The sequence below is a fragment of the Vulpes lagopus genome, chromosome 4 (assembly GCF_018345385.1).
Source record: "Vulpes lagopus strain Blue_001 chromosome 4, ASM1834538v1, whole genome shotgun sequence".
NCBI lineage: Eukaryota > Metazoa > Chordata > Mammalia > Carnivora > Canidae > Vulpes > Vulpes lagopus.
In genome coordinates, this window is record NC_054827.1 from 20,435,903 (window position 1) to 20,724,260 (window position 288,358).

Sequence of the window (288,358 nt, forward strand, 5' to 3'; positions counted from 1 at the left end):
GTTTTTTTTTTTTTTTTTGTCAATTATGTTATTTTGCCCTAATGTTTACTCAGGTCCTTTGCCCATTGAAGTCATTTTCTAGGGCTCCTGTAACAAAGTACATGAACTAGATAACCTAAAACAAAAATTCATGGTCTCAATGTTCTGGAGGGTTAGAAGTCCAAAATTAAGATATAGGCAGGACCATATTCTTTCTGAAATCTCGAGGGAAATATTGCCTTGTGCCTTCCTAGGTTCTGGTCACTTGCTAGGTAACTTTAGCATTCTTAGCATAAAGATGCATCATTCCATTTCTCCATCTTCATTTCAGGGTCTCCCTTTGTCTTCATATGATGGCCTTTGTATGAGGGCATCAGTCATTGGATAGGGGGCCCACCCTGTTCCAGTATGAACTCGTTTTAACTAATTACATCTACAACAACTCTATTTCCAACTAAGACATCTGAGGTACTAGTTTTAGGATTTTAACATATCTTTTTTTGGGAGGGACACAATTCACCCTGTAACTTATATGTTTTATTTGGGACTAGCTTTTATGGTTTTGATTTATGAAAGTTTTTGTAGATTCTAGATATTACATCTTGATCAGATTTGATTCACAAATATTTTCTCTATTTCTGTGGATTGCCTTCTCATTCTCTTGATATGTTTGCACAAAAGTTTTTAATTTTGGTAAAGTCCAATTTATGTTCTTTTTTTTGCTTGCATTTTCAGTTTCATATTAAACCATCGCCAAATCCAAGCTCATGAAGATTTACACCTATGTTTACTTATAAGAGATTTAAGTTTTGCTTGTAAAAGTTTTAAGTTTTAGCTCTTTATAACTCTTATATGTAGCTTTGGTTCCTTTTGAGTTAATTTTCTGTATATGGTGCAAAGAAAGTGTTCACCTTTATTCTTTTGATGTGGAAATCGAGTTGTCTCAATATCATTTGTTAAAGAGACCATTTTCACTGAACAGTCTTGGCACCTTTGTCAAAAAATTAAAAGAACAGAGATTACAGGTATATTTTTGAGCTCTCAATTCTATTGCATTAATCTATATGTTTCTCCTTATGCCAGTTCTTAATGTTTGGAAACTTTAGTTGTTGGTGCCAGTGTTTCCATTACTGTAGCATTGCAGAAAGTTTTAGAATTGGGACATGTGAATCTTCCACCTTTGCTCCTCTACAATATTATTCAGGCTATTTAGGGCCTCTTACAATTCCATTTGAGTTTTACAATCAGCTTGCTCGTCTTTGCAAAAAGGACACTGGATTTTAATAAGAATTCTACTGAATCTGCAGATTGTTTGGGGGAGTATTACTATCTTAAAAATACTGAATGTTCCAATATATAAACACTTTCCCATTTAGGTATTCTTTATTTTCTATCAGCAATGTTTTTCTGAATTATCTTCTTTTTGATCCTGTTATAAATAGAATTGTTTTATTTCTTTTCAGATTGTTCATTGTTAGCATGTAAAAATCCAACAAGTTGACCATGTATCCTATAACTGTGGTAAACTCATCTATTTTAATAGTTTTTAAAAATTTATTAGGACTGTTAATAGTGATAGTTTTAGGTTTTCATTTCAAACTTTGTGGTCTTTTATTTTTCTTGATGAATATTTTAGCTTAGAACATCCATAATGATGAACAGAAATGGGGAAAAGGGGTATCTATTCATATTCCTCAGGGATAAGATTTAAATCTTTCAACGCTGAGCATGATGATAGCTGGCATTTCTCAGAAATGTCCTATATCAAATGGAAGTTGTCTTTCTAGTTTGTCTAATCTTTTTTTAATATGAATGGGTACTGGATTTTGACAAATGCTTTTTCTGCATGAACAGATAACATGATGTATCTCTTCCCTCTTCTATCAATGGGGTGTGTTGCACTGATTAATTTTTTTATATGTTTAATCACCCTTACATTCCTGAATTAAATCTCACTTGGTCATGATGTATAAAACCCTTAATATTCAGCTGAATTAGGTTCAGCAGTAATTTTATTTATTTATTTTATTTATTTTATTTTATTATATTATATATATATTTTTAGCATTTATGTATAGTCCTAAGAGTTACTGTTCTGTAATTCTATTTTCTTATATTGTCTTTGGTATTGGCATCAGGGTAATGATAGTTATATAGAAGTAGTTAGGAAGAGCTTGTTTCTCATCCTTTTGGGGGGCGGATTTAGAAGGATTGGTAACCAATCTTTGAAAATTTGGTAGAATTTACCAACTAAGGCATTGCGTTTTTTTTTTGTTTTGTTTTTTTTTTTCTTTTTTGGGAGGCTTCTGAAAACCGACTACATTTTGTGTTATAGGTCTGTTCAGATTTTCTATTCTTGGTTCAGTTTTGGTATTTTTATGTTCTTAGAATTTAATTACCCAGATTACCAAATTTTTTGTTGTAGAATTTTTTATAGTATGCTTTGGGGTTGAATTTCAATTTTTTAAAAGATTTTATTTATTTGAGACAGAGCATAAGCAGGGGGAGAAGCAAAGGGAAGGTAAGAAGTAGATTCCCCTGCTAAGCAGGGAGCTGAATGTGGGGCTCGATCCCAGGGCCATGGGATCATGACGTGAGCCAAAGGCAGACACTTAACTGAGTGAGCCACCCAGATGCTCCAAATTTCTATTTTTAAGTTGCCATAAAATATATTTTAGGTGTACCACATCATGCTTTGACAATTATACATTACAAAATGCTCTTAAGAATAACTGTAGTCATTGTTTAAATTATATAATTGACTGTATTTCATATGCTATAGTTTTCACCCCTCTGGCATATTTTATTTGCACATTTGTACCTCTTAATCCCCTTCACTTATTGTCTCTGCCCACCAACTCCCACCCCTTTGGAAAACATCAGTTTGTTCCCTGTTTGGCTTTTGTTGTTGTTATTTATTCATTTTTTTCCAGATTCCACATATAAGTGAAATGATATGGTACTTGTCTTTCTCTGACTGATTTATTCCACTCAGCATAGTACTCTGTAGGTTCACTCATGTTTTTGGAAATGGGTAAGATTGCATTCTTATTATTTCTCATTTATTTATTTTTTAATTCCAGTATAATTAACATACAGTGTTAAATTAGTTTCTGGTGTACGATATAGAGCTTCAACAATTCTATACATTATACAGTATTACACTAAGTGTACTATTCATCCCCTTTGCCTATTTCATCTCTCCACCCACCTCCTCTTGGCAACCACCAGTTTGTTCTTTATATATAACAGTCTAGTTTTTTGTTTATCTCTTTTTCTTTCTTCATTTGTTTCTTAAGTATCACATATTTGTGAAATCATATGGCATTTGTCTTTCTCTGGCTTATTTCACTAAGCATTTTACCTTCTAAGTCCATCCATGTTGTTGCAAATGGCAAGAGTTATTCTTTTTTGTGGATGAGTAATATTCCATTTTATCTGTATACTACATCTTCTTTATCCATTCATCTATCATTGGACACTTCGGTTGCTTCCATATCTTTTCAATTAGTGTTTTTGTGTTTTGGGGGTAAATATCCAGTGGTAGGATTACTGGATCATATGGTAGTCCTGTTTGTAATTTTTTGAGAAGCCTTCATGCTGTTTTCCACAGTGACTGCACCAGGTTGCATTCTGACCAACAGTGTGGAAGGCTCCTTTTCCTCCACATTCTCACCAACCCTACGTCTCTTGTTTCTCATGTTGATTTTAGCCTGTCTGATGCATATATGGTGATATTTCAATCTTCTTTGGAAAAATGTCTGTTCATGTTTCTCATTTTTTTAACTGGATACATGTTTTTTTGTTTTTGTTGGTGTTTGGCTTGTACCAGCTCTGTATATATTTTGGTTATTAACCCCTTATTAGATACGTCATTTGCAAATATCTTCTCACATTCAGTAGGTTTCCTTTTTGTTTTGTTGATTATTTCCTTTACTGTGCAAAAGCTTTTTGTTTTGGTGTAGTTTGGGTAGTTTATTTTTGCTATGTTTAGGAAACATATCTAAAAGAATGTTGCTATGGCCAATGGCAGGATATTACTGCCTATGCTCTCCTCTGGATTTTTATGGTCTCAGGTTTCACATCTTAATCAGTTTTGAATTTGTTTTTGTGTATGGTGTAAAGAAGTAGCCCAGTTTCATTGTTTTACCTGTAACTGTCCAGTTTTCTCAACACCATTTGTTGAAGAGACTGTCTTTTTCTCACTGGATATTCTAGCTTCCTTTATCTAAGATTAATTGACCATATAATTATGGGTTTATTTCTAGGCTCTCTATTCTATTCCATTCATCTGTGTGTCTATTTTTGCATCACTACCACACTGTTTTGATTATTACAGCTTGGTAATATACCTTTAGAACTGTAATATACCTTCAGAACTGTGATGCCTCCAGTTTGCTTTGGTTATTTGCTTTGGTAGTTCCATAAGAATTTTAGTACTATTTGTTCTACTTCTATGAAAAATGCTGTTGGTATTTTGATAGGGGTTACATTAAATCTTTAGATTGCTTTGGGTACTATGGGCATTTTATCCATGTTTGTCCTTCTCATCCATGAGCATGGAATATCTTTCCATTTGTTTATGTCATCTTCAATTTCTTTCATTAGTGTTTTATAATTTTCAGAGTACAGTTCTTTTGACTACTTGGTTAAGTTTATTCCTAGATATTTTATCATTTCTGTTGCAATTGTAAATAGGATTGATAATTTCTCTTCCTGCTGCTTCATTATTGGTGAATAGAAATACAACAGGTTTTCTATATGGATTTTGTATCCTGCAACCTTTCTGAATTCATTTATCAATTCTAGTGGTTTTTTGGTGGAGTCTTCAGGGTTTTCTATATATCATGTCATCTACAAATAGTGATGGTTTTACTTCTTCCTTACCAATTTGGATGCCTCTTATTTCCTTTTGTTGTCTTATTGCTGTGGTTAGGACATCCAGTACTGTGTGGAGTGAAAGTGGTGAGAGTGAACATCCTTGTCTTGTTCCTGACCGTAGGAAAAAACTCCGTTTTTCTTCATTTAGTATCATATTAGCTATACCTTTTCCATATATGGCCTTAATTATGTTGAAGTATGTTCCCTCTAAACCTACTTTGCTAAGTGATTTTATCATGAATGGATATTGCACTTTGTTAAATGCTTTTTCTGCATCTATTGAAATGATCATATGGTTTTTATTATTCCTCTTACTGACGTCATGTATCATGTTCATTGATTTGTCAACACTGAGCCAACATTTTGTCCCATAAGGAAATCTAACTTGATTGTAATGATTTTCTAATGCATTATTGGATTCAATTTGCCAGTATTTTATTGAGGATTTTTTGCATCTGTGTTCAACAGAGATAATGGTCTGTATGAATTCCTTTTTTATAATATCTTGATCTGGTTTTGGTTTGAGAGTAATGCTGGCCTCAGAATGAATTTGGAAATTTTCCTTCCTCTGTATATTTTTTGGAATAATATGAGAATAGGTATTAACTCTCCTCTATATATTGGTAGAACTCATCTGTGAAGCCATCTGAGCCTGAACTTTTGTTGTTGGGAGTTTTTTTGATAACTGATTCAGTATCATTGCTAGGAATTGGTCTGGTCAAATTTTCTATATCTTGCTACTTCAATTTTTGTAGGTTATATGTTTCTCAAATTTATTTCTTCTAGGTTGTCCAATTTGTTGGCATATAATTTTTCATAATATTCTTACAGTTTATATTTCTGTGGTGTTATTTCTCCTCTTTCATTTGTGATTTTGTTTGAGTCCTTTCTCTTTGAGTCTGGCTAGAGCTTTATCAATTTCATGGATTTCCCCCCCTTCCCCCCCGCCAGAACCAGCTCCTGGTTTCATTGACTTGTTCTATTGTGATCTTTATAGTGTGTGTGTGTGTGTTTTTTTTTTTTTTATTTTGTTTCATTTTCATTTTGTTTTTTAGTTTCTATATCATTTATTTCTGGTCTAATCTCCTATTATTCCTTCTGCTGTTTTGGGGGTTTGGCTTGTTCTTTTTGTAGCTCCTTATGTTAGGGTTAGATTGTTTGAGATTTTTCTTGCTTCTTGAGGTAGACCTGTATTGTTTTGAACTTCCCTCTTAGGACAGCTTTTGCTGCATCTGGAAGATTTTGGACTGTTGTGTTTTCATTTTCATTTGTTTCCATATAATTTTTTAGTTCCTTAGTTTCTCAGTTGGCCCATTAATTGTTTAATAGTATGTTATTTAACTTCCATGTATTTGTGGTCTTCCCAAATTTTTTCTTGTGGTTGATTTGTAGTTTCATAGCATTGTAGTCAGAAAAAGATGCATGATATGATAGAAGTCTTTTTTGAATTTGCTGAGACTTGTTTTATGGTCTAACATGGGATCTATTCTGGAGAATGTCATGTGCACTTGACTGTTTATTCTGCAGTTTGGAAATGGGATAATCTGAATATATCTTAGATCCATCTGGTCAAATAGGTCATTCAAAGCCACCATTTCTTTGTTAATTTTTGTATGTTTGGGTGATCTATCCATTGATATTAGTGGGGTGTTAAGGTCCTTTACTATTGTAGTAATGTCAATCATTTCCTTTATGTCTGTTATCAGCTGCTTTATGTATTTGGATGTTCCTATGTTGAGTGCACAAATATTTACAACTGTTATATCTTGTTGGATTGTTCCTCTTAGGATTATATAGTGTCCTTCTTTGTTTCTTGTTACAGTCTTTGTTTTAAAGTCTATTTTGTCTGATAAGTATTGCTACCCTAGTTTTTTCACTTCGATTTGTGTGAGAACTGCTTTCCCATCTCTTCACTTTGAATCTGCATGTGTCTTTAGGTCTGAAATGAGTCTCTTGTAGGCAGCATACAAATGGGTCTTTTTTTTTTTTTTTAATGTGTTCAGTCACCCTTTGTCTTTTGATTGGAGCAGTTGGTCTATTTAAATCAAAATTATTTAAAGATATGTACTTATTGCCATTTTGTTGTTTTATGGTTGTTTTTTATAGTTCTGTTCCTTTCTTCTGCTGCTTTTGTGCTTTGCTGGTTTTCTTTTGTGATATCCTTGGATTCCTCTGTCCTTATTTTTTTTTGTCCTTATTTTTTGAATAACTGTTACAGATTTTTGATTTGTGGTTACTATTAGATTTATTTTTAACATTATGCATATAGCAGTCTATATTATATTGATGGTTGATTAAGTTTGAACCCATTCTAAAAGCACTAAATTTTTATTTTTCCCTCTCATGCCCAACACACACACACACACAAACACACACACACACATACACACACACACAGTTTAGGCATATGGTATCATACTTTACATCCTTTTATTTTGTGAATCACTTGACTGATTTTTATAGATATACTTGATTTTATTGCTTTTGTGCTTTAGCCTCCACACTGTTTTGTAAATGAATGATATACTTTGTGTTTATATGTACCTGTGAAATGTTTTTCCTTTCCTACTTTTCTTACTCCTTCTGGTCATTCATTTCTACTCAAAGAATCTTTTTTAACATTTCTTGTAAGGCTGGCTTAGTGGTGAACTCCTTTAAATTCTGTTTGGGAAATTATCTCTACTTCTGTATTAAATGATAGCCTTGCTGGATAAAATATTTCTGATTGTAGGTATTTTTTTTGCTTTCAGCACTTTGAATAGATTATGCCACTCTCTTCTGGCCTATAAAGTTTCTGCTGAAAAGTGAGCTAATAGTCTTATGAGGTTTACCTTGTATGTAACTCTTTTCTTTTGCTGTTTTTAAAATACTCTCTTTATGACTACTTTTTGTCATTTTAGTTACTATGTACCTTGAGGTGGATCTCCTTGGGTTGATTTAGTTGGGACCTCTCTGCCTCCTGGATCTGGATTTCTGTTTCCTTCCCCAGATCCAGGAAGTTTTTAGCTATTATTTCTTCAAATAAGTTCTCTGCCCCCATTTCTCTTTCTTTTCCTTCTGAGGTCACTATAATGTGGATGTTCTACTTGGTGGTGTTGCTGAGTTCTCTTAACTTATTCTCATTTTTTACAATTTTTTCCTTTTTCCTATCCAGCCTCATTGCTTTCCTGTCCTGCTTGTCCTACAGGTTGCTGATTCATCCTTCTGCTTCCTTTAGTCTATTATTTTCCACTCTCTATTGTATATTTAATTTCAATTATTGAGTCCTTCATCTCTCCCTTTTTTTAAAAAAAATATTATTCTCTATCTCTTTGTTGTGGGTCTTACTGAGATACTATATTCTTTCTCCAAGTCCAGTGAGTATCTTTATGATCATTACTTTTAGTATATGTGCTGTTGAAGTGAGCATGACGACCATTAATTTTATTTATTTTTATTTTAAATTTATTTTAGAGAGAGGGTGAGCAAGGGGAGGGGCAGAGTGAAAGGGAGAGAGAATCCCAAGCAAACACCCGAGTATGGAGTCAGATGTGGTGCTCAATCTCATGACCCTATAACCATTACTTTTAATTCTCTATCAAGCATATTGCTTATCTCCATCTCATTTAGCTCTGTTACTATGACCTTGTCCTATTCTTTCATTTGAGACCTATTCCTCTGTCACTTCATTATGTCTTTTTGTTGATTTCTGTGTGTTAAGAAGTTCAGCGAAGTCTCCTGCTCTTAAAAGTAGTGACCATATGAAAAAGAGGTCCTGTAGTACCCTCCTATGGAATTTTCCCTGTTCACCAGATCCTGGTGCTTCAGGAATGTCTGTCTCCCATGTCTGCTGCATGCCCCATATTGTTGTGGTTGTGCCAATTTTGTTTTTAGTCCAGTCATCTTCTGTGGCTCTCTTGCTTTGTAGCAGGCAGTGTTTAGTCTCTGTATTGGAAGGGGCTAGTCTGTTAACTGCCTTGGGCTTAAGTTGAGTCAGATGAGACATTTGACAGAGATGCCGTTATTGAATATATAAACTACCTCTTATCCATTCATCTATTGATAAACACTTAGCAACTTCGGTTGCTTCCACATCTTGGCTAAATAATGTTGTAATAAACAAAGGTGTGCATATATATATCTTTTTAAATTAGTGTTTCATTTTCTTTGGGTAAATACTCAAAATGAAATTACTATATTTTACAGTATATCTAATTTTATTTTTTTGGGAAAGTTCCATACTGCTTTTCCATAGTGACCACCAATTTGCATTCCCATTAACAGTACATAAGTATTCCTCTTTCTCCACATCCTCACCAACACTTTGTTATATCCTGTATTTTTGGTAATAGCCATTTTGATAGGTGTAAGGTAATATCTCATTATGGTTTTAACTTGCATTTCCCTGATGTGTGGAGCATCTTTTTATGTGTTGATCATCTGTATGTCTTTAGTGAAATATGTATTCAAGTCCTCTGCTCATTTTTAATCAGATGTGTTTTGGTGTTGAGTTGTAGAAGTTCTTCATATGTTTTTTATTAACTCCTTATTATAGATATATCACTTGCAAATATCTGCTCCCATTCAGTAAGTTGTCTTTTAGTTTTATTGATTTTCTTCACCACGCAAAGGCTTTTCTGCTAGATGTAATCCCACTTAATATTTTGTTTTTGCTTTCCTTGTCTGGGACAAAAGATCCAAAAAAATATTGCTGAGGCCGAAGACCAGGAGTTTACTGCCTATGTGTTCTTTCAGAAGGTTTATGATTTCAAGTTTCACATTTAGGTCTTTAATCCATTGAATTCTGTTTTTATTTATAGTATAAGAAAGAGGTCCAGTTTCACTCTTTTGCATGTTTTTTTTTTTTCCCCAGCACCATTTATTGAAGAGAATTGTCTTTTCCACTTTAACTTCTTTCCTCCTTTGTTGATTACTTGACCAATAGGTGTGGGTTTCTGAGTTCTCTATTCTGTTTCATTGGTCAATGTGTCTATTGTGCCAGTAACAAATTTGTCTGACAACTATAGCTTTGTAGTGTGAAGTCTACCATTGTGATACCTGCAGCTTGTTTTGTTTTTACTTTTTTCCTCTCAAGATTGCTTTGGCTATTTCAGGCCTTTTGCAATTCCATATAAATTATACAATTACTTGTTTGAATTTTGTTGAAAAATACTATTGTTTTTTTCATAGGGATTATATTGAATTCATATGGGCATTTAACAATATTCTTCCAATCCATGCATGGTATATTTTTCCGTGTGTATGTGTGTGGTCATCACATTTTTTCATCATTGTCTCATAGTTTTTCAGAGTATATGTCTGTCTTTCACCTTTTCTGGTTAAATTTATCTCTAGGTATTTTATTCTTTTTCATGCAATTGTAAATTGAGTTTTTAAAATTTTCTGCTAGTTCATTATTAGTATATAGGAATGCAACAGATTTCTATGAATTAATTTTCTGTCCTGCAACTTTATTGAATTCATTTATTCTGTAGCTTTTGTTGGGATCTTTAGGGCTTTTTATGAATAGGTTCCTGTTACCTGTAAATAGTGACAGTTTTACTTCTTCCTTACCAATCTGGATGACTTTCTAATTGTTGTGGCTAAGATTTCAAATTCTATGTCTGACAAGGTAGTGAAAGAGGACTTATCATGTTCCTAGATAATGAAAATCTGTTTGGATTTTCTATTTCTTCCCGATTCAATCTTGAGAGATTATATGTTTCTAAGGAACACGTCCTTGTCTTCTTCCTGATTTCAAAGTGAAAGCTTTCAGCTTTTTACCAGAGTATGTTTTTTGCTGTTGTTGTCAAACATGACCCTTATTCTGTTATGTTCCTTCTGTATCTTCCTGGTTGAGAGGTTTTTGTTTGTTTGTTTTTGTTTTGTTTTTTTCATTTGAATGGATGCTAAATTTTGTTAAATGCTTTTTCTGCATCTATCGAGATGACCACATTTTTAAAAATCTTTCATTTCACTGATGTGTTGATTTGGGGGGTTAAACCATGCTTGTGTTCCTAGAATAAATCATACTGATTATGGTGAATAGTCTTTTTCATATATTCCTAAATTTGGTTTGCTAAGATTTATTGAATTTTAACATCTATGTTCATTAGGGGTATTGGTCTGTTACTTGTTTTTTGTTTGGTATGTGTCTTTGGTTTTGGTATGAGGGTAATGCTAGCTTCATAAAATGAAAGTGGAAGCATTGTGTGTATATATGTATGCACATACATGCATATATGTATATGTACATATACATGTGCATATATATACACATATATACATATATATGTATTTTGGTGACAGGATAAGTATTCTTTAAATATTTTATAGAATTTACCTGTGAAACCATATGATCCTGAACATCTGTTTGTTGAAAGTGTTTTTGGTTCAATTTCATTAGTAGTAATCAGTCTTTTCAGATTTTCTATTTCTTCCCAATTCAGTCTCGGAAGATTATGTTTCTATGAATTGACCCATTTCTTGTAAGTTTTCCAATATGTTGGCATACAATTTTTCATAGGAGTTGCTTATAATCCTTTGTATTTCTGTAGTGTAGGTTATAACTTCTCTCTCATATCTGATTTTGAGCCCTCTTCTTTTTTATGACTCTAATTTTTTATTTTTTTATCTTTTCAAAGAATTAGCTATTAGTTTCATTGATTCTATTTTCTCTTCTTTTGAAGTTTCTATTTCATTTATTTCCACTCTTTATTGTTCCTTCTACTAACTATTGTTCCTTCTACTAACTTTGGGCTTTGATCTTTTTCTAGTTCCTTTAGGTGCAAGGGTAGATTATTAGATTTTTTTTTGTTTTTTGAGGTAGGCCTATATCACTATAAATTCTCTGAGAAGTGCTTTTGCTGCATCCCAAAGATTTTGAACCAGTTTCTATTTTCATTTGTATTCAGGTAATTTTTAATTTCCTCTTTGCTTTCTCTGACCCACTGGTTGTTTAGTAGAATGTTTAGCCTCTATGTGATTTCCCTCCAGTATTTTTCTTGTAAATCTAGTTTCATAGAGTTGTGATCAGAAAAGATGCTTGATATGATTTCAATCTCTTGAATTTATTGAAACTTGTTTTGTGGCACAACATGTGTCTATCTTGGAGAATATTCCATGGGCACTTGAAAAGAATATGTATTCCATTTTTTTGAATCAAATATTCTGTACGTATCTCTTAAGTCCATCAGGTTAATGTGTCATTAAATGCCACTGTTTCCTAACTGATTTTGTCCTCTGGGTTATCTATCCATTTTTTCTCTGGGATATCTATCATATCCACCCAAGAGGGGTGTTAAAGTTCTCTGCTCTTATTTTATTACTGTGAATATCTCTTTACTTCTGTTAATATTTGCTTTATAAACTTAGATGCTCCTATGTTGGATGCATAGATATTTATAATTGTTATATCCTCTCATTGAGTTGGTCCCTTTGGCATTATGTAATAGTCTTCTTTTTCTCTTGCTACAGTCTGTTTTAAAGTCTATTTTGTCTGATATAAGTACTGCTATTTTATTTTTTAATTTTTTGTTTCCATTTATATGGATTTTTTTCCATCCCTTCACTTTCAGTGTGTTTTAGTACTGAAGTGAGTCTTAACAGCATATATATACATATATAAAATTTATCCTTTCATGTGCCCTGTGTCTTCTGATTAAATGTAAATGGACTTACTGCTTCAAAGTAATTATAGGAAAAAAAAAAACAAAAACAAAGTAATTATAGGTAGCTATGTATCTTTTGCCATTTTGATAACTGTTTCTGGTTGTTTTTATTCAACTGTTCTTCTCCAGCTCTAGTCTCTTGTGATTAATGCCTTTCTTTAGTGTTATGCTTAATTTCTCTTTATTTTTATGTGTCTATTATAGCTTTTTAGTTTGTGGTTAACATGAGGTTTATAAATAACTTCCGGCAGTAAGTTGATCAGCTGGCTTTGAATATATTCTAAAAGACTATTTTTATTCCCTGCTCCTGCTATGTTTATATAAATATTTACATCTATTTTGTATATTTCTTATCTAATTTTTGTAGATATATTTTACTACTTTTGTCTTTTAACGTTTATACTAGTTTTATCTTTGATAAACTACTTTTACTGAATATTTGTTTTTACACGTGAAATTATTTTTCATAATTTCTTCCAGTTATGTAACCCCCCCCCCCCCCCCTTTATTTCACTTAAAGAAATCCCTTTAACATTTCTGGTAAAGCCAGCTTAGTGGTGATGAACATTTTAAACTTCTGTTTGTCTTAGAAATTCTTGCTATCCTCCAAATCTGAATAATAACCTTGCTGGGTAGATATTTTTGGTTTTACACTTTTTTCTCAGCACTTGTATCATGGCATTCCTTTCTGACTTGTGAAGTTTCTGCTGAAAAATGAATTGCTAGCCTTAATAGGGTTTCTACTATATGTAACTATTTGATTTTCTCTTTTGACTTTTAAGATACTCTTTATTAATTTTTTACTTTATTATTAAGTATCTTGGTACGGACCTCTTTGTGTTCATATTGTTTGAAGCTCTGTTTCCTGGACGTGGACTCAATCCCTCCCCAGGATAGGGAAATTTTTAGGTACTATTTCTTCAATTTTTTTTGCCCTTCTTTTTCTCTGTTCCTTTTAGGATCCCATAATGCAAATATTAGGACACCTAATGTCACAAAGATCCCTTAACATATCCTCATTTTAAAAATTCTCTTTTTTTTCTTGCTGTTCGGGTTGGGTTCTTTCCATTACCCTGTGTTCCAAATCACTCATATGTTTTTTTGCATCCTCTAATCCACTATTGATTCCCTCTATGATATTTTTCCTTTTAGTTATTGTATTCTTCAGCTCCGAATAGGTTTTATGTTTCCTTTGTTAAAGTTCTGAGTTCATTCATTCTTCTCTAGTGGGTATCATTCTTCTCTCAAGTCTCCCTTACTTTGAACTTTGTATGAGGTAGATTACTTATTTGTTTCATTTAGGTATTGTTCTGAGATTTTTATCTTGTTCTTTTGTTTGGAACATGATCTCATTTTGTCTGTCTCTATTTCTACACTTTTTGGAAGTCAGCCACATTTTCTAGTCTTGAAGGTAGTGGCCTTATGTAGAAGGCATCCTGTAGGGCCCCTCCGGTTGTGACTGGGTTGCAACTGCTGTGGGAGTGCTGGTTGATGGGGTTGGCTTCCTCCTCTCCAGGGAAGGAGTAGCTCTGGAAGAGAGCTGGCCCTGGTTGGGGCTGCCTGCCAGGTGAGGTGGTGTGGTTGTTTCTTCTGGGGAAAATACCAGTCCTGATTGCATTTAGGTGGTCTTAGGCCCCACTGATTTGCAGAGGTCCCAAGTTAAGCCTTGCTAGGTGTTATGGGGGTCTCACTTTCTTGGCGCAGGTCCCCAGGGCTGGAGGTGTCCCATATATGATTTGATCCCTTTGTCCCTCATGGATGACCTCCATACCTATACTGTCCTTCCTACTTGTGGGTTCCTACTGTGTCTCTGTTTTCAGTCATTTTCACTATGACACTTTCAGAGAGCTGCATTATATGTGGGTCATGCTTTGGTTTGTCTGTAACAGGTGAGCTCAGGATTGTTCTACAATACCATTTTCCTGAGATGTCTTTATACAATTTTTCGATAATCCTTTTTATTTCTGTAGCATAGGTACTAATGTTCGTTCCTACTCTCCTTTCTAACTTCAGAAGTTTGAGAACTATTTTTTTTTAATGTTGTGGAGACAACCACCTTAGCTCATTTCCACTTTTTTAAAAAAAATATTTTATTTATTTATTCATGAGAGAGAGAGAGAGAGAGAGAGAGAGAGAGGAAGAGACATAGGCAGAGGGAGAAGCAGGCTCCCTGTGGGAAGACTGATGTGGGACTTGATCCCACACCCCAGGACCATGACCTGAGCTAAGGGCAGTTGCTCAACCACTGAACCACCCAGGTGCCCCTATTTTGTTTTTCTTAATCTAGCTAAGGTTTCTCAATTTGATTGTTCTTCTCAAGGAACCAAGTTTTGGTTTTATTGACTTTTTATATTGTTTCTCTATTCTTTATCATATTTATTTTTCCTCTAATCCTTATGTTCATTCTGCTATGTTTGGGTTTAGATTGCTTTTCTTTTTCTAGTTCCTTAAGGTATAAAGTTAGGTATCAATTTGAGATTTCTTTTGGTATATAATTTTATATAGTTACATCATACTTTAACAATCCTTTTGACAGATCTCTGCTTTTAGTTGGAGTGTTTAATGCATTTATATTTAAGGAAATTACTGATATGGACTTATTCTACAACCTATATATCATGTATATTATATCAATATATATATATAATATATACATACACACACACATGTATACACACACACTCAATTCTTCCTTTACTACTTTGTGGTTTAAATTTGTAACAGTTTAGTTGGAATTAATAGCAGTTTACATTCAACAGTATACTAAAACTGCTCCTATACCATTTGCTTTTAAGGGATTATTGTCAAATTACATTTCACACACTGATTTATGTGTTCTTCTGAGTCCCTCTAGCAAATTTTTCAATTATGGTTTTTCAGCTTTAGAATTTGTATTGGACTCCTTTTATAATTTTCATTTCTTCATTGATATTTTCTATTTGGTGATGCATCATTCATTGGTTTCCTTTAGTTCCTCTGTCTATGGTTTTCTTTAGCTCTTTGAGTTCATTAAAGACTTAAAATCTTTAGCAAGTTGAATTTCTGCTTTAAGGACATTGCCTAACTTCTTTCCTGTGAATGGGCTATACTTTCTAGTTTGTGTGCATTTTCCAAATTGGTCATTCTAAATATGTAGCAATTCTGGAAATTGGATTCTGCTCCCTATCTAGAATTAGTTTTTATAAAAATTGTATTCTTTGTCATGTGTGGTCTGTGACCATTAGTTTAGTGGTAAGCTAGTGCTCTGATGGAGCTATCCTTAAGTGCCTGTAGACAAAAGAATGAAAAAGAAAAGAAACTAGTCCCTTGGGCTTTGCAGATTGACTCTGTTGAGTCACCCCTTCAATATTTATCCAGGGTATTTACCATTCTCCTCTAGCCTTCACCATCTTGCTTGGGCTGGGTGTAAATATCAATAAAAGGTTAAAGCTTAGGGTCTTCTCAGATCTTTTTTTGAGGAAGCAGCCTGATCTGGATTTTGGCATGTGGCAGCTTTTGAAAGCCTTTATTCCCTAAATATTCATTCCCCTTTATTTCATTCTCAAGTTCTTCCTTTCATCCAGGCTTCAGCCATGTGTTACAACTGTTAATTCTTGCTTCAGGCATGACCATGTTCATTTCCTTTTCAGTATTTTTGAGAAACACCCTCTGTAGCAACACCCTGAGAAACTTCTGAGTTAGGTGAAACAAAGGCAAACCCCTTGAACCCTTCCAGGAGCCCTCAGGTCAAAACAAACACTATTCCTTGGGAATAGGAGCATCCTCTCTCTCCTGTAGAACCAGATCCCCATACCAGTTACAGGCTGCCATTTTCAAGACCACTGCTGACTGGGAGGAATGGGGCAAGACTGATAAAATGCCATTAAGCTAGCCATCTGAGGTTCCATCACTTTTTGTTTAAGCTTTCATTCAATTTGCTACATTATCTTTCAGACTTTGAACAATACTGAGTTATAGTTTTTGCCAGTCTTTCAAGGGTTTCTGTGGAGTGGAGGAGTCCTCATTCTGCCATTTTCATCATCTATATGTATGCATAATTTTTTTTTAAATCTTTTATTTATTTATGATAGTCAAAGACAGAGAGAGAGAGGCAGAGACACAGGCAGAGGGAGAAGCAGGCTCCATGCACCGGGAGCCCGACGTGGGATTCGATCCCGGGTCTCCAGGATCGCGCCCTGGGCCAAAGGCAGGCGCCAAACCGCTGCGCCACCCAGGGATCCCTGTATGCATAATTTTTAATGGAAGTCGACACACCCACATTTGGCTGAATGTGATCTGATTTTTCTATTATAGTCTGAATGTGTGTTGCTTTCTTAAAACTTTGTAAATACTTAGACTCTTAGTTATATGATAAAAACACTGTATATATTTCAGATATAAGTAGGTAAAGTATAGAAAAATTCATAAATGACATATACTCATGAATTATATAAGGGAATTTTGGGGCTAATATGAACATACTTATACCCTTGTAGTGTGACTACTATGCTTACCTTTTCCCCCACTATTAGAAAAAAATGCTATTAGATAAATTATTAGTTGACCCAGTACAGCTTCTTGTATAGTGTGAAAAGCCTCATTTTAATATTTTAAACTGAACATTAATGATCTCTGAGGAACATTGTCTCCAAAAAGTCCATTCAAATATTTTGTTGCTAGATGCTCTAGTTAACATATTTGTCTTTGTTACCAGTACTTTTTAAAACACACTGTTTACTGTCTTTGATCTCAAAATAATATGTCATGCCTTATTTAGAAATAACTACTCCCTTCATGTACCCTTAGGGAGGTTCTCCTAAATAGCAAGAAAGGGAATACTTGTCAAGCTATATGGCTACAAGATCTAATCTCCCCAAATCACCATGCTTGCTGAACTGTTAATTGACAAGGGATATTACTTTATATGCAAAAGAAAATTATACTAAACACACAACACTACTGAGCTTACTCATGTGAATATCTGATGCAAGGAAAAGTATGCTGAGCAAAACACAACACTTTATTCATCACATGTTTGAAATTAAACTCCTTTAGATAGAATTTTATGTTAAGATTTTTCCTCTAAGCAGGAAAGCAATTCTTTTTATTCTAACTGGAGACTGTTCAACATATAACCAGTTTTTAAGGGAGTCTTCAATACAGTAAATCCGGTTGAAAAGTGACATTGGAGGATACAGCATACCAGATAAGAATTTTTCAATTTAATTTGGCCAAGGTAAAGATAGCCTATTTTACATATGTGACTTTCCACATGCTAAATTCTAAAAACAAACTACATTTTAACCACTTTTTGTAGTTTTGCCTGTAGCACTTTCCAGTAACAACTTGTCTTGAGGAAGTTTATTTCCCTCTAGAATCACTTCCCTACAGCAACAATAGTCTATAGAAAATTGACAGCTTTCTAGCTATAAAATGCTAAAAAAAAAAAAAAAGTTGTTTTTGTAGTAGGCATATAACTTAATATTGAGAGGAAATTACATAGTAAAAGTTTTGTAGCCTATATTAACTTGGGATAGGGAAGTTCTCCTTACCTTGGTCATTGTCTGACTTTGGTCATGACTGAACACTACATTAAAGCTATATATAAAGCTTTATAGACAGACTAGATGTATGTTGTTTAATAACAATTGAGCCTTAAAGGGACAAACAAAAATAATTATAAAGATGTGTTTACATGTAAAATTTGGTCTCAGACTCCATTTGTAATGTCCATTTGGAATGAACCTTAGAAAATGTAAAAATACTCAATGGATTTAGATTTACAGGTCAAGTGCTACTGAGGGACAGGCATTAAACAAATGATCATGATCACTTAATGCTTTTCCATAAATGCTATCTAAGTACTAAATTTATCAAACTTTGAACAGAAAGTATGTGCTCCTTAATGTGCTTTTAAATAACAGATTTGGGAATATGTCATAAGGTGTACAGAGTTCTGAATTATGCAATTTTCACTGAATATCATGTTTTTGACAAGATAACTTATTGCTAAGCACACATATTGCCCTGGAATCTAGTTTCATGTGCCCCTCTAGGTTTTTATATTTCCCATTCTTTGGGGTCTGCCGCGGAAACAAGATGAGGAAGGGGATGTCATCGTTCGGGAAAGCGTCGCAATAAGACGCACACGTTGTGCCGCTGCTGTGGCTCTAAGGCCTACCACCTTCAGAAGTCCACCTGCGGCAAGTGTGGCTACCCTGCCAAGCGGAAGAGAAAGTATAACTGGAGTGCCAAGGCTAAAAGACGGAATACCACTGGGACCGGTCGAATGAGGCACCTAAAAATTGTATACCGCAGATTCAGGCATGGATTTCGTGAAGGAACGACACCTAAGTCCAAGAGGGCAGCTGTTGCAGCATCCAGTTCATCTTAAGGATTTCAACGATTAGTCAAAATAAACGTTCTGGTTTTAAAAAGTTAAAAAAAAAAAATAAGGTACCTTTTTATGAAAGGTACCTTTCATAAAGGTATGAAATAAGTAAATTCAGTTGATGTATACTTGGTTCCTATTTGAGACTGTACATCTAAAACTACTAAGTTCTCCTTATTGTATTATTTAGATCTTAATGAAAATCAGATAACAAAACCTTAAAAGGAAAAGAAAAAAAAAGTTTATTGAATTAATTTTTTTCTAAATTCTTCTAAATTCTAAAGTTTATTGAACTAAATGTGTTTTTAAATTCTTCCTTAGCACCACAGAAAATAAAAATTCAGGTTTGAGAGTTTGAAGGCCCAGCTATAAGCTCTATTTTTCTGTTCTTTTTGGCTTTTAGCTTCTCATACTTCTGTAAGTCAGACAAAATTTATATTTCCTGTCTAATTTACAGGATTATTGTAAAGAAAAAAATAACATTAAAAAGTGCTTTTTAAACCTAAAGAGGATAAACAGAATACGGATTAGACGCTCATAATTTAGTTTTTGAGAAAGCTTCATGAAGTCACTCATATAGGGTATTAATATTAGGGAATGACGTTTTGATGGCAAACTTTTTCCATATAACATATGGGGCAATGGCCATCCTGGATTAGTTTTACAGTTACAAGTCTGGATTCCTGGGTGACCCTACTAAAGTTAGAGAGGAATTAAAATCTTCTGGTGTGTTGCTTCCATCACCTGATGCCTTCAAAGCTTATTGATTTAGTCCTGTTTGCTTTAAAATTTACAACCTGGGAAAAACCTCCATTTCCCAGGTTAGGCTTCCAAGTTGTAGGCACTATTCATACAGCTCCCTGTCTCTTTATTTAATTGTGATTAATAAGAACAAAACATTTGTAACCATACACACATCCTTTATACTGAAATGACAATGAGTATATTTTTCAGTATGTGACATATTTTCATGCATATACCTTATCTCTGTACAACCTTAAGGGTTCTTTAACATATATTTCATAGTTTTCCCTTACTAACATTGTGGTTTTCTTTACTAATGAGTGAACAATTCTAACACATGAATTCATAATTACATTGTCATTTATTTCAGTCCTATGACATATACTGAATATAATATGCTTGAGAACCTTTGTTCTTTCCAGTGCTATTATGAAATATAACCATCCACTTCTATAAATTAAATTCACTAGGAAAGCTCACATTTAAAAAAAATTATACAAGAATAAGCTAGAATTGTCACAATCAATGTGGAAATGAATTCAAGAAATCAAACTATATCTCAGGAACACTTTATCTTCATGGTAAACATTCACTTTATGCAAATCCCACTTGGCTTCATTTAATTAAAAAGCTGAAAAAGAAAGAAAATCATATGCTGAAAATAAGGAAAACACAATATGCTCTTTATTCATTCTAAATTAGTACATGTAAATATATAAAAATAATATAAGTATATTAATTCATCCCATTCTAATTTTTTATCAGGGCAATTTCTCTGAACCTAGTTCCTGGAGTGGGGTCACGCTTATGGTGAGAAGAGGCCAAGAGTGGGAGAGGGCGCTGATAAGAACTTGTACTAGTGATGTTTAAGTTTGGGTAAAATACCCTAGTTTTTTCTGTGAGACACTCTCACTGCTGCTTAGAGCAGTTAAACTTAGAGTTTAACTTATACTGCTTAGAGTAGTTAAACCAGCATTTAAACTGGCAACATAAGTAAGAATAAAAACTATGGATTAAAACAAAGATTTGAAGTGGGTCATTTCATTGTCTGGGAAAAAAAAAATCTTTCTCTTCAAACTATAATTCATTCATATATATGAAATAACTACATGCTTGATCTTTTTAATGAAATTTATAGCTGGAATATACTACACAACCAAAAATGTTTTTTTATAAATCATAAGTGTCATCAGATTCTGAATACACAGATGCTTGTACAGATAGAAATAAAAGGGAGCTATTTTTCTTCCCTAAGCAAAGTTTTAATCTGAACAGAAATATAAGTTGTAAAATGGTAAGTCAATTTAAATAACATTTGCTAAGTTTCTGTTTGATATTTGTACGTTTTTCTAACACGTGGCAAGGTTTTCTTTTTGCTTGTCTTTTTTTGTCTTGACAATATAACTTTGCAGGATAACCAGAGACAAACCATGTTTTAACCAAATATTAAAACATAAATGAAATTAATGGTTGCTATATTTGGAAAGCTATCATATAGTTGGAAAACTAGTAAGTTTTGTAATATCTGGATGTTTAAACCCTAATATCCTAGGAATATATTTGTCTTTCTGAACCTCGGTTTCCTCATTAGTGAAAAGAACATTTGTTGGGCTGATCTCCAAAATTCTTTCTAGTCCTCATATTTATCAACCTAGTGACTCTAGTGAAACTATGTGGCTGACTTTGAACACATTTTTTTACATTTATATATATATATATATATATATATAATTATAATAAGACATTACATAAAATATGTAATAAATAAACTTATGTAATATAAAGTAAAAAAGCTATACAAACTAAAATAAGTACTCCTTTTCTGAGGAATTATTAAAGGCTAGAAATTAAATGCCTCAGTACAACAACACCTTTGCTTGTATTTTTTCAAAATAATAAGTTATGACTGAGGTCTTGCAAGAGTAACCATCTTCATGAAGAAGAGTATCAGCCGGGAAACTTTCTCAGAGCAGTAGGCAGTGGCTGCTATTCAATCCACACAATCCTTCACACTGATGGCAGTGCACAGAGATGTGTCCTTTGTAGATGAATTCTTTGACATTTTCTGCCTTTAATTTTAGCTTCCCCTAAAGATTAAAGTTAACTGAAGAATGAAGGCTAATGATAAAAAGAATACTTGATCATAACATAAAACTTAAGGTTGAAAAAATTATAACTTAAACAGAACTCACAGGGTTTACTAATTTGTTTTTGAACAAGTGGTCTGAACATTTTTAGCTGTGGTGCACTAAAGGTCACCTTTTATCATTAATGAAAATATTATGCCATATAAGCAAAAAACTGTAATCTGACCCTTATGATCATTTTATGCTTCCTAATTTTTCGGACCTAGAAAAGTAAAAAATATTCTATGATTTTTAGATGTTGTAAAATTCACAAAATAAAAGGATCTCTGTATCTTAATACTAAATTAAGAATTCTCAGTTACCACACTATTGGTTCACACTAGGGATTTTTCCCAAACTAAAATACTTTTTAAAGAGCTGTTAAATCTTTTTTTTTTTATATTGTATTATGCAAAGACAAATTTATATTGAACTGATCCTATTGTTCTACAATAAAGGATAAGATTAGCAGACTACTTCCTGTTCTTTTATATTTAAAATCTTTTTCATAAAAAGTTATAAACTTTTATGAGTATTTGTTTAAGACATGGAAAGATTGAAGTGTGTCAAAAATGTTTTGTTAAAAATCTTTCTTAGAAAAGCATAAACTATTCTCTAGGTAATCATTTAATATTAATATTAAACATCCAAGGTATATTCCAGTATGAATGTTTTATATGGGTTTCATCACTCAAGAGATTAGTCCCTCATTCCTATCTGTCAGGTTCTGACAAGTTTTCTTTTCACATTTACCTGTCTAGTAATTTTGATGTATAATGTAACAATTCTCCTATATTTATGGTTTTTTTTTTTTATATTTGTTTCTAATAGTGCTTGGATACTATCTTTCCTGGTAATACTTATTGTAAAAATGTATAAAAAGACTTTTATAACATGAAAACTGTTGATACCAAAACCAAACAAATATACTCCTCTGGAAGTATAAGCACACTGGAATGTGCTTTAATGTGGTGGCTAGGTTCCTCAGAGAGGGAGCAGCTGCTCTGGATACCATCATCAGCTTCTAACTGGGCTCCCCTCCTCCACCCTCCATAATGAATGATTCTTTTCACAGGTCACGGTAGCCTGTAGGTGTGTAACACTGACTACTATGACCAGTTTATTTTGAAGTGAATGCGTGTATGGTTGACTGACTCAAGTAGCAACAGAAGATGGAGGCTACATTGCAAGGCTAGAGAATTATACACAGAAAGATTAGATAGCAGGGTAGAACCAGCATGAGTATGCTCCAGAAACTCCCCCTTTATCTAGCTTAAAGGGATGCAACTATTACCTTTATTCTGTAATTTGATTATTGCTTAAAGTACATCAGAAATGCAGAGGGGCATTGTGTATATAAAGAAGGAATGGGAGGAAGATCTTCAAACACTTCCAAGTTTGCCTCTTTCCTAATTACTCCCACACACTAGCAAACATTCAGGATTTACATAAAAATGTAGCCCTTGACTTGTGGAGAAGTGATATTCCAAAAGTTTATAGCAAGGTTATTATGTGAAATTCCAAGTAAGTCTTTCTAGAGAAACATTATTTAAAATGGTGGTTATTTTCTCAAATTTGAGCCAAAAAATGTGTGTCTCAATCAGTATTCAGCAAAGACGTATGGCCCACCTATTATGTACAAGAATATCATGTATAGAAGAGTGTTGTAAGACAATGACTGAAAGTCATGCTGATTGTTTCTTTCCTAGGGGAGAGTAAGACTTGGACACAATTAAGTATAACACAGATATACTTGATATGATGGCAGGTTGAAGTGTTAGAGGAACACAAGCAAACAAAGCAAAACTCTGACTTTGAAAACAAGTTAAATGAAGGGATAGTAGCATAGGCTACAGGAGCTGAGTGAAGAAAGGTGCCAAAGAACAAAAATAACATGTATAATATGGGGAGTATGTTCAGTATGAGGAGTCCATGCACTTTCTGTAAAAGGCCGTGAAGTGAATACACACTGTAGGCTGTAAGTCTCTGTTGAAACTACTTAACTAAGCTGTTGTAGAATGAGAAGAGACTTTTGGATTTGATGACTGAAGACAATATCATACATAAAGCATGTTTATTCCTTTTTCTTCCTGTGATATAGCTACATAGGCATATTATAGTGTCTTACATTTTGTTTTTACTTATCTTAAACTAATTATCTGTTGTTGGTGCTTTTAAAAAAGTGTCTACACAGTGCTCTTACATGAGTGAATTCTGTCCAGTTGGGAGCTGGTTAAATTCTCTGAGCTCTTCAGATGGACAGACTTTTCTAGTGTGCTGTACCTACTTCCTATTCTCAGTGTGGGGAAGAGTCAGAGAGACCTGATGGTAACATGACACTGTCTTACAGAAATCATTTACTGAATTGCTCAGTATTGAAAACAAAGTATGGAAGGAAAGAAAAGCCTTGCTTCTTTACTTAGAACATGGATCGTCCACTAGTCGAATTTTCACTCCTGTTCAATTGACCTTGCAGTTAGCGGAACTCAATGACTCACTGTTCTTAGGGTTTTCTAAACCTTTACTTTATATTCATAAATGTTCAAAGGGGATGCAAGAGAGAAGTACATTACGGCTGTTAGCCGGGCCTCTTTACTTTAGCCTGATTCTCTGTTTTGTATAAAAGATTACTGAACCCAGAAAAATTTTCAAGTCTGAAGTAAACAATCTAAAAATGCCTAAAGAAATTGAGGACTTCATTAGGAGAAGGGAACAAGATCTTTGGGTATGGAAACCTTTTCGTTTCTATGGTTGCACAGGGTAATAGCTGTCAAGTCTCACTACTGCTAAGGTCACTTCTCCACACAGAGACTTAGTAACAGCTTTCATTGTATGGTTATTAATAACTAGGCATGATCAGGAAGGTGGCTACTATCTGGGGGAAAAAAAAGAATAAAAAGGAGCCGCCTAAACTTTTTCTGTTTTCAATGGGTTGCTGAATGCTGGAGTTTCTGTCAGAGTAAAGTTGCATTTTCAAGACGGAACTCACCCTCTAGAACTATCTTTGTGTGTATCTGCTCAGGCTAATGTGCTGTGAGGTTGGAGGGGTTGGAATGAGCAGTATAAAATTAAAAGAAAAAGAACAATTCTCTACAGAAATTATTTTGGATTTATACAGAGGTTCCTGGTATCTATTTCAAAAATGATCAAATGTTGATTAAAAAAATCTTAACATATATTTAAAAGACTTGTATTTTATTTTATTATCTTGAAAACTAAAATTTATACTGTTAGTGGAAAGAGAGACGTGACTACATTTGTCCTAGGAAGAATTAAATGTATTTCTGTCATTTGTTTTAGTTCTGCTTTCTTTCCTAAAGAAATGACGTAAGTAAATAATAAAATTACATTTTTTTTTGGAGGGCATATGCATATATGGGGATATTTTTAAAAACTGTTTGTCAAATGGTTAATTCCATGGATCAAAGTCTATTGCTTAACATTAGTATCTGAGGGCTTATCTCTAAAGCAAAGTACAACAACCTAAGACTGGAATGTAGGGTCTCACAATTAAAAGTTATCTTACATCTATAAAGCAATAGTTTGCTACAACTTGTCTTACATATGAGAGAAATATTATGGTCTTTATTTGAAAGATGAGGAAAACTGAGGCTCAGAGAAGATTAAAAGACTTGCCTGAGGTTATAGTTTTAAAGTGCCATGGTCCAAATCACATCTTCTCACTCAAAGTCCAGATCACTTTCCAATACACCACAGTGAAATACAACAATATGGAAAAAATAGTCCTTAAGATTCAATTTCCATTTGCAATATATTATTACAAGATTTAGCACTGTATTCCTTATCTAGATAAGATAGGGGCCAGACAATGGTGCCTTTAGAGCATTCCAGCTCTTCTCCGAATCCTCTCTAAATCTTCGGTCCTTTTGTCATTCTTCAAAGCTGGAACTCAGCAGGAGAAAGACAATCCCAGTGAAATTCTTATCAGTGATATGTACTGTGGGTTGATTACCACATCATTTTGATATTTTTCTATTTGTACAGCTCAAGATTATATTTAATATTTTTTCTACAGATGAAAGATCTACATGTAAGATATAGAAAGTAGTATGAGATCACTATACTGTATACCCTGGGATTTTTTTTTTCTCTTTTGCCTTACTATGCTTATTCACTATCATACTCTTCTTAAAACTCATATGAATGTCTCTCATTCTTAGCTATTATTCTGTACTTTCCATTACTGAATGTCATTCCATTTTTCATTATCTCAAAATAGCCAAGGACATCAAGAGTCACAGAAATTTTTTAAGAAAATAGAAGATAGTTTCTATGTCCATTATAAGCTTAATTAAAAAATATTTTTATTATTTGATGCCAGTTAAGAATCAATCTGAGTTTGTATCTTTATAGCTCAGGTTTCTGAAATAATTATCTTTCCATACACCACACATCGCTTTAGGTGTGTGGAGTAACCTGACAACTCCATGAGGTGTCATGTGACGTGAATTCCATCTTCTGGAGTTGTACAATGTGGCAAACCAGTACTCTTCACTGTTTCTATCTTAATGGTTCCTGTTGCATTTAGATAATAAATAAAAGATGTTTTTGAGTTAGTCAATTAATATGATGAGCACCTACTATGTGCACAGCACATTGGAGATACAAAAAGGACTCTTCTCTAAAATGTCTCACGATATTACAGAATGAAAATGACTTTAATATGTAAATAGTTATGTATGAATATTTAATGAACAATGTAATGAAGTAAAGTGCAAAACAAAAATGTAATGAGGTGCTAAAGTTGAACAGCTTGTATAGATAAGAAGTGGGTGAAGAAAGTATTGAGAACCCACTACATTTCAGGCATTACAAATTGATCATATAATTTATCCCCACAAAATTCTGAGATAGGTGTTATACCAAGTTTACAAATCAAGAAAGCAGCTCAACAAAGCTAAATATCTTGGCAAAAGACAGAGAAATAACGTGAGACAAATAACAATTTGAGCCTGTCTCCAAATCTACAAAAAAACTAAGTTTTCAAAGTGAAGAGAAATGAGATCCAGAACTTAACTCCAAGTCCCAAAGTTAGTGAAGAGAGGATCTGAGATTCAAACTCAGATTTGTGTGACTACAAAGCTAGGGCTCTTAATTACAAAATTATATACTGAACATGAATTCTGCTCTTCTGATTGTAAATATTTTTCCATCCGGCTACTCTATCTCGCTAAAACAACTAAAGAGTTTTGTAAACAGAAAGCAAAGTGATAGAATTAATAGAGAATGTTTCATGTCATTTGGATCAGAAGTACTTTCATAAAATTCTTTTGAATTTTTGTAGGTCAAAGTGCATCAGAAGAAAATAATGGGAAATTACCTATAAGAAAGCCTATTATATATCACTACTAGCTCTTCACTTTTCTTTGAAAATCGAATGAGCCTAAAGTTAGTCTTTATTTAATATACAAAATGAATGCAGTATACCACTCTAATAAAATTTTTTTGAACTATGGCTCAGATGGTAATTAGACCAAATTCTTAATAATCGTGATATTTCACTGGTAGTTTCGAGGGACTCAGGAGCCCAATTAAGTTCATCAAAAGGTTCAGGGAAAATCTGTTCTTCACTCAACTGAATCATGCAAATATAAAAGTTACTTAATCTTCAGTGTAAAGAAAATCTTAGGAAAACATATGTAAATATTTCAAAATCATTTATATTTAATCTGAATTAATAATCATCTAACATTTATTGAGTAATACTATGTACTATTTACCATGTACTTGGCAATGTGTTAAGTAATTTACATGCATTTTCTCATGTCATCCTTACAGTAGTCAAATGAAGTATGTAAATTTTTTTTTTCCGTTTACAAATGAGAAAACCAGAATGTAGAAGAGTCAAGTAACTTGTCCAAGGTCACACAGTTAGTAACAGATCAGTATAAAATTGCTGATATGGGACATTTAAAGTACTACTTGGCTCCCAAGATTGAGGATGAAGAAGGATCTTAGGTATTATTCTTAAAATCCAAGAAAATAAAATTAAGCTCTTTAAGAACTGCTTCTGAGATGCCAACATGTACTTAAGTTTCTTCTGTCATCAAATTTGTACCTCTGAGTACATATGTTGATATTTTCTGTAAATAACCTATTTTTTTCTTCATTCTTTACAATTTGTTTAAAGAATAAAGTCAAATCTGGTCTTGTTAAATGTTGTTTTTTTTTTTTTTTTTTTTTAAGATCAGGTGTTTAAATCCACCAAGTTTGCTTATTGAAACCTAAAAGAATCTGGGAGAAGTCAATGACAACATGAAACCTACTGGTACTGTAGAAAAAACACTCTTATGACTAAAATATGAGAGAGATTTAAGGAGATAGGATAAATATTTCAAGCAGACTTTTATCCCTTTCAACAGTTACAAAGATCAACAAAAATAATGGTGTTAAGTACTGAGAAAATATAATGAAGGGCATAAAAAAGGCTTTGCGAAGCTTAAGATTAAAAACAAAAAATAAACACATAATGGTCTACTGTATAGAAGAAATTAGAAGTTGTAGATTAAACAGAATTCAAAATTATGAAGAATAAATAAGTTAGAAGTATGTCTAGGATTACCTTTAAACTACCAGTAGTATTTCTTAGTACAAAAGTTATAATTCACAGAAATTTAAAAGGAAGAAATCGAAGACTATAAGAGGCTAATGTATTACACTCGAGACAATATTCTGGCATTGGAGATAAAGTTCTAGGCTAAAAGTGATTTTTAAATTAGTATATGGTGTTATGTTCAAATGTGCATTTTCACTGAGAGGATAGCTCAACAGTTTATCCAAAGTACAGGTATTACCTAAAGTAGGCAGAAGTGGGAAGTTTTTTCGTTCTTTTTAAAGGGAAAAGTGTGTTTGTCTTTGTAGTGCATCTCAAAGTCAAGGGTATAGCCTTGGTCTTTTGCAAGCCCACTTCAGTGTATGTCTGCTGCAGCTGATTGCATTAAGTTAGCTCTTGGTGCTCAGGGTTAACGGTAGGTAGGGCCTCGCTCTCTATGAAGACAGATATCCACAGATGTCTTTTCAGAAGTACTTAGGCCAGCATATACCTTCGGGAATATTTTGCATGCTTTTCTTTCCCTAGAACAAAGGTGTCCTATATCTAATCCTCTCATTCCTTACAAACTGCTCTTATCTGAGATGAACAAGGTTGATTTTTTTCTTTTTTCATCAAATACTTTAATGCTTGTGAATTTCAGGGAATACAAACTGCAGTGCTATGTTATGTTCATAACTGGCCAAGCTTCTTACACAGAATAATTCAGTGGGAAGAGAGATCTTTTTCCTCTTTAGCAACATCTCACATTTCCACTCTACTCAGAATTCTGTCTTCCACTCACTTATTACCTCACTTATTACCTCTCTCTTGCTTGCGCTATCACCTTTACTTCTTCTCAGTGAACTAGTTGGATAGATGTATATTTTTCCCCTGTGCTGTCAGGTTTTTAGGATTTAGCTCAAGATTTATCCAAATCTCTGGCATGTAATCTCTGCAGACCTTTTAGCAACACTTGCTCTTGATGTTTATCATCTATTTCTTAACACATTCACAAGACAACTGATTAAAATTTCTGAGAAAAAAAATAAAAGATCATTCAAAAGGAAAATGATGCAGTCCAATAATAAAGAATGAAACCCCAAGCAGGATCTACCACAACCAGGATAAGTTCAGCATAAATCCATGTGCTAGACTAATTAAGGTAGAAAACTTGTCAAATGTAAAATTGGTATTTTTTGGGGGGCGGGGAGGGGGCACATACTGCTGCCATATACTGTATTTTGTTAGTTCCAAGAGATGCATTTATGTAAATGTCATGAGAGGAAACACATATCCTATATAAACCTGAGGAAGCCAAAGAATTTGAACGTGAAGGATTGGATGGACAGACAAAAGAAAAAAAATTGATGAATTCCACAAAGCTAAAACCCACTGTATTATATGTACATATATAATACATATGTATCTCAAAAATGAAAATAATCTGGGAACAGGGCCCTTGCTTTATAGGTCCTCTGCAAAGTCTGAGCTAAACACATGGCAGGTGCTCAAAAACTTGCTTAACTGAGTTTAAAATCACTTGGCAAATGAATTAGCTACTTTATATTAGCCTTTAAATATACATTAACCATTGAAATTGTTTAGTTAAAAATAAGAACATTCACATTAGTATAATGATATTACCTATAAGGATAGCCGTGGTATTTGGAACGAAATATTGAAAGTAGAAAACTGAAGAAGAAGACCACCAGGCCTAATCCCACTAGGCAAATTACTAGAAAGAGACAGAAAATGCCATTAGTGTCTAGACAATGCAACCCAAATGCATGTTTTTTAAATGCATTCAATTAATAACAGTATACTTACATTTTAATAGTTCATGGCACATACAGGCACAACAAACCAGATAATCCAAAATACAATGTATTCATTATTTTCCACATTCTTCTCAATGAAAATGTACTATTTGGGGTATGAAAACAACAAAAGTGACTGATCTAAGTCTTCTGGTGGTTTTCTTCTCTTACAGAGTTCCTACAAGTACTAAAATGCCTCAGAGGGATCAAAACAAAGCAAAATATATGATAAACCGCAAACAAGATTATCAGCCCCTGCCTTATAAAGCTTTGGCTATATTAGCCTAGACATTTGCATATAGAATAGTAAATAGAATTTTATTCTTTTCAGATGCCATGCAATATTTATAAAGGAATGTCATTTTAGATTATTGGCTAGATTATTGCTTTGGTTAAAGCCTGTTACTTAGAAATAGTCATCGTAGTGCACAAAAGCTAGGAATAAAACTTTCAGGAATGAAGTAATACAGATTCTGGAGAACCAAAGAGGCAAACCGCGCCCCCAAGTAGATACTTGTGTCAAAGTGCTGTCGTCTGTTTTAACGAATGAACACAAGGCTAATATTAGAGTTGAATGTGCTGTGGTCCAGGTTTTCAGTATCACTTTATCCCAGGCAAGTTAACAAGAGGGAAAATACTTTTTTCTTTTCCTTTGTGTTACAGTTAGGAAGACTTTAAAGTCAAAGTGCAATAAATATATGTAATATAAACAATGGAAATATATTTATGCAAATATAGAGTAGTTAAACAAGATTTATTACTATTAGTAAACTACATGCTTATAAAATTAAAATGCTTAAAAATCTGAGCCAATTAAATGCAAATATGTTTGGAATAAAGAAAAACATAAATATATTTAAAGAAATTGAAATTGACTTAAATATATGCCATAAATAGAAAATAGTGTTAACTTTTAATAAGAAAATCTAAGAACTTAAGAATGAAACATTTGCACAATACTTGTATTCTTTTGTTAGTTTTAGAGAATTCTTATAAAAATACTCAAAATATCTGAAATAATTAGAAGACCAGAGTAAAAAAAAAATGAAACACATTAAGGCACAGGAAAACAAGAAGTTAGCAGTTCAGAATACTTCTAAAATGATATACACTGAAAAAAAAATTCTCCTAGCAGGTCTGAGACTAGGTTTAATTATAATCCTGGAAATTAAGGAGTAGATAAGGTATGACACTGTCAGAAGATGGTCTAGAAATCTGTCAGTTTTCATTCAACTCTGCAGGAATATCATTCTTTCAGTTTTGAGTATAAATTGTTGAAAGTCATAAGTGCTTAACAATATTCAATTGTAGCCTCTCTGACATTTCATTTCAGACAAAGTTCATACAGTTGAACTTCAAATGAATACTGGCAGAAAATAAAGTAAAAGAGCAAGTTGCTGACTATCCCAAAATGAAAAACACCTTTATAAAAATGTGTAGACTATCCAAGTATGACAGACAACCAGGCACTAGATACAACAATAACATTTCTGCTTACAACAATCTTATTAAACCTAGAATTAATTATCTAATGCTTTACATTACCCCTTAACATATTTGCTATCTTTATCAAACACTTCGTCCTTTCCTTTTTTAAAAATTTTCAGAACCTAAACAAAACACTTTTACTTCTTTGAAGCTCAAAGTACATGATTAAAGAAACAACAGATCTCCTTGATTCTGTGCAGTGGAACAAAACAGTGATACTCAGGTCTGTGTATACAGTGAAGGGAGCAGCAGAATCGAGTACTGTGTGAGGGGTTAGTAATTACTGAATGAACCACTGCAGCCCGTACAAGGTAACATACTTGTAAGAAAATGGTATGATGACACAGAATCACTCTGATCTGAGCAATAATAGTAGTTGTACTATATATCAAAAAGGAATAATTTTAAAATATATTTTCCATGTCTCTCTCTTTCTCTCACTATCCATGAATAAATAATATGACAGTGCTGGGCACTGGAGTGATGTGTAGAGAAATATCTACCAAGAGGAAAGTGATTTTATGAACAATATTACAGTTGCTGTAAGATAAAACATTTATGTATTTCTTACTATTACTTAAGACAGGATATATAATAATGCATCTGTCTTCATAAACATTATTTGTCAATCCCAAGAGGATCACATTGTTTATTCAAAAGATGTATCATAAAAAAACCAAAAGATATATCATAAAATGATATTCTGTACAATGCTTAACTAAAAGTAATGCATTAGATTCTTTTGTAGTTTCTTTACAATAGTGTATAGATCCCACCATGGGAAAACAAAGGACAGATTAAACTGCAAATTACATCTAAAATACTTTAACACTTAAGACGACAACTACTTAGAAATCACTTATTTATATATAGGTCACCATAGCTAATATATTTTTTAAAGAATTTATTTACCTATTCATTAGAGAGAGAGGCAGAGACATAGAGGGAGAAGCAGGCTCCATGCAGAGAGCCTGATGTGGGACTCGATCCCGGGTCTCCAGGATCATGCCCTGGGCCGAAGGCAGGCGCTAAACCGCTGAGCCACCCAGGGATCCCTATACTTTTAGAAGAAAGTAAGTCTTGATTTTTATTTTAAACTTCTTAATAAACTGTGTTTCTCAGATACCTATGCTGCTCAAACATAAATTTTGGGCTTAAAAATGTTCCAGAAATGCAAAGCATACTGAGAAAAAAATTTAATTATAGGTTTAATCATAAAATTATATAGGAGCTTGATAATTATTATAAAAAGGTCTGTGGCAGGAAGTTTAAGGCCCTCTCTTCATTTCTAACCAATGTTCTTAACGGTAGATTTTTCTCATGTGTTCTTCCCTTGTCTTGCCAAAACCTATTACTTCATAAAAATGAATTATTTTTCTATAACCCCCCTGAAAGGAATAGTCCATCAAAGAATAAAATGTAGTTAACTTGCTTAGAAACAATGCTGGAAAATGGTGGAGTTGTAAATCTTGGATACCACTGGAAAAGGCAAAGAGCTTGGAAAAGATACTATTGACAGGTAACTCCTTTTCAATTGTTGATCAAAAGTTTGGAGGTAATTAGAAGGTGTTATATTTCATTGTACAAAACCTATCTGAAAACTATGAGTCCTTGAATGTGTACCTGATTCCTGTAGCGTAAGGAACACAGCATTTGCCAATAAAATCTCTGAAGACTGACCACAGACTTTTGTGTCTCCCTGTAGTGTGGACATTACTATGGGGACTACAGCTTCAGTAGACATGGGTCGGAGCACCCCTGACAAGGATTAACACCTTTCCTTTATATGCAATTCCAGAGAAAATCACCCAATTCCATTTTGGAAGAAATATATTTTTAAGTATTTGTACACCCATGTCCAAGAAATAGAAAAAAGTAAAACAAAAACAAACTGCAACCTTTCTAATATCAGAACATTTCTTTAGAAATTATGTTTACTAAGGACTTTTATATATTTCCCATTTTACTTAAATGAATCTTAAGGCAAAACTAAAGCAAAACTACAAAAATAGCAACCAGACTTACTCCGTCTTTTACCAACATCTCCCTTGGATGTTGCTGCTTCATTTAGAAGAACCATCCCCATGGTGATAGCAGCATCTATAGTAGTTGTCAAGGAAACAGTAGAAATACATGCGAATAAAATCTATTAATTTTTCTGGATCTGAACACAATGTGTTCTGTTCCAGGATGTAAGTTACAACTGTACACAGAGCTAGATATGACTTAACTCTCTCCATCTAACACAAAATTACCATTCTTCATGTATTTGAATATGCCTTAATTTAAATATAAATAACCTGACACTGTGAGATTTTGAAGGTCTAACTCTAAACATTAAGTTTCAGGACTTTCATTTTCTTAGCACATAGGAGTTATATGGATTCCCATAATCAGTTATGCCATTTCACATTATATATGAAGATATGTACTAATTATAGTCACAGGGGCAACTTTCATCAGCAATCATAGAAAATCAGAATATATTATTTTTCCCCTCAGGGTTTGTGTGCAAAACTTTTTTTCTTGGCTTCTATTTCATGTGTTGTTTCATAGATTATCTTGTTTAAATAATATTTATTAAGGTCTGGTATTGTGTCACTTGGAAATTTTTCTTACCAATTATAAGTCTTACAAAAGCAACAAGCACATTATAATAAACCACTCTCACAAATTTAGCAGGATCTTAATTTAGTTAAATTGACATTTTAAGAATGAACACACAAATCTGTACTTAATGTCTGCTTGTGGCAGGATGAATATATATATTTTTTAAAGATTTTATTTATTCACGAGAGAGACAGAGAAGCAGAGACACAGGCAGAAGGAGAAGCAGGCTCCCTCCAGGGAGCCTGACACAGGACTAGATCCCAGGACCCCAGGATCGCGACCTGTGCCAAAGGCAGTCGCTTAACCACTGAGCCATCCAGGTGCCCCTGGATGAATATATTCATATCATACTGAAAGATGCCAGAGATTAAGAAAATGATAGAAGCTCTCCCTTTTATAAGAACATTCTTTGCCATGGTATTAAAACATGTTTGACATAGACGAACTCATCAATTCTGGAAGCATATTATGTATTCTGCCCAAATAACTAATGGATTTAAAAAAATAAAGATAAAACTAAAATAATTTTAGCCCAGAAATTCCTCAGTTTGTTCACTTTTATTGTCTCCTTTTATTCATTTCTACTGCTATATATGTACAATCACCATCAGCAAGCCTGCTGTACAGATACATCCAAGTGTCTTCTATTATTCCAAACAGTGAAAGCTCAAAGAAAATTATCTGGATACATCTATACAGTTAAGTGAAGGTCAGGGAAAATTCTGCAGAGTAAATACTTCTGCTCTATTTTCATAACCATTATATCAAAGTATTGATAATGATAAAATAATTGAGTCTTTCATGACCATATTATCCAACTTCTGGAAAACAATAAATGCCTGACTTCTCCAGTTAGATATTTATGCTTATAATAATCTCTTTCTATAAAAATGGCTTTCAACCTATTTAGCAATCCCTTATGGAACCCTTCCTAGAGAAAACCAACCAATTAACCAACCTTGATTAGAAGCCTACTGCATAGAAGAGAAAAGCCACTGTGCAATACCAGCCTCTCCCACTCCACATTTTCAAACCAAGACCAATACACATATATATCATATACTACTACTGAACTTTTAGGGACTGATGATACATAGTTTGAGAACCACTGAAATCTGGGTAATTACTTGAGTTCCTTGACTTTCAGTCATGTCATAATGGCCTGAAAAGGGTAGTGTAAGAGAACAAATATTTCATTTTACCAGTATGGTAGTCTGTGGACTTAAGATTCATTCTTAGAATGTTTTGGACAATCCACCCATATAAATTCCCTTGAGTCTAGAGTCTTAGGACTATGCTTATAATAAAGTGATAGAAAAAAACATAAAAGCTCCTATCACTCAAACTGTTGCTATGCAGGGCATTTCTATTGCTTAGCTCATTGGAACAAACTACTCTGACTGTATACGTCCTTAATAAGAATTTAAATTAGGCTTCCCTTTCATATTTCTCCAGTTACATCTATCCTAAGTCCAGAAATAACAAAGCTAAAACCACCAAATCAATAAATAGCATAAGTTTATTGGGAGTGTAAGAACAGTTCTTAAACTATGAGTCCCCAAATTCAAGGACTAATATAAAGATCAGGGGCATGAAGTTACACAATGGCTTGTAAAGTAAAAATGAAGAAACTGCTGACCTTTACAATGATTGGTTATTACAATGGGGATTTCATGACAGCAGGGGATTGGTTACAAGTGATTATCTCTCCCACCATTTTTAGGAAGGTGACTTAAGCTTCCCTTATGACTGTCAGAGTCATTTATAAGAAATACCCAAGTTTCTCTTCTATTCATGAAAAGGTTTAGTCTTGTTTATGTAGCTTTAGTGATTTTGTATGCTCAGGGAATTACATCTGGTTTCTAAGCTGCATTTCATCTTAACACTTTTTATTATATTCAAGTATAAATTTTAATCTACACATTTAAATGCATATATTTGATCTGAAAATTCATACAGAATTCCAGGTTATTTTAACTCTAGAAAATACTTTTTGTCAATATTAAAAATATAAATAACCTTTTAAGATGATTTTATATAGATATTGTAGGTAAAATAAATACTTATCAATTCCAAATGCTACATAGCTTCTGAAATTCCACTAATAAAATCATGGGGAAAATGGCACTATTTCTATTCCTGTTATACAACCTGTTAAGTAGTGCTGGAGCCAGAATTCAAACTAAGGCTATTTGAGGCAATGCCCATTTGCTCTTAACTACAATGCAACAGAAGTTCTCTTTTTTTTTCTTTTATATATTAAAAAAAACAATATGGTTGACATGTAAATTCAAGGGGTACATGCTAATTTGATAGTTATACATTGTAATTTGATTGCCATTGTATCAATAATTATCACTTCTGTCACATTACATAATTATCCCTTTCTTAAAGGTTGAAATAATTAAGTTCTAAACTCTTGGCAAGTATGTTTTATTAGGCAAAAAATACCAATCCTGTGGTAACCACCATTTTACTGTTTTGACAAGTTTGGCTTTTTAAAATTCTGTCTAGAAATGATATCATAATCATAAATAGTTGTCTTTCTTTGATCTCATTAGCATATTGTGCTCAAATTCCATCCATACTGTTGCAAACAGGAAGATGTCCCACTTTTTCATAGCTTAACAATATTTTAACCCATTTATGTATCAACAGACACTTAGGTTGTATCCATGTCTGGCTATTCTAAATACTGCTGCAGTAAAAACAGGGGTGCATATATCTAACAATGATTTTGGACACATACCCAGAAGTGCAACTGCTGAATTATATGGTAGTTTTATTTTTAATCTTTTATTTATTTATTTATTTATTTATTTATTTATTTATTTATTTATTCATTCATTCATTCATTCATGAGAGAGAGGCAGAGGCAGAAGGAGAAGCAGGTTCCATGCAGGGAGCCCAATGCGGGACTTTTTTTTAAAATTTTTATTTATTTATGATAGTCACACACAGAGAGAGAGAGAGGCAGAGACACAGGCAGAGGGAGAAGCAGGCTCCATGCAGGGAGCCCAATGTGGGACTCGATCCCAGGTCTCCAGAATCACACCCGGGGCCGAAGGCGGCGCTAAACTGCTGAGCCACCCAGGGATCCCCCTATTTTTAAGTTTTTGATGCAACTCCATACTGTTTTTCCATAGTGGCTGCACCAGTTTACGTTCCCATCAACAGAACACAAGGGTTCTGGTTTCTCTACAGCCTTGCCAAAATTTACTTTTTGTCACAAATTCTAACAAGACTGAGGTGATATTTCAAGGTGGTTTGATTTGCATTTCCTTGGTGATTAATGATGCTGAGCATCTTTTAATGTATCTGTTGCCTATTTGCATGTCTTTTTTGGGAAGATGTCTATTTAGTTCCCCTGCCAATTTTTTAATCAGGTTGTTTTTTGTAATTGACTTGTATGAGTTTTTAATATATTTTGGATATTAACCCCTTATCTAATACTTGGGGGTTTGCAAAAATTTTCTTGCATTCTGTAGGTTGCCTTTTCATGTTGTTTTTTAAGCTTTGCAGAGCTTTTAAGTTTGGTGTAGTCCCATATGTTGAATTTTTTTCTTTTGTTGTCATGTTTTTGGTAACTTATCCAAAAATTCACTGCCATCAAGACCAGTGTCAATGAGTTTCTTCCCTATGTTTTCTCCTGAGTTTTATAGGACCAGATCTTTTATAGGACCAGTCTTGGATTCATTTTAGTTCATTTCTGTGAGTGGCACAAGATAGGTATCCAATTTCATTCTTCTGCATGTGCTTATCCATTTTCTCAATGCTATTTGTTGAAGTGACCATCTTTTCCCCACTGAGTGTTCTTGACTCCCTTGTCAAATATTAGTAGGTTGTATATGCAGGAGTTTGATTTTGGGCTCTCTATTCTATTCCTTTAGTCTCTGTGTCTGTTTTTGTCCCAGTACAATACTGTTTCTATTACTATAGCTTTGAAGAATTGTTTTGAAATACGGAAGTGTGTGATACCTCTGGCTTTGTTCTTTTACCTCAGTATTGCTTTAGCTATTTGGGGCTTTTTATGATTCAATACAAATTTTAGGATTGTTTCTCCTATTTCTGTGAAGAATGCCTTTATATTTTCAAGAGCATTGCATTGAATCTGTAGATGGCTTTTGGGAAGTAGGGATATTTTAACAATATTCTCCAGATCCATGAACATAAAATGCATTTCCATTTATTTGTGTTTTGATTTCTTTCAGCAAAGTCTTGTAGTTTTGTTGTACAGATTTTTTTTTTCATTTTGTTGGTTAAATTTATTCCTAAGAATTTTTTTTGTTCTGTTTTGACGTTATCGTAAATTGGAGGGTCTTATTTCTTTTAGAGGTTTCATCATTAGTGTAAAGAAATGCAACGGATTTCTGCAGGTTGAGTTTGTATCCTGCAACTTTACTGGAGTTGTTGATTAGTTCCAACACTTTTTTGGTTAAGAGTTTGGGATTCTTTCTCTGTCTATATTGATATCAATTTCTGTAAACTCCTATCATCTGCAAGTAGCAACAGTATTCCTTCTTTCCAATTTAGATGCCTTCTAGGTCTTTGTCTTGATTGCCCTAGCTAGGAATTCCAGCATAGTTTTGAATAACAGTGGTGAGAGTGGGTATCCATGTCTTGTTCCTGATCTTAGAGGAAAAGCATTCACTTTTTTTTCATTGCATACAATGTTAGCTATGGGTTTCTTGTATGGCTTTCATTATATTGAGGTATGTTCTGACTATACCTAATCCACAAAGGATTTTTATCACCACAGGATGTTGTATTTTGTCAAAACTTTTTCTGCATCTATTTAGATATACACGTGATTTTTATCTTTCCTTTTATTGATGTTTTGCATTTATTTATCGATTTGTGTGTTGAACCATCCTTGCATCCTAGGGATAAATCCTACTTGGTTATGGTATATAATTCTTTTTAAGAGTTCTTAAATTTGGTTATTGAGTTTGTGGACTACTTTTTGTATCTGTAGTTATCAGGGCATATTAGTCCACAGTTTTTTGTTGAGGTGTTCTTATCGAGTTTTAGTATCAGTGTAATACTGCCTCATAAAATGAGTTTGGAAATCTTCCGTACTATTTGGAGGGATTAAGAAGCTTTCATATTCTTATTTAAGTGTTAGGTAAAGTTCTCCAGTGAAGCCATTTGGTTCTTGGGTTTTCCATGTTGGGAGGCTTTTGATTACGGATAGAAAATATGAACAACAACAACAAAAAAACATGAACAGATCAAATATGAATAAAAAAAATTTTTCTGAATAAAAATATTCTATATACTCCTGTTTCAATGTTGGCAAATTATGCTTCTAGGACTATATCCATTTCTTCTGAATTATGTAATTTTTTGGCATGTAATTATAGAAGTCTGTTATGAGCCTATATATTTCTGAAGTATCAGTTCTAATATCTCCACTTTCATTTCTAATTTTGAGTCTCCTCTTTTTTTCTTGGTTTAACTAAAGGTTTGTCTATTTTTTATCTTTCTTGAAAAATCAGCTCTTAGTCTCATCGATCTATTGATTTTCTGGTCTTTATTTCTACTCTGTACTTTATTTTCTTTCTGTTAAATTTGGGCTTAATTTGTTGTTGTTTGTTTAGTTCTTTGAGGTGTAAAGTTGTTTACCTGAGATTATAATTTCTCAATATATGCATTTACTGCTATACACTTATCTCCCAGAACTGCTTTTACTTTATCTCATAGTTTGGTACATTTCCAAATTTTTTTGTTCGAAGATATTTTAAAATTTTCCTTTTGATTTCTTTTTGACCCACTGGTTGCTTAGTTTCTCCATATTTGTAGATTTCCTAGATTCCTTCTTACTGATTTATAGTTTCATACCATTGCAGTCAGAAAGGATAGTTGGTATGATTACAGTCTTCTTAAATTTGCTAGTATGTATTGTGGGTCTTGTCAAATGATTTATCTTGGAGAATGTTCCATGTACAGTTGACAAGAGAATGTGTTTTATGCTGTTGAACAGAATGCCCTATATATGTCTGCTATGTCCATTTGTTCTAAAGTATAGTCCAATTCTACCATTTTCTTGTTGATGATCTATCTGGATAGGTCTATACATTACTGACACTGAGTTATTGAAATTCTCTACTCTTATTGCATTGTGTTCTCTTTCTCTATTCAGATCTGTTAGTATTTGCTGAATATATTTTGCTGTTCTGATGTTGGGTGCATATATATTTACATTTGTTACATCTACTTGATGTACTTTATCATTATATAATCTACTTTGTCTCTTGTTAACATTTTAGGCTTTGAAGTCTATTTTGTTCAATCTCAGTATGGCTAATCCACTTTCTTTTGGTTTATACTTGCTCAGAATATTCTCTTCCACCTCTTTATATTGAGCCCATGTGTATGTTTAGAGCTGAAATGTCTCCTACAAGCAGCATATATTTGGACCTTGCTTTTTAAAAAAATCTATTGTTAGTCTGCCCCTTCTGATTGGTGATTTCAATCTATTTACACTTATCATGATTAGTGATATATAAGAACTTAATATTGCCATCTTGTCTTTTGTCTTCTGGTTGTTTCTATCTCCAATGTTTCTTTTCCCCTGCTTCTCTCTGTAAATTTGTGGTTTTCCATGGTGATTTGTTCAGTCTTCCCCATATATCCTCCTCTATTTTTTTTTTTTGTTTCCTGTCTTATTTTTTTAACTTGTGGTTACCATGAGGCTTAGATAAAACATCTCAGCTAAGCTGCTATCAGCAGGAAAAACAAAACATTCTTTTCTTGATTCACCTATAAAAGTTCTACCCTTTCACTCCTCACCTTTTATATTTCTCATGTAGCAAATATCTTTCTATGCTGTGAATTCATGAACAAATTGCAGTAGCTATAATTATTTTTAATGCTCTTTCCTTAAACTTTATATTATAATTAAGTGGCTAACGTGTAGTATGTTAACTATCCTAATATAAAGTTACAGTTTTCTAATTCCAACTATCACCTTTATCAGAGTTTTGTGAACTTTCATTTTTTTCTGTGTCTCTAATTAGCAACTTTTCATTTCAACTTGAAAAACTCCTTTCACCATTATTTGCAAGGCATGTCTGGTGGTGTTGAGCTTCTTCAACCTTTATTTCTCATTCATATTTGAAGGATAACTTTACCAGGTAAGTATTCATGATGGGCAATTTTTATCTTTCAATACCTTGAGTATATCATTCTACTCTCTCAAGGCCTGTAGAGTTTCTGCAGAGAAATCTATTGATAGCTTAGTAGAGGTTCCTTTCTAGATTACTTTCCTTTTTTCCCCTGGCTGTCTTTAAGATTATTCCTTTATAATTGATTTTTAACAGTTTCTTAGAATATTTTTGCATTGTGATAATAAGATGTTCCCTTATTTTTTCCCCCAGGTTTAGGAAGTTCTTAGCTATTACTACCTTAAATAAACTGTCCCCTTCTCTCTCCGGTATGCCATTTTTCTGATGTTTGCTTGTCTGACAGAATAACAACTCTTTAGGGTTTCTTAATTTAAAAAAATTAGTTCTCTCTTCTTCCAAGTCATTTCTAAATTCCTGTCTCCCAGCGTGCTTATTCTTTCTTCCATCTGATGTGCCCTATTTTCTATGCTTTCTAATGTATTTGTTACCTCATTTATTAAGTTCCCCAGCTCCAAAATTTGTCTCATTTTTTATAATTTAAATATCTCTGGTAAAAAACGCCTCCTCTTCATTAATTTTATTCTTGAGTTCATTGAATTAGCTATGTTTTCTTGTAGCTAATTCAATTTCTTCATTTCTTATGAAGAAATTTTGAATATTTTATCAGTTAAATTACAGTATTCCATGTCTTTAAGTTCGGTTGCTGGAATATTATTCTTTTTGCGATACCATATTATTGTGATTTTTCATAGTGTTTAATGAAAATGTGCCTCTGCTGTCCCATTTGAAACAGTACACATCTTTCTTGTGTACTTCATTACAATTCAGCAGGCTGGCAATTAGAAACCTTTATCTTGTTTTCCAGAAGGTGGTGCTATAGCACAAGTTTTGGGGCTTTCTTCTGCTGGCTTTTTCTGCTACCCTTAGGAGCAGGACAGTAAAAAGAACCAGGGTTTAAAAACAAACAAAACAAAACAAAACAAAAACTGGTGGCAGAGTGGGGGTAGGTGTGGGCTGAGCATCTGAAGCTTTGGGAGTGTCCTTGGGCCAATAAGAGGATTCTCCAGTGGGGAAATCCCAGAGGTCCATGGGCTGACCTGCTCAAACACTGGAGACCTCTAGCAGGAAACACTTTTCTTTCAAGACGCTTTGATGTTCTTGTCTGTTCCTTTCCTTTATTCTTCCTCCTCCGAGGCATGAGGTGCCCCCTCAGAGAGCTGGGTGTTGCTGTTCCCTACAGCCTGCACTGCCAGGTCATCTGTCCCTCACCACTTTCCTTTTCTACCTCTTCTGTCAAGTGTAGCTGCAGCTGCCCACCACCCTTCAAGCCTAGTAGGTGCAGTGTTGCCCTGGGGCAGATGGGTGTGTTTCCTCTTTTCTCTGCTTCCAAACTTGTCTCTGTCCTATTCTGACAGTTTCTCCCATCAGGCTGGCTGGATCCCCAAAATACTTCATCTCTGGTCACTGTACCTTTTTTCATTCTCCACATTACCTTTCCTAATGGCAGCCAGTGTGTATGGGGCAAGCTCACAAACTCCTTTGGATCTAGCCCTCTGACATCCTATTCACCCACTAAAGAAGGTACAGAGGAGTGTCGTGGTGTATTGAGCAGAGGTACTTTTGTTTGGTTACATATATCCAATTAGTTGTAAATCAAAAAGACAAAAGGAACAACTCCCATTGCCATGATGTTGATGTCATTCTTTTAAAAATTGCTTTGCAGGTTGCTGTCTTAATGTGGCAATTTATCTTTCCCTGTGAATTTTGGTGGTGGTTTCTTGCTTATTAAATTCCTACCCTTAAATCTTATTCTTCTTCTTAATATCTTTGTCAAGTAATGCCACTCTTCTGTTCAGAACAATTTAAAAGCTTTCCATATCACTCTGAATAAATAAGACTTCAAAATGGCATCTAAGCCATACATAATTTGCACCCTGATCCACAGCCTATATTTGTCTGCCCTTGTTTGATCTTATTTTTGTCCTACTAGCTATTTTTCCAACAAGACAGGAATCTCTCTCTGCCTTGGCATCTTTGTACTTGATATTACAAAGCAGATATTCCCTGCTTAATACTCTTTTCCCAAATATCCACATAATTCACTTCTCTTTCAGTTTCTGCTCAAATGGCATCAGAAAAGCCTCCTCAAATCTATTCCTTTTCCTTTTCAAACCATTGTTTTGAAAGAGATTTCACCTTTTTGTAATTACTGTCTTTCTCCTGCCACTACAATGTTAGCCCCTAAAAAGACAGGAAATTCTTGTTCATCATCTCACCCACTGCCATAAGACTCTTTGACATGGATACCTTCTTCAGTTTCCAAATAAGGAAAATAAAGCCCAGAGAGGTCTGAATAACTTATGCAAAGCCATAAAACTAAGTAATTGACAGCTGCCAATCAAAAAAGCATAAAAGAAATGAGGGAGGATATCACAGGGTTAGATGAAAATGATGACAGAAGAGTATAGAGAACTGGAATTCCATGCAGGGAAATATAATAAAGTAAACAGCAACTATCTTGAGGTAATAAGGTTGTGGATTTTTACTTTCTTTACTTACCACATCCTACAGAGCAGTAGTTTGTAAATTTTATGTAAAGGCATAGAAAATACAGTTGACCTTGAAAAACACAAGTTTGAACTGCTGGAGTTCACTTGTATACAATTTTTTTTGTTACTGTAGTACAGTATTATGTACTTTCTCTTTGATTTTCTTAATTTTTCTCTAGCTTTATTTGTAAGAATACAGTATATAATATATATAGCATTACAAAATATGTATTGATTATTTATATTATCAGTAGGACTTCCAGTCAGTAGTAGGCTATTAATACATTTTTAAGGAGTAAAAACCATTATGTGGGTTTTCAACTGTGTGGGGGGGATTCAGAACCCCTAACACATTGTTCAAAGTTCATCTATAAATACTTTGGTCTGTGCAAGCTGTTGGATGTATGGCTACTACTTTGCTGTGGTAGTGCAAGGTGATCATAGACAATATGGAAACAAGTAGTTGTGCCTATGTTCCAATACAACTCTATTTACCAAAATAGTAGACAGATTAGATTTAGCACTCATTGGTCCTAGTCTGTCAACCATTGTTACAGAGGATCCAAGGCAGTGCCTAAGGCACTAAAACTGTTATATCTGAGAGGAAGTTATACTGTGAATTGTTATATCTTAGAGGAAGTTACACTATAAACTGTTACATCTGAGAGGAAGATAGTTTTATTTATTTGAAAATAATGCAAGAACTTAGTAAATGCAGTGGATACAACTCCAAAGTAGGCTTTTAAAGCAAATGAATGACTAGTTCTATGGTTGTGTATAAACCCTAGGTAAAGTACTCTATTTGAAGGCAGTAGGGCCAAGAAAGAAATGTGATTTTATCCTCAGAATGTTTCCTGCAAACTTGAGTTTTCTAGGCTTTACCAAAATATAAGCTGTGAAACTACTTTAAACTTGATAGTTGTAACTAAGATGTATGAATTAAACTAAAGTGGCTTTAAACTAGCCAACTTTCCTTCTTTTATTTAAAGATCCTTTTTAAGTTTCAAGGCCTTGAGTGTTGAGAATTATTATTTAACTTATTTAACTGAAATTGTAATGTATCAATGAAAAGGTTTTGGTTAAAAAAGAGCCTACATAATACTTACCATTTGGAAAGAAAATTGCATTTGTAACATAATTTTTAGGTGAAGCATTAATTTTTAGAAAGGTAAAAACTAGATGATCATCTGTCAGATTTGATTTATAGAGCTTACTTCACTGAGTAGAGGACTGAATGACTAATGAATGCCTCTACAAATCTGAGAATCTCTACATCTAACTCTGGGATAACAGCTGATTTTCAACCATTAAACTGTGAGTATAGCCATTCTGGCTGTGTAACTGAAGATGAAGAGTCCCAGCATTAGAATAAAAGATGGAACTATACAGTAGATGAGCTATGTTTCTGAGACTTTTCTATTGTTCTGAGTTTGCTAATGCCTATGCCTACACACATACACACCCCTACTTCATGTATTACTTTCACATTTGTATTGAGTAATGTCACAGCAGAATATACTTACTACTGTGCACACTTTTCTCTGCTGAATCTGTCAATCACCTATTACTGCTTATAAAGTCAAAATATTGACATAAACCCACATAAAATAGAAGCTGCTATTTGTATAAATTATATACAATACCCAGAGGCACTGATCATCTTACTGAACTAGTAACAAATATATTTGCACTATATTATAATCCATTCTCAGTTGTACATGATGTTAAGTTTACTGTTGCTCCTAGGAAGAGAACGAAGATTGTCAATTTAAAGATAAATGAGAACAGATGTTGAAAAAAAATGTTAGCATATTACAGAAGACTTACAGAGATCTAAATTAAAAATTATCTTCAATTTACATCCATCATTAATTTTTGTATGTAGTATGGCTTTCCTTGGATATAACATACTAAAACATTTGCTCTCTATCACAGATTGAAAACAGATGCAAAGTAAAATAATATTCATTCCTAAGAAATGGAAAACAAATGTATTTCTCATCAGAAAAGCAATGTGATCATTAGAAGGATTTATATGTATATTTAAATATTTTAAAATTATTGCTAGTGTATGCTTTTGCCTTTTAAATTAGCACTTTTACTTCCAAGAGATGTTTATTTCCTGTCATCATCTTGAGGCCCTATAACTTGAAGGATATGGAAACTAAGCAACATATCAGAGTTTAAAAAGTCAGTCCTAAAACTCATGTATCCTGTATCCACTAGCACATGTAGACCACATCTTTTCGTAGCAAGATACGGTAAGATTTTCATTATCTATCCAAAGTAACCTTTCATCAATCTTCTCTTAAGCATTTGTGAATATTCACTCTCATTTTATGTTTTTGTACCTGGCAGACCTTCTACTAGAATATTTTCATTCATCCTCTGTCTGGAAAACTCCTTTTTTTCCATTTTATCAAAACCAGCTGAAAAGTCAGTGCAAGTTATCTAGGCATTAAGTTGTTCTTCCTCCTTTTGAGCTTCCAAGTACTGATTATATAACATCTGCCATGCTGAATTACAATTATTTTTCTATCATTCTGCCTTCAAATATGTTACTTTTGCATGGAAAATAAATAACAATGAATTTTTACTGGGAAAAATAAAAGGATTATGTAAGTTATTCTTAGTTCACATATTCCATATTAAAATGTCATGATATTTCTTATTCCTTTTTTATATAGTTTTCTCTCACTTAAGACTTTTTTTTTTCTTTTCCTAATCAAAGTACTGAGAAAATAAAACGCTACTAATAGGGAGAAAAATCTTATTTTTAGTAAATACGAATCTATAACCTATGACATCAAATAACTCCATCTGTTCTTAGATTTTTTTCAACAAAATTTTGCACATAGCAATTGCATTTAATGGTTTGGCTTACTAAATCAGAAGGAGAAAATAAAAAAGCAGGCATATTCTCTCCAGATAAATAAAAAGTGACCATCTGGAATTTACAGGTTTTTTTTTTTTTTTTTGTATAAAAAATACACATGCAAATTACAAAACAAAAATACCTGCTAAGTTTAAAAATAAGTGAAAGTAAAACCAGAAATTAATTACTTTTAACTTTCACCAATAAGTTTAATAAGTCCACCATTTTAAAAGATATTCTCTTTTATGGTTATCTGTAAAACAAACCAGGAGAATAAAGCAACAAGTAATTATTGGTAACACAAAGGGAAAATAAGTACTTTTAATTCTTAAGTATTACTGTTAAAAATCTATATGGAAGACTTCATACTGTTTGTGAAATTTCTTTGCATCCTAAATCTCAGCCTGATGTCAATGAGCCATGAAATGAAACCTTGGAGAATTCCTGCCATACAATGATGGTCTCAACATAGCTTTTTGCTAGATACCCATGTTTCATAGACTAGCTGCTTTGAATAAGTACAGTGCTAAGGTGCTATTTCATGGATTGAAATAGAATAGAAAAGAAAAGCCTACAATAATAAGAGCTAAAATGTTACCCATGATAGTTTGTTTCCTATCAATGTGCTTCAACACAAATGTATAAATACATTTATATAATGGAGAGATAACAGTAAAGATGGCCTTCCTTTAATTTCCAATAAGGAGAAGGAGATGTTCCAATACAAAGATTTGGAAATATTTCATTTTCTTACCCAAAGCCCCTCTGATTGCAGAAAGTATCAATCTCTTACCATGTTAAAGTAGAAAAGAGAAACCTGGCACAAAACCTGAGAATTTTAATTCAAATATAGATATTTCCAATTGTAATCTATGAGACAAACTACAGCAAAAACATACTAGTAGCTTCTTAATAAAGGATACAGGTAATTAACTGCATGCAAGTAAGAAATGGTCTATAGATATACACACTTCCACATATGCACACAGTATGTGTAAAGGGTGGAAGAAATACAAATGTAGAACTGATGGGAAAAACAGCCAAAACAACCTGTAGTGAGTATACGATGCATTTTCTGTGCTCATTTACTTCACACAGAAATGCCATGGTTACTTCGCTAATCCTCATTTTAAAATGAGGAAGTTTGTGAGCTTCTTGACAATTGAAAGTGCTTTAAGCACCCCTACCCCTTTCCTCCACTATAATTAATAGAAGACTCAGTGTATACCAACACCTGATATACTGCCCAGAACATATTATGCAAATAAAATAGATTACTTAAAAAACTGAAAGTAGCAAATATATGTTTACTAGTGAATTAAAAAATGTATTGTTAGGACATAAGGTAGAGAAAAATAAAAACTTTAAGATGACATGACTGACATTTATTCATGAAATCTTAGAATATAGACCATAATAATATATTTAGAACTTAACCAACAGACCATGAAAAAGAAAAGTGAATTCTAATCCTAGTTCTTCCTCCAGCCCAAAGTAAGTTAATTAAATTTTGTGGGTTTTAGTTTTCCTACCAATAAAGTGAGGTTTGGGCCTATACAGGTTCTAAGATACCTTAAAGGTTTAAATAGCTCTTATTATGTAAAATACCAAAAATTTGGTCTAGATTACTTCAGTTGAATATGAATCTTAATAACCAGGAGAGTAATCAAATTTTATAAATGATACCATAAGCATACTTTAAATCCTGATGATGACTCAATATGTTCAACATTATAAACTGAACCTTCAAATAGTTGTTTACCAAAAAGTAACTTTATTTCAGAGTATTCAGTTTGTATTTAATTAGACACTTTAACCTTACCTCTTTCCTATTCTATCCTGTGTTCTCTATCACCAAACCATAAATTGTACTCCATTAATTCATCCTCTTCTGACTTACCATAATGTTTAAGGGAACTAGTACAAGTTTTTTAAAAATCCTGCTTTTTATATTTTCGGACACTTTCTTCTCTCTGTTAGAATTTTTACAGGGTAAAACCACACAAAACTTAACAGAAAGATGTTAGCCAAAGACAACCAATGCAGAACAACAGATATACTTTGCAGTTCAACAGTAAAAAAAAAAAAGAAAATTATAGTTTGTTAATGACTCAATAAAAATTATGTAATAGGAAATAGCATAGGAACTAGAAAGTAACATAGTAAAGTTTAAAATTTAATGTCTTTTAAAATCTTGATACTTATTATCATGAGAAAAAGTCAATTAGATAGCATGCAACTTTTGTTCTTTTTAATCCGTCAGTATTTTAAAGGATACTTAGTACCAGAATGATGTGGGACTCTGCCACAAATTGAGCCTGGCTGCTTCCGTGAATGTAGCTCTATAAAACAAGACAAAAAAAGCAAAAAATTACAATCTAGGGAAAAACAGATCTTTTTTTTTGTAGGCTTTTCTTTTTCTTTTTTTTATACTTTTAATTTTATACCATGAAGGGAAAAAACAGAAAAATCTAAGCTCCCATTTATAATTCTTTTGAATAAAACAGTTAACTGGAAATAAAATGAATATGTCAGTTGATATTACTGTAATCTGTAGAAAGCAACTTAACATCAAAAGTAAATCTCATATAACTTGTTAAAAGGTTTAACCACAAGGGCACCTGGGTGGTTCAGTGGTTGAGCATCTGCCTTCAGCTCAGATCATGATCCCGGAGTCCTGGGATCAAGTTCTGAATCAGTCTCCCTGCACGGAGCCTGCTTCTCCCTCTGCCTATTTCTCTGCCTCTCTCTCTGGGTCTCTCATGAATAAATAATAAAATCTTACAAAAAAAAAAAAATAAAGGTTTACCACAACATAAGCATACAATGTAATGATTATTCCACAGTTACTGTAAGATACAAATTAGGGCAACTAAGTTTATCTTTAAGGAAAAAAAATGATCTATCAAATATTAAATTGTTATTTTCCATAGTATCAGAGTTTTAAAACAAGATTGCTTTAAAAATGTATTTATTCCATTAGAGCACTTAAATTGGTCTTTTTCAAAAATAATTAAAACTGCTTTACCACACTGAGATATGTACAGTTCCCCATACCTAACAAGTACTATTAATAGTTGATACCAATCAATTACAGAAAACATGACACAAATCTCCATCTAGCATATTCCGCTAATTTTTTTTTTGGTCATTTCTGCTATTAATCTCTTGTGAAAATTAACTGCTATGCAGTTGCTTTAAATACAAATCCTTTTCTAGGTTTTCTGATTATCAAAAAAAAAAAAAAGTGGAGAAAAAAATAACTAATATAAATCAGTGTCCTCAATTTTACACCGCATTTCAAGCATACTTATCATTTGAGAGGACTACTTTGGTCCTCTCAAAATCTTTTGTTTTTATTTTTGACAATAAATACAGATGAAAGCATATATAAGAGTATACTCTTAGGAGGAGGAACTAGGAGTCAGAAAATTATTCCTTCTTGGCCTTAATCTTGAACATGTCAACAAATTTCTTAGAAATTCAATATCTCTTCATCTATAAAATCAGAAACAGATGATTTCTGTGATCTTTTTGAAGTACATGAATGCTTCTGTGTTTTGTCACAAATGGTGTTCTGGTATTTTCATTAAAGGCTGGTTTTTCTATTCTGACCTAAACAGTCTTTATTTCCATCTCTAATATCAGTAATTCATAGGGCAGCTGCCTTATTCAAAGGTATGTTGAGGTGTGTTCTTTAAGCCCAGCTTCAAGCAAACTGACTAAAAAAGAATCATTTCTGGTTGACTCACATTACAGCTCCTGAGGAAGCCTATTACATTAAGTGTTTTCTTCTAACTCTAACCATTTAAATGAACTTATATAAACATAAAAATAGCTTTGAAAATCATACCTTAGCTGCCAGCTAATCATTTATGGTTTTTAACATTACTAATGAATGATAATAGTGAAATGATGAAAAAAAAAAAAAAAACCAGAAAAACAAATAGAAACACCATAAGCTATGTTTGGCATCACTTCAAGTCTGATTAAAAACTAAGACCTCCAAAACTAAGAAAGTCTTTACCATTCTAATTATAACAGCATACTGAATACAGTATAATGAATACACCCCTACTGAGTACTAATAATAACAGCTACCATTTATCAAGCACTTAGTATTAGTCTTTTTTTTTTTTTAGTATTAGTCTTATATACAATATGTCATTTAATTCTAATAAACCTACAAGAAAGGTATTTTTATTACAGCCATTATATAGATCAGGTAACAGAGGCTTAAAGGAGGTGAATGAACTTGCCCATCTAGTATATGTAACTTCTGGCATTTGAACTTTTGGTCTGTTTGATTTCAGATCCTGAGTGATTATTCACCATACTATCTATTTGCTGGATGTTTTGTATGTTATTCCAATGTATCTTACTAACAACCACATAAAATAGTTGTTATCCTGTTATTTTCCAAATGAGAAACCAAGATTTAGACAAATTAACTTGCTTAAGGTTGCACAGTTAGTAAATGGTAGAATTTGCACTAAACCATGGGTCTAATGATCTCCAAGGTACACGTCTTTCCTGGCATATAATAACTTATCAAAAGAAAAGGGAAACATTTCATAAAAGCTTTTTCTGGCAGTTATGTAATTAACTGTTGACTATTAAAGTAAATAAAGTGAATATTCACATAACTGTCTAAAAATTCAAATATAACAATACTGGATAATATGTTCAGATTTATAGAACAAATGCAAGGTAGCTTGCCTGTGTCGGAATAATAAATTTAGAGAAACAAGATCATGAGATTGTCTAGATGAGTGGTTTCAAAATATTTGTGTTTAATTTTTTAAAGATTTTATTTATTTGACAAGAGAGAAGAATGCATGCGCATAAGCAGGGGGAGCCAGCAGAGGGAGAGAGAGAAGTAGGCTTTCTGCTGAGCAGGGAGCCCAATGTAGGGCTCAACCCCACGGCCCTGGAATCATGACCTGAACAGACATTTTTCTGACTGAGCCACCCAGGCGCCCCAAAACATTTGTGTTTAAATAAAAATTTTCTCTGTTGAATATCATCAGTAGTCTTTTATGTTTCAAATCCTATGTTCTTATTTCAGTCTTACTTTACCTGAAGAATCTGCTACATGTGATCACTCTCCTGTTTTTGTAATATTTTATTGACCTCTAGGATGCCAGCCCCCTTTTTTAGAAAAATTGAGGTATAATTGAGATACATAATGTTCTATTAGTAACAGGTACACAACACTAATAATGACAATTCTGTACCTACTCAATCTATCACCATACAATATTAATACAATATTATTGACTATACTGCTCATGACATGCTGCTTTTCATCTCCATGAGTTATTTTATACCTGAAAGTTTGTACCCCTTAATTCCTTTATCTATTTCATCTATCTCCTTCCTCACCTCAATCTGGCAACCACCAGTTTCTCCTCTATATTTAGGAATCTGTTTCTGGTTTTTGATTCCACATATGTGGAATCATGACATATTTATCTTCCCTGATTTACTACAATTAGCAGAATACCCTGAAGGTCCATCCATGTAGCTATGCATGGCAAAAATCTCATTATTTTTTATGGCTGAGTAATAGTCCACTGTGTGTGCCTGTGTACAGACAACAGAGCCACTTTTTTTTTTTCCTTTTTCAAATAGGAATGCATTTTCATTTCAACTGTTTTTATTGTGGTAAAAAGCATGAAATGTAAAATTTACCATCTTAACCTTTTTTATCCCTCATTATGGTAAGGCTATTCTTAATACAATTCATCAATTTCACCTATCCTCCCACCCATTTTACGTCTGATAACCATTTACAGAGTCTGTTCTCCATTGTTAAGTCTTTTGGTTTGTCTCTTTTTTCCTTTGTCCCTTTGTTTTGTTTCTGAAATTCCACATGAGTGAAATCATAGGGTATTTGTCTTTCTCTGATGGGCTTATTTCACCTAGCATTATATACTCTCTACGTCCATCCATGTTGTCACAAATGACAAGATTTCATTCATTTTATAAATGAGTAATATTCCATTGTGTATATATACCACCTTCATCATTTCATTTTTTGATGGGCACATGACCTGCTTCCATAATTTGGCTATTATAAATAATGATGCAATAAATCTAGAGGTGCATACATTTTTTTCAAATTTATGTTTCTGTTGGCCATCTGGTAGTGTTCTTTGGAGAAATGTCTGTTCAGGTGTTCTTTTTAATGGGATTATTTGTTTTTTGGGGTGCTGAGATGTGTAAGTTTTTTATATATTTATATTGGATACTCATCCTTTTTTGAATGTATCATTTGCAGTAGCTTCTCCCACTCAGTAGGTTGTGTTTTAGTTTTGTTGATTGTTCCCTTTGCTTGCAGAAGCTTTTTATTTCAATGAAGTCCCAATAGTTTGGTCTTGCTTTTGTTTCCCTTACTCTAGGAGACATACCTAGAAGAATGTTGCTATGGCTGATGTCAGAGAAATTACTGCCTGTGCTCTCCTCTGGAACTTCTAATTTTAGCTCAAGTCATGGTCTCAGGGTGGTGTATGCTCAGCAGGGAGTCTCCCTCTGCCCTTCCCTTGGCTTGTACTCTCTCCATCTAAGATAAATAAATTTATCTTTAAAAAATTGTGCCCAAGGATAAGGGCTAAGATGTATTGTCTGGTCTAAGCAGTCACCATCTCTTGCTTGGATCATTGCAATATCCTCCTTTTTTTCTCTCTGCCTCTGCCCTATAGTCTATTGGCCAGCCAGATTAATCCTGCTAAAACTAATGAGAATTTATCATTACCCTACTCAGAAATCTTCAATTCTTAAATGTGTGAGAACAATATTATATGATGTAATCTATTTTCTGCTTCTAATCACAATTCCAAAGAATCTACATATCTCTACCTAATTAAAAAAATACAGCTACAAAAAGAAATCTAAAGTTGGTCTTTAGAAACTTACTTTACTATATCTGATCTATAATACTCGTAGGCTTACTTCTTATATACATGAAGCAATACAGAGTAAAGGCTTGGAGATAGTCCTGAATCTGCTAACTTGCTAGCTGTGTTATCCTGAACAAATTACTTAACCTTACATCTTTAATAGGAATATGAAGATATTACTCAAAATATTGTCTTAAAAAGTAAGTCAGATAATGTCATTGTAAGTAATAAGCATAGCAACTGGCTTTCTTTGTAGTATATAATAAAAAATAATCAAGGACAAATCATTTTAAACTTTCTATTCCAAACCATTTGTATCTTTTAAACATTAGACAAACATACTTAAATACCATTCAGAAATTATTCTGTTTACACAGGTGAATTTAGTGTGTTGAAGTGTTATTTTAAAAGATGATATTCAGAAACCTGTCCTAACATTTGACTTCTATCCATCTCTTTAGTCACTGAAATCACTTCAAGTCCAGATACCCTGAAAGACTTCAGGCTTTAATGAAGTAGAATTCATTTGATAAATTTTTAGTGTGCAATTTTTATGTACCAGGTATAAATTTAGGCAATGGGGACCCAGTATAACAAAAAAGAAAACAACCAAAACGCCCTAAAAACTATGTTTTTATGACTTACAGAAACTGTAAGACCATTATTTGTCTACCGAAGTAAACAGATTATTAGAGCACACTAGGAGCCATAAGAGCAAGCACACCAATACAAGCACAAATAAACATTCCAAAGGTCTTAAGACTGATCTTAGAAAGAGTTATCTTTCATTTACAGAGCCACCCAAAGCAATGTCTTAATCCAATTAAAAATGAACTAAGGTGCTTGATTTTTAAGCTGGTCTTAAAGTATTGTATTTATCCACATACTTTCAAAATCCTCTGAAAGAAACATCAATTAATAAATTCTTTTGTAGCTTTAGCATGATTAATATCCTTTTCCTCTCTGATTTTTACTAATTCTGATGAAGGAAATATTAGTAACTAATGGTAATTTCATCCTAAGTATATATTAAACTTGTATTTATAAGCACAACACATTTATAGAATGATGACTGGACAAGAAGAAAATCTGTATGGTCTTAGACACTCGATACATATCTATTTCTTTCATGGAGATGAAATGTTTTAACAAACAATAAATATAAATATTCTTCACTTGACCAGTCCATCAAACACTTATTCATAGAGCATATACGTAAAAATTAAACACTTGCTCATAAAAATTATTTTACCAGGAAGTTCATTATCATAGTAGCACCTAAAGGACAATTTTATTTAGAAGAAAAATTAGAGGAACTGAATTTTGCATAAGTAAATAATATATGTGAATAACACTCTTCTCTCAATTTCAAGTAATAAAAATTAGTATGTTTTGTTTAATACAATAGTTCTAATACCTATTCTATACGAATATCAGAAAAAGAGAAATATAATATAGGTCACTAAATGAAAGGAACCTGACTCCATTTAACTTAATCCTAAATTCCTGGGAAAATAGTATCTTTCTGTTCTATTTTCTCAATATTGTTTTAAAATTGTCTTGGTACTGAGTAATCATTAAGGGGTCCTTTTATATACTTAAATATTCTGAAAATAACTAGTGTGGACTAACAATTTATTGTCTGAGAAGGAAGCTATTGTAATGAAAAGTCCACTGAATTTAGAGTCAGGAGTTTTGGTTTCTAGTGTTTAGCCATTCAATTTAAGAAACTAGCCATTAATCTCAGTCAATTCAATCATTTGGATCTCAGTTTCCTAAATCTGAAGAAGAAAGACACTAAATTGATTAAATCAAGATAGTACAGTTTATAAAATACATTTCAATCCAAATGCCTGTGTTGGAATCTCTATCCTGGATCTGCCACAAGTGTGACCTTGAGCAAAATTACTCTAAGCCTCAAATTGTTCAACTGGAAACAATTATTTCCAGTTGAAAAAAACAAAATGTGAGAAGTGAATTAGCTAATACATGTGAAATACTTAGTATCAGGCCTAAAACCCAATAAGTAGTCATTAAAGTGCTATCATTATTACCATTAGTTATCTAAAATTCAAATGAATTTCAACATTTTACTCTGAGTTATGTGACTCACAGAAGAATACAATGAATAGATTATATCTGGGTTAAATATTTTCCTGTCAGTGAATAATTATTTTTTAAACTTCTAAGATGCTATTAAAATTACCTACCTTGGAGCAAAAGAAAGATCTAACCAACCAACCTGTTTGATGAACCTGACAAAGACTGTTGCAGTTTAATGGGCTTTGGAGCAAAACCAAATATTAATATAAGCAGAATACAAAAAGTTGTTCACTTAATGTATAGAAGCCAGGAAATAACTCTTTTGAAGACAATAATGCATAGGATTCAATTTCCTTAATTCATTGATAAAATATATATTGGTATCTATCTGCTTTGGCAGAAGTTCCTTGTTGGGAAAAAAGTACAAAAAATTGTACTTAAACCAATCCCATAGAGATATAAGTGGTTTTGAATTAAGATCATTTTTAAAACTGTAACTTATTTTAAATAAGAATTGTTTATGGCACCAAGAAAATGGCAAATGTATGAAGTGAAGATTGGACATTGTTGGGTGTCAACCCAAATGGCAATCTATCTCAATTCAAGGTCAAATCCACAAAAGTGCTTTTGGTCCCATCTTTAATTTTAAAACACATGATTGTGTAATGAACTAAGAACTTGTCAACTGCCAGAAGAAACACTGCTGGGATTATCTTTCAGCATCTAGGTGTTTTTTTTCTGTCCAATTTTTTCATGCAGTTTGATTCAAATAACATGTAAATTTCCTTCCTGTCTGCTTATTTTCCCCTTTCTTGTACATATTGTGAAAAACTACCTACATGAATCCTTTTAAGCCTTTTTCAGTCCTTTACTCCCAAGTACAAGAACTACAGACACTTAGAATTTAAGACAATCTTTTAAGTGATAATAATTCTTACTCTGCAAAAGAAGTATTGCATTAGCAAGGAAAGGAAATGCAGTTTATTATCAACATAAAAAAAGCAGGATGAAAATATTGTATTTTCTTTGACAGCACTTCCAAGAAATCAAAAGAATTGCCTCAGTACTCTTAAATGTTTGTCTTTGAAATTAATCTTGGCTATTTAAGAGGTGCCAGTAGAAGAACCACTGCTTTCCTGATCAAAGCCTATGTAGAATGACAGATCCATTTTTTGTGTTTGGTAGAATCAATCATTTTTTTAGTATGTAAGTATATAACTCTTAAGTAAATGAGATGGTATTTCAAAATACATATGCTAGTAAGTCTGCAGGAATGACATCTTCATCCTGAGTTTCCTTTGTGTGCTAAGGTACACAGAATACCAAAATGGAATAATTTTTGGTATTTCCTTTTCAGCTTCTTTCTGGGAATTCTAATGTCCAGGAAAAAGTCCTTTATTTACTTATTTTGAAGATTTTACTTATTAGAGAAATAACTCACGTGCACATGTATACTGTGAGCAGGGGGTGGGTTTGGGGTGGGGGGGGTGGCAAAGGGAGAGGGAGAAGCAAAAACAGCACTAGTTCTCAGGACAGACCTGGAGATCATGATCTGAGCCAAAGGCAGATGCTAAACTGAGGCACCCAGGCACCCCAGGATAGGTGTCTTGTACACTAGTAAGATACATTATCTTAATGTTAAATAGAAATACTTAAAGGCATCCCCTGACTGATACTATAGCCTTGCTTAAAATGAAACCAGTTAATTGGGTCTCTAGCAAAAAACAAAGTGTAAGAGAAGGAAGAGGGTAGGAAGGCAGACAAGCTTCTGTTTAGTGGCAAAAGTGTCCTGAATCCCCACTGTTACTGCACAAAACAAGTTGAAATCCCAAGGTACTTATCACTCTGACATTCTAATAAAAGATTTTTTATTTTTTATTTCTTGATAGTTACACATTTCTAGACTTTTCCTTAGGGACTGTCTTTTTAATTCATCATCTTACATCAACTTTTCTAAGGTAGCATCAGTTTTTGCTAGGCTGCTACACTAAATGGCAGATGTGATATAGATAAAAAAAAAAATAGCTAGGGTGAGTCATTCTGGATTTGTCTGAAAGAAGAGATATAAATAGGAATTATCAACATCTAGGTGGCAAAGAATGCCACTGTGTGTGATTTCTCCAGAGGGTGCACATATCTCATGCTTGAAATTCCTAAATACTTCATTAAATATTTGGCTTAAGCTAATAATTACAATAGACATAAAACAGTTCTTCATGAAAACAGTGAGTAATCTGCCACTCGAAGAATTTCATTTGTCAGCTGTTAACAATAAGCTACCATTCTCCTGTTAACTGAAATTTTAGGACATCTTTTAGCCCTATTCCAGTTGAACTTACTGCATGATCAGTTGTGGAGTGTGAAACCCTTACCTGCCTCAGCCATACAACAAAAAGGATTTCTTCAGTTTTTCTTGTGATATTTGAAGACGAAAAAGGATGACCAGTTAACCTAGTCAGTGATTCTCAAAATGTGTGTGCATGACATTCACCTGGGATATCTGTTTAATAAAACAGATTCTCAGACTTCATATGTGAAGATTATCAAGCAACAGGTCTGTAGTAGTACCAGAAATTTGCACCATTCATGGGTTGAAAGCCATTTCTACACATCTGCATTTTGTAAGAGGCTGTATAGGAAGAAGATAATGTGTAATATTTTAAAAGTGGTTAGAAAGTGGTTTCTCGGGATCCCTGGGTGGCGCAGCGGTTTAGTGCCTGCCTTTGGCCCAGGGCGCGATCCTGGAGACCCGGGATCGAATCCCACATTGGGCTCCCGGTGCATGGAGCCTACTTCTCCCTCTGCCTATGTCTCTGCCTCTCCCTCTCTCTCTGTGACTATCATAAATAAATAAAAATTAAAAAAAAAAGAAAGTGGTTTCTCTATATATTGAGAAAAAATTTGGTTTTCTTTAAATAATAAAATAATTGCTACATATTCAGAGAAAGTATCTTACTAGTAAGAAGTTTTTTTTTTGATAATAAAAGAATTGCTACATATCCATAGAAAACATCTTATTATTAGTAGGAGTAGTTTTTGTTTTTATAAACAATAAAGAATTGCTATTTCAAATGTAGTCATTTAGCTCTATGGATGCAAGCCTATAAAAGAGTGCTGGCTTCAAACTGAATCCAAGCAACAGGCAGAGGTTATGACAACACAAGTCTAAAAATTCAAATTTCAATCATCCTGTCCAATATTAGGAGATATTTTCTAGAATGATACAAGTTACTGAGAGGTGGAAACTAAGCATATTAGAAATGGCAGAACCAAATGGTGGGCTAGCAGCTCCTAACTGGGGACATAAGAGAAGTTGACAGTTTTAGAATAACTGTGGCCCCAGGCTAGAAAGGGTGTACTTGGTCCTATTTAAACCCTCCGCTACAAAAAGTTGTGAGCCCTAATAGTAAAGTGGAGAAATCTCTCCCATTATGAGCTTTACCTGAATTTACAGTGTCAATAAGACTGGAAGTTCATGTATTGTAAGGCAGTGGGGTGAGGAGTGGGGCTGGTAATAACAAAATAGAAGAAAGAAAAATCTCACACAATCCAATAATAAGGAAATCCTATCAGAATATGCTGTCAAACAGTTCATTAGAATTGCCCCTTCCTAGAAGGTCAACCAATGAGAACACAGACTGTAGGGCTAGAAAACTTCTAGGGTAAGAAAAACATGCCTAAGCCTCAGATACTAGTGAGAGAAACTGGAGATAAACCATGTTTGGAAAGGCACCTTTTACTTTCTGAACAGAACTGGTAATATGTTCAGCCATTAGAAACGACAAATACCCACCATTTGCTTCAACGTGGATGGACCTGGAGGGTATTATGCTGAGTGAAATAAGTCAATCAGAAAAGGACAAACATTATATGGTCTCATTCATTTCGGGAATATAACAATTAGTGAAAGGGAATAAAGGGAAAGGAGAGAAAATATCAGTGAGGGTGACAAAACATGAGACACCTAACTCTGGGAAATGAACAAGGGGTAGTGGAAAGGGAGGTGGGCGGGGGGTTGGGGTGATGGGCACTGAGGCGGGCACTTGGCAGAATGAGCACTGGGTGTTATGCTATATGTTGGCAAATTGAACTCCAATAAAAAAAAATTAAAAGAAACTGGTAATATGATCAATGAGGTAAAGATCTCATTTGTATTTTCAAAATGTTGAGATACTAAAATTGTAACAAATAAGACTTTTTTCCAAGGACCTATGACTCCTGTTCTAAGTAATTTTTGTAATATTTTATTGACAACACATTTTCTAGGCTCATAGTTTTAATTTCATTAAGTGACAAAAGAAAACTTGAAATGCATAGTATAATTATTCTTATAGAATTTCTTTTGTAACCAAAAATGTTAGAAAGAAGCTGTTATATTCAGCATTTTAAAGTCCAACTGAGGGACCCTGGGTGGCTCAGCGGTTTAGCGCCGCCTTCAGCCCAGGGCCTGATCCTTGGGGACCTGGGATCGAGGCCCACATTGCGCTCCCTGTGTAGAGCCTGCTTCTCCCTCTGCCTGTGTCTCTGCACCTCTCTTTTTCTGTGTGTGTGTCTCTCATGAATGGATAAATTAAAAAAAAACTTTAAATCAATACTGCAAAAGCTATGGTAGTTCTTTCATATCAGGTGTATGTGAAAAGTATAATATATTTTAAAAAGTATAATATAAATGTATGTTTTTTCTTTATATCCTCAAAATAAGCAAATATCAAGGAAGATTAATATTCCCAAGTCATTATTATAGAAGTAATCTAAAATGTAATAACAAAAAAACAAATGTAGCTTAAATTTTACATCATTCTGTGTTAAGAACAAAATCACTCCTTTTCTATCACCAAGTATTTTACACCTGTGATGGGTCTAAGACTTGTATGAGGAACAGAATTTCTCTGCCTATTCCAGTCTTCCAGTTTTGCCAACAAATTGAATGATTTTCCCTAGGAAAGCCATTTAATGTATCTAGAATTCATTTTCTCAGTACAGATAATTTTGTTACTTACGAAGCTATTAGGTGATAAAAAAGATGTTGTTATGAAGCAGTCTATAAAAGACACTTATAAAATAAACAAGAATCACTCGTGAAGCATAGTTTCTTACATTTCTCTTTTTTTCATGTGTCAATGAAAATGGATGTCCACATATCCACTCTTAGGACTCACATGATAGATAATATTTTGATAATTCTATACACATAAGCATATTCCTGTAGATAACAAATGCCCTGGGTGGCTAGGCAGTTATTCCTTAATAATGAATCTTTTAGCATATCTGTTAAATCATCCTCTAAACATTATTTGTACTTCGTATTTATTCATGTTGCTGCCTCACTGATTGCAATATGAGCAAAATATTGCTGAGTCTGAATCTCATTACATCATGCTGGACTATCTGCTATGACAGATTTTCTAGTTTAGTTCTTCAGGAAGCTTTAGTTTATATCCTTGAAACTTATATTGTCTTAATAATGACACTTTCTCTGAAGTTTTCCAATTGCTTTAAAAGTCCAGTGTCATCCATTTTCTCCGTATGTCTAGGACCACTGCATCTTGATGAGTGAAACTGGGAAATCACTGCCTCTAAATCTTTGACATCAGAGACTCTATCTTGACATCTGATATGAAATATAGTACAAAAGTATGATAAATGAAACCTGTCTAAGAAATGAAAATGAGACTGATAAGGATTCAGATATTAGACCCATATAACATAGCTGACAGTACCATGGCTTTGAAGGCCTTGAGAATGGGTTTAACTAATGATGGATGTTACTGGTTGAACCTGCTAACCTGCCAAATGAGACATTAAATTCTTGGTTTAATTTTCTATTTCTTTAAACTTACTATTTGAAGGCTATAAATTATCAACATTCATCTTTATATTTAATCAGGATGCTATCAATGTGAATTCAGTTACATAAAGAAGTATTTTGCATATAATAGGCTGATAGACAGTTTGAGGTTCTACTATTAAAACTTTATAGCACCAAACATGATCATCTTTAATAGGAGTACTGTACTCTAATGCTAATGGTTGGGAGGTCTAGTTACAAACCAGGTTGCTAGGTTTGAATTCTAGCTTGAGGGATTGGGCATGTTACTTAATCAACCTTTGGGTTCAGTTTCTTCATCTATAAAACTAGGTTGTTACAAAAATTTAAAGCTTTTAGGAAAGCATAATATGAAGTAAGCTTTAAGTGTTAGCTATTGTTGTCATTATATTCATTCCAATATTTACTGAATGTCTAACATGTAGTGGGTACATTTCTAGGCACTTGAAATAAAATAGTTAACAAATAAACCTGGCCTCAGGGCCTTACGGTGTATGTATATGTCTCCATTCTGGGGGCAGGAAGCTGAAGGAAGATACACAAGAAACAATGAACGTATGAATAATATAAAATAAATTGTACATTAAGGACAGTAGTTAGCCATACTGATTTGGGGGCAAGCACATACAAGGCAAGGGAATAATGGTCAGTACAAGAGCCTTAAGGTAGAGATATGTTCAGAGTTAGATCAATACGTTGGTGGGAACTTAGATTCTACCCTGAGTTATGTGGGAAGCCGTAATAGGAAGGTTTTGAACAGAAGAGTAACATGATCTAGGCTGAGAACAGATTACAATGGAGCAAGCATAGAAGCAAAGAGACCACAGAGAGGTTATTAGAGTAATCCACACATAAAATGCTGATAGTTTAAAGAAGGTTGATGACAGGTGTTTAAGAAGTGATCTGAGCTTGGATATATTGTGAAGAATGAACAGAATTCTTTATTTCCACTGTTTTTATCCAAAATGAAACTAACTTTATAAATAATATAGAATGAATGTGTAGTAAAAATGTAAAGTAAAAATTCATAGTAAATATAAACTAATACAAGCATAAACATTTACATTCAGTTAAAGAAACAAATTTAAAATCTACAGGTTCAGTTATGAGTTTATTACAATACAGAGCTCTCACTCAACTGGTAAACATACTTTATAAAAAAGAGATGTTACATTATGTGCCCATGAAGTTCTAGTCTCTTTTTATGTTTTCTCTCTTGAATGATTCATACTTCTCAATCCAATAGTTCTGCTGTATGAAAGACCCCTTCTCAGCCAGGTCTGTATCTTCACATCTTATTAACTATTAGTTGTATATATTTATTTGAATATCCCACTTGAGTATCCTAATACTTTAAAACATTCTCAAGTAAATGTCAATATTCTCCAAACAAATTAATCTATTCTTGCCAGATTTCCATGCTTCTATCAATAATACATGCATTCTTCTGATCTCAGTTTCAACTTTGACATCTGTGCCTACATGAATCACAATGCCAGTGAACACCTATCTATATTTGCCAATTTTTCTATTACTTTGACACAACTGATTCTGAATGCTTATCATATCATGCTTAGATTAATCTTTCATTTCTGCTTAAATCTTCCAAAATCACCACTTTCATATCTACTGCTCACAAACCTTAGAAAATTTAAAATTGCTAAGAGGCGTTGGCAATATCAGCCAGATATCTTTGAGTCAATCAATCAGTTAATCAGTCAATACAACAAACACCTATTCAGTACTTAGGAGTAAGAGCTACTGCACTTCATAAAATGAGAAAAACAAGTAGAAAACATGGTGTTTGTGCTCAAAAGGAAATACAGCGTATGTGCATACAGAGATATCTAAGCACAAAGGCAAAAGAGAGTGAGAACACTGTGCTTAATGCTGTTGATTTAGTAGACCAAGATTTCAATCTGTGCTTGAGTTGCCTTGTAAGTGGGGATAATAGTAGTATCTTTCATATTGAGAAGTGCTATGGGATTAAACATCATATATTAGTAAAAGTAGTTATTAAGTTGTGTGGCATTTAGTTAAGGATTCTATAGTTTTGGTTATCAATGTACCTATATGTACAATGACTTTTAGAGAACTATATAAAAGATGAAATTACTGTATGCTGAAATGGAAAAAAAAAAAAAAGACTCTAAAGATAGTTAACTGCAAACAGGTATTTCAATGTATTTTATGTTAAAAGAACTGGGGACATTAGGAGAGAATTTCACACAGGCACAATGTAATAAGGAGATCAACAGAGAATGGGTAGCAAAATTGTGTGCCTGATCTTACTGGGAGGGAGTCTGGAGGTAGCCAGATCAAGCACAATTTTTCTCACACTATTTATATAACAAAATCATGTTTCAGTAAAAACGCTGTTCACAGCCCTCAAACATTCTCTCCATGTTTTCACCTCTATACAGGTTTTTAAGGCTGTTTTTTCTTTTTCCTGACCCATACCAAGGAATGAGTTTTATCCTTATTGGTTAACCAAACTTCGCCTTGATTTTAAAGCAAATTCAAATTCCCCATCTTTTAGTAAAACTTGTCCTGAGAATTTTGCCTGGGGGTAATACTTATTGCTCTTAAACTATGATAATATTTATTGTCTATATAACATTTAATCTGTATCTTAGTGTTATTCATGTGAGTTTTAAGTCTATTTGTTTCAGGGAAAAGGGTCTATTATAAAATACAAACAAAATGTATTTTTTAAAGATCTGAGAGTGTGTGTGTGTGTGTGCATAAGCCTGTGCAGTGTTTGACTGGGAGGGAGAATCTCAAGCAGACTCCTCACTGAGCGCAGAATCCATGGGGGAAGAGGGGTTCGTTCTCATGACCCATGAGACCATGACTTGAGTTGAAACCAAGAGCTAGCTGGACGCTTAATTGACTGAACCACCCAGCTGCCCCAGAAAACATTACTTTAAAAAAGAGAACAGTCGGGACGCCTGGGTGGCTCAGTGGTTGAAGGTGACCCCAGAGTCCTGGGATCCAGTCCCACATTGGGCTCCACCCCCCCCACCCCACCCACACCCCCCCCTCCCCGCAGGGGGCCTGCTTCTCTCTCTGCCTATGCCTCTGTGTCTCTCATGAATAAATAAATAAAATAAAAAAAGAACAGTCTTCAAATGCTTCAATGTATTTTAAAACAATTTAAATATAAAATACATTAAAACTCTAAAGTATAGGGATCCCTGGGTGGCGCAGCAGTTTAGCGCCTGCCTTTGGCCCAGGGTGCGATCCTGGAGACCCAGGATCGAGTCCCACGTCGGGCTCCCGGTGCATGGAGCCTGCTTCTCCCTCTGCCTGTGTCTCTGCCTCTCTCTCTCTCACTGTGTGCCTATCATAAATAAATAAAAATTAAAAAAAAAACTCTAAAGTATAAAAGGATTATAATCTATTATATATGGAGTAGTTAGGAACTTCAAAACCTAGAACATCTATTAACAATTCCTTATTTTATTCAACTTCTCAAATGAAGATAAAACTGAAGTAAAATCCCTCCAACTGGAATGAAGAACAGTTAAACTCGGACTTTTATCTGTATAAATATTAGAGAAAAAGAGTGAGGATTTAAAATTAATATCAGAGTTGACTTTTTAAATTTATAGTTAGCTTGTTTAATAATTTTAAAGTAAGCAGTTTCTTTTTTTAAGATTTTATTTATTCATGAGAGACAAAAGAGAGGCAAAGACACAGGCAGAGGGAGAAGCAGGCTCCCAGCGAGGAGCTGAATGTGTGGGACTTGATCCCAGGACCCTGGGATCGCGACTCAAGCCGAAGGCAGGCGCTCAACCACTGAGCCACCCAAGGGCTCCAAAAGCCAATACAATTTGTACCCTAAAGTAAGCACAAATTGTGCCCTTTTAAAAGCCAACAAAAAATTTTTTTAAAGATTTTATTTCTTAGAGCAAGTGAGCGAGCACAGGCTGGGGGAGGGACAGAGGGAGAGGGAGAAGCACATTCCCTGATGATCAGGGAGTCTGTTCTGATCTGAGGCAGGATCCCAGGATCCTGGGATCATGACCTGAGCCCAAGGCAGATGCTTAACCAACTGAACTACCCAGGGGCTCCAGAAGCCAATACAATTTTTAACAAAGATGAACATTTGGTGCTTATTAGTCTGTACTACAAGCATATAATTAAAAAAAAAATTCTTAGACTTCAAAAGTGTATTCCATCATTAGTAATTAATGCATTACAAATATATTTGTGTAAGTGTATTACAAATGGGTACTTGTATGCCCTTAACCAATTTATACACAAATATTGGTTTTGTTGTACATGCTTCTATTTTTAAAACATCAGTTGGCTTTATAGATTTGAAAACCTTATATTAGCTTGCAAATATCAAAATCAGAATTTAATTTCACTTATTGAGTATGATACTATTAAGTAGACCTACTCTAAACACTAAGAGCACTTCTCTTATAACTGTAAGCTTTACTTTTTTTTTTTAACTGGCTAATTCATAATAAATCCCTCAGATTTGTCCTTAATTAATTAGAAATACATATTAGGGGGAAAAGGGCATTCACAAATTTTCCATTGGGAAAGCATAGTCGAAACACATCAGCAATTAAAGTTTCCAGTCTTTGTAATTTTTTTTTCTTGCAAGTTTTTATTTAAATTCCAGGCAGCTGGGCAGCCCAGGTGGCTCAGTGGTTTAGCGCCACCTTCAGCCTGGGGCCTGATCCTGGGGACCCCGGATCAAGTCCCACATCGGGCTCCCTGCATGGAGCCTACTTCTCCCTCTGCCTGTGTCTCTGCACCTGCCCCCCCCCGCCTTCTCACACACATGAATGAATGAATAAATAAAACTTTTTAAAAAATTCCAGGTAGTTAATGTGCAGTGTATGTAATATTAGTTTCAGGAGTAGAATTTTAGTGATTCAACACTGGGTGCTCATCACAAGTGCCCTCCTTAATCCCCATCACCTATTTCACCTACTCCCTCCCCCCCACTCCCCACTGGTAACTATGTTTGTTCTCTATAGTTAAGAGTCTGTTGATTTTCTACTCCTTTTCCCCCTTCCCATGTTCTTTTGCATTTTTCTGTACACAAATCATGCATCAACACGAAAGAGAGGTATTATTTTCAAAGAAATATCACTTGGAAAAAAATGGGCAGAAAAAAAATGAGTCTTTCCATAATACCTATAGTAAACTACTTCCATAAGTTTTTTATTTATAATCAAGAAGCACCTTTTCTAAAACAGAGAACACTGCTGAGGTAATGTGAAAGGACCTTCAACTATTTTTAATAAAACTATAAATATATTGAAAGAAAAGTTAGCAAGTAGAGAACAAAAAATATGCATTTACCATTCAGGCTAAGAAGAAATATAACCTAGGCTTCTGTTTATTCAGAATTGAAATAATCTTCTTTGGATTATTACCAGATGCTTTAGGATAACTCACAGCTTTATCACTAGCATAATTATTTCAGACCCATGTTGCTATCAACTCTAAAGCCTCCTTGATAAGCAATTTCAGCAATTATAGTTTACTAAATAACACAAACAATATAGTATCTGTACTATAATGTATGTTAGAATTAAAATGCTTTCTGGGTGGAAAGAAGCTAAGAAGGCTATCTGTTTCATTCCTCTGTCTAGATGATTGTGTAATGACCTCAATAAACTTGGGCTTTAAAAATAAAAGTTTCAAAATGAAATTAATTCTGCATTTCCAGTACTTTTTCTTTACTGAAATTTATATATTACCTAAATCCTTTATAAATGTGTTTGAGGTAAAGAGCTCTATTGTCATACTCCCAGCAATAGAACACTTTAAATAATGGGAACATCCAAAATGTTAATACTTTAAGATGTACAGTGTGCTTTATGCACACTATCTCAAAATGCCTTACATCACTAGTAGGGATACTTACCCATTCTCAGCAAGCTAGGTAGAAGTTACTGAAAGTTACTCAACTGTGAACAACAGGTAAAGCTTCAATGAACAGGCAATCTCCTTCAAGACACCACCTTCACTCAAAATGCATTTAACCTGTAGGACACTAACGTGAAATTTGTACTCACTTTTCAAATGACGCCAAGAGCATGAATAAGTGACCAATAGTTTTTATAAGAAATATTTTTAACAAGTGTTTCTAATGGATAGTAATGCTCTCTATGGGCTGAGCTGTGTCACTATCCCCCAAATTCATATATTAAAGTACCAAACCCAAGAACCTCAGAATGTGACTGTATTTGGAGACAAGGTCTTTAAAGAGGTAAATAAGTCACCATGAGGTCATCAGGGTGAGCCCTAATCCATAATGACTGGCAACCTTGTAAGATGAGATGAGATGCTGCTTTTTTTTTATATATATACATTATGAGATGATCATAATAAATCTAGTTACCATCTGTCACAAAGTTACTACAATACTATTGACTATATTCCCTATGCAGTACTTTAATATCCCTGGTGAGGCCTACTTTATATTGGAAGTTTATACTTCTTAATCCTCTTCACTCCCTTCCCCTTCAGCAGCCACTAGTGTGTTCTTTGTATCTGTAAGTCTGTTTCTGATTTTGTTTTGTTTAGATTCTACACATAAATGAAATCGTATGGTATTGACTTTCACTACCCTATTTTACTTAGCATAATACCCTCTAGGTCCATTGATGTCACAAAGGCAAGATTTCATTCCTTTTTATGGCTAATATTCCATTATGTATATACATTACATCTTTATTCAATTCCTGATGAAATTGAATAAATGTTCAGGTCCTCCTCTCTTTTTCTAATCATTTTTTGTTGTTATTGACTTACAGGATTTATTTATAAACTGTGAATATCAAGCACTTAGGTTGCTTCCATATCTTGGCTGTTCTACATTATGTACACAGGGTTGCATTTATCTTTTTGAATTACTGTTTTTGTTTCCTTTGGATAAATATACATGAGACCTGCTAGATCCTATGGGAGTTCTATTTTTAATTTTTAAAAGAACTCAATACTGTTTTCCACAGTGGCTGTACCAAATTTACATTCCCAGTAACAGTGTATAGTGAGTTCCTTTTTCTCTACATCCTCGCCAATACTAGTTATTTTTTGTCTTTTTGGTAATAGCCATCCTGACAGGTGTGAGGTGGTATGTCATTTGGTTTTGATTTCCATTTCCTGATAATAAGTGATGTTGAGCATCTTTTCGTATGTTAGTTGGCTATCTAGATGTATGTCTTTCTTTGAAAAATGTCTGTTCAGGTCCTCCTCTCTTTTTCAAATCATTTCTTTTTGTTATTGACTTATAGGATTTATTTATAAATTATGAATATCAATGCCTTATCAGATATATTTGCAAGAATCTTTGCCATTTTATGAACCTCAAATGCTTATAAATTATACACATTACACATACATATATATTTGCAAGTGGACATGTGGGGAAAAGTACTGGTAAGATCCCCACAAAACTATAAACCACTGTTAACTTATAGCACAAATTTTACAAACTGACAGACTAATGAAAGGGAGGCATATATGTTTTAACTAAAGTTATGTACTGAGTCTTTTACAGTGTTTACAAAAAAAGTAAAAATATTTGAGTATCCTGTGGGGTTCAACATATTCTTTTAAATATGGCACAAATACTCTTGCCATCAAATAGTTTATAACATTCTAGAAAAATAAGAATTGCTTGTGAATGGTGTAGGACAAATCAAATTTCAAAAATGATTGAAAAATGTCCATCTAATTTAACAACATGGAAATACCTGATAAGCTTACTAGTGAGTGTGATTTTCAGTGGGTACAGGAGTCAGATGGAAGTGCATGGAAGAGTGAACAAGAAATGAAGTAGCTTCATTGACCCAAACAACTCTTTTGATATCTCACACAGTAGATAATGTCATTTAATGAGTACAAAGACTGGGATAGAAGTGTAGTGCTGAGAAACTTTAGAATAAACACTGTGGAATACATTATCAAAACAAAATTTCATAATTTTCAATGCTACTTTACAAGTGTTTAAGCCAAAAAAAAGAGTAGAGCTTAACAGGAGTGAAGACTAGCAAGGAAGATATGGTTGACAAAACAAAAAGAGGCTAGAGATTCTAAAGAAAAATTTATTTTAGTGTCTTTGGGAGACCAGTTAAGTCCCTTAAAAGAGACTGACAGAATAGGAAAATTAGGAGAGATCCAACAAAATGGATAAGGAATAAAGATCAGAATAAGCAAAAATAAGAGAGTGGAAGAAATTGAATTCAATGATTAATTTCAAGTTTGAGATCTTGGTTTTGGAATTGTTATAAGTTTTGATGAGATGTCAAGTGCTAGCTCCCAAATGAGCAGTTTAATTGGAAATGGAAAGGAAGGTTATAGAATTTAAAGAGAAAATGATAATATGAAGTCAGTGTGCTAAAAGAAATGACAGCATGGGTGTTTTCAACAAAAAGACTTTAAAAACTTTTTTTTTTTATCATATCTGAAGACAGAAGAATGAATTAGATAACCTTTAAAAGTCCTCTAAGACCTTTAATCTCACTTTTCAAAAAGTTACTATGTGATTGTCTTCAACATTGTAAAAAAAAATATGTGACACTTTCAAAAAAGAGTATTACTGACACAAAGAACAGTCAATTCTAAGGAATAAAAAAAAATGTAACATCATTTACAGAAACTGTAAATCAACTTATTGAGATTTTTTTTCTCCTGAAAATGTAAAAAGGCTGAACAATTATGATTTCTCTTAACTGAAACTAATAGCTACTGTAGTGTCTTTAACAAAATCATAGCTATGTATTCATAAAGTCAGTTTCTTTTTATGATTTCCTTTAGTTCTTAAAAATATAGTGAAAACTTGACTATATCAAATTGGGGAAAGGAGGAAGATACAAATTTTAAAACAGATTCTTAAGTAGTAAAATACCTCTAATTGTCAAATAAAATTTTCCAAATAGAAAACTTACTGCAGTAAACAAAATATATTGGCAATTAGCATCATCCCTATGGATATAAACAATTAAGGTACTATTGTTCACTAAAAGATATTTGCTTGCACAAATTAAACAAAACTCAGATAAAAGTGTTTACAGCCTTAATTTGCTTAGTGAAACAGGCCTGCACAGTACAATGATAAACTTATCTAAAGATAATGTTAAACTATCACAAATTCCAAAATTAAGAGTACCTGATTAATGCTTAAAGCAACTTAAAAACCCTACTTATGTCCCCCCCGCCTTTTTTTTCCGATCTAGAAGATAGTATAACCTCTTTAGTAAGCTAAGTGTTTGGTTTAGAAAATTAAAATAGATTATCAGTGGTATAGGCACAGATACTCTGAAATTATGCTTATCCTCTCAATCTTCCAAATAATGTTTGAGAAAAAAGGCAGAATGTTCTATGCCTAATGGACTAATTATGGAATACTACAAGAGAAGAGAGAGCAGTGTAATCTTAGAGCTTAAGGGGTTCAACACAGAGGACAAACTTAGATGAATTCTTCAGAAGAAATTTTTCATGATTTTTTTATTACAAAGGAGGACAGCTAGTAGGGAGGGGAGATAACAGAAAAACAAGAGGAAGAAGAAGAAAAAGGAAGTAGTAGGTTTTGGGAATAATGTTTGTTATGTCTGCATTACCAGAAGCAAGCCTGCATTTAGGGCAGAAGTTCTTAAATTTCATGTACATAAGACTCTGGAAACCCTTGGGTTGGTGGGCAGGTTGAGGTGGTAGATGAGTTGTGACTACAGAGGAACATGGAATGGCTTCTGGAATACAGGTTACATTCCAGTTCTTGATCTGGTGTTGGTTATATGGGTGTGTTCTTTTCATGAAAATTGATTAAACTGCACACTTAGGATTTGTGCATTTTTTCCAAATAGATGTGGAATTTCTAGAGAAACGATTACTCAGATAAATATACAAGTAAATAATCTGGGACTTGTGCTACAAAGGTAGAAATACACTGTTTCTGGAATCTGTATTTTATCAAGTACCATGGGTGGGGGTCCATGGAGCCAATCTCTAGAACATAACTGGAAAAACAACAGCTGAGAATTTCAGAAGTAACTTCTTTATCAGCTCAGCAATGCTTTTTCCCTCCATAGTCATTTGAAGCATATGAAGCATACAGTCTACATAGAGACCAGGCTAGAAAGGTAGGTTGTCACTACATTTGGAGGGGCCTTGAATAAAAGGCAGAAATAACTATACTTTAATTTTTCAGGCATAAAAAGCCACAGAAGACTTTGAACAGAAAAGAGATATGACTTTAGGAAGCTGAATCTGGAAGCCATCAACTTAATGGATTGCAACAGGAACAGGATGAAGGTGAGTCACCATGCTGTATCAGAGTGATTGCAAATCTAGGCTACACAGCTGGACAGATCTAGGTTCCACACAACTCTACTTTGATCAAGCTGCTTAACCTTTCTGAGTCAGTTTCTTACTTGTAATTGGGGGATAACAGTGACTACTTCACAGAAGAGCACCATATAGACTGAAGGAGCTAACACAGAAAGCTCTTACTACATTAGAGGTAACTCGTCATCATTGTCATTATCACCTGCTTTTTCACATGGGTCGTGGCTTTTCCTGTGCTCTTAGATTCTGTGGATTTAGACAGCTGATGTGAGTTTTGCTTGGACTAAATTCTGATGGGAGAAATAAAGGGTAAATGAAAAGGGAAAAAAATGGAAAGAGAAAATATGCAAGAAGACAGATGAACTAAATCTATTTCAATATGCCAAAGGAGAACGGGAAAACCTATGGAATAGCCAAAATATACAAAATTCACCTTCTCTAGTAATGCTTGTTCTCATCATCTCATACTTGGATTTGGGCAAAAGCTCCCAATTGGCTCTCCTCCCTCCTTCTCCTCCCTGTAAATTGCTTTCACGTTAATACTACTAAAAGAAAACTCTCTTTTCAATGGTAACTAATCAGCTAAGCAGGTAACCAATCCGCCTACCTGACCTTGCAAGATAGATTATGTTGGCTGCAGTGTACCTTTCCAAACTTAATACAATGTAATATTTGGCTGCCTTCAGACCCTCTTTCCTGTATTACACATACCACTTTCATGGCTGCCTGCCCATCTTAATGTATGATCACCTATCATTTTGAGTGTTTCCTGTCCTCTTTTGAAACAGCTTAAATATGACTTAACAAAACTAAATTACCACTTTATCAATCAAGCTTTTCATAGCACTCAACTCCACACAGATATTTTTCAAATCTGAAACTCTGAAGTATTTATAAATCAGAACCACTAAGTTTATACTTGCTTATAAACTGATTTGAATTGTTTTCTGCTTCACTTATATTAGTCTCATGACACCAAATGGTTTGTAAAGTTCTTGAAATAGGATGATTTATGCATATGAATCTCCAAAGTACATACGATAATGCTAGACAGAAAGTGTTCCTAAATAACTGCTGATTGATTATTCAACCAAATGCTGTATCTAAAATATCCATGTTCTTTCCTTCCCCACCAAATCTCAGTTATGACATGCATTATCAATCTGTGTCTCAAGCCAATGTGAAAATCATCTCAACCCTCTCTTTCTGACTCTGTTCATTTTACTACCTATGAAGTTCTGTAATTATCTATCTACAGTCACGACCATACTTTTATTCATCTGTTGCCTCACTCTCCAAACGAGACTTTCCACAATTTTATATGTCACTTTCCTAAAATACAAATCTGCCTGTGTAGCTCAAAGGCTGATAAGCTTCTGAGAGCCCAACGCCTACAAAAGGTAGTCTGAACATCTGTGTAACCTCCATGGCTTTTCCAAGTCTGCCCAGTCAACTTTCTGAGCGTCACCTGAACAGTACTGTTTACACTACTTCCTCTAAATTTATTACCTAGAACCTTCCAATGACTTTTCGTGCCTCTGTGCCTTTAGGCATTTTCTTCATGTTCCTTTGCCCCGTGTTGAGGGGGTAGTTTGAGTACTGACTCCCAAAATTCATGCTCACCTAGAAATTCAGTGTGATCTCATTTGAAAATAGGGTCTTTATACATTTAATTAGGATCAAAATCATACTGAATTAGGATGGGTCCTAAATCCAATGACAATATCACTGCAAGACACAGAAACACAGAAAACAAGATGATGTGAAAGTGGAGACAGAATGGAGTGAAACATGTATAAGTCATGGAATGCCAAGGGCTGCCAGAAATTTCCAGAAGCTGGGGGAGATGTATGGCATGGTTTCTCTCTCAGGACCTCCAAAAGTCTCAGACTTTGGACTTCTAACTGTGAGGGAACAAATTTCCGTTAAACTATTCAGTTTGTGATACATTGTTATGGCAGCTCTACAAAACTAAGACACCCAATTACCTGCTTGTGAAAATCCTACTTAAATGTAAAGGTCTGGGATCTTCCACTTCTTTCCTCATCTCCTGAAGATGCATCCAGGTAGTATAGTAAACTGTTGCTACCTCTTTGCTCCCACGGAAATGTATCAACCTTGTATCTAACTAACTAACTAGTTGCATGGTGGTTGTCCTTTTCCCTGTGGGTCTGAGAGCCTATCAAGACAGAAAATGAACTCATTTTTCTTTGATTTACAGTGTTTATTGGTACTTGACATAATAGAAAATTACTTGCTGAAAAAATAAAAAAAAATGAAAGTTTTAAAAATAACAAACCATTCAACTTACAAACTTTTGTATTATATTCAAAACTATTGTTACAGTGCTTGTCACAGATATTCGGGGAAGGAAGCAAAAGCCCAACAACTTTAACCTAATTAGTTCATATTTTTTTCAAAAGGTAAATTTAAAGCCTTTGAGAATAACTTGGCAAAAGCATTTTCCAGTTGTATATGCATTTTCATTAACCTATTATCAAGTTCAGTTACTCTATGTTGGCACTATGAAAGTAGTAGCTGAATCTCAAAGTGAGTATCACCTTATACAGAATTAGGTTAGCTGGGAAGACTTTTTAAAAATTTTAGTTGACATTTAATATTATTTCCAGGTGTTTACAGTGATTCAATGATTGTAAACATTATCAAATGCTCAGCATAGCATGTGTAATTACCATCTTATAGTGTTTTCGACTCTATTCCCTATGCTGTAACTTAATGCCTGTGATTCATTTATTTTATAACTGGAAGTTTGTACCTCTTAATCCCATTCAACTATTTGGCCTATCCCACCACCACCCTTCCTTTTACAACCACCTAGTTCTCTATATTTACACTTTTAATATAATAGTAAACACAGTGGCAAAACTTGGAGAGACTTAATATTGTAAAATCAGTATTCAGAAAAAAATGAAAAAAATTCATAATTAAAATCAGAAAAAAAATGAAGCTCATGAAATATACTTTTTATAGTTAGCAAATGACGACTGACTGAATGATCAAAACTAGCATTCCTCCAGTTATTGTTTTAATGTTGCTCTGGGTGCCTGAATCAATTCCATGAGTTCCCTTATAACTTAACTTCTAAAAGTTAAAAGCATAAAGAAAAAGAATAAAGAGCAGAATACAGTTGACAACTTAATGTAAGTTTGAAATTTTTTGTTCAAAATATATATTTCAAAATATATATTTAAAATATCTATGCCACCACGACATCCCACTCACCATCAATAGCTAGGAAAATATTCTAGCAAGTACTCTTTTCATCACCAAAATACTGTCTCTGTCCTCCTCCTTTGGAGTAATTACTCTGGTGACTGCGGCTCTAATTTCCGTTTTTAAAAAGATCAGGAAAAAAAAATCATGCTTCCAGGGCATTTTAAATTATCTTTGAACAAATGGGTCATAAAAATACAAGAATGTAAATAATATACTAATGAAATAAAGCCATACAATATGAGATGCCAACTTGCTATGTGGCTTTGGGCAAATCATTTAACCTGTTTGATTCCTGGTTTCTCACCTAAAAATTTAAATAACTGAGTACGGATCCTTCCCATTACAAAATTAATGCTGATAAAGTTTAGTCACAGAGGAACAAACACTGCTCATGTGTTCAATTCCCAAGCATTGTTGGACCCTGGCTCACGGGTGCCAACGTGTCCTGGTGGACGCCCCAGAGACTCAGACCCCAGACAGGCAGATGCAACTAGCAAGAGGGTTTATTGAACGTTTGCGCAAACAGGCTCTCCGCCTCCGAGGAGGAAGAGAGCCCCGATTAGCAATTACAGGCATCTTTTAAAGGTAAAAGAAAAAAAAAACGCTTAAAGACAAAAGAACCGCAGGAGTCGCATAGCATCCAGGTTGATTTCTCAGAAGGTCAACATGAACCTATTCAGGGACATTCCAATCAGGGTGTGGGGGGAAATGGTTTTCTTATCGCAAACAGAATGCTTTTTGTTGCTAAAACTTCAGGAAGGCACCTGGATGGGCTGCCTCTGGATTTGGGCTGATCCTACTTACAGGGGGGGTTTCTTCATTCCCTCCTCTTTGTTTGGGCTGATTTTAACCTTAAAATCTTAGGGAACATTTGTTTTTTCAGTTTGGAGGGCCCGACATTGTTAATACCAGAGCTTGGGTAATAGACATTTTCTCGGATGAACTGGAGCAGTCGGTTAAGGATGCAGGGGCCGAAAGTTAGCAGCAGGAGCAGGATAACTAGAGGGCCCATAACGGTAGAGATTAGGGTGGTCAACCAGGGAGACTGATTAAACCAGCTTTTAAACCAGCCCTGCTGGGCCTCCCGGTCCCTTTGTCTTTTATTTAACCTTTCCCTGAGTTTGGCCATGGAGTCCCTGATGACTCCAGAATGGTCTGCATAGAAACAGCATTCCTCTCCCAGGGCCGCACACAGGCCTCCCTCTTTCAGGAGTAGTAAATCCAAGCCTCTCCTGTTTTGAAGTCCTACTTCTGAAAGTGAGGTGAGGGACTGTTCTAACTTAGAAACGGACTGCTCTAGTGCCCGTAGATCCTCATCTACAGCTGCCTGGAGTTCTATATAACGTCGTGAGCCCTGGATCAGAGCAGCTGCGCCAGTACCCACCCCAGTAGCGACCCCTAGTCCCAACATAACGACTAGGGTTAGGGAGACAGGTTCGCGCCGAAAACGGGTGGGATGTTCATCATACTGATTTTCTAGAGTTTCAGCAGGGTGATAGAACACCCTGGGTATGATCTGCACCATGACACGGAAGTCGTTTGAGCTATTTAGAACCTTAGCTGACACACAGGGGGTGAGGCCTTTGTTGCATGCCCACCAAGTTCCCGGCTGGGGCTCCAGGTAAGAGTCAGTCCCTAAAATCAGGGCGGTAGTATTGCAGAGTTCCTGGTAACCCCGGGTGAGTATAGTTAGCCTTGACAGTGATGTAATCCCAAGAGGGAGGGTGATGAGGATAGAAATAGGGAAGAAGGAGGGAAGGAAGGGAGGGAGGAAAGGGGAAGGGGGAATAAAGGAAATTTCCTTTAAGTGGCATGCGGGTATATCTTGGTATTGCTCCAGGGCAGTGTTCCTGAATAGGGCACAACATTTGGTGTGGGACAGTTTTTATTTTGAGTATCCCACACACTGCAGAACATTTTGCTTCTCTGATCCTCGGTCTCTAAAAGTCAGTCACTATAAAAGCAAAAATATGTCCCTGCACTTCCAAAATGCATCTCTGTGTCAGAGAGGGATGAGCAGTAGGTGTCCTCTGGAGAATCAGTGTTAGAAGCCACTTTGTGACTGCCTTTTTGAAAAAGTGATTCTTTTAAAATGTCAGTTCATCTCACCATTCTGCTTAATATCCTCTGAGGATACCACCCTGCTTAGATTAAAATCCAAAATCCTTACCATAGTTTACAGGGCCATACAAGGTAGGCATGCTAACCCACACTCTCACTTGGAACCCTGGAACCCTGCTGTCATGCTAATCTCTAACACTCTCTCCTTCACTCACTGCTGCAACCACACAGCTTCCCTGCTGATCCTACAAAACGTTAAACATGTTTCCATCTTAAGTTCTTTGAATTTATTGCTGCTGCTCCTCCTCCTTCCACGTATCACTACAAATCGTTCTCTCATTTCCTTCAGGTCTATGTTCACATGACCTCTTTTTGTACAGAACTACCCAAACACTATATAGAAAAGCATTATTTCCCAACTCCCAACCTCCTATCCACTTAATTTTTCTCAAAGTACTTAGTACCACCCGACACACTTGCTTTGTCATTGTCTGGTTCCCTTAACTAAGATGAAAGCTTTTAGAGGTTAGGAGATTTATCTGTTTGTTCCCCACTTAATTTGCAGTGCTGGGGCACCTGGGTGGCTCGGATCATGATCCCGGGGTTCTTGGACTGAATCCCACATCGGGCTCCCCGCATGCTTCTCCCTCTGCCTATGTCTCTATCTCTCGGTGTCTCTTATGAATAAATAAAATCTTAAAAAAAAATTTGTAGTGCCTAGCCAAGATCACTCAGTAGCCAGACTAAGACAATATCTGGCGCACAGAAGACACTCTTTAGACTTCTCTTGAATGAAGACATGAATACAAGGCTACCATTTTCAGAATCACTAATAAATATAAAATACATATACATTAAAAACAAGGCTGAAACTTCAAATTCTCCAAGTCATTTGCAACCCACGGTATGCTAACTTTGAAGAAATTCCCACTTAAAATAGTTCAGAAAAAGAAATGAATAGTGTAGGGTAGTTGGAATGTTTCATTTGTCTTACCTCTATCTCCATGATATTCTGTAATTAATTGGGCTCCAGTCACCTATTTCTTTAACGTTTACAGCTATACTAGTATTTCCTGCTATTTCTTCTACAAAGTCCTTGAATTCAAAAAGATTAGAAAGACACTTCCTTCCCTACTAACAGCAAGCCAGCAACTAGAAGGAGATTTTTGTCATCATTTGGGGAATCAACAGCAAGCATCTCAGCAGTTCTTCCTGTTGTAGGATTTAAATTAAACAATAACAAGAAGATAGCTTCAATGCTGTCTCCTTTACACAAGTGTTTTCAGCTTCAAAAAAAAGGAGAACTAGTAGAGTCAAATGTGTTATATCTCTCCCTGCCTAAGAGTTAATTACCAAAGGACAGAGGCTTGTTTAAATAAATGAGAAATCCAGAAGCTGTCTATTGGACTTCTGCTGACAATATTTTCTAATCTTTTTGAAACCATCAACTCTTTGAGGGGGGATTAGTTCAGAAATACAGCTACATTTTTTCTTTTAACTTGCAGAAATGTAGTTTTGACACCACCTCATTATAGATATTTTCTTCCACCATTCCCTTTCAGAGGCAAATAAGCTTCATTGAGAGAATAGTCTTTACTAAATTAGTAAACAGGGACAATATACTAATAGGCAGTTCCATCTTCCTTCTCGGCAACTCCATTACCTATTCTCTTCACCTGTGCCCAGTCATGCTGAAAGCAAGCAAATCATGAGTTTTAACAGTCTGATGTACTTACTGGATAAGCTAAGAGAAAAGCCAGTTTTGTTTTTGTTAATTGTTGTGAATTTTCTTAAGTAATAGAAGTTTGGCAGCCAGTAATAAAACCAATACTTCCTGTTCAGAACAATCTGGAAAGTAGTATTCAAACTTTGGCACTGCAGTTACTAAGAGTGGCGATGACAAACTAGGAAGCAAAAATAGCAGTAATCAGTCCCATAAAGGCCTGCGAAACAGGTTGCTAGAGGAGTCCAGACTTGAGATTCCAGGGAGTGGGGAGAAATGTACTAGTACTAGTATCAGGCATTACAAAGAAACTGTTTTCAACTCAACATACAAAGCACTTTCTCAAAGAATGAAGCTAAAAGTGGCTATCTTATGAGAAAGCAAGTTCCCTACCATCTAAATTGTTTAAGAGGTTCAAAAGCTATTCTTTAATATGGATGTTGTAAAGGGGTTTCTCACTCAAATAGAGGATTCTGGCTTTCATAACTTCTAGACTTCCTTCCATCCATAAGATCTATGAAAGGCCTTTGAAGAATAAATGACAAAGCAAAAAAGTCTATAAAAATAAACCCCATCAGGCCCTGAAAACAGAATCCCTTTGGTTTTACTCCATACATGCTCTATCAGTTCTTACGTAATGGTTCTTCCATTTCTCATCACATTGTTATTACCTGGGTCACAGCCTTAATAACCTGAAATTCATCAACAACCTTTTATCTCTGAGAACTGAGGCTGTGTCAATATAACTTAGTAGTTTGTCCAAAGAAATCTTTGCCTAGCAAAGATAAGACTATACACCAATATAAATAAATAAATACCTCACTGTTTGCTTCAGGAAATTCTTACAGATCAATTCATCAGAGGCAGTAGTCTGAACACCTGGCACAACTGCTTACTTTACAATTTCCCGCTTCACTGTGCCCAGCAAACCTAAAGTGTTCTAAAAATTTTTTTTGTCTAATCCAAGTTAGCTCCTGCCTTTAAAAAACCCACCTTATATTATCTGAGTCTAGATACCAAGATCTTATAAATATTTTATTTCCTACTTATGAGACAGTGCAAAGACTTTCTTCCTGTGGTAAGTCCTAATACATTTAGCTCTGCTTTAACAACAGCTAATAACACTGTGGGGAGCTAAACATCTCCATATACCTACTTTGACACTGACCCATGAACCACCGTCTCACTCCCCAAATACCTAATAAACCTACTACAAAATTCCTTGTTAAAATACTGTTTTTAATATATTGTTCTATGGTTTAAACATTTTAATAGTAAAATATATACATATATATACACACACACACACACATTTTACAAATTCTTTCAATCTCAAACACACTGTGTAAAACAAAAATATCCAGACACATAAAATGTAGTTAAAAAAAAAAAGTTCTAGTGTAGGCAAATTCATCTATCGTGATGAAAATCAGAAAGTCGCTTCCTAAGAGGAGGAGGGTATAAATGGAGGACCTAAAAACAACCTGTTGGAGCAGGGGGGATACAAATAGTTTATATCTTCACTGTTAAAAGATCATATATATTTATCAAAGCTCGTCAAGTTGTACATTTAAGAGCTATTATACTGTTGTATATTTTATTTTTATAAAAAACTGAAAGTCAAATTAAGCTTATTCGTTCTGGATATGATGAAGAAAGTGCATTTTCTCTGTTTCTCCTATAAATACTGCCCTAAACCCTGGATGTTATACATAAAGCAAACATAAAAATACCGGAAAGGTAAAGAAAAGAGAGCACACAGTCTAGAACCCAGGTTCAACAAAACAGTGAGTTCACTGGGTTTTCTTTGCCCTTGATATATTTGGGACTGGATGATACCGGAGAAGCTGGCAAGCCAGGAAATGACAATGGGCCCAGACAGCCCCCATCACTACAATAACAAAATCAAAACTCCAATAAAAGCCTGCTGTTTCTAGCCAAAAGATCCAGGACAAGTGTAGCCTAGAAATATGAACAACTTTTAAACAAACATTCTCTCAGGTTATTCTACCCCATTCTTGCTTCACATCATCCCATGATTTCCTATTGCTCACATGATAAAGAGCAAATTAACACAAGGTTTTCAAAATGCTTCATAATCTAGCACAAAGTTATCTTTATAGCCTCATTTCTCAACACTTGCAGGCAATAATCATTTAAAATTATTTTCTGTTCTCTGGACAAGGAAGGTAGCCTTTGCTCATTCTATCCTATTTTGAATATACTTTCTGAATTTTACTTTCCTCAAAGTAAAATTTGAGGAAATTTTACTTTTCCTACAATACTAGGCCACTGAGGTCTTTCATTACTCTTTATTCTGCTCATTTATCATTTTGCTTTCATCATGACTATAACTCTTTGTCACTCTGTATCAGAACCAAACTGTATACTTACACCCTTGACTAAATTGTGAAATTCGTGAATGTAAGAATTAAGCCCAGATTATTGTTACAACATCAGAGCAACACAGAGTGAAAGGCACACAGCAGTTATTCATTGAATTGAACTGGAATGATTTCAAATATAAGTATTTCTGGTCGTACAGCATGGTGAGCTTCATTTTTTTCTGAGTCACTGCCATTAGTTTCCTAGACTCTGAGATTATTTGGATTTGAGTAGACTTGGATACTTTATTATATTATCACCTAGGCTTACTGTAGTCATTGTAATCTTTTTTTTTTTCACCTAAGGAAATTGCAGAAAATAGGATATTCAGTCTCTACAACTAATAATGGATTCTATTCAAGTGTATTCTGCTGTAGATTTCAGCATGAGAATACTCTTTATGTAGACCCAAATCCTCCTTATGACCTAACAAGATAAATTATATGGGTTTTTGTTGTTTATATAATTCTTCAATGGCATTTATTGCAAGGACAACCACTTCATCAAAAAAACAAAACACTTTTAAAAGTTCTGTTTTACTTTTTAAGTGCATTGTTTAACATTGAATTAGATTTTTCCAGTGCCTATTTAACTATGGCCTATTAATGCAATACCATTAAATATATTCACCCTGCTACAAATTATACCCCCAGAATCTTATACATCTTATAACTGGAAGTCTGTACCCTTTGAGCAGTATTTTCCCATTTACCATCCCCAAATGCTGGTAATCACCACACTGCTGTATCTGTACATGCAACTTTTTGAAGGTTCTATATATATTATATATCATACTATTAAAATATGTTCTATCATGTTTGTCTTTGGCTTATTTCACTAAGGGTAATATTCTCAAGGTTCATTCTAGTTGTTGAAAATGGCAAAATTTCTTTCTTTCTCATGGCTAAATAATATATACACACCACATTTTATTTATCCCTTCCTCCAAAGACAAATATGTGAGTTGTTTCCATATCTAGGCTATTGTGAATAATAGTGCAATGAACACAGGATGCAGATATCTATCTCTTCAAGATCTCATTTTCACTTTCTGGATATATATCCAGAAGACTGCTGATCATATGGTAGTTCTCTTTTTTTTTTTTTGTTTTTGGTAGTTCTCTTTTTAATTATTTGAAGAACCTCCATATTGTATTCCATAATGGCTGTACAATTTACATCTTCAACAAGGCACAAGGATTCCTTCTTCTCTACTTTCCAACAATCTATCTCATATTTTTATTTCATTGAAATAATTGACATAGAACGTTACATTAGCTTCAAGTGTACAACAGTGATTTGACAATTCTATACATTATTTCCATGCTCACTCCAATAACTACAACCACCATGTGTCACCATACAACGTAATTATGATACTATTGACTACATTCTCTATGCTACACAGCAAGATAAGGGGATTAAGAAACGGAAACTTCTAGTTATAAGTAAGTCCGATTATTTCTTATATTTTTTAATAACTATTCTAACAGGTATGAGGTAATATCTTTGTGGTTTTATTCTGTATTCCCCTGATGATTTGTTACTGAGCAGTCTTTCATATACCCATAAGCTATCTGTAGGTCTTCCTTAGCTTTTCCATATCGAGAAACTTTTGATGACTGATTCAATCTACTTACTCATTAGTCTCTTCAAATTTCCTTTATCTTCATGATCCAGTTTTAGTAAGCTGTATGGTTCTAATTTATCCATTTCTTCTTGGTCTACAGTTTTCTGGCATATTTTTGTTCATAGTAGTCTCATTATCCTTTGTATTTCTGTGTTCTACTTTTAACGTCTCTTCTTTGCAATTTTGTCTTCTCTATGTTTTCTGAGTTAAACTAAAGACTTGTCACTTTTATTTTTATTTTATTTTATTTTTTTTAAGACTTGTCACTTTTATTTATAAGTTTGTAGAAAAAAAAATTTTGGAAGTACTGATCACCAATTCATTATTGATATTATTCTTCCATAGTGTAAATTGTGCCATATAAAGCTTTTTGATAATGTTACACTTAAATGGCAAGCACTATGTAACAACCTCTGTTTGTATGTGAATTTTACCCTAAGAGAATCCAAAATACAACCTTATACTTCCAGTGAACAGCTCCCAGGAATATGTGAACTTGCTTTATGATATTATCTATACAGAGAGAGGCATGAAATAAGTTTAGATCAATATTTTCTTTTAGTTGAGTAAAATAAAGGAAATACATGCCTACATATACATATGTGGGTGTGTTCATCCTTATTTCTAGTCTTTTCTAAATGTTTGCTGATATAACCTATGATGTGTGTGTGTGTGTGTGGGGGGGTGATAGGACTTGTGTGTTTATTTCCAGTTGGCCTGGTTGCAGACTCCTCAAAGATGCAGTATATTATATCATGCATTCTGTTATTGTAGTGTTGCTTTTTAAGATCAATTTGTTGTATTCTTTAGTATGCATTCTAATAGTGATCTTGTATTAAATGGGCATTTTTTTCTAATATAAACTCACTTGTTTTCTATAAAACAAGAGTTCTTAGTTTCATTGACTTTTTTCTAATTTATATTTTATTTCTAGTTATTTCCTTATTCTACTATGAATTTGGTTTATTCTTCTTTATCTGGTTCCTTAAGATGAAGTTAGCTTGTTTATTTGAAAAAAACATACATATATATTTTAAAGATTTTATTTATTGGAGAGAGAACATGAGCAGAGCAGGGTGGAGGTGGGGGGACAGAGAGAGAAGCAGGCTCCCCGCTGAGCAGGGAGCCTGAATAGGTGCTTGATCCCAGGACCCTGAGATCATGATCTGAGCTGAAGGTGGATGCTTAATTGACTGAGCTACTCAGGCATCCCCAGATTCTTCTTGTTTCTTGAGGTAGGCCTGTATTGTTATAAACTTTCCTCTTAGAATTGCTTTCACTGTCCTAGAGATTTGTTTCCATTTAAGTTCCTCTTTGATTTCTTCACTGACCCATTGGTTGTTTAGTAGTATGTGTCCTCCACGTGTTTGTGATTCTTCTGTTTTTTTTCTTGTAATTGATTTCTGGGTTCATACCACTATGGTTGGAAAAGATGCTTGATAGGACTTCAGTATTTTTTTTTTTTAAGATTTATTTGAGAGAGAGAACGTGCACAAGTGGGGGGAAGGGCTGAGGGAGTGGGAGAAGCAGACTCCCTACTGAGCAGAGAGCCCAATGTAGGGCTCTATCCTAGGACTCTGAGAGCATGACATGAGCCGAAGGCAGACACTTAAACAGCCACCCAGGTGCCCCAATTTCAAGTATTCTTGAGACATATTTTGTGGCCTAACATGAGGTCTATCTTGGAGAATGTTCCACATATATTTGAAAAGAATGTGTATTTTGTTGTTTTGGGATGGGATATTCTCTACATACCTGTTAAGTAATCTGGTCTTATATGCTGTTCACAGATGCGACTTCCTTATTGATTTTTCGGTGTGGATTAATTATCTGTTGATATAAGTGAGGTTCTAAAATCCCCTCCTGTATTACTGTCATTTTCCATTTCTGTCATTATTTGCTTTCTGTATTTAGGTGTTCCAATATTGGATGCTTAGATATTTACAATTGTTATAGTCTCTTATTGGACTGATCTCTTTATCATTATATAATGCCTTAGTCTCTTACTAATGTATTTACATTAAAGTCATTTTGTCTAATAAAGTATTGCCACCCTGATTTCCGCCCCCCCTCCATTTGTGGAGAATATATTTTTCCATCCTTTCAACTTCAGTCTGTGAATATATATATATATGTCTTTAAGTTTGAATGGAGGCTCTTAAAGGCAGCATATAGACGAGTCTTGGTTTGTGTTTTGTTTTGTTTTTTTAATCCATTCAGTCACCCTACATCTTTAGATTGAGGCATTGAGCCCATTTACACTTTAATTATTGATAGGTGTGCATGTACTGCCATTTTGTTAATTTTCTATTTGTTTTTCTAGTTATTCTCTGTTCCTTTCTTCTCTGCTTTCTTCCCTGTGGTTTGATGACTTTCATTACTGTTGGATTACTTTTTATTTTTTTGTGTATCTATTGCAGGTTTTTTGGCTACCATGGGATATGCAGATAACATCCTATGTGTACAACAGTCTGTACTGACTTGATGGTGGCTTAATTTTTAACACATCCTAAAAGCATTATGTTTTTACTCCCTCCTCCGTGTTTTATGTATATGATATCATATTTTACATAGTTTCGTGTATCCCTAATATATCCAGTGTGTACACACACACACACACACACACACACAGGATATACATATACTTTTGTGTTTAAACTCATACACACACAGGATATACATATACTTTTGTGTTTAAACTCATTACTTTTGTAAGTGATTGATCTATTAACTTTACTAAATGTTTACCAGTAAAAGTTTTCCTTTCATAACTTCCTTCTACTTATGGCCTTCTCTACAGTTCTTTTTAACATTTCTGGTATGGTTGGTTTACAGGTGATGAACTACTTTTAGTTTTGTTTGTCTGGAAAACTCTCTCTCCTGTAATTTTGTATGACAACCTTGCTGGTCAGGATATGTTTGGTCACATTATTTTTTCTTTTTGCACTTTGAAGGCCAGAGGGCATGATATATTCAAAGTTTTTGCTGAAAAGTTGGCTGATACAGCCTTATGGGGTTTCCCTTGTACGTAACCATTTGCTTTCTTTTGCTGCTTTTATGATTCTCTGTTTAATTTTTGTCATCTACATTACCATGTATCTTGGTGTGAACCCCCTTGGGTTCATCTTGTTTTGAACTCTCTTTGCTTCTTGTTTATGGATATCTGTTTCCTTCCCCATGTTAGAAAGCCTTTAGCTGGTATTTCTTCAAATAGGCTTTCTGCCCCCTTGTCTCTACTCTCCTTATGGGATCCCTATATATAACACAAATATTTTGTTTAATGATGTTGCACAGGTACCCTTAATCTACCTTATTTTTTATTATCCTTTTTCTTTTTTGCTATTCAGTTTGGTTTTCATTACCTTGTCTTCATGACTGCTCATCATTTTTCTGTATCCTCTAGTTCACTGGGGATTCACCTATTTTTCCATTTAAGTTATGGTATTCTTCAAATCTGATTGATTTTTATATTTTCTACCTCTTGCTCATGTTCTATGTTCATGCAGTCTTCTGTCAAGTCTGAGGATTATCTTTGTGACCATTAGAGCTCTTCATTGGTCATACTGCTTATCTCTGTTTAGTTCTTTTTCATAATTTTGTTTTGTTTTTTTCATTTGGGATACATTCCTCTCCTTCCTTATTTTGTCTAATACTCTATCAGGTCAGCTACATCTCCTCATCTTACAAGTTGTGGCCTTACATAAAAGGGATCCTGTGGTGCCCTATAGTGCAATTTCCCCTGTCACTAGAACTAGGAAGTTGATGTATGTCTCTCTGTGTGAGTTGTACATGCCTTCTTGTTATGGCTGAGCCATGATTGCTGTGGGCACACTGCTGGGCATGGTTTGCTCCCTGTGTTGCTAGCTAAAAGGACTCTCTGCAATGAACCACTGTCTGAGTTTGCTCCCCACACTGTTAGCAAAGGGGCCTGCCTATAGCCCCCTTCAGGCTTGCTGGTGAGTAGTTTAGCAATTAGCTCTGCTGCCTGCAGTGAGTTGCTATGTGTGCCCTGATGAGCACAATTTCTTCTCCACACTGTTAGCAGAAAGCCATCATCAGCTTGTGGGTGGGTATTTGAGTGTTCTTAATCTTAGAATTCTAGCTCATTGGTGAAAGTCTCACTTTGTTCTTGCATTGTTTTCCTGGTATTATTTATCTGTGTTCTCTTATAGTTCTCTGATCAGCTTTAGAGCAATTATTTTGAATTCTTTATTGGGCAATTTCTGGATCTTTATTTCTTTGGGGACAGTTATTAAAGATTTGCTCTTTTCCTTTGGTAGAATCTTGTTTCTGATTCTTCGTAATCCCCGTAGACTTGCTTAGGTATCTAAGCATTGTAAGAAATAGCTGCCCTTCCAGATTTTATGCTCTGACTTTGATAAGGAAAACCTTTCACCTGTAGGTGGGAGCACACTGGAGTGTGATGTCACCCTGAATCTAGTGGTCCACGGAACCCGGGGGCGGGGGGGGGCATGTGTTAGCGTCAGGTTGGGGGTATGCTGTTAGCTCAGTCTACCAGGGCTTCTAGGCTGTCATCTTGCATGGCAGAGCCCTGAACTGGCTGCTAACATGACTCCCAGGCTTCAGTGGAGTAGGGTCAAACTCAGGCAGGTGGAGTCAGCAAAAATAAATACCTGTGGGGGGCGTCTGGCTGGTTCAGTTAGAAGAGCTTGTCACTCTTGATTGCAGGGTTGTGAGTTAGAGCCCCATATTAGGTGTAGAGATTATTTAACAAAACCTAAAAAAGAAACACCTGCCGGGTGAAAAAGGGAAAAATTTGCAGGAGGACTTTGGTGGCTACCTTGGCCATTGGCTTCACCATTGGCTTTGCCCTTTGAGTTTGTGCTCAGAAAAGATCTCTGTGAAACACAATCTCTCCCGCTGAGTGTCAGCTAATAACAGCCTCTTGTCTTGCTTGATCCTAGCTGGTTCTATATGTCTCAGCTTTGTTGGTCTGCGTGGGTAAAATTGAAGGGACCACTGCACAGTACACCAAAAGGCTGAATAAGCTTTTTGCTCATTCCCTCTTCTCTCTTAGGCTATGAGTATCTTTTCCAGCTGGGAAAGTTCTTTCTTTGTCCTGAATAATGCCAGCATGGGATGATGCATGCAAAATGAAGCAGTCTTCCTTCTTTTGTTGTGCTACTATTCTCAGGTTTTTTTGTTCCACTTGCTAACAGTGGACAATATAGCCTCTTGCAGTACTGGTTTTATTTGTGGATAGCTGTCTAACTTTTTACTAGCATTAATGAAATAGTAAATAGTGAAAGAGAGCAGTATAAAGGTTTAAAAATTTCTAAAACCATGGTGAATGGAAAGAGTGTAAGGAGAAAAATGAGAAAATGAAAACATTCTAAAATGAAAATGCCGTTAGTAATGGCTCAACAATCACTAATGAAGTGGAAATAACTCATTGAAGAGTTATTACACTTAAGTGACTGCTAGTTATATTTAGTGTATTATAATAAAGCTGCAAGTTGTTTAATATACGTTGAAGACCATCCATGCTTTCAAAACTCAGTGTATTAACCAATAAGCAAAATGGAGAAAAACAATTATTTCTATTTATCAAAACTTAAAATATAAACAACATAAGAATATCTTGAGGACATATCACAATTGAAAGGAATAGAAATAATTTCATTTTCATGTGAAGTGAGGAAATGGTATTATAAAAATAAACTGTCAGAAACTATAATTACCTAATAGCAAATATTATTTTGAGATTTAATGGTTCCAAACAATTAAGATGCCATGCCATAGAGATTATGATGATAATAATGCAGACATCTCTTCTTTATATATGATGCTTGAGATACAAATTGAACAGTTGTAGGACAATAGAACAATAGAAAGTGATAGCATAAAAAAATGTTTAAGATTGTACATATAGGGAGTTTGCTATTAAAAATTTTTAAAAGCATATACCATTTTTGGTCCCTTATAAGCTTAAGTATATGAGAATAAATTATAGTTATTAGTTTGCATGTCCAATTAAGTTGAACCTAAATAGGTATGTACTTCAAAGAAAGAACACAGTAGTGTGACACAATCTCCTATAACTAGAAAAGCATTCCCAAAGAATGTTTACATTTTGAGCCTGAAACTGTAACTTAAAGATTTAATAAGTAAATAAATTACAAGCCAAATTTCAGATACAATATACAATGAGTGACGATTTATTTCATAATGTTCCCTTCCGTAGTAAAAACAAAAAACAAAAAACAAAAAACAAAAAAACTGTTTTTTTCATTATTTTAGTGAAAGGAAACTAATGTTACCTAACTTTCAGAGCTTCTGACAGATTCTTGAGTTGTGAGGTAGGTCACAATAATTTCATTTCTTGGCAGAAATAAAATGTTGCTATTCACAGTAATTATGTCTTTGGGAAAGAATTAAAGCATTTTTACATTATTAACACAGCAGTGCCTCTGTTAGTATATTTATTATAAAACTCAGGAATGAAGCTTAAAATTTTTAAAAAGTTACACTCATGGATAAAATAAGAGATTATACATTAAAGTAGAGGCAAGTAATATTTCAAAGTTGTTTTAAAATATTTTATGGTCTATATTAACTCTATTTCAATAAATAATAATAAACAATTACAACCTGTATAGGAAAAGTATTAAGTAGAATATAGTTATAGAGCAAGAAATAATTTCATAATCCTCTCTCTACCCAATTAGTCAATGATCTCCCAGTAAGTGAAAAAAAAATAAAGCACTTAATCTTTAAAGTTAACCTAAAAAGAAGCAAAAAAACAACTAAATTAAAAACCTGACATTTTTTTTCAAACATTTTTTTAAATCTTTATTTATTTATGATAGTCACAGAGAGAGAGAGGCAGAGACACAGGCAGAGGGAGAAGCAGGCTCCATGCACCGGGAGCCTGACGTGGGATTCGATCCCGGGTCTCCAGGATCGCGCCCTGGGCCAAAGGCAGGCACCAAACCGCTGCGCCACCCAGGGATCCCAAAACTTGACATTTTTATAAACAACTAGGGAAACACAGGCAGTGTTAGTAGCCTAAATATAGAACAAAATCTGAGAGAGATCCATTGTTATTTTAAAATATTTAGCATGCCTTATCCAAAATAATAGATAAGCACTGGAGAACTTTCCCATTGTTTCTTCCTTTTAGAGTTAATTATTCTAAAGTCCTAAACTTACTTAAAAACTAAGGCATAATCTGGTCTAACAACATGACCATATCCTACTGGGACCTTTATTTAATATATTTAAGTGACGCAATATATTTTGTTCTCTGTTTTGATAAATATTTGTGATATATTTGGTAGTATTTAAAGAATTCACAAAAAAATAAAAACTAAAATATATTTCACTGAACCTAATATTTGTTTTCTCATAGCTCTTAATCTTTTTTTGAATGTAAATTTTTATCACTGATTAGCATTTTAGAGAATCAAAACATAAATTGTGTTTAAAAAACATACATTAAACAGGAATTACTATGTTATTGACATTTACATTATCTTATTTTGAAGTTACAAAGTTAAAACTTTAAAATGCTTTTTTCAAACCAGAATGTGTATGCCTATTATGAATAAGCTTAATGTAATTGATTCAGTTTTATTGGTAAGATGAGAGTAATTTCCTTGGGTTTTAAAGACCATATTACTCTTTCCAGTGCACTAAATAATTTTCCCAAATTGGAAAAAATTTAAACAATATGATCCAGTTAGAAAGCAGTGTATCCTTTTCTGTGGAAGGGATGGTCTTCTGTTTATTTTCTCCTCTGATACTGCATTTATTCTGGATTCCCAGAATAAGAAAACACATTCTTATTTTGTAGTTCTATAATCCTTTGTATGTGCTTTCAAGGTCTTCATTACATAATACAAAACTTAGGGAAAACAATTTTTTAAATAAACATTTTTTGATAGGCTAAAAATATACCTTGAGTTCCTTTTTGCAAAGAAGGATTTATTCATCTATTCAATTACTTATTTATACTGTCATGTGAAATGCTTTGAATAGAGGTAAGGATACAAATCACAAGGTCCTTGTTAATTTGCCAGGATCACAAGTAGCAACATCTAAGAGTAGGCATAGTCTGGGTTGGTTCCAGAGTCTGGTAATCAAGGTCAGTCAGCGTTTAGGATTAAGAGTGCATATGATGATTGTGAAGGAAGAGAGCAACAGCAGCAGATGCTGAAGGCAAGGAGTTTTATGTAAGTCCAACTAGACACAAAAAAACTTAAGATGTAAGGCGAAACTTCCAAGAAATAAGATTCGGTGTCATAGCAACAAAGTGACCACAGTATTGAGGCAAACCTAGAAAGCAATTCCAGTTTCTAATACCATGCAATACAATAGTAGGGGAAGCTTTCTTTAGTAACGGAGATTTTAGGCAAACCCATATGATACTATCTCTGTTGGTCTATGAGCTTCATGATGTATTGACACTACTAAGGCAAACAGAATACCTAGCATTTAATGAGCTCTCAGGAAATGTTTACTAGATGGAAAAACAAAAACACGAATAAATGAAAGAGCAGAATCCCAATCCCAAACTCTATTGTAAAATTTCTTATCTTCAATTTATCAATGATGATTATCTAAATGTTTTTTAATTTAGTTGCAAAAAAAAATTAGTTGCATGCTGACATTGTCTCTGGTGGAGGTATGTAGATTACAGTAAACTATAGAACACTCTGTAAATATTTGCATTCAAAATAACTATACTTAAGCCTATACAGTTTCCAACTTATGGCTAAAATATAGCTAAAAAAGCTAACACATGCAAAATCCTTGAGGCATAAAAGTATAAAGGAATTGAAGAAAGTGTAAGACATTATGGCTGCCTGAGACACAGAAAAAGTGCTTCATTATGATAAATTCTGTATTAAGCAGCATGCCATTTTTGCAACACAATGTTTTTGCCTGTGCACAGAGAACACAGCTCTTAGTTTCATTCACTGTTGAGCTAGCTTAATACAGTGAAATATTTTAGATTTTGTACGTTAACCCATAGCAATCCCCAGGCAGCAGCTAAAAGCCAAATATTGGGAAATTAAAACAAAAAGAATACTACATTTATATATATATGTTGGGAGCTATGATCTAAGTAGAAGATTTATTTCACTGAATGCATTTTGTTAAGGATGATTTTTTTTTTAACAGAAAATGTCTTTATGTTCCATGTAACCATACAGTTAGTTGTATAGTTCCTCTTTAGCTACACAGTAATAACTGCTTTTGTGATGACTTTCATGCTGTTAAGTGGACCATTAGTACTTGGCTTGTGCCATTACATAGCATCTTAATAGTGACAAACAAACAAACTTGCAAATCAGCACAGCATCATACTGTGTGCATTATTATGTGTCCTTACACTCTGTATTCACATTTAAGTTCAATGCAGTGAAACTCATTCTAATAGCATTTTTAGATCTTGTAGACATGTTTTAATCCACAGTATATAAAAATATGAATAGTCACCAATATTACAAATGTTTAATTTTACAAACAGCTAAATGGAAACCCAACAACATATCCCACAGTCTTTTATTAGGTTGTGTCTGATCCGATTAGCTTGGTCCAGTTAAAATATTGGACTATTAAAGCTAGAATCAGAAGTTTGGAGCTGAAATATGGACCCATTATATATAGATTCTACTGATGGCCACAAACAATGTGCCATTCTCACCAGTATCTCCCTAAGTGTATACTGTTAATTTTAGGGTGAAAAAGGCAGTAGGGGTGCATAGCAAAGAGGACTGCAACACACTGGAAAATACAATTCAAATCACAAACCCTGTTGATAGAGCATCAATAACAAATCTTCTAGAACGGAAAAAAAATGATTTGTCCATCTATATAAGAATTGCTAAAACTTATAAACAGACTAGATATTCATAAATATGTACATACGCTCTCCTGAATTACTGCTTTTGAGACTGACTTGGGAAGAATCCAAACTAGGACCGAGTGTTTTCCACTTTCACTGCTTATACATCTTTTATCATATTTTATTTTATAAAGAATTATTAGAAAAGCAGGATCAGGCTTATTTTACGGAAGAACAAAGATGGGGCACAGGCGGGGGGACAGTCCACAGGGCACGCCCTTATGGAGATTGTTACAAGGATCGACATTTCAACAGTATAAACAGATATCCAACCGAAGAGCCTGCGGAAGGGACCATGGTGAAGTCAGCACGTTATAGGAAAGGTCTTTGAAGTCCTGTCCATTCAGCTGATGGACGGAAACAAGAAAGGATCATACAGGAAGTTTGTATGGGTCAGGCCTGGAAGAGATCGCATCACTTCCACTTATTCCATTGGCCAGATCTTGGTCCCATGTCTACACAGCAGCCCTGGCTGAGGTCCTCGCTGATACCAGCATCAAGCACCTGATGTGCAGGTGAAGACGGCCCCAGATGACATTAGCCCTCAGTTTCAGATGTTCTGAGTTAAGGCCCCAGACATTGCAGAGAGAAGCCACTCCCACCACCTATGCCCTTAAGGAAACCCTAAGATTGAATAAACTCTAATCGCTTAATAAATTCCTTTTTCTATATTAAAAAAAAAAAAAAAAGTAATTTCCCCCTAATGATAATATAATCAGTAAGAGTCAGAGTTTGGGAAAAATTCAACTCCGTTTTTTTTTTCTTTTTTTCTTGAGAACAAAGGCATAAAACTGAGTCTAAGGGTTTAAGAGTTGTCTTCATTAAGAGTTGTCTTCACTTTCTCTTATGTAAATAGCTCTTTAAGCATATAAAATGTCAAACATTAAATTATGTTTTACTAAGGCATATTAAAACTATTATATCAAAAACATATCAATATATTACTGATAGCTTTCAGTATTTACAACCATCCTAAACATCAAATTATAGGGCAGTTGATCCTAAGCACTGGTTGCTTCAATTTATTTACTTTTTTTTTTTTTTTAAGAGAGTCAACTTTGAGTATAAATGCTAAGTGGAATTTTCTTGACTGCAAAACATCTGAGAAGACAAAATTACATGTAAGGTTTCTGTAGCTCTAAAACAGGGCTGTTTCTTTTAACATTCTGACATTGGGGACCAGATGAGTCATTGTTTTGAACTGTCCTTTGCATTGTAAGATGCTTCCCAGGATCTCTGGCTTCTATCACTAGCTGCCAGAAGTAGGCAGATGCTCCTACAGCTGTGAGAACCAAAACTGTATCTAGAAACTACCAAAAGTCCCTTGAGGGTGGGGGCAAATTCATCCTAAACATCCATTCACTACTAAATGAAAGACAGGCCACATATAAAGGCAGTAAAGCTTAATGTAGCATTGAAACAAATTATACCTATACTGGAATTTTACAAATCAAGAAAATTCCTGATAACACTTATCTAATATTACAGGAATCCAAATTTATCAAGTGTGGGAGAAATAATACTGGGTGTGAAGCTTATGCTTCTGAAACATTACCTATTCGTGTTATACAGAAATAACTATGGCTTTTCATGTAGATCTGTTAACAGCCTGTATTTTCAAAAAATAATTAGAAGAATCAGATAGTAGAGAAAAACAGCCTGGAAGCAAATGATACATTTTAGGATGACACCTAGCCATATATATATGTGTGTGTGTGTCTGTGTGTGTGTGTATCTCCACCAGAGACACATATAATGTTTTTGCTTGTGCACAGAGAACACAGCTCTTAGTTTCATTCACTGTTGAACTAGCTGTGATGCAGTGAAATATTCTGGATTTTATATGATAAACCCATAACAATCTTCAGGCAGCAGCTTAAAGCCAAAACTTGGGAAATTAAAACAAAAAGAATACATTTATATATGTTGGGAGCTATGATTTAAGATAGATAGATAGATAGATAGATAGATAGATCGATCTATCTATCTATCTATCTATCTATCTATCTATCTATCTATCATCTATCTATTCCTAAACATTCCTAAAATGTGTGTGTGTATCTTTAAATCTTATTAGATCTTGGTCATGTTTTAAAAGGATTATGTTTAAAAAAATAAAAAAAAAATAAAAGGATTATGTTTGTAAGACTACAGAGGCTTCAGGACCTTTCACTCATATTTAATTAGGCAATCTTTAGGCAGAAAATAGGCATTATCTCTGATTCGCAGGACTTAGATTTCTTGGCATTTCAGGCAAAATTTTAAACATTAGCCACTGTTACTAAGTATAAATTTAGACATATATATATATTTAAAATAATAGTCTAATTATCATCAACTTAGTCCATGAATGACTTTATCATGTTACAAGACCCACCATTCTAATTCTGGCTATACTCATTCACCTTGAAATATTACTTTTCCTTATTCATAAAATAACTGCTCTCTGACCTCACAGTATTCTTACTCAGTATCTCTAAGATAGTGTGCATCGAAAGTACTTTATGCCAGTACTTCTAGTATGTGTCTAGTAACTGTGTAAGATGAATGAAGGCAAAAGTAAGTTTGAAAGGCTTTGAATTAAAATTATCAATGAATAAGTATTACTAATTTCTACATGGAGAATATCAGATGCAGTGTTTACCAAACATCTAAAGGGGAAAAGAATTTAGAGAATAATAATTATCTCATTTACTCCTGGGCCACTGGCCCTTTACATTAGACAAATTCATCTACAAAAAAATAGGTGGTAGGGTTGAACCCAGAATTATTAGCTTCTAAAGCATGAAATTTTTAAGGATGTATTTAAAGCCTTTATGTTTTGTAATATTTTGATTCCCCATTTATTAACATTATGAAGTGATCACCATAATAAACAAGCCATATCTGTCACCATACAAAATTGTTAAAATATTAACTATGTCCTATGCGTTCTGCTTATTTTATAATTAGAAGTGTCTACCTCTATTCCACTCATCTCCCAACCCTCACCTCTCCCCTCTGACAGCAGTTTATTCTGAGTCTATATCTGCTTTAATTTGTATTTAAGATTATGGATATGGATATAGATATATAGTACTTGTCTTTCTCTGACTTGTTTCACTTAGCATGATATCCTCTAGGTCCATCCTTGTTGCCTCAAATGACAAGATTTCATTTTTTATGGCTAAGTAATATTATTGTGTGTGCACACACATCATATCTTCATCTATTCAACCTAATAATGAACACTTACATTGCATCTGTATCTTGACTCTTGTAAATACTGCTGCAATAAATATAGGGGTGCATATATCTTCAAATTAGTGTTTTCTTTTTCTTTGGTTACATACCCAGAAGTACAATTTCTGGATTACATAGTAGTTCTACGTTTTTGAGAAACATGTATACTGTTTTTCACAGTGGTGTCATTTGGCTTTCCCACCAACCACGCATGAGGGTTCCTTTTCCTCCTGCTAATCTTTATGTCTTTTTGATATTATCCATTCTGACATGTGTGAGGTGATATTTCATTGTGATTTTGATTTGCATTAACTGATAAGTAGTGATTTTGAACATCTCTTCATGTGCCTGTTGGTCATCTGTATGTATTCTTTGAAGAAATGTCGTCTATTCAGGTCTTCTGCCCATGTTTTAAATTTTTTTTTTTAATACTGAGTTGTATGAGTTTTCTATATATTTTGGATATTAACCCCTTATCAAATATATCACTTATAAATATCTTCTCCCATTCAGTAGGTTGCCTTTTTTTTTTTTTTTTTTAAGATTCTATTTACTTATTCATGAAAGACAGAGACACAGGCAGAGGGAGAAGCAGGCTCCATGCAGGGAGCCCGACTTGGGACTTGATCCCAGGTCTCCAGGATCACGCCCTGGGCCGAAGGCAGGCGCTAAACCACTGAGCCTTCGGGGCTGCCTGCCTTTTCATTTTTTAATGATTTCCTTCCCTGTAAAATTTTTTGCTTGATGTACTCCCCATTTGTTGATTTTTGTCTTTTTGAAACCGATCCAAAAAACAATATTGCTTAGACAAATGTAAAATACTATGTTACCTTTTAAGAATTTTACTTTCTGGACTTGTATCGAAGTCTTAAATCTCTTTTGAGTTTGTTTTGTGTATGTTGTAAAAAACTGGTCCAGTTTCCTACTTTTGCACATTAACTGTGCAATCTTCCCAACACCATGTATTGAAAAGACCATCTTTTTCCCATTGTATGTTCTTGCCTCCTTTGTCAAAGATTAAACTCATGTTTATATGGTCAATTATTTTTGGCCTCTCTAAGCTGCTCCACTGACCTATGTATTTTTGTGCAGTACTATACTGTTTTGATTACCATAGCTTCATAGTATAGTTTGAAGTCAGGGCTCTTGACATCACCAGCTTTGTCTTCTCAAGATGACTGGTTATTCCATATCTTTTGTGGTTCTATACAAATTTTAGATTTGTTTGTTCTACTTTTGTGGAAAATGCCATTGATATTTTGATAGGGATTGCAATGAAGCTATAGATGGTTTTGGGTAGTTATGCACATTTTAACATTAATTTTTCTGACTCATGATATATATTTCTATTTATCTTCAATTTCTTTTATCAATGTCATACAGCTTTCAGAGTATAGAAAAAATGTTTATAGAAGTACAGCATGAACCCAGAAAGTTCATATTTCACAAGTTTACAATTATGTGAATTTCACAAACTGAGAGTATCTGTGTACCTATCACCTAAATGAAGAAATAGGATATCTAGAAGGTTACAATCCACACAGCTCAAAGGTACCACTTTTCTGACATTTACTACACCTTTTAGTTCTGCCTGATATTGTGCCAGGTTTCCTTCACTTTATATTTTTGAGATTTGTTCTTTTTTTTGTAGTTATATATATTCCACTATTACTTATTTAATCATTTTATTGAGAGATATTTAGGTTGTTGCTACTCTGGGGCTATTAAGAATAATGGTATTCTACTGGGTATTTGCCCTTAAGATACAGATGTAGTGAAATGAAGGGACATCTGCACCCCAATGTTCATAGCAGCAATGTCCACAATAGTCAAACTGTGGAAGGAGCCACAATGTCCTTCAACAGATGAATGGATAGAGTGGAATATTACTCAGCCATCAGAAAGGATGAATACCTACCATTAACATTAAAGTGGATGTAGGGTATTATGGTAAGTGAAATAAGTCTACTGGAGAAGGATAATTATCACATGGTTTCACTTGTATGCGCAATATAAGAAAAAGCACAAGGGACCATAATGGAAGGAGGGGAAACTGAATGGGAAAAATCAGAGAGGAAGACAAACCATAAGAGACTCTTAACTCTGAGAAACAAACTGAAGGCTGCTGGGAGGCGAGTGGGGGGATGGGGTAACTGGGTGATGAGCATTAAAGAGGGCACATTATGTGATGAGCACTGGGTGTTATACACGATAGATTATTGAAAACTACGTCTGAAACAGATGATGTACTTACTATATGTTGGCAAACTAAATTTTTAAAAATGATAAATGCTATTTTTGTACACTGCATTTGGTACTCATGTATGCATTTCTCTTGAATATATATTCATGAAAAATTTCAGGATCATGATTAATACTTGTTGTACCTTTTAAATTGCTTGAACAAATTCATATTCTAGGTACTGAAACTCTGCATGGTATCAGTGTTACTGATTTTAATCATTAATGTGAATGTACTATAGCACCTTACTGTTTTAACTTCAATTTACTTAGGTTGAAATCCTTTTCATTTGTATAGTGGCCATTCATACAGCCTCTTTTGATAAAAAAGTATGATCAAGTCTTTCCAAAATTTTTGCCACTGAGTTGTGTGTTTGTTCTTTATATATTCTGGGTTCAAGTTCTTGTGAGAACATATGTACTACAAATATTTTCTCTACTCTGTGACTTACCATTTAACATTCTGATGATAAAAGTTCCTAATTATAATGTATTACAATGTAGCATGTTTTCCATTCATAGCTATCTCTATAATCCATATGGAACTTATATTTATGGCATGTGACAACTGTTAAAAAGTTACATGGGAAAAATGAACCTTAATGACTCTAGCACCATTTACTAAAAAGGCCCTGGTTCCACACTGCATTTTGGTATCACTATTGTCATAAATGCATGCATATGTTTTAAGGACAAATACACCAATTTAACAGAATGAGTTATCACAATTAATGCAGCTTTAATATAAGTTTCGAAATCCAGTGATCTAAAGTTATTTAGCTCTATACTTCTCTTTCAAGATTGTCTCACTATTCGTACACACTTGAATTTCCTAAAGTATAATTTGACAAGTGATAATACTGTCCTGTATCTAATAAATCAATGCTGAAAATGAAAATTCGTCTGAAGAAAAAATAAAGCCTTTTTATAACTAATGGGGTTTTTATGGGTAAAAAATATAAAACTGGATCTTATAAAGCCAAGTTTATTAAAAACTTATTTAAACAGGAGAAATGGCAATCTAATTATGTAATATTTGGCACGAAAGAACTAATCCCAACTTCAGAGAAAAGGAAAAAAAATGTTTCTGAAAATCAGAGACCTTCATAATGCAATCAAGTATTTACTAAGTTAGTTCACTTTAACATAATGCTGACATAAATAATTCTTCATAATTTTAACACAAATTCCTCAAAACATTTTACAGACTGAAGTAAAGCATATTTATGTAACTTAGCAAAAATTACAACTCGATTAGCTGATCTTTGTGTATAATAGTTACCTACAAATAAGTCTCTAAAATGTAAAAACAATAAAAAGTACTGTCTTATATACCTTACTCCAATGTATTTACTTGTACATCGGTCATCAAGAATTAATATCAAGTTATAAAATTCCTTTATATATCCAGAAGATATTCCATACCACTGAAAGAGGCAAATAGCCTCATTGTAATCATTCTCAAAAACAAATCCTACATGGCAATTTCCCTTTAGAAATAAATACAAGTTAAAATATGAAGAAAATACCAAAGAAGGATAGTACTAATTTTCAAGTTATATCTTGAAATTTAAACACATCTATTATAAAGAAAAACATTTACTATTATCATTGTAATGAACAATCATTATTTAAAGTTCTGTACGAGTAACCATTTCATTTTGTAAAGCAAAGTTAATCTTCTATTTAGTTTCAGTAATATGAAAACACATTATTATGTAAATCAATTCATTAAAACAAAACTTAAACCATAATTTCCTATTTCAGTGTATGTTGACATTATGCATATAAAAAGGCAGGAAGAGAAATTTTGTTGGAATATGTTAAAACGTAAAACAAGAAAAAAGCTATCTACTAATGGGCAACATTTTGCTGCCCCTTTTCACAGTGCATTAATAGACAGATTAAAGGCTTTGTCTATATTGCTAAGCAGTTAATATCTTATATAAACCTAAAACTGTATCCACATCTCTGTTGCCAAGAGTATACTCATGCAGTTGTTGCTATAGCAAGAAGCTCCCGAATTTCCAAGACCTTTATATCTTTATAAAATTCAAGGGAGTAAAGAGTTTGGGATAAAATTTAACTTTTAAAATACCTGGCTATAGATTTAAATTTCATCATTTCTATAACTTTTTATTAAGTTGCTGAAAATTAAATAGGTTAAAAGATGTATGTATGAAGGAAATGCTTTTCCCTTTAAAAATACAGAAAATTCTCCTAATGGGTTTCTCTGGGCCATCAGAGTACCTTTTCCTAAGTGCCATGCCAATCACTACCTGAAAAATAGTAATATAAAAATGTGGAATAAGATAAATAATTGTCTAAATAAAGAAAATCTCTCTTCAATCTGAGTTTTAAAATAAATGCTCCTGTCACATTAAGGTGAGTAACTGGTTTATGCTGAATTGACAGTGACTGGTTCTTCTGACTAGTGAGAAAATTAAAAGGAGAATTAAGATAAGCCAATTTAAGAAACAAAAATCTTCTAACATAAGTCCATATAATCATTTAATAAAACATGTACTGAGGACCAGCTAAATGAAAGTTGTAAAGTTGAAAAATAGCTTCAGCGAAACTCCATATGTTTAAGGACTTGACTAAAATGGAATATATGAAACATTAAAGAATTATTATACTAAAAAAACCCAGATACATAAATGGGCTAACTACATATTAATAAATATGTAAAGGGATGTAGGGGACACCTCCAATGTAATTAAGAAGTAACACATCTCAGCAGGATGGCAAAATAAGGTGAGATTTGAAGGATGGGGACAATTTGGTAGGTACAGAGGACATTCCAGGATTGGAAGCAGTAAAATAAATCATACTTTTAGGAAGCAAGTAACAATAAAAATAGGTTAACAATGAGTTTCTTTGCAAGATAGTAGAATTAACAGTTTGAAATGAAATACCATAATGGTCAGGAAATGGAAGAGCTACTTGGGATTGTAAACTAGTAACTCAGGTCCATACATATTATTATATGTTACGTTTTAGGATCTGATAGCCTAAACTATCCCGCTCTGAAGTCTACTGCCTCACATGTATTCAGTAAACAAAAGGTCATATCCACTGTCAGTTACTGTCACTGGTGTGAGCTGTAGGAGCTTACTCTGAAGTAAACTACATGTTAGGAGATTAGATGATTTAGAAAAGCAGTAGATAGTAGAGATTACAGTAAACATGACGAGTGGCAAAACAGGACACTTCAAAATTCACCACTTTCCTGTAAGGATTTTGAACTGAAATCAGTTGAGAAAAAGCAGATACAAGAAAAGCTCTCTGGCTTCCCCAAACTGCCTAAAAGCAGCATATAAATTTATGAAGGTGTCCCTCCTCCACCCTGTATCAGGAAGGACAAAGGTAAATTCCTACATATAACTTTAGACCTTTATCAACAGAGGGAAGTCACTTGTGACTTAATTCAGTACAATAAATCTTACTTTTATTTACTTTGCTTTTTCTGGTCACTTCCACTTAAGTGGCCTCCCCTCCACACATTTTTTTCTACTTTTAGCTGAAGATGGTATTTGAGCTTGAAGTCTAAGTCACCTCTGAGTGTTACTGATTCTTTCCCTGAATATCTCCCTTGTATACAGGAAATATACATGTTAAGAAATTTGTTTTTCTCTTAGCCAAAAACTCAAGAGAAAAACTATTTTTTCTTCCTCTATACAAATTAACACATTTCATAAGAATGTTGATTAATTTTCCACATACTTTAACAAACCAAACAATAATAAAAAGCAATACTTAATGCTTTTTTTACCTAAGGAATATTCTTTTAAAAGAATATTAAAAGACAGTAATGAAAAATTTATAAGATTTTCTAAATTTACACTTTTAAGTAACAGAAACATAATAGTGGATCAAATCTTTCCGTCAGGACCTTATTTAACAAGAAAAGATCAGTGAGTGACAACAATTGATAAGCATCTGACACCCTGACTTTTTAGGTTTTACTGATGTCATGATAAAAGACAGACCAAAAAAATACAAAATAAGTAGGTTAGATAGAGCTGTAAAGAAAAAATAAAACAGGAAAGGGGGAGAGTTTGGGTATCAGGAGGAGAGGAAAAGACAACATTTTCTAGTCGGGCTGTTGGAAACACAGGCATGATAATTATTTCCCATTATTTTCCTATAATTCAATGTGAATACTAAAAACACTCAATTACCCCTCTAAGTCGTGAAAGATCTCAAAAATATATACAAATGACAAAACCCATGTCTACATGACTATAGCAGCTGATCATCCAAAGAGTCTAACTCTGATTTCTATCATTGCCATCCAAAGAGGAATCTGAAAATGTTCACAAAGATTTGAGACCAAACTGATCATTACCTAACTCTGGCAACTAGCAACCAGTCCTTAAAACCTGATTTGGCAGTCAGGAAATGGGCAGTGAATGTGAATTATTTCCCAATGTACAGAATTCACAAAGAAGTTCAAAGAAAGTCACAGTATAGGAAGAAGAAATAAGTAACTTGTTAGCTTTAATAATAAAGATATTTGAAGCTCTTTAAGCAATGAAGAATAACCTCAAACTTATGTTATAATCTATATTTACAGAGTTACAGATAATTTATAACATTATTTTTGCTAGATGAAAATTTCATTCAGAACTACAATTTTAGGAATTAAGAATTTATTTTTTAAAAATTAAGAATTTATTATTCTAGGTGATTGTAGTAACATAGTTATGATTTTCAAAGACCTTGTCTTTTAGGAATACCTACTAAAGTATGTATGAAATGAAATGAAATGAAATTGAACACTTACTTTAGAAGCATCTGACAAAAGGTAAAGAGAACTGAGTAGAAGAATAAATGAAACAAGTAATGGTTATGAGCTAGTAATTGTTTGGTAACCAGTACACGAGGGCCGTCATTACATTATTTTCTCAATATCTGTATGTTTTCCAAATGAAAAAGTTTAAACAGTTAATCTTCACTGACCTAATATTAAGCCTGAAAAACAGCTGATCTGTTTTTTTCCAAGTTGATCTATTAAAATATATCAATTTCACCAAAACCTAAAGTAACAAAATGTGAACTTTGCTACTAATTTAACTGCACATAAATTTCACTTTTAATTTGTGGCAAATACTTCTTACCATTCTAATATAATGACTGCCAGTGTTCTTTTCTTTTTTTTTCCAAGATTTTATTTATTTATTCATGAGAGACACAAAGAGAGAAAGAGAGAGAGAGAGGCAGAGACACAGGCAGAGGGAGTAGCAGGCTCCATGCAGAGAGCCCAATGTGGAACTTGATCCTGGGACTCTAGGATCATGCCCTGGGCCGAAGGCAGGCGCTAAACCACTGAGCCACCCAGGGATCCCCAACTGCCAGGGTTCTTAATGATGTTTTGATTAACCTCTTCTTAACTAAATTTACCATTGATGGAAAACCAACTACAAACTGTTCCTATTTCCTAATCTAGCATTACATATTATTGCCATAGCAATAAGTAAAGGTGAAAAACCTAGGTTACGAATGTCAATTTGATAAGGTAGGTACACTAATTTTCTTAAAGAGTAAAGCAGTCCTTACCCTAAAAAAATATATTGTATATATGTGCATGTGTGTATGCATATAGCAGAGGTATTAGAAGAGAACAAAACTTTATATAAGAATCAGAAATTATGTGTAGTATTTAATGAGAAAAGATTTTATTTATAAACGTAAACACGATTAAAAGGGTGCCCGACTGGCTCAGTCAGTAGAGTATATGACTCTCAATCTCAGAGTCCTAAATTCGGGCCCCATGTTATGTGTGAAGATTATGTAAAAATACATAGGATTAAAGTTCAAAATATGAATGCTTAGAACATGCACTTACCACTTGTCCATTGTGTGGGTTCTTATGAGCATATGGAGGTCCACGGATATGATTCCACATCTGGCCAGAAGTCATAGCAAAGACTATACACTGAAAAACAGGGTGCAATGTTAGATATATAAATCAAAGAGTAGCAGAATACTGCATTTTAAAAAAAATAATATTGAAACTAAATTTACAAAATCATGTATCACTTCAGCCATTAGAATCATTTATCACTAACTATGTGGCTTTGAGAATTCATCCTAAATGAAAGAATAAGATAAAGCCATTGCCAGAGATAGAAGTAACAGGTCTGATGGAAAATTTAAAGCAATATCCTAAGGATATTCACTGGCTTGAGAAAAGAAGACATCAGGGAGACTCTTACCACCACAGAGATAAAACAGTTAAAAAAGAATCCATCAGGGGATTCCTGGGTGGCTCAGCGGTTTAGCGCCTGCCTTTGACCCGGGGCGCGGTCCTGGAGTCCCGGGATTGAGTCCCGTGTCGGGCTCCCAGCACGGAGCCTGCTTCTCCCTCTTCCTGTGTCTCTGCCTTTCTCTTTCTCTCTCTCTGTGTCTATCATGAATAAATAAATAAATAAATACCCCCCCCAAAAAAAAAAACTTAAAAAAAAAAAAAAAGAATCCATCAAAGATGAAGAATACAGTGAATGAGACTAGAAACAGATTTGATGCAATGAACAGCAGGCTAGAAGAAGCAGAGGAGCAAATTAGTGATGAAGAGAAAATGAAGCTAAACAAATGAGAGAAAGAATAATTATGGAACATGAAGGAACTCAGGGACTCCATTACATGAAATAATATTCATATTATAGGAATCCTAGAAGAAGAAGAGAGAGAAAAGGGAGTAGAATATTTCCCCAATCTGGGGAAGGAAACAGACATCCAGATCCAAGAGGCACAGAGAATTCCCCACCAAAATCACCAAATGCGGGCCTACACCAAGACATACTGATAAAGAATAAATCTTAAAAGCAACAAGACAAAAGAAGTCCTTAACTTTTAAGGGAAGACCCATAAAGCTAGCTAAAGATTTCTCAACGGATATTTCATGCCTCTCCCTTCTGGCCTGCATATAATCAACATCCTAATCGGAAAAATCCTCAGCCAAGAATACACTATCCAGTAAGGCTATTATTCAGAAAAGAAGGAGAGATAAAGAGTTTCCCAGACAAACAGAAACTAAAGGAGTCCATTTCCATTACATCACCCTGCAAGTAACATTAAAGGGGACTCTTTGGCTGGAAAGACCAAAAGCGACAAAGACAAGAAAGGATCAGAGAAATCTCCAGAAATGACAAAAAAATATATATATATGAATACTAAATATATATCTATCATTAGTTACTTTAATGGACTAAAAATTAAAAAAACACAAGGTGTCAAAATGGATTGGAAAATGGATCCAAAGACCATCGAAAACAGATCCAAGACCCATCTCTATGCTACCTAGAAGAGATTCATTTTGGACCTAAAGACACCTACAGATTGAAAGTGAAGGGATGGAGAACCATTTACTATACAAATGGATGTTAAAAGAAAGTTGGAGTATGAATACTTGTATCAGACAAAATACACTAAAGTGACAATGACTATAAAAAGAAGATAAAGAATGGCACTATATCACAATAAAGGGATAATACAACAAGAGGATATGGTTAATTCTAAATATTATGCTCCCAATCTCAGAGCACCCAAATATATGAACAATAAAAATCAATAAAATTGATAAACCTTCAGCCAGACTTACCAAAAAGAAAGGATCTAAACAAATAAAATCACAAATGATAGAGGAGAAACAACCAACACTAGATAAATACATACAAATATAAGAGAATATTATGAAAAACTATCTGCCAACAACTTGGACAACCTGGAAGAAATGGATAAATTCCTAGAAACTACCAAAACTGAAATAAGAATAGGAAAGCCCCAATAAAAAAAAGTCCAGGACCAGACGACTACACAGGTGATTCTACCAAATATTTCAAGAAGAATTAATACCCATTCTTCTCAAACTATTACAAAAATTACAGAAAATTTCTAAAGTCATTCCGTGAGGCAGGTATTACCCTGATACCAAAACCAGATAAAGACCACACTAAAAAAGAAAGGTGTCTGGGTGGCTCAGTTGGTTAAGCATCTGACTCTTGATTTCAGCTAAGGTCATGATCTCAGGGTTGTGAGATCGCTCCCGATGTAGGGCTCTATGCTCAGTGCAGAGTCTGCTTGAGATTCTCTCTTCCTCTGGCCCTCCTTGCTCACATACTTTCTCTCAAATAATTAATTAAATCCCTTTAAGGCGGCGGGGGGGGGGGGGGGGGAGGAGTAGTGAAGGGCAGAGAAAGAATCTTAAGCAGTCTCCATCTCACAACTCTGAGATCATGACCTGAGCTGAAATCGAGAGTCAGGCACCCAACCAACTGCGCCACACAGGTGTCCCTATTATATACTTATTCTTAAACTAGAAGAAAAGAAAAGATGATGAACATCATGAGGAAGAGAAAATACCTTAGTCTAGTACTGTTATTTATCGAAAATAATCTGTATATAAATGGACCCACACAATTCAAACCTCTTTTGTTCAAGGTCAACAGTACCTACTTAATAGAAAGACTAAATATCCTAAATGTGTTTTACATAATCCTTTCTATAGTCCGTGTATTTAAAATGACATATTACAAATAATTTAATGACTTCTAAACTTAATAAACAGGTAGCATAATGAATAACGACCAGAGTAACAAGAGAGAATCACATGTGTGAGCAAGGAGGGGCAAAATAAACCACAGAGATAGTACCTGTCTAATATTAAAAGTTACATAATTTAGTTCAAATAAATTTGTAAAAGCATTCGTCTGAAGTCAGAGCTGCCTTGCAGTTTTGAATAGTCATAAGAAATACACTTCTACTGATACAATACAATGTGCAAATGCCAAAGAACCCTTCAGGAATTTGAAAATTATGTAATAATTTATATTAATATCAAGCTTAAGTTTTTCACAAAACTCACATAATTAAACTGATATAATTTCTTTGAGGCAGAAGGTATGTGAATCATCTTACAATACAGATTATCAGTGTTAAAAGGCAGAAAACAGCTTCTGTCCTACTAAGATTTACTATGATAATAAAGTTTGGGTTATTAGATTTTTAAGATGATGTTTATCTTTCATGTTTTTAATTGCAGATTCTTAGGATGTTTTTCTTTGCATGTGAAATGAATATAACTACTCATCACACTTATATTTCCGCTTCGAAACTACAGCCAACTATGAAGAGCTTTAGGTTGCCATGAAGATCTGTGCTAAGGGCTACAAAACATAACATTTTAACTCATTTTGATATTCCAAGATCAACATTTATTTCTGAATACCATAAACTACATATTTATATTATACTCCTTAAAGTTATATACCAGTGTAGTTCAATATTTTACCCATCCTACTTTAAACTCATCATAAAACACGTTATGTGGAAGCTCATTATCATCCTTTTTCTTTAGGAGGTAGAGGAAGGGAAAAATTGAGTAAAACTAGAATCAATGCTTATTCAGCTCTATAAACAATCATCATCACTTATAAATAGAAATTAATAGCATTTTTTTCAAGACTTATGAATACTCTTTTATCTATTTTTTTTAACTCCGAATCAGGAAGCTCTACTATTAAAATATTCACCCATCGTCTTCTATATAAGGAAATTGCAAACTTTGTCTCTATCCTACCCTAAAGCACTATGAACAGCTTCCTCTTCCTCTTGTCAGCAAACACTACATTCTCAGCCTGTGAGTGATATACAAAAATATGAATAATGAAAAAGACAAAAAAAAAAAAAAAACAACACAGCCATAGAATACAGTTTATAGAACTAAGGATGTAACACTCAGTAATCCCTTGGGAGGTACTTTTATATAAGTTCAACAATATACAACTGCTAACTATATATAGATTTGCTCTTTACTAAGAAATGGGTATGTGGATAGAGCTTCTTTAACAAACTTTTTCTCATTCTCATTTTGTATACAATTTTTGGTACTACAGAAGTGCTCTGCTCTAATTATTTTTATTTTAGAAACTTTCCTTTTCTGTGCAATCTGAGGCTTTCATCAGTTTCCACAAATCAGATATTTTGCCAAAAATTAATAAAAAACATTCTCTTTCCCAAAGGAAAATGGGATACCAGTTCTTTTATACAGACAAATGTCAGAATCTGAATAAATGGATTAGCATTTTGGGTAGCCTCTTAACTTTATAAGGATATCTTAAGAAATGGATAAGATTAGAAATGAATAAGCCAATTTTTTCACTTCAAACTAGCCTTTCTTAAGTAGAGTGAAATTTTGTGGTAGTGGTGGCTGTTAGGCAGAATATGGTAAAGAAGAGTCAAATTAGTTTCCATAAGCTATCAACAGCTAAGGAAAAGACCACAGTTTGTATTTTCTATATTAATGAAAAACAGAAGGAGAAAAGTTTCAAGAGGAGCTTTTCTTAAGTCAACATTTTATCATCAGAGTAGAGCTTTAAAACATATTGTTTGAAAATATGTCTGTTCTCTGCAGCCTGTTATTGACTTCTAAAAGGCTGCCATTGGGGAACATGCATACTTGCCAAGATTTCCTTCTCAAGTATGTGTTTGTGAATGTTAGAATATTTTCTGCTATGCCAAGGTAATTAGCTTCCAAGGATTCAAAGCAGAAATACAAAATCTGCATGATGTAGCACAGGATACAAGAAAATTGATCTGTTCAAGTATTTAACATTTATATGTACCATATAAATATTCTTAGGCATTTATTTGCAGTCATAATGGCTCACTACATCCACTGGTTTAAACATCCAATGTATGAGATACATGCCCAGATTTAGAAAAGCCCAGCATCATGGAAAGAATACCGACCTTGAAGTCAGACACATGGGATCAAGTCCTAGTTAGTCATTTTCTAGCTGTGTGAGCTGAGTAAACCGTATTTGCTGAATCTTAATTTACTTATTTATAAAAAGAGGATGATACAAATTCCTTTTCATTATTATTATAAGGAATAAGTACATGAAATATACCCCAAAGAAGGAAGACTCAGTAAATCATGATGATGATGATGAGCTTACAATTCTGGGGAGGAGAATAATGAAGGCACACTATTGTCAATTGAGTCTAATTCAGAGAGATTATATTTTCAGTTATTTTGGTAGACTGAAATAGTGACATATGGCATGACACTAAGTTTTAACTTCACAAAAACACTGAAACAAGTACTATATTTTCATAAAAAAACTACGTAGCTTTACTGAATGAAGTAGCTTGAAAACTAGCCTAAATAAAACCCAAAACACTTTGAAACTTACTAAGGTGACTAAGATCACTTCTAGTATCCAATTATATTAGAGTATAATTAATCTATTATAACTCAATTATCAAAAGTGAGCAAATATCAAACTTAAAGAAAAAACCCAAACTTCAAATTTATATTTTCTCTATCTACTAGAGAGAGATTTTTCTCTATGTAGTAGAAAGCCACAGAGGTTCTGTTTGAATTTCTAGACATTAGGCATTAAGCAGAAGATGGATTGCAGAAGGTGGATGCTACACTATAATGTAACATGCCTGGTCTTATCTGTTCTATCACATCCAACTCAGTCATAAAGACTGCTAATTCTTTGTTGAAAATTAAAGCAGAAGGATAAAAGACGAAGGATATGAAGATCAAAGGTACAAACCAATTATTAGCTATAAAAACATACACAAAAATAAGTAAAAAAAAATAAAAACACACACATATAGTTTCAATTCTGATATTCTATTTATAAATATTTTTATATCTGGTTAGATTTAAGTACCGTACTTTTTCTTCCTATTTCAAAAATTTTATTTTCAAATACGTATCTAAATTGTTTACTGTATAAAAATCCTAATGACTATAGGATATTGACTTTGAATTCAGAAAAATTATTCAACTCTAGTAATAATTTTTATTATTGATTCTTCATAAATGATGATGATTTTCCATGTGGGCAATCATAAGTAAACATGACATGTCTATTCATTTACATTTATTTATTCCTTGCACTTCTTTTTCTATTCTTATATGTTGACTAAGACCACTAATATATGTAATTATAGGCTTTATTTTAAATTATCACTACTAAATATGATATTTGCTAGACATTTTAAGATATCCTTTACCTAATTAAGAAAGTTCATTTGTATTTAAAGTTTGCTAACTTTTTAAAATCATTAATGACAAATATTGAGTAATTTCTATAGTAATAGTGATACTATTTCTACCAGTAAACAATTACTGGGATCATTTTCAATTAATCTATACTTCTCCTCTGGCTTAACCAACTATTCCTACACCTTGACTTTTACTATTTATATACAGCTAAATTTGGTTGGTAGTACTATTAAAAAATTTTTGATTCCATGTTCAAAGGCAAGATTTGTCATATGCCATTCACCACTTCCTATTTTCTAGCCATCTCTAAATTCTCATAGTTAGTATTAAAGTCTTTCCTGCAAGTACTTTGTTATCCATACTAGAGTGATTTTTATAATTTCACTTAACTTTCTATCAAAATTTTTCTGGTAAAAGTTTTCAATATCTGTAGGAAAAGCTGCTCTCCTTTGTAAACTATTTCCTTGTAGTACATATGCACAGATACTGTGTTTAATCCTTTATTGATATTGCTCATATCTGAATAGCATCCGTTTTCCTTAAGTGAACTGACTACAAGCAATAGTCTACATAGGTCAGTGGTTCAATTCTTTATTGTTATGAAAACTGGCTATTTCCTTAAAATATGATGCCTCTGTGTGGCCATACCTCCTTTGTCTCTCAAAACCTAACCAATTTCAAGCAGATTTCTTCTCCTAAATCTTCACTCCTCTTAATTTCTTCATGAGCCACTGCCACTAAGAAACACAATCAGTACTTCAAAGGTAAGCCACTCATTTTACTGGGTCTGTCTTTGCCTATATTTTGAAATCTGCCATCTCTGGTTCCTCAGTACTCATTCCCTGAGTACCACCTCCCCATGTAATCCTTCTATATCAAAACAAGGTCCCAACCACAAGTATTCCTTCTCAGGACAGGGTCCTCACTGTGTAGGAAGAAATATTTCTTGACATTTTTTGGTACCTGCCACTAACACTACATCCTTTAGCACTTCCTACTCCTCTCAATAACAAAGGCCTTATAAAAGAGAGCATCCTACAGTAGCTGTGGTTTCAGTAGTTGTTGAAATTTGCTACAAAAGGACTTTGAAACTACCAGAATTATTCACTTTTCAAGGGTTATTTGCAAATGTTAAATTTAATTAATGATTATTTGTTTACTATGAATTTATTTTTCTTCCTGATATAATTTCAATTGATATTTTCTAAGAAACTTGCTTTCTATGTGTAATAAAATTGAGTATTGACTTTTTAAGAACTATTGTTTTGCTTATGTGTAAGCAATATCATCAGGGCAGAATAAGAACATTCTACCATTTTCTCTCTAAAAAAACACTGATTTAGACAATCCCCTATGACAACAGTGTCTTTGTGGAAGTTGAGTCCAACGAAGACATGCCAGAGCACCACTGGATCAATGATAAAAATGAATAAATAATGGATGCACTGAAGACAGTTTAAGAAGAATTTTAGTTGCCTACGTCACTTCCCCCCAGGGGTACAGCTCAGTGCCCAGAAAGAACTTCTCCTGTGATCTCTCATATGGAGAAAATGAGAGTGTCTTAGTGAGCACCCAGATTCCTCAGCTGTGTGGAATACTGACAAAAACACACAATTCTTACACCGCCCAGAATACTAACTCATACAGTGTACAACTAGGGGGCAAAGAACTGATGGGGAGAATAGCAGTCAGGCCTCAGAATGGAACACATCAAAAGAATGTAGATTCTACTAACCACTTCATGGAATCCATCAGGAAGCCTGCCTAAGAGCTGAAGAGACTTCAACTGTGGATTCCCCCCAGCTGGCCCATAGGCACCCTCAATATCCATGAGCCTCATCTATACACCCTTCTATCCTGTGGCTGTCCCCTGTGCACACTCCAAAGGCAATTTGTAGGCCTTTCAGATAACAATTGGGAAAATGCAGAAAGCCAATCCAACTCTGCAGGATGAGAGGAAAGGACACAAACCAGAGCATTCAGCACCCAGCCTAGTTCTGCAGGATCAAGAGAAGGTATGAAAAGCTGAGTTCCCCCTCAGAGGGAACAAGAAGTAAAAGGCAGTTTTAGTATGCTGCTGAAGTTAAATTATCAGTGTAAAATAGACTATTATTTTGTAAGATGTAAGCCTCATGGTAACTGCAAAGCAAATTACACAAAGAAGAAATTATTTTACACTGTAAAAATAATAAATTTAAAAAGGAATAAAAAGCAGCCAGAAACAGCTGGCAGTATCCTTTTATATATGGATTTTTTTTTTCTAGGTGGGGAGTATGGAATTTATTTTATTGTTCTGAATCTGGGTTTTGTTTCCTATACGTAACAACTTCTGGACAGAAGGGACATGTCCCAACTCCCAGACTTGTGTCCCATGAGTCTGTTTGGATTGTTTTCCAGATTCAAAGTGCACTGAGAAAGCTTCACAGTTCTAATAATTCCTAGATGCTCAACTGAGGCAAAGTGACAAAATGCCCCCCACCCTCTCCTGCTAAAAAAATAAAACCCCAAGCCCCCTGGCAGCAGAAATTAAGATGGCATTAATAAGTCCTTACCTATCAATAATCACTTTAAATGTAAATGGATTAAATTATCCACTCAAAAGGTACAGAGTGGATATATGGATAAAAAGACTTAACTATAGACATTTCAGCTTCAAGGAGACAAATAATTTCAAAGAGAAGTGTGGAAAAAGATATCCCACAGAAATGGAAAGAAGATAGAGAAAAGGGTAGCTATGTACACATCAGAAAAAAATAGACTTGAAGTAAAATTGGTCAAGAGATAAATAGGGTTTTTATATAATGATACATAAGTCAATTCATCCAAAATATATAACAGTTGTAAATATATATGACTATATCACAGCACCTTTATATATTAAGATAACACTAACATATCTGAGGGTAGAAAAAACTCAGCAATATAGTAATTAAGGACTTCAATACCCCAATTTCAACAATAGATAACTCATCCAGACAATCAATAAGAAAATAGTGGGCTTGAATTACGCTTTAGTTCAGTAGACTTAACATACAGTGAACATTCCATTCAAAAGCAACAAAATACATATTTTTTTATTTTTTTTAAAAGATTTATTTATTCATGATAGACACAGAGAGAGAGAGAGAGAGAGAGAGAGAGAGAGAGAGAGAAAGGCAGAGACACAGGAGGAGGGAGAAGCAGGTTCTATGCCGGGAGCCCCGACGTGGGACTCGATCCTGGGACTCCAGGATCGGGAGCCCGACGTGGGACTCGATCCTGGGACTCCAGGATCGCGCCCTGGGCCAAAGGCAGGTGCTAAACCACTAAGCCACCCAGGGATTCCCCCAAAATACACTCTTAAGTGTACAATGAACATTCTATGGGACAGATCATATTTTGGGTCACAAAACAAGTCTTAGCTCTTTTATGATTGAAATTTTACCAAGTATCTCTTCAAATGCAATGGCAGGAAACTAGAAAACTCATAAATATGCTAGAGAACACATTCCCAAACAACCAATAAATTAAAGAAGAAATAAAATATTGTGAAACAAAAGAAATGGAAATAATATACTAAAACTTACCAGATGAAACAAAAGTAGTACTAACAGGTAACTTTCTGTAATAAATGCTTCTATTAAGAAAAAAAGAATATCTGAAATAATCTAATTTTGTATTTCAAGGAAGTAGGAAAAAAAAGCCAAAAACTTGCAAAAGGAAGGAAACAACAAAGATTAGAGCAGAAATAAAAACTGGAAAAGTCACAGAAAAGATCAATGAAACAAAGAAAAAGTTTCTTAAAAAGATAAAATTGACAAACCATTATCTAGAATGAGAAAAAACTCAAATGGATAAAATGAGAAGCAAAAGGGAAATTACAACTCATACCACAGAAATACAAAAGATTATGAGACTATTATTAACAAGTATACAACAAGAAATTTGATAGCCTAAAAGAAAGAGGACAATTCCTAGAAATACTAGGATTTCCTACTAAGACTGAATCATGAAGAAATAGAAAATTGGAGCAAACCAGTAACAAGTAAGAAGATTGAATCAGGAAGAAAATCTCCCAAAAAAGAAAAGCCCAGGACCAGACAGTTACCTAGTGAAGTCCACCAAAATTTAAAGAATATCAATCTTTCTCAAATTCTCCCAAACTCATTTTATGATGCCAGCATTACCTGGATACCAAGTGTCCTGATAGTCCTGATAAGGACACTAGAAGAAAACTACAGATAAATATTCTTGATGAATAAATACAAATGTAAAAATTCTCAAAATTCAATAGCATATTCAAAAGGTTATACACCATGTTTAAGAGGGATTTATTCCTGGTATGCAAAGAGGGCTCAATAAAGATAAAACAATATATGTGATACACTACAGTAATAGGATGAAAGATGAAAATCAATCATATATAATCATATCTATAAATACAGAAAAAGCGTTTCACAAAATTCAATTTCCTTTCATGAGAAAAACTCTCAATAAATTGGATATAGAAGAAATGTAGCTCAACATAGTAAAAACCCTATTTGACAATCCCACAGGTAACACCTTACTCAATCATGATAGGCTGGGAGGTCTCTCAGATCAGGACAAGACATCATTCCTGTTCAACATTATAATGGAAGTCCTAGCCAAAACAATGGATAATGGATATTATGGATAATGGATATTATGGATAATGGATGATAACAGATATTATGGATATGGATGATAATGGATATTATCATCATTCCGGTTCAACATTATAATGGAAGGCCTAGCCAAAGCAATTGGGCAAGAAAAAGAAATAACAGGCGTCCAAATCAGATAGGGAAAAGTAAAATTGTAGATGATATGATCTTATATACAGAAATCCCTGGAATGCCCTAAAAACCTATTAGAATTACTAAATAATTGCTATAAAGATTCAGGATACAAAACCAGCCTATTGTTTTACTCAGCAGTGTAGGATCTCAATGCAGCAATTCCCCTAAAAGGTACTTATTTCTGCTACATGTTTAACCAGGCCTCTTCTCCTTTCTTTCAATGTATACCTTATTTTACAACATTGATATCTTGGTCTCTATAGAAGACCCCACAAGGGCCTTTCATATTTTTCAAGCTCTTAACCACTTTGCAAAGTCTCAAATTATGGAGAGATTAAGAATGGCTATTGAATAGCCAGTAGTGGAAGACCATAACCTCTTTAATTTATTTATCCCCATGGTGTAGAACATGGATTTTTGCCTAGGAGTATCTCAATCAATCAATCACCAACCATAAACTGGAGGCTTCTAAGTTCAATATTTTCTTTAACAGGGCCCTGTCACTTTGCCTTAAGTGGCTTACAGGATATATGTCAGTATATAGAAGAGAAGCTTTCATTGGACCACAAGACATCCAAGCCAGAAGATCTAGGTTCACTACCATGTAACTTTGCATGTTGAACAACTGATGGGCTTTTTGTCCTTTTTCTAATGCTCTTTAGTCAGGCATCACTTCAAATATTTGCCTATTTATTTTCTGAATTATTAAACAGTAAAATTGACTTTTTTTTTTTTTTTTTTTTACCCTTTTGGTATACAGTTCTATAAATTTTGACATGGTGAGAAAAGTTCCTGTCCTTAAGAGTCTGGCTCCTACAGTTTCCCTGCCTCCACTGTTCTGCCACAGTATTGCCCAAGGATTGCAGTACAAGAAAATAGAAGAAAAAAAAAAAAAAACACAAGAATCTCTTCTAGTCTCGAGACAGAACTAGAGGTATCTTCTAGCTACCTGTCTGCTCCAAACTGCCCAAATTCAAGTTAAGGAAAACCAATACTAGAGATATAGAAGGTTGAAAATTTTTTATTTACTAATTAAATGTCATCTCGAATGTGGGTATTATCTGATCTACCTGCTGACCTTGACTTTTTAGAAACACCAAATACCTGAGGAGCTGAGTCCTCAGATCCTGACTCCAGATTTATAGTTCTGTCAGTGGAAGAGAAATATTAGTATGTATATATGCCATCTTACCTATAAGCAGACTATTTTTTTTAAGATTTTATTTATTCATTCATGAGAGACAGAGACAGAAAGAGAGAGAGAGAGAGAGAGACGCAGAGACACAGGCAGAGGGAGAAGCAGGCTTCACACAGGGAGTCTGACGTGGGACTCGATCCTGGGTCTCCAGGATCGGCTGAGGGCGGCGCTAAACCATGGAGCCACCCGGGCTGCCCTAAATAGACTATTAAAACAACAACAACAACAACAAAAAAAACACACAACATAATTTCTATCTTCTAGGTAGCAATAACTCTTCATATATTCTGGATATATGCCCCATACACATATATTTTCTAATTATTTTCTGAGTCTATGGATTCTTTTGAAGAGTAAATATTTTAATCTTGATTAGGTCCAATTTATTATTTTTTCTTCCATGATTAATGTTTGTGTTGTAAAGACTCTGTATTCTTCTGAAAGGTTTAGAATTTTAGTTTTACATATGGGACCATGAGTAATTTTTATATGTGGTGTGTGCTCCAGTTTTGTGGTTCATTATTTATTTACCTAAAAGTATGTTCCAGCACAATTTGTTGAACACTATTCTTTTCTCACTGAATTGAGACCTTTGTTGAAAATCAACAACCATACAACTTGTACTATTCACAAAGAAATAAGGTGAAAAAGTATAGTATAATAACATACCAGAGATACCATGGCCCAACCAGTCTTATTATAGATGAATTCCAAGTTGTTCCTTCTTAAATAGAGCAAACCGCCAACAAGTGACACTAACAGGGCCAAAGCAATGGTGCCAGAATAGTTGGGTGGTCTGAAGACTCGAATCTGCAAACATGCAAAATGAAAATTTTAAGAGTTGAATAAAAGTAAAAGTGTTTTTCCTCTTGATCATATTCCAGTCCTTCCAATTATTAATACCAAAGCTCTAGAAAATTGTCACTCTACTTTTTTCATTTGTGGAACTAACACTGCTTTAGCTCTTTACAAATCAAAAACAAATGGCTTCCAACATCATGGCTATGCTGTAGGTGAACAGTTAACATACACACATATAACTTATATTTATTTTTTAAAGATTTTATTTATTTATTCATGAGAGAAAGAGGGAGGGGAGAGGGAGAGAGAGAGAGAGAGAGAGAGAGGCAGAGACAGAGGGAGAGAGAGGCAGAGGGAGAAGCAGCCTCCATGCAGGGAGCCCGATGTGGGACTGCCCTTACAGTCAACTGAAATTAGGAATGGAAATGCAAATATTCCCTCTTGTTGCTACTCCTGGAGCCCATAATCCTGTGTTTTGTTTGATTGGCATCTATATGAACTGTTCCCCCGATCCCCTGCAGGAACTATGTCTAGTTCTCTAATTGCTGTATTACCTAGCATGTCATTGGGGTCCAGTGAACACGACCCCAGGACCCCAGAATCACAACCTGCTGAAGGGAGACCCTCAACCACTGAGCCACTCAGGCATCCCCATAACTTATATTTAATCCAGAACTGCTGTGTTTCACCTATGAAATATGGGATCATCTAGTATAAGGGGATGAGTTAGGGATATAATATATTTATTATTTAAAATTGGGACATTTTAACATCTTTAACATTTTAACATTTTTTAAACATCTTTACTGACATAACATGCACACCAACTGAAAATTCACCTGGTATACAATCCAATGGTTTTTATCATATCCACAGGGTTGTGTAACCATCACCAAAGTCAGCATCAAAACATTCCAATCATGTCAAAAGGAAATCTTTCAGCAATCCCCCTCTTAAACCCCTCACCCTCCAACCCTAAACAGCCATGAATCTACTCTAACTGGACAGATTTCCCTTTTACTGAACTTTTCATATAATATGTGGTCTTCTGTAACTGGCTTCTTCCACTTAGCATGATGTTGTCAACCTTCTTGTTATAGCATGTTTCTTTTTTCATTTCTTTTTTATGCCTGAACATTTCATTGTATAGATACAGCACAATTTGATATCTGTTTATCAGTCAATAGGCATTTGGGTTGTTTACACCTTGTGGCTATTGTGAATGCTGCTGCTATAAACATTCTTGTACAAGTATTTGTGCATGCACATGTTCTCATTTATCATGGGTATATACCTAAGAGTAGACTTGCTGGGCTATATAGTAACACTGTTTCTTGATTTCAGGATTGCCAGGATGTTTTCCAAAATGGCTGTACCATTTTACATTCCCATTGCTAGTACATGAGAATTCTGATTTCTCCATTTCCTTGACAATATATTGTCTCACTCATTGATTCCAGCCAACGTAATGGGTATGGGATACTAATTCACTGTAGGTTTGATTTGCATGTTCCTAATGATTAATGATGCTGAGCATCTTTTCATGTACTTATTAACCACCTGTATTAGTACATTTTCCCTAAAGAAATGTCTATTCAGATTCTTTGTCCATTTTTAATTGGGTTTTTCTTTTATTATTGACTTATAAGATTTCTATATACATACTAGATATAAGTTCTTTATCAAAAAATGATTTGTAAATATATTTTCTCCCCTTCTATGGGTTGTTTTTCCATTTTCTTGATGGTATCCACTAAAATATAAAAGCTATTTTTTAAAACTAGATGGCATTGGTATGAAATCACGATTTCAAAGTATATAAAGATCTTGGTTCTAATATTTCTCACTAAAAGGAACCAAGATGGGTAATTGAGTGCCACACAGGGCAGATTAGGTAGATAAGCCTGAAACATTATGTCAGAAAAGTAAGAAAATGCATGAATAAGTGTGTTTACACCTTATGGTAAAATTACATATTCTAGGACAAATGTACTTTAAAATTCCTGGTTATAACTGTTCACTACAAAAAATTCTGGTGAGATTAGGGAATAAAGCAGCCTTAAGCTCTCCACATAGACATTAACTACCACCAAGATTCTGGTTTGTTTACTTCCTGAATAAACTGTCCACGTATCTACACTCATATTTATGCTTCATAACTAAATTCTAGATCATACTATAAATACTATTTTTCTAATCTATTCCTTGAGCTTCTTTCTATGTCAAATATACTTGCAGATCATTGTTGCCTATGTTACAGTACATTGAAGTAGTTTCCTATTTTTAGACATTTCACTTATTTCCAATTTTTTCCCATTACAATGAATGTTATTTAAAAAATTTTTCTATTGTTACATATTTGAATGTAATTCAAATTATATCCTTAGGTTAAATTTTAGAAGCAGAATTGATTGTTAAGGTTAAATTACATTACACACACTTAGAATCAGTTATTCCACAGTCCCAAGAACAGTATATGAGAGTATTTTCTCACATGGCTCATGAAAAGTATTATATCATTTTTATTTGCCCAAAAGCTAAATAAAAATTACACATCTTTTTAATTAGAATTTCTTTACTAATACCTTTGAACAATATTCCATATCTATTTTAGCCTCTGAAATTACTTTGTGCCTAACTCATGCACTTTTTAATGGTTCTTAAAATATCAATGTACCATTATTCTAAAAACCATTTAAATTCACCTAATTCAGTCAAAGTTCAGCTTACAGCTATCAGACAGTTTTCTCTAGGTAAGGGAAAACGTTTTATAGAGTAATTTTAAGAATCCTGTGGCCTTACTACAGTGCTGTAACAAACCAAACTAATTAGCCTATTATTAACACTGTAGGGAATAAAAACATACATGAACATCCGTTCTGTCAGCAATCCACTTTGCTAGTTGTTCAGCGGCAAATCCAATTCTTTGAAGGTCAAAAGTATCAGCTCTCTTGGGTCTGCCTTTTGGAGGAAAATGCATGAACGTAGGAGCAGAATTCATGTTGAGCTGTAAAACATAAGATAAAAAAATACATAATATCCCACAATCTTTGTAGAACATTAATCTAAAATTTTATGGTTTTCTTCCTGCATGAATTTTCAAAATATAGCACTTACTAAGAAAATCCAAGTGGCTTTCCAGAGCTTAATCATTGTGTTTATTCACTGTAACATGCTATTGATGGAAAGAGAACTTGTGAATTTGGCTAAGTTCTCTGAACCTTCACATGTAACATACTATTTCACTTAAGCAGTTATTAAAATACTGGCACTTGTTGAAAAATATAAATGCATAACAGAATTAATGTCAGATTATTAAATTCTCTATTTAAAGTTAAAAATGATGATTATATCAGAAACCAAGATTTCTATTCTAAGCAACCTGCATTTACCAGGTTATGGGAGAAATCCACAATGATGTCTTTTTCTGTTCAACTTCTCTGTTGATTCAACTGTCTTAAGATGGTTATATCTCAAAATTATTTTCTACAGGTAATTCCTTTTGAAGTATATTGAATACAGTGCTACTTTAAGATAAATGGCCCTTGGGACGCCTGGGTGGCTCAGCAGTTAAGCGACTGCCTTCGGCTCAGGAGGTGATCTTGGAGTCTCAGGATCGAGTCCCACATCGGGCTCCCTGCATGGAGTCTGCTTCTCCCTCTGCCTATGTCTCTGCCTCTATCTCTGTCTCTCATGAATAAATAAATACAATCTTAAAAAAAAAAAGATAAATGATGCTTATCAAGAATAGAATACCTAAAACAAATGTTAGGTTAATTTGCATTGAGTAGCAAACTACAAAAATTATATAAATTAAATTCTTGCTGCCCAGGCATTATGATAACTGTCTCAAATAAAGGCCAACAGATTTTTGGCCTTGCCTCGCAACGTAGCTCTGAATTTCCCAATACTGAGAATGTAAAGCAAAATCAAAGCAAAAATTGTCATTGCAGTTGACATCAAAGTAAAGATACAGCAGTACCCACAGTGGGCTTGCATGTTATGGACAATAGCAAGGCTGATTAAAGATAATGAAACACATGGTCACCAGCTACTTTCTTCTCTGTGGTTTTGCCTACTCCAGACTTTGTTCATGTATGTTTCCATGATGGGTGCAAAAGAAATAGCTATAGCCAACATGTAAATAACATATTACAAGTAAAAAGTCTCTGCATTAGATCATAAAATTCCTAATAAGGTTTAATACCTAAAAATTTTAGAGTTAAAAAAGAAATCCTATAATTCGAAGCTTGTGCCTTAATTAAAATGTACAAATTCCTCAAGGCCACACAAAGCATGGTACAATACAGATCTTGCTGCTAGTCCAGACCTGCTTCTAGCACACCACCATCATTAACTGGTTGGTCTGTCATCATTCGCTTAGCTTCAACCATTACATGGAAATCACATATAATTGAAATTATTTTCCCCACAAGTCCCCAGTAAGTCAGGAGTCATCAAGTTTAAGAATTCATATTATCTTCAGAAAGCACAATGTTTTAAAATGTCAGTTTAGAAAGAGCAGTTCAACAAAATGTGGTTCAACAGTTAGAAAAGAAACACAGCATTAAAAATCTTTTAGTAGCTCTCAATAAAACATGTACTTCCCTACTTCTGTACATTATAATTCCCCATAAAAACCACTAACTGCTACAACTTTTATGCATTTTAAAGTAACTCTTATTGCTAAGCCAGGGGCTAGGTTTTAGAAAAGACAAAGCAGTTCTATATTCAGAATTCTGCTGAATCTAAATTAACCTGAGGAAATTTTTCAACTAAAAACAATCCTGATGTCAACTTTCATATCCATGTCAAACTTAAAAAAATAAACTTATGTATAAAGCATACAAAAGAATTCAAAAGATTATATTTAACGATGTATCTACATGGCTATACACTGGAGCCTATATAGTCAGTAGTCAGCACACAAAGTTTGAATTTGTTGCCCAAATTTTTAAGATAGAAAAATTTCATATAAAAATTCATATTTGGATTTCCTCCTGAAAAAACAGGTCTAGCTACATTTGGCCTGCGTTTGCTAACCATAGCTGGAACAAGCTATAGCCCTCTGAGGTCAAGTCTGTCTGTTCCAGCTTGCTGGAGTCCTCATCCACACCATACGGTTTCCTCAACAATGAGACCAACAGTCAGCTCCATAGTGCTTTGCTGATTTTATTTCTTACAGTAGTTAGAAGAAAAATGAAATAGCAGTATTTCCATTAAAGATTTATTTAAAAAAAAGACTCAGAAAGACTTTAATAAAATAGGAGAGAAGATATATAATTATGCAAGTGAAGAACTAATGTGTTTAATATGTTAAGAATGTACCATAATGCAACTAAGTGAATCCAATCTGCTCTTTTATTTAGTTTACAAATCTGGCCAGGATGGATATTTGGGCTTGAAGCCTCTGCTCTAGAAGACTGGACCTGGATAACCATTTCCTAATATGGCAGAGAGGATTCAAGTATATAAGGAATAACACTTCACCTGATAATCACTAAGGTCAATTCTCCTGAGATTCCATGGAGACCTATAAATTACGTAAAATAATATTTGGTTCTTATAGTACTATAATTTTTCTTTGTAACATTTGAAATTACAGATAGTCCCTGACTTATGATAGTTCAACTTATAATTTTTCAACTGTACAATGGTGCCAAAGTAATACACATTCATCAGAAACTATACTTCAAATTTTGAACGCGGATCTTTTCGTGTGCTAGTGATACACAGTACAATACTCTCTCATGATGCTGGCCGAGGGCCTGAGCCACTGCTCTCAGTCAACCATGCGATTATGAAGGTAAACAACTGCTACACTGACAACCATTCTGTACCCATACAACCATTCTGTTTTTACTTTCACTACCATATTCAATAAATTACAAAGATACTCAGTATTTTAATATGAAATAGGCTTTGTGTTAGATGATTTTGTCCAACTGTAGACTATTTTAAGTATTCTGAGCACACTGAGGTGTAGTAAGCTAAACTATGATATTCAGTAGGTAGGTGTATTAAATGCATTTTGACTTTCAATATTTTCAACTTACAATGGCTTTATCAGGATATAACCCCAATGTAAGTTGAGGAAAGTTTGTACAAATGTGTATGTGTTTTTTATTATTATGATGTTATTACTATCAGCTCCTTGACCTGTAAGTTCTTTATGGGGCAGAATTATGTATGTCTTTCTCACGAGCCATTGCACCTACAGAGTATAGATAGTCAATAACATTGCTGAACAGGTGAACAAAAAGAAACATCTCAAAAGGCAAAATAAAGTTCTAGGGGAAGAAATAAGTGAAGAACACTAACAGGAAAGACCAAAAATAAAGGATATTGAAGGCAAAAAAAAGTTTCTCTTATTTAACTAGAAACTGGCAAAGAGGAATGAATAATTGATCTGGAAACAAGTAAGCAAAAATACTTACTAATGGCCCATTTATAATTAATGAGCTAAATTCTTTACAGAATTAAATGCTTTTCAATGGTCTAGTAAAGTATTAAGCCAAAGAATGTCACATATAAGAAAAATAAAATAGACCAAAGTAATCAATGCCAGGTACTACAGTAAGTTTTACATTTGAAAGGCATCAATCATGTAGTGATAAATACAAAATATTAGTCACTATAGGGTAACAGTATAAGAACAACAACTCTGGGAGACAGACTGCTGAGCTCAAACTCTAGCCCTGTATTATACTAACTTTGTAAACTTAGAAAAGTAACCTCTTCATACCTTAATTTCCTTATTTGTGAAATGAAGATCACATTATTTTTCTCACTGGATTGTTGTAAAACTAAATGAAAGCGTATACATTAAGTACTTCGAAGAGTGCTTGGATCATGTGCACTTAATAGTAGCAATGATGATGACACAACCCATGACAAAATTGATGACAACTAGCATCCTTATGCCACAATTCATTATCTTGCTCTACAGACAAGACTATGTAAATAAATGAGAATGTGTTAGTCTGCTTGAGTTGCTGTAACAGAATACAAACTGGGTAGCTTAAAAAATAAACATTTGTTTTTGCACAGTTCTGGAGGCCAGAAGTCCAAGATTAAGGTGCCGGTAGAACTGGTCTCTGATGAGACCTCTTTTACTGATTTGTAGATAGCTATCTTCATATGATGTCCTTATGTGGCCCTTTTATAAAGACACCAGTCCTATTGGATTAGGGTCTCATTTTATAATCTCATTTAACCTTAATTATCTCCATACAGCCTCTATCTCCAAATACAGTAACTTTGAGGTTATGGCTCCAACATATGAGTTTGAAAGGGACACAATTCAGTCCGTAACAGAGAACACTTTTAAATAAATACTTAATACTTTATATCTGTCACATTGGAAGAAGAGAGGGTTAAGTAAAACTTACACTGAATTTACATAAAATTTCATAAATGTGTGCAAAATATCACCTAAACTCATTACAGTTAAATACTGAACTAAGGACAATCCATGTAAACTACCACTATATGCTTGAAAAAATGTATTTCCTCTATGATGTAAAAGTTAAAATATGTCTACCATACTAACAGCACAAACTATGCAATGTAAAGATAACATTGGCTAAAATCATTTCAATCACATCACAGAATTTATTATAACTATTTTGTGTTTCTTTACTTATTCAATGAATTGTATTTGTATTCAACTAAATGTATCCACTATAACCAAATATATTAAATATATTAGCCAAATAGGATGTAACTCTTTTACCTGTTGAAAAACATCTGTTCCCTCATCATAGTCCACCATACTAAAGAAGAGTTTGTTGCAGAAGGCAGATGAATAGCGCCAGGAGTTAGCCAGTATTTGATATTCTTCATTAGCTTGCCTGATAAGGAGAATGGGGCAGAATAAAAACATATCAGTACTCAAGCATTAACGAAGCTGCTAATAAAACCAGTAATTCTAACATGAGGGTTAGCTAATTTCTGTACAGATTGCGAGCACTGATTTTATATTTTCATATGGTTGTAAAAAACTTGCATACATCACATGTGAAAATTATATAAGATTCATATTTTGTTGTTCATAAAGGCTTACTGTGCCACAGCCACACTGATTCATTTATATTGCTAGGACTGATATTGTGCTATTTAAGGGCAGAGTTGAGTAATTGTAACAGAAAGTATGTGGCCCAAAAGTCTGGCATGGCCCTTTAAATAATCGACAACTCTTACTCTAGTAGAGGTTTGTGACATCCCCTATATATATAATTTAAATCTTCCAATGATTTTTGGTAAAGGACACAAAGCAATTTTTAAGAATATGGGCAATTCAGTTTAGCAGAGGGAAAAAAATAATAGGAATTTAAAAAATTGTAAACAAAGTCGTACTGCATCTTTATATATGCCATTTATCTAAAAATGCATTTACACTCATAATTACTAAGGTAATTAGTAAAAATAAGCAAAAATTTCTCTGATAGCTAAACCAAATGCCACAAATAAGCCCACCTCTATGAACGTTATTACCTGTTTTGAATTAATCTCTATTGGACATTTTGTTGATTCTCCAGATAATAAAGCTTTATATTTAAGTGTAGGATTGGAGTAGAAACAGAGACATGACGTTGCTAGGAAGGATGTAAATAGAGTTATAAAAACAAGCAGCAACAAGTGATCATTAAAATATGTCTTTAAAAAGTGTGTTACCTCTGTATAATTGAGAAAGGAGTTGATCTCCTCCCTCTCCTGAAAGTGGAAGAGATAAAAATGTATAATCTCATAATAACACAAAGACTTGGAGTAGAATCAGCAAAAGATAAAGAGATTTCAAGAAATACCTGGAAAACAGAAAGCTAGAGGAAAAATTCTGATAGAAGAAGGTACAATCACAAAGTGAGATTTCAGTGCAGTAAAGAGTTAGGAAAAAGGCTGGATTAAGAAGCAGCAGAGTCTGGAGATAAGAAATGGTACTCAGAGATCATAATTAAATTTCTTTATTTGGAATAAAAGACCCAAACTCTTGCCCCACTCCCAACCAGTTCCAGTGTTCGCCTTTCTATTGCTAAGTGACTGGGCTATCAAAAAAAAAAAAAAAAAAAAAAAAAATCACCTATGTGACTGAGGAAAACCTGACACAATTAAAAAGTCAAACAAAATCCTAAACAAAGTAGACTCCAGAAGAAACATAATTCAAAGAAGTATAAAAACATTAAAAAGAAACTTTAATATACTCAGAAAAAGCCAGAGGAATTTCTCAAGAACTGTGCAGGGTATGAGATTTTATCTTATACATACAAGGTAACAAGCTACCATGTTACTGTTTCATGGAAGCTGGCAGAAAAGATGAGACTGCTGGGTCAGAACAAAGGACTTTATTACTTCATGTTTGTTCACAACAGTTCCCTTTGCCCCCAAGTCTCATGGGTGACACTTGGGGCCTTCGTGAATGCCAGCACACACAGTTAACTGTGTTACAGGAGGAGAAAGCCGAGCATGAAGCACTTACTATTTTTATAGTAAGTGAAAAGCAGCCTGTACTTTGTTCAATGGGATACATTACTTCATTCCTTAAGGCTTCTCACTGGACACACACCCCTGAGAAACTGCCCAGGTAAAGAGCAGTCAGGCCTCTGCCTTCTGGGCATAACCAGGGAGAACATGCAGGGATGCTCAGGGCCCAGGGCAGCCTGCTTCTTCCAAGACTCTTCTCTCTCTCTCTCTCTCACACACACGCACCTGCGCATACACAGAGAATAGTGTCATAGAAAAAAAGAACAAAGAAAGTAAAAGAGGACTTAAAGTTTAAAATACGATTGTTCAAATTAAATGCCAATATTAGAAGATAGTGTTAAACAAAATTCACAGAATAAAAAAGGCACAGCTGGACTATATTGGGGAAAAAGAGGGAGAAAGGGACCTAGAGATCAAATCCAAAAATTCCAACTTTCAGAGGAGACCCAGAAAAACAAGAGAGAGAATGGAGGAAATATTTCTGGAAGCATAATACAATTAAAGGAGACTCTTAAAATAATTTCCAGGTTCTAAGTAACAGATATAAGAAAAGACCAACACCGAGACAATATTGTGTTATTTCCAATCGTTATAGATAAAAAGAAGGTCGGAGAAAAAAAATACGTAACAATGACAAACGATGAGATTGGGATTGGATTAGTAATTACCAACACTAGATATTGGCAGATAATAGAACAATTCCTTCAGAGTTTTGAGAGCATGCCACTTCAAGGTAGAATTCTGTATCAAGCCAAACAAGTTTGAAATAAACACATTCTCTGAATGTAAGGAATGTGAACTTACTTTCAGATATAATTGATAGAAAGGGAATATGAATGAAAAAAAAAAAAAAAACGAGAAAACCTGAGAGTATAAGAGAAAAGATCTAAGAAAGGGAGAAGGGCAACTAGAATTATGGTTAAGGTATACAGGATATAAGATGTGTAAGAAAACTGATCCAACGAAGAAGCAACAAAGTACAAATTAGAACATAACTTTAATTGGGCTTTAAAATAAAAAGATCCTAAGCAATCATTAGAATCAGTAAAAGATAGAAGATACTAAGACCATACATAGTATATAAGACATACTAGGACCAGAAACACTACAAGAAAAATGACTATAAAAGTTCTAAACAAGATGCAAAAACTAAAATGTATCATACTTTTGGCTAGTTGGAAATGAGAAAGATTAATTTGAATACAGAATGTAAATGCTATCAACTTTTATTTTAAAGATTTTATTTATTTATTCATGAGAAACAGAGAGAGAGTTAGAGACACAGGTAGAGGGAAAAGCAGGCCTCATGCAGGGAGCCCGATGTGGGACTCCATCCCCGGACTCCAGGATCACGCCCTGAACCGAAAGCAGGAACAAAAACGCTTAGCCACCCAGGTGTCCCATTGCTATCAACTCTTGATGACAGTCAACAGGATTTGACAGGTAAAAAAAGGAAGGGGAAGAGGCAGGGGGAGGGGGTTGCTTACTAGTGCTTACTAATCTTCATGTGACTAATTAGAGAATCAAGAGACGTCGTCTATAGATCATGGACAAGAAACAGAAGGATGCTACTTACTGCTACAATAATAAAAGAACTAGAAAGCTATAAAAATGAGAGATGAAAGAAATGAGAGATGAATTAAATCCTTATCTATTATAGCAAGAAACATCAAGATTACATTTGCTTTATAAAATTTTGTTATAAGGCTAACATTTAGAGATATGAAGAAAAAAGTCACCAGAGGAAGAAAATACAAAGAAATAATAGTGATTGCCTGTGCCCAACCATACACGCAGATGAGTGCAAAGGCTAGAAAGTGTAGTTGTTCACTTGAGGCTCTTTTTATTAACAAGGAGCACATAATACTGCCATGATTAAAACATATTTAAAAGGGTTAAATACGAAAAGGGCTATAATCTGAGGTCATTTAGTATAAAGACCTCAAGGGCATCATTTTATTGGACCACAGTACATTGTAAGGATCAGCTTAAGACTGCACTGTGCTCAGTATGCAGAATATGTTCAATGAAAATGAACACAATCTTTTAAAGCTTTGGTGGCTGAATAAGATTTAATTTACTATAATTCACTGAGAAACTATTTACTGAGCACTTAATAGCAGTAACTAAGCAATCTTCAAGGTCTCTGCTCTCATGAGGTTGATATTTTAGTAAAGAGACATATAATAAGCCACCAAATAAGCAATTAAAATCTACAACATACACTGAGAAAATAATATAATACAGAGAATGGTATTACAGAAAATAATGGAGGATCTATGTAGATGGGATATCATGAAAGGTTTCTCAGGTAAGAGTGACTCTGAAGCTCAAATCCCACATCACTTAAGCAAGCTGGAGATAAACATTTCAGGTAGCACGAAGAGCAAACACAAAGGCCTAAGGAGGGAAAGGACTTAAGATGATGGCAAAATGAAGCTATGACACAAATGGGAACATGCTCTGTTTATAAGAGGAATACATGGAGAATACAGAGCTTTTGCCCACCTTTATTTAAAACAATGCCTCACTGCTACAATAAAAACAGTAAAAACCAGCATAAGTCTTAAAATCTGATTTGATTTTTGTCATATGGAATATAATTTTACCAGCAAGTATCTATCATTGATTTTTAAAGAAGCACTCCACACAGTGAATTGGCACCAACAATTAAGTAGGTCTGAACATCTCTGCATACTAATAAACCTCAAGAGAACAATGGTACCTTTAGAAAAAATCATTACGCAGATAACATCACGGTTTTTAAAAACCAGTGTATTTTTACACAAAAGAACATTTTAACTTCAAAAAACTGGAACTAAGGGAAAAAGCAAATCAGCAAAAACTGGCCTTCTTGTGACAATGATATTCTAAGAAATGAAAATGCTTTGTTCTGAAAAATATGAAGAAAACAATAAAATTTTAGTATTCTTACATCTGTGTATAATATTTTACAGAACGATGTAGCACAGGAATAATGTTGAGTTTCTTTCCCTCATAATGTTGTAACCTAGCCCAGACCCACTAGAATCTACTAAATATACATTCATGCATTCATTAATTCACTCCACAAATATACATTAGTGCCACCAAAAATTAATGTAGGAGCAAGGTCTCTTATATTAAGGAGAATACAGTCCAGTGACAAAGAGAGGCCTCATACAAGTATGCTCAACATTTCTTTTTTTTTTTTTATTTTTTTATTTTTTTTTATTTTTTTATTTATTTATGATAGTCACAGAAAGAGAGAGAGAGAGAGGCAGAGACACAGGCAGAGGGAGAAGCAGGCTCCATGCACCGGGAGCCCGACGTGGGATTCGATCCCGGGTCTCCAGGATTGCGCCCTGGGCCAAAGGCAGGCGCCAAACCGCTGCGCCACCCAGGGATCCCCAACATTTCTGATAATCTTAAATACTCTGATAAAAACAAGAAAATGTGACAAAGAGTACTGAGGAGTCAAAGAGGATGAATTAATTTTGCCTTGAAACTCTGTATTCCGTATCAATCCACTTTTTCAACTGAAGTTCCCAATTAGCAACTGTAGATTCTATCTTGTGTTCCAAAGTCTGAGTTTCCCACTGTCTATATAAAGAACAGAAGACAAAATGGCCAAAACAGAAGACAAAATCCTCCATACTTTGGCCACAACTTAGATCTATGATTTATGTCATATGAACATGTCATACTTAAAGGCTTTCTATTTTATGACATCTCATGTTCATTCTTCAAGTTTAAATCCTTTGCTTAGAATGTCCTCCCTTCTTTCAAAACCTTGCTCAAAAACTTCCTCTCCTTTGGAAGTCATTTCAAATCCCTATGTCCACAGTATTTGTTAAGGCAACTGCCCAAAATGGAAATTCTCAGCTAATGCATAGCACTATTTATTTTATCCACGTATCTGTTCTCTTTATCCATGTTATATTATTAATGCATTCATTGTTCAATGGCTGGGGCCTACTACAGAATATGCACTTAACAAAGGCATATTTAATATTTAATAATGTATTTAATAATTTATATTTAATATTTATATTAATATTTATATGTAATAATGGTGATAATGAATAACATACTTTCCTAAAAAGTCAATACAGCATATATACCCTAAGTATCACTACACTGGAGATTCTGAATTCTGCATGAAAAAGCCCACTTAGGTTTACATTAAGGTTAATGTCTCTTTTAAGGCCAATTTACTATACTGGTGGTCTTGGAAGGAAAAAGAAGAAATATTTTAAATCTATTTACATCACAAATATATGCTATTTACCAAAGGAACAGTCGTCATGATTTGAAAGGTTATAATGACTAACTCATCAATCTAACATCATCTAATGTAATGAGTAAGTCATTATTTAACATCTAACATCATCTAAAACATCATCTAACATAATTCATAATGTTAATTTCATATGCAAATATGGAACCCATATCTTAATCTTCAATGATGTTTACTCATCATTTTAATATGTGCTGCAATAATAAAGAAGTATAACTAACAATCTCCCCCTATAAGAGGCTTCTTAGAAAAATGAATAGAAACGCACTAATACATAAGTAAGATACATACAGTTGACCCTTGAACAACATGGGATTGAACTGCAAAGGTCTACTCACATGCAAATTTTTAATACAATACTATAAATGTATTTTCTCATCCTTATAATTTTAATAACCTTTTCCTTTCTCTACCTTTATTATAAGAATACAGCATGTAATACATATTACATAGAAAATACTTGTTAACCAATTGTTTGTTATATGTAAAGCTTCTTTTCAAAAGTAGGCTATTAGTAAGTTTTGGGGGGAATCAAAAGGTATGCACAGATTTTCAAATGCATGGGGGGAGGGTGTCAATACCCCTAAATCCTGTCGGTTCAAAGATCGACTGTATGTTAAAAAAAAAAAAAAAAAAAAAGAACACAGATTTTAAGGGTGATATATACAGCATATAGAAGAGAATGAGGTCACAGTGGACTGGAATCATTGGACAGAGTGTGAATGTGAAAATATTCAGAAAAGAATGGAAGGGCTAAAATTATAGTAAGAAAGGACATGAAGGGAATATTAAGGTAGCAGAAGCAGTATAAAAAAAGGATTACCCAGCCTGAAATGTGTATTATGTATTTCAAATAACAGAATATAAGCTTCATATTAGAAAATAAGGAAAGAAGAGACTGGAAGCTTTCTTCTAGTAGACAAATAGGACTTTGACTTTATTCTATAAATAGTCAACAACTACGAGTGTTCTGAAAAAAGTGGATTGTGCAAAATACTAACTTAAAAAGCAGTATCAGGCAACAGTGTGTACTATATATTGGAGGAGGAGAAAATAAATGTTTGGAAAACACTTAGAATGTTACTATTGGTCAAGCTGGGAAAAATATAGGAGGCTATTAAATAGTAAATAAATGAAGTTACGACCTATTTTTTACATATTCTCCTTTGGAATCTAGAGCACCAAAACCACCAAAACATTTTCTAGACAGGTTGCTTCTAGTTAATATATCTAGCTGAGATATATATATATATATATCGAGGCTATCAAGGAAGACCCAACCCCTTCATTTTATAATTGGGCAGACAGGCCCAGGAGGGGGTGTAACTCTTCCAAAATTGAAACCTAAGAGCATTTGTTGTTAGTGTAACTGAAACACACTCACATTATTGACTGCTTCTTGAGAATTCAGCTCAAAATGTCACCTGAGCATCAGCTTCCTTAACTACCCACCCCCTACAGGTCACTGTCACAAATCACCTTATTTACTTACTTGCTTATTTATTTTTACTTCGCACTCTATCATTTTCACTTGAATGCTAGTTTGTCTTTCTCACCTCCCCTAGAATAAAAATTTATGAGATGGGAAAAAAAAAAAATATATATATATATCCACCTGGGTGGCTTAGTGGTTAAGCATTTGCCTTCTGCTCAAGTCACAATCTGGGATCCAGAGAAAGAACCCATGGCAGACCACCTGCTCAGCAGGGAGTCTGCTTCTCCCTCTCCCTTGGACATTCCCCCGCCACCCTTGCTTTCACATGCTCACTCACTCTCTCTCAAATGAATAAATAAAAAATCTTTAAAAAGAATACATCTAGCTGCACAGAGAATTCCAGAAGCCAAGAAAACTACAGTTCTTCAACATAAATATAATACTTAGAGAAAATTTAATACTGACAGGGTCAATGGGGGCTTTTTTTTCTGTTGGGTGCAATTCAGTAGCAACAGCATCAGTGAACAAGTCTGTTTGTCATGAAATAATTCAATGAGCCTGAGAAATACGTATTTCAATGTTAATGATACCTACTCATAGTAAAAAGGACTCCTTAGAAGGAATGTACCCTAAAAACTAAATCCAGTTCTCCGAACTTAACTCCACTTTCCCTTTCCACCCATATTCTAACTTCTCAATGCTTAAGAGATAAACAGAGGAATCCTAACTAATGACAAAGAAATTCACTGGTTTCTTGCATCTATGTTGGTTTAGACGAACAAGTAAGACATCACCAGTACTTATTAGCACACTTCAGACCTCACTGCCATCTGAAATTGAAAGCTGAAAACCACAAATGCTATAAGCACTCAACTGTTACCTAAAAAAACTATTGTTTCAGTAGTTCAGAGGAATATTACAGGCCTAATTTTATGAATTTAAAGGACATTGTAAATTCTTCTAAAATATTAATATGCAGCCTGAAGAGGGCAGTCAAGATGCATCAAAATATCCAGAAGGGCTTAGGCAATAACTTTAGGGCAGGCTTCTTTCTGTTAAATCTGTTATACATTAAACCTTCTTAAAATTTTTATTATGGGAACAAGTAAAAACATCACTTAATCCAAATGTTGTAACTTTTTAATGTTATAACCCTTTTTTAAAAGGTTATGTAAAACTAAAAGGGATTATTATTAACTCATCTGTAGCTGTTGATATTTAATATATTTCCCATGATGAATGGAATTTTTAATTTCCTTAAAGGGATTATTTAAAAAATATGGTTTCTCTTTTTAATGTTAATCAAACCTCCTATAAGGTAACAGATTCTTATCAAAATTTCAATGTATGCCTTTTGGAGTCATATAGTTATGATGACTTATCTATGTATATAAATATACATTACAAAGTTATTCCAAAGTATTTCTTCATAAAATCCCTAATTAACTAACTTCTGTAGACAACGATATAGGGAGAGACATGTGATGTGAGAACTGCCTATTATTTATGGTTGTAGTACCCTGAAAACAAACAAACTGGTAAAGAGCACAATACACAAACATTTTAACAGAATGATTTTCCTCGGGCTGCACTATACATTCCCAGGACCCTACTAAATATACCTCAACTCTTCAATGCTTCTGAAGGGTTGATGTATCAACAGTTCAATACTATATTGTAATTGACTTTGCATAATCCATACTTGGTAAGATAAATTAAAGAAGTTGTGTCCATCATGTTCCATGTTTCCTATGCATCTATTTTTTCCCTTTATCAGACCTAAGTAGATTACTTCTCCTTGGAAAACAACTCTAACATGAAATATGTGATTCAAACATGTATCTCAAGGCAAAATTGTATATGAACATGAGACACTAAACTGCATATTTATGCATAATTACCAGTTTATAAGTCAGTAAAACTTTTGTTCTCAAAAAAAAATTAAAAAAAACTTTTGTTCTCTTTAAAATTAAAAATAGTAACAATAACATAAAAATGCTTAGAGGTTGTATCTGAAGAAGACTGATATACAATGTAGTAAAGAAACAAGCTGATTCATCCACTATTCACTTAACAAGGTTATACATAGATTACAGATACAAAAACTGTAGTATATATTTGATCAATATTTGTGGAACTAACAATAAAGAATCAACAGATGGATGAATAAATGGATGAAGTAATACAGTGTTTGGAAGGGGTAAAAGTGAGCAGAAAGACACAGGCCCTTGCCACAAGATATGCCCATCTATTAGGGAAATGTACATATCGTTAAATAATGAATACAAAACAACAAATAAGTTTCAAAAAATGTAAATCTTGTTTATAATAACTTGCAAGGGAATTTTTATAATATCCAAAAATATTCGAATAAAAGAATGCAGTTTCATCACAAAACCTAACAAGTTAAAAATAGGAAAGCATTAACTTGTAGCATAAACCCCACAGGATTCCTGAACATGTGATAAAGAGCCTAGCAGATGCAGCCCTTAGAGAATTTTGTTGAAATGAATCAAAAAGGCAGACATGAGATTAAAAACACCGTGTTCCATGAGATGGGGATGAGGTGTTTTCTACCTAACCAAAAGCATCACCATCACCAGTAATATCTATAGTTTACCGTGTGTAAGAACTCTTAGGTATTTACACCTCTCTCAGTCTCCACAAAGCCTTATAAGACAAGTACTAGTCTTATCTCTGTTTCACTTGAGGAATCTGAAGACAGAATCTACTTGGCTCTGTTCTATGGCCAGGAATTATCAGAGACAGCAGAATTTGAACTCAGATAAGAGGTTATAAGTACACCTATAGCTATAACAGAGATACAAACTCAATTCTCAGAGTATTGACTCTGACCACTTGCATCAAAAATTATCTGGGATTTTTTTTTCTAGAACTTATTTTTTAAGTAGTTTTAGGTTTATGACAAAATTGGAGGGAGGAAGAGATTTCCCATATAATCCTTTTCCTCCAGACTCCCCCACTGTCAACATTATTGACTAGTATAGTGTGTGTGTGTGTGTGTGTGTATTTTTTAACCATGAATGAACATACACTGACACATGATATCACCCAAATTCCATACTTTACCTTGGGGTTCACTCTTAGGGTACATTCATTCTTGGGTGTGGACAAAAGTATTACAACATACACCCATCATTATAATATCTACAGAGTACTGTCACTGCCCTACAAATCCTCTGTACGCTATTCATCTCTCCCCACTCACTCCTGGCAACCACTCATCTTTATTGTCTCCATACTTCTACCTTTTCCAGAATGTCACAGATTTGGAATTACACCATATGTAGCCTTCTCAAATTGGTTTCTTTCACTTAGTAATATGCATTTAAGGTTCTTAAAATGTCAGGTCTTTTAATGACTTGACAGCTGAGGTTTTTTTTTTTTTACTAGAGTAACATTTCGTTGTTTGGATGTACCAGCTTATCTGTTTACTTACTGAAAAACATTGCTTCCAAGTTTTTGACAATTATGAGTAAAGCTGCTATTAATATGTATACACGTTTTCGTGTGGACATTGTTTTCATTTTCTTTAGATAAATACTAACACGATGATTGCTATCATATGGCAAGATTATGTTTAGTTTTATAAAAAACTTTTCCAAAGAAGCTCTACAATTTTGGATTCCTACCAGCATCGTATGAGAATTCCTGTTATTTCATATCCTTGTTAGCATTTGGTGTTCTCAGTTTTTTTAATTCTGGCATTCTAATACATGTGCAGTGGTATCTCATTGTCATCATAATTGTCATTTCCCTGATAACATAGGATGTGGGGTGTCTTTCCATATTCTGAACTGCCATCTGTATATCTTCTTTGGTGAGGTGTCTGTTAAGGTCATTGGCCCATTTTTGTGTGTTTTTATTCTTTTAAGAATACTTTATATATCAGATAATAGGAGCTTTTTATGAGTCTTCTGCAAATGTTTTTCTCCCAGTCTGTGGCTTGTCTACTAATTCTTCTGATATTACCCTTTCATACAGCAGAAATTTTTCATTTTAATGAAGTCCAGTTTATCATTTATTATTTATTTCAGGAATCATGTCTTTGGTTTCTATCTAAAAAGGTATCACCCTGCCCAAGGTCATCCAGGTTTTCTCCTATGGTATCCCCTAAATTTATAGTTTTGGATTTTACATTTAGGTTTGTACATTTTAAGTTAATTTTTGTGACAGGTGTAAGGTCTGTACCTAGATCCACTTTTTTGCATGTGGGTATCTAGCTGTCCCAGCACCATTTGTTAAAGAGATTATCTTTGCTTCACTGTGTTGCCTTTGCCCCTTTGTCAAAGATCAGCTGTTGATGGAGATCTAGTTCTAAGCTCTATTCTGTTCCACTGATGTATTCCTCTAAGCTTGGATCAAAACCACAATGTCTTGATTACTGTAGCTTTAGAATAAGTCTTAAAATTAGGTAACGTCAGTTCCCAACTCCTCTGTTCTCCTTCAATACAGTGTTGGCTATTCTGAGTGTTTTGCCTCACCGTATAAACTTTAGATTCATTTTATCAACATGCACAAAATGATTTGATGGAATTTTTTTATTGGGATTGCAATGAGTCTATAGATCAAATTGGGAAGAACTGACAATAAATATTGAGTCTTCATGTCCATGAATATAAAATATCTATTTATTTTCTTTGATTTCACTCATTACTCATTTGTAATTTTTCTCATATACATATTTACATATTTTGTTAGAGTTATACCTTAGTATTTATTTCATTTTGGGGGCTGCTTATGTAAATGGTATTGTGAAATTTTAATTACAAATTTCATGTTGGTATACAGGAAAGCAATTGGCTTTTACATATTAGCCTTGTATCATGAAATCTTGCAATAACTGATCATTAGTTCCAAAAGTGTTTTTGATTCTTTTCGGTCCTCCACATAGACAATCATGTTGTCTGTAAACAGGGATCCCTGGGTGGCGCAGCGGTTTAGCGCCTGCCTTTGGCCCAGGGCGTGATCCTGGAGACCCGGGATCGAATCCCACGTCGGGCTCCCGGTGCATGGAGCCTGCTTCTCCCTCTGCCTGTGTCTCTGCCTCTCTCTCTCTCTCTCTCTCTCTCTCTCTTTCTCTCTCTCTGTGACTATCATAAATAAAAATTTTAAAAAAATTTTATTAAAAAAAGACAATCATGTTGTCTGTAAACAAAGACAGTTTTATGTCTTCCTTCATCTGTACACATTTTATTTCCTTTCCTAAGTTCTCACCTGACCTTTATTTATTCCTTCTTTTATGTTCTTCCTTTCTTTATATAGACACAAGTTTTTGACCTATATACTTTCCTTCTCTCTAAAGAACTTCTTTTAAGCCATTTCTTACAAGGAAGGTCAACTGGCCACAAATCTCAATTTTTGTTTGTCTGACCACATATTTATCCTTCACTTGTGAAATATAATTTTACAGGGTGCAAAATGCTAGATTGTCCTACCCCCCCTCCCCCTCCTCGCTCCCTCTCAACATTTAAGTACTTCACTTCATTCTCTTCTTGTTCACATGGTTTCTGTGAAATCAAATGTAATTTTTGTTCCTGTGCCTCTACAGGTAGGTTTCCCTCTACCCCCACCCACTCTGCCTTCTATTAGGAATTTGTTTTTGAGTTTCTATTGTTTGAAGATGATATGCCAAGGTGTAGTCCATTTGGCATTTATCCTGCTTGGTGTTCTCTGAGCTTTCTTAATCTGTAGTTTGAGATCTGATACTAATTTGGAGAAATCTCAGTCATTGCTGTTGCAAATCTTTCTTCTGTTCCTTTCTTCTCCTTCTGGTTATTTCCATTATGCATGTATTGAAATTTTTGTAGTTGTCCCATAGTCCATGGATATTCTGGGTAGTTTTTTTTTTTTTTTTCAGGCTTTGTTCTCTCTGATTTTTAGTTTTCAAAGATTCTACTCATATATCCTCTAGCTCAGAGATTCTTCCCTCACCCATGTTCAGTCTACTACTAAGTCCATCAAAGGATTTCTTCATTTCTGTTAAAGTGTCTTTTATTTCTAGCATTTCTTTTTGATTCTCTTAGGATTTCCATCTCTTTACTTACATTGTCCATCTATTCTTGCATGCTATCTTATCCATTATAACTCTTAGCCTATTAATCACGGTTGTTTTAAATTCCTGCTTTGATAATTCCAACATTCTTGCCATATCTGAGGCTTGCTTTGTCTCTTCAATTTTTTTTTTAATCTTTTGTTATGTCTTGTAAATCTTTCTTGACAGTGCCAGGGAAAAAGGCACTGCTATAAATAGGCCTTTAATAATGCAGTGATGAGATGTGAGAATAGGGAAAGTGTTCTATAGTCCTATGATCAGGTCTCGATCTTTTAGTAAGCCTATGCCTCTGTACTGTGAACTTCACAACTGCTTTTCAGTTTTTTTCTTCTCCCTTAGACAGATAGGATGGCTAGAATGGGATGGAGCTGGTTATTTCCTTGCTTTCACACAAAACACTAAAATTGACTGGAGTTGGGTATTCTCCTTCCCCAGGTCAGTTAGTCTCTGATAATACTCCAGCAGGTTAGAGTCTGGTCAACAAATTTCCCCTAAGAACAGACTTTTTTTTTAAGAACACAGTGATCTGGTATAGTTTAAAATGGTTCCTTACCCCTCTAGTTGCTAGAAGCCTGAGGGACTTTTCTCAGATACTTACTGAAGCAATCTGGTCAAGCTCCTAGAGATAAACCTCATAATACTATGGGGGCTCCCCATGACTAAAACCCCCTTGTTTTGTTTTGTTTTTAACTCTCAGAGTTGTATGCAGTGAACCTCCAGCAATTCAATTACAGCTTATATTTTTCTACCCCGGGACTGGTTCCCACAGGGGTTTCTGCTCATTGGTCTCTGTGTTGGTAAGCTAAGACTGACTGTACTTTCCTTCCCTTCCAATTTTGGATCTCTTGTAAATCTAGGAAGAATTGGTTTTTCAATTCAACTTTTTGTTTGTTGATAGGATGGAGTGGTAACTTCCAAGCAAGCTCATCTTACACAGAACTGGAAACCCAAAATGGGCTTTTTTTTTTTTTTAAATACAAATCACTGGGATCCCTGGGTGGCGCAGCGGTTTGGCGCCTGCCTTTGGCTCAGGGCGCGATCCTGGAGACCCGGGATTGAATCCCACATCAGGCTCCCGGTGCATGGAGCCTGCTTCTCCCTCTGCCTGTGTCTCTGCCTCTCTCTCTCTCTGTGACTATCATAAATAAAATAAAAATTTAAAAAAAAAAAATAAATAAATAAATAAATAAATAAATACAAATCACTGATCACATAACATTTTAAATTAGTCAGATTCTATTTAGAATGTCTTCCAGAAATATATATTTTAACCAGGTTTCCAAGTATATTTTATGCACACAAGTATGAGAATATCTGGGAAATGAACACTAAAAAACAATGGAAAGGTTTCTGAGATGAAGTACTTTCATCTGATGCTATACTAGTTTCCCCCAAAAACTTTAAACATTAATGTATGTTTAGAAAGGAAAACACTGTAAAAGTATAATAATATGCTGTAAAATAAAGCAAATATAAAATTATCTATAACACTCTCAACTTCCAAATAATGTAATACTACTCTTATTATTATCCTTCTAGCCAATTAGACAATATATACATAGCACCTGAATTCCGAAAATCTGGACTTATATACTGGCATTACATTTCATAATATGCTAACTTGGAAAAGTCATATATTCTTTCCGTTAATTTTTCCCTTTGTAGCATGACAATAATTCCTGAATGTCATGAAATTAAAAGCATGAGATATTACAACATCTTTAGTAAATGGCAAAGGGTTATGCAAATCTCAAAGTGTTTGGCATCTAGCTTGAAATTCATTGACCGCATTTTCAAATTTCATCTTTAGCTATTTCTCCTCTTACTCTATACCAGGCCCTTTTACTTCCCTCAATAAACCAGGCTTACTTTTGAAACTGAATTTTTTTCAGTTTTGCTCTTTCTTCCTTCCTTCTCTTCAACCCTATCTTTTAGACAAGGAGCATACACATACTTGGCACACACATCACACAGACATGTCCAGGGCATGGGAGCAGATATACATTTCCTGTGAATTCCTACTCATCCTGCAGATCTTACTACCTCAATTATTATTTTGCAAAATAGGCCCTGTTTAAAAATATTTATTTGAGAGAGAGAGCGAAAGAGAGCAAGTGGGGTATGTGAGAGGGAACACAGAGAAAGAGGGAGAAGCAGACACCTTGTTGAGCAGGGAACTCCATGCGGGGCTCAGTCCCAGGATGCTGGGATCATGACAAGAGCCAAAGGCAAATGCTTAACTGACTGAGCCACCCAGGCACCCCAATAAGCCTTTTTACTAGACTCCAATATTAACAGATAAAACCAGGGTCCTCTCACACATCCTTGTACTTTTTCTTCATGGTATTTATGAGATAGGTAATTATAAGGTTAACTGTGTAACGTGATACTGTTCAGCACCTCAACTAAATTCTGAGATCAAAGAGAGGGGAAATGGGTCAGTTTGTTCACATTACCTCCTTAGTATACAGCACAGTATCTATACATAGTGACTGTTCAATAAATATTGGTTTAAAAATAAATTAAATGTCAGGATCAATATAATATTGTATCATCACACTAGTATCCAATTCCATGGGAAAAAGCCCATAACTTTATAAAGATTCTTTTTATTGCCAGTTCTATTTAAGATTCTTAAGAGAAAAACAAACTTTATTCTGCAGACCTGAAAAATGAGAATTTATATTAAAAAACTAAGATGAATATTAAATATATAACTTCCTTGTCAATAGTGTTAAGAAATACTTCATAATTATTCAAAGGTTGTGTACATTGAGGGACTTCAAAACCAACCCCGGTTCAGATATTCACAAAAAAAAGACTCACTGGATTTAGCCTCTAGTTATATTCATTACAGTGAAAGGTTAAGATTTATTACAGTGGAAGATTACAAAGCAAAATCAGCAAAGGTAAAAGGCATCTGAAACAACTCTGAAAGAAACTAGATGCAAGCTTCTAAGAGTAACTTCTAATGGAGTCGCGTGAGACTCACTTGATTCCTTCAACAGCGAGTTATGGTAACTCATGCAGAGTGATGTCTATCAAAGAAGCTTATTAAAGATTTAGTGTCCAGGGTGTGTAATGAGGGCTGGTCATTGTAGATACCATCTGTCTAGCACAGACCAAAATGCCAGACTCTCAGAAGAAAAGCAGGTGTTCAACATAAACCACACTATTTGTATAAAGAGTTTAGGCACAGTGAGTCACTCTTATCAGTTATGGAACTGCAGGAACATCACTGATATTCAAGTTTCATACACCAATGAATAACTATACTTTTGAGAAAGGCCTTTCTAAGAACAGTAATTTCAAGTCTGCTACATTAGCATGTTTTTGCACAAGTTCACCACCTATTCAAACAAAATTAAGGAATGAGTCATGTTGTTCATTGGATTTTACTCACAAAGATGATAATCTACTACAAAGAATAAATCTGAAGCTATTATAATTGACAAAGTACTGGACTATACAAATTTATTCCCATGGGACCAAGCCTCCTATGCTTCTAAGAGAATTATTTACAGACTAAGGTAGGGAACATGACAAATAATAAACTATATTTAATATATTAAAGGACTAACATCATAAAATCATAGATTACAAGAACAAATGCTTAAAAACAACATGGATGTTATAATTTGTGAACATGAATTTATACATATAATATTCCTAGCTTTACAGAGAAAATGTACTTTATTTTGAATGCTTGAGAATAGCTATCAAGATTACAATTGTATCATTTCAGTTATAATCTTCATAAATAAAGCTTAAGGAATAAAATGCTATTTTACAGCCTATTTACTTTCATAACTACATAACAAGAAACTTTTCAATGTGTTTTTTTCCAATATGTAGTCAGTTTCATTGATGAGATGAATCATCAGTTTCATTCAATAAAATCCTTAGTACATAGAAAATGCAAAGCTCTTAAAGGTATGTCATCCAGCATTAGCACGTCAACATCATATTTGTACAATAGTTTTTCCTTCAAAGAATTATTTCGCTTGTATGCAGACTCCAAATTTTCCTAAGATTAAGTCTACCCTGAGTTCCATTTTCCTGTCAGATAATAACAACCAATAGCTTCTAAAAACTGCAGATCTACTAGAAGAGAAAACAAACTATTCCTCCCTATCACATAACTAGGATAAAAAGAAAACTAGAGAATGTGAAGGCATATATAGGTGGGGAAATTAATATCTACAACCTCAGATACCCAGGCAAGAACAGGAAGGAGAGAGCATAAAAAAGAGAAGAGAAATCCTCACAGAGGTGGAATGCAAAAAACAAACAAAACAAAAAATACAAAAACCACTAAGAAAGAAAAGATCTTACCTGAATGAGGCAATATTGAGAACAGGTCTAGGACCTGATGGATAAGAAAAGTGGCTGCTGGCTGATGGAAAAGAGGAGGCTTACAAGTAGGCAGGAGCAAACACAGCAGTCTTAAGAATGCATCACTTTCTGAGGAATGAGAAGCAACAGAGAAGAGGCAGACAGTCCTTAGAGGTTTGGTGATACAGCGAAAGGGAGAAGCAACTTATGAAAAGTACAAGATCTATGGAAACATGAAATTATTTCAGAATCAGAAGATGCTACTGCAAGAAAAAAAAAAGGAAAAAAGGTAAAGAAGAAAACTGCTGTGGTTCAACCTGTTCTGGTTTTATAAAGAGAAAAGGGTAGTACCTGAATTAAAAATTTTAAAAACTGGTATTCTAAGGGTTCTTAGCTGTCTCAGTCAGTAGAATATGCAACTTTTAATCTCAGGGTTGTAGGTTTGAGTCCCACATTGGGTGTAGAGATTACTTAAAAATAAAACGTTAAAAAACAACAACAAAAAGAAACAGTAAGCTACGCAAAAGTCTCACCATTGCCTCCAGGTATAAACTTATTTCTAGTCTAGAAAAAAAAAATTTAGAAGCAGCAAAGAGCCAGCAGCATCCGTGCAATACGACTATAAAAAAGAAAACCAAAAGAGCATAATCCTTCAACTGATTAAAAATTTACCTGAAAAGAACTCCATGAAGAGAAAAATAAAACATAGTATTCCAATTTGTATTAGGCATCATTAAATGAGCAGTTGAGGACATAAAAAAATCTCAAATCAGAAATTCAAAATCTCAAAATAGAAGTAAATAAAACCAGGAAGATGTTATGTGAGAGCTGACTAAAAACCAATACAAGGAAAAAAAACAAAACTAAACAGAATTCCTGTAGAAATGAACACTGCATTACAAGGTGCTCAAAAAACAGAGTTGACTGAAACTATAATAGAGGACACTATTGAAAAGAATTTAAAACAAGAGGACAAAAAGAAAATAAAAATGAAAAAGCCATGATAAGTACCATGGTAAACTGTACGTAAGGATGGGTCAGTTATAAGAGACCACTTAGTATTTAATGTTTAAGAAAGCATATAGCTTCAACCACAGCAATCAGATAAGAAAAAGAAAAGGCATCCAAATCAGTAAGAAAAAGTAAATATGTTACTATTTGCAGATGACATGATGCTATTCATAGAAAACCCTAAAAACTCCACTCCACTTATTAGAATAAATTAATTCAGTAACGTCCCAGGATACAAAACTAATACACAAAAATCAGTTCCATTTCTATACACTAATAATGAAGTAGAATAAAGAGAAATTAATAAAGCAATTATATTTACAATTGCACCAGAAAGAATAAGAAATCTAGGAACAAACTAACGTGAAAAGACCTGTACTCAGAAAACTATTAAGACATTGATGAAAGAAACTGAAGGCAACACAAACATTAATGGCAAGATATCCCATGCTCATAGACTAGAAGAATTAGTTTTGTTAAAACATCTTTACTATCCAAAGCATTCTACAGGTTCAATGAAATTCCAATCAAAAAGCCAATAGCATTTTTCACATAAGTAGAACAAACAATCATCAAAATATGTATGGAGCCACAAAAGACCCCAAAGGTCCAAAGCAATATTAAGAAGGAAGAACAAAGCTAAATGTATCATAACCTAGATTTCAAGATCTACTACAAAGCTATACTAATCAAAACAGTATGGTACTGCCAGAAAAACAGGCACATATATCAATGAAAAAGAACAAAGAACCCAGAAATAAACTCATGAGAATATGGTAAATTAATCTACAACAAAGAAGGCAAGAATATACAATGGAGAAAAAACAATTTCTATATACAAAAGAACAAAGCTGGGGGAACTTGGGTGGCTTAGTTGGTCTAGCATCTGCCTTTGGCTCATGTCATGATCCCCAAGTCCTGGGATGGAGCCCCACGTCAGGATCCCTGCTCGGCGGGAAGTCTGCTTCTCCCTCTGCCCTTCACCCTACTTGTGTACTCTCCCTCTCTGTCTCTCAAATAAAGAAATAAAATCTTAAGAAAAAAAAAAAAAAAGAGCCAAACTGGACTTTCTTATACCACATATAAAAATAAGCTCAAAATGGTTTAAAGATCTAAATGTAAGACCTGAAACCGTAAAATTCCTTAAAGATCATATAGGCAATGAACTCTTGAATATGGGTCTTAGCAATGTTTTTTTTCATCTGTCTTCTCAGGCAGGGGAAACAAAACAAAAAAGAAATAATTTGAATTACATCAAAATAAAAACCTTATACACAGTGAAGGAAATCATCAAGAAAACAATGTAACAAACTGAATAGAAGTTATTTACAAATGATATAGCTGATAAGGGGTTAATATCCAAAATATATAAAGAACTCATACAACTCAACATCAATAAAACAATCTAATTAAAAATGGGCAGAGGACCTGAATAGACATTTCTCCAAAAAAGGCACACACATGGGCAAGAGACACAGGAAAAGATGCTCAGCATCATTTATCATCAGGCATATGCAAATCCAAATCAAATGAGGTATCACCTCATACTAGTCATAATGGCTAATACTGAGAAGACAAATAACAAATCTTAGTACGAACGCAGAGAAAAGGAAACTCATACACTGTCAGTGGGCATGTAAATTGATGCAACCACTGTAGAAAACAGTATCGAGGTTCTTCAAAAAATTAAAAGTAATAATATCATATGACCTAGTAATTCCACTTCTGAGTATTTATCCAAAGAAACAGAAAACACTAATTCAAAAGGATATATGCACCTCTATATTCACTGTAGCATTATTTCCAATAGCCAAGGTATGAATACAACCCAAGCATCCACTGAAAGCTGACTGGATAAAGATGTCATACATATACAATGGAGTATTAGTCTTAAAAGAGAATAAAATATTGCCACTCACAACAACATGGATATACTAGAAGGTATTATGCTAAGTGAAACAAAGACAACTACAACATGATTTCACTTATATGTGTGGAATCTAAAAAACAAAATAAACCAACAGAGAACAAATTGGTGGTTGCCTGAGGAGAGAGGGTTGGAGATATGGATGAATTAGCTGAAGAGGATTAAGAGATACAAGTTTCTGGTGATAAAATAAGTCCTGAGAATGAGAAGTCAGCATTAGTGGCACCTGGGTGGCACAGTCAGTTAGGCATCTGACTCTTGGTTATGGCTCAGGTTGTGATCTCAAGGTCTTGAGATTGAGCCCTATGTTAGGCTTTGTACTCAGAGCAGAGTATGACTGAGTTTCTCTTTCTCCCTCTCCCTATTCCTCCCAAATAAGTACATAAATCTTTAAAAATAAGTAAAAAAAAATCAGGTTTCAAACATTCTTTAAAAAGTATAGCACAAGGAATACAGTCTGTAATATTGCAGTAACTTTGAATGGTGGCGGATGGTAACTACACTTATCATAGTGAGCATTTTGTAATGTATACAAATGTCAAATCACTGTCACACACCTGAAGCAAATTTTATATGTCGACTATACTTCCATTTCAAATTTTTAAAAAACTGAAAAAATAAGAAACAAAGACATTTTGAAGACAAATGCAAAACTTAAATATGAACAGTGTAACAAGAATATATCATTAATGTCAATTAATGATAATGAATGTCAATTCTCTTGAAAGTTATAATGGTATTCTGATTATTTAAGATAGTCACTTTCCAAAAAGTTGCCTAATGCAGTATTTAGTGGTGATATTTCATAATGTCTAAAAGTTATAGATATATTTGGTGATATGGAACACATTTTTGACCTGTACTTAAAAGAAGGATGAAAACAAATGTGGTAAAATGGTAATAACTGGTGAATGTTGGTAAATGGTAGACTGGCATCTCTGTACTACTATTTCAATTTTTGGTAAGTTTGAAATTTAAAAGATGGGGGACTAAAGCTGGACTTGTAACATGGAAATGGAATTTGGAAATATGGACAATATAAAGAGCTCGAAGAATACTACATGTCACACAGATAATAAGAGTTCATTGAAAATACAAAAAGTTAGGATTATATAATCTCAGGACAAGACACCTAGGAAAAAAAATTTAATATAGTAAGTTATATACATGCTTTCACTTAAAAAAATTAGACTAGATAGAGCTCAGCAATAACCTGAGACCTTTATTTATATTCTCTAGTCATGGATTCAATCAAACCTGAAACAGTTCTCCTTACTCAAGCCAGGTAAAGAATGTGTGAATGGCAACAAAGTTTGCCAGTCTTTCTCAAAGAAGTGAAATACTCTGTCCAGGAGCCAAGCATTTGAGGAAAACTTAAGAATTAAGTCTATAGGGGCAGCCCAGGTGGCTCAGCAGTTTAACGCTGCTTTCAGCCCAGGGCCTGATCCTGGAGACCCCGGATCAAGTCCTACATCGGGCTCCCGGCATGGAGACTGTTTCTCCCTCTGCCTTTGTTTCTGCCTCTCTGCCCTTCTCTCTCTCTCTCTCTCATGAATAAAAAAATTCCTAAGAATTAAGTCTATAGAGAAATATTATCTAAGGAAAAGAGGAAATGATAAGGTTTGTGGTCCCAAAACCATTTATAAAGCACTTACAAGTCCATTAAGTTACATACAAGGGTAATTTTATTTAAATATAATTTTCACCTTCTGTGTTCACTTTAGAATCTAATCTCCTAAGAGATGTAACCTTACTGTAGTAAAACAAAAGGCTGATGAGCTCTTTTCCATATAGTTTTGGCCGCCATCTAAATCACCAGTCCTTGTTATTAGATCTGAATGAAAGTTTTTCATGATCTAATGAGTTTAAGAAATGCTGGCTGATAGATCTCTACCCTATGATTAATAATCTTAGGAACACAAAATCAAAATGCAAATTACAGTTCACAGGTAAAGGCAATGATGAACATGTACACTTAAGGGAAGCATTAAATTCTAATAGCTCTGGAGTTCCAAAATTCAACCCTGACAAGTAAGCTGTATGACTTTGGATAAATTATTATATTACCTGTCAGCTTTGATATTCTCATACATAAAATCGGTATTTTTCTCAGGCCCACCTTCTTGACTAATGAGAATGACATGAGATACTGTATATAAATGACTTAATATTGGACCCCAATAGTTTATACATAATAAATAATTATGTTTAGAGGAGGAAAGATGTTATCCAGGTAACACTCATGTGTCAATATCATAATTTATTCATGCAACTTTTTAATATACCTTTGTAATTGCTAACTTTTTTCACTTATTAAAGTCCAATAACACACTAATCTCCAACATATCACCAAACATTGATTATACATGTACCCTATTTTATTCTACATGTACTTTTTAATTTTCCTTCACTTGAAATTTTTTTCCTGCATCTACTGATCTATAGTAATAACCTTAGAAAAAGATATTCTGTTCCAATAATTTTTAGTGAATTCTGGAAGAAATGACTAACTTTGTGATAGAATACATCTAAAAGATTTAGCAATTATAGGACATATTCCCTACAGTACAATTTGATAAAGGAAGTCTCGAGTTAACACTTACGGGAGGTGAGAATTGTACTGAGTACTCTTAATTAACAACTTTATTTGGCCAAGGAGTTTGATATTAGCATTGAGGAAGGTGAGAATTGAATTCTGAATGTGAATAAACTAAACTAACTGTGTAAAAAGGAAAAGCAGAACGATTTGGTAAGGAAGCCAATAGCTCATTCATCAGCCTTTCAGCAAAGAAAAGCAACTGGAAAATCTAAATATGAGTCAACTCTAAAAGAAAATTTCACTTTTTCTTTAGAAAAAAAAAAAGAAAAGCAAAAACATCTCACAGAGGAAGGCACTAAGATTTTTAAAGTATAGCTATGAAAAAAAATTATAGCTATGAACGTCTCAACGATTCTATAGAATTATAAAAATTATAGCAGTACTATAAAAATGGTCCAAAATTACAATGACAAAGAAGGATCTAGGAAAATTCAAGTTCAAAAAAAAAAAAAAAAAGATGGCTGCTGATGATGGGCGGCCTTTCTCAATGAAATAGCATCTGCCTTTGAGGCTTAATTGATAATAGAGAAACAAAATTTGAATAATTTTTCTTGAAATTTTTTTTTAAATTCTTCTATTTCATCATAGTTGTCACCTTGGGATCTGTTTGATCCACACTGCCCACTATCTTGGCTCTATATTACTAAGAGTACTAAGAGTACTATAGAGCCAAGAGAGTACTCTTAGTACTAGTACTAGTACTATCTTGGTTCTATAATAGATCCGACTACTGCTCAACCACAACTATTTAACAAATCTTCCTTTGGAATTTATATTGTCCTATAGTATAAATTTGTCATCCTCATCTAACAAAGCCCAAGGCATCCCTCTATCAGCTCATGTAACTTTTTTTTCTCTCCAGTTCCTGAGTAATTTAAATAAATGTTTATAACCCAGACATTACCACAGCCTTATAGTTCCTCAAGTATCTCTACAAGATCAATAATTATCTTATACTTCAGCAATTTACTTATTTAAAAAAATCTTTTATAACTACTTCCTAATTTTGAATCCCACTCTACACAAAAGCTGGTTTTCACTCCTGTGAAAATTTCACTTTATCACATCAGCTGTCCCAGCTTCCTTTCACACCCCCATCACTGCATGCAACTTTGAACCCAAAGTTATAGCTTTCAAATATACTCTCACTAGCACTCTCAAATTTGCCTGATCCACTTCACATCTTAAACCAAACGTGTTAACCTCTAAGGAGAGTGTTCTTCCTCCTCCATTACTGAGTACTGGGGAATAAAACCATTAAATTCTATAGATTCTTCACAAAGAATTGGGGTATTATAGTTTCAAAAAGAGTCTCAATGCTATATGGTCATTCAATTAATTAAGCCTTTCCATTCCCAGTACTCCTCAATGAAAGTAAATAAATAAAAGCTATGAATCATGTACCTGCTTACCTTCCCTTTCTCTTTACTGGTTGCACACTAGAATTACCTAGAGATCATATTTTTTAAAATGTCAATGGCCTTGGCCCTACCCTAAAATAATTAAATCAGAATTCAGATGGAGGGGGTGCAAATTTTGTATATGGGAACCATGTCTGCTCTTTACTTTTTGTCTTTAAACTTCCATTTACTTTTTCTTCTCTAATAATCCCACCACTTCCTTGATCCATGAATTATCTTAACTTTCTCTAATAACTTCAACCTTTTTCTCTTATAATTCTAAAACTTTCCTAAATTTTAAAGTTTATTACAAAATAGACTGTAATTAACAGATTATTTTGATCTATCTGTCATTAAAAAATTAAGGCTCCATGTTCAGCAATTTATTTAATGACATAATGCATTAAGTAAAATAATACCTAAAGGATACACCATTCAACAATATGTGATAGTTTATGTCATCACAATATATACAGTTTTATGTAATTGTGAAGTAAACACTTGGACAATAAAGTCTTTCTGGATTACAGTTACAAAAAATATGATCAATTAAATATACTTTTTAATAGGGACAAATACAGGAAATGAATATATTCCATTTTTAAGAGCAAATGATTTTCCTAAAATACATGTGGTATTATAGGATGCCCAAAACACGTAGTTTTAGTGGAAACTTAACCGTTAAGCCAAAATGCCAAGTAAGGTGGTGTTTTTTTGTAAGTAGGATTTTATGGCATCCTTGAAGGTATGTATACCCTTAACCAAATGTGCTAGCCCAATTCTGACAACTTAATGCCAACTTGACTACTGGCCCTTACATAAAACAGGAGAAAAACAAAATCATCTGCAACATCGACAATGCAGTTTTTCAAAATACTTTTCCTCTAAAGGTTTTATTTTTATTTATCTGAGTGAGAGCAAGAGAGAAAGAGCAAGCATAAGCAGGGGGAGGGGCAGAGGGAGAAGCAGACTCCAAGCTGAGCAGGAAGCTTGATGTGGGGCTTGATCCCAGGACCTTGCTCATGACCTGAGTTCAAGGCAGTTTAATCAACTGAGCCAACCAGGTGTCCCTCAAAATACTTTTGCTCACCATCATCTCTATCCACTTTTAGACATGCTCCCAACATACAATCATTATTAGATCATATTAAGATCCTTCTAGAAAATGGTGAGACACGGAAATTCCCTTTCTGCAAATTAGTCTGAGTGAAACTTTTTTTTCATTAATCCATGTTACTAATAACTTCAGTTTCCACTAGAATTCACAATGATTTAAAATCTAAAAATCTACACATGAATATACGATGTAGAGAGTTAGGATGTGAAGCACCACATAAAAAAGTGTTCTTGAAAAGAATAAGTGTTCAGCCAAAAAGACACAACCTGAATTGTACTCAGCCATTGAGGCAATGAAATACGTAATTTAAAGTCACAAGGCCCAGATGGTTTCACTGAAGAATTCCATCAAATATTTCCAGAAGAATTAACACAATCTTCTAAAATTGTGTAATTTTACACAATCTCTTCTGGAAACTAAATGAGGAAACATTTCCCAACTCATTTCATGAGGCCAGGAGTAGCCTAATACCAAACTAGACAAAAAAGCAGTATAAAACGTGAAAAGTACAGATCAATATCGATCATTACCTCAGATGCAAATTTCTAATAGATTTTTATTAGCAGAGTCCAGAAATACATAAAAATAGTAATATACCATAATCAAGTAGGATATATCCCAAAATACAAGCCTGTTCAATATAGAAAACTCAATTACTAAAAAGACCTAGAGATGAAAAATCATATTAATTCACACTAAAAAAATTTGATAAAATCCAACACCCACTCATGATCAAAATTCTTAGTAAACTAATAGAGAACTTCCTTAACTTGATAAAGAACATCTTCTAAAATCTTACAGCTAGTACCATCATGGATAATTAAATATTAAATACTTTCTTCCAAGATCAGATTAAAATGCAAACATAAAACTATAAAACTTACAGGGAAACAAAGTGAGAGAGAGAAACTTTGGGTTATAGGGCTAGGCAAAGAGTTCAACTGGGTAACAAAAATAAGCTATAAGACAGGAAACTGGTAAATGGACTCATAAATTAAAATCTGCAAAAGATCTGTCGCCAACATGGAAAGATAAGCCATAAACTAGGAGAAAATATTTGAAAAGTACATGTCTGGCAAAGGACTAGTATCTACAATACATAAAAAAACTCTCAAAACTCAGTAAAACATCCAATTAGAAATGAGCAAAAGCCATGAACAGATAGTTCATCAAAGATGTGACATACAGATAACAAGCATGTGAAAAGATGTTTAACACCACTGCCACCAGGAAAATGCAAAATTAAACCATGAGATATCACTACATACTTACCAAAGGGACTAAAGTAAAATAGTGACAAATGTTGGTGAGGATATGGAAAAACGATATCACTCATACACTGCTAGAGGAAATGTAAAATGATACAGCTACTCTGGAAAACATTTTGGCAGTTTCTTATAAGACTAAACATGCAATTACCAAACAACCTAGCCATCATGGAGAAATGAAAACTTAAATATTTTTATTCCAGAGAAATGAAAACTTAAGTTCATAGGAAAATCCTGTACCAGAATGTTTGCAATAGATATAATAGTCAAATACCAGAACCCAGATGTCCTGTAACAGATGGAGAGTTGAACAAACTGCAGTACATTCATACCATGAAATTTTACACAGTAATAAAAAGAATGACTGCTGACAAATGCAACAACTTGGATGGATTTTGAGGGAATTATGGCAAGTTATTAAAAGCCAAACCCAAAAGATCAAAGGTAGGATTCAATTCATATCACATTACTGAAACAACAAAATGGGAGTACAAATTCAGGAAATGGGAGTAGAATGGGAACAGGTAGGTGAGCCTGGCTGTAAAGGGCAAAAGAGGGATTCTTATGGTAATGGAACTGTTTAGTATCTTAACTCTATCAATCCCAATACCCTGCTTGTGATATTATACTACACTTTTGCAAGATGTTACCACTGAGGGACACTGAGTAAAAGGTATTTAGGATCTCTCTGTATTATTTCTTACAACTCCCTGTGAACCTACAATTATTTCAAAAACAGAAAAAATTTTAAAGCATATAGAATTTGTACTTCTCTAGAATTTTCTTTAGTACACTGTCACTAAAAAATGTTTCATTCATTTCAAATGATTTAATTCTGTATCATAGGGTGAAATTTCTTATCATTGAAGGTAATGAAAAGTAAATGGATCCGAAGTAAAAGTTTGTCCTCTCTGTTAAACTGTTAAAATAGAATATGTTAAGTAAACGACTTCTTTGCTCATAAAATAATTAGATGACCTACAGGGCAATATTTGAACCAAATCTATATTTACCTTCATACAGGACATAAAGAAGCAAATCTATTTTATGATTACACGAGTTGGTCAGTAAGTATTTTACACAACAAAAGAATATGAGTCTATCAAAATTATTTTCTAAAATACACTGATTTTGAGCTTACTTACTTTTTTTTAAAGAATTTATTTATTTGAGAGCACCTGGGTGGCTCAGTGTTTGAGTGTCTGCCTTTGGCTCAGGTCGTGATCCCAGTGTCTTGGGATCAAGTCTTGCATCAGGCTCCCTGCAGGAAGCCTGCTTCTTCCTCTGCATATGTCTCTGCCTCTCTCTGTGACTCTCATGAATAAATAAATAAAATTTTTAAAAATATAAAATAAAATGAAAAACAAAATAAATAAAAATGTATTTATTTGAGACAGAGGAAGAGAGGGCACATGCATGAGTGTGACCTCACAAGCAGGGTGAGGTGCAGGGGAGTGAGAGAAGCTCAAGCATATTCCACACTGAGGGCAGAGCCTGACCCGGAACTCAACATCAGGACTGATGAGATCATGACCTGAGCTAAAACCAAGAGTCAGTGCTTAACTAAGTGAGCCACCAGGCGCCTCTGATTTTGAGCTTACCTTTAAATGTACACTTATAGCTGACTATAACCTTGAACAGCTATTGAATTCTATTATGCAGATTTACATATATGTAATAAATATACAAGCATAGGATAACAGTTTTAAATTTTTTTTTTCAGTTTTAAATTTTTTTAGAATACATAACTTACCTGCACACAGAACACTGACGCTGGGGCTGAAGAGCAGTGAACATAACAATCATAGAATAGTTTCGAGGTGGTGCCTTTATAAATTTTCGGAATTTATCACCATTCATTCGGAAGATGGAGCGCCTGGAACTCCATTCCATCAGTTGTTCAACTTTTTCAGCTAAAAGATTCTGCAATTAAACATAGGAATTTAAATTTAGAGCTAAAGTTCTAGAGCTAAAGTGTAGAGCTAAAGTTCTTCACTTTGTATTTCATGTAAACTGAGTTACATGAGATTGTTTTACCCAAAATTAATTTTTGTAAAAGTTCTTCTTTTAATGAATGTATTCATAATTAATTGACTATACATGCATAAAATATTTCATTTTATTTTTCCTAATGATTGCAAAGGTTTATAAGACAGATATCAAAAATAAAATAGACTACCTGAAAAATGAAATAGACATGCTTGGGCAGCCCAGTTGGCTCAGCGGTTTAGCGCCACCTTCAGCCCAGGGCGTGATCCTGCAGACCCGGGATCAAGTCCCACATCAGGCTTCCTCCATGGAGCCTGCTTCTCTCCCTTTGCCTGTGTCTATCTCTCATGAATAAATAAATAAAATCTTTAAAAAAGAAAAAAAAAGGAAACAGACATGCTTTTCTCTAATCCTCCCACTACATACAGAAAAAACTCTGGCTATTATATAAAAAAACAAATGGAAAAAAGCTCTCAAAAAGCATGTCCAGTGTTTAAAAAAAAAAAAAAAAAAAAAGGAAGGAAACCTTACTTGCAACAACACAGATAAACATAAACATATGCCAAGTGAAATAAGCCAGTCACCTAAGGACAAATATAGCATGATTCCACTTATATGACATATCAAAAATAATCAAACTCATAAGAGCAGAGATAAACATGGTGGTCGTCAGGGGTTAGGGGAAGGGGATATGGATAATTGTTGCTCAGCGGATATCAAGTTTCAGTTATGTATGATGAGTAAGTTCAAGAGATCTGTTGTAGAACACAGTATCTAGAGTTAACAAGAATATTGTGACCTTTAAAATACATTAAAAAGGAAGGATGTCAGGTTAAGTGTTTGTACCACAACATACAGACCCAGAGAACACAAGGAAATTTCTGAAGATGATACAGGTGTTTGGTACTTTGTGGTAAGAGAATCACAGATGTGTGTGTATGTCAAACTCATTGATATATATATATATATATATATATATATATATATATATATATATATATATTAAATGTGTTCAATGTTTTGTATATCAATTACAACTGAATAACGCTTAAAAAAATAAAAGGAGGAGAAGAGGGGAGAGGCAGGCATCTTACCCTGAGTTACAGTAAAAGACCTACTGAATTGCTCTGCACCTACCTGAGAGAGAAAAAAAAGATAAATCAAAAGAAATGGAAGAGAGGAGAGCAGGAGGGGCAGTAACCTGGTCAAAGAGCAGAATGCTTAACTAGTAACTGGAAAGAACATTCAGGTAAGTGCACAATGGCAAACTGACAGTATGAAAAAGGAATATTATAGCTAATTACTGGGATAATCGTTACTTAAAAAAACAAAAACAGGCACGCCTGGGTGACTCAGTGGTTGAGCATCAGCCTTCATGGCGGGGCTTGATCCCAGGGTCCTCAGATAGAGTCCTGGATCAGGTTCCTGCGGGGAGCCTGCTTCTCCCTCTGCTTATGTCTCTGCCTTTCTCAGTCTCCATGAATAAATAAATAAAACCTTTTTTTTTTTTTTTTTACCTTAACCAAAAGCTATCAGTTGAAATTCATCCTAATCTCAAACTAATTATCTGGGTGTGATTATATTTGACTGTAGGCCTTTAATTCTGACTGCAAATATAATATGAATATATTTCCATGCCAAGATAAAATAATACTTTTGTTAAACTGAAAGTTATATAAACTTATTTTAGGAAATACCTTTCTGCTTCATCAATACACACAAAACAAAAACTAAGCAGAAGGACTTTTATTAGTCTGAATTCTGAGAAATAAAGTTAGAATATTTTCCACGTTAAGCATAATTTACTAGTGTTTGTCTTACAAAAAACTGTTGTATATTTAATATGATTTATTTTAAAATCTTCAATTGTTTGCCCTAACACTCAACAAGTCAATTCGGTATCTGTAAATTCTTCCAAAATAATTTTAAAATAATAAAATATATACCATATAAATAAAATATTTTATTTATAATTAGGACTGTGACCCTCTATGTAGAGACAAAACCTCCAGACTGGAAATTGAGCAAGATAAAATACACTAATGAGGGCAAAAGGGAATTGGTCTAAAACAGCTACTTATCTGCTAGTTCTAGGGTAGTCTATATACTTTACTCATTAAATACAAAAATCCACTTTCCTTTCAAAACTGTATTTCTTCAACAATCTTAATCTACTTGTTCTTGTCTTAAAAATATCACATCATTACATCAATATGTTTCTATCATGGCATTAAATAACTGTGAAAGGCAGATGATTTTGCTCTACTTCTATTTTTTGAGTTATCGCAAGTCAGTTTCATGGATAGTGGCAAAAACAAAAATCCTGAATCAGAAATATACATTTTTTTCTCTGACAAGGTTATTTTTTCCAGCTTTATTAAGTTATTGTATAATTAACCAAGTATAATTAGCCAAGCTATAAGATATTTAACCAAACTATAAGATATTTAAAGTATACAACATGATTGGATATATATACACACATTGTGAAAGGATTCCCTCCTCCTAGCTAATTATCACATCTACCATCTCACATAGAATAACTTTTTTTCTTTCCTTTTTGTTTTTTTTTTTGGTGAGAATACTTAAGTTCTACTCTTAGCAAATTTCAACTACACAGTACAGTGTTATTAACTATAGTCACCATGTTTTACATTAGATCTCAGACCTTATTTATCTTCTGTCTGAAAGTCTGTAACCTTTTACCAACCTTTGCTTGGCCCCCTTCCACCACCACTCTTGTACAGCTCAGCCCCTGGCAACTGCTTTTGTTTGTTTCTATTATTTGGAATTCTTTTTTAAATTCATCATATAACTGACTCCATTTTACACACACACACACACACACACACACACACACACACACACACCTTTTCTTAATCCATTCTCATGATAGAATAGGCACCATGAGCTCCATGTTGTCACCCAAGTCCCAGGGGGCTGGTGTGGAATTGCCCAGGTAGATGATCCACAAACAGTGGGCTTATGTTACAAGAACTTAAAAGTTTAAAAAAAAATCCAATCTTTTAAAGGTACTACTAGCAAACCTGTCCAACCTCTGCTCTAGAGGGGAAAAATCATCTTTATTATCCTGAACAGGAAATAAATCCATCCTGAGACTTAGAAGGAAATCTAAATTAAAGTCTCAATTTACTATCTTTCAAGGCCATTTGCATAACATTCTTGGAAAAATAGTCCAGATAATGCCTGTGTTCAGAAGTGCACAAACATGAACCATCCATGGAGATTTGTTACCCAAAAATATCAATCAATACATTCTCTAAATCACATTATTTGAAAACATAAATCTGAAAAAAAATTAAAAGACCAAGTCAAGCATTAAATACAAGTTGTTTATTGACCTTCTAAAAGTTAAAAACCTGGTTCTGCTACATATGCCTGAAGGAGGTACGGAAATCAACTTCATCTTGTCAACAATAATTACCCTCTGAATGACTGAGACGGGCAACTGCCCCTGATAGTTTCACAACTGGATTCTGTCACAACACCACAAGTAGCTAGGAAAAACAAAACTAATCAATATAATTCTAAAATATCTAGTATCTGGAGTATACCGTTTAAAACAATTTTTTAAGCCTTTCCAGACTTGAAATGCCAGATCCAGAACTAATTTTGAGACTCTACAACTAACTTGACAACCACTGTGTTACAGGTTTCAGGTACACAGTTACCCTCAACATCAACGTCAAAATACAGCTATTATATAATCATGCCTTGAAAAAGGTAAAATTCTAATTACATGTAGTTTTCCCACTGCAAATAACCTGGAAAATATTTTTAAAAAGGAAAATACCCATCAGTCCCTTCAGTGTATAGCAGCCTGACAGACTAACTACAGTTGACCCTTGAACAATACAGGTTTTAAATTGCATGGGTCCACTTATATATAAGATTTTTTTTCAATAAAAATATGAGAGATATTTTGTGGAGATGTGAGGCAATTTAGAAAACTTGTAAAATGCATAGCTTAGAAATATTGAAAAACATTAATATAAATTTATGTATTACTTTGAAAATACAGTATAGAATACAAACAGCATACAGAATATGTTTAACTGACTTCTGTTAACTTTAAGCCTTACCTTCGACATCAGCAATTAACACATATTCTGTATGCTATTTGCATTCTATACAGTAGCTAAGTTTTAGGGACTCAAAAGTTACACTCAGATTTTCAACACTGTGCGGGTCAGCACCTCTAACTCCTGTCTTGTTCAAGAGTCAACTATATCAGTATTTTTGTTTTTACTATGCTTCTTAAAAGCATGGTATGTGTGAAATGCTAATGCCACCTGCAATGTACTCGTGTATTTGAGTGAGTTTCACTATCCCAGAGTGGGGTATTCATTCTCATTGATATCCTCTCTACTAACTCAAAAAGTAAAAATGATATCTCACTGTTTTAATCTGCACTTATTTTCTGGCAAAACTGAACAATTTTCCACAATTCTACATACCAGTTCTATATCTTTTACTAGTTATCTCATGTCCTTTAGCTTTCATCTACTTACAAACACAATTTATTATATAGAAGAGATTTAGATATATGTAATAAAACCCTTTCCATACTGATCAAATTAACACAGCACTAGGATAAAATTTTATCACTTCTAAATTATCTTCTTTTTGCTTACCAAGGTGAACAGAGACACAATAAGAAAAGTAACACTTAAAAAATATATTTTTGATTATATCTTATGAATTATTATTTAAAAAGTCTCAATTTACTATATGAAAAATCTTAATCCTTTAAAATCTGAAAAAAACAAATCCATGTTCTGGCATCACAATAAATAACAAATGATGGTGCCATTAAGGCATCTCCCTCCTGTTCTAAAATCCTGTTTAATTACTCAAACACACAAGTTTCTCTCTTAATATTATTTGAACCAAACAAGTAAAATCCACGTGTACAAATTTCCTATGCACTCTAAGTACAAATCAACTTTTAATATTTTCTTCCAAAATGTAAGCGAGAGGTGATTGATGTGACTGTTTTTGTGACAGAACCATAACTATGCAATTTTCAAAACCCAAAGAAACATATAATATAAAAATGAATTTTAAGTAATTATTTTTTAAAAATCAATCAGGATTGGGAGAGGAGGTTGCAAAGTAAAATATAAACTTTAAAAAAATAAAGCTAACTGTATTACAAATCAATAATATACACATTAACTTTGGAAAAGAGTATTCAATTGGATGTATACATACATATATACACATACATACATGCACATGAAAATATATACATATATATTTATAGATAGATACAGATATAACAATGAACATACATGTAAACATTGATTAGTATACCTATATTTCCTAGCTCTGTCCAATGAGAAGGCTGGGGAGCAATGACATCCCCATAGTAATGGGCACACGGGGCAGTAAGATTTTTGTTTCTAAATATCATTCTCCATTAAAAAGAATGAGGTTTTTTTTCTTTAGAGTACCAGCTGATTAAAAGGCTGAGACAGAGAAAAACAACATGCAACTACATTATCTTGTAGTACCAGAAAGTAAAGAAGTGCTCAAGAAAGGCATGTCAAAGGGCACAGGAACCAACTAGAAAAAGCTCCCAATAATCAACTAAAAAATATATGCAACAAAAATTGCCATACATTGAATTCTAAACCATATAATAAAAATGTCCAGGAGTCCACATTTATATCTATAAATAACTGAATAAACAAATGGGAGAAAGGGATTGCTCTTCCTTAGAAAAAAATTCCAAATAATAAATGGAGTAAGGGTAATAGAAATACCACAATTAGGGGTGTCTGGGTGGCACAGTGGATCATGTATCTGCCTTCTGCCCAGGCTGTGATCCTGGGGTCCTGGGATAGAGCCCTGCATCAGGCTCCCTGCTCAGTGGGGCAGTCTGCTTCTACCTTCCCTCTGCCCCTCTACCCTACTTGCCCTCTCTTTTTGGTCTCTCTCAAATAAATAAAAGTTAAAAAAAAAAAAAAAAAGAAATACCACAGTTAGTAATATACACTAATTGGTTCTAAGCTTAGTAGGTAAAATTTTGAAGAGAAACAATTATTTGCATAGTCTCAAAGTAACTTCCCAAAGATGTTTATTAAGTATCAATAGAAAAAATAGTACTGAGATAGTGGAGAAACTCAGCAGCATATTATCCAAATAATGGGTGTTAACAATACCAATAAGACATATCAACATCATGTATTCCTTGATACAGTCTACTAAGAACGTATCATTTATATGGTATTCTTGCCAAAAATGCATAACTTCAATCAAATCATGAAAAAAAAAATCACACAAGCCCACATTAGTAACATTCTACAAAGTAACTGACTAGCACTCTTTAAAGATGTCAAGTTCGTGAAAGATAAGGAAAGACTGAGGAACTGTCATAGACTTTGAGGAGACTAAAGATCCATGACAACTAAATACAATGTGGAATTCTGGAATGATTTCTAGAACAGGAAAGTGACATTAGGGAAACAATTAGTGACATCTGAAATGTCTATAGGTTAGTTAATAATACTGAGCCAGTGTTAATGTCTTATTTTTGTAATCGTACATATTATTAACTTTGGGAAACACAGAGCAAAAGGCATATGGGACCACTACATAACTTCTGTAACTTTTCTGTAAGCTTAAAATTACAGCTGATCCTTGAAAGACACTGGGGTTAATGACCCTGACCCCCTCCCTACATGTCCAAAAATCCGCCAAGAACTTCTAACTCCCCAAATACTTACCTACTAATAGACTACAGTCGACTAGAAGCCTTATTGATACCATAAACAGCCTTAACAAATATTTTGAATCTTATATATATTATACACTGTATTTTTATAACTATAAAAAAAATGGTAAGAAAATCATTAAAAAAAGGGAACATATATTTACAGTACTGTAAGAAATCCACGTATACCCGGAACTATAGTTCAAACCCATACTATTCAAAGGTAAACTATATTTCAAAAGAAAAAAGAAAAGCTTAAATATATGATATAGAAATATATTATGTGGAGCACCTGGGTGGCTCAGTGGTTAAGTGTCTGCCTTTGGCTCAAGTCGTGATTCTGGGGTCCTAGGACTGAGTCCCGCCATCAGGCTCCATGCGGGAGGCCGCTTGTCCCTCTGCCTATGTCTCTGTCTGTCTCTGTGTATCTCTCATGAATAAATAAAATCTTTAAAAAATATACATTATGCCCCTAAACTTTTTAATGCACACAAGTTTTACCTATTGGTTAGCCTATGTTGGAATGAAAACTTCTGTGCTCAAACTTCAGATAGAAACTTACAGTTTAGTGTTGCTTTACACTGGCACATTTTCAAAATGAATAATTATTTTTAATTTTTGAAAGTAGGATTAGGATCATGAAGGTGAGAGAAAAAGAAAAATCAGACAAAACTCTCAGAGCAACAGATTCTGATAGATTCATTGAGAAATTCTCAAGACGATACCTGAAGTACACCATGAAAAACTGATGCACGGTTCCAAAAGTGTACATATTTATATGTGAGAAACATTTTCTAATTCAAAAAATATGTACTGAGTATCTCCAATGTGCCAGGCACAGAATTAGAACCTAAGAATGTAAGAGTAAATATGATGAAGTCCCTTATGTCACTGACTTTATAGAGTGATGTTTCTTAAATTTTAATAGTTTGCTGATCCCTTTTTAAAGAAAAGAAATTCTTACAGCTTCTTATCCCAGGTGTCTTAATTATTTTTATTATTCCAATATGTAGAAATATAATGGGTATAAGCTTATGCTTCTATATTTAGCTGTGTAACTTTTTTTGATACAGATATAAACTTCTTTGTTTTTTTTATTTTAATTCCAATATTGCTGACAGTGTTGTATTAGTTTCAGGTGTACAATACAGTGATTCAACAACTCTATACATTACACAGTGCTCATGAGGATCAGTGTACTCTTCTTTGATCCAATCACCTCATCCTCCCAACCACCTCCCCACCGGTAACCACCAGCTTGTTCTCCATAATTAAGAGTTTGTTTTTTGGTTTGTCTCTTTTTTCCTTTGCTCACTTGTTTTGTTTCTTAAATTCCACATATGAGTGAAATCATACAGTATTTGTCTTTCCCTGACAGGCTTACTTCACCTATCATTATACTCTTTAAACACATCTATATTGTCACAAATGGCAAGATTTCATCTTTTTATGACTGAATGATATTCCATTGCTTATATATATCATTTCTTCTTTATCCATTAATCAATTAATGGATACCTGGGTGGCTTCCATAATTTGGCTATTGCAAATAATGCTGTAATAAATATAAAGACACACATATCCCTCTGAATTAGTGCTTTTGTACTTTTTGGGTGAAGATCCAGTAATACAATGACTGGATCATACGGTACTTCTATTTTTAACTTTCTGAAGAACCTCCATACTGTTTTCCACAGCAACTGCACTAGTTTGCATTCCCACCCACAGTGCATGATGGGGTTTTTTTTCTCCACATCTTTGCCAGTACTGCAAGGCAAAGGAAACAATCCCAACAAAACTAAAAGGCAACCAACTGAACGGGAGAACATATTTGCAAGTGACATAACCGATAAAGGGTTAGTATCCGAAATATGTAAAGAACTAATACAACTCAAAATCCAAATAATCCAATTTTAAAATGGGCAGAACAGATATTTCTCCAAAGAAGGCATATAGATAGCCAAAAGACACGTGAAAAATATGTTCTACAACACTCATCACCAGGGAAATGCAAATCAAAACTACAATGAGTTATCACCTCTCATCTGTTAGAATAACTAAAATTAAAAACACAAGGAAAAAGTGTTGGCAAGGATACAGATGCACAACTTTTACTTAACTAAAATAAAACAAACTTAAAACTATTTACAAAGGTAATGTCAAAACTTATTAATAAAATCAAACATCAATATGGTAAATGATGATGTTCCGTGAAGTCTAAACAGTACTCAATACTTAAAAACAGCACTGTCAATGAAGGAACGTGTTCTTTATACTGGTTTTGTGATGACTTGGAGGGGGTAGTATTTGGTGAGAAGATAACTGTACCATAAGAAAAATAGAGGCAAGATCATAAAAGCCTTACATAATTAAAGGTTAAGCCAAGATATGGAAACAAAGTTTTGACAGATGAATGAATAAAGAAAATGTGATACACACACAAAAAAAATGTATTATCACTTAGCCTTTAAAAAGAAGGAAATCTGGCCATTTGCAACAACAGGGATGAAACTGAAGGACGTTAAGCAGAATGAAATAAGTCAGATACAGAAAGACTAATATCACAATATGTCACTTACATGTGGAATCTAAAAAGAAAAAAAAAGTAGAAGAAAAAAGTCATAGTCACAGTAATGGAAAGTAGAATGGTGGTTACCAAGAAGTTGGGGTTTGGGGGAAAGGGTACATATTGATCACAAGGTACAAACTTTCAGTTGTAAGAGAAGTAAGCTCTAAAAACCTAATAAACAGCATGGTGACTAAGCTTAATAATAATAATGCATTGTATACTTGAAATTTGCTGAGAGCAGATCTCAAATACAGTTAACACTAGAACAGCAGATTTGAACTGGGTGGGTCCACTTATATGTGGCTTTTGATTTATTTGCTTACTTTAAGAGTTAGTAGCAAAACCCGTAAGTCATGTATTTACAACTGTCTACCCAGGTGACCACATGACCAAATCACAGGCAAATGGTACAAGGGAAACACCTAATGCTCTCTGAGTACCTGGAGAGGCCTGCAGAGACCTTTAGCAGCCTGAAGGGCTGGACCACGCGGGGCTACAGGTCAGAGTTGTACAAGGAGTGGTTTGGGCGCATGCCTCAGGCTGGTGGGGCAGCAGGCTGGTCTGAAGAAAAGGGCAAGGATGGCTCCACACCCCACCAACAGCCTTGACCCCCAAGCCCTCCTGCTTAGGGGCCCCCCTAGCCTTAAGGCCTGCCATTCCCAAACAGAGCAAGACACCTGCCTGCTGAGGCACCTCAGCCTGGCAGCCTCTGTAGGCCACCTACTCAAATGGCCGCAGATGCTGGCAGCCACTGGGTGGTGGTAAACCTCCAGGCAGATGAGCAGCTGCACTGCACCTCCAGGCCTTTACTGCCCTCAGGCCTTCCCAGCAGCTGGAGACTTTGAGCTGAGGCCAGACTAGGAAACAACGCCATTAGATATATATTATAAATTATTTTCTCTGCCTTATGACTTATAATTTTCTCTAGCTTACTTTATTGTAAGAATACGGTATATAAAACATGACATACAAAATATGCTAATTAACTTTTCAGGTTATCAGTAAGACTTCTGAAACTAGACTATTAGTAGTTAAGTCTGGGGAAGTCAAGTTATGGCTTTCCAATTGTGTAAGCGCCCCCTAACCCAGAGTTGTAAAAGTGTCAACTGTGTTCTCACCACAATAAAAGAAATGGTAACTATGGGAGGTGATAGATATGTTAATTAGTTTGACTGTGGTAACCATTCCACAATGTATATTTCAAAACATCTTGTAGTACACCTTAAATATAAGTAATTTTTGTCAAAAATAAAATACTTAATTTTAAAAAGTTAAGGGCTAAGGACCTTGGCTTTAGAAAGATTCCTCAAGCTGCAAGGTTGAGGATCAACCAGAGGAGGCAAGAGTCAGCTGAGAGGCTGTAGAGGTCAGCTTAAAAGGATGAGCGCATAGAGCAGAGCGGGGGCAGTACAAAGGGAGAAGTAAAAGATGAGAGATATGTAAGCATCTGAATCAATAGAACTTGGTGATCAAGAAGGGATAAAAAAAAGGGGAAAAATGTGGAAGGTAAAGTCAAAAATAATACTAAAGTTTCTACCTTGAGCATGGAAGTGAATAATTTCCTAACTCACTAAGACAGGGAAGCACAAATAGAAGAGCAAGTTTGTAAGGAAATGAATTCAATTTTGGATATTGATTTTATGTACCTCCTCCCTATTTAAGGTCAGGGACTGTGTGTGGTCTGTTTGTTCACTCCTAAATTCTAATTCTATGCTAAAACAGTGCCTAGTATATAGCATGCATCAATAAATATTCGCAGAATAAATCAACAAATTATATATAGCATGCTAAAAAAAAAAAGGTATCTCTTTGGAAAGTACATTGCTTTAAAGTTCCAACTTCCCTGAAAAATACAAAAAAAATACAGAGAATGGGTGGGGGCGGACATCAGAACCTTCAGCAGCTGCCTAGTGGACAGAAGAAAATCTACGTGGCACACAGAACCAAGATCCTATTTGGCCCTAAACCCTATTTCACTAGTTTCACCACAAACTTACCTTATTCTCTACCTACACTATTTCATATATCTTACACTTGAATTGGGAGTATCAAGGAACCAGTATTTTCCTTAATAAATTTTTTGTACAGTTCTAAGATGAAGACCAGTTGAGAAGCCACTGCTTTAATCAATCTCAGAAACATGGCACTTATTTTTATATCACCAGACTAGCACAGAAGAAATACGTACTTCACCCTTTTCTACTGCCAGTCCCTGTTAAATTTATCCTTGTTCTTAAGGGCCAACTAAAATTAAACTATGTTCAAGGATTCTCTCATAAAGCCCCCTACAGACGTCAGTCCCTCCCCTTTGAGAAACTACCAGACCACCTACCACACTGTATCGTCATGCTCTACCTATATGGCTGTTTTTCCTGTTACCCTAGCTTAAATAGTATATACAAATATATACCACTAATTATAAGCTTCTAAAATAGAAATTAGTCACTATTAAAAGGCAGGAAAGAATATGACCTCTACTTTTTTTTGAGTATTTTTAAACATTTCTATATACTAGGTTATTTATTTTTACTCCATTTTCTAACCATAAGAATGGAAGTGATCAGTTTTTATATCTCCTACCTAAACCATCTTTTTCCTGCTTTAAAGTCAACAATCTAAAAGTCAGAGACATTGAAATTAAAATATATACCTTTGTGGGGCACCTGGGTGGTATAGTCAATTAAGCATCTGATCTTAGTTTGGGGTCAGGTTATGATCTCAGAGTCATGAAATCCAAGCCCCATGACAGGCTCTGAGCTCAGCATGGAGTCTGCTTGGGATTCTCTCTCCCTCTCCCTTCTCACTGCTCTCTCCCTCTTTCTTCTAAAATAAACAAATCTTTATATATGTGTGTGTGTGTGTGTGTGTGTGTGTGTATGTATGCATATGTATATGTATAAATATATCTCCTACTCATTTCTGAATTTGTTCATCTGTGCACACAATAAAAACACAAGGAAACATCAGAAGGCATACAGGTAACTATGTTAACTACATAAATGACATTTATAAACAAAAAAATTAAATGTATTCAAGTCAGATTAAAAATTTTCCCCCACCTCACAAATGTCAACATATTAACACTGATAAAGAGGCAGACAATGACATTTAACCACACTCATTACAGACAACTGACTTATTTTTAAAATATACCATCATCATCTGTATCATAATATAGGGTTCCAAATAAATGAGAAGTTTCAAATATTTAATAAGTATTTCTAATGTGTTGGTGCCATACCAAAAAACAATACAGAGAAAGAATTCAGGTTCAAAGAACCTAAATTACTTATTAAAATCATTAGTTAAAAGGGATTCAAACTTGGCTTCTCTATTATTAATGCCTGTGCTGTTTTTTCCATGTAATGGGATGCATGTGTGTACACTATAGAGATATATATACATATGTATATTATATATATGTATTTTGTATGATATGCATATACATATGCAATATTTTTTTTTAGAAATTGGGACTATTTAAACAAAATTAGACCTTTCTACACCCAGTGAGACACTTTATTATAAAAGTTCCTCTAGGGGATCCCTGGGTGGCGCAGCGGTTTGGCGCCTGCCTTTGGCCCAGGGCGCGATCCTGGAGACCCGGGATCGAGTCCCACGTCGGGCTCCCGGTGCATGGAGCCTGCTTCTCCCTCTGCCTGTGTCTCTGCCTCTCTCTCTTTCTCTCTGTATGACTATCATAAATAAATAAAAAAAAATTAAAAAAAAAAATTTAAAAAAAAAAAAAAAAAAAAAAAAAAAAAAAAAAAAAAGTTCCTCTAATTTAATTCCCTGACTAAGCCTAGAAAATAATTCTTTGTAAGCATGTATGATGTCTGGCAAGAACTAGGCCAGATAAGCAACCTTAAACCAGTAAAATTACATAAATGCCACTCAGAGAAAGGAAAATGTATAATACTTGCATATCATTCAAATTGGGGTTTGAATCTAGATCTACACATCACAGCATACACAAAATTTAATTCCAGATAGGATTTCAGACACAAATATGAAATGCAAAACTAAATATTTAGAGGTAAACGTAAGTTAGAATCTTCATGGTTTGGGGATATGCAAAGACTTCTTTAAAAAAAAAAAAAAGAAAAAAGTATTAACCATAAAAGAAAACCATTGGTAAGCTGAACTTTATTAACTTCTGGAAGATACCACAAAAAGGGAAAAGGCAAGTCACAGATGGGAGAAGATATTGGCAATACACATATATAACAAAGACTTTGTAAGAAGACTGTATAAAGAACTCCTTACAATTCAATAAGAAAAAAGCACAAAGAGATTTCAACAGGCACTTCCCAAGAGAAAATATCTGCAAACATCAGAAAAGATGCTCCATATGATCATTCATAGGGAAATGCCAACTAAAACCATAATATAATACTATGCACCCACCAGAAAGGCTACAAGGGAAAACATATAATTCCTGGATGTCGTATATAGTTGAAGGAGGTGTAAAATGGCACAATGGATTTGAAAATTATTTGACGGTATGTATTATGAACCAATAATTCCATTCCTAGATCAATATCTAATAGAAATGCATATAAAAGTGCTCTCCAAAAGGCACATATATGCATATTCATAGAAGCATTATTTTTAAAAGCTCCAGTTTGGATACAACTCTAAAAGTTCATTAGCAGAATGGATTAATAAATTGTGGTATGTTCACATAATATATACTATACAGCAATGAGGATGAATAAACTACAACTACTTGAAAAACTTGAATTTCAAAAATGTAATGATCAGTAGAAAAGTACAGCCTCAACTATTCAAAAACAAAGGTAATCTATAAAAATAAAAGTCAAGACTGTCATTAACTTTGGGAATGGGTATGAGTAATAATCGAGGGGGGGGCAATGGCTAGCTGCTAGGATTCTGATGTCAGTTTCAGGGGGAAAAAATCAAACTATATAGTTATACTTTATATACTTTCTAATTTTAAAAAGTACCCCATATAAGTACTGTTGAGCATGTTACATACCTCATAAGCACTGGCCATTACATATTCCTAAATGATAAGAACAAAGTTACAGAAAAAGTACCTCAGCAGGAAAGAAAGCTTTTATGTTCTGAATTAAAATTCTATACTTGAATTATAAAATTCAAGAAAAATAATGCCTAAAAAATATAAGGAATTTATAATTTACTAAATTTCTATTTGCAGACTTTGAGCTTCAACACTCAAGCAAAACTTAATTGATTAAACTTGATACATAGAGTCAGACCTGAGAGAACCAAAGTCTACAAATAGTGTTTTTAAAAGGGAGTGGGGAAAAAAAAAATAAATTAAAAAAAAATAAAAAGGGAGTGGGGGGCTAAGTTTTGGTCACTAAACAGAAATGCTTGGACAAATCACTTCACCTCTTAGAACCTATGAAATCATCCACTAAACATCTGACCTGACAACATATAGATTTATTGATAAACACGTAACAGATGATAAAAATCCGTCTAGGGCCATACCACCCTGAATGGGCCCAATCTCGTCTGACCTTGGAAGCTAAGCAGGGTCAGGCCTGGTTAGTACTTGGATGGGAGACAGAGGATAAAAATCCCTATAAATTATAAAGTACTATACAAATATAAAGCAGTATTATTAGTAGTTTGCTTTTATTATCGCAAAATACCAAAGGATGATCTTACTACTGTAATCCTACAACTCCTTTTCTGTCAAATTTCCCACATATTCTGAAAATACATTAAAACAACACTTCAGTGAGAACCACAGTTTTAATTCTGGCTATTATGACAGAACCTGAGAAGATCTTTATATTCGGGTTAAATAATGGATGACAAAAAAATAATAAGCTATATCTCAAATAAAAGTCTCTATTTCTCTACTTACTATCTCAAAATCTTAAGTGATTTTCATATGCAGAATCTTACTGGTTTCAGAGGTTATAAAAAAAGTCTTGTAATCAATATCCTAATATTCAAATGCACGTGTTGCATTTGAAAATATAAAATGTTAAGCAAGGGAGTCTACATGTTGAAGAAAACGCAACTATGTAAGGGAAACTGTACAGTATCTTTGTACAGAAAAAAAAATGCTCCTGGAAGGGAGCTTTTCAGCGCATCATGGTTAACTTAAATTTTCAAAAGCATTTGTTATAAAAAGGTTGAGCTAATTCTTCCCCCTCCTCAAAAAAAAAAAAAAAAAAGTTACAAGACAGCATCACAGAAATATTCAGTAGGATAAAAAAGTGACTCATTTGAGTACAAGCTTTTAAAATCTCAGAAAAACTCACACTGAGCTATGTCCATACATAGGGATTATTCCACTGCTGCATTTCTCCGTGACAGGAATATGGCCTTGTTTATGGACAAGGTTGAGGAATTTGTCCCTTCCAGTATTTCCCTCTCCAGGGCCATGAGTACTCCTTTTTGCTGGGAGATTTTTCTTCCTGCTATAGTTTCACTTACTACTTCGAAGACTTCACCACCTTCTCTGCTTGGGCATTCTTTTCGGTCTCTAAGATAGTGATGCTGATGAATCTGAATCCCTATTCCCACTGGAGAATTAAAAAATACTCAGGCCTAAGGGAACACTGTACAGTTAAGGGAACACAGAAATGTCCGTGAGATGCAACAGAATACAACTTTTTGAAGCTGAGAAAGTGCCATACATCCATTTTAAATAGAAAAGGATTTGATGGCTCAAGTTCAAATGGTGATTCTGTATTTACATGCAACGTGACTGGCCCAAATTCCTTCTATAAATCTGTTTCTTCATCAATATCATTGAAAGAATACTTCATAGAGATGTTTGTAAAATTAAATAAAAGTAATATTCATAAAACTTTATATATTATATAACTAAATAATATTTAATAAGTTAACATTTATATAATATTTATATAATAAAACAAAACTCCTAGCACATCATCTTGCAAAGGATAGGTACACAAATTTTGCTCCCTGCCTGGGGTCAGCTTCTAACAGTAACAAGGACTGGGCTCCTAAAGGAACATGTAGAGTAGGAATTTTAAAAATCTCATTAATACCTTCTATCTCAGAGTTACCAAATATTTTCTGAGTACTTATCAAATGACAAGCATTGTGCTAAATTTATTAACAAGCATTGTGAATTACTAATTACATGACAAGCATTGTTTTCAATTTATGGAAAATGAAAAATGAGTACAACAAATCTGTCAAGGCCTGATAGTAAATAATCTAAATTATTTATACTGATGTGCAATGGTTGTGGCTTTCTTAAGCAAATGGCTTACTGCCAACTCAGGAAAGGATGGCATATAAGATCTTATCTCTATGAATACTACCTGATGGATAGTGGCTAATTTAAATTCAGCAAAGAGGAAATTTCTGAAATCCAGACTGGTACGATCAGTGAAGACTGTGTGAATAGATGGGTTTTGTCTGCACTGGCGTAAGGATGGGAAACCGGGACATAAGTACCATAAATTGGCCATATCAGTAAAAGAGAAAGAAATCTAAAATTTAAATTCTTCAAGGGGAAACCTTGTCCTTACCTGCTACCTAGTAAAAGGCAAGGGATAACAGGTCCCACATATCCCTGAAGTGAAGATAGGCAGTCATATTAACTACAGGGGCCCAGCATTCTGAGTTATATTTTTATCTTAATGTTTTTATGAAAATCAAATTTTAAGGCAATATGTACAATAAAAAATTGGCATAAGCTATGTGCCAGTCCTAATATGTGACAGTACTCAGTTTTTTCACAAATTATGTTTTATTAATCAATTCTTAACAAAAGTACAAAGAAATGGCACATGTAAACAACATGAAATAAAATTGTTCATTGCAAAGTAAAGCTTAAATAGGAAAAAAAACCCTCACAAATCTAATACTTTCATACTCATATTTTCATTGCCACAATCTTATCCTTCGGTACACTTTAATAATAACCAGATGCCCCAAAACAAAAATATGGAATGTGGAATTACATATTTAAAAAAAGACACATCTGCCAGAGGGAAAGCTATTCATGTGTCTATAGTCACCTACATAGTATTTATTCAGGTATTACTATGTGTTATCATGATAATTCATGGGATATAGATTTGGAAGGAAGATAAGAAGTACATGTTGAAATACATCTCTTGGTGGCACACAGACAATTCATGACCAGGATCTTCTTTCCTGTATTTTACAGGAGCCTCTGAGAGGAAAAGAGACTTTACTTTTCAAGACTTTAAAATCTAAGATGTTCAATCAAAGCTCACTGAAAAAAATCAAACAGAAGCAGCCAGATGTGTATTGTTCTACATTTATCTTCTTCAAATTCTGAAATGATTTGATACTAAAAATCTTTATTCATTCGACTTAATATTAAATCATTGCTTTCAGATTTGAAAAAATATATAAAGAGTAATTAATGCTTCCAGCAACCAAAATATCAGAGATTTAGCACTGCATCTCCCCATATACAATACAAACTGTTCACCAAAGATCACCAACAGGCTTAAGAGCACTCAGACCACCACAATGAGCTACGCAATAAGACAGACCATTTTTGTCAAAAATATAAAATGTATTCAGTACAGATGCCATTCATAAAAAGGACAAAGATACGAACAAGAGGTTAGTTTAATTAGTTAAGAACTTGGCAAATCATGTATCTCTGCAGGAAAGGTAATCTACACCATTGGAAAATTCCAAATATTCTTATTTCAAGGATTCTGGCATGAGGTTCAAAATACATTTAATAAATATACTGAAAGTTCTTTGATATATTTAACATCAAGTGCTTCAAAAAATTTTTAAGTGGGGATCCCTGGGTGGCGCAGTGGTTTGGCGCTTGCCTTTGGCCCAGGGCGCGATCCTGGAGACCCGGGATCGAATCCCACATCAGGCTCCCACTGCATGGAGCCTGTTTCTCCCTCTGCCTGTGTCTCTGCCTCTCTCTCTGTCTGTGACTATCATAAATAAATAAAAATTAAAAAAAAAAATTTTAAGTGCTTCAAAATTATAGAAAGGACTATGAGAAAACCCCAGACCAATTTCACCTCACAGAAGACCCTGCTCTGTATAATAATATAAAAGGTATTCTAGCTGTCAAGACATACATACAAGACATATATCAGTATCCACAAGTTTATATGGGGGCTTACATAAGTTTTAAGCCCAACATGTCAAAAATAATACCTAATTCAATTCAGATCTGAATAACAAATGTAAAAATAAAGTTATTTGAGAAAAAAAATGTATTCTAATGTCCATGCTTTTTAGAAAGGAAAAATCTTTAGTTGATGGTGCTACAATATTCAGTTAAGTAAACTTTTTATAGAACCTCCGTAAAAATATTTGCAGTAACACTCTTAATTATTGGCTTTATCAACCTGAATTCTACTCAGAAAATTTCCCTAAGATCCACATTTTTACTATTTTGTATCCCTCAAAGCATCAGAACATGGCTATTTCCTGATAGACCTTGAAGCTCTCCCATATAAGTTCCCCTATGTATACCATCTATTCAATTAATGGACAATTTGTAAGTTTTGAAGTTATGATTTAGGAATTGATAATTATTAACCCGACTCAAATGGGTTATTTTTAAATTTACCTTGAATATATTAAATATTAATATCACGACTGTCAGAACAGCTAAAATCAAAAACACAATAAACAAGTATTGGTGAGAATATAGAGACAAAGGAACCCTTTTGCACTATTGGTGAGAAGGCAAATTGGTGCAGCCACTCTGGAAAACAATTTGGAGTTTTTTCAAAAAATTAAAAATAGAACTATCCTACATCTAGTAATCATACTACTATCTACCAATATAAATAAATAAATAAAAGAACACTAATTCAAAGGGATCCAAGAAGCCTTATGTTTACTGCCCCATTATTTATAATAGCCAAACAATGAAAGTAGTCCACATGCCCACTGATAGATGAATGGATTAAAAAGATGTCACACACACACACACACACACACACACACACACACACAGGAATAGTACTCAGCCATTAAAAAGGGATGAGATCCTGCCATTTGCAACAATATGGGTGGACCTAGAGGATATTATGCTAAGTGAAATAAGTCAGTCAGAGAAAGACAAATACCATATGATCTCACTCATGTGTGGAATTTACAAAACAAAACAAACCAGCAAAGGGAAAAAAGAGACAGCAAGACAAATCAATGAAGAATAAATTGATGGTTACAGGAGGAGGGTGGGGGGGAAGGGTGGCTGAAATAGGTGATAGGAATTAAAGAGTACACATATTATGATGAAAAAATAATAATAAATGGGTCTTTTTAAAAGAGCTTCTAAACTTTAGTTTGTCAAAAACTCTTTGCTCTCTTAACTGGTACAAAACTGGAAAGAATATTATAAAAGAAACAACTGCTTCCTAAACTTACAGATTTATAGTATATATATTTGACATAACCAAAGAATTAATAACCATGAAAATTTTAAAATCAGTAATTCAAAGACTTAACATCAATTTTAATTATTCTAAGATTTCCTAATTCACAAAAATAAAGGAGTAGTGCTTTTACATATAAACATACCAATATAAATTCTACATTGAAAAATATCAGAATTGTTGCTGCATTGAAAACTTAACTATCCCATGGTAGTAATCACTTTTAAGAATCCTAATATTAAATGCTATTGTACCTTAGTGTTATCAGAGAAAACATCAGAAAACACGATATTTTGAGGTATTTTGTATGTGATACTAAACTAGTCAATGTATAGAACTATATAACTTCAGGTATATCAGAAAATAAATTTCATCCCTCAAATGCAAGGCCCTTACACAAAAACATTGATACAAAATACATTAAACTGATTATAGTAGTTAATTTATTATCATACCTTTTTAAATATACTGTAAAAATATTCAAAAGAAAAACATCTAAATAATTATGTGATTAATAGCAACGAAAAGGGATCCCTGGGTGGCGCAGCGGTTTGGCGCCTGCCTTTGGCCCAGGGCGCGATCCTGGAGACCCGGGATCGAATCCCACGTCGGGCTCCCGGTGCATGGAGCCTGCTTCTCCCTCTGCCTGTGTCTCTGCCTCTCTCTCTATCTCTCTGTGACTATCATAAATAAATAAAAATTAAAAAAAAAAATAGCAACGAAAATAAAAAATAGCCAGAAATAAAAAGCATATTAAAACAATGAAATATTGGGAGCTAAAATGACACATATGTGATCTGTAACTAGTGAAAAAATTCTAACAACATTGAATAAAAAGAGGGATGCCTGGGTGGCTTAGCGGTTGAGCGTCTGCCTTGGGCTCAGGGCACGATCCCACATTCCTGGGATCGAGTCCCACATCAGGCTCCCTTTAAGGAGGCTGCTTCTCCCTCTGCCTCTATGTCTCTCTCGTGAATATATAAATCTTTTTTAAAAAATTGAGTAAAAAGATACAAGGCAACATGCTTATAGTAATACACAAAATTGTATCTAACGGTAAATCTGAAAGTCTTATAAATAGTTGAAGTGGTTTGATTTTTTTTTTTTTTTTAGAATTGGAAGTTATTCTGTTTTAATTTTTACTACATGTGAAAGTGGGAGGTGTTTTTTTATTGTTTTTAGGGGTTTTCTTAAATTCTTGTGGGTCGTCTTTGTGACTTTCATTATAAAATTACTTAAGTATAATACTCTCCTGTCAAGAGACAACATCATTAAAATGGGGACCATGATGTTTTCACTGAAAAATCAAAATATAAAGTCATTTTAACAAAGGACAGTCATGAAATGGATTAAAAGAGCATCTCATTTTCATCCCACCACTGCATTAGTTTCTGTCATCATCTTTCTTGAACTCCCTCATATACCTTCTATTGTATAAGTAACCATCTCATTTTAAAACAAGTACCAGATATAAAGAAGCCATAGCAGCTAGTAAGAGCAGAGAAGAAAATCTACTTGTAGCTGTACACAGCCATTTGGCCTTATTCCCTTGAGAGCAATCATGGACGCAGCCATTGGCAGAGTAAATGAGTACAGCACATACCCTATTATAATAATACATTAGATCATAAAATAATCTTCACTGCTCTAGAAGTCCTTGTATGTAACTTCACTATTGATAGTATCATAGTGTGATACAGCTGAAGGTATTTTTACTGTAAAAATATGAATTAAAACATTATTCATAAATTGCAAAATTTAGAAGTGATTTTTTCCCAGCAAGTTTTTTCTTGAGTCACACTAACCAGTAAAATCTGTCATGATTAAATTATTAAAACCAAGAAAATTAAATAGAATCCAACAGGGCAGCCCAGGTGGCTCAGCAGTTTAACGCCGCCTTCAGCCCAGGGCATGATCCTGGAGACCCGGAATCAAGTCCCACGTCAGCTCCCTGCATGGAGACTGCTTCTCCCTCTGCCTCTCACTCTTTCTCTGTGTATCTCATGAATAGATAAATAAAATCTTCAAAAACAGGAAGAAAAGAATCCAAGAGAAAACCAGACAAGAACAAATTTTTACATGTACTTAAAAAGTTTTCCATTCCTTTTTTATTAGTCTAAATTGGATTTGGTCTACCAAATCACTTCCAAATGGCAGGAGCAAATTAAGTTTTTTGGAGAGAGAAAAAAAAAGATGTTTTGGTTATTCTGTATAAAATGTATGCTATTTAAAAATTATACAGCTACAGAGACACCTGGGTAGCTTAGCGGTTGAGTATCTGCCTTTAGCTCAGGGTGTGATCCAGAGGTCCCAGGATGGAGTCCTGCATTGGGCTCAGCACAGAGAGCCTGCTTCTCCCTCTATTTATGTCTCTGCCTCTGTCTCTCATGAATAAATAAAATCTTTTAAAAAGTTAAAAATAAAAATTATACAGCTACCTAATAACTGAAATCTGTATTCTTGGCAGAGCTCCAAAGATTCTAGGACACCAAAACCTCCAAAGAAAATTCTTACTTGGGGCTTTATGTAGAAAACATGGAGTACTACTGGAGATAAGATTATAACCTCACATCTTCCCCCAACCCAGGATAGAATGAAATGCCCCTATTGTTCCACATATCCCTACAATATCAAGAACAATATCACACTGAAATCTGTTTATTAAAAGTACAAAAATAATGTAAGCAAAAAAAAATTAACAAACTCAGTACAAATTAGACCCTCTTGGGGCACAGGAGGGACTGCTTGAGGATAAAACCCAACTAAGTGATAAATCAAAATAAATAACTCATGAAAGGAGAAACTATGGATAAAATCCAGTTAAGAGGTAAATGAGAATGAAGAAGAACTCAAGAAATAAAGAAGCTATGGTAAAGACTAAATGTTGACTATGGTGGTTTAATGTATTAAATGTAAATACACTTAACTATAACACTAAGAATAAAACAGCTCCAGTTTAATGTTACAGACATTCAGGACCATCCTGGTTTACCTGGGAGGCCCCACATTATATACCTGGTGTTCCTACACATTCATCAATAGCACCTCTTTTCTTTCTCAAAAATATCCCAGTCTGGATAAGTTAGTCATTCAAGATTTATAACACATTATGTTTCATAATTAGACACAGTTATTTAATATTTAGAGATGGGGAAAGAAATCTGGGAGGAATGTAAGAATACAAATTTCCATATGTACACCATATAGTCAATCAACATAGGCTCTAATTATAACATGATTTAAAATAATGTTACGCGGGATCCCTGGGTGGCGCAGAGGTTTGGCGCCTGCCTTTGGCCCAGGGCGCGATCCTGGAGACCCGGGATCGAATCCCACATCAGGCTCCTGGTGCATGGAGCCTGCTTCTCCCTCCGCCTGTGTCTCTGCCTCTCTCTCTCTCTCTGTGACTATCATAAATAAATAAAAAATTTTAAAAAAAATAAAATAAAATAAAATAAAATAATGTTACGCAATGTTGAAGAAAGGAAACAGAATTATGTCTGCAATTTTAAAACCCATTAAAAAAAGAAAGAATGATGAATGATAAATATGATGGACACGTGATAAAGGAATCAAAGTGTTAACTATAGAATTTGGATAGTATGTATTGGAGTATTCAGTGTAAAATTCTTTTAACTTTCTGTACGTTTGAAAATATGCACAAAATGTTAAATATCACTTAACATTAATAAGTTGTTTCTGGATGGTGTAATTTTTTAGTGAATTCTTTTTCTGTTCTCATCTTTGAATATTTTCATTTCATTATAATGTATCAGTTTACAAACATGTACTATTTTACAACTAAAATGCTAGTTTTAAGAAGAGCTTCCTATTATCTATTTATCAGTTCCTACCACTAAATTATTATTTTTTAATTATTAAAATAAAACCCAGAACTTAAAGCCCAGAACTGTGTCTTATTCAACATTGTATCTCCAGTGACCAGTCCCATACCTGACTTGTATATGTAATTAAGTAATTGAAAGATTGATTGGGAATGCAGAAAAAAGAATTAACAGAGCCCTGTTATGGCTAACATGGTCCTTGCCCCATATACCATTCCCCATCTACTTGTAGAAAGAAAATTACTCTTTTTAAAACATTTTCTATTATGATCAGAGACAGCAGCTCAAGCAAAAGGTGATCATTAAAACCTAGAAGTAGTGTGTACACAGGTCCCATGTTTACTGCTGATAAGTCATCTGGCAAAATATTATAAACCATTTTGCTTCATTTAACACATAAATATGTTATACTGAAGATGCCACTGAAAATGTTAAGGGACACTACATGGATATACATTGATATAATCATTCAAGATCACACTACCAATACATATAAAATTTCAATGTGTATATCCTTTAGTACAACAATACCATTTCTAGGAATTTATCCTAAAGAAATAGACAAGACACGTGTTTATACAAAAGGCTATTCACTGCAACACTGTTCATAATTACAAATACTTGGAAATAATTTCCATGCCTATAAAAAGGAGACTTGTTAAAATTATAATATAGTATAAAATAGAACACTACTGTAGTCATTTAAGATGATGAGACAGACTTACCTAAAAGGATATTCACAACTTACCTTTAAGTAATCCAAGATTACTTATCAGAATACTGTGTAAAGTACTATTACACATTTTAAAAATACATGCATATGTCTATTCACTCAACTTATTTTTACATATATGCTAAATGTCTCAAAAGATATATAGCAAAGTGATAATGGCTTATTTCTAAAAGAGATTACAAAAGTATATTTATTTTATAATTCTCAAATGTCTGAGATTTTTACCTGTGTTACTTTATACAGAACAACAGTTATTATGAACTGGAAAGAGACACTGAAAGGGATATCCCAAAAAGCTAAAAGATAAATAGTTCTTCCTAGAGGAATCAGAACTTAACACAGCCAGGTGTTATACCATGACTGTTCGCCTCTTTGTGTTCCTATCCTTATCTTCCTATCTATTGATCAATCCCACTCTCTTGGAAGCTCACTTACTTCACTTCAGTCTAATCCTTACTTTTGGTCAGGCTGGTATTTGAGAAAATGAGGATGTTTCATTACACAGTAGCCCCCCTTTATCCATAAATGATACATTTCAAGACCCCTAGTTGATGCCAAAAAACTGCAGATGGTACTGATCCCTATATACTTACTGTCTTTTCCTACACATACATACCTTGATAAAGTTTAATTTCTAAATTAGACACAGTAGGAGATTAACAATAGCTAATACAAATAGAATTATAATTTACTGTAGTAGAAGTTGTGTGAATGTGGTCTCTCTCAAATTGTCTTATTGTACTATATTCACTCTTCTCTTTCTTGTGTGATGATGTGAGACGCTAAAGTGCCTCACATGATGAGAAGAAGTGAGCATTATGACATAGCGTTAGGGTACTAATGACCTTCTGACCGTGTGTTGACAGGAGATCATCTGCTTCCAGACCATGACTAACTGAAACCATGGAGAAGGGGGGCTACTAGACTCTAACCTGCACAGTTTACCACAACATCATCTTTACTGGCGAACACCTTACTTTATGACCTGGAGAATGTATCACAAATTCTTTCTCAATAACCAGGACTTTATGTATCTCTTTACCAAGAAACTAAAGAAACCTATCCCAGACATTTAAAATCTAATCCAGTAAACCATTAAAGAGAAGAGATACAAGAAACCAATATAAGGTCAAAAAATAAAAGGCCAAAAAATAAAACTGTTTGCCTGGGTCTCGTAATATAAAGATTTGAGCTTTTCTGGTAATAAACATGCCAGAAATGGACAAATTTGGGGCTATTAAGTTATTGCACAGTAACAGTCCTAATCACACTATCAACAGTTTCCATTCTGCTACCATAAACATCAACCACTATTCAAAAGCTTACTTTTACCATCTAAAAGAAAAAGCAAAGGGTAAACCAAATTTGCATTAATCACAAAGTAACAACTGTATAATCATGCACTCAAGTAAGCCATATAGAACTGGAGCCAATGACCGAAATTAATCCCCTTTTCAACTAACCTATCTCTGTACCACTTTTTTATTGTAATTTTCTTCATAATAACCACAATATTTTTAAAAATCATTATTTTAAGAAGTTCAAGAACTATTTTCATTTAGAAAAGTCCAAAGATAAACAAAGTAAACACCTATGTATCCACTATCTATAAATGACAATTATCAATGAATAATGCTTAAGGTGCTTAACATAAAAAATTAAGATACTGCAGGTGTATGTGAACTCTTTTATTCCATGTTATTCTCTCTCCTATCCAGGTAAAAGTATTATATTTTCAAATCTATCTTTACATCTATACAGACACACACACAAACAGGCACATAAAATCACAAACAATATAAAACATGGTTTTAGATAGGCTTAAAATTGGCATAATAGTCTCTTCTATCATACTTGAACTTCTAAATCAAAAATTTATTTTAGTTACCTATGCATGTTGACATATATAGGTGTAATTCATTTGCATTCATTATATATATATAATTCTAAAGTTTTCAAAAAAAAAATAAATAAAATAAATAATAAAGTTTTCTAATTTTTAGTCATTTTGTTTTTTCTCATTTATTTTTTTAATTCTTATAAATTGTTCAATTCAGCAACTCCCTCTACCAGAGTTCTTAAACTGGATCTCCAGAGCTTCCATGATTAGAATTCAGAGAGAAACCATGAATTTGAACAGGGGAAGAAAAGTCTTCATTTTCGACAAATGTCTAGCTGAAATTTAACATTTCAGTTATAAATGGAGACAACAAAACAGTAGAATTAACAGTATCTGTGACTTGAAAACCAAAAGAAGTCACAGATATTTTACTATTTTTTCAATCTGTTACTGATAATTAGTTTATACTACTTCACTACTTTGAAATTGTAGTTGTTATCAGACTAGTCATCAGGTTCCTATTATAAAATGACTTCATAAAGAACCATATTACTGTATCACATTGTTCAATATTTTGATAATTATACCTCAAAATGGCTATCTTTTGTATTTCTACATATTTTATTCATTTAAAAATTATTCTGTGAAGAAGGACATAGGCACCTGACTGTCAAATTTGCCCACAACACAAAAAAAGTCAATAACCAATTTTAAGACATTGCCAAATTGCTTAACCAAACTAATTATAACAATCTACATTCCCACCAGCAATGTATGAGCTTTCATTTTCCGATATCCTTATCAACACAAGAATTTTCAGACTTTTAAATATTTTTCCAGGCTGATGAGTAACAAATGGCATCTCAATCTTGTTGTTTTCATATCCTTGATGACCAATGATATTACAGATATCTTAATATGTTTATTAACCACTTGGGTATCTCTACAAATTGGCCTATTCAAGGTCATTTACCTATTTTTCACCTGAGTTGTCTCTTCTTATGAATTCATAGTTTTTAACTGGTAATTAATTAGCAATGTACTAGTAATTTACATGAGTAGCAACTATCTTCTATTACCTAAGACATCACATATCATTTTATTTATGGTATCTTTTGTCATACAGAATTTTGTTCTTTAAATTGGCAAAATTCAATCTGCTCCTTTACAATCTGTACTTCTTTGTGTCTTATAAAATTCCTTTACTCTGGTATCATAAAGTAGTCTCCTAATATAAGAGCATTAAAGTTTTATTTAACATTTAGATTTTTGTTATTTTTATTTATAGTACAAGTTAATCATCTAATTTTATTTTTCTATAGATCACGTTCATTGCCTTTTGTACCAGTAACAACAGCTAACATAAATTGGACTCATACTATATTCTAGGCACTATGCTAACAGATATTGTGTGTGGGTGTGTGCAAATTGTTAACAAAGGTTAGGCGATCTGCGAGCGCTATGCTATTCATCTCAATCAACTGAATTACCTTCTCATTCCAGGATAAGAAACTGACTCTACATAAACTCAACAGTATTTATGACAAGTGAGTGTAAAATGTGAAGATATAATTGATAGAATCCATTGGATAAATTGTGGGGAAATAGAGCCTATTAAACATATTTCATCATATTTGTATTAAAATTAATTTAATGGAAACTTTTTCCTCCCCCGAGAAATCAAATTTTATCATATACAGTCAACCCATGAACCACGTAGGTTTGACTGCCCCATCTACTTAAATGCAGATTTTTCCCCCCAAGAGTTGACAGCAACCTAAGGCATTTATTTACTTACTGCCCACTCCAGTCTCCACAAATCTAGCAGAGAATTGCTGGTGGAGAGGTCATGAATGCTGCCCTCTGAGTACCCAGCAAGGCTCACTGAGGCCATCAGAAGCCCCAGGGGGCCAGAACCACACAGGGCTACTGGTTCCCCTGTATGCCAAGGGGTGTCTGGGGCTGGCAGACATGGGGAGGAGAGCTCCCAGAGGGCAGGAATGGCACTACACAGAGAGACTCATGCCACGGGTGTCACCCAGCCTCTGCCCTAGTCCTCTGCACACCAGGCTTCAGCACTACATTGAGAGGCCACAGGCCTTGGGCCCGAACAGGCCCTGCACAAACACCCCATCCTATAGCCTCTCAGAAACCAGCACATTCATGCATGGCCACAGCTGTTTAAGGTCATGGGTTGGTGATATGCCTTCAGACAAAGGAAGCACCTGTACTACACTTCCAGGCCTCTGTCGCAGCCCACAGGCCCAGCAGTGCTGCCACTGCTGAGCCAAGGCCACCAGGCTGCATTAGAATCATCACTATCCTCAAAATACCACTAAACATATCTACTTCCTTCATAAAGTCTCCTCAGATTTTGCTTGAACCTAACATTAAAGCAATGTCTCCTCTGCTACAGAACCACAGATTTTAAAAGTGGATGATAAATTTAAATAGAAAGTATCAAGTTTAAATCTTAATTGTTACAGAAGTAACCAAAAATTCTAGCTCTGATCACCTGTGTCCTGAAGAAAAGAACCTTAGCTTTGTTCTAAGTTTTAGGTTACCAGGCTGTGCCACTTGGTAAGTGTGTTACCACAATGGTCTTTCTTGTTATGTAGGCTAGCATCTCTTCTAAGATCCCTTCAACCTACAAACCTCTTGCTTCAAGCACTTAGACCTCCATACACCCCTACTATGAATGCCTACTGGTCACAGAACACTCTGGAGAAATGTTTGTGTGAGACGTTTTTGTGTTTGGGTTGACGGGCGGTGGAGGTACTGTATTTCATACACCACCAAAATAAAATAGGCAGCCACCATAATTAATGAATACAAACGCTGCTTATTAAAATAATAGTCTCTGAAACTGGTTAAGACCTCATCCTCATAAGAATATTTTGGTTAAATAAACCCACTTTAGGCTTGCTACCCAAGGACACTCTGAGAACGAATTCACTGATGACCTTTAACAAATATAACCCGTATTTTAAAGTTCTTAGGTGTGATAACCTTGTTTTACTTTTCTTGATTTGAGTGAACCTGTATTTTTCCTACTGAAATGTGAAAAAGTTATTTCCACTAAATATGTAAGGTAATTAACACAGTACCTGCACACATACGCTCTCAATACATATAATTACCATTATTAAGTTATTCGGATTAGTCATTTCTGTTGTTATAAAGCAATTTCACACTAATATTCTATTTATCCAATCTACCAGGGACAAATTCCTTTATTAGCAAGATCAACAATGCTAACAAACAAAAAAGAGTTTACAATCTATAGCAAGTAGCTGAACTATTCATGGAGAGTGAAAGAAGAAAGTGATTTCAGTTCTTAATCTGCATGACAAAAACAGGATCTCACACCTCACACATATCTGATGACCAATTCTGAGTCACCTCCTCAAATGTTAAAGTATCTTTAAACCTCTCCCACTTTGCCCAACCAATTCATTTTATCCTGTAATCCATTAAGACAAAACAAAGATAAAACAATTTCATCTACATGCCTAACAAGGATCACAACAATGGTAAAACCTGATTAAGGGAAAGAAATTTATACACAAAATAAACTAAGAATCATCACTCAGCTCTAACTTTCCTTAATGTTAATTAACATTCTCTAAGCCTACCTAAATCCTACCTAAATCTGATTATTCTTAAATAAAGCATTTGATATTTTCATCTAATTTAACCATTCAACATTTTTCTTAATTACTATTACTACAACAGCATTTTTACTTTCATTGTAAATGTCAGCATTCCCCACACTGCACATTACTTCAACACAAAAAGATGTCCTATTATCCAGCATAACATCCATCTGTGATGGCCAGCTTATTTTGTTAAATTTAAAAATATCCTGGGGCACCTGGGTGGCTCAGTGCTTGAGCACCTGACTTTGGCTCAGGCCGTGATCCAGAGATCCTAGGATGGAGTCCCACACATCAGGCTCTCCATAGGGAGCCTACTTTCTCTCTCTATGTCTCTGCCTCTCTTTCTCTCTCATGAGGACCGGACTCACTTGATATTTCCTGGAAGCAGAGCAAATGCTCTGGTCCCTGTCCCATCTCATTTCGTCCTTGTTCCCCATGCAAGGTTCAATGGTAGATTCGCAGTGCCCTCAGCGGGGGGCCTCGAAGACTCCCGGACCCCAGACCTCTCCCCCGCCCAAAGCCACTGGAAGGAGCACATACTACCTAGAAGTAAGAAGAGGAGCCTCAGAAAAAAACAAAGTTCTATTTTATTAATTTTCTATGCGTTGTGTTTGTAGTCTTGTCTTAGCTCTGAATGTGAAATACTTTGGTAATAATATTAATATTATTGATGATGATGTTAATAATAATAAAGATGTAAAAACTCAAAACAATATATTTTTTAAAATATTTAAAATATCTTCTATTAGTTGAAGTGATAATTGAGTATAATTAGAAGACACATATTTTATGAAACACTCAAGGAAGGGAGAAAAAGAATTATGAATAATAAAATTATATTCAACTCTGGAGTGCATGGGTGGCTTAGTCAGTTAAGCACCTGCTTTCCCCTCAGGTCATGATCCTGGAGTCTTGGGATCAAGCCCTGCATTGGCCTCCCCACTTAGAGAGGAGTCAGCTTCATCCTCTCCATCTGCCCCACCCCCTGCTTGTGTTCCAATACATAAATCTTAAAAAAAAAAAAAACTGTATTCAATTCCAAGCAAAAAACAGTATCTACTCATTTAAAGTAATATGTTATCCCCCCCAAAATACATATATATGTTATCCCAATGCCCACACCATATATCCCACTTTCAAAGCCTCTTCACCAATGAAATTTAGGCTTTTATGGGGAAAAATGTAACTATAACATATATGAGGATAACAGCATTAAAAATAGTGGATAAAAATTAAGGATATAACTCATGAACAGAATACCCCATATTTAGCCAAAATTACTACTATTATAAGGCATGTTAACTGAATTTCCAAATAATCTTTTAACCAAAACATGGAAAAAAGTATTTTTTCCTATGAGCAAATAAAATCAACTTTAAAAGCAATCCATTTCAGAAAATTCATCTCAAGATTACAGACAGATTATATGTGCCCAATAAGAACATGTGACTATAAAATGGAAAGGAATATTGAGGTCTTTAAATGGTTCCTGTAAACATATTCTGAGAAAATAAATGTTATAAGACTTTAGGTGAGAGATTAGAAAATTGTGAAACTAAGTTTGGGGAATATTGCCTATTATCTCCAAGCTGTTTTACACAAAACCTTAATTGTAAGGACCTGGAGGAATATGTTGTAGATATACCCTTGGAACCTTTATTATTCAATTGGTCGAATTACCTTCATTCACTAAAACCACCAACTCCCTAGAGCATACCGTGAACTTATTAAAATTGTCATTTTAATTATTACAGCAAAGATAGGTAAAGTACAACTCGTACAGTTAAAAAAATTTTGTTTTTGGGATCCCTGGGTGGCACAGCGGTTTAGCGCCTGCCTTTGGCCCAGGGCGTGATCCTGGAGACCCGGGATCGAATCCCACGTCGGGTTCCCGGTGCATGGAGCCTGCTTCTCCCTCTGCCTGTGTCTCTGCCTCTCTCTCTCTCTGTGTGTGACTATCATAAATAAATAAAAATTGTTTAAAAAAAAATTTTGTTTTTAAGTCCACTTTGATTTCCATACACATACTAGAAAATATTGAACTCCCAGAGATGAAAACTGTAATACCTAAGATGAAAAACATATGGTTGGGATTAATGGGAGATAAGATATATAGAAGAAAAAAATTAGTGAACTTAAAGACGTGTCAATAAAAGATACCTAAAATGAAATAAATAAACATAAAAACTATTGTGAAAAACAGCTGTGGGGCCAATAAATGTGTAATGACAGAAAAAAACAAAAGACATTTGAAGAAACAAATGGCTTAAATTTTCCAAATTTGTTAAAATTATGTACCCATAAATCTAAGCAATGCAACAAATCCAAAATACAAGAAACAGGATGAAAAATTACACCAAAGCACAATGTAATCAATTTCTCAAAATCAGTACTAGAAAAAATATTAAAAAGAGCAACAGAAAAGAAAAGCACACTACCCACACAGAAATAAAGATAGGATGACAGCAGATTTCCAACTGGATACAATGCCAGGAAGAAGAGACCACAGTGACATATTTAAAGTACTGACACATTATATAAAATCACCCCAGAATATACATTAAGTTATATAGAGATGTTACACTAAATCCCAAAATCCTCATGCTTATTCCAAATCAGGAAATTTTATGGTTCTAAAATGAAGTTCACCATTAAAAAAAAGGGGGGGTTTATTTCCATTCATCCTCAAACTTATTTTTAACATGTGAATCAATAAACACACATCAATTCTGATTCTCAAGTAAATAGCATTAGCACAAAAATAGCACATGTTAACAAATCATACCATTCAAGAACAGCATATCACAAAAACATCAAAGTGTGACCTCAGATACTAACATAGCTATTACAGATTCGATTTCTTGGCTTGCTCTTACCTCAGTGCATGAAAGAACTCAAAATAAGACAAATGCTTTGATTTTCTCAAATTTAGAAAGTGTTTCTAAATAAGGATAACTGGATTGGGAACTGGATTTTAAAATAAAAACTACGTACATATAATCAATGGCAATTTTATTTCCTTAAGTCAATTCAACAATCACAAGTTCTTTAGGGAGTGCCTTCAGTAGACACCATATTATGCCAAATTCTGAAATTTAAAAAAATTAAGATACAATTTCTGCCCTTAGGAATCACATAAATAAGGGAGAAAAGACATACATGTGCAAAACATCTCATAACTTAGTTTTTTTAGTACATGCCCAATTGATATTGAACAATATAAAGAAGATTAATATTGGGGCAGCCCTGTTAGTGCAGCGGTTTAGCGCCACCTGCAGCCCAGGGTGTGATCCTGGAGTCCCGGGATCGAGTCCCATGTCCAGCTCCCTGCATGGAGCCTGCTTCTCCCTCTGCCTGTGTCTCTGCCTCTCTCTATCTCTCTCTGTGTCTCTAATAAATAAAATCTTAAAAAAAAAAGAAGATTAATATTGGCTATAATGATCAGAGACAATTGAGTAGGCCAATGCTTTCACTAGGTCTTCAAAATTGGTAACATTTTGATTGATGGAGAAGAACATAAGAGATAGCAGTAATTAAAAAGCAAGAAAGACAAAAAGAAAGTTGGGACTAAGCAATGATAACCAATAATGCAAAGGGCATAAAGAATAAAAGAATTAAAAGAATCTTAGACATAGAAAGGAGAAAACTAGCAAAAAGTACCAGAGTAATTTCAATATGATGGTGAAAACGAAAAAAAAACTACAAGAAGTCATGGATGTAAGGATAGCAGAGAGAGAAGGAATAAAAATCTGACCATTTGAATTATAACTGTATTAAACTAACTGAACTAATCTTTAGGAATGACAGGTAGCAAATCCTAACTCAAACAGTTTTTATTTTAAACAAATTTTTAAAGCAACAATGAAACGCATAAAGCAGATGATAATATATTAGTGACTTATTTAAATATTACTATATACTAATGCTCTGACCATGCTACTGGCAGGGTAAAATGTATTTTATACCACTTCAGTAAGTGGTAAATATTATTTAAAAGCATGTTAATGCATAATGAAGAGTCTATATTGATATTATCTATAGGCTAATGAATCCCAAAATGTTCATATCTCCAAACTTGACCTTTCCTCAAACTCCAAACTCATAAGCACTACAGTTTAGTGGTTTACTGCATGGGCTCTGGAGCCAGAAATTCTGAGTTTGAATCCTGATGACACTACTTATTGCCTGGATGACCTAAGGAAAATAATTAATCTTATATTCTCAGTTTCTGAAGATTAACGATAGTATCAATATAATGTTGTGAAACTTAAGAGTTAATGTTTGTAAAATCACAACAGTGCTTTTTATTCAAATAGTAGAGAATCAATAAGCATTAGCTATTACTATTAGACTACATACTATTAGACTGTACAGTATTTTAACTACTACTATATGACTGCCTGCCTTGAGAGCTACAGTATGTTAAAACATAGAATAATCATTATATCCAAACTGAACTCTTGACTTTTCAAAGCCAACGATTTCTTTCCTACTTTAGTTAAATGCTTACAGTTATTCAAATCAGAAATCTAGGAAACATTTCAAATTACTCTCTACACCTCATATCCCATCACTGGTGCAGAGGATTCAATCCTTCCAGCTCTTCTTTCCATTTCCATCTTAACTGCCTAGTCAAGCCACCAACAACAGCTGTTAACCTAGGCTAGTGCAGCTGCTTCCTAAAAGGTTTCCCAAACATGTCACTTTTTTTTTCCTCAAAATCTTTCTCCATATTATCATGAGAGTAATCATTTTAAAATGTCTAAGAAATCATGTTACCTCCTTGCTTAATACTCTTCACCTTTGGCGCCCAGAATAAAAATTATATCTCCTTTTAGATTAGGCACTACCTGTTCTGATCTCTGCCTACCACTCCAAACTCATTCATATAAGACCATTCTCCCTTCACTCACTCACTGTTCACTGTGACTAAATGTTCCTCCCAAGTGTATTTTTCCCACTTGGTTATGTCATATCTTCTGAATGAATTATAAATACTTTGCTATATTTATCTACACAGAGGTTCCCTCAGACTAGTTAGTGTTCAGAGAAATTCCTTCCATTGAAAACATCTAGAAGTAGTAAAACAAAAACTAAAGTTTAATGCATGACAGAGGTGTCAAGAAAATTATTTCATAGATGCAAGAAAACAAAATCAAAATCCAGGGGAGAAAGAAAACATGGAAGCTAATGTCCACCCAGGAAACATTTCACTATAACTTGGTAGCCTAGAGATTGCCTTTTATAGGATAGGACATCAAGATAGAATTCAAGAGTTGAAACCTCAGGCCAGAGTCAGAAATCCAATGAGAAACCCAGAAATAAAGCTTTAGTTAGCTTTACATGGTAATTACCTAGGAAATGTTAAAACACAAAAATATTTAGGCCTGTCTCACACTAATTAAATCAGAATCTCTGTAGAAAAGAGCTTAAGAATTGGTTCAATCTTCCGAAAAAGAGCATGTAGATATAGATATGGTAGTTTCATGCATCCAAAAGAGGTATGTATTTTCTTTTCAATTGTTCTTGAATAAATCATACTTAGTATTTCCCAAATATCCTATTATTTCAAATGCATTGCCATAGAAAGCTATTACAACTATAAAATGCAACCGCCTGCCTTGACAGAGAAAAGTATGCCAAGGAGATTTATTCATTAATCTCAGAACATGAGATGGAAGGACAGGGATCTTTAGCAGACACCACCCAACTACAAGCCCACAGTGGTCTAGTCTAAGGCCCCTCAACAGTGTAGGGACCATACCTGTCCTGTGCATCTATGGCAAACTGGCCGATGTATCCTACTAGAGTGAAGGTAAATGTGGCTCAGCCACAATAATAGGGTTCACACAGCCCACACAGGAGACACCCTGAAGCTCCTGGTTCTGATGACCATTTTCATTGAAAATGAGTAACAAAATGACAATAAGTACATACCTATCACCAATAAGTACATACCTATCACCAAGTACTTCAAATATAAATAGGCTAAATGTTCCAAAATCAAAACATATACAGTGACTGACTTAATAGTGTTCACAGAACACTACATGATCGCTTATTCATAAAGCCACTACTTTCAAGATTAGGAGATGTAAGCTAACCCTCCTAATACACAGAAACAAACACAGAGAGACAAAATGAGGAGACAAAGGAATACATCCCAAATGAAAGAAAAGCACAAAACTACAGCAAAGGAGCTAAAACGAAGATAAGCAATATGCCTGACAAAGTATTCAAAGTCATAGTCCTAAAGATACTCACCAGACTTGAAAAAACAGTAGAGGATCTCAGTGAGATCTTCACTAAACAGAAAATATAAAAAGGAAGTCAGAAATGAAGAACTCACTAACTAAAATAAAAGTACACTAGAGGGAATCAATAGATTAGAGGTTGCAGAAGAATGGATATGTGATCTGGAAGACAGGGTAACAAAAAATCAAAAAAGTTGAACAGCAAAAACAAAAAATAATAATGGATCAAGAGAACTTAGTCACATCATCATGCATAATAACATTTCCTTTATAGGGATCCCAGAAGGAGAAGAGAGAGAGAGAAGGGGGCAGAAAAACTCATTTGAATAAATAATTGCTGCAAACTTCCCTCATCTGGTGAAAGAAACAGACATCCAGATTCAAGATGCACAGAGAGCTCCCAACAAAATTAACCCAAAGATGACCACAACGAGGACACATAATAATTAAAATGGCAAAAGCTGTGATAAAGAGAGAATTTTTAAAAGCAGAAAAAAAAATTACATACAAGGGAAAGGCTTTAAAGCTAGTAGCTGATTTTTCAGCAGAAACTGCAGGCTGGAAGAGGGTAGCATAATATATTCTCAAAGTGCTGAAAAGAAAAAAAACCTGCAACTAAGCATACTCTACCAAGCAAGGTTATTATTCAGAATAAAAGGAGACACACGAGTTTCCCAGGCAAACAAAAGTTAAAGGAGTTCATCACCATTAAACCAGTCTTACACGACATATATAAAGGAACTGTTTTAGTGGAAAAGGCCATCACTAGAAGAAAATTATGAAAGAATACTTTCACAGGTAAATGCAAACATAATAAAAGTGCTGGAGTAACTTATAAACCAAACTGGAAGTGAAAACACAAAAGCAGTAAAATCAATTTTATCCATGAAACTCAAAGGATTCATAAAATAGAAAGATGTAAGATATGATATCATATACATAAAACAAGGGAGGGTTAAAATATTGTGTTGTTAGAATGAGTTCAAAATTAAGCAACCATCATCTTTTAAATATAGACTGCTATACACATAAGATGTTATAAATGAACCTAATAGTAAACACAAATCAAAAATCTATAATAGATACACACACAAAAGGAAATCCAAGTATAACAATAAAGAAAGCCATGAAGCCACAAGAGATCAAGAGAAGGAACCGAGATCTTCACAAACAATTGAAAATGAGTAGCAAAATGACAATAAATACCTACCTATCACCAAGTACTTCAAATATAAATAGGCTAAATGTTCCAAAATCAAAACACATACAGTGACTGGATGGATTAAAAAACCAAGGCTCCTCTATATACTGCCTATAAGAGACTCACTTCAGACCTAACAACATAGGCAGATTGAAAGTGAGGGGATGGGAAAACATTTATTATACAAAAGAAACAGAAAGCTATGATAACAATGGTTATATCAGACAAAATAAACTTTACAACATAAATGTAGCACAAGACAAATAAGGACACTATATATAACAAAGGGAAACATCAACAAGACAATCTAACAATTGTAAATATTTATGCACCCAACATGGGAGCACCTAAATACATAAAGCAATTAACAGACTTAAAAGGACAAACTGACTGTAATACAATAAGAGGAACCTTTAACACCGCACCTACATCAATGGCTACATCATCCAAACAAACAAACAAAAAAAATCAATAAGTAAACAGTGACTCTGAATGACACATTAGACAAGATGAACCTAAAATATATATACACAACACTCCATCCAAAAGCAGAATAGACATTCTTCTCATGTGCACATGAAACACTCTCCAGAACAGATCACACATTAGACCACAAAACCAGTCTCAATTAATTCAAGATGACTGAAATCACATCATGCATCTTTTCTAACAGTAGGAAATTAGAAATCAGTTAAAAGAAAAAATACAAAAAGAATATAAATACAGGATTAATAACATGCTATTAAACAGAGAATGGGTCAACCAAGAATCAAAGAGCTAATTAAAAACACACGGACAGAAATTAATATGAAAATGCAATGATCTAAAATCTTTGAAATGAGTTAAAGCATTTCTAAAAATCAAACTTTATAGGAACAACAGGCCTACTTCAAGAAACAGGAAAATTCTCAAACAACCTAACCATTCACCTAAAGGAGCTAGAAAAAGGAGAATAAGGGTGTTCGGGTGGCTACATTGGTTAAGCATCTGCCTTCATTTCAGGTCATGATCCCAGTGTCCTGGGATCAAGCTCCAAGTCAGACTCCCAGTTCAGAAAAGAGTCTGCCTCCCCCTCTCCCTTCGTGCTCCTGTAGGCTTTCTCTCTCTCAAATAAATAAATAAAATCTTTGAAAAAGAAAGAGGAAAACAAAGCAAAATAAGGAAGGAAATGAAAAAGATTAAGGAAGAAACATATATGAAATAAAGACAAAATAAACAAAATTGATACACCTAAAGCCAGATTCATTACAAAAAAATGGGACTAAAAATCAGAAATGAAAGCAGACAAATAACAACTGACAGTACAGAATTACAAAGGATTCTAAAAAGAATACTATGAAAAATTATATTCCAACAAACTGGATAACCTAGAAGTAATGGATAAATTCTTAGAAACATTAAGATCTTCCTAAACTGCATCAAAAAGAAATAGAGAGATGCCTGGGTGGCTAAGTGGCTGAGTATCTGCCTTTTGTTCAGGACATGATCCCAGGGCCCCAGGATTGAGTCCCATATCGGGTTCCCCACAGGGAGCCTGCCTCTCCCTCTGCCTCTCTCTATCTCTCGTGAATGAATAAAATATTTTTTTAAAAAAAGAAATTTTGAACAGACTGATTACTGGCAATGAAATTGAATCAGTAATCAAACAACTCCCAACAAACCAAAGTCCAAGATCATATGGCTTCACAGGTAAATTCTATCAATTATTTAAGTTAATATCTATTCTTCTCAAACTATTCCAAAATATAGAAGAAAGCATCTACATTCATTTTACAAGGCCAGCATTACCTTGACACCAAAACCTGACAAAGACACTACAAACCAGTATCTCTGATAAAAACACAAAAGTCAAAAATATCAGCAAACCAAATCCAACAATACATTAAAAAAATCATTCATCATGATCAAGTACTGTTCATTCCAGAGATGCAAAGGTGGTTCAATAACCACAGATCAGTGTGATACATCACCTTAACAGGAAAAGGATGAAAAATACATGATCATCTCAACAGATAGCAAAAAAGTATTTAACAAAATACCGTAACCATTCATGATAAACTCTCAACAAAGTAAGTTTAGCAGGAACTACATTTCAACATAATAAAATCTATCTATATATGAAAACTCATAGCTGACATCATATTCAATGGTGGAAAACAGAGATTTTCCCATAAGACAGGAACAAACACAAGGATGTCCACTCTCACTTTTATTCAACATTGTACTGGTGGTACTAGATGCAGTGATCAGACAAGAAAAAGAAATAAAAGACATCTAAATTGGAAAAGAAGAAGAAAAACTGTCACTGTAGATGACAGGATCGTATATATAAAAAACCCTAAAGACTTTCAAAAAAACCTACTAGAACTGTTAAATGAATTCAGCAAGGTGGCAGGATATAAAATTAATATATAGAAATATGCTATATATCTATAAACTAATAATGAAGTAGAAAGAGAAATTAAGAAAAGAATCCTAGGTACACTTTCATGTAAAAGAATAATACCTAGAAATAAACTTAACCAAGAAGATGAAAGATCCATACTCTGGAAACTACAAAACACTGATGAAAGAAATTGAAGATGACATAAACAAATGGGAAGATATACTATTGTCATGGATTGGAAAAAAGAATATCATCAAAATGTCCACACAAAAATAAACATAAAATGGACTGAAGACCTAAATGTGAGGCCTGAAACCATAAAACTCCTAGAAGAATATACAAATAGAATCTCCATGAAATAAGCCACAGAAATATTTTTCTAGATAGGTCTCCTAAGGCAAGGAAAACAAAAGCAAAAATAAGCTACTGAAACTACCAAAACCAAAAGCTCTGGCACAGCAAAGGAAACCATCAAACCAAAAACGGAATGTACTGAATGGGAGAAAATATTTGCAAATGATATTCTGATAGAGTTAATATCTACAATATATAAAGAACTTATACAACTAACATCAAATGAACAAATATTCTGATTAAAAGTGGCCAGAAGACCTGAATACAGATTTTTCTAAAGAAGACATACAGATGGGCAACAGATGGAAAGTTGTTCAACATCACTAATCATCTGGAAAAAGCAAATCAAAACCACAATGAGACATCACCTAACATCTGTCAGAAAAGCTAGAATCAGAAAGACAGAACAAATACAGGCAAGAATTTGGAGAAAAAGAAATCCTCTGTGCACTGTTGGTGAGAATGCAAACTGATGTAGCCATTATGGAAAACAGTATGGAAGCTTCTTTCTCCAAAAATTAAAAATAGAAATACCACTTGATCTAGTAATTCTACTACTGGGTATTTACAACCAAAATGTCCATTGGTAGATGAATGGATAAAGAAGATGTGGTGTGTGTGTATTTATAAATATATGAATATTACTCAGCTATAAAAAAAAAGAATGAGATCTTGCCATCTGCAACAATGTGGGTGGAACTCAAGGGTATAATGCTAAGTAAAATAAGTCAAACACAAAGACAAGTACTATATGATTTCATTCATATGTGGAATTTAAGGAAGAAAACAAATGAATAGAGAGATAAACAAAAAACAGAATATTAAATATGGAGAGCAATTAGGCAGTTGCCAGAGGGGAGTGGTGGGGGGAATGACTGAAATCGATACAGGAGATTAAGAGGTACAAACTTCCAGTTACAAAATAAGTAAATCACAGAGATAAAATGTAGAGCAGAGGGAATACAGTCAGGAAGATTTTAAAACTGCTATTGCTGACAGATAATGATTACACTTACCATCATGAGCACTGAGTAATGTATAGAATGGTTGCATCATTATGTTGCATATCTGAAACTAATACCTCAAAAAATATTTTAAAACCCTGCCAAGACAAAAATAGTATTAGAAAATCCATTCTTACGCTTCATGGTTGAAGTGATTGGAACATTTTAGTAAAGGTGAGGCTCACATAAATAATTTAAAAAATTTTTAAATTAAAGTCTAAGAAATGGCTGAGGCCAAATGCTATCTCAATTTTTAACAGATACATCAATTAACTGAGAGGTAATAAAATAAAAACAATGATGAATATTTGAGTGGGAAACAACAAAGATTGAAGGCATATACCAAAGAAATGCCTGGTGAAACAAAAATTTGATTGATTTTTTTTAAAGATTTTTAAAATTTATTTATTCATGAGAGACAGAAAGACAGGAAGAGACACAGGCAGAGGGAGAAGCAGGCCCCCCGCAAGGAGCCAGATGTGGGACTCAATCCCAGATCCCAGGACCACGCCCTGAGCCAAAGGCAGCCACTCAACTGCTGAGCCACCCAGGCGTCCACAAAAATTAGTTTTAAATATTATTTAACTTTTAAATGTTTAAAGTGAATAAGAATGTAATTATCTCCTTACCAGACCTATCAAAATAATGGTTCATACCATTATGAAATAGTATTAAGAGAAGGCTATACATTTCTGGTCTACCTACTTAATTTTGCAGCTGAGGAATTCCAAAGAATTTCAAAGAAGAAAAGTAACTTTTGAAAAGTCTCACTTTTCAAATGGTAGTAAATGGTAGTGAATGGTAAAGCTATTTTCCAAGCTCAGTTTGGTATACAAAGTCCAAGGTTCTGTGTGGTCTCTATCATTGCCATCATAAAGTAAATTCTTCTTTTAAAAAAAAAACCAAGTTATTAAAAAAAAAAAAACAATTCCAGTTATCTCAGAATACACATGCAATCACTCAGGGATTCATCAGGGAAAGCAAAACTTACTACTCTTTTTAATTGGTTATTAGCATGATTAAACATTTCATTAAAAATGGGAATTTCACAATTCCCTTATTTGAATGGATCAATAATTTAAGATTTATCTCCTAAGATGTATCTTCACAGAGGAGAAATCAACAGAATAACCTACAAGTATTTTGGAAGTGGTAAGGGTTTGTGACTTTTTATACCCCTGACTTATTGCCAAAAGACATACAGAAATCAGTTACATATAGTCAAGGAGTAGAGGTCCACATAAGAGTGAGAGTGGGAATGTTTCTCATGTAAGTATCACAACAGTTGAAGAAACAAAATATTAAAACCTAAAGAAAACAAAGACGTGAAAAATAAAGCAAAACTACACTATTAGGGAAAAGAAAAATTAACAAAAATAATGAAAGACTTTATTTTTCTATACCATCTAGTACACATACATAAAAAGTAAGTAATATAGTCAGTGAATATATACATACACAAGTGACCTTTGAACTGCACAGATCCACTTACACATGGACTTTTTTTTTTTTATAAATACAGTATAGTATACTTTTCTTGGCTTACTATATTGCAAGAATACTACTATACTATTTATGACATACAAAATATGTAGTGACCAACTATTGTTTATCAATAAGATTTCTGGTCAACAACAGGCTACCAATAGTTAAGTATGGGGGAGGCCAAAAGTTATACACAGACTTTTCAACTGCATAAAGGGGTCAGTGCCCCTAATCCTGGCATTGTTCAAGAGTTAACTGTACTAAACTAGTAATTATACAGCAAAATTCTAAGCTTTAGAAAAACATAATAATTTGAATAAACATAATTATTTGGGAGAAAATGGAAAGAAACTCTAAGATGACTAATTTTAAAACTGAAATGTCCATAAAGGTCATTCATCCATTTTATTACAATATAATATGTGGCTGCCTACACCTAAATCAGAGACTTTTAACAGAGCATTAATGAAGTTGAGTCTAATTCAAAACCTAAATAGTTAACAGGAATTAGAGATACATTAAGAAGTGAAATTTATCCCACCAACACAAGCAAGTTTACCTTAAAGAAAACAAGTTTATTAGTTCTTTTCTATTCTATCTTTACTTGAGACAGTGAGATCTTTATACTCATTTGCTCCTACATAGAAGTAGTTTTTCCCCCCAACTTTTCCAAGGGTCAGAAGAATTTAAATCATGAATTATCTCAATCATGAACTCATGCTGGGACACTGACTATATTACTTACATTGCGTAAGGCTGTTTACTTGTGTGTAAGATGATGACGATGATTAAGTGACCTACCAAGAGGCAAATACTCATATCTGTATTTTTTCCGTTTTTTAAGCAGTAAAGGTGTGTCTAAATTTTTTTATTATTCTTTTCCAATTTCATTATCAGTTTTGAAACTTCCAATTCAAACTTGCACATATTGTCCAAGTCATCTAAGGCTACAAAGTTTAGAATTATACATAGAATTTTAATATGATCTAACAAAGAATGTAATAACATGAGCTTAGTGATCCAGCACACTATTTACAAATCCCAATGTGCCAGCAGGCTTATTTTCTATCTCATAGTAAATTTAATGTTAATTTAAAATTTAATTTTTAATTACCCACTAATGACCCCATGTGAAATTAACATCTATGAACCACACTTTGAGTAATGGTCAAAACACTAGCAACCTCAGAATAATGACCTTGGGAAAAAAAGTTTTGTTTTTGAGGCAAAAACTTAGACACTACGTTAATTTGAAAATAACAAAGGTAACTAATCATAATAAAGAAACACAAACACCTAATGAATTTAGAACACTTTTTAAACAGTGGTATAAATAGAGCATTTATATATAATTATGCCACAAATACTATAAACTTATAACATCTTTGGTAATGCAGTTCAATTGAGAGACTAAGTTATCTAAGTGTCGATTCTATTTTAAAGGCCATGAACAAAACTGCTCTACAACTTTACTTATTTTATTCAAGAACTTAAAACACTACTCTGGGAAGTCTTCCTTTTAGCATGTTTCTGGGTAGTAGGGTGAAACAAGATATACCTTTAGTAAGGGCTATTCAAAAATAATGGAGGTAGGGTGCCTGGGTGGCTCAGTCAGTTAAACATCTGACTCTTGGTTTTCGCTCAAGTCACAATCTCAGGGTCATGAGATCCAGCCCTGCCTCAGGTTCAGCACTGAGTGTGGAGTCTGCTTAAGAGTCTCTCTCCTAAATATGCCAGAGTGCTGTCTAATCCTTCTTCACATCAGGTCCCAGTGTCCTGGCAGCATGACCTAGGACATGCACCAAGAGGCCCAAGAGCTCCTTCAGAAATATGGCAAAACTAAAGTTTACAAAAGATACTGCCAGACCTTCGGCACGTGAATTTTCAAAAACCTTTAAGAAAACTATGCCAAATTCAAAACGTATAACATCCTTCACCTCTGTAGTTACATCATGCCAGACATTCAGTTTGATCCCTAGATGTTTCTGCAGTCATCCAAATAACACAAATGGAGGTCAATTTTGAATTGACTCTATTCTACCTTTAGACATAGAGTAATTGGACTTTGGACTCAGTTATGGTTTCCTACTGGAGGAAGGATCATGAAAAGCCAGCAGTAGGTATTCAGAACTAATACCTACAGTGTGATTGTTGGTCATCTCAAAAGCCTTATGTAAGTTTCATCCAAAGAGGGGAAACTCTTTAATTACCCAAAATGTTATATTCTTAAACACAAACTACCTTCATAAATACTTAGCCTGATGGTAAACATGTCATTCTTGTTGGAGACAGAACTGCTACATTTTATGACTTGGTATAAATTTTCTTATTTTTGTTAATTTGGGTTCTCCCCTTCTATTCTTTCAAAGACTTCACTTAGAATATGAAATAGGCCTTTACCCATCATGTTGACTCTACCATCCATCTGAACTTTAGGTCAAAAATTAATGTGGATATAAATAATTTAGGGGTGAGAAGTTGAAGGGTTTATGTAACATGGCCTCACTTTTCTCCATGAAGTAGGAGGCAAGTCATCTGTGTAGCAAGATCAGTTGAATGTAATGTTTCGCAGTGTGATGTTTCAACCAGGAGTTTGTTAGAATGAAAGTTCTTGGGCCATACTGACTTTAAAACTCTTAATTTTAAAAAATGAGTCCTCCTAATAATTCTGAAATATGGTAACATTTGGGAACCTCTGCTGTTTGGGGAAATTACACTTTGAAAAACACTACTCTTATTAATACCAAATTGTCCTGACTTTCTTAGTCCTTTTTTCTATTGTAATGGCTGTTTATCACCTTGTGCTGAAACAATTATTTAACAGAAATTTCATGATCAACTGACTGTATATTCAGATTTTACTACTTACGTACTGGTTTACTAATAAATATGGCACAAACTGAGGGTAATGAAAATGTTTATGGACTTTATTCTTTACACTGCCCTTTCTATATCTATCCTGATCTTGAGTTTATTTTAAAAAATCTTTTTTTTTTTTCTGGGTATACCTGTATTAGCATGCCAGAAATGTACTTTTTCCCATTTAATGTGTTATTACAACATTCAATTTTATTACCATTTCTGTCTTTTATAGTAAAAACAGAAGGATCTGCCATTCATACTTAAATGATACCCCATGGGTTTTTATTGTATTTTTTATTTATATAGAGAGAGTGCAAGCACACACATGAGCTGTGTGTATGTGGGAGGGGTAGAAGGGTGGAGGGAGAGGGAGAGTCATTTATTTATTTTTTGTTCTTCTAACACTTTAGTGAATGATTTGTTCAAATAAGCAATTACATGAAACAATAAAACCAAATTTTTTACCTAAAGTTCAGATGGATGGTAGAGTCAACATGATGGGTAAAGGCCTATTTCATATTCTAAGTGAAGTCTTTGAAAGAATAGAAGGGGAGAACCCAAATTAACAGAAATAAGAAAATTTATACCAAGTCATAAAATGTAGCAGTTCTGTCTCCAACAAGAATGACATGTTTACCATCAGGCTAAGTATTTATGAAGGTAGTTTGTGTTTAAGAATATAACATTTTGGGTAATTAAAGAGTTTCCCCTCTTTGGATGAAACTTACATAAGGCTTTTGAGATGACCAACAATCACACTGTAGGTATTAGTTCTGAATACCTACTGCTGGCTTTCATGATCCTTCCTCCAGTAGGAAACCATAACTGAGTTCAAAGTCCAATTACACTATGTCTGTCCCTCTGTGCTACAGAGGTTCAAATAAGTAACCAAACGAAATTTTCCTTTTAAATTTCAACAGGAAAAAGAAAAAAAAAACACTAAGATGAGTCTCAAAATCTGAAATTGGTAATCTTACTCAGTTGCTACCATACCCACTTAATACATATTTTAGCATCTAAATCACAAATTTCTTTTTTTTAAAGATTTTATTTATTTATTTATGAGAGACACAGAGGGAGAGGCAGAGACATAGGCAAGAGGGAGAAGCAGGTTCCCTGTGGGGAGCCTGATGGGGACTGGATTCCAGGAACCTGGGACCATGACTTGAGCTTAAAGCAGAAGCTCAACCACTGAGCCACCCAGGTGCCCCTAAATCACAAATTTCTGACTTTTATAACCCTTCCCTAAATTTAAAGTTTATTTTAACCTTGGGTGTAAAAATATCTTTAAGAAGTCTAAAACACTTATTTCCACCAAAAATAAGAATTACATATTTGTAAAAGAAGTATTATCACAAAGGAATTTCTGAAATAAAATATCCTCTTACTTAATAAAACAAGGTATGTACAGACAGACATTAGATATTTAACTTAATATTTTAATTAGTTGCCATGAAAAGATTCCATTGCAGTTGAAAACTGTTTGAATAATCATTGCAAAATAAAACCAAATTATTCCAGTTCAGCAGCTTTTTTATACTACACTGGCTACTTCACAAGAAAGCTTTAGTCCTTTTTAAAACAAAGCAAAGTGTTAAGAATCACACATACAAATAAACCTTACCAAAAAAAGATTGAACTTAATAAAATTCCTATTATTTCCTAACAGAGTATATGTTTATATATAAAATATGTATATGTAAATATGCAAACATTAATCAAATATTTCCCAAGAAAGATACCACATTGTCATTTATAAAATGCATTTTTTAAAAATCACTAATTGCTTTTAATGAGTTAGCTTACAGAAAATATAAAATTTTTCTAAACAATAAATTCAAAAAAATGTAAATAAAAACTAAATATTATATAGAAATTAAAAAATCCCAAAAGTTAAACCATCTTTTCTCCTTCAAGATAACTTTAAAACATACGAGGCATACTTTAAGAGATATTGCAGGTTCAGTTCCAGACCACCACTATAAAGCTAGTATCACCATAACGCAAGTTAAAACAATTTTTTGTTTTTTCTGGTATATATAAAAGCTAAGTTTACACTATACCATAGTCTATTAAGCATGCAATACAATAGCATGATGTATAAAAAGTAAACTTCATACATATCTTAATTTTAAAAAATTTTGTTATAAAAGCTAAACATCAATTGAACTTTCAGTAAATTATAATCACTGATCACCATAACAAATATAATGAAAAAGTTTGAAATATTGCAAGAATTAGTGAAATGTTAACAGAGACAAGTGAGCAAATGTGGTTAAGAAAAATAGTGCCTGGATGCAGGTTTGCCATAAATGTCCAATTTGTAAAAAAGTGCAGTATCTGAAGCAAAATAAAGAAAAGCACAAACTAGATGTGCCTCTAATAACCTGGGGATAGTTAGCACCACAGCAGGAGGTATGCCTTAAGGCTGGAAGTATTAAGTTAGACATACTTAAAAGGTCCTAATTGGCTGATCCCTCTAAATGTTTTACAAGTGAATCATACGTAAATGAAAATCCATTTGGACAAAAGGATAACATCTAGCTTAAAACAATGTTTGAGTGATATAGTTCTCTAAGATGGATGCAATGGACTGAAAAGTTGTATCTCCTAAAATTTGTATGTTGAGATCCTAACTCCCAATGTGACAGCGATGGCATCAGGAAGTAGGACCTCTGGTAGGTAATTAGGTAAGGTGGGTGGAGTCCTCATGAATTAGATTAATGCCTTTTAAAAGAGACTCCAGAGAGTTCTACTGCCCTCTTTTCCACCTTGTAAGGATACAATAAGTCAGCCATCTGCAACCCAGTAGAGGGCTCTCATAAGAACCCAACCATACTGGCACCTAGTAGAACTTTCAGACTATAGAAGAGTGAAAAACAAATTTCTCTTGTTTATAAGAAACCCAGTGAATGGTATTCTGCTATAGCTGCCCCAACTAAGATAGTGTATAAATATTCCCAAGTCTGAAAAGAAAAGGAATGAGACAATGCTAGTCTAGCTCTATGGAAACACCTTGAGTAAAAGCCCTAAGGTAGACTTTGTGAAGCAGAGTTACCACAACTATCAATAAGTAAATTACTCTCATGGGACTGAAAGATGAATGCTTTAGTAAATCACATCTATTTTCCAGGCCCACCATAATCTAACTGGTAAAGTAGAAAAGAACCTCTTGCTTTAAAAAAAAAAAAAAAAAAAAAGAGCCTAAGCAAGAGAGACAAGCTGATTAAGTCTGTCTACATGGGGGAAGAAATAAGGACAGGATGACAACAAAACAGAAGAAGTTGACTGCTAGAAAATAAAGCCTTCTGACATTTTTATAACCTATGCAATTTTCCCATCCTCATCATATTCATATTTACGATCACAATTGTATGCTTTTCATAGCGGTGAGGAATGCAGAAGTTTATACCTCTATAGATCTTAATGGTAGGGTTCAAATGTACACAACAGCAAGAGAGGGAGGCACAGATGGAGAGGGCTATCAAATGAGTGCATAAAAAAACTAAAGAGTGACTATGAAGTGTGCTAACAATTTGAATGCCACTAAGGCTTCTTTAATAGAACAATTCTGAATTTCCCTAAGTGCATATAACCCAGATACAGGATTAAAAAAAAAAAAAAAGACTGGAAAAATTTCCAGGAACAAAATACCACCCCAAAAAAGGCAATGGAAATTGCTAAAATTACCCTCCCCCCAAAAAAAGGGATTGGCCGATTGATTCTCCACCTTGCAAAGGAAAGATAATTGTGTTTTCTCTGTATATTTGGAATTGCCAAGGAAGTTGCAAGATGGCGTGTGTTTGAGAGACAAATCTCTAATATCTGCATGTCCTATGACAATTTTTCTTCCAGAATATCTTGTCAGTAATGTTTGCAAAACAAGTCTCAGAAGCTAGCAACATGGATTCCTTCTGGGTCAGAGAACAGATTTGTTTCCCAACCATGGCAAAGACTGAAGAAGTTAGGACTCCTTTAAGACACAGGCTTCCTAAATTCAGGGTTCCTCAGCTGTAACACAGCCTCACTGAGTACACAGCATCTACCGGGGTCCACCTCTGTATCATCCCCATGGGTGGAGAAAGAAGAGCCTTGTAGAATCTAAAAGTCATAATGCCTTCTATGTCTAGAGTAATGAAATTATCTAAATCCATTTGGGCTCCCTGATCCCCTTACCAGCAAATTCTATGGAAGTGTGGCAAGCGAACCTAGCCGGTGCCACCACACTGATGTTTAGGAAATCCATAACAGATAATTCAATAGAAGGCAAAGTTGTGGCATGTTTAATATAAAATCTAACACCACATAAACATTTTGAACAATCGGGCAGCATCTTACTACACCTCCAGATCCCCCAAGGTATGCATTCACTCTTCTGTCCTGGAAATGAGAAGCACAAATAAACTAGTACTTAGTTAAAACGTACAACTTAGAAGTCAATGGTGCATCTGAATACTGTTAACTGCATGATTTGGAGCAAATTAGTTCAACTATCTGAACCTCATCTATAAAATTACACTAAGTTGTTGTATTTAAATGAGATGACATATAGGGATCCCTGGGCGGCTCAGCAGTTTAGCGCCTGCCTTTGGCCCAGGGCAGGATCCTGGAGTCCCTGGATCAAGTCCCGCGTCGGGCTCCTGATATGAGCAGGAACCCGATATGAGCATGGAGCCTGCTTCTCCCTCTGCCTGTGTCTCTGCCTCTCTCTCCCTCTCCCTCTCTCTCTCATGAATAAATAAATAAATCTTTAAAAAATAAAAATAAAAAATAAATGAGATGACATATATAAAAATAGCACCTGGCAGGTATTTAATTAATGTTAGTTACTGTCATTTGCTTATTATAAACTACAGTGAAACATACCAATAAAATGTAAATATCAGTGCCCATCTTAATTAAATATAAAGAGTTGCATTTTTTAAATAATTTCCAAATTTCTTCTTCTAAGCACAAAACTACTAGAAATTGCTACTCCCAAGAATTTTGAGTTTCCTTAGATTAACAAAGGAGGGGGGAAAAACACAAGTCTACACTTGAGTTTACTCCCACATGCTATATACTTCTGACACATTTCAAGCCAACAAATACAATTTTTAACCAATTTCTATCAAGCATCATCAGAAAGATCAGTTAACATTCAAGAGAAGTGTTTCAGCACTCAACATATGTGTCTGTACATAAAATATTGTTTAAACACTCCAAAACAGAAGCATGTGCATGTATTTTATGAAAAGAATGAAATAAATTGCAGTGAAGATAATATGATGTACAAAATCACCTTCAGTATACAGAAAAAGTTATGAAGAGGGGTGCGCGGGTGGCTCAGCTGGTTAAGTGTCTGCCTTTGGCTCAGGTCAGTATCTCAGGGTCCTGGGGTTGAACCCTGCATCAGGCGCCCTGTTCAGAAGACAGCCTGCTTCTCCCTCTCTCTCTCTCTCTCCTGCCCACTTGTGCTCTCTCTCAAATCTTAAAAAAAAAAAAAAATTAAAAAGGTAGGAAGAACTTACAGTGTTAAAGACAAATTGTAAATGAGTAACAAGAATGTGGGTAGCTTTTTTATATCTATGGGCTCTTTTAAGAAAACTTAAACCTCAATGTTTTATATATATAAATCAAAATTTGTTATTAATAAATATATGAATAAAAAAATCCCTCTATTTTAAGTGAAAATGAGTTGCTTCTTAACTGATGAAAAGATAGAAGTAGTATGAAGTATTTAAGAGCAGAGTTCAAAAATTAGAGAAATACTACATTTTGGGAGTTTTTTGATTACTGATTCAATTTCATTGCTACTAATTGGTCTGTTCAAATTTTGTATTTTGTCCTGATTTAATTTTGGTAGGTCATATGTCTACAGTCACTTATCCATTTCTTCCAGTTGTCCAATTTTTGGCATATAACTTATCATAACATTGTCTCTGTATTTCTGTGGTATCAGTTATTATTTCTCCTCCATTTCTGATTCTGTTCGTTTTCTTTTTAAGATTTTATTTATTTATTCATAACAGACACAGAGAGAAGCATAGACATAGGCAGAGGGAGGAGAAGCAGGCTCCATGCAGGAGCCCGATATGAGACTCAATCCTGGAACTCTGGGATGACCTCCTGAGCCGAAGGTAGATGCTCAAATGCTGAACCACCCAGGCATTCCTCCATTTCTGATTTTGAATTTCTTCTCTTTTTTTATTGATGAGTTCAGCTAAAAGAGTATTAATTTGGTTGACCTTTCAAAGATCGAGTTCCGGGTTTCACTGATATTTTCTATTGCTTTATTAGATTCTATTTCATTTATTTCAGTCTAATCTTTATTATCTTCTTTCTTCTACTGCCGGTGGGCTTTGTTTGTTCTTTTTTTTTCCTAGCCTCTTTAGATGTAAGATAACTATTTTGGAGATTTGTTTTGTTTCTTGAGGTAGGGTTACAATGCAAAACTTCCCTCTTGGATCAGCTTTTGCTGCATCCCAAAGATTGTAGACTGCTATGATTTCATTTTCATTTGCCTCCATATATTGTTTTATTTCCTCTTTGAGTTTTGATTGACCGATTCATCGTCTAGTAGCATGTTATTAAAACTCCAAGTACTGGTGTTCTTTCGAGAGTTTTTCTTATGCTTGATTTCTAGTTTCATGCCACTGGTCAAAAGAATTGCATGATATGATTTTACTGTTTTTCAATTTATTGCGACTTGTGATCTATTCTGAAGAATGTTCCACATGCACTTGAAAAGAAATTGTATTCTGTTTTCAGGATCAAATGTCCTGACTATATCTGTTAGGTCCATCTGCTCTAATAAGTTATTCAAAGTCACTGTTTCCTTGTTGATTTTGTCTCTGGATGATCTATCCATTGATCTAAGTTGAGTGTTAAAGTGTAAAGTGCAGTGTGAAATTGAATCAATAGTCAAAAAAACCCCAACAAAAGTCCAGGACCAGATGACTTCACAGGCGAACTTTACCAAGCATTTAAAGAGTTTATACCTATTCTTCTCAAACTATTCCCAAAATAAAAGAAAAAATAAAGAGGAGGAGGAGGAAGAACTTCCAAATTCATTCTATAAGACCAGACAGAATTACCCTTGTACCAAAACCAGACAAAGATATTATAAATAAAGAAAACTGTAAGCCAATAACTCCAATGAAGATAGGTGAAAAATTCTCAACAAAATGGTAGGAAACCAAAATCCAAAACCAAAACCAAAACCAAATCCAACAACACATTAATTATTCACCATGATCAAAGTGAGGTTCATTCCACAGATGCAACAGTACTTCAATATTCCCAAGTCAATCAATGTAATAGATCACATTAACAAGAAAAAGGATGAACAACCACATGATCATCTCAAGAAAAGCAGAAAAAGCATTTAACAAAATGTAAAATCCATTCATGATAAAAACTCTCAACAAAGCTGGTTTAGAGGGAACTATATCCCAACATAATAAAGGCCATAAGTGAAAAACCCATTATACTCATACTCAGTTCATACTCATCTCTTACTCAGGCTTACACTCTAGCTAAGGGCAAAACCCCTAATATTTATACTGGTAGTATAAGCTTTGAGGTAACTCATGACTTTGTAAGAAGCAAGGTTATCTTACTCTAATGGAAACAAGATTAAAAATGCTGTAATGTCCAAATTATTAGATGCCATACTCTTACCAGCTACTTTGGCTATTATAAGGTCCCTGGGAATCCCAAACTTGACTTCTTAAAAGCAAATGGGAACTATCTTGATGATTTTTCTATAAAGATTGCTGCTCTCAAAAAAGCCAATGACCAAACTTCTGGCATGGTCCAAAGGAACACTCCCTCAAATGATAATCTAGAAAAAATGACCAGAGATACCCAACAAGCAGTCCCAGAAAAGAAAAAAGAAAAAAAAACTAATATTGGAAGCCCAATAACTGTTGGTTCTATTAAAAAAAAAAAAAATTGGGCCATGTAACTACCCAGTCCTGAGAGATTCTGAATTTCCCACTAAATGCATTAAATCACTGATCTATGATAAAATGGGAAACTTTATGAACCAATTCTGAAGGAAGAATACAATATGGCCACACAAGGTACTCACTTTGTTTGCTCCCACCCGCCCAAAATACAGTTCAGGAAAATCTGTCCATACTGCTTGCATAATGGACAAATCAAGGTTTGGCAAGTGAAATTCATACCACTAGCCCCATCTCATAGATATAAATATGTCCTGGTAATGATTTGTATGTTTTCTCACTGGACTACTGACTCTTTTATGACCAAAATTCTATTAGAAAAGATTATCCATACCTAGGTAACTCCCCTTGAACATTACAGTGACTAAGGAACTCACTTCACCATGTGATTACTTTAACAGGGTCTAATGCTGCTGGGCAGTTCTACAACACTTTCATTATGCTTACCACTTTCAGTTCTCAAGGCTTTGTTGAGACTCAGTTATTAAAATGTATAGAGAACCCTTCGAAAACCATGGAGAAAAGCACTACCACTAATCCTTCTAAATCCATCCTCTTTGGACATTATGAACTCTCACCCATTGAGATAACCACAGAATGCCCAATGTACCTGGCTTCTGCCTCTTTTGATCCACAACTGGTAAAAGGGAATATACTTCAATACTGCAAAGGTCTATTTGCTCCTGTTAAAAATAACCACATTCTAGTAGAACAATATTTCTGTAGCATGCTTCTAGGACACAAAGACCTTAAGCATCACTCCTTAATCTAGAGATTCCATTACTGGAAAGACACCTCCAAAAAAAGCTTTCTTCAACTCACTGGAAAGGCCCTTATTAGATGCTGGTAACTAGCCTTTATGACACTGAACTCCAAGGAACAGACTCAGATCTACATGTCACACCTAAAGAAAGCACTAAACTCTGATTGGACCTACATACCAACTGATAACCTGAAAATACAAATTTCAAAGAATTGAAGCAGCTAAAGGGATCACCTTTCCCAACATGATAGCAATACACCTCTATGTCTTCTCGTTATTGATTTTTGTCTTATTTTCTACTTTCTAGCTCTTTTCTCTTGGAAAGACAATGCTCTTACACATACTTCCCAATCCACTGAAAAAAAAAAAAAAAAAAAAAAAAAAACTTTCTGACTGCTGGATCTCACACCAGAAACTCCAATCTGTTTATAATGTTGGGAGACCCCCTTGGTCTTACCCGTAACCAATTTCTCCTTACTCCCAAATGCTATTGTTGTTATATCTCTGAGCCTATGGATGTCACCTACCAGGCTAGACTATTATAGCCAGTGTCTCCACACTTTGTTTCAATCTTTTCTCAATCATGGGTATATAAGCCCAGCTAAATACCGCCATCTTTGCCAACACTATAATCTTCACTCCCTAATGTTCTTTTCCTTATCTAAGTGTGATCTGTCTTCCTCCACTCAAGGGTAATAGAAACAGACTAATTCTTTAAACAGTATTCAGAAAAAAATTCTTTAGAATGAAATGATCTCACAGAATGTCATTCCAACTCCTCTGATCCCTTACTTGGAAGGGTCAATAGGGAAATTCTGGCTAAGGAGTCTATCAATAACCAGATGTTAGCTGGAATAATCTGCACTCGACCTGGTTTCATTTTTGTCTGTGGTGGATGGCATTTTCCTTGGGCATATGAATGTTTAGATAACTGGCAAACTGAAGGTGGATGTTTATTGGGATATTTGTCCTTGTTAACCACACTAACAAATAAGAAACCACTCCCCCATCTGGTCCACCCTATTGGATCTTCATGGCCACCTTAAGTGGGAACTTCCAGGAAACACATATAATACCACATTTAGTTCCATGGGGAGAGTTCTTCTGTGAGTCAGGGTGAATACCAATGAATCAGAATTTTCTCCCTAACATTAGGGACCTCACTGATTCCACAGCAAAAGCAGTAGGAGCCCCACAACAATCACTTGATTCACTGGCTGAAGTAGTTTTGGACAATCACATAGTCACTGATTACCTACTTGCTGAGCAAGGAGGTGTTCAGGCAGTAGCAAACACCACCTGCTACACATCAATCGATTCCTCTGGAAAAGTAGAAACCCCAAATATAAGCTCAGGAAACAAGTGCACTGGCTACAACAAACTTCATCTAACAATCCATGGTTCCTCTGACCTCTTTAGCTAATTCCTGTTGGGTCTGGGCTGCTGATTTAGAATTATTATACAAACTGGGATAATTATTCAGCTCATCTTATTTTGAAAATTATTTTTAAGCTTTATACTAACTGCTGTCAAACTCTGCAGAAGTGCTGTACCAAATAGTGATGTTCGCTCAACACTACAAGATCATCTCCAACACTTAAGACCTGAAAAGACAGAGGCTTTGGGTAACAAATGTAGGAGAATTCTCTCTCCTACACTTGTTATTTAAATGTGGCCTCAATGGTTTCCAATCCGTATATCTTCCCTCCAAAATGGGACATACCAACCAGGAAAGGTCCTTCCTAATCAAGGGACAATAGTAATTGTAGAAAACCTGACCCTTGATCAGCAATGCTTTTGAGGTATTATTTTGATCAACCTGGGAAATGTAAAAATGAAGACAAGAAAAATATCATTCAAAATGGAGTCCATAAGTCTTGAAGGGAGAGCTCTCAAGTATGTACCACTTGTCACAATTTACTTTACATACCCCAACATGAAAAAGTTTACTTTATTAACCAGACAGGAAGAAGGAATATTTTCACCTTGCCCAGCAATAGCTCAGCCAATATGAACCAATGCAACTCAGCCAATACAAAGTTGCCATGACCCTGAACTCTCATTCTCCTCCAATTGACTTTCATTCCATACTGTCCGTCCCAACTTACTTCCCTATTAAAAAAAAAAAAAAAAAAAAAAAAGAGTTCTCTACATTTGCCTATGGCTTCCCATAGTCTTTATGTCCCAAACTGCAATTCCCCTGCTATTCCCAAATAAACTCATTTTGCCGGTAAGCTAACTGGCTATTTTTAAGGCTAATAAAATTTTGCATGAAAATAGGTTGTCTATACAATTTTCCAACAAGTGCCAAGAAAAACTATATAAATGAAGATAGTCTAGTGCAACAAATGAGAGCCTGAAAGCATTGAGCTGTTTATGTATCCTATAGTACTAGTGACAAATACAGAAGCATCTAGAATAAAAATATTTCTTTCAACAATTTAGTTGCAAGAGCGCTAATAAACTTGTTTCACATATCCTTAATCATATAATAATAAAAAAAATTAAGGAATTAAACTTACAATAATTCCTCAAAATTGTCTCAATACATAAGTAATCACACAATAATAGTCTTTGAAAATGGTTTAGAAAAAACTATGGTGTCTACAGCAGGTCTACTTATAAATATTTATAAACAAATAGTTACATCTTCCTGAATGACTAAAGAAAGTAGTCTACCAAAGAACTTTACCAGAAAGCCATGAGCTTAAAGCCCAGAATGGAATATGAAAAATAAATGAAGGACAAGATAATTTCCACTTACCAAAAAACTAAAAACTAAAAATAAAAATGTGACAAAATTTTACCCAAATTTTCCAGTTTGAATTTTTTTTTAATTTCTTTATGAATTTTAAAATCTGTATTTACTTAATAAAAGCTGAAACAAATTATAAATGGCTTTCAAATTTATCAAAATGCCTTTAATTAAAAATAAAAATAAAAAAAAGATCACTTCAAAATAGTTTGGCAAAAAGGAATTAGAGCATAAGTACATAGAACAAGGAAAGATCGTGTTACATTTGGTATCAGGGCTGACTAGATCCACTAACTTGGTGTTGTCACTACTCCCTCTAGCCATAGAAGCTCTAAGAGGACAACATTTTTTTTATATGTTTTGTTTATTTCTGTATTGATGGCACTGAGAACAAAGACTAACACAAAGTCAAAACTCAAATATTTACTGAATCAGTGAAAAATCTCTTCAGTCTTTTTGTGTATCTGCTTAGTTTTTACACATCAGTTTTTCATGCCAGAAATGATAGGCAACCTAAAATCACATCCGTCCAATTTCATGCACCAATTAACACAGTAATTGTGCTACTAGTTCCACTTAGAAAAATCTGTGAATGACTCTAAGTCACCTGCCCAATCCTGTGCCAAATATGACAGGTGTAACGATTAGTATGACTAGCTTGGCCATATACTAGCCCAATAACACTTACCTATGGGATCATAAAAAGAGTGTTAAGAGGAAAACAAAGAAAAGGAAAGGGAGGGGAGGCATACAGAGGACAAAAATAGGTATATGTTATTTAATCTGCCCTTCCTTACAGCAACCCAAACACAAACCATTGAACTCAGCAATTTCATAGCAGTCTTCAGTACTGAATATGCCACAAGAGATGTTCCTTATCTAAGTACTCAATAAGTGCACACATGCAAGATACAAAGTTACACAGAGAGGCAATCTATGTTTATTTATGTTATACTCACTAATGAATCAACCACTTATAAAGGTATTCCCTGTGCAGATATTCATCCTTATTTCACCCCAACATCTATCCCAACACACCATGTCACACACTACTTTTTTGGTCATTCTCACACCTGACTACAATCTTAGTAATAGCAAAGAATTTCATCAATTTTAAGAAATTGATGCAGGAGAACTACTCAAATTATATGCAAAATCAGTGACAAATAAGGACGTGTCAAAATTATAACAATTAACATATAAAAAGAGAAAAACCAACAAGGATGATGACATTAGGCACATCAAAAAGAATATGAATATCAAATAACAGATAGGCCCCTGAGAAAATTGATAAACCTGAAAATATTTCTGTAAACATAACCTCCAAAATCATACTTCAAAAGTCAAGCATTAACTAGAGATGTGTGCTATCATGCTATCATACAATTATATTGAGAAAAATCACATCAAAAAATATCAGCATTTATTCATCCACTGTTATTCTCACAAATCATGACTTCTTGGAATTAAAAGCTAAATATTAAGCACATGATAAGCTAAATCAATTTTTGTAATTTGGTTTAATTTTATATGGAACACTCCAAAGCTTTTTTTCACTTATGAGATATTGTTCATCATTTTAACAAGATTCATAAACTGGCCTCTTTCTCAGTACTATTTAATTTCAGTTAAGGGGGATCTTAGATATCTAAGAGAAGTTTGCTATTACTTTAAGTATTAAGTAAGCACCTGTTCTGGGCAAAATACTAGACTAAGTTCTATGGGAAATCTGAAGATTATATTAAAGGACATTATGCTAGTAGTTGAAAAACAAATTTAAAAATGTGCTCTCTATGAGAGCACATGTGAAATTTGAAAACCACCCTTGATCTAGCTCAATTCTAATTCCTTTTTACTGACAGAAGTCTCATGTCCTGAAAAGACAGAGTGTCTTATCAAAAAGACAAAGTGAAGAGTTAAAAGAACTATGACCTGAATCTTTGCTACAGATTCCAATTTGGCTGCACCACTGTCTTAGCCAAGAGCACATTCAATAGAAGCCCTCCTGGTATCCAATACTAAGTTAAGACTGATACAGAACACAATACAAATCAAAACAAAATATGATGCATGTTACAACTTCCAGAAATATGTGTCTTCTATAACTCAAGGTAAGCAAGCAAGACTACTCTGAGACATATATGATGGAAGAATAGTGAGCTTAGAGTCAGAAGATGAGTGTTTGAGGCCCAGCTCTTTCCCCTACCTGCTGTGTCCCCTTAGAACAAAAATCTTTAAACTTAGTTTCTTGAATCTTAAAATGGTAACATACTTGGGACGCCTGGGTGGCACTTGCCTTCGGCTCTGGGCATGATCCTGGAGTCCCAGGATCAAGTCCCACATGGGGCTCCCTGTGTGGAGCCTGCTTCTCCCTCTGCCTTGGCCGCTGCCTCTCTCTTCTCTCTCTGTCTCTCAAGAATAAAAAAAATAAAATATTAAAAAAATGGTAACATACCACCTGTTCAAAATCATCCTATGAAAAATAAATGATATGATGCAATGGTTTTAAAGCTGTGTTCCTCAAAATGCCACTGAGATTTGCTTCTGAGAAACAACATTTTGAGTATGATGATGAAAATATACTGGCAAACTATTGCATCCTGCATAAGGGAGGGGTGTACCTGTAAAGAATAGCTACCGAATTATCGCTTTAGTCTAGACACTGCAAAAAGTATACTGTATGAGTACATGGTTCTAAAAAGGCAAGCAGTACCATCATTTGATAATGTATCAAAGAAATTGAGAATGCATACCAATGAGTTCAACAAATGAGACAGTAATTTCTTAATAAATGATGGTCACAAATGTTATGAGTCCATTTTCCTTGTACAATATATTCATAAATGTAAACACAAGGAAAATGTACTACTCTAAAAATCACATGTATTTAAAATACACACGAAGAAATGAGACTTTAGTATTCAATTTTTAGCAACCATGTCTATTAGTAAGAGTAAAGTAGGCTGTAGTAGTGTAGCACCAAATATAGCCCAAATTTTAGTGACTTATATCTACAAAACAGTTCAGAAGATAATTCAGGACAACAGGGAGACACTCTTCCACACTCACTGACACCTAGGGTGAGAGATCCTCTGCCATCACATGGCTTGCCAGGCCACTCTTTACATTGCCAAAAGTCATACAGAAAGAGGTTTGTAAAAGTTAGTTCAGTTGGGAAAAACAGAAACCATCCCATGTGTTCCAAATCTGAAGGTATTTAATACAGGGAATTAGAAGAAGCTTAGAGCATCACTGAAAATACAAGGAAAATGAAGGTTTGAGGAAAGCAGCTACCAACAATCTCAGTGTGCAGCACCAATGCAGGTGATTCTCAAAAGCTCTGGAACTCTTAGATTTCTTAAAGGATTCCACCAAGTATCTTGGTCTGCACCAGCTGAGTGGGTAGTTGTGATAAACTAAACAAGGCACTCCCTGCCATGACCATGTCCTAATTCCTAAAAACTTGGAGCATGTTATCTTACATGGTAAAAAGAACTGTGCAGGTGTTATTAAGTAAAGGATCTTGAAATAGGGAGATTATCCTACATTGCCCAAGCTTCTAATATTGCTTAAGATCAAATCATTAGAGTTTTATAAAAGCGAAACAAGAGGATTACTCAAGAGATATGAAGATGCAATGAAGCTGGAGTGATACAAGTAAGGGATCATCAAGAATTCAAGCAGACCTCTATAGGGTAAAAAAGATAAGGAAATAGATTCTCCCCTCAGAGCTCACCAAAGGAGTCAGTCCTGCAGACACCTTGACCAGTAAGACTGATTTTGGACTTCTGATCTCCACAATTATAAGATAATACATTTGCATTATTTAAGCCACTTAAGTTTATGATAATTTGTGACAGCATCAACAGAAAACTAATACAGTGGTCATCCTGGACTTCCCTGAATAATGCTTTAAACCTTTATCTTCCCATGAATCTGATCAACTATTTCTGAAGAACAGGGAGCTCTCTCCTTCTTTTCTACTTTCCCAATCTCAGTGGCACACTAACAAAGATCCTCACAGGGAGCTTGTGATGCAATGCAGATGAGTCCTCTGGACAGGGTGGTAATGGACAATCAGCACAAGCCTTGGGAAAATCTTCAGGAGTCAGGCTGCGATGACATGCATCATTTCCATTCCCACTCCACTGCTCAGAGCTTTGTCTCATGGCCCTAAAATAAATGTGGAGGAGGTGGGAAAATGTAGTCCAGCTTGTGTTGTGTCTATGAAGAAGAAAAAATGTATGTGGTAAACAGCTCTGTATACTATCAAAGAATTTAGAAAAAAAAAATCTAAGAAAACCTGATAAAGTATGAAAGCTACAAAAGGAAAGTAACATGAGAAGTAGCTCTCTAAAAGTTGTTGACAAATATGTTCAGGTAGTCATTGTATATGCACAAACAAAAGTAGCTAATAAAAAGATATATGCGTCTTACAAAACAGTATAGGATAATACCATATAAATTGTCAATTTTATTAAGGTTATTATCTTTAAATTCTACACTGCTCAGACTTAGTAATAAGAATGTAGACAATGGATTGCATAATTTACTTTTTTGTAATACCAGTCTGTTGGCAGCTGAATGAAGGCCTAGTATGAATATTTCAAATGAGATAAAAAATCATTTTTTAAATTTTATTTTAGCTGATACAGAAATGTTAACTCAAAAACAATACAGTTGTCCCAAATTACATATCTTCCTAATATTCTCAATAATATTAATAAATTCAGTCTGAAAATGCAGGGCCTACTGCTATGAGGCTTACAAAAATAAAGTATTTAGCATACATAAGAAAAAACATCTGAACTTAAAGTTCAAAATAAATATTTTTTTCTCTTTAGAAACTGCAAGTAAATATCTGATAGAAGAATAGTGGTTTGTCCTATAATTTGTATGTAAGAAAATATATTTTCAAAATATATTTCACCTAACAAGTTTTAGACAATTTCTTTTTATTTTTAATTTTGTTTCCCTCATGAAGAAGAAAATGTCTACTATTCTTCCAAATTTCTTTACCCAGTTAATAGATATCCTGAGACCACAAGATAGGTGAGCTGTTTAAAATAATTCTCATTCCCAACTACTCATGAATAACTTCTCAGTACTGTGCAATTTCCAAACTATGAGCTTTAAAATCACTCTAAGGATGTTTTCACTTCATCCTCAGAGGCTTGTTCTTCTTCCCCAACTTATAGCCATATTCTCATCCCTTGGACCACAAGCTCCAGCATCCAACATGCAAACAGTATTGCTGCACAGACTATTTAAACAGCTCTCACTACGGCAGAAGGTCAAATCTCTGCAAGAAATCCAGATATAAATATACATTCATATTCCTGTGGTTCCACTTCTCTGATTAAACCCTGACACATAATATTACCAATTTAATTTTATAGCCATTGCTAAATGTCTTATGTTAAATGTTATCCTATACACTATCACACTTGTTTTGTTGACTTTTTAGGCCACCACTGAAAGTATATAAAAATCTAAAAGTGCAAGTTTGCCCAGGTTAGTAGACAGAAATCTAAAATAAACCCTAATAGCCACACCCTTCCATAATTTTCTCCTTTGAGTACCGATAAGACCTGGAAATGTGAGACAGTAGCACTCCCATAATTATGTTACCTAAGATGGCAAAGATTTAAAGATGTAAAGTCCCTAAGCATGCTAACTTGGAGTTAACTCAAAAGAGAGATTATACTGGGTGGGCCTGAGTTCATCAGGTGAGCATTTTAGAAGAATGTGAAGCATCAAAGAGACTGGCCTAGAAGAAAGCAAACAGTCATGTCTTAAACTGTCTATGGAGGGCCCCCATGGCTCAGACCTGAGGATGGCCTCACAGAGCTAAGAGAACACAGCCAGCAAGAAGGTAAAGAACTCGGTCCTACAACTGCCAGGAACTGCACTCTGCTAACAACTAAATAAGCTGGGAAGAGGCCTAGAGATCCAGACGAGAATGGAGCCCAGTCAGTCACACCATAACTTAACACCCTGAAAAATGACTTATGTCATGCCTAGATTTTCAAACTATAGAAATTATGAGATTAAAAAAAAAAGTGCTATTTTAATTCACTAAATCTGCACTAATTTGTTATGTGTTGATAGAAAACTAATATACTCAAACTATCTTTACATTTACATCGTATTTTCTAACACTTTTAGTAGATTACTCATCTTAATAGAAGAATGATGGAAAGATAAAATGCAACACAGTTCTATTATTAGCTACACCGCACTTTCTAAGAGAAGATTATTCTAAACAGGACTTTTATATACAATCCACAAACAGTAACACATCAGAAGAAAATCATGAGACAAGTGGTAAATCACTTGTGTACGTCACCTAGTAATTCTGTAATAACACCTCTGGTTATAAGAAAATGCTGGGAAGAGTTTTTAATCTCCAAAATCTCTGAAACCACAATTTCCTGCCTAGTTGTTATTGCTGCCATTTTTCTATTTTTTCCTTAGGTATGAAAGCTTACTTAAAAATTGATTCTAACTTCTACTTGTTAATGGTTTTGACCCTTTGTAACCAGAAATCATGCATTATTGATATATTTTTAATCAGAGAACTATGAATTATTATGAATTCGTACTGGCTTGCAGCTCCTACAATGATCTATAGATGAAACAATCCGTAAGGAATTTAGCTGAAGTTCATATTGTTAAACAAAAGGCTACCATTTGCAGATCAAATGTTGCCAAATTTCTATAAGATCACTTAAACTGAAGCAATATTCTACACATCCGTGAAATAATGCAAACATGAAAAAATTTATCTTATTCATAAAAATGTCCTAACTTTCGGAAATTGGTCTGAGACCTTGGAAACGAGATACGAGAGAAATGGTTAGCATTACCTGCCTAACAATTTCTCATTTCCAGACTATAATCCTGCCACCTAATCAAAGGAAAAGGCATTTGTAAAACGTTCACAATCATGACTAATTCCTTCCATCTTCTGCATCTGTGATGCATGCGTCCTTAATGTCTTTGCTAGAACCACTAGAGCTACGAAGATGGAAACTATATTCATTCTTAACTTTCCCTGAGGGGCAAGGATACAGTTAGCATTCTTTTAGTGCTGTACCTTCACATAAAAACTCCTGCTCTTTTATTTTTTTTTTAAGATTTTATTTATTTACTCATGAGAGACAGAGAGGCAGAGACACAGACAGAGGGAGAAGCAGGCTCCTTTCAGGGAACTCGATGTGGGACTGGATCCCAGGATCCTGGGATCACAGCCTGAGCCGAAAGCAGATGCTCAACCACTGAACCACCCAGGCATCCCTCCTGCTCCTTTATAAATCATGCCTTCAAAATGTAGCATTCTCTATTTTCTTTAGTCATTGTCACCTAATGAACTCTAGGTCACTACCCTTCATCCTCCCATTATTCTTAGTGATAAAGTCCACATAAACGTCTCACACCCTAGCTTTCAGCTCCTATCTCATCATTTCTAGTAACTAAGCTCCACTCCACTTCAGCCACACACCAGCAGGTTGTACTACTTCATCTCTGAAATAAGTTCATATAAGCTAGTAATGACAAAATGTATTCTTCTGGTTCTCTCACTTTTGTTGCCCCCACAACATACCTCTCCTTTCACTCCCACAGGGACATTTCTTCTTTCCCCTAGCAGCACCTAAGAGTCTTTATTTTCTATATTATTTACTCTATAGCAGATCTTCAACTTTCCTTGCTGTTCTTTCTGGCTCACCCACCTAGGAGCCTACAACCCTGAATCAATCCAACTACCTACCTTTCTTGTCCCTATAGCCCTCCTTTTGAGTTGTCCCTATAGCCCTCCTTCTGAGTTCAGCTAGAGGAAAACAAGAAAAATCAAGTAAGGATTGCATAAAACACGTAATATCCAAACTTCAATGGTGCTTCCTATGAAGAAGGAAGCTTCCTAAAGAAGATCTAACAATTCTTTTTTGTTTAAATATAGTTACCTCTTCTAGCTATTTACAATTGTATGCCTGCCCTAAACATCCCAATCCTACCAGCTTATTCCTATTTCCCAGTTCATAGAGAAAATATGTTTCTGCCAACAAATGAATAAATTTATCTATATCTGCATCCCTTCTTTTATCCATTCCTATCAAAATGTAAGAGGTCAATATTCCATGTAACACTCCAAATAGCTTATACTGTAATACACTAAGAGCTCCAAATGTAAAATTTTTTTAAGATATATTTCCCCACCTTATGGGTTGGTAGAGAGATTCTGCTCATCCTAGTCACCAGAAATCCAGACTGTCATGGCATCTAGCACATCAAACATTCCATTACCATGCCAGAGAATGGCAAGCATGCAGTGACACTTCAAGCTTCTGCCTAGAACTAACGCAAAACACATCAGTTCATATTTCACTGGCCAAAGTAAATGATGTAGCCATGTCTGAGTTCTCAAAGGTAGGAAAATGCAATCTAATCATATGCATGGAAGAAAACCAAACAGGTGAACAGCCCTAAGAACTATCAGATTTCTATCCAAAACTAATTCCACCTGATGTTCTCTGATTCTTATTCCTTCCTCGTACCCTCTCAGCCACCTAACTCTATACAAGTTATTTTCTCTCTTTATTCCAACCTCTTCTCCAGCCATCACCCACTTAACTCTCCACTCATTCAGAGCACAATTTCTTGATAAGAAGTGTTGGCTGTTTCCACTTCCTCGTGACCCACTTGCTCATTAACCTACTACAGTCTCATTCCAACACCACCCCCAACATTGCGGTTAAACTGCTCTCACTAAATCCAAAGGACTCTACAGTTTTTATTTAGCTTCTTGGTAATCACAATTCCTCACTATTGAGTGAGGGCGATTCCGCACTCTTTCTGACTATTCTACTCCTGTGACATCTTAAATCTACTGGATTTCTTTCAGGATCTCTAACAGGACAGTCATGGTCTCTTTTGCAAGCTTACTTTCCACAGGACACTGAAATATTGGTACCACTGAGGGCTTGTGTTAGTTCTATTTTCCCTGTATATTTCTAGCTGAGTGATTTTTAGCCACCAACAAAAATGTAATTCCTATTTATGCTAATGATTTCCAAATCCATTATATCTTCAGGCCAGATCAAAGGTCCATATTCATACATCCTGGACTGTCTCTCAAACATCTCAGTTTAGATTTCACACAGGCATCTCATACATTTTCAAAAGTGAACTATTATCTTCCTTCCTTCCAATTCCCATTACAGTAAATAGAACATCCTTTTTACCAAGAAATGCAATCATCATTCTTGTCTCCTTTCCCCTCATCCCACGCATAATGAATTACCAATAATTGTCTCATCTGGCTCCCAAACAGCTCAAGAATCCAATTATTTTTCTTTATCCCCAACTGCCATAACTATGTCATCATTACCTCTCACATTGGTTTCTGCAGTGACCTCTTGAGTAAACTGTTGCCCTTTCTCCAATCTTGCATTCCAATCTTGCAAAAGTCCATAAACTATTTTCCATAGCATTTCAAAGTAATCTCTCTGAATATAATTCCCATCTCCTTTTCTCCAGGATAAAATCCTTCAAATCTTCTCACTCATGTCAGGATCAATCTAGATTCTAAAACATGGCTTACAGGGTCCTTTAGGACTTGACTCTGGCTTCCATTCCAGCCTCAACTCCTGTCACTCTCCCAATCTGTGCACTCTAAGCCTAGACATAATGAACTCCCTTGAATTCTATTAATTTATTGTTGCTTTTTCCACCTTCTAGACCTTTATTAGTGTTATTTCTTATGCCTATAACACTCTTCCCTTATTTCCTATATATCTCTACAGTTTTCAGCTTACCCTAATGAGTTAACCTAACACCACAGCACCCAATAGTTCCCAGTTGATGCATTTCTCACAATACACTGTAATCGTCTGTTTTCCTATTGAATCTCCCCCTGGGCTCAAAGCTAAAAGATATATCAGAGATAGGGGATCCCTGAGTGGCTCAGAGGTTTAGCACCTGCCTTTGGTCCAAAGCATGATCCTGGAGTCCTGGGATCAAGTCCCACATCAGGCTTCCTGCATGGAGCCTGCTTCTCCCTCTGTCTGTGTCTCTGCCTTGCCCCCTCTGTGTGTGTCTCTAATGAATAAATACATAAAATCTTAAAAAAAAAAAAAGATATATGAGAGATAGTGGCTGTCTTATTCACCACACTACCTCCAAAGTGCAGGATGGTATCTGACATGCAGCATTCATCAAAAATGTTTGTTGAAAAAAAGGAATGCCAGATCACATTTTACAGAAACATAATGCATGGCCTTTGTTCAGTAACCTACGCCACATTTGGTGGAGATGACACCCAAATATATTTATTTTATATTGCTTACTTCAATAATATTTCTATTTAAAATAATCAAAAGGACAGGATATGAAAAATATTTACAACATACTTAAGAAGTAGCCACATATACAGTCATTAAACATAAAAGACTAATCTAGTTTGGCCCTCTGCCAAGATTACAATGGCATAAAAAAGACTAAGAAGTTTAGATCTTTAGCAACAAGTAAAACACAATATAGAAAGGTCCCTGGGGATCACCTGCTTACCATGACATGATGGGATCCTATAAAAATGCAAAGACGAAAAGACTGCAATCCATGTAGAGAACTGACACAAGTCTAATTTAACTTTACCTGAGTGCCTTTACAAGGAAAAGGGATATGGAGAAAAGAAAACAATACCCCATTTCCCTCACCAATTCCTTTTTAAGTTATGAAATATGTTCTTTCTGTACCACTTATATGAACCTCGAACACTAAAGACCAGTGCTAAGGATTACATTCAAATTACTACTACTCTATGTATTCTTGTCTATATGAGTTACTACAGATATAGCACGCATGTGGTACTTTGAAAAGTACTGCATTACACAAAAACTAGCTTACTCTTAGCAGTAAAAGAAAAGAAGGCTGTGACCTGAGATGCCTAGATGGCTCAGTGGTTAAGCATCTGCCTTTAGCTCAGGGTGTGATCCCAGGGTCTCAGGATCAAGTCCCACATCAGGCTCCCTGCTCAGCGAGGAGCCTGCTTCTTCCTCTGCCTATGTCCCTGCCTATGTCCCTGCCTCTGTCTCTCTCTCAGCCTCTCTCTCTGCCTTTCATGAATAAATAAAATCTTTTTTTAAAAAAAAGAAGAAGATTGTAACTGACAAAGAACCCTATTAGGGTATGAACAGATTTCTCAGCTCAAAACTTACAGGCCAGAAAGAAGGAGATGATATCTTGAAAGTGCTGAAAGAAAAAAACTGCCAACCAAGAATACTTTATCCAGCAAGATTATTCTTCAGAAATGAATAGAGACCTTCCCAGAAACATAAAAGTTGTGAGAATTCATAACCACTACACCTCTCTCACAAGAAAGGCTAAAAAGTTTTTTAAGCTAAAATAAAAGTATAATAACACAAAAGAATGAAAATATACAACACAAAAGGTAATATACAGTCAAATTCATACTACTCTAGTACTAAAATATGGTGGTGTGTTGACTGTATTATAATATAAAGTTTAAATGACAAAAGTATTAAAAATAACTGTAGCTACTATAATTTGTTAATGAATACAGAATATAAAAGAAGGTAACTCACATTATAAACATTAAATGGGGAGTAAAAGGGTTGTTTTTATATGCATTTGAGGTTAAATTGTCATCAGCACAAAACAGACTATAATATTTGTAAGATGTTTTATGTAAGCCTCATTCATGACAACCACAAAGCAAAAACTAATAGTTGATTCCCAAGAGATGATGAGGAAGGAATCAGAGCATGCCACCGTGGAAAATCAAAAATTCCCAAAGAGAAGAGTGGGGGAAAAGAGAATTACAAAACAACCAGAAAACAGTAATCTAGCATTATTAAGTCTCTACTATCAATAATTCCTTAAAATGTAAATGGATTGAATCCTCCAAAGTCACAGAGTGGCACAACAGATTTTTTTTAAAGGGACTCCCCTCCCCAAACCACTCACTGCCTATAAGAGATTCACTTCAACTTTAAAGTCAAATATAGACTCAAGCGAAGGGATGGGAAAAGATACTCCATCCAAGTAGAAACCAAAGATAGAGGTAGCTATACTAATATTACACAAAACAGATCAAGCCAAAAAAGGAAAAAAGAGGCAGGAAGGTTATTTTACACTCCAAAAAAAAGAACAATTCATCAAGTAAATAGGATAATCATAAATATATAGGGACCTAACATGGAAACACCAAAATGTATGAGGCAAACACTAACAGATTTGAAAAGAAAAAAACACAACAATAGCAGAGAATTTCAATAATCCCACTTTGAATAATAGATAATCTGGACAGAAAAACAATAAGAAAGCATTGGACTTTACATCAAATGGACCTAACAGATACATATGGAACATTCTATTAAACAGCAGAATACATATTTCTCTCAAGCATGCATGGAACATTCTCCAAGATAGATCATAAGACAGGCCACCAAAAAACACACACAAAAAGTCTCAACAAATTTAAGACCGAAATCATAACAAACATCTCTACTGAATACATGAATTGAAACTAAAAATAACTAGTAAGAGAAATTGGAAATTTTATACATATGGAAATTAAACAACCATTGAGAGAAGGAAAAATCAAAATGTGAAACCAAAAAGTATCTTGGAACCAGTGAAAACAGAAAGACAACACTCCAAAACCTAGATGATGTTTCAAAGTTTTAAGAGGGAAATTTATAGTGATAAACCTACGTTAAGAAAACCTAAGTATCTCAAACAATCTAACATTACACCTCAAGAAGGAAAAACAAAACAAAACAAAAAACAAGACCAGAATTAGCAAAAGTAAGGAAATAAAGATCAGAGCTGAATAAATGACAGAGATCACTAAGACAACAAAAAGATCAATGAAACTAAGAGGTGGTTTTCTGAAAAGATGAAATTGGCAAACCCTTTCCTAGACTATGAGAAACAAGTAAAGCTCAAATAAATGAAATCAGAAGGGAAAGAGGAGACACTATAACCAATACCACAGAAATACACAAGGTCAGGACAGACTACTATTGAACACCTTACATGCCAACAAAACTGGATAACCAAGGGGAAAAAAAAAGTATAAATTCCTAGAAACATGCAAGTTACCAAAATTGAGTCATTAAGAAATAGAAAATGTGAACCAACCAATAATGGGTAAGGAGACTAAATCAGCAATCAAAAAAAAAAAAAAATCCAACAAAGAAAAGACCAGGAACAGATATTTTCACTGAATTCTACCAGTCACTTAAAGAACTCTTACCAATCCTTCTCAAACTCTTCAAAAAAAAAGGGGGGGGGGGGGATGGGGGAACCCTCCCAAACGCATATATAAGGCCAGAATTACCCTCATACCGAAGCAGATAAGGGCACTAAAAAGAAAACTGGGAGCACTGATGCCACCAAGATGGCAATAAAGGTCATTCCTGACTTTACTTTCTCTCACAAGAACTAACAAGTATTCATAGACAAAATTCACTGAGAGAAACCTAGTGCTCAAGAGTAAGGTATCTCCATGCACAAGACAAATGGACTGCACTTGAAGGATAAAGGGAATGTGCTATCCACACTGCCCTTTCCCCAGGCCAGCACACACCATGATGAAAGGCCTTTCCTGAGCCTATAGTTCCTCCAATGGAAAGAGCCCAGAGGGGACATCCAACTCCCCCAGCACTATAGGTCTATTTGTTAGAGCCCCCATATGGCTTTATACTACAGGGATCACAGAAGAATCTGCAGGACACATTCTCTTGACATGGAGAAGAAAACAGAGACTTCCAATGACCAGCAATAGGGTGCTAATGCACCACGTTCCCACCTGCAGAGCCCAATGAGTAGTCCTGATCAGTAGTTTTATTCATTTACAAACCAAGTTTCGTGGCACAATTTGTCTATGATATATGAGGCCCAAAGAACCCCAAATAGGTTAGACCCAAATATAGCTAAACAAAGATGCATTTTACTTAAACTGTCAAAATTCAAAGAATTTTAAAAGCAGCAAGAGAGAAATTACATACATGAGAACCCCCATAAGACTACAGGTGGATTTCTCAACAGAAACTTTTCAAATCAGAAGAGAATGTCATGAAAAATTCAAAGTACTGAAGGGAAGTAACAAAAACAAAATAAAACCTCACCAAAGAATACTATACACTGTAGATATCCTTCTAAAATAAAGCAATAAAGACTTTAGCAAAAAACAAAAGCTTAGGAAATTCATTACCATGAAAAATGCCTTACAAGAAAAGTTAAAGGAAGTTCTCTGAGTAGAAATCAAAAGATGCTAATCAACATCGTAAAAATATGAGAAGGCAGTATAAAACTCACTGGTAATGGTCAATATACAAAGTTGGATTCCATAACAGAGTAATGGTGGTGCATAATTCACTTACAAATCTAGTTTTAAATTTCTAAAAAAGGTGTAAAAATAACCATAATTAGGAAAATCTGTTATCAGCTACATGGTATAAAAAAGCCTGTAAATTACAACATCAATACTCTAAAATGTGAGAGGGAGAAGTAAAAATATAAATCTTAAGAATTTTATTGAAATTGGGTTGTTTCTAGTGTAAAATACAGTGCCAAAATTTTAAGATCTTCTATGTAAACTTCAAAATAACCACTAGAGAAAAATCTATACTAATTACACAAAAGAACACAAGTAACTCAGAGCATAATGACACCACAAACAATAACACACATAAAAAGACACCACAGTAAGAAACAAGGAACAGTGGATCTACAAAAACAGAAAACTAATAACAAATGGTAATAATAAGCCCTTACTTATAATAATTACTTTAAATGGAAACAGGTTAAATTTTTCAACCAAAAGACACAGGATGGCTGATGGATTAAAAAAACAAAATTCAACAACATGCTGCCTACAAGACACTGATTTTAGATTCAAAGACATAGACTAAGAATGAAGGGGGAAAAAAAAGATATGCAAGCATAAGAAAGAAAAAAAAGCAGGATTTGCTATACTTGTATTAGAAAGGGGACTTTAGGGGCACCTGGGTGGCTCAGTAGGTCAATAATCTGCTTTCAGCTCACGTCATGATCTCAGGGTCCTTGAGATCAAGTCCCACATCCGGCTCCCTGGTTAGTGGGGAACCTGTTTCTCCCTCTCCCTGCCACTCCCCCTGCTCATGTTTTGTTTCTCTGTCAAATAAATAAAATCTTTTTAAAAAGTGGATTTTAAACTAAAAATGGTATACAATGATAAAGAAGAGCACTATATGATAAAGTGCTCAATAAATCAAAAGTTTATAATAACCATAATATTTATACGCCCATTAACAGAGCATCTAATTAAAAAAAAAAAAAACAGAGTTAAAATAAAAAAATAAACACAAGTACAGTACTAGTTGTGGACTTTAATACCTCATAGTCAACGGATAGATCACCCAGCCATAGAGTAAGAAAAGTAGATTTGGAAAACACTGTAGACCAAATGAAGCTAACTAACAACCATATACAGAACATTCTGACAACAAGCTACACATCCTTCTGAAGCACACATGGAACATATAAAAAAAAGTCTTAGCAAATTCAAGAAGACTAGAATCATATCAAGTATCTTCTCTGGCCATGATAATAGGAAACTAGAAATTAATAAGAGGAAACTGAAAAACTCACAATTATATGAAAATTATTAACATACTGCTGGACAATGTACCAAAAATGAAATCAAAGCTAAAATAAAAAAGTATCTTCAAACAAATGTAAATGTAAATACAATCTACCAAAACCTATCGGATGCAGCAAAAGCATGTCTAAACGAGAAATTCATAGCAATAACCACTATATTAAGAAGATACCAAATAACCTAATTCTACACCTTAAAGAAAAAGAACAAAATGAGTGCAAAGTTAGCAAAAGGAACAGTAAAGATTAGAGCAGAAATAAATGAAATTGAGAGCAATAAGACAATAGAAAATACTAACCAAACTAAGAGTTCGTTCTTTGAAAAAGTAAAATTGACAAACTTTAGGTATATTAACCAATGAAAAAGAGAGATGGCCCTAATCAACAAAATCATAAATAAAAAAGGAAATATTACAATGTATACCAAGAAATAAAAAGAATTGTAAGAGGCTATTAAGAATAACTACATGCCAATAAACTGGACAACCTAGAAGAAATGGAAAAATTCTTAGAATGACACAAACTGCCAAGACTGGATCAGAAAAAAAAAAAATAGTCTCAATACACCAATTACTAGTAAGGAAATTTAATAAAAAATCAACAAAGAAAAGCCTAGGACCAGATGTATTCACTCATGAATTTTACCAAACATTTAAACAATCAATGGATGCTTCTCAAAGTTTTCCAAAAAATCAGAGAGAGAATGCTGTGAAATTCATTTTACAAGACCAGCAGCACCCTGATACCAAAGCCAGAAAAGAACAGTATCAAAAAATGACAGACCAACATTCCTAATACCAATGCAAAAATTCTCCATAAACTACTAACAAACTGAGTTCACAACACATTTAAAGGATCAATCATCATCATGGTCAAGTGAAATTTTTACCTTGGATGCAAGTATGGGTCAACATGCATAAATCACTGTGACACATAATAGAATGAAAAAAAAATACCATGATTATCTCACTAGATATAGAAAAGGCATTTGACAAAATTTAACTTCATTAAAAAACTCAGCAAATTATAGAAAAAATATACTTCAACATAATAAGGCCTTAGATAATAAGCCCAAAGCTATTATCATACTCAGTGATAAAAGGTTAAAAGCTTTCCCTCTAAGATCAGGAACAAAACAAAGTGCCCACTCTCATCACTCTTATTCAACATACTCCTGGAAAGTCCTTGCCAGAGCCATCAGGCAAGAAAAATAAAAGGCATCAAAATGTGAGAAGTAAAACTGTCTCCATTTGCAAGTGACATAATTTTATACATAGAAAGTTCTAAAAACTCCATCAAAAAACTATTAGATCTAATCAACAAATTCAGTAAAGTTGCAGGATACAAAATGAACATGCAAAAATCAAAGATTTCTACAAATAATAATGAATTATCTAAAAAATAAAACAATCCCACTTCAATAAATACAATAAAATACTAGGAATAAACTTAACCAAGGAGTTGAAAAATCTGTACCCTGAAAACTACAAGACTGATTTTATTTGGTGTGCCTGGGTGGCACAGTTAATTAAGCATCTGTCTTCAGCTCAGATCATCATCCCAGGGTCCTGGGAATTGAGCCCCATATTAGGCTCCCTGCTTAGCAGGGAGCCTGCTTCTCCCTCTCCCTTAAACCTCCCCCTTGTTGTGCTCTCTCTTTTTCTCTCTTGCTCATTCTGCTCTCTCAAATAAATAAAATCTTAAAAAAAAAAAAAGATTGATTTTATTTAAGTAATTTCTGCACCCAACATGGGGCTCAAACCTGTGACCTTGAGATCAAGAGTCATGTGCTCTATCAACTGAATAAGCCAGGAGCCCCTGTGAAAACCTAAGACTGAAAGAAAACTACAAGAATGAAAGAAATTGAAGAAGACACCAAAGAATGGAAAGGTATCCCATGTTCATGGATTGGAAAAAAATACTGTTAAATGTTCATACTACCAAAAACTATATACAGATTCAATACAATCCCTATCAAGATTTTGATGGCATTTTTACAAAGGTAGACAAAACTATCCTAAAATGTATATGAAACCACAAAAGATCCCAAATAGAACAAAGCATAAGACATAACACTTCCTAATTTCCAGCTACACTCTAAGACTATATGTCAAAGCAGTATGGTACCAGCATAAAAAATAAAAAATAAAAAATAAACCCGGAAAAATAGATCAATGTAACAGAATCAAGAGCTCACAAATAAACCCAAGCATATGCAGTCAACTGCATATTTGACAAGAGAGCCAAGGATAATCAGTGTAGAAAACACAATCTCTTCAATAAAAGGTGCTAGGGAAATTGGATAGTCACATGTAAAATAATGAAACTAGACTCCCATCTTACACCATATACAAAAACTTTTTTAAAGATTTTATTTATTCACAAGAGAGACAGAGTGAAGCAGAGACACAGGCAGAGGGAGAAGCAGGCTCTCTGTGGGGACCCCAATGTGGGACTCAATCCCAGGACTCCAGGATCACTCCCCTGGGCTGAAGGCAAATGCTCAACTGCTGAGCCACCCAGGCGTCCTCACCATATACAAAAATTAAATTGAAATGTATTAACACTTGAACAGAAGACCTGAAACCATGAAATCCCTAGAAGAAAACAGGTACAAAAAGTCCTTGACATGGGTCTTAGCAATAATTGGCTCTGACATCTAAAGGAAAAGCAACAAAATAAAAAACAAATGAGCCTATATAAAACTAAAAAGCTTCTACAGCAAAAGAAACCACCAATAAAGGAAAACAATGACCTATAGAATGGAAAAAAAAAAACATATTTGTGCAACACAGCTGATAAGAAGTTAATCTTCCAAATATATAAAGAACTCATACAACTCAATAGCCAAAATTAAAAAAAAAAAAATCCAATGTAAAAAATGGGCAAGAAACCTGAATACACAGTTTTCCCCCAAAAGTAAAAAAAAAAAAAAAAAAAAAACCAACAACAGGTACATGAAAAGATGGTCAACATCATGAGTCATTAAAGAGATGCAAATCAAAACCACAATGAAATATCACCTCATGCCTGTTAGGATGGTCATGAATAACAACAAAAAAGTAATGCCTGTCAGACTGCCTATATCATCAAAAAGACATGAAACAAATGCTGGTGAGTATATATAGAAAAAGGAAGCTGTGAGTATGCTGCTGATGGGACTGTAAACCAGTATAGCCACTATGGAAAACAGAATGGAGGATCTTTAAAAACATAAAAACAAAACCATCCTATGACCCAGCAATTCCACTTCTGAGAATGTACTTAGAGAAAACAAAAACACAACTCAAAAAGATATCTGCACCCCCATGTTCATAACACCATTATTTACAATACCAAGACACGGAAACCTAAGTGTCCATCAGTAAATGACTAGATAAAGAAGTTTTGGCATATATATACAATGGAATAATACTAAACCACAAAAAAAAATTAGGAAATACTACCATTTGCAACATGGGGGCATTGTGCTACGTAAAACAAGTCAAAAAAAAAAAAAAAACAGAAAATACCATATGACTTCACTTATATATCTAAAAAAAAAAAAAAATAGAGGAGATAACACTTGTGACTCGTGATTACCAGAGGTAGAGTGGGATAATTGGAAGAATATGGTCAGAAGTAAAAATTTTCATATATAAGTACTAGAGATGTAATATACAACGCGATGACTATAGCTAATACTGCTGTATAATGTATAGAAAAATTGTTAACAGAGTTACTCCTAAGAATTCTCATTAAAAGATTTTTTTTCTTTTTAATGTATCTATATGAGAAGACAGGCATTAGCTAAAACTATTGTAATCATTTTCTAATATGTGCAAATCAAACAATAATGCTATACACCTTATATAATGATGTATACCAATTATTTCTAAGTGAAACTAGAAAAAATAAAGACATGCAATAACAAATGCTGGTGAGGATGTGGAGAAAAGAAAACCTTCATGCACTACTGGTAGGACTGCAAACTGGTATAGCTTCTACAGAAAACAGAATAGAGGGCAAAAAAGAAGAAGGAAAACACAATAGAGACTCAAAAAATTAAAAATAAAATTACTATGTGACCCAATAATTCCACACCTGGAATACATCCAAACAAAATGAAAACACTAAGTCAAAAAGGTATCTACATCCCTGTATTCATAACACCATTATTTACAACAGCCAAGACATGAAAATAATGTGTCCACTGATAGATGAATATGAAGCAGCAATGGTGAATGTGCATAAATATGTATTACATACAATGCATATATACCATGTCATACACACACACAAATACACACACACACACACACACACAGAGGAAAATATTGCATTTGGCCATAGTAAAACTAAGAAATCCTGCCATTTGCAACAATGTGGATTGACACTGAAGATATTATGCTCAGTGAAATAAGTCAGATGGAGAAAGACGAATACTGTATGATTTCACTTTTATGTGGAATCGAAGAAAAAAAGGTTTGTAGAAACAGAGTAGAGTGGTGGTCACAGGAGGTGGGGGTGGGGGAAATGGGAAGATACTGGTCAAAGGGAACAAACTTCCAGTTAAAAAGTAAATTCTGGTAATCTGATGCTCAGTATCGTGATTATACTTAACAATAGTGTATTATTCGCTTGAAAGGTGTTTTGAGAGTAAATCTTAAATGTCTCTCCACAAAAAGGGAATGGTAACTATGTGATGTGATGGAGGTGTTAGCTAAGGCTATGGTGATGATCATTTTCCAACATATAATTGTATCAAGTCAGCATGTTGTACACCTTAAACATTCAAAATATTATGTCAATAAAACTGGGAGTGGGGAGGGTGAGGAAGCAGTAGCCAACGATATCAAATGCTATATAAAAATCAAGTAGTAAAAGTACCCGTTATGTCTGGCAATAAAGAAAATAATGACAATCTCAAGAGCCCTAACTTGTCAAATAGGAAAACAAATTATTTATCAAAAATGACACACATCGGATGCATCAGTTTTTAATTTTTCTCTTGTAATGTCAAATCAATTTGTGCTATTCATGCAAAATAAGCCATAATACATCCTACAACTCACTCCCCCAGTATCAGCACCAAAGCAAATACGAAGCATTTACTATGTTCCATGCACTGTGCTGCTAAGTACTTTACAGGATTATCTCGTGTAAGGCTCACAGCTCTACAGTAGGGACTAACATACTATCTCCATTTTGCAGATAAGGAAGAGACTTAGAATGATTAAGTAACTTGACCAAAATAACTTCAGTAAGCATTTACCAACCGCAAGGCACTATACTTTGCCTTGTGAGTGCAGAAATGAAGAAAAAAACAAACAAGCCTCATCAAAGGCTTGTAGAATAATAGGAATGACAGGTGACAGACAACAATTCACATTAAGTGTTATAAAGAAATAAGCACAAAGATCCATTCGTGTGAGCACAGAGGAGGAGTTCCTCATCCAAAACGGGGCAGCGCAGGTAAGTGACTTAAGCTGCCACATAAGGGAAGCATGTAAGAGTGGAGAAAGAACAAAACAGAAAGTCAGACACAGGCTCACTCAGGAAAAGCACTAGTAGCACACAAAGAACCTTGGGATGGCACCCTGGGGCATTTAAACAGTATGCAAACAGTACTCCTCAAAGATAGCATCAGGTAAGAGAAGTTTCAGGAGAGCTTTAGCTGGGGTGGGGGAAGAGTGTCCAAAAATTCACAAGTAAAGGTCTGAGACCAAGTGAAATGTGCCCGGATTTTTGGCTTTGGCAAATAGATCTGTGAGCACACCTGACTTAGTATTAGGGATTACAGGAGGCACTGGTTTGAGTTCTGTGTCATTTTAGAGTTCTGATTCTTGTGACCAAGGTTTACCGTAGCCTAACTTCATTTATTTAAACAGGTTCCTAAGAAACAGATGGCTTAATTTTATAAATTATGTTCTCAAGGGAATCTAAGCAGCATTAACAGGATTTACTTGCCAAATGTTTACATATTAGGCTTTTAAAAAACAAATATCCATGAAGAGGAAGTTATAAAGTTAAACATCAGCTATGAAAAGACAGCAGAAAATACAGTATAATAAAAGTAGTGAAGGGGGGCGCCAACTCTGACAGCATAACTGAGCATGGGCATATGGAAATATAAACTCTAGTGTCAGGAAACCTAACTTCTAGTCCCAACCTTGTTATTTATCCTAAACCTGACACTCCTACTCTACCATTCCATAATGCAATATTTTCTTTTTTTTATAACTATTTTTTTAAAGATTTTATTTATTTATTCACAGAGACAGAGAGAGAGAGAGACAGAGACACAGGCAGAGGGAGAAGCAGGCTCCATGCAGGGAGCCCAACGTGGGACTCGATCCGGGGACTCCAGGATCACACCCCCGGCTTCAGGCAGCACTAAACCGCTGCACCACCAGGGCTGCCCTGCAATATTTTCTTTAAAAAAATCTATGGTTATGACTCCCTTTATAATTTGGAATATGCTCCAACATCAAAGCATGTGGCTCATGTATCCATCACGAGGAAGCTAAATTTAATTAGAGTACCATTATGTTAGTATTACACCTTAACTCAGCCAACTCTTTTTTTTTTTTTCAGCCACTCTTTCTTCCCATAAAGTCTCTAAGAGGAAAATGTACAGGAAACAATAGCAAGACATAGCACATCACTTTCCTGAGCATGAGAAAAATCTTTTATTCACTTTGAAAGCTCCAATGCCAAAAAAAAATAAATAAATAAACAAAAACATGCTACAATCAGCATTGCACAATACCCTCATCCTTGGAGGGGGGAGGGTCCCAACTTTTCTTTCGCTTAATTTTCAACTCAAATGTAAACCAAAACATCATATTAAATATGATCACTTGCAAAACAAAGGTGTCTTCCTCTGTTTTATTAGGTAGTCCTTAAAATGAAAATATGTAGCAATCTATTACATACAAAAAAGCAAAAGAAGTATTTTTTTAAAAGCATTCACATAGAATATAGCATTCAGTAAATATATCTAAGGCATAATTTATTCATTCTCTTCTTTCTTGGGCTTTTAAGACATGTAATAAATTTCCAATTTCTTTCCTATAAGGAACACATGGAAAAATTCACTTTCAAAAACACCAAAACAAAAACAAAAACAAACCAAAAAAAAAACACCAAAACAGGGATCCCTGGGTGGCTCAGTAGTTTAGCGCCTGCCTAAGGCCCAGGGAGTGATCCTGGAGTCCCGGGATCGAGTCGCGCATCGGGCTCCCTGCAAGCAGTTCTCCCTCTGCCTGTGTCTGTGCCTCTCCCTCTCTCTCTCTCTCTCTCTCTCTCTCTCAGTATTTCATTAATAAATAAATAAAATATTTTAAAAAACAAAAACACCAAAACATATGCAGACTTGTAATAATGACCATTAACATTCAAAGACAAAGGAGAGCTATATATATATATATGTGTGTGTGTGTGTGTGTGTGTGTGTGTAAATAACCTTTAATATTTATTATCTAATTCACAAAGCAGGTCATATAGCTAGGTAATTGTTAAGTTACTATTCACAGTATAGAAAGAAAGAAATCTTTGGAGTAAGGCTGTAAACTTACAAGTTGGGTAAATAACAATCATGGGTAAAACTCTTAATCCAAAATAACTTTCCTTACAAGTTGGGTAAATAACAATCATGGGTAAAACTCTTAATCCAAAATAACTTTCCTCAGCAGAATGCTTTCAAATAAAAAATATGAAAATTCAATTCAAAATGTCTTAAACAATATTAAGTTTATTAGCACATAACAAGGAGTCCAGAGTTACAGCAATTACGAGGCTAATTAAGTCATGTTACTTTTTTCATTTTCTAAGATAATTCAGACTTATTTCCAACTTCCAAGTTTAATTCAATGAGTTATCTATCCTAAAGTATCTCAACTTAATATTTAATATGAATAGTGAACAAATTCCACAATTTGTAATGAATTCTGTACCCTAAGTTTTACCACAATACTCATGTGAACTAATTTCCCAATGGTTTGTTTTCCAAGCACTGACAACTCTGAATTAATATATTTCCAAAAGTTGTGTCAAATGATGTTGCAATGTTAAGCTATCTCTAAGAATACACTTCTGAAATAAGCAAAAGAGGTCCATTTAATAAAATCAGTATTACAATTTATTCAACCTATACTCAAGTGATCCTTTTCATTAAAGATAGTTGAGTTCTCGTGGTAACATTTAGTAGAAAAAAATTTCTTTTTCATATCTAAATGTCAAACTAATTAGGTATCTTTACATGATCAACCAAAACTTTGTAACAATAAACATACTAATAAAAGCCTTCCTTCTATTAACTTTTTTCAGCTCATAAAGGGCTTCAGAATTCTACTTTTCTATGTTAAGACTTTTATCATAGATATTGAAGAACTCCATAAGTTTAGATAACAGATAACAAGCAGGGAAGACAGACAGATAGCAATTACTACAAAAAAAATTTTATATTGGGATCCCTGGGTGGCGCAGCGGTTTGGCGCCTGCCTTTGGCCCAGGGCGCGATCCTGGAGACCCAGGATCGAATCCCACATCAGGCTCCCGGTGCATGGAGCCTGCTTCTCCCTCTGCCTGTATCTCTGCCTCTCTCTCTGTGACTATCATAAATAAATAAAAATTTAAAAAAAAATTTATATTACCTATTGTCTTGAATCATTTTTGAGATTTTAATATTCAAACTAAATGTTTTTCATAGCTTATATTAAGAGAGAAATCCTAGTTTTCAAGATATTCTCCTTAAATTTATGTACAATTCAAGAAAGTACATAAAGCCATACACTGTGCAAAGTACAGGATAAGAGCTGCAAAGACATATTATACTGGCAAGTAATTACTTAAAAAAATGAGGTTCTAGTATGTTAAAATTTGTTCCCCATAAAACAGCACTGTTAACAGCAATGAGAAAACAGATGCACAGAGGGAAGGATTATGAGTTTCCCTTTAGATATGCTCAATCTGAGAAGCTGCAGAAAACTTGCTCAATAGGTAAAATAAAAAGTAGATACTTATATAAACAGTATTTGGTCCCCTCATTGCATGATGAACACACGCACACACTCTCACACAGGTACTCAATGTTACATAACATGTACATTTGTTCCTCATCTATCTGTTCTCTAGCAGGGGATCAACAGCCACTCCCATACTAAGCCAAAGGTAAATTTTCTATCTTGGTGGAATTATCATGATGCTCCAGGAGGGAATCTTATGGAAAAATGCAATCGTAAGATAGTCTGACTTGCCAAATAAACCCTGGAGACCACCAAAGTAACTGTCAGTCACTGGCATACAGATCACACTCATCCAAACTCACTGCATATTGAAAAAACGCAAAGGTAAATGTGGCAGAAGATTAACAACTATAAATCTGTGGCTCAGGTTACACATTCTGCTCTTTCCCTTTCTCTGCATCTTCCATGTAGAACACACTACATATATGGGACTGAATGTACTGATGGTGTAGGTACATGAAGGAAAATATCCCAAAATTATCTTTTGACAAAGTTGCTCTTTATCTCTTACTTAAGGAGATAATTCTTCATAGATTTTGACATAACATGCAAGCAAACTGACTTTGTTCTGGACCCCTTTTCAAGGATGTATATAGCACAGAAGGCTTGGAAGACAGTGTCCTTCCAGAATAAAGAGCAGGTTTGTTTCCTTTCCAGTTCATGTCACCCTCTGGGTCAAAGGTCAAAAAAGCTTCTGGCCCATTATAAAGGATGAGCAGCTCCTTAAGCTCAAGGCTCTTCTCCTGCCACAGAACTGCCTACACCTATAGGGGTCATTTAGCCTGCGTCATCAGCACAAATGCTGATACTCTGGCAAATCGGCTGCTGTGAGTAATAAGCTGTCCACCTGTGACCCAGGAGTTCCATGCAATCTGCCCTATCTGTGAAACTGTCGCAGCTGAACCTTCACAGTACTTGACAAGCAGTTCTGGCCATTCTGAGTAAGACCTGTTACTCCCAGTTACTCACCAAGGAGTTACTGCACACAAAATCTAGCCTAGAGTCAAAAAAAAAAGCCTAGATGAAACTACCTACATCCCATAATCTGTGATCTATATGTATACACATTAATACATAATTACTATGCATTTCTTAAAGTTGTGCTCATATATTTACAAACTTATTCTCCAACTTAAGTTCTTCCCTTAAAGGTAAAATCCACTGCTTACTTCCATACTCTCCCTCCTCTTCATTTGCTAAGATAGTAAAGTATTTCACAGCCACGCCACTAAAAAAATAACTGGATATACACATCTCAGTGTAAAATATACTTAAAAACGTTAGTGACATACATAAGTTATGTCAGAGGCAATCTCACTTGGGCAATCATAATACTTCACAAAAATATGAGCTGCTCAATTTTTCATAATTGCGATATTCATTGTCACCTACATGTCATAGCCTATTAACTAATTTAAAAGATAATTTATTACAATAGCTTCATTTGATGATGTCAAAGCTAATAAATCCACTGGAAATTACCGAATTTGTGCTTTTATATTATTAGGTGTTATTACATATCAAAACAATTCTAAATGAAGTTGATTGATGTTAACATAAAAAATACAGAAGCTGTTAAAATTTTTAAAAAATAAGGTACTACATATGTAAATGATATACCACCAAGAAACTACACTCACAAATTCATATCACTTTACATGAGGATTCAAAAATTAGTGTAGTGACTGTATTCAATGTAATTAAAGAAAGTGACTATAAATATCTCCACTCTTCTTTTCCTAGTCACGTATCTATTGCTTTTCACTATATTCTTAGAGAATATAACAAAATTATTTTATTTAAGATTTATTTTTATTTATTTATGATAGACATAGAGAGAGAGAGACAGAGAGAGGCAGAGACACAGGCAGAGGGAGAAGCAGGCTCCATGTGGGGAGCCCGACGCAGGCCTCGATCCCAGGACTCCTGGATCGTGCCCTGGGCCAAAGGTAGGTGCGAAACCGCTGAGCCACCCAGGGATCCCCCAAAATTATTTTTTAATGAATTAAATGTCTTTACAAAGAAATAGATACAAAAATATATACACTGACACACAGACCCATGAATACCACCAATTCTTCCACATTGCAAAAGTCTCCTCCTGGGAAGTTCTAAAACAATGTTAAAAGTCTGGAACTCAGTATTTCATAATAGGCAATTTATTCTAGTAAATATTTTACAATAATGATAAAATCAGTTTCTTTAGCAAAAAAAATTTGACAAGTATTTTATCACATTTTAGGATCTCATCATGTCTACTGCTCTCATTTAAAGAACACATGATAATAGCTACCAGTATTGATCATCTGCTTATGTTCAAAGCACCGCACTAAGTAGTTTATATACAGTCTTATTTAATCCCACTGACAACTGTGAGATGTAGGTATTATACCTGTGTTTTAAAACAAAGAAATTAAAACTCAGGAAAGTGGTTTGCATCTTATACAATTAAATAGTGACTGAGTTGTAACTGGACCATCTGACCCAAAAACCTATGGTGGTAACTATTCCTTAAAAGCAACTAATGTCCAATCTTGGTTCCACATTCAACTGAGGATGCCAGTGTGGCCTCCTCCGTATGAAGGGATACACTACTCATGCCAAGTCAACTCCTCTAGGACTTATGACAGTAATAAGTGGTAAGTTTTTATTGTGTAATAAGTTTTTATTGTGGTAAAAACTAAGTTCCAACTGCTGTACTTGCTGGTTCAATGGTATCAAATTTTGTATTGGGCATCAGGTTCTAAACTCAGCAAAGAATGAAGTAACATGTTCAAAACAACCCTGGAATGCCCCTAGAAATGTACCATAATGATGACCAACCACTTTCCAATATTTCTAATAAAGAATGTTTTTCTTCCAGTATTGAAAGACACCACAGCCCTCTAAATCAAGGACTAAGATTGAAATCAAGTGATCTGAACCTCACAAATAAATTTGTATAACTTAAGTGAGTTTATTCTCACATACTACATTCCACATGTGTGCTCACTGAGTAAAGCATTAAAACTTCAAATATTTGTTATTTTGCTCTTTTCCTTAAATATGTATAGTCTGCAATACTACCACATAGTAGTAATAGACTCTCCAGTTTAATAAAAGCAGTTCTGGAAGACATCCTTTTTCTAATCCTTAACAATTCTCTCCCTAATTTTTCATTTAAAACATCTTTTATAAAAAATGTTAATGGAACAGATGTTATTATAACTATACTAAATTAACAAATGTTTTCACCTGTTAAAAGTAGTGTATAATTGGATACTAAGATACCTTGAAGATGCATGCTTTTCAGATTTTCCTTCCAACTGAAAGTTACTGTGACCACAGTGATTTTCTTTCCTTTTTATTTTTTTTAAGATTTATTTTTAGAGAGAAACTATATCAACATGATGGAAGGTGGGGGAAGAGGCAGAGAGAAAAGGCTGGAGAGAATCTCAAGCAAACTCCCTGTTGAGCACTAAGCAGGCAAGGCTCCTCTCAAGACCCTGAGATCATGACCTAAACTGAAAAAAAAAAGCTCAAGGGTCTGAGCTACCAAAGTGCCCCAACAGTGATCTAAAAAGCAAAACATCAGAACTTCCATGGAATTCCTCACCATTTTTTACTGCCCTCCAATGTGGCAATCTGCAGGGGGAGGGACAAAAAAAAATTTTTTTTTTTAATCTCTTCTCTTCTTCAAGAACTACTTTGGACACCTAAAACTCTTGGAATGTGGTATATAAATACCAAACGCTAAAAAATATACCTTTAAATTATATGTATGTATTAATATGTATATATGTATTTGTAAATACAGTTTTAACAGTCCTTCTCTAAACCTCTTACCAGATCCCTACAAAGAATTTCATATGGCCTACTTTCACCTTAAAATTAAAAAGCTAAAGGGAAGAAGTTACTATTGAGTTCAGAGATGTTTCAGACAAAAAGTAAAGAGAAACATCATCTTGAGCATGAAGCTGTTTTTTCACTCTCTACCCAGCTACCAAGAAATTTGTGGTACTATTTTAAACTCGAATTAGATTTTGAGTCACGGGTGTATAATACTTCACGGGGGGGGGGGGAACTATCTTGATTGAAAGCCAATACTCTTACTAAAATACTGTACGATTACAAACACTACTCCCATTTCCACACTAATTTTGTTTTTCTGATGCTGCTAGACTGAGTATCCGAGGCAAAGGCGGAGAACTTAAAATCACAAATAACTCTGTTTTAAACATAGTGACTTCAACCCTCTTAGCCAAAGTTCTTAGAGGACTAAGATTGAAATCAGGTGAGCTTCACAAACAAATTTAATCCATGTGAGTTTATTCTCACCATTAGGAGTTCAACATAAAGAAAAACCTACAGCTTTAAAAATGTTAAAAATGTGTCACTATGAATATAAACTACGAAAAAACACATTTCTACTACGCTGCCCTGCTTCCTGAAAGCGAATAACGAAAGGAACTGGGAACCTGAACGTAAAAACCAAAAGTCCTCCGGAGGTTTGCAAATACTCCGGAAAGGTTACTTTTGCACCCAACACACCCCTTTCAGGGACTCAAGAGCACAAAGCTCGGCCTCTGAGGGTCAAAGGTGTGCGAGGCTCAGGCGCAGAGTGAAAAGGGGCCGCTTCACCGCTTTTGAGAAAACACCAGGCTAACCCCACAGCCGCGACCGCCAGGCCCACGGGCCTCCGCAGCTCCGCGCTCGCTCACCGCAGCGCTTCCGCCGCCGCCGCCCACGCCCCGGTTGCCTAGCAACGCGGCCCGGCTGCCTAGCAACGCCGCCGCCCCGGCCCGCCCGGCCCGCCCCGCCCGCCCCAGCCAGCCCCCGCCGCCCCGGCCGCCCCGGCCCACTTGCAGGGCCGAGGGATTCATTCTACCTCTTTCTTCTTCTGTCCTCCCCCGAGCTGGATGCAGAGAAGCAGCAGGAGGAGGAGGAAGGGAAAGCTCCCGGTGGGCAGGTAGCGCAGCCGCCGCCCCGCCTGCCTCCGGCGTGAAGGAGCGCCCCTGGCACCCATCGCCGCAGGGCAGTGTCTCCTCCACGCTCGGTAACCGTGCGCGCCCAGCTCCTACCGGCGTCCGACTCCTGCCAGAACAGCCGCCGGCCGCCCCTGCCTGTGCCCTCGCGGGTGCCTGCGGCTTCGCCGGGGAAGCGGAGGCCGCGGAGGACGCGGAGGAGGAAACTGACGGCGCATCCGGTTCAGCAGGAGACGGGACCCGGGAAGGCCCGGGATGGGGCAGGAAGTGGGCGTGGCGAGGGCGCGGGCCGCGAGCGCGCGGCGGCTCCGCTCGCCGGCCCGCGGGGTGCGCTGCGGCTACGACCCCCGCGCGAGGTCCCGGGAGTGTGCGGGGCCTCTGGAGTGCAGCCAGAGTAAGCGCCTGCTCACCTGGAGCCCCAGATGGGCCTGATCGCCTTCTGCAATGATGCAGGAGCCTGCTAAGGAATTCGTAAACCCCTGGCCCCTCGGGCCGAGGGGCAGTCACGGTTGCTGCCATTGGGACGTTTTTGGAACCCCAGCCGTGGCTCCCGTACAGCCCTCCCAAGCCTCTAACTAATGCACAGAACACAACCCCGTGCATGCGTAGTAGCCGCCTGCAACTTCACAGCTGCTGGGTGCAGTCTCGGTGGAGGGGCCAGCGGAGCCGCCCTCAGGCCACGCCCCCCCCCCCCCCCATTCATTCAGCCTCCGAGGAGTGGATCCTCTGCCCGAGGGCCGAGCCCCGGTACTGACGCTTGGGAATGCAAAAATGAAAAGGCCGGAATTGGATTCCTGGTCTTTGGACATTTTAAGAACAATAGAAGCAGACGGTTTACTGAACATCTGATAGGGGCCAGGTAGTGTTAGGGGATTTCTTTCGCTTCAGTTTTGGGTTCTTGGTCAGGCTGAGTGGAAGGATGAAGAGGTGAGGGAGCAAAGCGAAGTTTATTGAATTGTCGACAGTACAAAGCTCTGAAAGGGAGGGGAGCCAAGAGGGTTGCCAATTTGGGGTTCAGATCTGGGGGAGGGGTATGGGCTTGTTGGAGGGCTCTTTTAATCTGATTAACCCTCCACGCCCCCCTTCGTCCAATCAGGTTTTTGTCATCTACCTATCCCGTGGGAAAGGGTGGAGGGCTCCTTGCACGTGGCTGAAAAGGCTTTGAAGGGTGGTTTCCTCGTAGGACAGGGCCCCTTGTCCCTGCCTGCCTTTCTTCCAAGGATCCTCCATTACTGTTCTAGTGTAGCATTGATTCTCCCTCAAGAATTCTCCTGTATCATGAAAACCTCTGATAGTCTAATGAACTCTATTGGCCCAGTCTTAAAACAGTATTTCTAACTGAAAAAAAAAAAAAAAACTAAATTCATAAGATACAAAGGCATCGCATGAAATGCCATTATCAAAATTAAGACAAGTCACCTCCTTTCAACGGCTCAACAAACATTTGTATTTGGGGAATGCTAGAAAGCAAAGGGAGGTGTAAGAACCAACCTAGGGGCACCTGGATGGCTCAATGGGTGAGGGCCTGCCTTCCGCTCAGGTCCTGATATATCCTGGGAGGAGTCTCTCATCAGGCTCCCTGCGTGGTGGTGGGGGAGGGACACCTACTTCTACCTCTGCCTCTGTCTTTCCTTCTGTGTGTGTGTGTCTCATGAATAAAAATAAAATCTGTAAAAAAAAAAAAAAAAGAGCCAACCTAAAAACATCCAGACTTTGGGGCGCCTGGGTGGCTTAGTTATAGTCTACTTTCAGCTGAGGTCACGATCTCCCCTGTGTCAGGCTCTCTGCTCAGCAAAGGGTCTGTTTCCCTCTCTCTCTTCCTCTACCTGTCCTCCCTACTCTTTCTCTCCCTCAAATAAATGAAATCTTAAAAAAAATAAATAAATATTCAGACTTTACAATGTAATTATGATTGATCAAGAAGCACAGAATTATAGGATCCTGAACAATTAAGTAGCATAAGGGTTGTAAATAAATTCTGCAATCATATGAAGCCTAGCAATGTATCTAATAGCAATTCTAATAAGTATGATAATATTGAAACAGCAATGATAATAAACAATATTTTAAACTATCTACTACTGCTATATTATAATATGAAATTATTTGTAATTTCTACAGAAAACAAAACCATATGTACTGCTAATACTACCATGCTTTGCGTTCTGCTTTATAATTGGGGGGGGAAAAAGAGCTTTATGAGCGGTTAATAGAAATACGGTTAACTTTCTGTCAATTCAAGTTTCCCAGATCCCCCCCAAATTTCATGGACTCCAGATTAAGAACTCCTGCTCCATAACACCCAGATAAATCCTAGTGTAACAATTTTCATAAAAAGAAACTTAGGCCAGGAGATCTAACTCAATGTCATACAACCAGAAAATGGTATACCAGGAATTTGAACTTTGGCAGTCTTGCTCAATAGCCACTATCATTTACTATGCTATGCCACTTTTTTTAAAGGAATTTACAAATACATCTCTCTTCTCTATCTCCCAAGCTTTTGATTTTCCACTATTATGTGAATGTTTGTGCCCATAGTAATTGCAACCTAAAGACTAGCCCTTTCCTTTTTCCTTGAGACTTGTGAAAGTGACTTCCACTTTTATCTATCTGGAGACAAGAATAAATTTACGGTCTATATCAACTAAACATCTATATCAAGATACACTCGACAAAATCAAAATTCACCATCTGTCCCTTTGTATTCCAAACTTATTTTATTTTCTTGTAATTAACAGTACCACTGTAACCGAACCAATGTGAGTTCACTCCTTGCTGAGTCACAGATGGAAACGACCAAATGAGTTGTTGCATATAGGAAACTATTTTCAGGAAATACGGAGATTGTAAGAAATAACTTCTGAAGCCCTCACTCTCTGAGCAAGGGCTGATGGGTTCCTTTTATTCAGGGTCAGGAGGATTATTTTAAAAGGGGATCCTTGTCATATATAGATGTGGGCATAGGGTCACACATGCATCTTAAGGAAACATGCCTATACATGCATTGTATATTATGTAAATGAGGCTTGTGCTCCTCCTAGGGCAGAGGTTTAGTATTATAATGAGATAAAGATAATTACTGGTCATTTTAAAGGTCACCCCATGGCCCATCTGCACAGGTGCAAGTCAGGGACTCATGCTCGAACTGGTCTGAGTGGTCTGGGCTGACGGGAGGTCTTGTCAGGGCAGTTGCTGGTGTTTGAGGGGTGGTTTTGCTTTCCATTTGCCAGAGTTAAGAGATAAGGAAGAAGGAAGAGCTTAATAAAATGTAGGACAAAGGTAGGTGGCCACGAGCAGTAAAGGTCAGGTCTTGGATCTGGTTGATGACACGGTCATCCTCCTCATTACCAATTTTCAGAGCCTCCGAGCTGCCCATCCACTCCAACCATACTGCCATCCATATTTGGTTTCCAAGTTACTCAGCCTCTATAGTGACTTAAGAAATCGTTTTCTTTTTTTTCATTTTGTAACTCTAGCATTCATTAGAAAGGCATTGGACATCATTCCTAGTCCATTCTCCCCTTGCTTCTAGTCTTACCAAATTCCTCTACCAGCCTAATCCAAGACTTTTGAATCCTGCCTTCTTATATTCTGTTCTTGGTAAATGAGCCAGAGTGATCCTTTTATTTTATTTTATTTTTTTAAATTTTTTAAGCTTATTTATTTATTTTTTATTGATTTATGATAGTCACAGAGAGAGAGAGAGGCAGAGACATAGGCAGAGGGAGAAGCAGGCTCCATGCACGGAGCCCGACGTGGGACTCGATCCCGGGTCTCCAGGATCGCGCCCTGGGCCAAAGGCAGGCGCCAAACCACTGCACCACCCAGGGATCCCCAGAGTGATCCTTTTAATACATAAACCAGTGTAAAGTACTTTCTCTGTCCTCAGCATACAAAGCAATCATTTTCTTTTTTTTAATAATAAATTTATTTTTTACTGGTGTTCAATTTGCCAACATACAGAATAACATCCAGTGCTCATCCCGTCAAGTGCCCCCCTCAATGCCCGTCACCCATTCACTCCCACCAGCCCCCCTCCTCCCCTTCCACCACCCCTAGTTCGTTTCCCAGAGTTAGGAGTCTTTATGTTCTGTCTCCCTTTCTGCCCATTTCTTCTCCCTTCCCTTCTATTCCCTTTCACTATTATTCAAAGCAATCATTTTCACCCTTAGGGCCCTACGTTACTTTGTGCCTGGCTACCTTTTTCCTACTTTCCATTTTCTCACTCTGCTCCAGCCAGGCTAGTTTCTTTGTTTTCCTTAAATATGTCAAACATACTCCCTCTGTTCTTCACAGTGTTGTTTCTTCACCTTTTTCACAGAGCTAGATGTTCACATGGCAAACCTTATCCCTTTATTCAGACCTTCTAAGATGTCATCCTGCCATAGGGAAACAGAAAGGGAACCCATGGGGGGGGGGAAATTGTTTTTTTAGCTCCTTTTCCTACTTTCTATTCTTTGCTAGGATCTGCATCCACAAACACACATACATGCCTTAATGCATGTCCTCCTTGTAAAGGATAAGGAGTTAATGATTTCTTTAGAGATAACACTTCAGGAATGACTGGTTAAGAATGACCAGGCAAGGCCATCATGTGTCTGTTCGAATGACACTAGACATTTCAACACCAAGATCTCCTGGCTCTAGAGAATAAGTGACTTATGATGAATATCTAGATCCTGTGCTTGTTCAGACCAGTTCTAGATACCTGAGAGGACACATGCACCAGACTACAATTGTTAATAAAAAACCCCAGGTCCCAGAGATTCTTTTTCCTTTGCTTTCCCAGTCTTCTGAACACTCTGTCTATACCTGTACTCTCTATATATCTTCAATAAACTCTGCTGCACTTCCTATTGGCTCACATTTGATTTCTATCCTGCTGCACCTAGTCAAGTCAAGTCCTGCTGGTCCCTCTCTGGGTCCTGAGGCCCAGCCTGCCTGCATTAGTCTCATCTCTTAGACAACCCCTTCTAAAAACTAAACTCCTTACTCTTCACACACACACACACACACACACACACACACACACACACACTTAACTTTCATATAGCACTCATTACCTAAAATTATGCAATCGATTCATTGCAGGATTATGCAGGATTCAAATGTAAGCTTGGTAAAACAGGGCTTTCATCCACACTGTCTAGAATAATCCCTGTTTTACCTTTTTTATAGTATCTATCACTAACTGACATTATACTTTTGCATTTATGTGTCTTTCCCCACATTGGAATGTAAACTCCAGGAACGTAGAGACTTTGTTTTCTTTGAGTCCACACTACACAGAATAGTGCGATTTTTGAATGCATGAATGAACAAATCCAGCGCGACTACGTTAGTGAGCCGGAGCTGGAGACTTTCAGTGGGGACATGGCCCAGCCCTCCCTGGGACTAGTGGGCCCCGACAGCAGGTACCAGACACTGCCAGGCAGAGGGCTCTCGGGGTCCACATCAAGGCTCCAGCAGTCGTCCACCATTGCTCCCTACGTCACACTCCGGAGGGGTCTAAATGCTGCGAGCAGCAAGGTGACCTTCCCTAGACCCAAGAGTACCTTGGAGCGCCTGTACTCAGGGGACCACCAGCGGGGCAAGATGAGTGCGGAGGAGCAGCTGGAGCGCATGAAGCGACACCAGAAGGCCCTGGTCCGGGAGCGCAAGAGGACGCTGAGCCAAGGAGAGAGGACGGGTCTGCCCTCGTCCCGCCTCAGCCAGCCTCTCCCTGGAGATCTCGGCTCATGGAAGCGCGAGCAGGACTTTGACCTGCAGTTGCTGGAACGGGCGATGCAAGGGGAAAGAAAGGACAAGGAGGACAATGGCTGGTTGAAAGTGCAGGCCATGCCTGTCACTGAGTTGGACCTGGAACCTCAAGACTATGACTCGGACATCAGCAGAGAGCCTGTCCAAACCTGAGAAGGTCTCCATCCCTGAGCGTTACGTGGAGCTGGACCCTGAGGAACCGCCCAGCCTTGAGGAGCTGCAGGCGCGGAATCGCAAAGCCGAGAAGATCTGCAACATCCTTGCTCGTTCCAGCATGTGCAACCTGCAGCCGACCTCAGGCCAGGACCGGAACAGCGTGGCCGACCTGGACTCGCAGCTGCAGGAGCAGGAGCGCATCATCAACATCTCCTACGCTCTGGCCTCCGAGGCCTCCCAGCACAGCAAGCAGGTGGCAGCCCAGGCAGTGACTGACCCGTGACCCAGCGTGCAGAGGAGAAGTCTGGAGCCAGGGGCCCAGTGGAACCACTTCCCTCCCAGAAGATTGATCTTCCTTCCCCCCCAAGGAAACCCCTTCCAGCTCAGCAGGGGTTCTGGCTGGAGGAAGGAGCAGCCCAGCAACTGTGGGGTGTTCACCATAGGCCTAGGTCCTAACACCCCCACCCCGACTTGTTTTAGTCAGACTCCTTTTTACATATGACAAAGGCACTTTTGATACACACTGTAAAATACTGACGCTGTATTTTAGAATCAGAATATATTTTATGACTTTTTTTTTTTCACTATGAAAATGCTTTAATGGTGGCATCTGTACAGCATGTGATGTCCAGACAGGAAAAAGAGCGAGTGCACACAGAGACACGGCTATCAGAGAACAGGTTGTGAGCAAATAAATAGAGAGTTCACACGGCTTCCAGGCGCTTTACCAGGTATCAGCTCTAGGCCACCTCCCCCCCCCCCCTCGCCGTGGCACCCTGGTACTGCTGGTGCTCAGACACCAGCTCATTCATGTTGCTCTGGGCCTCTGTGAACTCCATCTGGTCCATGCCCTCACCCGTGTACCCCTGCAGGGAGGCCTTGCGCCGGACCATGGCCGTGAACTGCCCTGAGATGCGCTTGAACAGCTCCTGGATGGCCGAGCCGTTGCCCATGAAGGTGGAGGACACCTTTAGCCCCGGGGTGGGATGTCACAGCTGTTTTCACGTTGTTGGGGATCCACTCGGCGAAGTAGCTGCTGTTCTTGTTTTGGACGTTCAGCATCTGCTCGTCCACCTCCTTCATGGACATGCGGCCCCTGAATACTGCGGCCACAGTCAGGTAGCGGCCGTCATGTTCTTAGCATCAAACATCTGCTGGGTGAGCTCGGGCACCGTCAGGGCCCGGTACTGCTGGCTGCCTCGGCTGGTCAGTGGGGCGAAGCCGGGCATGAAGAAGTGCAGGCGGGGGAAGGGGACCATATTGACAGGCAGCTTGCGCAGGTCTGTTTAACAGTAAAGTACAACACTAGGCATGTCACTGTCTTTAGTCCACAGACTCCTAGTTTCCAAAGGAGGTCCAATCTGGGATAATGACTTGGAGCTAAGTCAAACCCTTTACCTTTGCTATAACATAACAGATTTCAAACTGGAGTTTACCCCCAAGGACTACATAGGCAAATGGCTTTAAAAGAGCTCACTCCCAGGACACCTGGGTGGCTCAGTGGTTGAAGGCGTCTGCCTTCGGCTCAGGGCATGATCCTTGGGTCCTGTGGAGCCTGGTTCTCCCTCTGCCTATGTTTCTGACTCTCTCTGTGTCTCTCATGAATAGATAAATAAAATCTTTTAAAAAATATTTTGAACTCCAACAAAAAATACACACACAAAAAATTCATTTCCAAAATCTCAACAATCCTGTGTTCTTTCCTAAAATTGATGAACTTGGAAGAAGTGCCTAAGATACAGGCTAATCTTATTTGTTCTTGCCTGACTTTATTAGGACAATTGCCTTTTATCTTAGCTAAGGAAAGAAAAGAGGTCTCTCCCCTTCTATCCCCATTTTTTTGCTTTCAATAGTATTGAAAGAGGACAGGCTCTAGTTGTCAGCTATAGATCATTTAAAAATTGTTTTGTGAATAGATCACTATGCAATTTATTCAAAAGGAGTTCAAACAATTAAATGATATTGTGATAATAAACTCCTATTCCTGTCATAGTTCTTTAATACTTACTATAAGCAAAGTTAAAAATAAAAAATAAAATGTTGCTGTATATTATCTTATTCTAGCAATAAATAGTACTAATCCACAGACTTGCAAACAAATTTTTTAAAACCTTATTTATTTCTGTAAGTAATGTTTTACCAATACACTTCTGCTTTTCACTTTTTCATGTTTACTACTATTTTCTCAAATTCATAATATATGTTGTTATTTTGATCAATTGGGTACAACTAATAACTAATGATAACTCAGTGCAAACGATAAATTTTAATATAGCCTCATGGTCAGAGGCTTATTTAAATCAAATTTCAATCCATACAACTCTTTTTTGCAGAGACTTTGAAGCATAAAAAATATATTAGGATAAAATTCTATCTGATTATACTGCCAGTAGGAGGTTAAATTGGTTTAACTACTTTATCAAAGCAGCAGTATCTACTAAAACTAAATACACCTATCTATGACCAGCAGTTCCAAAGAGACATATATTCACAAAATGACATATATGAATGTGTGTGGCAGCCTTATTCATAAAAGCCCAAAGTTGGAAAGAGACCAAATATCTATAAACAGTTAAACAGATTATTTTGTGATGCAGTCATACTATATATCAATAAAAATGAACTGATAACCTCTATACATAACATGAATGAATTTTACAATATAAGGATCCAGACACAAAACTAATATATTTGGGTTTGTGGAAATAAAGACCAACCAAATGAGAACAGGCTGAGGCTATTTTTTCTTAGCTTACCATATAACAAGGGAGTAAGCCACTCCCACTTGAGTTTTGACAGACTTTTTTTTTTTTTTTAAGAGATTTTATTTATTTATTCACAAGAGACACACACACACAGAGAGAGAGAGGCAGAGACATAGGCAGAGGGAGAAGTAGGCTCCACGCAGGGAGCTGGATGTGGGACTCAATCCGGGGACTCGATCTGGGGACTCCAGGATCATGCCCTGAGCCAAAGACAGACACTCAACCAAGGGCCACCCAGGAGTCCTTAGTTTTGACAGACTTAAAGGCAGGTGGAGGAATAGCAAAGTGTAATAGTAGAAAAAAAGGTAGGCCTCAGGTAACCCTCGATTGGAGGTTATGGCTTGGAGGAAGCTGTAGGTGAGCTAAATAGAAGGAGGGCATCTTGGGGCAGCCCTGGTGGCCCAGCGGTTTGGCTGGGGTGTGATCCTGGAGACCTCCCCTCCCGGCCCTGGCACCCATTCCCCAGTGTGATTTAGGGCCCTGAGCGGGAAGGGGTTACTGAGGCCTGAACCACTCGGCATCTTCTTCCAGCATCTTCCTCCAACCTCTGTAGGGCCATGGCTGTATGTGCTGTCGCTGTGTTTTTTAATTTTTTTGTTTTTGATTTTGATTTTTAACTGGGTTTGGGGTTTGATTTTTATTTCTTTGGGGGCTTTATTTTTCTTGGCAGATAACTAAAAATCTCGTCAATGTAATTTCTGTGGTTTCTATTCAGCTTGGGTTTCCTGTTTTAAAATAAACAAATTAAAAAAAAAAAAAAAAAGTCCCATGTCCCGAGTCCCATGTTGGGCTCCCTCCATGGAGCCTGCTTCTCTCCCTCTCCCTTTGCCTGTGTCTCTGCCTCTCTCTCTCTCTCTCTCTGTCCGTCATGAATAAATAAATAAAATCTTAAAAAAAAAAAAAAAAGGAGGGCATCTCTGTAATTGGTTAGGGCTGCGTATTTGACTTTCTGTAGTTGGTCCTAAGTTGGAAACAGGAACAAAAATTAGGTGGATGTCAATTTTTAATCAAGTCCTTTCCATTTGGGACCAGTTGTTAAAGAAGTTCTTGTTTGGACTCCTGGATTGACTAGAGATAGCAGTCTGACCTCCTAGAGGTCCAGGCTGGCTCCCTGGGGTGTTTATTATACACAAGGGGTTGGTTTCCTAGACATACTGAAGGTTATAGGTTAGAGTTCTATTTTTATATATGATCTGACCATGAAGTTGGTTGGTGTATTAAATATCTCAGGTAAAAAGTCAGGATAGTGGAAGAGGGCTGAAGAAGGCTCTGGAGTACTAGAAATAGTCCATGATCCATTTCTTGTTTTGATTGGTGGTTATTATATAAATATATATTGTTTGTGCATATTTATTGAGACATTGTTTTGTGATTTATATATATATATATATATACTATATTTCAATAGAAAATTTACTTTTTAATAAAAAGTTTCATTAAAAATATAATTTCAGGGCACCTGGCTGGTTCAGTCAGAAGAGTGTGTGACTCTTGATCTCAGGGTTGTGAGTTCAAGTTTCATGTTGGGTGTAGAGATAACATAAAAAAAATTAAAACTTAAAAAAATAATGATTTTTTAGAAAGTATAATTTTTAAATCCCTTGGGGGCAGCATAATGGAAATAGAAGTTCAGGAAGATAAAAAGATAATATAAAATATTCAATTGTTAAAAAGAAGAGTTCCTTCTTGTTTGTGAGTTTGTTTTTTAATGGATAATGATGGCTCTGATTTCCATTCCTTTGGAAATATTTATAAATATTTATAGGAATGCTGTGAATTTTATTTTGTTAATGTCAATATTTATAACTTGGTGAATATTGTAATCTTTGCAACATTTAAGCTTATAATGAAAACTTTTAGATGTTTACTTTAAGATGCACAAAGGGATATCCAGTCTTCTAAATTCTTTTGAAAGGATGTGATCAAACCATTTTGAAGACCACATTCTACACACTCCTGCCTTTGTTACTGTTGCATCTTCGTAGAATGACTTTTTCTACACTCCTTATACTTCAAAATCTTGCTCATTCTTCCGTGCACAAGTTAAATGTCATCTCTGTGATGTGCTATGTCATAAAATAACATGGTGATTTTAGAGAAAGATTAAAATTATAATTTTAGGCCTCCTGAATACTATTCTTGAAATAATATTATAATAAAGGATTTACTAACACAGCTTACCATATATGTATTTAGGCATTCACAGAAAAAAAAATGAAGAAATCTGAAAAAAAAGAATAAATCTGTAAATTAAAACTTTTAACTGTAGCATTAAAATATAACCTATTAGTATATTAAATAAAACAATGCATATATCATAATAAACATATTGATAAACTATAATAAGTGTTAATAAACAGAAAATTACATGCATTATTTTGTATAAATATTTATATATCTTTGTAATGGGAGTGCCTAGAACACTCTAACATTTGTATTAATTACCAAATTTAACCAAAGTAACCACTCTTCTCTCCAGGCACAGGAGAAAAATAGAAACAGAAAGCAAGAACTATTTAGCTATCTTTTCTTTACGAGTGTTACTGTCTTATTTACGTCTATTTCCAAGCATAAATATATATGCATATATATATATATATATATATAAATTCAAATGCATTTGTATACTTTGCTCATCAATAGCTATTCTACAAAATTTAAAATTATGTTAGTGATTGTTTTATTATGATTTATAATAAGACATGTATATCCGGGCTTTATCCCCATTTCTGGCACAGAACTCCTTAAAACACTTGAAATTTCCTAAGTGACTTAAGTGTAAAGATGTCTTTTATTATGTTAATAAGGTGACTTTTGGACTCCACCTAAGGGTGGGGGCTGGTTGCCTGGAGGAATTAACCATGTGATTAAAGGGTTGGAACTTTCAGGCCAACTCCTCCTCTCCAGGGAAGGGAGAGGGGATAGAGGTTGAATCAATCATGCCTATGTTATGAAACCTCCATAAAAGCCCAAAAAGAGTGGATTCAGAGAGCTTCTAGGTTCGTGAACATGTGGAGATTCTGGGAAAATGGTAGTTAGAAAGGGCATGGAAGCTCCATGTCCCTTTCTTTATACAATACCCTAAGCATCTTTTGCACCCAGCTGTTTTTGAGTTAAATCTTTTATAATAAACTGGTAATCTAGTAAGTGAAATGTCTCTGTGACTTTTGTGAGCCATTCTAGCAAATTAATCAAACCTAAGGAGGGAGTTGTTGAAATCTCCAATTTAGCGCCAGTTGGTCAGAAGAACAGGTAATGTTAACCTGGCCTTGTGACCGGAGTTTGTGAGATGGTGGGGGAAAAGATGAAGCCTTGTAGGACTGAGCCCTTAACTCATGGGATCTGACACTATCCCCTAGTAGGAAGTATCACAATTGAGTTAAATTATAGGACACCTACCTGGCATCTGAAAATTGTTTGGTGCTGTGGAAAAATCCCTGCCAATCACTGGAATGTGGTGCAGAATCCTTTTAGTGATCAGTAGTGTGTTTTTGGTTTTGTTTTTGTTTCTTGCTTAAAAATCATACAAGCACCCAAAGATTATCAACTAGTTTGCTTAATCATATGTCTAAGGCAGTCCTATCAATAGAACTCTGTGATTATGGAAGTTTTCTTTATCTGTGCTGTCCCATATGGTAACCACTGGCCATATGTAACTATTAGACATTTGAACTGTGGTTAATGCAACTGAAGAACTGAATATTTACTTTATCTAATTTTAATTAACTTAAATTTAAATAGCTACAGTGTCTATTATAGTAGTTGCTACTGTCCTACATAGTATAAGTTCTTAAAATTATTTAAGAACCTGAAAGATAATCTTAGTTAATATATTAAGTCTTTGTGATTGGAGGCACTATAAGAATTTTATAAAATTAAACTTTTACCACTTTTTTAAAGATTTATTTAAATCTTGAGCAGGGGGAAGGACAGAGGGAGAAGGAGAGAATCTCAAGCAGACTCCTTGCTGGGCCTACAGCCAAATGAAGGGCTCTATCTCAGCATTTAACCCTCATCTTGTATATATTTAAATATTGGGCTGATGTTATTTTTATTGGTAAACTAAATTTTATAGACTCTTTAAATAATGACAAAAGTTTTCTCATATGGGAACCAAGGTCTTTCTTAAACCTCATAATTATAGTAATGAAGGCTATTAAGTCAATGTACCTTTCAGCCACCACAATTTTGAAGTTAATATAACAATAATGTCTTTATTTGTTCAAAAAAACAATGTTCAATCTTTGTCTACACTAGATATTCCCAGAGTGCACATAAACCAGGAGTGATTTTTTCTTATCTGTTACTCTAAAATTTCCCAGCATTAGAAAACAGAGAGGCAGAAATAGAAAAATTAGAAGTTCAAAGAAGCCAACTACAAACAAATATTAAATTGTCACTATAAAGAGCTAATTATGTCCTATCTGCAAAGGAGGAGACAAAGTTTAGATGCAGGAAAACCCAGTTTGACATATATACACAGAAAAGAGAAAGTCCTTGGCAATTTTATCAAGCTGTACAATTTAAAAGCCAGGGATTTTGGAACCCCAAAGAATAGAGCTGAAATGGAAAAGGAGTCTTCTACATGAAATAAAATTATCTCTCTTTTGTACACAAAACAATCTTCTCATGAGTATTTCTTCTCCTTTTGTTCTAAGAGAGCTACTGAATGATTGTCCTGCTAAAATCAAGTGTGTGGGAAATATCAGAAAGGGAGACAGAACATAAAGACTCCTAACTCTGGGAAACGAACTAGGGGTGGTGGAAGGGGAGGAGGGCGGGGGGTGGGGGTGAATGGGTGACGGGCACTGACGGGGGCACTTGACGGGATGAGCACTGGGTGTTATTCTGTATGTTGGCAAATTGAACACCAATAAAAAATAAATTTATTATAAAAATTAAAAAATAATAAATCAATAAATCAAATGTTTCCCCCAGTGGTCACTGCAATTCCAAATTGCCTCTGCAAAATATTACCAGTTGGAGGATAAGTATGCATTATACTTAGAAAAAAAAAAAAAGGAAACAGGGGTTTGGCCAGAAAGATCTGTAGTTTCAGACAGAGAAGACCCCATGAGAACTCTAGTGGTTAGTAAGGTTGGTGCTTGGAGAACCTCTGCTGACTAGGGGCCAGACAAAACTGACTATGGGCATGTGACTCTGAACAAATCATTTCTTACAAAACTGGGGTGGACCCCTTACAAGGTTCTGAAATGCTGGCCTAAAGCAACCTCTACCCTAAGAACATCAGTCTGAGGATGCCTTTCTGAACTCCCCCCTCCCTCAGCAATGGCCTAAGGATAGACTTACAGACCTACCAGATCTATGTCTAGACCCTCATCATAGACTGTTCTTTGTATTGAGGAAACTGGCAAACCTCAGAAGTCACAAGGCAAAAGAGCAATTCACCAAGAATGCAATATAAACCCATCATATGACCAGAAAAACCCAAAAGAACTTATTCCTAAGAAGACAAAAGCCCAGGGCAAAAAAATCATGATGAACTATTAATTAGAGCTCAGCTCAGAGTAAAACTTACCTCCCACCTGTGGCCAGAGTGACATTTTGAACACTTAGAGATTTCTAGGACATTATTACTGAGTCTAAAGTTCTGGTCCAACAGTGAGAGTCTCAACTAAGCCTTGGTGGAATCTCTGTTTCTATTATTATCTACACAACACAGCCAAAGTCAGACTGAGCTGGGTTTATTGGCTGATTGCAAATGTTCCTTCCTCATTCCATGAAGAGTTAGGGGGAATCTAAGTAAGAGAGTGTTTGAATGAAAATGTTACAGCATTTAGATTTGTTTCTAATCTTTTGGGGAAGATTCGAGGACGTGTGGTTCTGTTCTGGACTCAGAACTGTCATGAGCAGGAGAAATTCCATGGAAGGGTATCTTAATAATTTTTGCCTAGAAGATGAAAGGAACAAAATAAAATTAAATATAAAATTGATCAGAAAAGTAACAGTCACTTATATTAGCTGAGAGAAGTGGATGTTTGGTCATTTTTGTGGTTTATGCAGTGCTCTTGTGTCAGACAAGATTATGGAAGAGACTCATATTTGTCTCACTCTGTCACGGTCACAGAGTGGCCTTGTCTGATGTTGGTGTTCAGTGGAATTCTTTTTTTTTTTTTTCTTTTAAAGATTTATTTATTTATTTATTTATTTATTTATTTATTTATTTATTATGATAGACATAGAGAGAGAGAGAGAAGCAGAGACACAGGAGGAGGGAGAAGCAGGCTCCATGCAGGGAGCCCGACTTGGGACTCCATCCCAGGACTCCAGGATCACGCCCTGGGCCGAAGGCAGGCGCTAAACCGCTGAGCCACCCAGGGATCCCCGGAATTCTTTTATACTCAGCAGAGAAATACTAAGGCCTGTTAGAGCCAGATCAGCTCCAGGCTGACTATAGTCCAGGAGCAGATTGGTTCTTTCTCATTTTAGGCAAAATTATCTTAATTTCCTAATTAAAAAAAAACCCTCAAAAACAAAAAACATAGAATTCTTGTGAGGATCAAGTTAACCAATAGATACAAGAAAATTATTAGAAAGCTCAGAAAAAATGAACTCTTCATTAATATTTGCTGGTGTTATCATCATTTACCATCACACTGAACATATGTTTGCTTCTTTCCCACTGAACAGTAAGCACTTGGAGCTGTATTTATCTTTGTATTCCCTACACCAGTGTGTACGCCCTACACCAGCACTATACAAAGCCGACTATTTGGGAGCGTGGGCTGTGGAGCAGGACTTTATCACTTAACTAACCACATGTCTGTAGGCAGATGACATCACCTCTCTGTTCCTCAGTTATTGTAAAATGAAGATAGTAATAACACCTTGAAGGTGAAAGAAGGGGATACATGCCACATGTTCAGAAGAGTACCTGACACATTGTAAATGCTATACATCAACTCCCATTGTGGGTATAGGTATTCAATAAATATTTAACTGACTCCAAACATTAATTCTTCTTTCTACCAGATACTAGGTTCAAAACAGGAGTAAGGGAAAGACAGATATGAGAGGGTAGTCCATTTCTAAGAAACATATATATATTTAGCATGTTTCCGTTGGAGGGATGAGGCAGTCAGTGACATATCTGTGTCTCAAGCTGCAGTGTGGTGAATAGACTGGCAGAGGGGGGAAGGAGGGTGAGGGGAATGAAAGTACAAGGAACTGACCTTACATTTCAGCCTCACCTCCTAGTACCACATATGATGTAATACAGGAGCATCAAAAAAATTTTAACCCATAACTATTATACAGATGCTCTTATGGAATATACAGAGGAAAATGTAAAGGGAAAAACCCTAGAGCTCCAAGAAACACAGTAAAAAAACCCTGATGGTTAAAAATATCAGGCACTAATATGTAATCCTAACTGCCTTTTCTCATTTTTCTAAATATATTCATTTATTAGATATATCTAAATAATTTTAGTAATTTGCAAACAATTGACTACTTAAAATCCATTTTTTTATAATTAGTGTGTTTCCTAGAGATATTCCAAAATAAAAGTAATTTTGTATATTATTATAAATTATATTCAATTATTTTAAAACTCTATCTTAATAAGTAATGGGAGCCTTGAAGCATTATGTCTATGTAATCAACAGAATTTAGATTATTTTTATAAATATTGCTAAACTTCAACTAATACCACTTCCCATGGCATTAACTAAAACATTTTCCTTTATTCATAGAACCGAGCTGCATTTATAAAAATTCATTGCACGTGATCTTTTAATTATTGTTCAATTTCTGCCCTAGAATTTCTATTAAAATCAATACAAATTCATATTTGAAACACAGAATTAAGGAAGAGTCTAGTAAAAGATTTACCAAACAAGTTATAGTTCTAAAGAGCATGTACCTGCACAATTACATTCAAAACCCATGTTTGGGATGTTTTCAGAAACAACCCTCAACATATTTCATTATGTTGAACATATGGTTAACTCAAACAGCCTTTGACTTATTTGTTCAGCATGCTCCATGTATCTGAAAGGTCAGTGGAGCACATGTTAGCACCAAGAAATATCATTTCAAAGGACTGTTCATTGGTTAGTAATTGGGGGCCCACTCTAGGGAGCAAGGAAAAAGGCATTATTTTTTAAAATTCTTATGTATCAGATGCTGTGAAGTCAAAGTCCAAAATCTGGCTGCTTTTTGGCAGGATGATTCCAGAGCTTTCTAGATTCACTAAGAAAATTCAACTTATCTTAATGAAATTGTATCGAAGCCAGATACGGACATGAACAAATGATTGAAGCTATTAATTTAAGCAATCTGTAGCAAGGTTTTAGAAAGAGAAAAGAATCCAAGGGGGTCACAGGAATGTGTAGAGAGTATCTCTGAGATTCTAAAATAATCAAAGAAGTGTTCTATAGAGCCAGGAAAACATTGGAAAGGAAATTATGAAAGCAGTTGAGCTTAAGAGATAATTTCACTATCTTTATTATGCCAAACATTTGAGCTTGGACACATGTGAGTTTGCTGCAGAATACTTAACAGTGTTATTTTCATTTGTGGTTCTCATAGTTTTAAAATGCTATAATTTCTTAGATACAATGACCAAGTTAACTTATGTTTTATTTCCTTTCAATTTCCTGTTCTTTTGGACATATAAAAAGCTGAACTGAACTTTTAAAATTAATGAGCAAAAATCGATTGAATCTCCAAATACATGACTTTCTTCCTAATTTATCTCCTAAACTCAACAAATAAGGCAACTTCTATGCTTGTATTCATATGCCAATAATTGTATTTCATTGAATAAATGTTCATTTTAACCTTGTCATTTTTAAGGAAAGAAATGTTGCATAGTTTTCTTTAAAGAAATCACAAATGCTGGGTTATGTGGGTGGCTCAGTTGGTTAAATGACCAACTCTTGATTTGGGCTCAGGTAGTGATCTCAGTCATGAGGCCTTATGTCGGGCTCTCCACTCACGGTAGAGTCTGCTTGAGATTTTGTCTCTCCCTATCCCTCTGCCCTTCTCCCTGTTCAGTGTGTGCCCTCTCTCTCTAAATAAATAAAGAAAATTCTTTAAAAAAAAAAAATCACAAATGCTGAGCTAAGCATGGATTTCTTTCATATTAACATGAAGTTTTTAACTGGAATTACATTCAGTAATTAAGTTATATTGGTAGAATTATGACAAATTCTATTGGTTTCCTGCAAAAGTTCATTGTTTATTCCAAGGACTAAATTAGTTATTAAGAAATATGTTAAAAGATATTACTCTGGGCTAAAACCAGGAAGCTTTAAAATTAGTACTCCAGTTTATTAGTTAATGGTGTTTAATCTACTTTGATTTCATTGCTAAAAAAAAAATCAGTTTACTCATTAGAATTGTATATCAATAAATACAGGATAGGAAGAAGATAATGATGTATACAAAACATTTAAAGAATAAGAGAAAAAGCATTCCAAGTCAGGGATTTATTTTGTCCAATGATATTGAAGCTGTTGATCAGTAGCAATGCTTAGTAATTGTGTATGATACCTTTCCAACTGAGAATAAAGCAAGCTTCAGGAGCATTCGTGCTTCATATAGAAAGGAGTTAATAATGTGTGAATCAGCGATTTCTTTTTAAAGATTTATTTATTTAGTTAGTTAGTTAGTTAGTTAGTTAGTTACTTAGTTACTTGTTTATTTGAGAGAGAGAGTGTGCTCGAAGGGGTGGGGGAGCAGCAGGAGGCCGAGATTAAATCTTAAGTAGGGGCCATGCTAAGCACTTACCCCAACAGAGGCCTCCATCTCAGGAGCTACTACTTGCTTTCTCATTACAGCCAAACTGATCTAATTTTTCTACCTTCATCACTTGGTGATTGGCATTTGTGTCTTTGTTCTTTTTGACTTCTTTCCATTCTACAATGCTCAAATCTTTCTGTGTCATTTAAGACTCAGCACAAGTTTGTGTTTCTCCAAGATGTCTTCACAGAATCTTCCAATCCATCATGAACTCTGAGTTCTTTGTCCAATAAATTGGACATTTTATTGATATATTGTCACTCTTTTTACACTCTTGAAAATCATTGAGGACCAAAAGGACTTTTGTATACGTGGGCTGTATATATCAGTGTTTGTCATATTATAAATTAAAATTGAGAAAAATTTAAACGAGTCATTTCAAAATAATAGTAAGTCCATTGCTTGTTAACATAAATAACATTTTTATTTTTTAAAGCATTAGTGAAAATAGTGATATTGTTTTACATTTTTGCCAATCTTTGTAATATCTGCCTTAATAAAAGACAGCTGTATACTCATGCTGTTTCTACATTTAATCTGTTATGATATCACACATCATATAAATTCTGGAAAATCCCACTGTACACTCATGAGATAATGTTAGTGAAAAGACTTTTACCATAGATTAAACAAGGTTTGTGTATCTAAAAATGTGTCCTACATGAGGTTTTCTATCTACTTTAGAAAAATTAAAAGAAATGGTGAAGTTACATACAGCCATAATTATTCAAGCACAAATTACCCTTCTTGTGTCTTTAAAGTTAGGAATCAGAGGCTAGTAGGTTAGAATGTTAGAATATACTTCTCATACTTCCAGATCCAGTGGTGTGGATTACCTGCAAAACCTGCTAATCACTCACACACACACAATTTGAAAGGGCAAGAAAATTAAAGTCCTGGATTAGCCTTGACCAATGGGGAAGGGAACCAATGAGAAAAAGGAGTCTGTGACTAAAACAGGACATCAATTCTGAGACATGTTTCATGAAGTGCCTCAGAAGGTCCAAAGAGATGATGTGCCAGTCTCCAACATTTGGGGCCAAGTAGATAATATATCCTTGTAAAGGATTTCTTTCTTCCCTGTTTCATTCCCACTGCCCCTCACTCCTCTGTGATCAGTTCCTAAATAAACTACCTGTACATAGCCTTTGTTTCAGGTTCTGCTTTGGTGATCATCTTCATCATTTTATGATAAGCAGTGGTTTACTTTTCTTTATTTTTCTCTCCCAACAAGACTATATGGATGGTAATTTGACTTACTTGTTTCTGTATCTCCTAAGCCTAGCACATAGTAGAACTTTACTGTATTTTTGATGAATAAATGGTAGCATTTTCAAGAAATTTCCTGCGGGTAAAGGCAATAACAGGTTGCAGGCTGGAATTGGATAGGTAAAGAGAAATATGAACGAATGCGAAAAATTATGGAGGTGGAGGGATAAGCCCATGAATCCCCTCTATCATTTGTATATCTCTATGTACGCTGAAAACTTTGTTGAGGCATCTGGGTGGCTCAGTGGTTGAGCATCTGCCTTCGGCTCAGGTCATGATCATAAGGTCCTAGGATTGACTCCCACATCAGGCTCCCCACAGGGAAGCAAACTTTATTTGCTATCATATAATGCAGAGGTTTCATACGATGCAGAAGAAATGTTTCATGGCATCCTATTTGACTCCTTTGATTTTGTAGAAATGAAGATTGATGTTTAAATAGCAAGTATCTGGATGGGTCAGTGGTTAAGCATCTGCCTTTGGCTTAGGTTATGAACCCAGGGTCCTGGGATGGAGCCTTGCCTTTGGCTCTCTGCTCAGTGGGGAGTCTGCTTCTCCCTCTACCCCTCCACCCTGCCCTCTCTCTCTGTCTCTCTCTCATGCTGTCATAAAATAAAGTAAAATAAAATAAATAAAATAAAATAAAATAAAATAAAATAAAATAAAATAAAATCTTTAAGAATAAATAAATAACAAGTATCTAAGGAAGACCAATTATCTTTTAAAACTGTGACAGGTACTCGACCAAATGGTTTGCATAAAGCATAAATGATCTCCTTTACAAATGAGGCAATAAAGGCTCTCAGAGGTTTAGTATATTATTCAAGGTCCTAATGTTAAATAGTACAGCTGGAAGTAAAATCCAATTTAGCATTAAACTGTTTTCATAATGTTAAAGATATTTAAATATGTCTACCTACTTACAAAATCAAGAATCCTTATTGGCAAAGACCATGCCTTTCTTTTTTCTCTCTCCCTCAGTGTTTCCATAATGCCTTGCAAAAAGGGAGTGTTAGTTGAATTTGAATTCATCTAAAATGTGCTAAAAAAGATAGCATGCAACTCCAGAAAAATGAGGTGATAAGCAGGATGAAGAGGTAAGTTGGAAGGATACAATTTTGGAATCTATTTGAATCCAATTAGGTACACTGTAAGGGAGGGGCCTGCAGGAACATTGACATGTTAGTTTGACATGGTAGTTTTTGAGAGCCACCAGGGAGCAGTCTCCCAATTGTTTTATCCGTATGCACTGCCAATTTCTCCATGTAACTATAATAAAGGTTATAGTGGCTATAACCACATGCCAAGACTATTGCTTCCTATTGAACAGACTATTTAGTCAAAGATTTAGAGACTTTTTATGTATAAAAATATTTTAAAATAGAACAAGTATCCAGTTCCCTTTGATGGTAGATATAGACCTTGCAACAAATACTATGACCACTGATTTTACTATAGCTTCAAGGTTCTATAATTTATGAGTAGTAAATTAGTTGAAAGCTTCCATGGCTATCACTCAGGGAAGAGCTATGAAAAATGCTGATTACATAAAATAGACTTCTGGGATTATATCAAAAATATTAATGTCTTCACAATCTTTAATAAGTTTCAATTAGAATTTAAGCTCCAAAAAAGTTTTAAAACTATCCTAAAATTAGCCAAATAAGAGAGTAAAAGGCAATCATTATTCTCGCAATCATGACTCCTCCATCATGCCTCAACAATTTAATTAAAAGATGGGTGATAAATCTTATGTCAGCAGATGTGTATATGAGAGTGAGCAGGGAGCCAAATCAATGAGCCAAAATACAGGACTGCACAGTACTGTTGTAATAATCTTTTTGTTGTATAAGCAAATGTTATTTTGTGACTTTTTTTGCATACAAAGATTTCATTTATTGATTCAATTTTAAGATAGTTTTGTAGTGTCATGGGCATAGTTCAATAAACATTTTTGAACACAGAGAAAAATATAATTTAGATTGATTCTATTTTTTAAAAGAAATTATTTCACATTTAGATGCAAATTTGAGCATAAACCCTATGCTTAGTTTTATGGAAAGATGAGAGATGATTAACATTGCTAACTTTAAATCCTTACTTAAGTATGTACTAAAACTATCTTTGAATAAACCTTTAATGATATACGCTGCTTTAACCCTGGGTTATTCTCTCAAAGTTCAAATTTACTGCCATGACTAGTAATCATTCCTATAAATAAATGGCCTAATTAATGCCTGTTTACAATTCTATGAAAAAAAAACTATAGAAACTGAGAGTATCTTTTGATAAGAAGTGACTTGATATCCTATCTAATTCAATTAGTTAAAAAGAAAATTATTCTATATAATACATATGTGTATATATGTGCACACAATATTCTATATATAATACATATTATAGCTATATATTACTATATTCTTTTATACATATTGACCTATAATATATGTATATATACCCTCCATTATAGACATCAAATAAAGATTTGAAAAAAAATTTCTATTTCTCTTTATTTATTCATGAGAGACACAGAAACATAGGAAGAGGGAGTAGCAGGCTTCCCATGGAGACCCCAATGTGGGGATCCCACGACTCTGGGATCACGACCTGAACCAAAGGCAGACACTCCACTATTGAGCCACCCAGGAATCCCTTCTATTTCTTTTTATATTTCTATTTTGCATTTAATTTTCTCCTTATTTTTTCTTGGTACCATTCACTATATGAATAAAACCATAACTTGCAAAATGTGAGATTACTCTAGATATAAAAGCATATATTATTGTGTAAAATACTTTCTTTTAAATGATAAAAAGTAAAAATTATGAAAATACTAAACAAGTCACAAAACTAGAAAAGGGAATTGCAAGAGATAAGCACAAGGTTATATTAATTGAGAGAAACCAGATACAAAGGGCCACACAGTGTGTGATTCCATGTATATTAAATCTATAGCATAGGTAAATATATCTAGACCAAAAGCAGATTAGTAGTTAGCAGAGGCAGAGGCTAAGGGAGAGTGGGGAATGATGACTAATACATACCAGTTTTCTTCTGGGGGTCATGAAAATGTCTTGGAATAAACAGTTGTGATGGTAATGAAACTTAATGAACTTGGTAAAAACCATTGAACTATATACTTTATTTTTTTTGAACTATATACTTTAAAAGGGTAATTTTTAATTTATGTGAATAACATATCAATTAAAAATAAAAATGAAATTTAAAACTGTATTGTTTACTCTTTTATTTCAAGATGACACACATCCACCATATACGTACAGCATTGGTAGAAACCTTCCAATTATGTCTTGGGGGAAAATATAATCAAACAAGCATAAAATCTTGAAACACATAATTGGAGGTGGAATATTTATAGTATAGGTTATACTTAACAATTGATGGAATGTTTAGCAATATGTAAGGTACAGTACAAATTGAAGTGCAAAGAAAGTTTCTCTTTGAGGAGTACATTGTTGAATTTGATAATTTGTCCAGAAAGTACAATTATTCAATAACTATGTGCAAGCCTTAAATGTGAATATGGTATCTTTTTGCTTCATACTATCTATGAGGAAGCTCTCACAATCATTGAAAGTTTGAATTGTTGTTCACCTTAGCCCTGTTAGGGCTAAGGTGTACGTATGTGTACGTGTGTGTGTGTGTGTGTGAGAGTCTGTCTCTGACTTCACAAGTGTGTGAGTGCATGTGTGTGTGATTGGCAATAGAGTTAATACAGAGGAAGGAATGGGGTGGAAGTCAGCTTGATGAGGTACAAAGAATTCTGCAGTAGTGAGTAGGTGATTGAGTTCTTGTTTAGCTTTAGTAATAGCTTTTTATGAACTTACACAAATCAATTTACTTCTTTATTCCTGTTTCTTCAACCAAAAAAAAAAAAAGGATTGGATTAAGATAGTGATCTCACTTGAGGTCACAAGGCCAATACTTGTGACCTCAAGTGACAACTCTGAGCTACAGATAGAGGCTCTCTAGAATTTTTTGTTCAGCAGAAAGTTCAGGTTCCCATGGAAAGTACAAGTATTGATTAGCAAACTTCAATCATGAGTATAAGGGAAGAAATGAATCTAGGCATTGGTATCATGAACTAAATGATCTTTAAAAACCTTCGTATTTCTAAAATTTTATCACATTTTATTGTATTTTTTCACAGTTAGCATATAATTCAACTAATTGTATAAAAATATAAAATTAATCAGTTTACTCCTTAAAATTAAACTTAAAGAATATGAACATTTTAATATTATATACTACCATGAAAGCCATAGGCTCCCTTGGAAATATATTCTTCTTGATAGATAACCACCATTTTTATATTTTGTCTATTATTCATCTTTTTTATTTTTCAACAAACATTGAGGGAATAGTGAGTAACCCATTATATTTCACAGAATTAATTGTCTAAATATAGCCCATCTAACTCAGAAGCATTTTTGCCCTCTGGTTAATGGTAGTGTGAATGTGAGAGAGAACACTTCAAGTAATGAATGGCAGAACAGAGTTTCATGGAAGAGCCAAATGCTTTCAGTTCCAATTTATAAACCTACCCACTTTAATTAAGAAAAGTAATCTTCATGGTAATGGAAACCCAAACCATTTTTTGGGGAAAAATCACCTGCCATAGTATCAAGAAGCTGTGTATGTATCAAGAGACACACGGTCCAAGTGTAATGTATTGGAAATGACTGATGCCCTAGGGTAATCAAAGTGAAAAGCAACAAAGAGAGCTAGTAAACAAAATGAAACTGTTAGTAATTAAGGTCAGGTGAGAACATTAGAAATATGTTAATAACTTGCTTTAAAAAGTTGAAATAGATCATGAATTCAGCATATTGATTGGCAATGCATTCCTCTGTAATTGTTTTAGAGTCCACTATATGCTAAATATATGAAGGACATAATAATGTAGGAAACATGTCAATTCTAAGATCAGTGAAGCATTTCTGAGACGGTAGATGAGGGTGAGTCAAATTCAGTTAACTCAACCATGAAAGTCATTAACGATGAGTAACTGTAAAAATCTATACTAGCCTGACCTCTTTACACATTCCTCTAAAGTCCCCTAAAACTTTTCAGGTTCATTTTAAAAAAATAGAAAATTATAGGAAAATACTAAGGATATAGGAAAAATTTTTGAATAATGAATTTCTTGTACAAAATGTACTGTATAAATTTTTGTATCTGAAAACAATTAATTAAAACTCTATTGTCACTTTCTCTAGGTTGATGTTTGGACAGTCTCCAAATTTGATTTCAAATGCTCCATCAAGTCAAGGACCAAGGAAAAGGTACATTGGCTAGAGTCAGGAGGATGCTGAATGGCCTTTCATACTAGAACTGAGGGAGTAGAATTTGAGTAAAATGCACAGATTATCAGTCAATCTTCCGTGAATTAGGCATCATCCAAAGATCTTATCTTTAGTCCTCAGCAGAGCAAGTTAGAAAAAAAATGTATGCTTGACTTCAACAGTATTTATATCTCACTGAGGATTGGCACCTGACAGAACTAGATTTTTTTAAAAGTCCTTTAAAAAAACATTGAAGTAGAAGTTGACAAGCTCATGCTAAAATTCGTATGGAAATGCAAGGGACCCTAAATAGCCAAAATGATCTTCAACTAGAACAATCTGTGGACTCACACTTCCTTATTCTAAAATTTTCCACAAAGCTGAAATAATCAAGACTGGTTTGGCCAATAGATTAACATATAGATTATCAATGGGAAAAAAATGGATTCCAGAAGTAAGTCCAACATCTGCAGTCCATTGATTTTCCAACCAAAATTAAGTAAAAATATTATCATTTATGGAGTAAATGATATCATTGATCAAGTAAATTTATAAGCCAGGAATTAAGTGGGAATATTTACATTATTTTCTTCCATTCTTAACCACAGCCATGCAGGCAGCTTTTATTATACCCATTATATAGATAAGAAATTTGAGGTGGAGAAAGGTTAAGCCAACCTACGAGTAAGTGGCTGAATCATAATTCTGAATGTAGGAGCCTGATTCCAAAGGAATCATGAATACCACCTTATGTGACTGCTTTGACATCTCTTTAAAATAAAATAAAATAAAATAAAATAAAATAAAATAAAATAAAATAGATATTGAAGAATATTATTAAAACCAAATAAATATATTTATAAAAATAGTTCAACAAATAAATATAGTAGACAATTCCATACCAAAAATCAAAATAAAACCCAAAGGCTGTGTACCTTAAATGTGCAAGAGGCATGGAGCTCTTCCCAAGGAGAGGGTAGAGTTCTGCCTTCAGTGTGATTATAATGTGAATTTCAGATCTCATAATCTACCTTGTCATTTAGAGTTAAAATTTCTAAAGGTATTAAGCATCCAAAGGAATATATTTTATTTTGCATGCTTTGTAATTAATAGCAATTTTTTAGTACCCTGTTATACATTAACTTTCTTGCTCAACTCACTTTTGGCACTGTTATAAAAAATCTAAAATATAAAAATAAATTATCACTATAAATACAAGTGTTATTGTGAAAGAAAAAAACTATTGTGTCATCGTACATCTAATAACTCTTTCATCATTTACAGCACACAAGAATAGATCTAAGGATCTAGATAATTAGAAGAGCATAGCACTCCCTTAAGTAACGCTGCAGAGAGTGAAGCATCTAAATGATATGACATTAAATCCAGTTAGATTTTACAGTGGAAATTATAAGTACCAACAAAAAGTAATGTTCTTTGTTGAGAATATTTGAGAAATGGTGTTATATAGAAGGGGGTTCCACACTGCTAGGGTACAAACCATTATATATTCCCATATGCTGTAAGAGAAGCACAGCTATAGAAGGGACGAGGAAGAAAGCTAAGAGCAGAAGAGAAGCAGGAGGAGGAAGAAGGGATGGAAAAATAAACCAAGGCACCAGGCAAAGGTAATGTAGATGAGAAAAAAAGAGAGAAAATTGGGGAAAAGTAAGAGGTGGATTGAGAAAACAAAGAACCAGGGGTGCCTGGCTGGCTTAGTTGGTAGAGCGTGTGACTCTTGATCTTGGGGTTGTAAGTTTGAGCCCCACTTTGAGTTAAGCCCCACTTAAAGTAAGAAAGAAAAAGAAAGGAGGGAAGGAAGGAAGGAAGGAAGGAAGGAAGGAAGGAAGGTAGGTAGAGAAAGAAAGAGCGAGGAATGCCTGGGTGGCTCAGCAGTTGAGCATCTGCCTTTGGCTCAGGTCGTGATACCGGGGTCTCGGGATTGAGTCCCACATCAGGCTCCTTGCGAGAAGCCTGCCTCTCCCTCTGCCTATGTCTCTGCTTCTCTCTCTGTGTCTCTCATGAATAAATAAATACAACTTTTAAGAAAAAAAGAAAGAAAGAAAGAAAGAAAGAAAGAAAGAAAGAAAGAAAGAAAGAAAGAAAGAAAGAAAGAAAGAAAGAGACTGCTCAGTCATCATAGTAAGATATAGGTGCAGTCAACTCCTGACATCTACACATGATTCCTACTCTGTCCCCAGAGCCAACCTGCTACTTCCAAGTGGAAGAAAATCTGTGCATAGACCCAAGGACACAATGCACTCTACCACAAACTACTCTAATGTTCATTTGTAACTTGCCTTCTTTCTAAAAGTATTTAAAGCATCTTGACAATAAAAGTGTCAATAAGATAATATCAAAAATCTCAGTGAAATTACAGACCCACAGCTTCATAAAGCACTTTCTGAAAACTTTGAATATAATATTGTTTTATATTAGCTATTGCCTTCATATCTTTAAATGATAGTCTACAATTCTCAGTTTATAATCAATGAATTTCATGGTCACTTTTTTATTTTTCCTATGGAAGATAAAAAATGGAAACGTTACCTCCAACTACCAACTCCCCTCTCTTTCCATTAATGGTCATTTTAATAGTGTGTTTTTTTTTCTGAGTTATTTTTTAACCTATTACTATTCCAGTTATTGTGATCTATTGTGCAGTTTTTCTTTTATGAATTACAATGACTATGCTACATTTCTAGCTACCAAGTCATTTATACTTAATCTTATGTTTGTTCAGAAGTTACTTTCATGATCATTTTTATGTATTATGACACTCAATTGCTGGTACTTTATTTTCATTGACTGTTTGGATGGTGCTGACTCCTGTCAGGGCTGCTTGCACACTGCCAGGTTTTGGGCCACTTAGGATAAACTCTGGCCCAGGGCATATTAGAGATGGCAGGTCCACTGCAGAACATGGGGGAAGGGGCACCATGCCAGCAAGGTCTGTCAGATGTGTAATGAAAGGGGGCCTGCAGCTGCCAGGACCAACACAGGCCAGGTGGAAGGGGGTGGATCCGCAGAAGTGGGTGAAGATGGGGTGTGTGGTATTAACAAGGTTTGCTAGAGCTTGCTGTAGAAGGAGATCTGGACCAAGCCTGGCTGGAGGGGCTGTTTCTGCAGGAGAAATGTGGGCATGGGGCATCAAGTTAGCAAGTAGGTAGCAAGTGTTGGCAGCCACACTAGGTCTTGTAGGGGTGCCCTGTATCTAGGCTGGGGAACAGGGGGATTGAAATGGTACCTGTTTGCCAGCTCCTTTGTTCCTGGAGAAGTCTCCCAACATTCTCTGCCCCTCCAGCAGATAACCCGCTGAGATTAGTAAATCCCCCGTCCTCCTACCCCAGGCATTTCTCAAACTGCTACTTCTATGTTGTATTTCAGGACTCTTTGTTGTGCTGTCTCTTTAAGGGTGGGAATCCAGTTTCCTCTCAGCCTCCTGCTCTCCCAGAGCTGAGCCCACTGATTTTTGAAGTGCCAGGTAGTAAGACCTGCTGATTGCAAGAACTTACAAAAATCGGCCCCTCTGGTTTTCAAAGTCAAATGTTATGGGGATTCATCTTCCCTGTGTGGGTTCCACATGCCTGGGGTACCTGGTGTAAGGGTCTGGTTTTTTCCCTCTCTCCATGCTTGCAGCATCCCTCCCTCCCTCCCACAGGCAACAGTCCCGTGGGTCGGGGTCCCTTTAGCTCTCAACTGGATCTTTGCTCTTCCTTCCCCCTTCAATGCAGCCTCTTCTCTACATATAGCTATGGAGAGTCTGTCTGGCAGGCTTTGGGGCATTTTCTGGGTTATATACACCGATGGGGGTGTTATCTACATGTATCCATAGGACGAGCAGGATCTTCCTACTCTGTCATGTTCCCTGGAAGTCACCTAGAATAAAATCTAATAAGCAATCTTAGTGAAGTCTAGGCTCAAGAAGAGGGGAAAAGTGGAAGGTAAAATGAGGTAGACAGCAAGTGATCTGCTGGATAGTATTTTTGAGCCTCACCAGGTCTACCTTCCATCCCTTTCTCCTAATCTGTGGCCTAAGGCTGGTCTCCAAGGTCTGTATGAACAGATCCTCTTCTGCTCTCTGCCTTCCGGTTCAGTTCACCAAAAGCACTGGCAGAGAATCAGAAGGTGAAAGTAGAGACCTGTTTATTCCTCTGTTTCTCCTCCCTGATGGGGAGCAGTTAGGCGGTGGCTATAATCTTCCACTTAATGTCACTGCTCATGATGCACAGTCTCTCTCTTGGCTACAGCTCTGTCCTCGTTACATGAAGAGTGCCCTCCCCCAGCTCCAGCAGGTAACAGGTTCCTGATATTGTTATTCCCTATGAGCCTCACTATCACTTCCTTTTCATTGAGATAAAAATCCTCACACCATAAAATTCACACTTTCAATGTATACAATTCAGTGGTTTGTAGTTTCCTCACAGGGTTGTGCAACCATCATCATGACCTAATTGAAGCATATTTTCATCATCCCCAGAAGAAACATATCCATTAGCAGTTCTTCATTCTTCCTTTCCTCCTAGCCCCTGGCAACAACGAATCCACTTTTGTCTCTTTGGATTTGCCTCTTCTGGATCTTTCATATAAATGGAATCATGTGATCTGTGGCTTTTTGTGTTTTTAAGGTTCATTCAAGTTACAGTATGTATTAGAACTTCATTACTGTTAAGGCTGAAAAATATTCCATTGTATGGATATACAACATTTTATCAGATGATGGATATTTGGGTTGTTTCTACTTTTTAACTAGTAGAAATAATGCTGCCTTGAATATTCATCTACAAGGTTTTTTTTATTAGCAACTTCTCAAAAATTAAAATTGGTGCTGTATTATTTGCAATAGTCAAATTATAGAAGCAGCCCAAGTGTCCATTGAGAGATGGATAGTCTGTCATATATATTAGTCAGCCATAAAAAAGAATGAACAATATGGATGGATCTAGAGAGTATAATGCTAAGTGAAATAAGTCAGTCAGAGAAGACAAATACTATATGATTTCACTCATATGTAGAATTTTAGAAACAAAACAAAGAAAAAAAGAGAAAAATTGAAAAACAGACTCTTAACTATAGAGAACACACTGATAGTTACCAGACGGAAGGTGGGTCGGGGATGGGTGAAACAGGTGAGGGAATTAAGACTACACTTATCAAGATGAGCACTAAATAATGCATAAAATTATTGAATCACTATATTGTACACCTGAAACTAATATAAAACTGTATGTTAACTATTCTGAAATTTTTAAAAATTCCTGAAAGCATATAGCTCAGTGCTGGGCATACACCATGGATTTAATAAACATTGTTTATAATATTATGTTTATTATTATTATATACATATTATATGTTTATTATTTATTATTTATGTATAGCCTTCTGCTATTTTTTCTATATATTTTTTGGTCTTAAATTTCCCCATTAATGCTTTCTTCTGTGTCAAGTAGATATTTTCTAGTGAATCACTTCAATTTCTTTGTTATTTGTTATATAACAACTCTTTGAGAATAAGCCTTTGAAAGAGCTTCAGAACTAAATGTTCTTTTTCCAGGTTACCACTGATCTATAGAGCAGGAGATGAACTAGGGTTAGTTAAAATACCATCAAGATTTCTGCTTTTACCAAGATTCAGCTATCTTTTTTTAAAAATAACATCCCTAGTTTGCTGCAGGCCTTTGGTTTACTTCCACAGTTTTAAAGAAGTTGGTTCTGACAATTTTTGCCAGTTTTATTGTTAGTTTTATGGAGAGGAGAATCTTTGGAAATCTTTATTCCACCACTTTTGTTGACCTCGCTATTTTTTTCTTTTCATAGAATTTTATCTTATTTTTTTTGATGTTTCATACATCTTCTGTTTTGTTTCCTTTGCCCTATAGTTGAGAGGAGATTTCTTTTTATTATGCTATTCCTTCCCCAGCAATAGATTATTATTATTAGTCAACACTTTTTAGCCTCGTGTGTGAAGGAATAGGAAGAGGTGTTCTCCATTATTCTGATTAAACCTGTCTTGGGCACTGTGTACCTAACTCTTAGTGGGCTTTGTGGCTGTGATCCAGCCCTGATCTGACTTGTAGGTCTGAGTCCAGGATGTGTTCCTACCTATCATCTCCCAGGAATAGAGACATTTTTTGTTACTTTCTTCCATCTGCAGTGGGTGCTCCACAGTGCTCTTAGAAAGATAGGATTTGTTCACCTTCCAGCAGTATAAGGCGTTGCAGATCCAGAAAGAGTATCACGCTTATCATGCTTTTTCTTTAAGAGCTGGTGTTGCTCTCCTTAGTACAACTGCCTGAGTGAGCCTTTCTCAGTTTCTAATCTTATAACCATTTTGTTTTGTTTTGTTTTGTTTTTGTGAGCACGTGGTGAAATCTGTGAAAATGAGCCTGTGAATAGATGCATATGCCCCTGTCTGCAATTCTCAGAACCCTGTATTCCCTCATTAGTTCACATTTGACTTTCAGCAATTCATTAGAAGTTTTAGCCAAAGTTTTACAGACAAAAAGCAGTTTCTGTCCCAGGTAAGTTCTTGCATTGTCTCTCCTTAGATTGTTTGTCTTCTCTTAGAATTCAAGTTGTGTGACTGCCGTGTAATTTTGGTTCTGTGATGAGTTCAAGAAAACTTGTGAATCTGCATGTTATCTAGATTTAATTGCTGTTGTAGTGGTAAAGGTAGGAGGATGTTTTATATCCTAAGCGAAAGCCAGAAGCCTCACTTACTTTTTTGAATGGATAACTTGTATCTAGACCCATGAAGAATAATTCTAGTAGTGTTTCTTTATCACTCCTCAACATTTACTCAAGCGTTATTTTTGGTTATGAGGTCTGGGAAAGATTTTCTAACCTATCTATGTTTTAGTTTCTTGGTCCCTAAGGTGACATATTAAAATTACATTCTTCAAAGTGCTATTGTGAGGAACAAATTAAGTAATAAATATGGACAACTCAGTATAGTATCTGGATGGAGTGAACATTTAATTTAGCAGGTTATTACTATCACCTTCTCCACTGCTTCTCATTTAAGAGAGCCAATTGAAGGAGATAAATATGACAATGTGGTTTCTTCTTCCACTAATCTATTCACTGCTCTTCAGTTGAAATGGGCCTCTAATCGGGTCCCTTTAGTCGGGACCTTCTCTTGAGGCCTACTCATGTTGCTAAACCCCTTCTTTTTAGCAAGAATTCTTTTTTAAAAAAAAGATTTTTATTTATTTATTCATGAGAAGCAGAGAGAGAGAGAGAGAGAGAGAGAGAGAGACATAGGCAGAGGGAGAAGCAGGCTCCACGCAGAGAGCCCGATGTAGGACTTGATCTCCTGACCCCGGGTTCATGCCCTAAGCGAAAGGCAGATGCTCAACCCCTGAGCCACCCAGGTGTCCCAGCAAGAATTCTTTACAAGGCCCTGGGTTGCTGTCTTTTGCAAGTTCAGTACAAATGTACAGTATATGTTTGTCAAGAATTATGAAGAGCTAAGATTTCACTGTACTTGCAAGCTAACAAATTAGCCAACCACAGTCTGACTGATGCTAGTGAGAGACATAACACTCCAAAGTTATTAACACTCCAAACTCTCCTAGTCAGAGACAAGGACTTTATTCCTCATGGCACAGTGAGCAGCATGAACTCAATGCTTGAATAAGTTCTTGTCCTGAAATCCCACAAAGGCAATGGCACAGAATGTCTTAGGTGGATACTATGCACACAGCTGAGGAAACTGGAGTTTAAGAAACCACCAATTTAATAATGGGATGCTAAGAAACCTGTCCATCCTTTGCCCGGGAAAGAGAAAGTGTCTTTATTATTCTGGTCAAGAAACAAATCTACCCTTGAGCCTAATGAGAGACACCATCTCTGTCTCCCAAAGGTATTTGGTATACAAACATTTATGAAAAGAGTCTGGAGCAAAGCTGTCAATTTTTACTTAGAAAGGAAAGAGGAACACAAGTGATCCATGAAGAATTGACTTCCAAAACTCGACCTCATTGTTCAATTTGTTTCAGATTTTAGTTATCTGTGACCCTTCCCCATCCCCATCTTCTGTAGTTTTTTTTTTTTTTTTGTATGTTTGTTTTGGTACATTTAAAGAGGAAAAGTTACATACATATCACTTTAGTCCTTGGAGGATGGGATCTTCCTGATGATGAATCTGGTTCAAGATCCAGGAGTGCCTGATGATTGTAAACTCTGTCTTATGTTTCAGAATGGTGATCTAAGCCTCATTACAAAGAACTGTTGGGTAGTGAGATATCAGCATTTTTCTCAACTCTGAAGAGTTACAGACAGGTATGCATCTGTTCAGGGACTAACGACTATTTACATAGATAATCATATTATCCACCAAGGGAAAACATGTTCTAGAGAGAGCCTCATCATTCCCTGATCTGTGTGACTGCTTTGCTCTGTTGTGATCTGTACTTCAGGCCTCATAAATCCAGAATTTATAGCAGGAGTGAGAATATTGTCTTTTCCTAAATCAATAACCCACCTACCATGTAGCAAACACTAATGTAAGATATGTGAACTTTCTTTGGTAAGCAGTATAGAGCCATTAAAGATTCCAGTATGTTTCAAGTGCTACATTAGAAATGTTTAAACAGAAACAGATATTAAAATAAATTGGAATATGAGAGATGGTAGATGGAGAAATAATTTTGAAAACTTTGAAACTTGAAATATGATACAAAAATGAACAATCTTAAAAAAATGAACAATTTTATGTATTCTTGTATTTTTTGCCTCATATAGAAAAAATATTTTCATTTTATTTTCAACTAACACACTTACTTAAAGAATTATACAGTGCCACAAACACTTTGTTAAAATAAGACAGTCAATTGCACCTAATCCTACATAATTTTTGCCTCTTAGAATATTCAGCTCTTTCAGCTATTTCTTTGGGGGATTTTAAACCAATCTTCTTAAAGTATAATTAAGAGAAATAAAATGAATATGTTTAAAATTTAGAATCTGACAGTTTTTATATATGTACACACTACATATGTACACACTCAGTATCACCATAATGAAGATAATAAACATATCCATCACTCTCAGGAGATTATTTATTCCCCTTTATAATCTCTTCTTCCTCTTTTATTCCTTTTCTCTTATCATAATGTCTCTTTGTGGTTTTACTTTGAATTTCACCAATGATTAATGATGTTAAATATATTTTTGGGCGATTACCTGCAATATATATATTGCCATCTTTGATGAGTATCTGTTAAAATCATTGCCCATTTTTCACAGGCTTTTGTTTTCTTAGAAAATTTTTAGAGTTATTTACATATTTTGGAAACAGAACATTTGTTATATCCCAGGCTGTGGTTTTTGTTGCTGTTCTCTTAAGAATATCTTTTAAAGTTAGAAAGTTCTTGGTTTTGATGAAATCCAATTTATTCATTTTTTATGGATCATACTTTTGGTGTCATATCTTAAAAAGTTTTGCTCTACACAAGGTCCAAAAGATTTTCTCCATTGTTTTCTTCCAGAAGCTTTATAATTTTTACATTTAAACTACGATCTATTCTTTTTTTTTAACTACGATCTATTCTGAGTTAATTTTTATATACAGTATGAGGTACGAATTGAAGTTTATTTTTTCTGTGAGATCCAATTTTTCCATCATCATTTGTTAAATAAAATTTTCTTTCTTAACTAAATTGCCTTTTGTGCCTTTGCCAAAAATCAATTTGCCAACATTTGTGAATCTATTTCTGGAAACTTTTCCTGTTTCATTGATCTACTTCTCTATATTTTTACAAATATCTCTGAATTATTGTAGTTTTATTAAGTCTTTAAATCACATAGTAAAAAATCTTCCAACGCTGTTCCTCTTTTCAAAGTTGTTTTGGATCTTCTCAGTTCTTTGCATTTCCACGTGAACTTTAGACTCGGCCTGTCAATTTCTACATAATGATTTCTGATGTTTTGATGGGGATTACATTAAATCTATAAGAAAGTTTAGGGACATACGACATTTTAGCAATATTGAATCTTCTAATTTAAGAAGAATGTATATCACTATTCATTTTGATTTTAATTTTTCTCAGTATTGCTTGTTGTTTTCCAAGTACAAGTCTTGCACATCTTTTGTCATATTTTTGATGCTATTGTAATTGGTGATATTGTCTTTTAAATTTATATAAACATTTTATTTTATTTATTTTTTATTTTTAAAAAGATTTTATTTATTTATTTATTTATTTGACAGAGAGAGCAAGAGAGAGTACAAGCAGGAGGAGTGGCAGGCAGAGGAAGAAGCAGCTTCCCTTTGGAGCCACCCAGCACCTCTATATAAACATTTTCTAACTCTTCATTACTAATGTGTAGAAATAAAATACATTTTTTTATATATTGACTTCCATTCCTGCAACCATGCTAAACTCATTTATTGGTTTTAATAACTATTTTGTATATTTTTCATATTTTCTACATAGATGATCATATCATCTACCAGTAATGATAATTTTACTTCTCTTTTTTTCAATTTGGATGCCTTTTGTTTCTTATTTTTGCTTTATTGCACTGGACAGCACTTTCAGGACTATGCTGAATAGTAGTGATAAGAGTGGGCATTTCTTTTCTTTCTGAACTTAGGGGAAAGCATTCAGGATTTCATCATTAAGGTTTTGATATTAGTTGTAAATATTTGTGAGTGCCCTCCATCAGGTAGAGGAAATTCCCTTGGATTCTTAGATTGCTGAATATTTTCTCAGAAATTGATACTGCATTTTTTCAAAATATTTTTCTGTATCTATAAAGATTATTAAAATAATTAAATGATTTTCTTTAGTTTTTTTGAGTATAGTTGACACACAATGTTACACTAGTTTCAGGTGTACAACACAGTGATTCAACTTCTCTATATATGTGATGCTATGCTCACCACAAATGTAACTACCACCGGGTATTATACAATGCTATTACAATATAATTGACTATATATATTCCCTTTGCTATGCTTTTAATTTTATTTTTAAAATACTTTATTTTTAGGGAATCTACACCCAATATGGAGCTTGAACTTAGAACCCCAGATCAAAAGTCATATGCCCTACTGAGCCAGCCAGGTGCCCCTGCTCTGCTTTTATTCAAGTGACTTATTTCATAACTGGAAGCCTATGTCTCTCACTCCCGTTCACCCATCTGGCACATCCTCCAACCCCTTCCCTCTCACAATAATCAGTTTTCTCTCTGTATTTGTAGATCTGATTCTTTTTGTTTGTTTACTCATTTTCTTTTGATTTTTTTTAGATTCTTCATATAAGTAAAATCATATGCTATTTATCTTTCTCAGTATGACTTATGTCACTTAGTAGAATACCCTCTAGGCCCATTTATGTTGTTGCAAATGGAAAGATCTCATTCTTTGGTATGGCTACATTAATATTCCATTGTGCATACATGCCATATTTTTCTTATCCATTCCTCTATTGATAGATATTTAGGTTGCTCCCATATCTTGGCTATTGTAAATAATGCTGCAATAAACATGTAGGCCCACATATCTTCTTGAATTGGTGTTTTTGTTTTCCTTGGGTGGAAATTGCTGGATCATATGGTCATTCTGTTTTTAATTTGGGGGAAGCTTCATAACGTTTCCCACAGCAGCTGCACCTACTTGTATTCACAGCAACAGTGCACAAGAATTCTTTTTGCTCCACACCCTCATGAACAGTTCTCTTTGATAATAGCCAATCTAGTAGGTATGAGGCATTATCTCATTGTGGTTTTGATTTGCATTTTCCTGATGCTAGTGATGGTGAGCATCTTTACTTGTGTCTGTTGGACATCTGTATGTCTTTGGAAAAATGTGTCTGAGTCTTCTACTCATATTTTAATTCATATTTAATTTTTTTGGTGTTGAGTTGTATAAATTCTTTACATATTTATATAGGAACCTCTTATTAGCTATATCATTTGCAAATATCTTCTACCTTTCAGGATATTGCCTTTTTGTTGTGTTGAATTTTCCTTCACTCTGCAAAAGCTTTTTGTTTTTTTGTAGTCCCAGGAGGTTGTTTTTGCTGTTGTTTCCCTTGTCAGAGGAGAAATTTCTAGAAATATGTTGTTATGGCTGGTACCAGGGAAAGTACTGCCTCTGTTCTTTACTAGGATTTTTATTTTTTTTAGGCCTCACATCTAGGTCTTCAATTCATTCTGAGTTTGTTTTTGCGTATGGTGTTAGAAACTGGTCCGATTTCCTTCTTTTATTTGTAACTTTCCTGTTTTCCCAGTACCATTTATTGAAGAGACTGCCTTTTCTCTATTGTGCATTCTTGCCTCCTTTGTTATACATTAATTGGTCATATAAGCATGGTTTTATTTCTAGGCTTTCTGTTCTTTTCAATTGATCTATTGTCTGTTTTTGTGCCAGTACCATACTGTTTTGATTATTACAGCTTTATAGTATATCTTGAAATCTGGGATTGTGATAGCTCCAGCTTTATTCTTTCTCAAAATTGCTTTGATTATTTAGGGTTATTTAGGGTTGTGACTCCATACAAACTTTAGGATTATTTGCTCTAGTTCTATGAAATATTCTATTGGTATTTTGACAGGGATTTCATTGAATCTGTGGATTGCTTGGAGTAGTATGGACATTTAACAATATTAATTTTTCAAATCCATGAGCATGGAATAACTTCATTTGTTTGTATCATCTTCATATTCTTTCATCAATATTTTATAATTTTTAGAATAGAGATCTTTCATCTCCCTGGAATTAATTAATCTGTGTTTTATTCTTTTTAGTGCAATTGTAAATGGGATTAGTTCTTTAATTTCTCTTTCTGCTAGGGGATCCCTGGGTGGCTCAGCGGTTTAGTGCCTGCCTTTGGCCCAGGGCATGATCCTGGAGTCCCCGGATTGAGTCCTGCCTCCGGCTCCCAGCATGGAGCCTGCTTTTCCATCTGCCTGTGTCTCTGCCTCTCTCTATCTATCATGAATAAATAAATAAAATCTTAAAAAAATTTCTCTTTCTGCTATCTCTTTATTAGTATAATGAAAAACTACCAATTTCTGGGTATTTATTTTATATCCAGCAACTTTAAAGAATTTATTTATTCCTTCTAATAGTTTTTTGGTAGAGTCTTTAGGACTTCCTATGTACATTATCATGTCATTAGCAAATAGTGATGGTTTTACTTCTTCCTTACTACTTTGGATGCCTCTAATTTTCTTGTCTATTGCTATGGCTAGGAATTCCAGTACTATGTTAGTAAAAATGCTAAGAGTGTACATCCTTGTCTTTTTCCTGTTCTTTGGGGGAAAGCTTTCAAATTTTCACAACTGAGTATGATGTTAGCTGTTGGTTTGTCATATGTGGCCTTTCTTATATTGAGTAACGTTTTCTTTAAACCCACTTTGTTGACAGTCTTTATCATCAATAGATATTAAATTTTGTCAGATGCTTTTTCTGCATCTATTAAGATGATCACATGATTTTTATTCTTTGTTTTGTTGGTGTGATGTATCACTTTGATTTATGAATATTGAACCATCCTCATTATGGAATAAATCCCAGTTGATCATGATAAATGATCTTTTTAATATATTGTTGAATGCAGTGTGCTAATATTTTGTTGAGGATGTTTGCTTCCACGTTCATTGGGGATATCAGCCTGCATTTTTCTTTTTTTGTGGTGTCTTTGTCTGTTTTGGTATCAGGGTAGTTCTGGCTTCATAGAATATCTTTGGAAGCCTTCCTTCCTATCTATTCTTTGGAATAGTTTGAGGAGAATATGTATTAACTCTTTACATGTTTGGTGGAATTCACCTGTGAATCCATTTGTTTACAGACTGGTATTTTTTGGTAGTTTTTTGATTACTGATTCAACTTTATTACTAGTAATTGGCCTTTTTGATATTCTATTTCTTGCTGATTCAGTTTTGGAAGATTGTATGTTTCTAGGAATTTATCCATTTTTTCTAGGTTGTCCAATATATTGGCATTTACCTTTTCATAATACTCTTATAATCCTTTGTATTTCTGTGTCATTTGTTCTCTTTCATTTCTGATTTTATTTATTGATATATTTGGGTCATTTTTTTCTTTCCTGATGAGTTTAGCTGTGGGCTTATCTACTTTGTTTATCCTTTCAAATAACCAGATTTTGGTTTATTGATTTTTTTCTATTGCTTTTTTAGTCTCTCTGTCATTTATTTTTGCTCTGATCTTTATTTTGTTCCTTCTACTCATCTTGGACTTTGTTCTTTTTTTCTGCTTCCTTTACAGTAAGGTTAGAGTGTTTATTTGAACTTTCTTTTGTTTCTTGAGGTATGCCTGTATCACTATCTATTTCCCTCTTAGAACTGCTTTTGGAGAGTTCTAAAAATTCCTCTCTATTGTGTTTTCATTTTCACTTGTCTCCGTGTATGTTTTGATTTTTTTCTTTGATCTCTTCATTGATCCATTGGTTATTTAGATAATGTTGTTTAGCCTCCATGTGTTTATGTTTTTTTCCAGTTTCTTTCTTAAGAATGATCTCTAGTTTCATACTACTGTGGTCAGAAAGGATCCATCTATGATGTCAATCTCTCTAAATTTATTGAAACTTGTTTTCTGGCCTGACAGGTGATTTATTCTGTAGCATGCTCCCGTGCACTTGACAAGAATGCATATTCTGCTGTTTTTGGATGGGACGTTGTTAGGTCCAACTGGTTCAATGTGTCATTTAAAAGTATTGTTTCCCTTATTGATTTTTTGCCTAGATAATCTATCCACTGGTATAAGTGGGGTGTTAATGTCCCCTACTCTTACCCTACTCTTATTGTATTACTCAACTTCTCTCTTAAATATTCATTATTATCTGCTTTATGTATTTAGATGCCCCCATGTTGGGTGCATAGGTATTTATAATTGTTATAAACTCCTTTTGGATTGATCTCTTTATTACTACATAATGCCCTTCTTTGTTTCTTGTTATAGTCTTTATTTTAAAGTGTATTTTGTCTGATATCCGTATTGCTACCCTAGCTTTTTTTTCACTTTCATTTGCATGATAAATGTTTTTCTACGCCTTTATTTTCAATATGTATGTGTCTTTAGGTCTGAAGTGAGTCTCTTGCAGGCAGCATGTAGAATGGACATATATATGTATATATATATTTTAAAGATTTTGTTTATTCATGAGAGACAGACAGAGAGAGAGAGAGAGGCAGAGACACAGGCAGAAGGAGAAGCAGGTTCCATGCAGGGAGCCCAATGTGGGACTCTATCCTGGGTCTCCAGGATCATGCCTTGGGCCGAAGGCGGTGCTAAACTGCTGAGCCAGCTGGGCTGCCCTGGAACTTATATTTTTTATTCATTTTGACACTCTATGTCTTCTGATTGGAGCATCTAGGACATTTACATTTAAAGTAATTGTTGATAGGCAGTCTTATTGCTATGTTGTTCATTGTTTCCTGGCTATTTTTACAGTTCTTCTCTGTTCCTTTCTTTTCTTGTTCTCTTTTTTTGTGCGAGGATGTATTTTTGTGGTGTTATGTTTGGCTTTCTTTTCTTTACTTTTTGTTTATATATATTATATTTTTTGTATTTGTGATTATCATGAGATTCATATGTAATATCCTAACAATATAACAGTCTATATTAAGTTGATGGCCATTTAAGTACAAATATATTTAAAAAAAATTTTAAAACTCCTTCCTCCATGTTTTATATATATATATATATATATATATATATATATATATATATATATATATATGCTATCATATTTTACATCTTTTTATTCAAAAGATTTTTATGGCTAAATATGGTTACTTATTTTCCACTTAAAGAAGTCTCTTTAACATTTTTTATAAGGCTGATTTAGGGGTGATAGACTCCTTTAATTTTGTTTGTCTGCAAAACTCTTAACTTCTCCCTCAATTCTGAATGATAATCTTGCTGGGCAGAGTGTTCTTGGTTGTAGGTTTTTCTTTTCAGCACTTTCAATATATCATTCCACTTCTTTCTGGCCTGCAGAATTTCCCTTGCATGTGTAACCTTTTGCTTTTAAATTTTTCTCTTCATTTTTAAACTTTGATATTTTAATTATTGTGTGTCATAATGTCGACCTTCTCAGGTTCATGTTGTTTGGGACTCTGTGTGCTTTTTTGAATGTGGAAGTCTGTTCCTTTCCTAGGTCAGGGAACTTTTCAGGTATTATTTCTTCAAGTAGGTTTTCTGCTTCTTTCTCTCTCTCTCCTTCTTCTTCTGGGACCCCTATCATGGAATGTTTGCTCATTTGATATTGCCTAGATCTCTAAACCTATTCTCATTAAAAAAAATTCTTTTGTCTTTTCACTCTTCAGCTTGGATGCTTTCCATTACCCTGTGACTTTCTACGTTTGTTTCTATGGATTAAGCAAAACAACTACTCCTAAACTTGAGGTTATGGTCTCATGCATGGTCATTCCCTTTGTAGACACGTGTGCTTGGTGACTTTTTGCTGGCTGGCTAGAGCTGTGGCTGGTGTGGGCTGAGGGTCTGAGGGCTCTATACATAGTAGGCACCTTGGCAGGATGGCTAAGACCTTTAGTGGGCATAGGTCAGTGAGATCACTGGGTGATCTGGGTGCTCTGGCAGTACATTTAAAGCTGAAGTGGGTCAAAGTGGGGTGTCCCAAGGCTCTACACACAGAGGGCACCTTGGCAGGACAACCGAAGCTGAAGTGGTGTAAACTGGACTCTGCACAGAAGGTGCTGTAAAGGGAAGCTGGAGCCAAGGTGGGGTCGAAGCCGTGGGGTCCCAGAGTGCTCTGTGTAGGCAGTGCCCTTGCAGGACAGCCAAAGCTAAAGTCAGTGCAGGGCCTGGGCTCTCTGTACAAACGTGCTCTGGTAGGATGGCTGAAACAAAGTTGGGTCCAAGCTGGAGTGTCCTGGGATGCTGAGTGCAGGTGGTGCCCTGACTGGGTAAAGGAGGCTAAGGCTGACATAGGTGGGCATGTTACAAGGTGCTCTGTGTAAGAGTCACTTGGTGGGTGGCTGGATCCGAAGCAGATATTATCTGGAAGGTTCTACAGCACTAAGAACCAGGGTGCAAGCTGTGTGAAGCTGAAGTGGCACAGGCCTGGAGTTTTCTTCGGTGCTTTGTACTTGTGTCACCTTGGCATGCAAGCTGGAGCTGTAGTGAGTACTAGCCAGAGATGTCCTGGGGTGCGCCATCCTATGGCCGCCCTGGTAGAATGACTGGGGCTGGTGTGGGCTGGGGCCCAGGGATCATTGAGGTGGCGGACCAGCTAGGGCACTTGGACCATAGGCCGGTCTGTGCTTCAAGGTGGAGGGGGAGCATAATTCATGTTACTGTTTAGTCCCTCTGATCCAGAGAGAATTCTAGAAGCTCCTCCACTGTTCAGCAGAATTCTAGGGCTGAATCTTTTATTAATTTAAATCACAACTTTTTTTCTGTGTCCAAGGACAGACAAATCTGCTCTCAATCCCTCAGTACCATCCCTCTTCACTGCATAGCACAGCATCTAGGGTTGCAGTTTCCTTAGTTACCGGGTCTCCATCTCTCTTGATGTTCTCTTGTGCTATTCCATCTTTTGTTGCACAGAAGCTATTTAGTCAGCTCCAGTTCTTCAGGAGCTCTATAAATATGTGTAAACTGGCATGTTCTGTCAAGGGAGTGAATTTGAGGTCTTCCTATGTCACCATTTGGATGAGAAAGCCCAATGGTTTTCTTTTTTACCTAATAAGGTAATTTGCATTGATTGGTTTTTCAAATATTAAGCCAATTTTGCATTCCAGGAGTGAATCTACTGTCAGTTTCATAAGGAAGCATTATCTCTTACATATTACATCAAAATACATTTGCTAAAATTTTATTTAGTATATTTGCATCCATAGTTATAAGGGATATTGGTCTCTGGTTTAATTTTTTTAAATAATCTTTGGTTTTGTGATCAGGGTAATGCTGATCTCATGGGAAAAGTTGGAAAGCATTCTTTCCTCTTCAGTTTTCTGGAAGAGTTAGTGTAAAATTGGTATCATCACTTCTTCAAATGTTTGATGAAATTCACCAGTAGAACCATCTGGGTTTGGAGTTTCCTCTGTAGGAAAGTTTTTAACTACAAATTCATCTTAGAAATAGATACAGAATTATCTACTTAATTTTTTTATTGAAGTATGATTGATGTACAATATTCTATTTTTCAGTTGTGTATCACACTGATTCAATATTTGTATACAATATAAAATGATGCCCATAATAAGTCCATTAATATCTCCTTTTTTCCCCAATCTATCTTCTTCTTAAGTGAGTGTTGGTAGTTATCTCTCAAGTAAATTGTCATTTTGTATGAGTTGCTGAGATTATTAGTATGTGTTTCTACATAATATCCCTCATTCTCACTGTAATATCTATAATTTCTGTGATGATGTCACTTCTCTCATTTCTGGTATTGTTAACTTGTATCTTTTCTTTTTTCTGATTAGTCTTTTTGAAAGTTTATTAATTTTATTGATCTTCACAAAGAACAAGTTTTTGGAAAAAAAAAATAAATAAAAAAAAAAAAAAAAAAAGAACAAGTTTTTGGTTTCTCTGTTTTTTTTCTTATTTTTTTGTTTGCTATTGCTTTTGTTTCCACTTTTATCTGTAATATATAATTCTTTCTGTTTACTTTGGATTTGATTTGATTAAATTTCTAGATTTTTTTTTTTTTTTTTTTTAGATTTTATTTATTTACTCATGAGAGAGAGATAGGTAGAGACACAGGCAGAGGGAGAAACAGGCTCCATGCAGGGAGCCTGACTGGGACTCAATCCTGGGTCTCCAGGATCATGCCCTGGACTGAAGGTGGCGCTAAACCGCTAAGCCACCCGGGCTGCCCAGCTTTCTAGATTTTGAAAGTTTGAAGCTGAAGACTTTGATTTGAGGTCTTTTTTCCTTTTTCTATTATACATGTATCATGCCAAAAATTTCTCCCTAATTACTCCTTTAGCAGCATCCCACAATTTTGATATGTATATATTCATTTTCATTAAGCTCAAAATATTTTCTAATTTCCCTTGTAATTTCTTTTTTGACTATGTGTTATTTAATTTCTAAATATGTGGGAATTTTCCAGATATATTTATGTTATTGATTTCTAATTCAATTCTGCTTTTTTTTAAAAAAATATTTTATTTTTAAAATAAAAAGAGAGAGAGAGAGGCAGAGGCAAAGGGAGAAGCAGGCTCTCTGCTCCAATGTGGGACTCAATGCCAGGACCCTGTGACCTTGACCTGAGCCAATGGCAGATGCTCAGCCTTTTAGCCACCCAAGCACCCTCAATTCTACTTTGATAGAGAATATACTTGGTATGATTATAACCCTTTGAAATATATTGATAGTTCAGAATATGATCTGTCTTGTAAATGTTCCATGTGCACTTGAAAAAGCACATGTATTCTATTTTACATTTATTTTTGTTTATAAACTAAATGAGTTTAGTTGTTTCCCAGGGTAAAGCAAGACAGAATCTGAGTTATAATGTTCTAGTAAATAATTTTAGCTAAGGAGAAACTTACCCTACAGGTTTCTTGAAGATGCTCATCTTTTTCTTTTTCTTTTTTTTTTCTTTTTACTATGGTTTTTTTTTTTTTTTTAAGATTTTGTTTTATTTACTCATAAGAGATACAGAGCGAGAGAGAGAGAGGCAGAGACACAGGCAGAGGGAAAAGGAGGCTCCATGCAGGGAGCCTGACGTGGGACTCCATCCTGGGCCTCCAGGATCGCTCCCTGGGCTGAAGGCAGCGCTAGCTAAACCGCTGAGCCACCTGGGCTTTCCCAGGATGCTCATCTTCATTGAAACTTTACTAAATAGGATTTCATACCTCCTACTTTTGGTGACTTTTAAACATTGAGCTTCCTTTTGTCTTAATGTTTAATTTAAAATCTGACTGCTGTTAAGTTAGAGATGAGGTATTTAAGAAGATAGAAGATGAATTGTCTTGTTAATCTAAGCACACATATAATACAAAGATTAATTTTATTACTATTTGCCATGTTTGAACTGTCAAGGCTTTCTAGAATCTCCTATTCAGCATTACATAATGAGAAATAATTTATTAAAATAAAAAATGTATGCATGTGCACATTTTGATTAACTGGTACACAGAAAAATAGTCCCTTCATGTATTTACATTCATTTCATTTTTAATTTACTAGGTCAGTTAATTTATGGGGATGAAATGTGAGCTTCGAAATCATCTGCATTTTAAAGATGAGGTGAGGTCCATGGATATTAAAAATTATAAAGCCAAAGTTGGGACTATAGTTTGTTCTGATAATACTTAATCTGACGTTCTTGCACTATTACATCATGATTTCAAATTTCACAGATCATTAGATTTTAAAAAAAGGAAACTGACATAAGGTACTATTGACAAGTAAGAACTTTGATAAAAACCCGCAAAAACCAAAACCTCTGTCACAACTATTCTCCAATATTCATTCTTTTCTCTCTAATTGGAAAATAAGGTTGGTTTTTATCAAGGTAAAGAAATTTCTCCTTACCTGGGTCCCTGGTATTCCTTAGCTGTTCTGTTTCCTCATTAGCTGCTTCTTCCAGTCCCAAGACAGTTTATCCACACCATTCAAAGCTTCTCCTAAGTATCCCTCTCATTCTGAATTGGTGCTCTTATCTTGAATTATAATTCCACCAGCCAAGATTTCTGTAATCATTTCTTAAATTTTAAAATTCCTATTTGGTAAAATGGAGACAGTAACAATACTAACTCTTTTGAGAGAAATTAATTAAGGTAATGCATTTAAAGCTCTTAACACAATGAATGGTATACGATGGTCAATAAACTGTTTTTTTTTTTTTTGTCTTTATTAGTATCCATTTTTCCTTATTTCACTTTGAAAGGGAGCCTTAGATTCCTAAACTACCTCAAGGTTTTATCTTTGGATCTATACCTTTATCTATAATTTCACTTAATCCCATTTCACCATCTTGTCCACTCTCTAAGGAAATGAACGCCATGCTTAGTTTTAGCTAATCTGATCTCCTGCTGTTAGATCTTGTCAATCATCCATCCCTCTTGCTCTTCACAGGGTCCTTCATTTTAGTTAATAAAATATCCTCAAGTCTGTCCCATTAAGAAATAATTTTTTACTACCCACAGTAAGCCCAGAGCAAGTTTTGACTCATCTTTTATTACTCTGGCTCTCTATTAACATTTGTTCACCTCTACCCCTTCCTGTCTGGCTCTACCTATTAGTTTGGCAATTTCTCCCTTTCATTCCCTTTGCATATTTCTCACATAACTATAATTCTTCCCTTCTCTTTTGCTCTCTTTTTTTCCCCTTAGTAGATTGTTAACTATAAGAAATGAAAAGACTTTTATTCTTTGAATCTCCAGCAAATATCAAATTGTCAGTACTTGGTGCTCAAGAAATAATTTAGAATATGGGAGGTTATAGAAATTGTCCTGATTTACATCTTTTTTTCTATGCTTTGTCTATCCTTAGAGATTCCTTTAATTTTAAAAGAGTTTTATTTAAGCTTTAAAAAAAATGATAAAACACAGAAAGGGCACAGACTCCTAGTTTTCTTTAAGGGTAAAAAATGTAGCTGGAATCTAAAAGATAAAAGAGGGGCACCTGGGTGGCTCAGTCAGTTAAGCAACAGCCTTAGGCTCAAGTCATGATCCTAGTGTCCTGGGATAGAGCCCCATGTCAGGCTCCCTGGTCAGCTGGGGGCCTGCTTCTCCCTCTGCCTCTGCTGCTCTGCCTACTTGTGCTCTCTCTCTCTCAATCTGTCAAATAAATAAATAAACTCTTTTTTAAAAAAGATACAAAGAAATGCATGTTTCCTCATCCTTTTTTTGCCAGATTACCATCTGTCTGATTTTCACAAAATTCTGCTTTCAACTGTACACATCTATATGAAAAGAAGTTTGGTAAGGTATGAAATATAAAGGGATCAGAATTATATATATATATATATATATATATATATACACACATATATAATATGTATTTTACATATAATTATATATATAATATCTAAAAAAACCCAACACTCCTTTTCTCAATTATAAAGGACACTGAAGCCAAGGAATTAATATATACACTAAGAGAATCATATTTTGAAATGATAAATTATAGTTTACATTAACTTTCTTTCTGTTAACTTAATGAATGTGGATCCTGGGTTCTTCTACAGTTTGGATAATATATAATGTGTTCCAGTGTGAGGTAGAAGTTATTAATTTCCACTCAAAGCATTTTTACAATTATTGATGTAGAATTTCTCATCTAGAAGCCACTGCAAGTGCTAGTACCCCAGGTTACTGTGGACAAGGATCAAGAATTTGTAAAATAGATTTTTAAAAATTGGTGTTAGCCTCTTCACAGTGTCTTATGGCTTGTGTGGCCAGACTGAGAAAAAAATATGTTCCTTAGGATTTTACAGAGATCTGTATTCAGGTTCTGGAAAGGAATGTTTTCACTCAACCAGGAAAGATTATTAAATCCTCTCATGTTTTTACTCTCAATCCTTCTGGACTCTGAGGGGCTTAAAACAAACAAACAAACAAACAAACAAACAAACACATAAACACACAAACAAACCAGACTTGTAATATCACAAATATAATATTTTTAATTTGCCAAATCACTGGGTTCATCAGTTAAAATTATTGTTTTTCTGGCCTCCACCTCCCAGACCTGCTAAATCAGATTCTCCAAGGGAGAACCTTGAGCATTTCTATTTTTAGTTGATGATTCTTAGGACACACAAGTGTGGAACATACTGTGGTAAATTACGGAAGCCAGAGAATGGGAAGATATAACTAGTGTGGTAATGGAACTCACAACTGGGAAATGTCCTGTTGCTCTCTGCTGAAGATTTTATCAACAGGAATAATAATGTTGCTAAGATTATGCACCAGCAATTAACACTCAAATTGACTGATAAGAAATAGACATGGTACATTAAGTACAAACTTAAAAATATG

General features: G+C 34.8%; 1 protein-coding gene and 1 pseudogene across 2 annotated transcripts; one reads left to right on the forward strand and one right to left on the reverse strand.

Moving 5' to 3' along the window:
• The first annotated feature begins 18,587 nt into the window (after positions 1 to 18,587).
• LOC121489431 lies at positions 18,588 to 18,927 on the forward strand (annotated as a pseudogene).
• Positions 18,928 to 19,965: 1,038 nt separating this feature from the next.
• Positions 19,966 to 240,628, reverse strand: TUSC3 (tumor suppressor candidate 3). 2 transcript variants are annotated; one of them, XM_041752465.1, is made up of 11 exons: positions 240,297 to 240,628; positions 153,743 to 153,912; positions 124,798 to 124,915; positions 119,929 to 120,069; positions 116,931 to 117,071; positions 104,085 to 104,174; positions 49,047 to 49,110; positions 33,633 to 33,707; positions 29,947 to 30,037; positions 25,386 to 25,448; positions 19,966 to 20,254 (listed from the first exon to the last, which is right to left on the reverse strand). In XM_041752465.1, the coding sequence occupies exons 1-10, from the start codon at positions 240,432 to 240,434 to the stop codon at positions 25,430 to 25,432; spliced, it is 1,047 nt and encodes a 348-aa protein (XP_041608399.1). In that variant the 5' UTR covers positions 240,435 to 240,628; the 3' UTR covers positions 19,966 to 20,254; positions 25,386 to 25,429. The 2 variants fall into 2 exon arrangements, with proteins under 2 accessions (XP_041608399.1, XP_041608400.1); XM_041752466.1 differs by lacking the exon at positions 25,386 to 25,448 and having other exon boundaries at positions 240,297 to 240,626.
• Between the last annotated feature and the right edge of the window lie 47,730 nt (positions 240,629 to 288,358).

What these genes read in the sequence shown, in the direction of transcription:
- TUSC3 (XM_041752465.1), bottom strand. Translation starts at nt 240,434, where the DNA reads ATGGGTGCCAGGGGCGCTCCTTCACGCCGGAGGCAGGCGGGGCGGCGG. An exon ending in ACCCACACAATGGACAAGTG is followed by an intron (nt 49,111 to 104,084) that starts GTAAGTGCATGT and finishes CTTGTTTTATAG; the next exon opens with AGCTACATTCACGGAAGCAG. An exon ending in AGATGTTGGTAAAAGACGGA is followed by an intron (nt 30,038 to 33,632) that starts GTAAGTCTGGTT and finishes GTCTCTTTCTAG; the next exon opens with TAATTTGCCTAGTGGGATTA.